Source organism: Myotis daubentonii, chromosome 15 (assembly GCF_963259705.1).
Source record: "Myotis daubentonii chromosome 15, mMyoDau2.1, whole genome shotgun sequence".
Lineage (NCBI taxonomy): Eukaryota > Metazoa > Chordata > Mammalia > Chiroptera > Vespertilionidae > Myotis > Myotis daubentonii.
Genome location: NC_081854.1, coordinates 33,311,614 through 33,595,319, shown reverse-complemented (window position 1 = coordinate 33,595,319; position 283,706 = coordinate 33,311,614). Strand labels below are relative to the sequence as shown.

The following is a 283,706-nucleotide window of genomic DNA, read 5'->3' as shown; positions in this document are numbered from 1 at the left end:
TGCAAGCAAGCAGAATTCCTAAGCTAAAAGATCTGAAATGGAGTGTTTGCAGATGTTTCTGCCTCTGCCCCTGGACAACCTTTGGCCTGCTCATGCATTCATGCAGCAAGTACTCTGAGCTCTGGCTGTGCCTGGCATTGTTCTGGGCCCCGGGCAATGGCTAACAGAGCCCCTGCCTTCATGGCCTTGGCATTGGGGCAGCGGGAGACAGACGACAAATAAGTGAGTCAGCATGTGGTAGTGATGGGGGAGAGGGACAGGCGGGAGGAGAGAGGGACAGTGCTGCTGGGAGCTGGGGTGGACCTTGTTTGTACTTTTACATTTGAGCTGAGACCTCAGTGGATGGGGAGCCAGCCACAGGCTATGTGGGGCAGGGGAAGTGATCTAGGCAGAGGGAACCCTCAGCGCAGAGACCCTGCGGCAAAAGGGAAGCTGGGATGCGCCAGGCGAGCGGGAGGGGGTGCAGGGCCAAGCAGAGTAGGGCTCAGCACATCGCTTGAAGGCCACGGTGCGGCCCCGGTGCCCTGGCACAGAGCCACGCACAGAGCGCCTGCCTGCTTTTCCCTGCACGTCTGTTGGGTTTGAATTTCAAATGCAAAGCGTCACTGTGTTCGTGGAAAACTCCCTCTAACCACTGTTTTCAAGTCTTTATGAAAAAGGGGCATCGAATCATGTTTAAAATTTTCTGCTTCAATTTTTAATGCTTTTAAATGTTTTTCTCTTATTTAGTGGTAAATTACATTGAGAACAAAGCCAGTTTGGTCTGGGTGGCTTTCTCTAATGAGTTGTTTTGTGCTGGTTGGTGAGATTTTATCAAGGACTCACGCATCTGTCACTGCATGTGCTATTGATCTGTAACAGTTTTCAGAAGTGGAATTTTTTCATGGCCCTGGAACATTCCATTTTAAGAGATTACGATTATCATTTACGTTTTTGGGATTGAATATTAGAGAAGGGTTGGGTTTAATGATCTCCCTTCCTCCCTCCTCCCCCTGCGTGCCCCCCCCCCCACACACACACACACACCTTTACTGTCTCTCACTAACAGAGCTTATCCAGAGGGACTTTTCCCCTGAAAGGGCATTTGGGGGAAGGCGGAGGACACACCTTAGAGTAGTGGTGGGCGTGGTAGGAGTCCCATGGTGCCTGCTCTGGAGCGGGTGTGTCCTCGGTGCCGTGAAGGAATATGCGAAGCTCAACCCAGCCACCCTCTCTCCTGCTTCCCTCCCAACCAAGTGCCTGCCAGTCCTGACTATGCCCACCCTTTCCCACCCCAGGCCTTTACCAGATGGGCCCTCCATCTGGAACCCCCCCCCATTCCTGGATCCCCAATTTATAGGACAACTAAACCAGGTCTCTCCCATGCACTTTCCCTGGCAGGCGCAGCTACCTGTCCTCCTTTGCCCCACAGCAATGGTGCACGTCCCTCCTGGGTCCTCCTCCGGCCGGGTCAGCAGTGGTGCCTACGGTCACAGCAGGGGCTCTGGAGGCAGGAGGCAGGCTCAGATCCAGCCCTTGTGGTTACACACTTGGTTCACTTTGAGAAGATACACACACCACCCACATAGCACACGTAAACACACCACACACACACACACACACACACACACACACACACACACACGCACGAAGGAGGCTGGTGAAGTTGGGTAGTACTCCGTCTCTCCTCCCTCCTGCCGGAGGGACGTCCTTACTTGAGAGCTAGAATCTGTCAGAAATATGCCACCTGCAGAGTCCCTGCCCGAATGGCAGGAGCCGGCTCCCTGAGGCCCTCTGTGCGGGTCAGCCTGCACTCCCAGCCCTGCTGCCTGGCTTTTCTCTGTGCATCTTCGACCTGTCCTCTCCAGCCGTCTCTCATCACTCGGCCTTAGGCGTTTCCACATCTGGGGAGGAACCCTAAGGCCAAGTAGTCAAGGCCAGCACCTGGCGAGAAGGCTGGAACACCGCCCACTCCGTCCTGCCCTTTCCTCTCTGGAGGTGGCAAGTCCCTGTCGAGCCTTAGGAGGGAGACCATTTCAGGGAGAACCGTGAAAAGAGGGAAGCTAAAGCCTAAATGTTGGCAAATGATTTTCTCTATGTGTGCTGGAGACCGGGCCCGTCTCTGTCAGCCCTCACTAGCTGGTGAACTCGTCCTCCCCACCCCCCCCACCCCCCCCACCCCCCCCACCCCCGTTTCACAGACACACAATCTGAGGCTCCTCCTGCTAAGTAGCTCCTCCTGGGTCACCTTGGAAATGCTCCCTGTGTCGTCCGGCCCACCTTCAAGTCCCGACAGCTCAGTAAATTGGAAGAAGAGACCAAAGGACGCACTGCTCCCCGCCCGCCTGCGGCCTGCGTTTCCTGCGGCCGCTGGGCATTGGGGCCATCCGAGTCCGTCAGGCTGTGAGCTGCATGTCAGTTTCACTTAGGGGGAGTTTTTACCCTGCAGTCAAAAGCCATTTAAGACGCGCCGGGAAGTTGATAATGGGGGTGCCGGTAACCTTTAATGACAGTGGCGCTTGCAAAATGTGCAGTCCAGGAAGGCCTGACGCTTGATCCAAAAAGCTCTTGTTAAAATCCAGTCATCTTCAGCCGCGAGCATTAGCAGGAAATGCCTGTGATGAACAAAAACACAGGGAAGGTTAATGGCCTTCTTTGCTAAAACGGCTCGGGGGTTTATCTCACGTTCCGGCTCATCCTCAGAGCGTGCACACGCTGAAGATTTCCTTTTTGGTAATCAGGAGAAAAATTGATTACCAAAATTATAATTAAGAGCTGGGAAAATATGCAACAATTTGGCTGCTTCATTTAGCACATATTTCAGGTTAATTGCATGATTTTACTAATGAAGATATTTGCATGAATATTTTCAGTGTCTACATTCAGCTTATTGTGTAATAAACACTCTGCTAAGCAGATGACTTCCCTTCTTGTGGGATTTAGGACAAGACAAAGGCCGAACCCTTGGACGTGCAGAGAGGCCGACTTGCATCACGTGTCAGGGCCTTAATTAGAAATTCGTTAACCAACCTGGCAGGATTCAGGCTGTGCACTTACACAACTTGGTCCTTTTCTCATTTTGAAAAAGACTAAAAGGTTCCAAAGAAAGTAGGAAAACCGCTTTTTTAAAAGAATCCTCACCCAAGGATATTTTTTCCACCGATCCTTAGAGCATATAAGGGAGGGAGGGGAAAAGGGAGAGAGAGAGAGAGAGAGAGAGAGGGAGAGAGATCAACTGGTTGCCTCCCGCACACACCCCAGCTAGGGTCGGGGTTTGAACCTGCAACCCTTGACCAGGTTGGTGCCCTTGATTGGGAATTCAACCCAAGACCCTTCAGTCCGTTGGCCGATGCTACAACCACTGAGCCAAACCAGCTATAGCTATTACCACTTTTTTAAAATATATATATTTTTAAATATATTTTATTGATTTCAGAGAGGAAGGGAGAGGGAGAGAGAGAAATAGATACATCAATGATGAGAGAGAATCATTGATCGGCTGTCTCCTGCACGCCCCACACGGATCAAGCCCACAACCCGGGCATGTGCCCTGACCAGGAATTGAATCGCAACCTCCTGGTTCATAGGTTGGCACTCAACCACTGAGCCAGGCTGGCCAGGCTATTGCTTTTTAAAAAGTATATTAAAAGCAAGTATTTCATCCATACCTTATCAACACTTTCATTTTTAGAAAAGAAATGTGATTCCCATAAAATTATAGAGAAATTAGAAAATATAACAAAGCAAAGGAAAATAAAAATTATCTACACTTCTACTACTCAAAGATAACCACCGTTAAAGTTTAGGGATGTACTATTCTAACATTTCTCCTTTGCCTAAATGCACTTTTCATTTTACCAAAATGGGTTATACTATATGTAAAGTTTTGTATTTAAACTATGTTTTCACCAACCATAAATGGTGAACACTTGTTATATCAGTGAGCATTTTATCTATCACTGTGTAAAGGTGTAAAGTTCGTCATAGTGTGTGCGTTGACTTACGTAAACGGTCCCCTATGGTTACCCATTAGGTTGGGTCCAATTGTTCACTATTATAAGCAACAGGCTGTGAACTCAAAACTCTTTCTGGATCTCGATCATTATTTCCTCAAGATAAATTCACAGGTAGTAAATGATCGAAAATTCTTGCCAGGTGTTGCCAATTTGACCCTCGACCGATGTAAATTTATAATCCCACCAGCAGTGTGGGAAAAGTTTTTAGCTGAAAATGGTAGCTAAAAACTTTCTTTCCTTGATGATTTAAGTTGCATTTCTCTAGTTACTAGTGGAATGTGAGATTATCGGCCATTTATGGCTCTTTTTTGTGGGTTGCCAGCATAAGGGTGTTGCCCATTTTTGAAAGCTGGGTTGTTCACTTTTCTTTTTCTGTGCTGTAGGATCTTTCTATGTTTAAGGATATGACCATTCATCTGTGCATACGGTACAAATATGTCTCCATTGACTAATATTTCTTTGTTGGTGCAGGAGCTGGCGTGATTACAGCTGTGTGCCATGTGCATTCTGCGTGAGAGACCCGGGCCCAGACGCAGGAGCGTTCCCGGGAGGACCGGCAGGTCAGTGTGGGGACGCTTGTTGCTAACATGGTACGCGGTACGCGCTTGCCCGGCCGCAGTCACTGTCAAGGTGTTTTATGACATCAGTTCACATCATTCTCACAGCGTTACTGGCATTTGCACAGATGAGAAGCGGAGGTTCACGGGGCTTCGGTCCTTGTCCCAGGTCCCTCGGGGATGAAGCCGGGATTGGCACCCAAGCAGTGTGTCTCCAGGGCCGGAGCCTGACGGCAGGGTGAGGCGAGTAGCACAGATGCTAGAACAAGCGTCCACTGCTGGGCAAGTCAGGTCCCGGCCACCGTACCTGGAGGAGTTTGTGTCAGGAGTGCGTGGCACATGGAACAAAATCCAAGGACAGTTGCTTGAACAAATAGGGATTTTCATACGGGATGTTTAATTACTGTTAGCGTGACGTGAACGGTGACTTGTGTGTGAAGCGTCTCTGATGGTGTCTGTGACTGTGTTGATTTTACTCTGCGTGGCCTCTGGTGAAGGCGGCGAGGGAAGGCGGCGGCTGGCGGCAGGCAGTTGGTAGAATGCCGGGGCCTCTGCTCTGTTTTCAGTGGGTGGCCGGGCCTGGGAACAATGGGAGCTGCTGCACAGACTCAGAAGCATCACCGTGCAGCTCTGGTCAGCCTCAGGGGCGTGTTCCTCCAGCCCAGCACCCCCACACTCCCGCCAGGTGCAGGGGCCCTCGGAGGCTTCCCTCTCCTGCCTGCTGTGAAGACAGACAGCAAAGCTCTGAGAGCCACAGGCCTCGTGAAACCTTCCCAGTGGTCACCGTGAGTGCCCCAGAGGAGGGACAGACAGAGGAGAGGGAGACGGAGAGAGGCTGGGGCTCGCCCCTCCCACACTGGGCAGCTGAGGTTTCTCTTTCCAAGCTAGGCTCCCGTGAGTTGAAGCTGGAAACTGTCAGGAAACTTCAGAAAAGCACACAATTGTGTCCCTTTTAAGAAGCTATTAGCATGACTCTGAAATACGGTGAATGATCCCAGATTGGACCCTGGGTGGGGACAATTGCTGGCCGGCATAGTGTGGGATAATGGGCTATCGATTATTATTTAGATAATAGCATTGGCCGGGTAGCCAGCTTCCCGAGCGTGGTCTCTGTGCTCTGAGTTTCTGGTCTCTGTGCTCTGAGTTTCTGGCCGCGTGCTGATGGTGGAAGGACAGAGGCAGGATGGCTCCCACTTCCAACTCGGGGGCGGGGCTGACTCCACCTACAGTGATGTCTTGGCAAGGACAGGAAGGAAAGAAGAATCATGTGCAAATAATGCCGTTTCCACAGGCACGACCACCTTCTACTTCCTGTGCTCCTGACACACACACGCATGCACACGCACACATGCGCACACACACACACAGTTTCAGTCACTGTCTCTTCCTCCCCAGCTACCTCCTGCCCACGTCCCCCCATTCCTGCCGGTTGTTTCCAGGGCTGAATGGGGTTGGGGAGTGCAGAGCCAGACACATGCCTGGCAGACTGGTAAGTAAGAGAACAGAGGCAAGTCAGTCAGGGTTCTCTAGGGAAACGCATCCAGGGGCAGATCCAGATATGTAAGTATTTATCACGAGGACGTGGCGCAAGCAGCTCTGCAGGCTGAGAAGCCCCGTAAGCTGCCATCTACGAGCTGGAGGCTCGAGAGAGCCTGTGTCATGGTTCAGTCCAAGTCCAATAAGAACCAGGAGGGCTGATGCTGTAAGGCCTAGAATGAGGGCAGGAGATGAGATGCGATTCCCAGCTACCCAGTGAGGGAGGGAAGGGGTGAATTCTTTCTTCCTCCCTTTGTTCTCTTTCGGACCTCAAGGGATGACGCCCCCCACATGGAGAGCATCTGCTTTACTGAGTCCACTGGTTCAAATGCTGAGCTCCCTGGAAACCCCAGCACAGACACACCCGGAAGGAATGTTGAACCTGGGCACCTGTGGCCAGTCAGACTGACACAAAATTAGCCATCGCATGTTCCTCTTGATATGGAACCAGGGTTATTTGCCATGGATTGCATGGAGTCTGTCTTCTTCAGGAAGTAGAACATGAGCTATGAATTGTCAAGGACCCCGGCTCCCACTCGCACAGAGCTGTGACAGATGTGTGATAGCTCATACGCCTTCCCATTTAGCTTGTTGCTGTTTTTTTATGAGGAGTTTTTTTAAAAGATTTTTTATTGATTTCAGAGAGGAAAGGAGAGGGGGAGAGGGATAGAAACATCAGTGATGAGAGAAAATCATTGATCAGCTGCCTCCTGCACACCCCACACTGAGGATCGAGTTTGCAACCCAGGTATGTGCCCTGAATGGGACTTGAACCCTGACCTCCTGGGTCATAGGTCGACACTCAACCACGGAGCCACGCCACCCAGTCCCTGTTTAGCTTGTTAGTGCGTATACCAGCATGCACTCGGGGACTGTGGTTTATTTAATTAAGCAATAAGAGAGCGGTATAGAGGTCAATAATCAATTCCATTCCCAAAAGTCAGAGACGCCCAAATTCCATATAGGTCACTCGTTTGGATTAACATGCTCCCGAATCCTAAGCCAGTGGCCATCTTTTTCAACACCCTCTCGCCTCCTCCTTTCGTCCTGGTGGGGAAACGGGAGCCATGCGTTGCGTTCAGAATTAGGAAATCGATGCCGGGCCAGTCATGGACAGACACAGACTGCCCAGCAGACGGGAAGAATTACGTGAGGTCTTTAGGAGAACGTGGCTGTGTTCTCTAAAGTCAAGGCCCGGCTTTCAGTTTCAGTTTCCTACAACATGTTCACCGAGATTTATGGGGCTTTTGTAATACCTAATTGGGATTGGTAACAAGACCCTCGCTTTCACTCTGTGGAACGTTTTAAGCATTCATCGGACGTAGATGAAAAAGCAAGAAGAAATATAATTGCATCCAATCATAGACATTATAGGGGAGGGACCTCAGGGTAATTGAAGGCTGGCCTCATGCTCTCTATAAATTGTTTCCTTCAGTCCTCACATGTCGTTATCGCCACCTCACAGGTGGTGGAACTGAGGTTCAAAGAGATGAACTAACTTGACCATGTCACTCAGCTAAACAGTGGTGGAGCTGAGACTCAAAAAGACAGCTAGTTAGGAAGGCCACCCCTTCCGCTGGGCTTTCTCCGGGTTCTCCCAAAGTCCCAGTACTTTAGTGATCTCAATAGGATGTTCATAGAGTGAGAGGAGCAACAGTAAATGGGAAAAACCAGGGGCTCAGTAACAGTAATAATATGATTTTCATCAAGAATAATTGCCTCTCTAGTGGGACAATCCCCTCCCTGCATCTGGACCCAATTCCTTTTTCAATATAGCCAATGGGTTGCCTTTACTTTACGTCCCCCACACCCCCTGCTGGTCTGGAGGTACCTAAACCTCCTGGGGAGTCTTCGTATGAACTTCTCTTGAGCTGGGTCTCCTTTGTCCTATATCTGTGGGAGTTGGGACAGGGGCTAACAAGACTAATTCTTAGCATTCACCTCATTTGATTTTTTCTAGTTATTCTTCAACCATCTTTCCATCGGCTAAGATTGATCAAACCTTAATCCTGTCATCCAGTGTTGAAACAGGGGATCCCTCGGGGGTGAGGATGACGGAGCCCCAACGCGCTAGGGTGTCTGCATGCACGACTCCGGGGACCAGGTTCATTGACGCAGATCCGTTTTATTGAGGAACTACAGGGGTATATATAGCATGAGGGGACCAATCAGAGGGAGACACGTTGCTATAGGCGACCAATCAGAGGGAGACACATTGCTATCGGCAACCAATGGCTGAAAGGCTGGGGTACTATGCATGTGGTTCTAGGAGTTAGTTCAGGCAGGCATTGCTACTTCCTGGTGTGCTGAGGAAGCATGTCATGGTGGAGTGTGCTCACACCATTGCAACAGCCACAGCGCTGAGACATACTTCCTGAGCTCTACTACACAGTGTAAGAGCCCTTTCTTTTTGTTCTCATCTTTAACTCTGATAAATATGTCTTCGATTTCATCTGAGATGGGCTGACAGATGAGTGTACACGTGAAAATGAGCTGTCAGCATCGTCTCCTGTGCAGTGCACCAAGAGGGTCCAAGTCCTGCCAAAGGTCTGTAACTCCTTCCAGCACTTTCTAACCTGTAGTGGTGCAAAGCTCCCATCCATCTACACATCAGAGCCCCTCCCATTGCCTGTGTTATAATCCTGGAGGGAGGCCCACGAAGGCAGGGACCATGTCAGGTTTTGCTCACCCGTGAGTCCTCAACCCCCAGCCTATGCGACTGTACACAAGCGTTAAATGAATGAAGGGGCAAAGGCGTGCCGCTGCATTGGCACTCCTCAGTCTCCATCAATGCCGTGCATGCCAACAGGTTAGTCTCATTGGATGTAACCAATTCTGCTGGGTTTCTAGAGGGGTGGCTTTTGAATGTGGGAGTTGCCACCCCCAGGAGGGGGCTCTGGAAGTTTGTGGGGGTTCTCTGGTGGTCACAGTGTCTGGCATGAGCAGTGGCCTTCAAAGAGATGCTAGATATCCTACAATGGGTGGGACAGTCAGTCAAGAAAAGGTTGTCCCTGTCCTTTGAGACCTTCTGTTATCTTGATGGGCACTTACAAAGCATCTTTTTCAGTTTTAATGGGCACAGAATATACTCGTTTCCATTCTCGGGTGCATGCGTACCAAGGTGAGCAATAAAGATGCAGTGGAGGCCTTCGGGGAACTTTCACTCTGTTAAGGAACTGAGTGTGTAATGAGAGTGCACGAGAGGCGCTCTGACCCCTCCCTCCCAGTGGAAAGGAAGTGATGATGGGACAAGGAAGGATGGGTGCACATTAACCAGGTGAGAGGGGAAAGAGAGGGAATCAGGCAGAAGAAACAGCATGTGTAAGGGCGGGTGGCACGTAGGACAAGGCATTTAAGTAACATTATTTTTTCCCGTTCTCTCTCATACTGTTGCTAATTTCTTTTCCCATGTGACTCTCATGTTGGATTGAAAGTTCCTTGAAGACTAAGACCATGTCTTCCCATCACTCTGTCCTCCGCGCACCTTGTAGAGTAACCCAAGCCCAGGACACACCCTCAGAAATGTTAGTTTCATTGATTTGAAGCCAGTCACTACTATAAAGACCAGTGCATACTTTGGGGGAGGTTCCCAGTCCCCTTCCATAACCTGTTGCTTCTCTAGTCTGATGAGTCCTTTCTTTGGGCCTCAGTTTCCTCTCCCATCAAATACCAGCATGAGATCAGCTGATAAGGAAGGCCTTTCCTGCAACAGCAAACAGACCTCATTGCCTAGAGGTACCTGACACATGCAAATCTGTGCCCTGATTAGGAGTAAACAGGACTTTTAACCACAGATTTTCATACAAATTAGAATCCTCAATAGCAGACACAGGCCACTCTGCAGTGGTCCACTCAGAAGAGAAGGAAACAGTCTTCATCCTCTGCTTTGTGTCCCTCTATGGAAACCTGAGAGCTTTCTCAGACTCAGAAAGAACTGGAGGGGGGGGCGGTCATTCTTTGTTCCACCCCACAGGCTTTCAAATGCTCGTCACGACTTAATCATAAAGAGAAGGCTTTTCCGGAGATCTCTGCATTAATTATCCTCGTTGAAGAGACATTATCTATATTTACATAATGGCTTCCCAGGTTTGGCTGATTCTGAGTCAAGCTAACAAATCTGTAGCTATTCAGGAACGTAAATTGCTCTGGTATGTTTTAAATTCTGCAAATGAAAAACTCAGTCTATTCAGAGAGGCGGCTAGAACCCAGAGCAATTAGTGTCTAATAATTTGTTAATGTTGGAGACGCACAGAGATACTGTTTGAAACGTTTACCTTAATGTCTTATGTGAAAAAAAGAAAAGTATTTGAAGAAACTATAATCAGGTTAGGCTTATCAACATAATGGCATATTTTTTACAAAATGTAAAAGGCTCCCTTTATGTCATTAAGAGGGACAACTAACAGTGCATCCTTATTTTTACCACTTACTTGCTGCCTTGGATACTCATGATCTACTGATTATGGCTTAGTTATGGAGGGACGGGGGTGGGAAGGCCTGGATTGGGAGGGGAGGGGTCAAGGGTTGAAAGACACTGGCTTGGGAATGCCCCGGGGAAGGCTGACATCAGGCCCCTCCACACCACCCGCGCGCCTGTCATGGTGACGTCTTCAAGCCCCCAACTTTATCAAAACACTGTGAGATGCCCGGCCGGTGTGCCTCTGTGGTTGGGGGTCAACCCATGAACCAGGAGGTCACGGTTCCATTCCCTGTCAGTCAGGGCACATGCCCCGGTTTCCGGCTCACTTCCCAGTGGGGAGTGGTCAGGAGGCAACCAATCAGTGATTCTCACACTGCTTCTCCCTTTCTCTCTGAAATCCATAAAAATGTATCTTTAAAAAAATTTAAAAAAACATCATGAGAACTCTGCTAATTGGGTTCAGAGAGGCTTGTGTGGTGATGGGTAATAATTTACAGCGTTCTGCCCAGAACACTTCTCTTCCTCTAGAACAGCGGTTCTCAACCTCTGGGTCGCAACCCCTTTGGGGGTCAAATGACCCTTCACAGGGGTCGCCTAAGACCATCGGAAAACACATATATAATTACATATTGTTTTTGTGATTAATCACTATGCTTTAATTATGTTCCATTTGTAACCATGAAATTGGGGGTCATCACAACATGAGAAACTGTATTAAAGGGTCGCAGCATTAGGAAGGTTGAGAACCACTGCTCTAGAAAGAGATGCTCCCCTTCAGCCCTTCATCTGGGGCAGCGATTTTCACCGGGTGTGGCCGCAAGAATTGTTCAAACATGCAGTACCTGACTATTTAGGCAGGGGCACTGACCTCTTTTCCCTTCCACTGTCAAACAAAAAAAGGACAGCAGCCAACACAACAATAGCCGTCGGTGTGAATGAGTCAAAAGTATACCTGTGTGTTTTGTCAGATCAGCAGAAAATATATTTTTGGTGTGCCTCAGAATTGTAGGAATGAGTTTGCGTGTGCCATGAGATGAAAAAGGCTGAAAATCTCGGGTCTAGCGCAGCGGTTCTCACATCTGAGCGTGTGTCAGAATCACGTGGAGGCTGGTTAAACCAGACTCTAACTCAGCGCCCCCGAGGCAGCCCTCCAGGTCCCACGGACGCTGCCGCTGCCGAGCACACTTTGGAGGGCCAGCGATGTGGAAGTTGCTTCCCTGTGACCTAAAATGGGCTTTCCTGTGACTGCTCTCCAATCTAAGTAAATGAAGACGCCCCTGCGTGGCTCGTGGAAAATGTGGCCTGGGAGCTGGGAGCAATGTGTCTCTTCCTGTACGAGGCGCAGGGGGTGGGGGGCGGGGGGCAGTGACGTGGAGAGAGTATGAGCTTAGGATGGGGCTGCCGGGCCACCTTCAGGCTGCACAGCTGAAGTGCCATTTCAGGGCAGCTCTGCCTGATGTTTCAGGGTAAGTACGCCCCGACATTGCGTGAGACACGCTTATCCTAAAAAGCCACTTGCTGTTTATCTGAAATTCAAGTTCAGTCACATGGCCTGTACTTTTATTGGCTAAATCTGCAGCCTGAACTTAGGAGCAAAGTAGACTTGGGTTTTCCTCTCTGCTCTGTCACTGACCGTGTAAGTGTGGCAGTGTCCGTACGTGCAAGCTGGTTTGGGCAGTGGAGACCATGGCAATGACTGGAGGGCAGGAGGAGGGGAGAAGTCAGAGTATTTCTGGACCCTTCTCTGGAAGTGGCTGCCTTCCTTCCTGGGTCCCAGCTTTCAATGGACAGTCTACCATGGGTCCACAGCTGCCAAAGCAGAATTTTATGCCCTAGATCAGTTTGTCCTGGAATCCCTATAATCAAAATCATGTACTCATGTACTATGCATTTGGTGGGCCTGGCTTCTTTTTTAAAAAAAACTTTTTTTATTTTTTATTTTTATTTCAGAGAGGAAGGGAGAGGGAGCTAGAGATAGAAAAACCAATGATGAGAATCACTGATCAGCTGCCTCCTGCATGCCCTCTACTGGGGATCGAGCCTGAAACCCAGGCATTTGTCCTGACCAGGAATCTAACCATGATCTTCTGGTTCATAGGTTGATGCTCAACAATTGATCCACACCGGCCCAGCAGGCCTGGCTTCTTTCACTTAGCATAATAGCTTTGAGATTCGTCGGTGTTGTGTTTGTCAGTTCATTCTCCGCACCTCCCCCCCCCACCCCCCACCCCCACCTCAGCGTTATTGAGCTGTAATCTACACTAATAAAAGAGAAAAATGGTAATTGGCGTACGACGATACCCTTTTCATTGGCTAATCAGGGCTATATGCAAATTAACTGCCAACTAAGATTGGCAGTTAACTGCTGACTAAGATTGGCAGTTAACTGCCAACTAAGATGGCGGTTAATTTGCATATGTAGACACAATGCAGGGAGGCAAAAGGGAAAGCAGGAAGAAGCCCCCTGCCACTGACAGTGATCGGAAACCCAGGGGGGAGCTAAGAGCTGGGGGGCAGGGCAAAGGCGGCCCTGGGGCCACCTTTGCCCTGCCCCCCAGCCATGATCGGAGAATCAGGTGCCTTTTCCGCCCTGGCCAGTGATAGCAGGAAGTAGGGGTGGGGCCAGCGATGGGAGCTGGGCACGGTCGAAGCTGGCAGTCCCGGGAGCTAGGGGCCCCTTGCCTGGGCCTAAAGCGAAGCCCAGGATCGCGGGGCCGCTGCAGCTGTGGGTCCCCACTGCCCGGGCCGAACGCCTCAGCCAGAGGCATCCTGCAGGGGCAGGGGCGGAGCCCGCGCGATGGCAGCGCCCCCCGCTGCCACTGCGGGTCCCCACTGCCCGGGCCGGACGCCTAGGCCAGAGGCGTCAGGCCTGGGCAAGGGGCCGATCCTGCGATTGGAGTGTGATGGGGGTCAACACCTGAGGGCTCCCAGTATGTGAGAGGGAGGGGGCAGGCTGGGCTGAGGGATACTCCCCCCCACCCCGCCCCACACCCAGTGCACGAAATTCGTGCACCAGTCCCCTAGTTGACATATAACGTTGTGTAAGCTTAAGGTACATGAGGTGATTTGATACATGTATATATTGCAAAATGATTCCCGCCATAGTGTTAGCTAACACTGGCATCACCTCACATAGTTATTATTTCTCTTTTACAGTGGGAACATTTCAGGTTGAGTCTCTTAGAAACTTTCAAGTATAAAATAGAGTGTTATTAACTACAATCACCATGCTGCACATCAGAGCCCCAGAACTTACTCATCGTACAAATAGGCATGTGTAATCTTTGAACAAATGTCTCCTTCCCCCAGCCCCGGGTAACCACCTTTCTAGTCTCTGTTCTGTGAGTTTGACTTTCTTAAATTCCACCCCTTAGGTCACACAGTCCTCGTCTTCCTCTGTCAGACATTTCATCTGGCATAATGTCCTCAAGGTCTATCCGTGTTGCTGCAAGTGGCAGGGTTTCCTTCCTTCTTGTGGCTGAGGAATATTCCGTTGTGTGTAATATGCACCACATTCTTTATCCATCCATGATGCACACTTAGGTTGTTTCCATAACGTGGCTATTGCAGTGAACATGGGAATGAAGGTATCACTTTGAGATCCTGAACTTATTCCTTTGGACATATACCCAGCAATGAGATTGCTGGATTGTGTGGTCATTCTGTTTTTAACTTTTTGAGGAATCTCCATACTGTTTTCCATAGTGGCTGTACCAATTTACATTCTCACCAGCAGTGCGCTAAGGTTCCCTTTTCTCCACATCCTTGCTATTGCTTGTTATCTTTTTTTATATATAATAGCCATTCCAACAGGTGTAAGGTGATATTTCACTGTGGTTTTGATTTACATTTTCCTGATGATTAGTGAGGTTGAGCATCTTCTGATGTGCCTCTTAGCCATTTGTATGTCTTCTTTGGAAAAACGTCTTTGCAGTTCCCCTGCCTCTTATTTATAACTAGGGGCCCAGTGCACGAATTCGTGCACCTTGAAAGGAACTGTGGGCTGCTAAGCTGTGGTGGGCACAGGGGTGGGTCTTGGCCCATCCTCCACGCCCCTGCCTGGCCCCTCCTGCCGCAATCCCCGGTCCCCTGCCTACCAGCAGCCCCGCTCCCACTGCCACCGCTCCCACACTGATGGCACCGGCCCCGCTCGCATCTGCTGACAGCGTGGAGCCGTTGGAGCCAGCACCTGCAGCGGGTGTGAGCGGGGCTGGCACCATCAGTGGGTGCAATGGGTGGCTGCTGCCCCGATCGCCCCTCAGGAGCAGGGGGAGGTGGAGAAGCCCTCAGGGGCAATCAGGGCCGACAGCTACTGCTCGCACCCGTTGACAGCACCTAGCAATCAGGACCAGCTCCAGGTGCCGGCAGCAGGTGCAAGCAGAGCCAGCACCGGCAGTGGGTGTGAGATGCAGCTTCCAGCCCCAATCATCCATCAGGAGCAGGGGGAGGTGGAGAAGCCCTGAGGGCCGATAAGGGCTGGCAGCTGCCACTCTCACCCACTGACTGTGCCCAGCAATCAGGGCCAGCCCTGGCCCCCAGCAGCAGGTTCCGGCAGTGGCTCCGGCACCAGCAGTGGGTGCGAGTGGGGCTGGCGCTGAAAGCAGGTGCGAGCACCAGATGGGACTGCAGCACCTGGAAGCAGACTTTTCAGTAACCACCAGAGGCTCACCTGATGACAGTGACCAGCGCCCCACCTTGATCTGGTGCTCCTGCTCACCTGCTCCACTATCCCACCACGGCTGATGCCCACCATGTTCCGTGCACCCCCCCCCCCGGTGGTCAGCACACATCATAGCGACCAGTTCTCTTGTCCCGCTGTCTAGTCTATTTGCATATTAGGGTTTTATAGAGAGAGACTAGAGGCCCAATGCATGAAAATTCGTGCAAGAGTAGGCCTTCCTTCCCCCCACTGCCAGCACATCCTCCAGCCGCCGGGAGGCACCCGGGACCCGGCTGCTTCCTTCCTCTGGCCGCCAGCAGGCACCCGGGACCCAGGCTGGCTTCCCTCCAGCCCTGGTTTCATCAGGAAGGACCTTGGGAAGACCTCTGGTCTAATTAGCATATTACCCTTTTATTATTATAGATGATTTCAGAGAGAAAGGGAAAGGGAGAGAGAGAGAGAGAAACATCAATTGGTGCCTCCTGCAGGCCCTCTAAGCAGGGTTCTAGCCTGCAACTCGGGCATGTGCCCTGACCGGGAATGGAATCGAGTCCTGCTGGTTAATAGGTTGACGTTCAACCACTGAGCCACACTGGCTGGGCCCCCTGCCCATTTCTTAATTGATTACTTGTTCATAGTTCATTCTTTTTAATTGCTGAGTGGTCTGAATAGATCACTTTTTTAAAAATGTGTTCTGTTGGTGGACGTTCGGGTTGTTTCCAGCGTGGGACTGTTCTGAATAAAACTAAGGAGGACATTTGTGCACATGTCTTCGTTTCTCTGCAGTAACATTTTCATTTCTCTGCAGTAACATTCTAGAAGTGGACTTGTTAGGTTGTAGGGTAGGAGAATGTTTAGTTTAAAAGAAACTTCCAGATCTTTTTCTAAAGAGTTTTGCCATGAAACTGTATTATGAGCATTGGATTTCTGTTAGGATGACGCAAGTCCTCTGATTGTGAGGCTACAAGGCAGAGTCTCTGAGACCCTTCCAAGTCTGGGCTCTGCTTCCCTTTCGATGCCTCGTCACTGTCTATTAACAGGGCTCCCCGGGGAGTTCGGTGCCCAGAAGGTTGCTGAGTTGGAAAGTCCTCTCTCCCCAAAACATCTGCAAAGATCAGAAATAAAAGGCAAGAACTCTCACCAGGGTTGCTTCTTTTTAGTTTTACTGAGGAAGCATAACTGACAAGTGGGAATTGTCTTACCTTTACTGAAGTATCATTGACAAATAGAAATTGTATATATTTAAAGTACATAACCTGATGTTTTGATTTACATATACGTTGTGAAATGATCACCATAATCAAGCTAGTTAACATATCCATCACCTCACAGTTGCCATTTTCTTTTCGTGTGTTAAGAACACAAGATCTACCCTCATAGCAAATTTCAGGTATACAATACAGTATGTTTTTTGTTACTCCTCATCTGAGGATATTTTTTCCATTACTTTTCAAAGAGAATGGAAGGAGAGAGGAGAGAGGAGGGGAAGAGAGAGAGAGAAACATCGATGTGGGAGAGACACATTGATTGGTTGCCTCCCACATGCACCCCTACTGGGGTGGGGATCAAACCCAGGTAGGTGCTCTTGAAAGGGAATCGAACCCATGACCCTCCGGTGCACGGGCCGATGCTCTAACCACTTAGCAGCACCACCCAGGGCTACCATACAGTACTTTTAACTCTCAGTACACTTAGTTAACATAGTTTGGAAGGTGGGCCTGAAGCTGGTGAACTCTGGGTTGATGCCCTCTGCTGGAGCTTAGAGAGAGCAGCTGTGAGAAGGGCTTCCCCGTCATGCCGCCTGGAAGCTGCAAGTAATAGACAACCCACCAGGAAGCCTCTATGGCATAGCCATGGAGACCTTGTAACAGAACCGCCTCGAAGACAAAGAACAGCTGAAGTGGTTCCTCAGATTTTTAGTTCGAAAATGACCATAAATAACCCAAGTAGCCAAAAAACAAAGCAAAACCGGGGAGCATTTTTTGGCTCACATCATGGAGGGTAGGCAGGCCGAAGAAGGAACTCAAACTAGGGTATCAGGCCGACTGCCCTCCCTGCTGGTCCAGGCTCACGTCTTCGAGTTTAGCAGCCCCAGTGGAAAGGGAGCATCTCTTTCCCAGTATTCCAATAAAACCCTAGAATTCAATGTCATTGGCCTGGCCTGGGTCATGTGCTCATCCATGAGGCAATGGGGTGGGGGGGCAGAGAGGGTGGAATAGGTTGATTGGCTGGGCCTGGGTCATGTGCTCACCCATGAGCCAATGGGGTGGGGGGAAGGAGAGGATGGAATAGGTTGATTGGCTGGGCCTGGGTCATGTACTCACCCATGAGCCAATGGGGTGGGGGGCAGGAGAGGATGGAATAGGTTGATTGGCTGGGCCTAGGTCATGTGCTCACCTCTGGATCACATGGACTGCTGTCAGTTGTACAGAAACTCCGCCTGCTGAGAGTAAAAGGAGGTGGTTACTCCAAATCAAGTCCAGGTGATTTGAGATGGTGAGAAGGAGGAGTGGACACTGTCAGGAAAGCACACCCCTTTCTCAGCCTGCTCTCTCATACACCAGTAGCCGTTCGCTAGTGAGAGTCAGAGCCATCATGATGAACAAGATCTAAAAAATAAAATAAAATCCAGGACATGAAGGCAAATCTCCAGTTTTTTTTCAGTAATATTTAAAATAAGACACTACAGTGGAACCTTAGTTCTCAAACTTAATTCATTCTGAAAGGCTATTTGAGAAGCGATTTATTTGAAAATCTAATCATTTTTCCCCATTAGAAATAATATAAATTGAAATAATCCATTCCGGACTCCTAAATGATTCCGTTCTACCTTTCTCAGTTGCCTGTGATGGTTGTTTCCTGAGCACTTTCACACCCTCAGCAACATCAGCACTCTGGATGTCCTCCCTCATAGCTGTGCTAATCGCGGATTCCTGCATGCCGTATGCGGGAGTGTGAGAAACGGACCTCTGTGATCCATCCCCAGCATGGCCGGCTTCTGATGGAATTTGCTGAATTTTACCGGGGCAAGCAGAATGTGGGGAGGAGGGAAGAGGATGTAGGGAAAAAAGAACTGCACACATGGGCCAACATGGTAGCAACCCTCAAGGTGTCTGCCTCAGCTAGACGGGAGATGGAGACAGCTAGAAAGGTCTCAGCCCAGTATTTTAAATGGCCCAATGGGATATAGCAAGACCTAGGGGACATATTAGGAAACAGGTGACCAAATAGTACTCAACCAATGAGGAACTGGAGGAGGGACTATGTTCCCTGCCTGATGTGTGTGCTGTACAATGGACGCTCACTCTCAAGAGTGTTATTAAAAGTCTCATTTTCGCCATGCTTCTGTTTCCCAATCATTTGAAATTTGGAGAGGTGAGCCATTTCTCAAGTAGCCAGATCAGACACACAAACACCTCTGTCATACTTTGCAGTTATTTCTTTTTTTAAGCTCTATCATTGTTCTCACAACCTTCCCTTTTACTTTGCTGCTATCACTAACCTTCCTAGGGCCCATGATGACTTATTGTAAGCATCCTCTATAATAAAAGGCTAATATGCAAGTCAACTGAACAGCGGAACAACCGGTCGCTATGATGCACACTGACCACCAGAGGGCAGACACTCAACACAGGAGCTGTCCCCTGGTGGTCAGTGCACTCCGGGGGGGGGGGGGGCGGGGGGATCCTCTCCCACCTCTGCGCAGCGCTAAGGATGTCCAACTACAAGAGGGCGCAGGCCGAGCTGAGGGACACCCCCCCCCTCAGTGAACCAATTTTGTGCACCGGACCTCTAGTTTAATAATAATAAACAGCCACAAAAGCAGAAAAACATGGAAATGTTCACAGCACAATTTCCTGATGTGTTCACAATGGAAGGTTTAACGGTAAACTGACTCATACTCCTGAATCCTCTTTGTCGCCTGAGGGACTCCTGACTGATCAAACAGGTATCAGCATGGAAGGGCTGTCAAGTCTAAAACCGAAGTTTTGTTTGACAACTGGAACATTCCCACATTCCCATCCCCCTTCGTGAACAACTTGGTCGAGAACCAAATTGTCCAAGATGGGAGACGTTGGAAAACAGAGGCTTGACTGTACTGAGCCTCGTACTTTATATTATTTTACTGAATGTCATTATAAATATCAAAAGTCTCTTTTGAGATTTCTTAATAAAAGGCAAAAGAGACACATGCCATTGGGGAATTGCTTGTTCTCCTGCTGCAGTAGAAATGGGTGAAACAGCACAAAGAAAAGTGCAGAAAGTAAAACCCATCCCTTTGCAAAAGGCATAGAAAACACTGAAGATCTGAACAAACTAGAATTAGAAGTATGTTGTGTGGGAGGTTTTTTATACAAGTGGATGAGAGCATGGATTTTTTTTTAACTTGTAGCTAATGGTATTTGCAAGATTTTGTTTCAATAAAGAAATACACAAAAGGCCACTTACTTTTGTGAGCCATTAAATGAAAAATGTACCAGGGAATATATATATTCTCAATAGTAAATGACTTCTTTTAAAAAAGAATGTTTTTACTATACAATAAAGGTAGCACCACAATTAGTAGGGGGAAAAGGTAGATGGCTTAATAGATAACAAGGAAAACCCATTTAGTTTTAACATAAAAGTGGCCTCCAGTGAATTAAAGAGTTATAAGTGGAAGATGAAACTACAAAACTAATAGAAGAAATTTAGGAAAATACCTCTTTGTGAGTCAGGACAGAGGAAGAAATTCTCTAAACACATTTCAGAGCGCCAATCATGAGGCAACAAGAGCAGCGACTGAGTCTACATCAAGATCAAGGCTTTGTCAGAAGTGAGGGACACCATGAATAAAGTTGGTGAAAAGAAGGCAGGAAGGGAGGACACACTGGCAATGTCTCAAGTGGACAAAGGCGAGCTATCTGGCCCAGCACTTTTCACTAGAAACACAATGCGAGCCACTTGCAGGACTTTAAATTTTCTAGTCGCCACATTTTAACACTTAAAAATAAACAAATGAAGGTAATTTTGATAATATATTTTATTTAACCTGGTCTATCTAGAATATTACCATTTCAACATGCAATTAGTAAAAAGAAAATTATTAATGAGAATTTTGCTTTCCTTTTCTCACACCGAGCCTCCTAACCTCCAAGTGTATTTTACACCCTTCACATCTCAGTTCGGACCAGCCCCTTTCAGCACTCAGCAGCCGCATGTGGTTAGAAGCTGCCGCATTGGACAGCACAGCCACAGACAATTCACAGAAGTCCTGGGAATCAGTAGGAACAGGGAGTCATCCCAATAGGAAAATGGGCAAAAGACATCAACAGGCAACTTGTGAAAGAGGAAACCCACAAAGCTCACAAGCATCCGTAAAGCTGTTCAAATTCATTCATAATCATGGACATTAGAACAGTGAGGTAGCATTTTCTGTGTGAGACTGAAGTAGAGCGCTGAGTCACGCCACGAGTGGCTGAGGATGTGGGCCCCTGGGCTCCTCATGTCCCTCGGGCAGGAGAGAGCGGGATAGCTCTCCTGGGAGGAGGAAACCAGCACTTAGAAGCAGAACACACAGCTTTTTAAAGGGCCAGGGACACGGGTGTCCAATGCATTATTTTTATGGTGGCAAGGAGTCAGAAGCCAGCTGGATGTCCATCCTGGAAGAGAAAGATACAATATAGGTGGCATACTGTGGCCTGGAGTTAGAAGGAACGGTTGAGGTGCACCCACAGCAGTATGAATGAATTTAAAGAGAAATGCTCAGTGAAAAAGTAATGATGGGGTAGAATACCATTTACATACATTAAAAATGTACATCATACAAATCAACATGTATTTTTCCAGGGCACATACCTTATACCTCACATTAAGTACAGGAGAATAATTTCTTAGTGGACTAGAGAAGTGTGAGTGACCTGTGAGGATACAAGGGAGTAATTTTTTTTTTTAATGGGAGATCTTGGGTGGACTAGTGATGATGGAGTGTTATGAACTGAGGGTTGTGTTTAACCCAATCCTCTTTGCCCAAGGTCAAAAAAGGAAAAAAGGGGGGAAAAGGGAAAGAAATTGAAGTCAGTGCACCTCGCATCAATGCCACTAGATGGCGCTGGTGCAGTTACCCTGAAATCCAGAGCTCACAGTGAGGTGGGGAGTAACCTCACAGACATTGAGTACCTCCAGGCAGAGGCCATAGAAGAGTTGTTGAACTTTAAGTGTTACACTTTTTAAAAAACAAAATGACAAATGTCTAAATTTGCTGAGATTTTCTGTCATTATAGGTAGCTCTGAAGAATATAGAATGCAGCAAATAATTTCAAAAAAATAGATGTATCAATCTGGCACCTAAAGACTCCATTCTTTTTTTAAAGTTTTTTTTTTTTAAAGTTAAACTCGGAACCGGTTTGGCTCAGTGGATAGAGCGTCGGCCTGCGGACTGAAAGGTCCCAGGTTCGATTCCGGTCAAGGGCATGTACCTGGGTTGCGGGCACATCCCAAGTAGGAGATGTGCAGGAGACAGCTGATCGATGTTTCTCTCTCATCGATGTTTCTAACTCTCTATCTCTCTCCCTTCCTCTCTGTAAAGTTAAACTCATTGCGCGACTCTGGATAATAAAATTCTATAGGTTTCAAGTGTTCAATTCTGTAATACATCATCTGTATATTGCTCTCTGTGTTTACCACCCAAAGTTAAATCTCCTGTCACCATATATTTGACTCCCTTTACCCTTTACTCCCCCCTTTTCCTGCGGGTAACCACCATACAGTTACGGTGTCTATAAGTTTTCCTTTCTTTGTCTTGTTTGTCCATCCATGTTAAACTTAACAAAGTATTTGAAGGACCTATACACCAAAAACGATAAGACATTATTAAAAGAAATTGAAGAAGACACAAATAAATGTAAAGATATTTTGTGTTCATTGATTAGAAGAATCAGCATAATTCAAATGACCATATTATCCAAAGCAATGTACAGATTTAACGCATTCCCCATCAAAATCCCAATAGCATTTCTTAAAGAAATAGAACAAAAAATTATCAGAATTGTATGGAACCACAAAAGACCCTGAATAGTCAAAGCAATCCTGAGAAAAAATAACGAAGCTAAAGGTGTCATACTTCTTTACGTCAAATTATACTACAGAGCTACAATAATTAAAATAATATAAAAAATAATATGATATTGGCAGAAAAGCAGACACACAGACCAGAACAATAGAGTAGAATTAAGATTCCAATATTAATACAGATGAGAAAGGGGTTGCTTTTCTAAAGAAACTGCTATGGGGAAGTTTTTCATGTCGCTTTTTTTTTTGCAACAACAAACAAACAAAACACTTAAATATATCATCTATAAATGCTATGTGACAAAAGAGCTTGGAAATAAATCTAACTATTTACAAAATTTCTCAAAAAGTTTTATTGGGTTTTGAATTCACTTATTAAAAATATTGAAACAAGTAAGTACCTTTCAATTAGTTTGCAAGAACAACGTCAAGACCATGAATCATGGAAATTTACTAGTCAGATGCCAGCAAAAAATTTTGCATAATTGGCGGTTGGGGTTCAAAAATAAACATTATCTTCTTACACATAGATCCATGAATCTTTATGTAGAATATTTTTCAGCTATGATAGTCTTTCAAATTACCTACTAAAATCTACTGAACCTTAGAATCAGGTCCTTCAATTATGATATCAAAAAGTGTTAAAGAGTTTAAAATGTAATGAAGCATGTTCAATCTTTCACTCTAATATCATAATAGAAATAATTTTAATGATAACCAAAAGAAATCTGTACTGTTGATGCATTTAAACTTAAAAATGCATTTTGAAATATTTTTATTACTCTTTATTGTATCCCTTTTAACATTTATGTTTTTGTTTGCTTTATAATCTTCTATATATACTAGAGGCTCAGTGCACGAAATTCATGCACTCAGGGTGGAGGTCCCTCAGCCCAGCCTGTGTCCTCTTGCAGTCTGGGAGCCCTCAGGGAGTGGGCCTAAGCTGTCAGCCAGACATTCCTAGTGCTGCTGTGGAGGCGGGAGAGGCGCCTGTCACCGCAGCTGCACTTGCCAGTCATGAGCCCGTCTCAGGGCTCCTTGCTGACTGGCGCTCCCCCTATAGGAGCGCACTGACCACCAGGGGGAGCTCCTGCATTGAGCCTCTGCTCCCTGGTGGTCAGTGCATGTCATAGCGACCAGTTGTTCCACAGTTCAGTCAATTTGCATATTCGCCTTTTATTATATAGGATAAAAGGCTAATATGCTGTGTCCAGCCAGTCACTATGATGCACACTGACCACCAGAGGGCAGACACTCAATGCAGGAGCTGCCAAGCTGCAGTGACTTGGCAGTGGCAGTTCTCAGGTGAAGCACCCTGAAACCAGAGAGGAGGGAGCCTGATTCCTCGCTGGGCCGCGAGATTCCACCTTTGGCTGTGGGTTATGCTGTTGCTGGGGCACTGTTGGCCCTGAATCTGGTTTACTGCACACTTGCATTTGCCTTCCACACCCTGTACAACAGCAGCTTTGCAGAGTGCCTTCCCACACTCCAGGACCCTCGGGGGATGTCGGAGAGCCAGTTTCAGCCTGATCCCTGCGGGCTAGAACGAGGGATGGACCCCACCTGCCGGAGGGACCCCACTCACTCCACAGACGCTGGGGAGGTTGGCTCCAGGCTGTGTCCAGCCTATCTCGCCCAGTCCCACCCCTCCAGCCACCTTCTATTTAATTTCCTTTCAGTGTGCACAAATCTGTGCACGGGGTCACTAGTATACATATATGTAAATCTGTGCAGTACAGATTTTCTTCTGATGGGTATGTACGATCAGAAATGTTTAGCTTTTATTTTTTTACTGGGTTGGTGTGGCTCAGTGATTGAACATCAGCCCATGAACCAGGAGGTCTCGGTTTGATTCCGGTCAGGCGACAGGCTTGGGTTGCGGGCTTCATCCCCAATTGGGGGTGGAGGGGGCATATAGGAGGCAGTGATCAATGATTCTCATCATTGATGCTTCTATCCCCCTCTCTCTCTCTCTCCCTTCCTCTCTGTGAAATCAATAAAAACATATTTTTTAAAAAATGTTTGGAAACTGTGTCAGTTTCCTGTTGCTGCTGAAACAAATGGCCATAACCTCAGTGGCTTGAAACAACATAGGTATTGTTCTACAGTTCTGGAGGCCCGCTGCCCAAAATGGTCTCACTGGGCTAAAATCACGGCGTCGCAGGGCGGGGTTCCTCCTGGATGCTTTGGGGGAGAATCATGTCCTTCCCTTTTGCAGCTTCTAGAGGCGGCTCCATCCCGGCTCCTGGCCCCGCTTCCATCATCACATCTTCTCTGACTTTGGCCCTCTCCCCTCCCCCTATGAGAACCCTGTGATGGCATTGGGTTCCCCTGGATAACAGGATCATCTCCTCATCTCCAGGTCCTTCATTCAGCCACATCTGCAAGCCCCCTTTTCCCTGTAAGGAAACACATTCACAGGCGCTAGGGATGAACATGAGGACATCTTTGGAGGCCGTCACACTGCCTGCCACCAAGCGCTGAGGCAGGAACCATGACTGGCCCAAGGAAGAGAGAAATGGTGACAGGGGCTGATTGGATGTGAAAACTCGCAGCAGGGCGGACCCCACAAGCTTACGTTCTGGGCTACGCTTTCAGGGGCACTGAACCTCATCTTCAGCTAATGCACGTGGTATTTCTTCAGTCACATTTCTGCCCTTTTGGCTGAAAGTAATAAACCTCCTCTTGTGTTTTGTTTTGTTTGTTTTTTCCTTTCTTTTCTTTTTTTTAAATCCTCACCCGAGGACATATTTCCACTGATTTTTAGAGAGAGTGGGAGAGAGAGGGAAAGACAGAAATATCAATGTGAGAGAAAAACATCGATTGGTTGCCTCCTGCAAGAGCCCTGACCAGGGCCAGGGCCAGGGCCAGGGAGGAGCCTGCAACCGAGGTACGGGCCCTTGACCAGAATCTAAGCTTCCATCTGCAGGCCGATGCTCTATCCACTGAGCCAAACCAAATAGGGCAAACCTCCTCTAGTTTAGGTAATGTCGGCATGATTCTTTTGCTTTCTACTGGTTCAAATCATGATTTAAGCACTTCCTCGCGCCCTGAATGATCTGGGCAATTTTCTTACCTCTCTGATCCTGGGCTCTCCCCTCTTTAAAACTGAGAAACTAAGCCAGACTTTGCAGAGGGGCTGGGGGGACTAAAGGCTACAATGTATAAATTGCTTGCACAGGGCTGCTGCTTCTCTCTCTCTTCCAGTCAGAATGTCCATCCATGCAATTCTTCATGCCGGGAACAAGCCTCATCTATAAAGATGCAGAAAAGTGAGAGCAAATTGAGTCCAAGAGTGAACGCCACTTTGCTATGATTTCTGGATTTCTCGGTTCATCTAGGGATTAAGAAACAGCTTCTTTCATTCACCGCTTCCTCACAACAGTGGCAGGCATGACAATGAGAGTCAATCAACTTACAATGAAACACACTTGACACGGCAATGGGTGTCAAAATAATTTCCTTAAAAACAAAGATCTTCCTAATTTAACAGCATTGTGTTTTGACAATTTCCCAAATTCTCGGAACATGCACAAAATTGGCCAGTGTTTGTCCTACCGAGTGCCCGCTCTCTTCTGAGATCTCCAAAACGGAGGGCAGTGGGGAGGCCTTTCACAGGTGGACATCCTTTCAAAGGAAACATTTTCATCTTCTTGTTCTGGAAGGCGGGCTTGTCAGATCTCATTTCCAGCCGAAGACCTCCTCTTCCATGCAGTAACATCCTCCCCTGCTGGAACTTCCAGGTTTTGCCACAATATTAACAAAATGTGAATAGGAGATGCATTTTACATCCAAATGGTGGTCCTTAGTCTTCGCTGTGTGTTAGGAATCTTCTGAAGTGTTGGGGGTGTTTTTTGGTTTTCATTGCATTTATTGGGGCGATATTGGCTGATGAAATGCTATTGGTTTGGGGTGTACACTTCTATAACAGATCCCCTGTATATCTTACTGTGCGTTCACCACCCCAAGTCGGTCTCCTTCCATCTCTGTTTACCCCCTTTACCCTCTGCTCCTCCCCCGCGTCCCTCTTTGGAGCTGCTGTTTTTTCTTAGTGGAGATTTCTATATCCTCTCCCCATCTCCTAAGATGTAGAATGAGTGAGTCTACAGTAAGGCACACATACATATTTAAAGCCCCCTCAATCCTTACCTCTGCCTGTCCCAGTGATCCAGATCCAGGTGGACTTCCCAGGAGGATTTTGCTGAATTCTAAAAGGAGGCAGGGTGGGTGCTGGAGAAATGGAGGTACAGGCATCAGAGTTCTCCATCTAAGAAGATTCAGCAGGAAAAGGGGGGAGATTTTCAAGCTCAAGAAATCTGTACTTTCTTTTTTTCAGTTCATTGAAGTATCAACTGTGCACGTTTAAAGCATACAGTTGGATGCGATTGGACAAGTGTGCACCGGTGAAACCATCACCACGGTCGAGGTAATAAGCATATTCATCGCCTCAAGCATCTCCTTGTCCCTTTGGTTTTTGATTGTTTGCTTGCTTGTTTTTGTTTTGTTTTCTTTTCACTGTTTGCCTTTTGTGGTAAGAACACTTAACCTGAGATCTACACGCTTAACGAACGCTGAAGCGCACAGTACACTGTTGCTAACCAGGGCACTGTGCTGTCAGCAAGCAGATCTCTAGAATTTACTCATCTTGCATAATTGAAACTTGACGTCGACTCCCCATTTCCTCCTCTCAGTTCCTGGCAGCCAACAGCCTACTATCCGCTTCTATCAGTCTGATTGCTTTAGGTCAGTGGTTCTCAACCTTCCTAATGCCGCGACCCTTTAATATAGTTCCTCATGTTGTGGTGACCCCCAATTTCATGGTTACAAATTGAACATAATTAAAGCATAGTGATTAATCACAAAAACAATATGTAATGATGTATGTGTTTTCCGATGGTCTGAGGCGACTCCTGTGAAAGGGTCGTTTGACCTCTAAAGGGGTCGCGACCCACAGGTTGAGAACCATTGCTTTAGATGGTCTGAATAACGGAATCCCAAAGTATTTGTCCTTCTGTTTAACACAGTGTCCTCCAGGTCCATCCATGCTGGCAGGATACCTTCTTTTTAAGGCGGAACAATATTTAATTGTGTATATATGCCACAACGGGCATTTGGGTTGTTTCCATACCTTGGCCATTGTGAATGATGCTGCAGTGAACATAGGAGTGCAGGTATCTCTTTGAGATCCCAATTTCAGTTTTTGGAAACATACCCAGAGGTGAATTGGTAGATGATATGGTAGTTCTATTTTTAATTTTTTGATGAAGTTTCCTGTTTTCCATAGCAGCTGCATTCCCACCAACAGTGCAAAGGGGTTCCCATTTCTCCACATCCTCACCAATGCTTGCTATCGCTTGTCATTTTTATAATAGCCATCCTAACTGGGGTGAGGCGGTATCTCATGGTGGTTTTGATTTGTATTTCTCTGATAACTAGTGATGTTCAGCACTTTTTTGTATATCTTTTTTGGTCATTCATATGTCTTCTTTGGAGAAATGTCTATTCAAGTACTTGGACTATTTTTTAATCGGGTTATTGGGAGGGGGGGTTGCCATCGAGTTGTAGGAGTTTCTTATGTATTTTGGATATTAATCTCTCATCAGATGTATGGTTTGCAAATATTTTCTCCCGTTCCGTAGGTTGACTTTTCACTCCTCACTCTGGATTGCTTCTTTGCTGTGCAGAAGCTTTTTAGTTTGATGTGGTCCCACTTGTTTATTTTTGCTTTTTGGCCTGTGCTTTTGGTATCATATCCGTGAAATCGTTGCTAAGACCGTTGTCAAGAAGCTGTTCCCTGTGTTTCCTTCTAGAAGATTACAGTTTCAGGCCTCAGGCTCAAGTCTGTAATCCATTTTCATTTGACTTTTGTGTATGGATACCTTCTTTCTTGAAGGCAGGCAGAAAAAAAGGAAGGAAGAGATAGGGAAAATAATAACAGGAATAATCATAATAATTGTATTTGTTCCTGGTGGCTCCTGTAACAAATCACCACAAACTTAGTGGTTTAAAACAACAGGAATTGATTCTCTTACGGTTCTGGAGGTCAGACAGCACAGAGGGTGTTTAGGAGCTGAGAGTGATAGACCTGCGGGGGTAAGAAGGGGCAATCACACGGGGCTTTGTGAAGAGCCACCGTTTTCTCCAGGTCAAGGGTTCCACCTGCTGAACAGAGGGATAGGCAGTCTTCCCACAGTCAGTACAGCCTCGTGGACACTCCACCTTTGTGCGATTCCAAACACTAATTCTAGCTTCACCCCTTCTTAGCCCCTATACATTCATTGTTCAGAATACAAGTGAGCGTATTGGGGTGATTACCTGTAGATAACTTTAAACTCACCGTTTTTATGAGGCTACAGTGCACAGATCTTAAGGGTACAATCCTATGGTTTTTACACAGATACATGTCTGTGAAAGCCACTCAGATGAAAATACAGAACTTTCCCGGCACCCAGAAGGCTCCCTTCCCAGGGAACACACACGCCCCCATAGAGGTAACCACTGTTCGGTTACTGCCATATTTTATTTTCCTCTCATCTTTCAGTTCGTATAAATGGAACAGACAATGCACAGTTGTTGTGTCTGGTTTCTTTTGCTCATTATGTTTATTTGATCCATCAGTGCTGTTGTGTGTATCAGTTACTTGTTCTTTTTTAGTGCTGAGTAGTACATTCCATTGTATGAATACACCACCGTTCATTCATCATTCTCCTGTTGGTGTGGATAGTTGGGCTGGTTACAGTTTGTGCTAATATAAACATGTGTATTTCTAATTTTCAAAATTTTAATTAAAAATCAGAAATTTATAACTTAAAAAGGTTTGCCCTCGCCAGCGTGGCTCAGTTGGCTGGGCATTGTCCCATGCACTGAAGGTTGCCGGTTCCATTCCCAGTCAGGGCACATGCCCTGGTTACGGGCTTGGTCCCTAGCAGGGGGCGTGCAGGAGGCAGCTGATAGATGTTTTGCTCTCACATCAATGTTTCTCTCTCTCTCTCTAAAATCAATTTTAAAATCTTTTTAACAAAGTTTTAAGTCATCTGCAAACAGCCGGATTTTAGCTCTTAAGAGTAATAAGTTATTTGGAACACAACGCTCAAGCACTCCAAACCCAAAATGCTACAGCTTCAAACCACCGCTGAAAAATCTTCTTTGGGTGGCTGAGGGGACTGACAAGCTTCAAGCAGGAGAGGGATGTCATGGTTCAGAATTTCAGAACGATGCCTTTGGTGGCTGAACACCACCAGTTCCGGGACTGAACTGATGGCCTTGTTTAAGGCAGCCCTGTGTTTGGCAGTTAAAAATGCGGAGGATGTAATCAAGAAAAGAGAATGCCCACTATTGTCTGTTTGCTTGTTTTGCTTTTACTCCTGCCATGTCTCATTCCATGTTGGAGAAGCCTACAGCCTTCACCTCAAGGAGCAGATCTGTTTCTCTTTGCCCTTTGTCAGTCGGAAATGACATTGATTCAGTTGCCTGATGTCCTGTCCTGTGACGACAGTACTTTCCCTCCATCTCCACAGCCAGGCTCGGGGGAGAGCATGGAGCAGCCTGTGCGAATGACTTGGAGATCGGCCGCCTGTGGCTGCCTCCTGGGAAGAGATGTAATGAGCAATGTTGGTTTTACCACAGAAACCCACGCTGAAAGGGGAGGCAGTGCGTTGGCTGAGGCTCAGAGGATGAAGAAGTGTGTAATGGGAAGCTTTGGGGATGTCACTGCAGCCACTCTCACTGCTTCAGAAGGATCCCTTTGCCATCGCTGGTTGGCCCCGGGCTACACATCTTCAGAATCTGGAAACTGTTCAGAGAGGCTTCGTAGTCTCTGCTGGTCCCTCCCTCACAGGACATGGGAACTGGGAGACGTGAGAGGGCCGGGTGTTGCTGTTCAACCCACCAATACCATGCAATGCTGTAGACCCTGGGGGAGAGTCTGGGTAAGGGTTGACCTCTCTGAGAGGCAACAACAGATGCTGCTGGCCACCTGGAGAATGAGGAGGATACGTGTTCCAGGCAGAGAGAACAGCATGTGCAAATGCCCAGAGGCGAGAAGGAGCCTGGCATTCTAGAGGGACTGAGAGATGCCAAGTATGACTGGCACCTCAAAGCAACAGGAGAGTAGCAGGTGATGAGATTGGTGGCAGGTGGAACCAGTGGAGGTCAGAACACAGAGGGTCATGTGGGTCATGGCCTGGAATGCAAACTTTATTTTGAACACAGTGCGAAACAGCTAAAATTAAGCTGGAGAAGAATTATGTGTGTCATGAAGATTTGTGCCTTGTTGGGGGAGGTTTAGGAAATGGTCAGGCTCTATCACTTCAGTGTCTTATATGGTTATCTAGGTTTTCTACTTCTTCGGTCAATTTTTAAATTTTTTAAAATGTTAAACATATACAGGGAGGTGAACCTATCATGATGAGTTTTCAATAAATGAACACACCTATAATGTGTTCCAGGTCAACAAACACAACATTACTAACCACTCCCCCCCCAAAAAAAATCTTCATATTTCATCCCCCACCCTTGAGAAACCACCATCCTAACTTCTGAGAGCAGAGAGAGGTTTTGACAGTTCTTGAACTTTACATAATGGAACCACACAGCATGTACTCTTTTGTGTCTGGCTTTTTTTCATTTCAAACTGGAGATTCATCCATTTTGTTGCATGAGGTTGGGATTGCTCATTCTCACTGCCGTAGAATAGTCCACGCTGTACTTATCTTTCTCTGGTGCATGGGTGCGGTGGGCAGTCTCTAAGGTGGTCCCCCTCTGGTGTTCATGACTCTGTGGTCCCACCTGTGAGAGTGGGCAGGGTGTGTGACTTGATTCCAGCCAAGGGAACACTGTAAGGGTGTTGGAATTCATGTCCATGATTACATTAGGTAGGATGGAACCCTCCCTCTTGCAAGGAGATTCCCTCCTTTACTGGCTTTGAAAGGGCCCCTATGGCAAGGATCTGAGGGCAGCCTCAAGCTGCCAGCAAGAAATAGACGTCCTGAGTGTAACAGCCACAAGGATTTAAATTCTGCCAACAATCACATGAGCTTGGAAATGGACCCTTCCCTGGGCGAGCCTTGAAATGAGACCGCTGCCTGGCTGGCAGACACCTGTATTGCACCTTTTTGAAAGTCTGTGCCCAAACTCCTGATTCAAAGAAACTGTGAGTTAAATAATTTAAGCCCCTAATTTTGTGGCAGTTTGTTATACAGGAATAGAAAACGAATGCAATGGACATTGGTAGTAGCTGAGTCTGGGTTTTCAAAACCCCCGGCTTCTTTGAACATTCTAGTTCATCTCTTTTGGTGAGCACTCCTGTTCGGTGTATTCTTAGAAGGGAACTCTGGGTGATGTGGAATGCATGTGTTCAGCTTTAAGATTCTGCCAACAGTTTTACAAACAAAATTACATGTGCCTTTGGTGAAGGTGGGACTCAAACCCAGGTATGCCCAGCTCAAAAATCTTCATTTTCAATGATCATATTTATTTCCGCGACTATTTAATGTCACCCTTACAACAAGAAAACAAATATGCTGCTTCTTAGTAATTTTAAATGAGCAAAGCTTCCATGTGTACTTAGGTCAATAAAACTCTCTCCTACATATCCCATTGAATTCCTATAGCAATCCACTAAGGAGGGCACTATTATGATTATTCCCCATTTACAGATGAGAAAACTTAGCTCAAAAAAAAAAAAGAGTTCCCTGAAACCAGACAACGCACAAGTGTCTGAAGCTGCATATTCGGTCTCCTCATTCCTGGGTTCAGAACTTTCTACTGCACCAGGCGTCAGGCCCTTCTCCCCCACCCTCCCCCTTCCTGTCTTTTTTCTTTCTTTTTGTCTCTTCCTTCTTAAGGATATCATAGCCTGTATCAGATTTTGGGGTGGGCCAAAGAGATGCAAGAACAACTTTTCTTTCCTTAGTATCAATTGCATACATCTTTATAGCTATGTAGACATTGGTCAAGAGCCAATACCTTGTGATAATCATTTCTTCTTATTTGACTTCGGGGATTTCATAAATTTGAGGTTCATAGATTTTAATCCAAGTCTTAGAAGCACCTTCTGTTTCTCTAATCAACAAATATTTGTAGGGAGTCTTAGAATGGATCCTCATCAGAATCTGATTAGAAAGAGTTTCCAATTGTTACACATTTACTTCTAAGCAGTTCATTCACATTTATAACCTTACAGAGCATACTAATAAGTAGTAACCAAATGTGTAGTGAACACCTACTACGTGCCAGGCTCTTAGCAGCACAGAAGCTTTAGTATTGTGAAGAATGGCAGGCCTCCGGCTCACATTCCTCTGTCCACAGGGTAGCTGTACTAGTACCACTTACCTGTTGGCTGAGTAACAAATCAGCCCAGAACGTCGTCACTTAAAACAACCAACAATATTGCATCTCACACTCTCAGTGGATCAGGAATTTGGGCAGCTGCCACTCGGGGTCTCTCATGTGGTTTCAGTCCAGCGATGGCTAGAACTGAAACAGCAGGGGATTGGAGTAAATGGTGGCTGAGCTGGTGGTTGACCTTATGTATCCCTCTGTGTAGGCCAAGGGCCTCTCCACATGGGCTCCTCACAACATGGTGGCCTCAGGCTTTTTACCTGCTTACGTGGCAGCCGAAGGCTTCAAGAGCATGTATGCTGGTGAAAGGTGTGGATGCTGCTTCACCTTTTATGCCCCAGCCACAGAAGGCATGCAGTGACGCTGCCACATCCTGTTGGGTATCATACAGCAATAGCTGTGTCAGGCGAATCCCTGGGAAGCAGATGCCGAGATGGAGTTAGGAGTACAAGAGGTTCATCGGGGGTAATGCCTGAGAAAGGAGGGTGGAGGAAGCAGGATGGGGCAGGAAAAGCCTTGAGACCATAGTGTGGATCTGGCCCCTGTGAAGGAAGGGCAGGGGCAGGCAGGAGGAGCCTCAGATGGCAAAGCAGATTGGACCCTTGGGGCTCATCCTCATGTTTTGGAGCAAAGATTGTCCATTCAAGGACGCCCATGTTGGACAGAAGTGGCCAAGGCTTAGCCCCTGCCCTGCTGAGTCATTGGCGGGGCTGCCGGGGAAGGGCATGGCCTTGGCGTGAGCGCTGAGGTGCATGCTGAAGGTGCCAACAGCTGCAGACTGCGGCTAACCACATTCCTTGGAGCTGACGCTAAGTTCTTTTTTTAAGTTCAGATCGAATTTATTATTTTTAAATTAAATTTATTGGGAGGTGACATTGGCAAAAACATACAGGTTTCAAGTGTACAACTCAATAAACATCATTAAAGGACTGCCTCGTGTGCCCATCACCCACGCACAGTCGTTCTTGAAAGGGATCTGAGAAGTGAACGCCTGGCTGCCACACACGCCCACTAAGATTCAAGGGGAGGAGAGTCAGGCTTTACCCCTTGGTGGGGAGTCAGTAAGACGCTAGAAGAACGTGGGGAACAGGAAGTATTATTGCAGCGGTGCACATAAGAAAGTGGTTTGGTGTCAGGATGAGCATCTTATGCCTAGAATGGATTCAAATCTTGGCCCTTCATTGACTAGCTGTGTGACCTTGGGCAAATTACATAACCTCTCTGAGCCTCAGTTTTCTCATCTGTGAAGTGGGGAAACAATAAAGTCCCTCCTTCCTGGGGTTATCTAAGAATTAAATGCGATCAAACACTTTTCCAAACGTGTAATCAGTGTTCAGAAGACGGGGCACCACCATTGTTATTACAGAGCCGCAAGGACATCTTACAGCCTGAGGCCTCTTAGTCTAGGGAGGAAGTGACCCCGTGCGGTGCAGAAGCCCCCGGGAACGTGTTGGAAATGCTATAAAAATTGAATTTATCCTCAACAAAGCGTTTCACAATAACTTGGGTCTTGGTGAGAACACTGAGTTGTCAAGAGATTGAACTGCATTTACTGTAGTTATTAGGGCAGAAGACGTGAGATGTTTACCAACCCAGGAGCGATGGCTCGGGCACTGCGCTCTCCGGAGGCAGGAGTCGTGCTTTATTGGTCTTTGTCACAGGAGGGCCCAGAGCCGCCCGGAGTAGATGCTCTCCAATGCTCGTGGCATCGGATCACATCTAATAACGGAGGAAGCATAGCTTTCTGGAAGAGGCACAAATAACGAAGCTAGATAAATATAGGTTCTTTTTTTCCACCTAAAACGGAAATGGGGAAAATATGTTTTTTCTTATTATTAAAAGTCACGTGTGCTCATTATAATAAATAAAAAAAAATTCAGGCAACTCAAAAATATATTTAAAAGGCAGTTTAAAAAAAAAGAAAGAAATACCACCATCCGGAAATAGCCACTATTAACATGTTGGTGAACTTTTTTCCAGAATGCTTTTTTAAAAAAAATAAAAGTAGAATCATGGTATTTTGTATGAAGATATTTTTCACGTGGCAATATATGCGCACCAGATGAGCGAGGCTGCCACATGCACCCGCAGGGGATTAAAGCCAGGGGTCAGGAACAGAGAGGGGCTCTGAGTACCACTCTTCTCTCGCCCTTTGCATGACCGCCCTGTGTAAGCAGGCAAGGTCCTTGCAGGCTTGGTCGAAGCTCCAGCTGCCTTCCCTCTGTCCTAAGAAATGCCTGGCTTTCTGGTCCCAGGCCCACCCCTGTCCTGCTCAGCCCTTCCCTCTGGGTCCCTGTCAGCCATTGCTTCTCACATGGTCTCTTCTTGCCCCTCCAAACCCACCAGCATCACTGGGCTCCTCCCTCCTGTCTGGGACAAGCAGAAGGACTAACACCCGCTCGCCCCGAGTCCCCTGAGTTCCTTGAGTCCGCAGCACTGTGCCAAGTACTTTGCACACAAGGTCCCAACCAGTTTCCACAACTGCTCTTTGAAGGGGTACTGTCTCCACTGCACCCATTTTACAGATGAGGAAGTTAAGGCTAGAGAGGTTGTAACTTGCCTTACTGTTACAGTAAGCAAGTTGGTGGCTCTAGGATTTGAACCCAAGAACTAAGAACTCAGTGTCTCTCTCTAAACCACTTATCTACCATTTTACAATGTATATTGTAAGGGCAAGAAATAAGAAAATATGTTATTGAGTGGTTTCTCATATTTTTCCTCATGTCACCAAAATGCCAACCCTTTAAGGTAGTATCATGTTGTTTTTTTGTTTTGTTGCTGGTAAGGAGACTAAAGCTCAGAGAGATTAAGTAACTTGCCTGGAATCTCACAGAACCATCATCCCAACCCTCATCTGTCCAATACAGAAGTGTGTTTGCTCTACAGTAACACAGCTTTCTCCCCTCAGGCAAGCGTGGCAGCGTGTGACGTGGACTGTGGACTTAGACTGCTTGGGCAACCTTGGACAGATTACTTAATCTCTCTGTGCCTCAGTTTACCTTAATAGTAAAAAATACAGATAAAAATAGAACCTATCTCTCAGAGTTGCTGTGAGGGTTAAAGGACTGAGTTCATGTGAAGCGCACGGGATAATGTCGGGTACCTAGCACGCCCAGTATCAACCATTTGCTTTTCTTATTCATAAAGACCAGAGTTTGATACAAAACATACTTTCCCCATCGCATTTCCTTTTGGAGCAAACAAAGCAAACCTTGGGAGGTATGTAAGTGTCCTGTGGCTGCCGTAACAAATGACCACAAACTTAGTGGCTTAAAACAACACAGACTGGAGGTCAGAGTCCACCCCGAGCCTCCTGGGACTAAAATCACACGTGGTCAGTTCCTTCGGGAGGCTCCAGAGTAGATGTTGTCTCTCTGCCTTTTTCAGCTTCTAGATGCCACCTGCATTCCTTAGCCCGTGGCTCCTTCCTCCATCTTCAAATCTCTCTCTGATTCTAACTCTTCAGCCTCCCTCTTCCGTTGGTAACACAGGATGACCTCCCCATCTCAAGGTCAGCAGCAACTGTCATTCCATCTGCAGCCTTAACTCCTTTTTGCCATGTGACCCAGTATTCCCAAATTCTAGGGATCATGACATGGACATGTTGGGAGGACAGCATTCATGGAATGGTACCTAGGAGACCTTCACCCCAGTCTCCATTCAGCTCCCCATCACAGTCCTGAGTCCTTTCTACCGGCACCCAAAGCCCCTCGTTCCTGGCACCCCCTCACTTCTCTGCTTCCAACAGCAGGAAGTCCTCAGAGGCGTCTGAATGAAGCATCTACAAGTTCTCACACTTGCTGACATTGACCACCTTTCTTAGCCTGACACTGAGGAATGTGGTAGAGATCCATGGGGTGCTGGCTCCATGTCCAGTCGCCTCAATTCTGCTTCTCTCCCTACTGGCTCCAAAAACAAGGTGCTTTAAAATTGCAGCAAAAATATAACCCATTTAACAGCAAATATACATTAAGCAGCTACTCTGTACCAGCTACTGGGTTAGGCAACAGTTATCTAAAGATAAATGAGGTAGACACTGCCTTCATGGAGCTCAGCGCTGAGGGCAGCGATGGGGGAGGAGGGCAGACATAAGTCAAAGACACCATTGGAAACCGTGGTTGGAAACCGTTTTCTGATACTCAGTAAAGTGCAGCCCTGCGGCTCAGCAATCTCATAGGCACTGTGACTGCACGTTAGACTCACCTGAGGCTTCACTTTTATTTATTTTTTATTTTTTAAAAATATATTTTATTGATTTTTTACAGAGAGAAAGGGAGAGAGATAGAGAGTTAGAAACATCGATGAGAGAGAAACATCGATCAGCTGCCTCCTGCACATCTCCTACTGGGGATGTGCCCGCAACCCAGGTACATGCCCTTGACCGGAATCGAACCTGGGACCCTTCAGTCCGCAGGCCGACACTCTATCCACTGAGCCAAACCGGTTTCAGCGAGCCTTCACTTTTTAAAACCCTAATGCCCGGGTCCTACTCCAGACCAGTTACATCAGAACCTCTGGGTTGTGGCCCTGGCATCAGTGTGTTTTAAAGCTCCCAGGTGATTTCGGGGTGCAGGCAATGTGAGGATCAGTGCCAGCAGTGTGCCCCAGGGCTTCCGGTTTAATTGGACCGAGTGCAGTCTGGGCATGGAATATTTAAAAGCTCCCCCCTGTGACTCTAAAGTGCAACGAAGTTTGAGAACCACTGGTCTAGTGCAGTGGTTCTTAACAGTGGGGGGCTGCTTTGTCCCCCAGGGGATATCTGACAATGTCTGCAGACATGCTGGGTTGTCGCAAATGGGATATGCTGCTGGCATCTAGGCAGAGGCTAGGGATGCTGCTAAACATCCCACAGTGCACAGGACAGCCCCCATCACACGGAATAATCTATCCCTAAATGTCTAGTGTGTCAAGGTTGAGAAACTGGTCTAGAGGGACCCCTGCACGTGTACCCCAGGACTGAAAGACATAACTAAGTATGTTCAGAGTAGCACTGTAACAGCAAAAACAACCCAATCTGATACAACCCAACTGAAGAGATAAATCTGCATTAGTATTGTATATTCATAGCAGAGATGACTTTATTGAATTATTGGTGGGGAGAGAGGCATAAACACACCAGTGAGAACAGAGACTTCTGGGGGGGGGGGGGGAGTCCCAGGAATTGCAGCTGCATTCCCAGCTAGTTCAGTGAGTTCATGAGTCTCTTTTCATTCTAGGTTTCTTGTTAGTTTGACAATTCATGGGGAAATTTATCCTAGTTGGTCTTTTTAAGCAATTTGGGCAACTCCAGTAAAGAAAAAGTCAGCGTGAGAGTCAGCATGCATGGAAGTATTCCCTACAGAATGACTATTTAAATGCTTTTCCAACCAAAGAAAGTAGAAGCTGTGTAAATATCCAGACATGGCAAAGGGATTAAGAGAGAGAGATTATGGTACAGCAACTCAATTGAATGTCAGCCAGCCATTAAAACTGATGATTATGAAGATGATTTGGAAGCATGAGAATGATATGTGATAGGATGAGAAGTGAAAACTACAGGAAGTAAACAGCACAGACAGTGATTACAACTAGAAAAAGTATGTTGGTCTGTGAGCAAATACTGGAAGGATTTGCAGAAATAAAAACTGCCATAATTAAGATGCGAGAATTATGGGTGATTTTTTTCCTCCAGGATTTTCTTTAACACTATTTTTTCATACTTAAAGTAGACATTTCTTGCCCTAGCCAGTTTAGCTCAGTGGATGGAGCGTTGGCTTGCAGACTGAGGAGTCCCGGGTTGATTCCAGTCTAGGGCATGTGCCTGTGTTGCAGCTTGGTCCCCAGTAGGGCGTGTGCACGAGGCAGCCAATCAATGGTTCTCTCTCATCACTGATGTTTCTATCTCTCTCTCCCTCTCCCTTCCTCTCTGAAATCAATAAAAAATATATTTAAAAATAATAATAAAGTAGACATTTCTTGGGACAGTGGCCCAGCCCATACCCCTCTCCTCTGAACATTAAGTCCCCACCCAAAAGGATGACTCCCTCCCAGCCTCCTGCTTGGTCCATCTAACCCTGTATCCCAGCCTGGATACCTGATCCACACTGGACCAATCAGATTCTCTCTACAGATTCTCTCTAGATGCTAATCTCCCTGGGGCAGTCTTTTTTTTTTTTTAAGATAAAATTTACGTAACAAAAATCACAACTTTAGCCATTTAAAAGTGAGTTGAATGGTCTTTAGTACATGCACAATATTCATCTAATTCCAGAATATTTTCATCATTGAAAAGAAACTCCATAGATATTATCAGTCACTCCCTTTTCTCCCCTTCCCAGGTGCTAGGCAACCGTTAATCTATTTTCTGACTCAATAGATTTGCCTATTCTGGATATTTCATATAAATGGAACAATATAATATGTGGTCTTTTGTTATCTGGCTTCTTTTACTTGGCATAATGTTTTCGTGGTTCATCCATGTTGTAATGTGCATTAGTACTTCATTCCTTTTAATGACTGATAATATTCCATTGTCTAGATATGCAGCTTTTGGTTCATCCCATTCATCAGTTCATTGACATTTGGGTTTCTATTTCTTGGCTATTATCAATAATGTTGCTATGAAAATTCATGAACAGGTTTTCTGTGAATTTATGTTTACAGTTCCTTGCGTATCTGGGAGTGGAATTGCTGGGCCATAAGGTAACTCTGTGTTTAACTTTTTGAGACCGAAACGATTTCCAGAATGACCACACCACTTTACATTCCCACCAACGGTGCACGAGAATTCCATTTTCTCAACATCCTCACCAACACTTACTCCCCTTTCTAAACACTGTTACAATTATTGCCAGTTCCTACATTTAAATGTCACATGTTCAGGTACACCAAGGAAGCATAACAAAATGCGGAGACAAAGAAACAGGACAAAATTGTCAATGGAAGATATAGAGTTCAGAACCACACTTTTAAGGTCCCTCAAGAACTGTTTAGAAGCTGTCGATAAACTTAATGAGATCTACACGAAAACTAATAAGACCCTCGATCTTATATTGGGGAACCAACGAGAAATTAAGCATACACGGACTGAAATAACGAATATTATACAGACGCCCGACAGCAGACCAGAGGAGCGCAAGAATCAAGTCAATGATTTGAAATGCGAGGAAGCAAAAAACATCCAACCGGAAAAGCAAAATGAAAAAAGAATCCAAAAATGCGAGGATAGTGTAAGGAGCCTCTGGGACAGCTTCAAGCATACCAACATCAGAATTATAGGGGTGCCAGAAGATGAGAGAGAGCAAGATATTGAAAACCTATTTGAAGAAATAATGACAGAAAACTTCCCCCACCTGGTGAAAGAAATGGACTTACAGGTCCAAGAAGCGCGGAGAACCCCAAACAAAAGGAATCCAAAGAGGACCACACCAAGACACATCATAATTAAAATGCCAAGAGCAAAAGATAAAGAGAGAACCTTAAAAACAGCAAGAGAAAGAAACTCAGTTACCTACAAGGGAATACCCATACGACTGTCAGCTGATTTCTCAACAGAAACTTTGCAGGCCAGAAGGGAGTGGCAAGAAATATTCAAAGTGATGAATACCAAGAACCTACAACCAAGATTACTTTATCCAGCAAAGCTATCATTCAGAATTGAAGGTCAGATAAAGAGCTTCACAGATAAGGAAAAGCTAAAGGAGTTCATCACCACCAAACCAGGATTATATGAAATGCTGAAAGGTATCCTTTAAGAAGAGGAAGAGGAAGAAAAAGGTAAAGATACACATTATGAACAACAAATATGCATCTATCAACAAGTGAATCTAAGAACCAAGTGAATTAATAATCTGATGAACAGAATGAACTGTTGATTATAATAGAATCAGGGACATAGAAAGGGAATGGACTGACTATTCTTGGGGGGGAAAGGGGTGTGGGAGATGTGGGAAGAGACTGGACAAAAATCGTGCACCTATGGATGAGGACAGTGGGTGGGGAGTGAGGGCGGAGGGTGGGGCGGGAACTGGGAGGAGGGGAGTTATGGGGGGGAAAAAAAAGAGGAACAAATGTAATAATCTGAACAATAAAGATTTAATTAAAAAAAAAATAAATGTCACATGTTCAGAGAGGCCTTCCCGGTGACCCTGTTCACAGTGGGAAGTCCACGCTGGCCCACGCTGCTTCCGACGTTTATTTCCGTTATAGAACTTATCACAATGTTTAGTTTTATGTTATCATCTGTCTCCTTCATTAGACTGTAAACTCCATGGGGCATGATCAGGTCTGTCTGGTTCATTATTTTATCACCGTACCTAATGTAGGACCTAGCACATACCAAGTGGGTAATAAACACTCTGTTGAATGAATGAACGAACGAACGAACGAACGAACGAACGAACGAGCGAGCGAATACTAAGGAGGGAGGAACAGGTTGGGAACCGGGCGCTCAGGAGAGCCCCATTGGCCGCACCCATGAACAGCTCGCCAGGGGCAGCCAGGGCCTGGGTTCCGAGCTCAGAGAGAAGGGCTGCAGCTCTGGGAGTCACTGGTATAATCAGACCCTGACAGCGAAATGAGGGCGCCCAGGCTACCCTGTCAGAGGACCCCCACCGCGAAACATGGGAGACATGCAGATTCCCCGCTCCTCCCCCGCCACACTGAACCAGCATTTCTGGGACGCGCGAACAGGAAGCCGCAGGCTAACACGTTCCGCGGGTGATTCCGATGCACCTGCGGTGGGCGAGTCCGGCTCTAGAGAAAGGAAGGTGCTGGCGCGGTAGGGGCGGGGGGGGGGGGCGGACGCGGACGCCGGGCCACTAGCCGCAGGTCCGGGGAGTAGAGGCCCGCAGCCGCCGCCAGCCCCGCCTCGGGGCCGGGACCTTTCGTCGCACTTGGCCTCGGGCCGCGCCCCGCCCCGCCCTCACGCCCCGACGCCGCGCCCTCCGATAGGCCGCCGCCCCGCCCGTCCCTGGGCCCCGGCCAATAGGGCCGGCGCGCGCCGGAAGTCGGAAGCCGGAACACGGCATCAGTGGCGGCGGCGTCACCTAGGCAGCTGCCCCCGGCGCCATGCGAGGCCTCGGGCCAGGTCTGGCGGTGCGGCGACTCCTCCCGCTGCGGTTACCCCCGCGGCCGCAGCGGCCGCCCGGTCCCCGGCTGTCGAGCCGGCCGACGGTGTCGGGCGCCCTGGACCGGGCCATGGACGAGCTGCTGCGCCGCGCCGTGCCCGCGACGCCGGTCTACGAGCTGCGGGAGAAGTCGCCGGCGCCCGCCGAGGGCCAGTGCGCGGACTTCGTGAGCTTCTACGGCGGCCTGACCGAGGTGGCCGAGCGCGCCGAGCTGCTGGGCCGCCTGGCGCAGGGCTTCGGCGTGGACCACGGCCAGGTGGCCGAGCAGAGCGCCGGCGTGCTCCAGCTGCGCGAGCAGCCGCGGGAGGCGGCCGTGCTGCTGCAGGCCGAGGACCGGCTGCGCTACGCCCTGGTGCCGCGCTACCGCGGCCTCTTCCACCACATCAGCAAGCTGGACGGCGGCGTGCGCTTCCTGGTGCAGCTGCGGGCCGACCTGATCGAGGCGCAGGCCCTCAAGCTGGTGGAGGGGCCGCACGTCCGGGTAAGGCCCCGCCAGGGCCGCCCCGACCCCCTGGCGCCGGGGACAGCCCGGGTCGCGCCCTCCATTGCATCCAGGTCCGTGGGCCGTGGCAGCCCCTCTGTAGTCCTCACTGCTCCTCCAGCCCCAGACACTGCGCTTCCCCTGCCTGGAGTCTTGCACATCCCATGATGAGTCCCCGAACCCCGTCCCCTTCCTTCCCAGGCTTTCTGAATCGTAGCTCCCTCTAGTCATGTCTGGCTCCAGTCCTTACTGTGCACAGCTTGTTAGATAAGGCCGTCGCCTAGTTTTAGGAGACTGGCATGCCTCCTTCATGATTAGTATGCTTCACAAAGACTAACTGTTGTAGCTGAGAGGTTTCATCTGTGTGGTATACTTGGAACGGGCACCCAGCTGAGCACCAAAAAGCCTTTCTAAAAACCTGGATTGTGTCAGCACAGTTGATTGTGCAACCCATTATGTGTAAGCCGTCGTCCTGAGAAGTCCTGTGAAATACACAGAGATGACTAGAACCTGAGGTCCCCGCGGTCTAGAGTCCGGGTGCCTACTGGAACTTGATTCTTACTGCACAGGAGTCTGGAGACTTAGGTAGAATGTCACCTGTCTCAGAATGAAATCGTCCATCCACCCTTGGACATGTGGCTGTCTAGTATTTATCTTGTGTGAGGCTTGCTCCAGACTCCCAGGTCACCTGGTCCGGGAGTTTCTGTCCTAGAATGGGAAGGGTGCTTTTCACACATTTGCTCATTTCCTCCTCAGCAAGCCGTGGGGAACTGTGTCATAGATGAGGCCAGGTGCAGTGCCCAGAGTAGAGAGCTGGTGAGAGAGCCAGTCTCAGTGGCTCCACAGTTGTGTACTTCATCACTACGCAGTGACTCTTGGAGTTGACCATTTTTAACTGGATCTAAAATGGGTTTGTTCTCTTAGAATTTGCCCTTTTCTCTAAAGTGGAGGGCGGGTAAAACAATCAGTTCATTGGTAGCTTTGTTTAATTTCACTGATCAGGGCTTCAGGGTTCTCTAGTTGTGACTGTATTTACTCCTTCTAATACTTGGTGCAAGCGTCTGTCTTATCAGCAATCCCAGTGCCCATCTTTCTCTAAAACCAGAGGTCAGCCTTTATTCCATTGTTGAAAAGTCATCGAGCTTCACATCCCAGAAGGATCGCATTTAGTGTCTTTCCTTTGGCATTTATGATGCACAACAAACCATCCTGGACAACGTTTCCATCTTGACGCTCCATTACTCTCTCCTCTCCAGCCATGCTGATTCTTGGATGGAAAGTTCCTGAACCCACATCCCTGTGTGATGCCGGCTTGGGAGGCCTGGTAGCATATGAACTGCCTCCACCCATAGCTCATTCACTCAGCTTTTCTAGCCACTCCAGCTCAAAATGGTCTCACCCAGTTTTAAGCTTCCTGAGATTATTGCACCCCTCACTTGGATGGTATACATCAACCACAGAATTTAGTGTTGGAAATGTATTACTTCCTCTGCTCCCAACTAGATGATCAGCTCCTTGAAAACTGGAAACCTTGTCTTAAACTTCTTGCATAGCAAAATGATGAATGAAGCATTGAGATAGACTCCTGGGTGCCCCCGCCGTAAGACAAAGTCAGCACACTAATCATTGCCATTTGTCTTGATGTCAGATTGCTCCACTCACAGGGTTCTGCTCCTGGAAGGAAGCCCAGAGGGCTTGGGAGGGTTTCTGCACAGCGGAGAGAGACATCAGACATTCAGGCTGCCCTTGGCAGATTTCAGCGTGTGTTGGCCCTGGGAGGTTTTTAATGCCTCATCCCGTTCTAATCCTCTGATTCTCTGACACATTACTCAATGCGTCCCCTCGCTCTTGCCCACATGGGAAAATGCTTAGTTACCCTGCAGTGGAGAAGGAACATAGTGGCAGCTGAAAGCTGTGACGTTGAGACTTGATTTGGAAGAGAGGAGATGGCTCAGGAAAATCCAGGGCTTTGAGCACCAGGTCCTCAGATGTTCAGGCTTCCTTTATTTAACCAAGCTGTCCACCCAGGTGAGGGGGAAATGTGTACCTACAGCAAAAATATATTTTTAAAAAATATATGCATATTTCTACTGATTTCAGAGAGGGAGATAGAAACATCAATGATGAGAGAATCATTGATGGGCTGCCTCCTGCACGCTCCACACGGGATCAAGCCCACAACCCGGGCATGTGCCCTGACCACTGAACCACACCAGCTGGGCACAAAGATATTTCTTGAACAAAGGATAAATAATGATAGCCTGACCTTTGCCTCTGCCCGTGGTGGACACATTGGGTGCAGAAACCTTTTCTAGTTTCTATCATGCCTCCGCCGTTTCTCTACCTGAATATCCTGTCCTTATATCTAGTATGTCTGTTAGTGGCTAAACCTGGTGATTCCCTTCTTTGCTCTACATAGTTACATAAAAAAAATTTTAAATTCCTATCATTGAAATCATTCAGATTTTTTTAATCTATAAAAATTGTCATCTGGGATCTGAAATTGTAATCTATCACCAGAGTCACTTAGTGTCCATCTTGATTCCCTTCGCTCTCATTCTGGATTTTGTGTTCAAGTTAAAGAAGGGATAGAGCTAGACCTTCTTGCTTTTAGGGACTCAGTGTTAGAAACCACCAGATGATTGGCATGTGGTGCCGTAGGGCAGGAGTCCCAGACCCCCAGGGGCCTGTGACACTGGGGAGTGCGGAACTCCTCCAGTTGCTCCCCATGTCAGCCCCCCTTCCTGTGTGCACACAGCAGACACCCTGTCACACAGGCATGCTACCTGCCTGGCCTTAGGGCTTGCTAGGTAAAGTCAAGTGAACACACACTGGTTTACGTGTGGGCTTTTACCCTGGAATGGATTTACCCTGAGCATTTACCCTGGAATGCATTGGTCCACTGTGTGGCTGGCATGGGTCCTCGTTTACTGGAGTCTTTAGAATAACTAGCTATGTGAGGCCAGACAGGATGCTGATTCTCTGTCTTTGGCCAGACAGTATAGTATAGTGGAGGAAGCACTGGGTGGGGAGACAAGAGGCAGGTTCCCAATCCTGTCTTTGCCATCCACTGGTTAGAGGCACGATTTTATGTGCCTTTAGCCAAGCCACTTAACTCCCTGGGCCCGCTGGTTCTGCACTGAGGTGAGAAATTCAGCTGGTGGTTGGTATGCTTAAGGTCAGCCTGCTTCTCTCCTAAGCAGTGCCCTGAGGGATATGGTGGAGCTTTGCTAAAAATACGGTTTACAAATGAGGGCAGGTTTGTTAAGACCTCTGCTCTGACCAAGGGTTGTGATTATTGGAAATGTGGGAAGAATCCAGAAGACTGACACTTGGATTTCAAGTGTCACCCAGGATGAAGATTAAAGACATGAGGCCACGTGGGTCTGTCTCTCGGACAGTTTAAGTCAGACAGGTTTCTTTTCTCTCCCATGAGGATCTTAATCCTTTTTGATAAGTTCAGAGTAAGTGTCAAGTCTTTGCTGAGAAGATACAAGTGCTACGTTGAAGAAGGTTTTTACAACCTGGCAAAGTCAAAGATCTCTGTTGTTTTCTGACATGGCAGATCCGATACACGGATGCCTCCTGAACAAAATGCCCTGTGAATTTGTACGTGTGTGCCCAGTCCTGCTTGGAGGGGTGTGTGTGTGTGTGTGTGTGGAACATGGTGGGGAAGGGTTATATGGAGGGGAGGGTGCTATGTGGTTTCTGTGTTGGTTTCTAGGCTTTTTGTTTTTCCCCAGGAACATTCCCAAAGGCCCATTTGGGTTGAAGAGTTAGATTTCTGAGATTAAATCCCCAATGAAACTGAACCGAACCCCATTATAGCAGACGGTCTGAGTGCTGTTCAGCAATCTGTGGGCACTAGAGGGAAGTTGGCATTTAGCAAATGAAAGGGTTTATTGATGGGTGATTTAAACATAGAAACTATGGTGAAATGAGAGGTGTGCCTAGGTGGAACATAAGAGAAGGACTAAACGTGTGTCAGACACGCTTAGCATCCTCACCATTGCAATGCCCAGCCCTGGCAGGCACTGCCGTGCAACATTTTTTGGTGGCTTGTCCTGCTTTAAGTTAGTATAGTGGTCCTTGTTGGTTCTACTAAATTCTGTGCTTAGCTAGGCTTTAAAAAAGCCTTATTTATAGGTAGGAAAGTGGGCCCCAGCCACCTGGAGTGTAGCAGCTGCGTGAGTTGGAATTGTACCTAAAATGTTGTAACTTCAGCACTATGACCCTTCCCCATAGCTTTCAGCTCCCTTCCCTCAGGGCTTCTGAGCAGTGAAAAGTAACTCTTCTTCACATCAAAAATGAGGAGCCCTTTATAGCCAAAGACTTCAGAGGGCAGTGGGGAGACAGCTTTTTCTCTGCTGAAAGTTGGCTGGCCTTCTGAACAGTCACCCGGGATAAGTAGAATTGGCAGTCCAGAAAAGACAGACCTAACGCTGACTGGCATCGCCACAGTGGTCCCGGGAGCTGTATTTCTCAGTCTTGGATTGTGGATACAGGATTGCAGGATGAATGAGCAGATTTCTGCAGCAGTGATTTCTTTCCCTCCTGCTTTCTGTGATCGGTAGCCTTGCTGCAGGGGTAGCTCATTCCAGCCTGAACAGCTTCTTGTACTGTCAGAACTAAGTGGAGACATGTAACCTTTAACCCAGATTCCCGGTTCTTGTGACCAGTGTCACATTTTATAGCTGTCAATAGCCCAAAATAGAATGAAGAGACTTTTAGACGAGGAGCTTTCATCAGCCAAATCATTTCTTTAATAATTATTTCTGAATTAATACTGAAACTAGATCCAGCTTTTTCTCTTATGAACGTAATAGAGATGCCAGTACATTTTACATGGAACTGGACTAATCTATTTCTATCCATTTAGTGCAGAGTTCCTAACCTGGGGTCCATGAACCCCTGGGGATGATCCATAGTTGTGTTTCAAAAGGTCTATGAACTCCAGGAAATAGTATGCAAAATTTAATTAATGTGTGTGCATTTTTCTGGGGAAGTGTCTCTGGTTTTTATCACATGCGTAAGGGGATGGGAGGACCCCAGGAAGATTAAGAACCATTGAAGCCAAATGCAGTAAATACAGTTTCATAAGGAGCCATTCTGTATTGCCTAGCAAATGACATCTCATATCCTCCCTTCCTTCTACTTCTTAATCCCCAATTCTCAGTTTTTCTTCTCTTTTTCATTTGATATCAATCTGTTAGCCATCTTCCACATGGGCGGCCCCACTGAATGCTTTGGGAACTAGAGGAATGAATTGGAAATGATCTGTGCCTTTTCAGAGCTTGGAGCCAAGTAATGGAGACTAGATTGTGGAATTAATCAGTAGTTAAAAGGAATTGCAAAGATAATCTGGTCCAACTGCCTATCAGATGCTTAAATCCTTTTTTATTTTTTTAAATATATATATTTTTATTAATTTCAGAGAGGAAGGGGAAGAGAGAAATAGAAACATCAATGATGAGAGAAAATCATTGATTGGCTGCCTCCTGCACACCCCACACCGGGGATCAAGCCCAAAACCCAGGCATATGCCCCAACCAGGAGTTGAACCATGACCTCCTGGTTCATAGGTCGATGCTCAACCACTGAGCCATGCCGGCTGGGCTAAATGCTTTTTTTTTTTTTTTTAATTCTCACCTGAGGATATGTTTCTTGATTTTTGAGAGAGAGGAAATGAGAGAGAGGAGAGAGAGAGAGATTTAAACATTAATTGGTTGCATCCTATATGCGCCCTGACCTGGGATTGAACCTGCAACCTTTGGTGTATGGCAGGGGTCCTCAAAGTTTTTAAACGGAGGGCCAGTTCACTGTCCCTCAGACCATTGGAGGGCCAGACTATAGTTAAAAAAAAAACTACAGATTCCTTTGCACACTGCACATATCTTATTTTGAAGTAAAAAAACAAAACGGGAACAAATACAATATTTGTATTTGCATGTGGCCCGTGGGCCGTAGTTTGAGGACCCCTGGTGTATGGGATGACACTCTAACCAATTGAACCACCCAACCAGGGCACTTAAATCCTTTTTAAAACATTTCCATCACATTGTCGACCCTGTGCTTGGTCACTTCCGTGGGGAGATTCACACTCCTAGGAGGACATCTGTGGACAGCCCTAGCTATTCAAAAGCTCTTTAAGTTCCGTTTGAATCTGACTCTGTCTCCCCCAGTTGGTCCTAGATTTACCCCCTCCCCCACCACTCTGGCTATAGAAAGCCGCCTGCTGTTACAGGTTCAGTGTGGTCACAGCAGGCTAATCTGAGACGGGTCTGCTCCTGTCCTTTCCTTACGCACCTCTTGTTCCAATCTTGCTTGGGAGGTTTCAGTGAAAATTACCTTCAGTAGTAAAGTTGACTCAGTTTTCAGAAATAGATCGGATATAAGTAAGTGAAGTAAAATTAGAATAATTTCATCAAATCTGAATGCATTGATTGTCAGATACAATATTATTTTATGTCCCATTAAGGGGGGGAAATGCTGTCAGTTAAATTGTGCCCTGCCCTCTTTTGAAAGATGCATCCTGACCTGAGAGATGTTAAAGTATGAAAATGCGCATCTTAGAGTTGATGAAATACGGTACCTGGACTCAGTGCCTGCTTCTCCTAGGAAATGAGGAATGATGCTTTGGCTTATCAGAAACTTCCTGAGGGCATGGGGCTGGAGCTCATTGCTGCCTGCGTTAGTGCCTCCCTTACGGTACACCACTCTGTTCCGCTAACTGCCTGTAGTTGTGTTCACTATGGAATCAATGGGAGCATATTACTTGATTTGGAAAGTTAATTCAAGTTGACTGCTCCCATTCAGGTATCTTACGGATTGAAGTGAAGCGCTGCATTCGGTGTAACTTGGTTGAGGTCAGAGGGCAGTAGCGCTGTCTCAGGAAAGGCCGTTTAGAGAAGCATCTTGCAGTCTCCTTTGAGCTTGTGTTTCGTGTTTTAGTTCACTGTGCTGGTGACAGTGCAGAGATGGGCTTGGGAAAGCTGACACTTTCTCTTCTCCTTTTCAGGAAATGAATGGTGTGCTGAAAGGCATGCTCACGGAGTGGTTTTCTTCGGGATTCCTAAACCTCGAACGGGTGACCTGGCATTCGCCATGTGAAGTGCTTCAGAAAATTAGTGAGTAAGTACTCAGCTTGTCAACGTTTCTTATATCTTAGCTGAAAGCCAGTCTCCATTCACATGTATATTTTGTTCCAACCCTATAAAACTCAAACACAAAGGTGGCTGTCCCTGCAGGTGACATGCAGGGTCTCATTTATGTCCTCGTATTTAAAGCACATTCACCCCCTTTTCTCCAGATCCCATTATCAGAGCTGTATGAATTCACTGGACCGAGTATTTGCATTAATCTAAACAGCATCTATCTCATCGTTAAAATTTCTCCCTGGGATAAAAACCTCTAAATTAACAATATTGAACATAATTGCAACATGTCAAAGACACAGTAAAATGCAGCCTAATATGTCATGGTTGTTCTCACAAATGGGCAGCTCTTCCCGCCTCAGGATCTTCACACTTCGTGCTGCCTTACATGATCTAAGGTTTGGAAAATGTTGTACTATTGAGGTGTAACCGACTCGAGACAGTGTTGCCATTGCACATGTTTAAGACAGAACAGTGGGTGGCTGAGATTGCTAGTCAGAGAGAACCAGAGACCTGTATTTGCAACATTGACTTCAAACTGCAGATTCAAAGGAAATAAAAGACATAGAATGTTCACCGCCTAAGCATCTGGTTAGTTTCTGCGTTACAATCTGCTGCATAACTGCTTCCCAAGGGCCTCGCAAACTAGTCTTCACACCGGGTATTAAAAATTAGAGCACAGTTTTGCGTGTAAAGTAGTCATTAATTGTAGTTCCTTTTAGTCTGCTGTTTCACATTAAAATAATTTTCTTTAAATTTTCCTGAAGAGGCTATTGAAGCTGTATTTAAAGGATTTATTTGACTTTAGTGAGTAATATGAATCAGAATCAGCAGTGGTTATTTAACTTGTAATTGAACATTTGTCTTACCTCATTACAATCTTATCAGGTCTGAGGCTGTGCACCCTGTAAAGAATTGGATGGATATAAAACAACGTGTCGGACCATACAGAAGATGTTACTTCTTTTCTCACTGTTCCACCCCCGAGGAGCCCCTGGTGATCTTGCATGTGGCGCTGACCAGTGACATCTCCAGCAACATTCAGGTACCTGCGGATGGTAAATTCAGGGCAAGGCAGGCATCCTACGGAGCCCTTAAGGTTTTTAAACTTGGTTGTATGCCCTTTTTCAGAAGCTTTAGGCTTTTGTGGACTTTTGAATTGCTGGATAAAACCTCTAATTTAGTAGCTACAGAATGTAGATGGGTAGTATGTAGACAGTTTTGAAATGAGGAGAGCATTCATCTGGGTCTACTGACTTGGAGTTGAGACAGGGTTGAAGCCTATTACAGAACATCTTTGTGGGGCAGAAAAGAGTTGTGAGGGCAGAAGAGAAGGAAGGGGGCATGGTTCATCTTTACAGCATTTGTTAAGTGCCTGTGGGTAGTTTTAAACAACATGTGATTGAAAAAGAGACTCAGTGCTGTGTGCCTGATACAGGCCCAGAGCTCTGCCAGGTCTGTTCATCAAATGGAGGTGACGGGGGCCATGTTTGACAGGCCCTGCCTGCGGCAAGCTTGGCTGCTCCTTAAGGAGTGGGCGAGAATGTCTGAGATATTCCTGCAGACGCATGGGGGCAGAAGAACCAGTGCGGGGACTGGGAATCGAGCAGATCTCGACGAAGTAAAGACAGGTGAGGGAAGGTAGGGACACCTGGATCACAGCGGGTTTGCTTAGACTAGGAGCTGTGGTAGGCAAAGGCTTTGGCATGGAAATGGCCTGTTCGGAAGCTGGAGAGATGATACCAGGTCACAGGATGGACCCTCTGGGTGGCATTTCTAGTATCAGAAGGTAGAGAAATTGAGCAGGCAAATGAGCAGGTGTTCTTGATCACCAGGGAGAAGTTCCTTAGGATTTTGTGTTTGAAAGAGTTGGCATACTCTCACACCAGAATTATTACTAGCTCTCTGAGGACAGTTTGGTGATATCCATTAAAATATAAAATGTGCAATGGGTGGATAAGGACACATATGTAATACCTTAATCAATGAAAAAAAATTTTTTTTAATTTTAAAAACAATAAAACTCCCCAGAAAAAAAAAAAAGAATAAAACTCCAGTCTTTCCTTTGGTGAGGGGCAGTTGCCTCACATCAGGAAATTGGGGAAGAGATCTGGGGATTCTTTTCAAATAAACTTTCAACCAGTCTTCCTTAAAAAAAAAAAAATGTCACTCTCAGGAATTTATCCTGGGGAGATACTCGGATCTAAGAGTGCAGGTGGTTTCGGCATTGTACAGTGTTGAAAGGCTGGAAATGATGACCGGTCCACCTGGAGAGGGTGCGTTAGAGACATGATGGCATATCCATCTGGTACATCCTCGTGCATGGGACATTCCTGCAGGCGCATGGGGCAGAAGAGTGTATTTAGGTACTGATTTCGTTTTCTGTTTTTGACATGGAAAGCCAACATTGACAAACCAGTGCATAGGAAAACCAGGTTACAGAATAGCGTGTGCAGTATGATCTTATTTATAATATTGATTGAGCATTTGCTCAGTGTCTGTCGGCCCTCGAAGCACATTCCATGCATTACTGCTCACAGCAGTCTGTGAGTTAGGTATTTCTAGTATTATCAATGATTGTCCTTATTTTAGACCTAAGAAAACTGAGGCTTAGGCGAACTTTAGTCATTTGCCTGTGATGATAGAATAATTAAGGGTGGGATTGGGATTCTAGCCAAAGCCCTTAGGGCAGCCACCGTGTGTGTGTGTGCGTGTGCGTGTGCGTGTGTGTGTGTGTGTGTGTGTGTGTGTGTGTGTGTGTGTAATTGAGCATCTGGGCCTGTGAGAGAATTACGTTTATTACTACCTATAGCCAAGGAGACAGACCTGGAAAGTTCTGTTCATCAAATGGCTAACAGCAGGACTTGGTGTTAGGTTTTGGAGTAATTTGTGATTCCTTTTTTGTGTATTTATTTTTGCCTCTTGCACATTATGTGTATCTCATTTGTATAACCAAAGAAAGATTCGCTTTTATTTTGAAAACTTTAAAAAAGGAGTTGCCGGAAATTTTTGAATAAGGAACCACAAGGTAACCTACAAAGTTCTTGAAAAGCAAACCAAGATGAAGATGAATAATGATGGAAAGTGAGGTCTGTCCTTTGTAGCACGGGTGCAGGAGAGAGGCCTGGCCTCAGCCTCAGGAGGTGTCACTGCCTGTTTCACTGTCTACCCCACTTTCCTACGGCCGCAGTTCTTACCTTTTCAGGAGTCACAGAAAAGACTCTGAGCATCTGAAGGGGATGAAAGCTAAGGACATTTCCCCAGGGACATAGTGCAAAAACCTGCACATTCCATCCACAATTTCAGAAAGTTTGTGGACTCCCAGGCCTCATCATGGGCTCTAGGTCAACCACCCCCAACTTTAGGAATCAAATGTAGCTAATGGAAGTTAGAGTAGTGTAACTGTGTTCAGAAGCAAGCTGGTGCCTTCATCAAAGCATACTGAAAGGTAACCACCCGCTATTCCACTATTGTCAAGTGACCTGCAGAGTATTAGGGTTCAAAAAACAACACAGTCAAAACTCAAAGCTAATAAATCAGACTTGGCAAGTCATATCTCATATTGCTTCAAGGAAAAACAAGAATGGGGCACAGAATAAAAAAGGTGCATAGCCCTAGCAGGTTCAGCTCAGTGGGTAGAGCGTCGACCTTTGGACTGAAAGGTCCTGGTTCTATTCCAGTCAAGGGCACATACTCGGGTTGCTGGCTCAGTCCCTAGTAGGGAGTGTGCAGGAGGCGGCCAATCAATGATTCTCTCATCATTGATGTTTCTATCTCCTCTCGGAAATCAATAAAATATATATATTTTTAAAAAGGTACATAGAAAAGCCAGGAAAAGGTAAATTTCCTGAAAGACAAAGTATATAGGGCTCACTGGTCTCTTGAGAGATGGAAAACACTATAGTTCCAAGAAAGGAGTGCAAATAACTAAAGGGGGGAGCAAGCAGGCCTTACAGAAAGGGGCAGGTGGGCTAGACAAGGGGTCGGTGTTCTCTCTGGGTGTTGAAAGGGAGCAGATTAATCACATTTCAGTTTTCACAGCGACCTGAAAAGGACAAAAAGGACATAAATTGCTATTCAACAAGGTTTGCACGAGACTTTCAAAGAGAGCAAAATGACGTGACATTGAGCGCACAACCCAGGGAAGTTGTGCCGTTGCCACCTTCAGGGAGATACCAGACCAGATTTCAGGCAGTGTTTAGTCTTCAGAGGGGGACACCCTGAGAGAATGTCTCATGGCCGGAAGTGAACGGGTGAGGTGCAGGATGTGAGAGCATCCAAGCCCGCTCACCGCCATCATTCATGTTTTGCAGTCAATCGTGAAGGAGTGTCCTCCGGCAGAAACAGAGGAGAAGAACAAAATCGCCGCCGCCATATTTTATTCCATCAGTCTGACCCAGCAAGGCCTGCAGGGGGTGGAGCTGGGGACCTTCCTCATAAAGCGCGTGGTGAAGGAGCTGCAGGTGAGTGAGGTGCCCCTGCTGCAGTGCTGTCAGTAACCAGGTCCTAGGATTGGTGATGGGCAAGGGATGCGATATGAGCTGGGGGTAAGGAAGAGGGTTTAGCAGAATGCCAGGGCACTTCCCGGGAGCCCTGAGACCACTCAGGAGGAGAAAATGGTGTCAGGAAACGAGCTTCTCCCTTGGCCACAAATGCAGATCTGTTCTGAGGACATCAGCTTCTCAGGGACTTGGATTCTGATTTGCACGTGTTGTCGCAGCATAATCAATAGGAATGCCGCCTTCCATCCTCAACTGTCCCAGTTTGGATGATACATTGTATGGTCATTCTAGCCACACCTGACTGTACCCACCCGCCCTCACCCACTCTCCAGGCTTCTGACCCCTGAGGTTTCATCAGCTTGGGCTTTCTCATCGTTAGAGGGAGTGTTAAGGTTAGACCAGACAGCTTACAAAAGACTGACTTTTAAAAATACTTTAACCATCCTACAACAGCACTGTTCAGGTTCACTCTGGGTCTAGGCTTTTTAAAAGTGTCTCATAAGGGGCTAGGGTAAACTATAATGAGTAGAATCTAATTATTAGGTAAAATAATTCGACTGTTAATAATTGGCTCTGAGAGTGATGTTCTCTGCTTTGGGTAGTTTCAACACAGCTGTAACCCAAGTTCATCCTTAGAGATAGAGTGGAATTAAAATGTGTATGTGCTTCGTATTAAATTCATAATCAATTTTAAATCTGAGGACTCAGATGCATATCAGCTTCATTAGAATCACTCTGTCTCTTTTCCCCAGGGGTGGTAAGAAGCCACGTCTAATTAATATCAACTTCTCATTTCTTTCTTCTTTGCTGAAGGTGTAAATGAATGGGGCAGGAAGAGGGTGACTTTGTAAGACAGGCGATCAAAGGGGGCAGAATCCGGGGTCCTGGGGACTCACCCATAGGCTCTGTTTCTCAGAGTTAGCCCCTCAGCCCAGGAGCCATTCTGACGGTTGGCTGCTCAGCCACCACTCGGCTCTGCGCCGGAGAGTCATCAGAGAGGATCTCAAGGAAGCGTATCCCCTCCTGCACAGGAGTGCTCGTCAGGGCTATACCAGCAAACACTAAGAGCCACTTAAATGCCCGGTGACAGCGTGGTTAGGAAAGTAATGCGATAGTCTCATCTTTGGATATTCTGTTGTTTAAATTGTTTTTGAGTTGTAATGATAATGAGAAAATGGTCATGATATAGGTTCATAAAGCAGGATATAAAGTAACAGTCTCACCCATATAAAAATTGCCTAGAGAAAGACCAGGAGTTATACTTTATCAAACTATTGAGAGTGGTTATCTCAGAGTAGAGGAGTGTTATGGTTTTCTTTGCCTCTGTCAGAAATCTTTAAAAAATTTTCTGTAGTGAGCATATAACATTTATAAACCAAAAATACTGGATTTTTAAAAATGATCATTGAGATCTCTGTAATTTGAATAATAATGATTGACCTGTATTGGCTGATGTGGAAAAAGACCCATTGCCTCCCCTTCTATCCCATCCTGCATCCACTGTGGTATAGCTGGGAAATCAGTTATTTATTCAACGAACAGTCATTGGGTACTGTGTGCCAAGCACCAAACCAGATTGTGTGGCTGCACAGATGTCTTTGGGTGGAGAATGTATGCCAGAGAGACACACTCTACAGTCAGAAGACTGCACACCAGGTCCCACTTCGCAGCATGGCTCTGATTTCCCGCGGTTCCCCGACTTGCCACCCTCTCAATGGTGCAGATGGAGACACCACCTAAAGGCTTGCCTGGGGGCTCAGGATGCCTCCAGGGCCTGGCTCACGTCAGATGCATAATGTTCTTTGAAAGAAGAAAGTCAGTGCATATCAAACGTCACTTTGTAAGCCACACAGCATACCCAGGCTAATGGTACATAAATGATAAATGGACAGGTACTTCTGGGCCAGTGACACCCCTGCTGAATTCTCTCTGTGTGTGTGTTCTCTCCACCTCCTTTCCCCACCCTACGTGCCTTACAGAAAGAGTTTCCTCACCTTGGGACATTTTCAAGTCTGTCTCCTATCCCTGGCTTCACCAAATGGCTCCTGGGGCTTCTGAACTCACAAGCAAAGGATCATGGGAGGAGTGAGTTATTTACAGATTCTGAGTATAAAGAAATTTCTGCGGTCATAGGGTGTCCCCTTAATGAGACCTTCAAGGCCCTTCTCAGCAGTAACGAGTGGGTGAAGTCCGAGAAGCTGGCCAAGGCGCTCCAGGCCCCCTTGATGAGGCTCTGTGCCTGGTACCTGTATGGAGAGAAACACCGGGGCTATGCCCTGAACCCCGTGGCAAACTTCCACCTGCAGAACGGGGCTGTGATGTGGCGCATCAACTGGATGGCAGACCTCAGCTTCAAGGGCATCACTGGCTCGTGTGGCATGATGGTCAACTACCGGTACTTCCTGGAGGAGACGGCCACCAACAGCACCTCCTACCTCGGCTCAAAGAACATCAAGGCTTCTGAGCAGGTCCTCAACCTGGTGGCCCAGTTCCAGAAGAACAGCAAACTTTAAACCTTGCCTGAAGCAGATGTAACGTCCCGGCTCGGAAAAGGATAATTTTCTGGGGGGGTCGGGTGGTGGTGGTGGTGGTGATGTATCAAAAGGGAGCTCTTTTAGTAAAGCAAAGTGACACTGTGTTCTCTTGCCCACAGCAGGGTTACACTGGCAGGCCGGGCCCTAACTTCCATGATGCAAGGAAAGGTACGGGCCCTGACTGAGACGGTGGCGGGTACAGGTGGACACAGACTGGGCGGGGATGCAGTGCTTTCTCCCAAAGATTCTCTTGTTGCCTTGGGCCTGGCTCCCTGCCCAGGGCCAGTGCTGTGGCACCTGTGGCTTCAGAAAGCTTTGGAGCCTCTGCCGGCTGTCATCCCAGGTGGATCGGTCAGCCTCCCGAGGATGCAGGCACATGGCCCCGGTGAGAGCAGATTTTCCTTCAAGCTTAGGACATAATTCAGCCATGGTGACTTGAGCCATTGCTCTCCACTCTTGGCAAAGGGATAGAGGGCTATGCTGCAACTTACTAGTTATATTTTGGAGATTGCAAATGTATGGAAAGGTTCATGACTTTGCACAGAGTTTACTAAGTTAAATCACTGAACACCAAAGGTGGTGTTGCTTAGGGCTTCAAATCAGTTATGGACTTTACAATTTTTAGTGATTCAAGTTCATAATGAACTTAATAGTAAAGAACATGTTTGTTCTGCAAAGCATTAAACTCATTTAAGATCACGTGGTGGTTGTCTTTGAGATCTGAGACCTTACAAGCTAGAATCAGCTCTGAAATGTCAGCTGCGCCTTTGGTCCCCAGCCAGCCCCTTGGCATGTTTGGGGGCTGCATGAAGAGGCCCTAGTGTGTGGCCTTCATCCGCGATGTAGAGAGAAATGATACCATGGTTACAGGATGGAGGGCAGGTGTGTGTCTCTGCATGTCTGTTCGCAGTGTTTGCTGTCCTCCGGCAGAGAGGTCACCTTGCCTTCCTTGCTTTTCATCTTCCACAGCTGTCCCCTGTTTTTCCCTGTCATGTTCTGCATGTGATAGTCAGCATAGCAGTGGTCTCTGCGAGAACTTTTGCTTTTTCTGAATCCTGGTCAAAACTGTCTCATGCTTCTTTGCATTGCTTTGAGCTAATCTTGAAAGCCCTTGGGCTCTAGTGTTACGTGCAGAATCCTGGTCAGCAGTCCTGGCATCCCGTTGGGCCCCCTTTTAAAGATGGAATTCCTCCTGGTGGTGATGGGGTCTGCCAGTGCCCCGTGCCCTTCGAGTGTCTGTAGCCACTACACCAGAGTTTCCACCCCTATTAGTTACCCCCAGGCTCCAAGATCAACAGCTGCTCTGCAGCAGGCATGCCATAGAGAAGGTGAGTGGATATGGATGGTGCTATGGTCTATATGTTTGTGCCCACACCCCCCAAAAAAATTTACATGTGGAAATTCTAACCCCCGGAGGTGATGGTGTTAATGGGTAGGACCTTTGGGAGGTGATTAGGTCATAAGGATGGACTCCTCATGAATGGGATCAGTGCCCTTATAAAAGAGACCCCAACAGCTCCCTCACCCATTCCGCCATCCAGGAGAGAACCTCACCCGACCATGCTGCAGCCTTCAGAGCTGTAAGCAAGAAATTTCTGCTACTTATAAGCCACGCAGTGGTATTTCATAGCAGCTTGAACGGACTGAGGGGGATGGGTCCTCCTTCCCCGTGCCTCAGTCCAAATCACTGAAGGAAAGAGCTTACAATGCACTGAGCCAGAATTCCCCACCTCATGAATGTCGCAGGAAACCCCTCATTGCTTGCTTCTCACACTTACCCTACAGCCCCTAGGAGCAGAAGGCCTGGCTTCCACTTCCTCTGAGGGATGATTAGACTGCCCAGTTGTACATACAATGATCACAGCAGAGCAGGAGACAGTATCAGTGGCCAGGTTTGGTTACTCAGCTGATACTAGCATTGCAAATTCACATCCTCCAGGAGAGCCCTGCCCCTTGCCCAGGTGACATCATCACAAGGCGACCCAGTAGCTCTGGGTGTAGGCGCTGTCTCCAAGGCCTGGTGTCCATCCCATTGCTCTTAGTGGACCCTAGCAATCCCTCTGACCACAATCCTCTGAAAAATGCCCCACAGTGTGACAGGCTCGTAGTAGGTGCTCAATAAATTGTCATTGTGGTTTCCATAGCTCCCCAGGTTCAAGGCTGAAGCCATATTCCACTACCATCCCATAGAACCTGTTCCTCCTCCATGTCTCCCCCACCACCACCGGGATCCTCATCTCTCACTGCCTTGGTGTCTGTAATTCAGACAGACCCCAGTTGTGGGCTCTGCCAGAATTCGGAATAATTCTGGTTCAAGCGGCGATAATGGACTCGGGGCCAACCTGCTCTGACTTGTTCATGGGTCCCCTTTTGTTCTGGAAGACAATGCATGGCATAATGGTTGAGTCTACCAGCTTTGGCTCCAGCCAGTGCCCAGGTCAAATCCCAGCCCCACCACTCCCCGTCTGGGTAGCCTGGGGCAAGCCACCTGCTCTTGTTTGCCTCAGTTTTCTGTCTATAAATGTGTGTAACCACAGCACCTACCTCAGGGTCTACTGAGAGGGTCAAGGAAAACGACATATATAAAGCATTGTAATAAGGACAGTAACTGTGCACTTGAAAGCTTTATATAAGTGCAGTTACTGTCCTTATTACAAATGTTCAGACATCTGGACTTTTTTAAAAAATATATATTTTATTGATTTTTACAGAGAGGAAGGGAGAGGGATAGAGAGTTAGAAACATCGATGAGAGAGAAACATCGATCAGCTGCCTCCTGCACACCCCCTACTGGGGATGTGCCCGCAACCAAGGTACACACCCTTGACCGGAATCGAACCTGGGACCCTTCAGTCCGCAGGCTGACGCTCCATCCACTGAGCCAAACCGGTTAGGGCTGGACTTTTTTAAAAAAAATATATATATATATATTTTTTAATTGACTTCAGAGAGAGGAGGGCCAGGGGGAGAGAGAGACATCAATGATGAGAGAGAATCATTGATTGGCTGCCTCCTGCTCGCCCCCTCCTGGGAATCAAGCCTGCAACCTGGGCGTGAGCCCTGACTGGGAATCAAACCCTGACCTTGTTCATAGGTCGACACTCAACCACTGAGCCACACAAGCCAGACCTCTGGACTTTGACTGTTGCACTTGCTTTATGTAGGTTCTGGGATCTGTCATTCCCGTATTTGTCAGTGTTTGGCTGTTTTCTGGCTTCTGTTCACAGTTTCTACAAGGTGACTAAGTGGAGTAATTTGTTCCCAGGAATTTCTACTCTGTTCACTGCATGAGGCATTCTCAACACCCCTGGTAACTAAGCAGCACCCCAATTCCAGTTGGGGACCCAACTAAGCAGCATGGCCCAAGCTCTCCCAGCTGCTACCTTGTCCAGCAGCCCCCAACCAGCTCTGCCTGGTGGGCTGGAGTCACTCTGATGCCTGCCTCCCCCTTTCCTCCATCTCTCCCTTCCTCTCCCAGAGCTGGATCCTCCCTGGATCCAGATGTATAGCAACTAAGGGTGGTGTTGCTCTGCCCTCCCTTGGTCCTCTGAGGACATAACACTCCTGTGAAAAGGGGCCACTTCTTGTTCAGTATGTGGCTTAAAAGGAGTTGGTATCTCTTTAACATTTTGTATCAGCTTATTCTGGGCTTCGTTTGAAATTAGGCATAAGGTGCACTTAAGACTTAAATGGAGCAAACATCTCTTTCTGATTTCTAATTGGATTCTAAGACACTCATTGGAATATCAAATCCATTTTTATTTATTCTTAGAAACAAAAGCAGCCCAGTGGTTTCTCCTCACTGCAGCAAGTTCTGCATTATTTTCAATTTAGTAAAATCTGTAGAGGTGAACCCCAGGTCTCTTGCACTTTTGGCTTTTTCTCTTTTTTTCTGAATTACATTTGCATTTACCAAATAGTTATTACTTAGTCATCCAGCAAAGGAGAACGAAACAGTATCTGCTCTGGGCCAGATATTCTCCACACTGAAGCCTGAGGGAGTGTTTCTCACTAGCAGATGAGGAAACTGAGGCTCAGAGAGGACCGAGCAGCTGGGGAGGGCGGACTACCGCCAGAGCGTGCGTTTCCACCACACTGACCTGCCTCCCAACCAGGCAACCCAGGCAAAGCTGCAGGGGAGGAGCCCTGCTCTTACAGAACTGCTGTGTGACCAAGGCTATCAGGGAAGTTCCCTTCAAACACACACAAAGGGAAATTAGAAAGCCACACTTCTCTGCAGTCCCACTTACACCTCTCAAACTAGACAGTGTCCCCTTCCCCCCAGGTGAAGTGGGCCGCCCGCCTGGCTGTGAACACAGGTCTGCACCCACGTCAGCTCCCTATGCAGAATGCTGATGTCACTGGCTCCCTCCTGGGACTGAGGGGACTTGAGGAGATAGGCAGGTGGAGTGTAGCGTGGTGCCTGCACGCGGCAGCTGGCTCCTTGGGTGGTGACGGTGCCCTGGCTGGAGAGGGAGGAGCCTGCAAACCCCCTGCTGCCTCGGGCCACTGTCACATGGGGTCAGAGACTCATTCCGATACTAAAAATGGTTCTGACCTGAACAACTGGATCCGAGTCAGCTGTCATTGTGTGCGCTGTCCACCCCATTTGCCACTAGATGGCAGTGTTGTCTCTTCCTTTCCTGAACTTGGAGCTTAACCTAAGTTAACAGGTATAAACCGACCCTGGTATTAAACCTGTACCCAGATCCTACACATCAGGCTCCCCATTCTCTCACAAGGGCACGGATCTGGGGCTGCCCGCCCGAGCCTGCTGCTCTCCTGCCTCTAGGATAACTTCCCCACAGACGCAAAAGGTCCTCAAGAGACTTTTAAAAGAACAAAATTGGAAAAGGATGAAACGAGATGATCCCTTTGTCCAGGAGCCACCAGAGTAGCACCCATCTCACAAGGGAAGCACTTTGAAGGATCCTGTCTCTGGACACAGAGTGAACTACTCTCTTGGGCTCGAAGGCTGGTGCTACAGGTATGTTCCCAAGAGCCCAGCAACAAGTACGAGGAGCTGAGGAAAGCCACCTGCAGGCAGAACTCAGAACCCGGCTCCTGGCCAGAGGAACTGCCCTCGGTGGCCAGAGGCAGTGGCTTCCCAGTGGGACCAGGCACCGTGGTAGTGGGCGACTGGCCAGGCTCTGTGGGCCTTCCGGAGCTCCATGAATATTTTATTAAGCTTTCACTTAAAAATCATATTTGTAACTTTTAACTGAAGTGAAAATCTGTTCATCAATGTGATCTATCAAATATTGGTGCCACCAACCTGCCAGCTTGTGGTACAAGCTAATCTCAGCTTCATCAAACCCTCAGAATATCCCGGCTTCTCCCAAAATCTGTTGAATTGAGCACCCTGAGAGAACTCTCTAAACCTATAATAATTTGCAGCTTTTTATCAGCATGGCTCAGAGCTCTCTGTACAGTGCAGCCACACAGATCGGCTTGTCAGAACAAGCACCAGACGTCCCAGACCCCTCCTTTCCAATGTTTGCTATTTCCAAATAGCCTTGTTGCTAAAAGTTAAGATTTCTACCCAAGATCTCAGGATCATGCAGCCACCACCCTCCAGTGAAGCAGCTGAGAGCTGAACTTCTGAAGAGTGTGATGTATTAAAAACAACAGTGACAATAGTCCTGGCCTTAGACCCAGGCAAACACACACACAGGAGAAATTAACAGACACCTGACAGCATTGTCCCTCCAAACTAACCTCCACCCATGCACCAACATCGGCCGAGCCCAGGGAAACACGCTTCACATCTCTTGATTTATGTCCTTGAGTCAAAGGCCAGTGTGCCCCAACGCGGGGGAGGCCGTAGGTGGTGCTGTACCCCCCACCCCCGCTTCCTGCAGGCAGTGACACTGCTTCAGAGCAGAGGGAGGATTCGAGTGGCAGGAGAGATGAGGTGAGAGGAAGACACATCCATTCAGTTGTCAGGTCCTTCCTTTCCCTGAGAGGAAAGCCAACGATTCCTGCAGGACCAAACCTGGCTTCCCACAAGATGGTGTGAATTATGAATTATGAAAGTTTATGAATTATGTCTTCCTGTGCTTTATTACTCATCCAAACTCACCAGCCCACCTCCGAACCCCAGGCATGACTCTGTTTGGCCATCTTTGTTATATTGATGGCCTTCAGACTTAGCGAAATCATAGCTCCTAAAGTTGTTTTCAATTTTGTGATTACAAAGGACTGTTGGCTATGACACAGGCTGGGCACATTTTATTTAAACCCAGATATGGTTGTAATCCTGGCATCATTACTTGTGAGCTGGGTGGCCATTACTGAATTTACAATAAGTAAGTGTATTCATTTTACTTTATAAAACATATAAACAGAAAACAGATATGAACCAGTAAAATAATTTTTTTACTTTAGAATATGTGATACTGGTACTCCAAGTGAAATTTTGTTGATTAAAAGCCTTTGCAGCTGCTGGGGGGAACGTTTGGGGATGCTGAACGAGATAATTTGCAGCCCTGCTGAATGGCAGTGGCCACTCTGGCATCTGGGACCCCCTCCTCCCGCCCCAGTCTATTCTCACGTCTGCCATAGGGCAGCTACTGGCTCCGCCTCCTTTTGGAAGGCTCTGTGATCTAGCTTCTCCTTGTGGCTCCGGCTCCGTCCAGAAAGCTCCAGTAAGTAGAGAAAGGCAGCTGCTGGCCGCAGGTGGGGAGGGCCGCTGACATGCCCGGGGCACACGGCCTGGGTCCTGGGTGCAGTCCCACACACACACAGCTTGCAGAGGTTCAGACCTGGGCCCCAGCCCAGGCCGCAAGCAGGTGATGGCACTGGCTGGCCCTAGTAACACCTGTCCCCGCCCAGAGTTCTGAAGCCCCAATTGCAGGGCCCCTCACCTGGCAACCTCTTGCCTTGGACTTACCTTGGCGAGATGTACCCATTTTCAAGGTGCCCCCACGGAGACTGGGTGACTGAGTGCACTATGGGAGGGAGCTGGGCCTGGGCAGCCACTAGCGCCCCTCTGAGCCTTCCCCCTACTAAGCACCCAGGCAGACTAGGCAGGACTTTGTGATGCGACAAACAGGCCAGGCTGGCCCCTTGTCCCCCAACTTTCCTGTTGCCACAACCAGGTGGGGCCCCCGGAGGGAGGGCAAGTCCCCCGTGCCTGCACCTCTCCATCTAGTGCCGGTCACCTGTCAGCCCCACAGCACCCCGCCTTTATCATCAGGTAAGGAGGGGTAGGGCCTTCTTTAGGGGAGCCGTGGGGTCCGGTATAGGGGCCAGAGAGGAGGAGGGTCTCCAGAGGGTGGCTCTGCCCTGGAGTGAGGATGGGTAATCGTGCTGTAGAGTCAGGGAGCCTGGGTGAGAACCCCAGCACCGTGTTTGTCATCCGGCAACCCCTGAGCCTCAGTATCCCCAATAGTAAAGGGGCCAAGTCTGGTTCCTCCCTCGAAGGGCTGCCTGAAGGGTGAAGGGCGCTCCTCCGTGGGACGCCCCAGCACACACCCCATGTGCAGAAGGTGGTTAAAACACGCCACTGGCCATTGTCATCAGGCCACACAGATGGCGCACTCACTCCCATTGCAGCTAGGAGCGGGTGGCTTCCAGAGCACCGGCCCCAGTGCCACCCCTACTTGAGCAGTCCTCGCCAGTGCCCACCCACCCGTCACCGGGGCTGGGAGACAGGGCAGTGCTCGCCTGGGCTCTGTCAGGCTGACTCTGCTAGGCCTTAGGCTTTCTGACTGGAGTCTAGGCTGGGGCGGAGCCTGACATGTGGTGAACGAGCCCCCTCTCACATACCTCCCCCCCCCAGCCCCCCGACACACGCACACTGAACCTCTGTGCTTCAGTGGGGCCTCGACTCCTGCAGAACTGCAGACCTGGCAGATGCCCAAGGCCCCCACCCCACCTCCCCACCCTCGCTGCAGCCTCACACCGGCCTTTGCTCACACCGTTTCCCAGCCGGGCTTTCTCTGTCCAGCTGACCCCACCAGGGCTCTCCCTGCACCCACAGTGCGCTCCCTGCCCTTTGAGCGAAGGCAGAGCGATAGACGGTGTGAGCCCTGGTTTCTCTGCGCCCACACACCAGGGACTGCCCATGGGCAGCACCTGGAACTCAGTCCCACCCCCAGACCCAAATCAGTTCCACCAGCCCCACCCCCAGAACAACCGCTAGCATGGCGGTACCCACATCTGGGTTAGCCTGGCCTTGTCGGGTCACTCCAGCCCACTCCTGCTCCTCCCAACCCTGGCCTCTGCTCCCCCTGAACCCGTGACCTCTGCCACCCCTCCTGCACCCCGGGCCCTCGGCTTGGTCAGGAGCCCCTTTTATTCCTTCTCAGCTGCTCTGCCAAGATTGAGCTCCTCGGGTTCCGAGCCCAGCCCCGCCACTGGCTGGGGGGTGACCTTGGGAAGGAAGCTGGCGCCCTGTGAAGTATTGCACGTGACATGCTAAGCTCTGTGGGCGGGGTGAATGCTCTGTATGTAAACGGTCCCCCCCCCCCCCATCTCCTTTCCAGGGAGCAGCACACCCCTTGCACACTCAGATTCACCTGGAGCGGGGGGCAGGGGCCCTCGCCATGATTGGGAGAGCGTCACTCCCCTACGCTCTGTTTTCCTGCTTCCAATGGCCTCCAAGGTTGACAGCAAAGCTCCTGGGCTGCCAGGCCGCAGCCACGCAGACAAGGTCAGGCAGGCCCGCTGCGCCACGTGCCCTGCGTCCCTGTCCTTGGGCAACCTCAGAGCGGGGCTCTGGGAGGGGAGAGGCACCAGGCCCTCGCTGCAGGGAACCTCATTCTCTGCCTGTGGAGGCACCACGCCTCCCCAACTCCCAGAAAGGGCAGCGAGGTACGCAGCTGGGCAGGAACCACACTTAAGCCCAAACCTGAAACTTGGAAGGAAAGCTAATCCTAAACAAAATCACCTTTCAGCCAGGTTTTAATCCCCTGCAATCCTTCCTGGAGGAGTGGCCTGGGCTGCCACAACAAATGGCCAGAAACTGGGGACGGAGGGGCTGACACCCAGACATTAATTCTCTCTGTTCCAGAGGTCAGAGTCCTAGATCAAGGCGCGGGCAGGCCTGGACGCCTCCGGAGGCTGTATGGGAGGGTCCTCCCAGCCTCCTCCAGCGCCTGGGGGCTCCAGGCCCTCTTGGCTTGTAGACTGCATTGCTCCGGGCTCTGCCTCCTCCCTCAAGTAGCCTTCCCTGTGTCTCAGATCTCCCTGCCTCTGATAAGGACCCTTAGCTTGATTATGTCGGCAAAGACCCCTTTTCCCAATAAGGTCACATTCACAGGTTCCTGGGTTAGGACCTCAATATATCTTTTGGGGGCCACCATTTAGCCCACTACTCCCCGTCTCCTCTCTCCAAAATATGATGGTGTCTGAACTCAGAGATGTACAGGGTGTGCGTTATAACAGGTGGCTAAGCTTCCACGCTTGACCAATAATCCCTATCACATACTCCCACCACTTCCCAAGCCATTGATATTAGAAAGGGGGAGAGGGGGGTAGGGCTGACTTCTGGGACAGCTGAGATGGAATGTCCCGTGGAGAGCAGCCGCTGGCTCTGCCAACACTGCCCCTCCCAGAGGCAGTCTCCCTCCCCCCAGCTTCCTCTTCCTTCTGCAGAAAATGGCCCGACTCTGCTAGCTGGGGCCACAGGCTTCTCATCCATTTTTCATTTGCCTTTTGCTCGCCGCAGTCCCCTCCCCTGATCCCTGAGCTCCCCAGGCATAGCACCATGTTCTAGCTCTGAGCTGAGCACTAGCCCTGCTGGCTGGATGAATGAAATGAGACCTGCCCAATCAATGGCCAGGAAGAGGCCCAGCTCCGCCCTCCCGGCTCCCACTCTAGTGTCTGGACCTCTGCTGGAGGGGAAGCCCGGGCTTGAAGGCATCCCCCCACCCCCCACACACACACACTTTGTCACCAGGGACAGAAAGGGCAGTCCCAGAGGCAGGAGCCCAGGAGACTGGCCCCCGTGGTGCCTTGCTTAAGGAATGCTCACGGCTCAATGTATGCAGTGGTGTTTGTTAAGCGCCTATTATGTGCTAGACCCTATACTAGGCTTGAGATGGATTAGGGCCATGGTCAGCAAACTGCGGCTCTCGAGCCACATGCGGCTCTTTGGCCCCTTGAGTGTGGCTTTTCCACAAAATACCACGTGCGGGCACGCGTACAGTGCAATCGAAACTTCGTGGCCCATGCGCAGAAGTCGGTTTTCAGCCTGGGCGAGTCTATTTTGAAGAAGTACTGTTGATATTTGGCTCTGTTGACTAATAAGTTTGCTGACCACTGGACTAGGGAACAGAACAGAAAACAGCCTGCCCTCTGGGAACTTGCATCCATCCCAGTGTGGGGGGGATTCAGGCAAAATGAACAAGTAAGCATGCAGTATGTAATGTGATGATGGTATGGGCCATGTCGAAACACAGCTGGCTAAGGAGGGTAGGAATTACTGCTTTAAATGGGGTACTCTGGCCACAGAATTCACCTGAGCCAAAACCTGAATGAACTGAGGAACGAGTCACGTGGCAGTCAAGGAAGAGCTGTCCAGGCCAGTGGTTCTCAACCTGTGGGTCGCGACCCCTTTGGGGGTCAAACGACCCTTTCACAGGAGTCACCTAAGACCATCGGAAAACACATATATAATTACATATTGATTACAGTAGCAAACTGACAGTTATGAAGTAGCAACGAAAAATTTTATGGCTGGGGGTCACAACATGAGGAACTGTATTAAAGGGTCACAGCATTAGGAAGGTTGAGAACCACTGGTCTAGGCCCAGGGAACAGTGTGCATGGCCCTGTAGTGGGAGTGTTTGGGGGCAGCAAGGGGCCCAGGAGGGCCAGGATGGGAGGGGCAGACCAGACTGGTTTATACTCTGGGTGAGAAGTCACTGCAGGAGCAGGGATGCTACCTGGCTTCCTGTGATCGTGCCAGCTGCTGTTGGAGGATGGGCTGTGGTTAGGAGGCTTGGCAGCCGTCTGGGTGTGGTGCAGAGTGGTCACATTGCAAGTGCATCTGCAGGTCGAGTTGGTGGGGCCTGCTGATGGGTTGGGGTGTGAATGAAGAGGAGTCAAGGTTGACTCTGAGCAGCTAGAGCAGGGGTGGGCAAACTTTTTGACTCGAGGGCCACAATGGGTTCTTAAACTGGACTGGAGGGCCGGAACAAAAGCATGGATGGAGTGTTTGTGTGAATTAATATAAATTCAAAGTAAACGTCATTACATAAAAGGGTACGGTCTTTTTTTTCAATAGTTTTATTCATTTCAAACGGGCCGGATCCGGCCCGCGGGCCGTAGTTTGCCCACGGCTGAGCTAGAAGGAAGGAAAAGCGATTCTGGGGCCCAGCTTGGGAGGCATCCTCAGGTCCTGCTCCAAGTCTTCCCTCTCCTCCTGGCTGCAATTTCCCTCGCCAGTTGCTGCCTGCCCTGAGCCAGCAGGTCAGGCCAGGGACTCAAGCAGCCACCCAGGGCTCAGCACAACCCATGCCTGCCAGAGCTTGGAGGATCATGCAGAGGGTCACCGTGTCCCTGAGCACCTGGGACGCCTCCCCACTGCCCTCAGAGCCCCAGCAAGGCCCCTGAGGTCCCTTAGCCACCACCCCATCAGCACACAGCCTGGGGCCACTCTCCAGCTCCTTCCCCCCCCAGAGCAGGAGGCAGCCTCAGGCCTGCCCGGACACCTGCGGGGACACTGGAAGCCTGCAGGGGTGGGCAGGCACGCCGAGCCCTCTTTCCAGAGATGCGGTCATAGTGCTAGAGACACGGAAGCTCCCAATTAGAGGCCTGGACAAGATCCAGACCCGGGGCCTCTGCCAGCTGCAGTTTTCCAAATCAGGGTGTGTGCAGGGAGAGGTAGAATGGAAAAGACCCCGAGCCCCAAGCCAGTGGACTTGGTTTCCAGGCCTGGCTCTGTCTCCTGGGATCCTCTATGAACAATAATAATAATAATAATAATAATAATAATAATAATGGCAGCTAGCATTTCTGCAGAGCTTACCATGCACCAGGCGTAGTTCTCAATGTGATACATCATGCCCAACCCTGAGTAGTGGTTCCTCCCCATTTTCCCCATGAGCAAACCGAGGCCCAGATCAGTTAAGTCACTTGCCTCAGGTCACACAGCTGGGAAGTGGCTCCAAGGCAAGTTTCTCCACACGCTGCCTATCAAAGCCCTGCATGGCTGGTCCTCTGCCCGCCTTTTCAACGTCCCCCAGTCCTCAACCCCAGAGTTTGGAACCCTTGGCCCTGCTGCCGTTTCACACACACCAGCCCTTCCAGCCCAGGACCTGTGCCCCTGCCTCCCTCTCTGTCTGGAGTGCTCTTCCCATGTGGCTGGCTTCTCACACGTTCTTCCGGTCTCAGTGGAAATGTCACTTCTTCAGGGAGGCCTTCCCTGACCACCCCAGACCCAAGTCCACACCTCTTCCTGCTTCTCCCACACCCCGTGCTTTCAGCAAAGCCCTTGTGGGGCTAGGAATGCAGCAGGGGGTGGGAGAGCAGGCCCCTCCTTATGGCCTGTGGGGAAGCAGACTCCTCCCCCCCCCCCCCCCCCGCCCCCAGGTCTGCTTTCACGGTGATCATGGAGCACCTTTCATGTCATTATTGTGAAGAATGGCTGCAACTGTTCCGTTTAAGAATGTGCCCGGACCTATTTAATGAACCTCTTAAAGATGACACTTGGGTTGTGTTCGTTTTCAGCTCTTCTAAAGAGTGTTGTAATGAATAACTTCACACAGACATCATTTCACATGGTGCGAGTCTGTCTCTAAGACAAATACCTCACAGGGCATTGCCAGGTCCAAGGCCTTGTGCATTGTTATGACAGGTGAGGCCACGCCTACCTGCCGCGCCCGGTGCAGCCACTCTTTCTGAGGATCTTTCTGCTCTCGAGAGCCCGCCATGCCCTCTGGGTTTCTGGTTCTGGCCTCAGAATCGTTTCTTCCAATGACATCTTATGCAGAAGGTCGAAAAGTTAAAAAAAGATGGAGGTGGGCATCTGCTCTGTTGTCCCCCACCCCCAGGATACCACTATTGGGCTACCCAACAAAGGAATAAGGAGAGTCATTGAGACATACTGGGGATGGCACTGCAGGAAGCCAGTCCTGCCCAGGCTGAAGGGACAAGGAAAGCTGGGAGAGAGCAGAGCAAGGGGAGGAGCCACAGTGCTGAAGCAGGGGGAGGAGTCACAGTGCTGGAGCAGGGGGAGGAGCCACAGTGCTGAAGCAGGGGGAGGAGTCACACAGTGCTGGAGCAGGGGGAGGAGCCACAGTGCTGGAGCAGGGGGAGGAGCCACAGTGCTGAAGCAGGGGGAGGAGTCACAGTGCTGGAGCAGGGGGAGGAGTCACAGTGCTGGAGCAGGGGGAGGAGCCACAGTGCTGAAGCAGGGGGAGGAGTCACACAGTGCTGGAGCAGGGGGAGGAGTCACAGTGCTGGAGCAGGGGGAGGAGTCACAGCGCTGGAGCGGGGGGGGGAGTCACAGTGCTGGAGCAGGGGGAGGAGTCACAGTGCTGGAGCAGGGGGAGGAGTCACAGTGCTGGAGCAGGGGGAGGAGTCACAGCCCTAGAGCAGGCCCTACAGACCCTCCTGACAGGCCTGGCCATGGGGCTGCCCTGCCAGCAGAGTGCCCCAGCAGGCTCGTGCCCACTTGTGAAGGCCAACTGTAAAAGTTTCAGGAATTTGTGAGCCAGTTGTTAAACACATCAACTTATAACTAATAAGTTATATTCAGAACAAAGATAATGCTCAAAACTCATCACTCCATAGTGATTTTGCTACATTTCACTACTAACTGTGGTCATGAAGTTACCCACATCTACGCATCTGTGTGATGGAAATACTTCCGTATATGTAGTTACACCACAGAATTGGGCAAACACTGCAAATTAGGGCTTCCACAGCACTCCCCTAGCCTGCCTGGCAGATGCTTGCCAACGCACCCCTTCACGGACCACACTGTCCTCCTGCCCTCTGCCCTCCTGCCACCGTCTCCCACTGATCAAACCCAACCACAGGCCGCTGGTCCCGGACACCAGCCTCCCTGGGCTCAGCGTGGGGCAGAGAAGGTAGGAACGGACCTGGGAGAAGCCAGTGGAAAGTAATCAGTGTGCCGGGCCTTGACTCTCAGGGAGGTGAGAGACACCTGTGACCGCCTCTCCCATGTGTGGGGCTGGCATCTGTGCCGGGTCTGACCCAGGTGGGCAGCCAGGATCTAGCTGGTCCGCCGAGGAGGCTGGCTGGAGCTCTGATTACATATCAGCCACATCAGCCCTGAGTACCAGAACTCCTTTGTACTTTTAGAACAATGATAACGTACTTCTACTCAAAGAAAGTGATGTTCCATTTTGACTGATTCATCACCATCCTGTTCTCATACTGTGAGTCAGTGGTTCTCACCTTTGAACTGCATCAGAACCCCTGGAGGGTTTGTGGGAACACAGATTGCTGGGCCCCACCCCCTAACTTTCTGATTTAGTGGGTGTGATATTGTCATATAATAAGAAATATAGCCCTAGCCAGTTTGGCTCAGTGGATAGAGCGTCAGTCTGCGGACTGAAGGATCCTGGGTTTGATTCCAGTCAAGGGCACATACCTTGGTTGCAGGCTCCATCCCTGGCCCTGGTCCAAGTGCGTGCGAGAGGAAACCAATCAGTGTGTGTCTCTCTCTCATAATTTCTCTTTCTGTCTCTCCCCCTCCTTTCCACTCTCTCTAAAAATCAATGGAAAAATATCCTCGGGTGAGGATACACCAAAAAAAAGTGAGAAATATGTATTTTGGTCACCATCCCCAGCTCCTGGCCAGAGTTCCTAAAATCTTTGTCATTTCCTAAATGATCAAAGTGCTCAGAACATCTTTTATTCTAACAGTTGATCTCAGACCCCCGTTCCTGACCCAGAGCTCCTAAACCCCTTAGAACAGTGGTTCTCAACCTTCCTAATGCCGCGACCCTTTAATACAGTTCCTCATGTTCTGGTGACCCCAAACCATAAAATTATTTTTGTTGCTACTTCATAACTGTAATTTTGCTACTGTTATGAATTGTAATGTAAATATCTGATATGCAGGATATATTTTCATTGTTACAAATTGAGCATAATTAAAGCATAGTGATTAATCACAAAAACAATATGTAATTATATATGTGTTTTCTGATGGTCTTAGGTGACCCCTGTGAAAGGGTCGTTCAACCCCCAAAGGGGTCGCGACCCACAGGTTGAGAACCGCTGACCTAGAACTTCCTGGATGATGATGTCTTTTGTTCTAATGAGGTGACTCTGCGTGGGCTCCTGGCCAGCTTCGGGGTGGGGGCTGGTCACCTGAAAGACCATGTTTAGAAACTTGGAACTTTCAGCCCCATTCCCCATCCTCCAGGGAGGAGAGAGCCTGGAGGCTGAGTAGCAATCCTCGTGCCTGCCTGCGTGATGAAGCCCCATAAAGCCCCCGAGGCGCGGGCTCAGAGAGCTCCCAGGCTGGCGAGCACAGGGAGGGACGGGTGGGGTGCCACCGGCTCCCTGGGGACAGAGTCCTGTGAGCGGGACACACCTCCGCATGTCTTCACCTGGCTGTCCATTTGTATCCGTAAAGCCTCCCCTGTGATGAATCCACGATAGCGAGCAACTGCTTCCCGGGGCTCTGGGAGCTGCTCTAGCAAATTAGTGGCCCTGGGGAAGGGGTCGTGGAACCTTCAATTTGATGCCAAGTTGGACAGAAGCGTGGGTAACCCGGGGACCCATTCCTTGCGACTGGCATTTGAAGTGGAGGCAGTGTTACGGGGCTGAGCCCTTAACCTGCAAGGTCTGTGCCAACTCCAGTTAGCGTCAGAATCGAATTGTAGGACACCGGCTAGTGTCTGAGACCCGGTGGGCGTGGGAAAACACCTGCACATCTGGTGGCAAAGTACGGCGAGTGTGGAAGTACATTAGTGCCTGAGACCCGGTGGGCACAGTACGGCGAGTGTGGAAGTACATTAGTGTCTGAGACCCGGTGGGCACAGTACGGCGAGTGTGGAAGTAAATGACAGAAACGCTGAGTTTTTTCTAGTCATGAGTCGGGTGGGGTTTGAGAACTGGCATTTGTAAGTCGCAGGTGGCACTGATGCCGCTGGTCTGGAGACCCCACTTTGGGAAGCCACTGGCCCCAACTCGTATAACGTGCCTGTGTGTCCTCACACCCACAAGCCTGGAGGTGGCCAGGTGGGCCAGGTGGCTGTGGGACAGGTGGCTGTGGGCCGGACTTTGCAGGGGTTGAAAGGCCAGGGGTGGCCAAGGGGCAGCGAGACCAGGAAACAGGAGGCCTGGACAAGGGGGAGGGGGATGTCTGTGAGAAGGACCATGGCAGTGCCCACCTCAGGTCCTCTTCATTTTAAGAATAAGTTGCTGACAGCAGGAAGAGAAAGGTTAAGGCTGCACCAGCCTGAGGACCGGAACAGGAAGTGGGAAGAGGGAGAGAGAGGGAAATGCTCCCTCAGGGGCAGCGGGGTTCGGGCCCAGGGCCCACCTCTCTGAGCAGGATCTGGAACAGCAGAGCGCATCTGTGTGGGGCCTTTTATAGCAAGTTCAAGAACAGGCAGCACTCATCTGCAGGGACACAGATCAGGCCAAGAGCTGGGCATTTCCATGCCTAGACATGGTCACACAAGCGTGCGCATCTGCTAAACTCACCAGGCTGCCCATGTAAGATGCATGTGCTCTACCACACGGGGTCACACCTCACATGTGTCCGGGCTCGGCTTTGCTGATTCATTTACTGCACATCTACCAAGGCCTCCTGTGTGCGGGGCCTCCTGCTCGGCTGTGCGGACACGGCTGGGAGGAGAAGCCCATGCTGCCCTGCCTGGGAGGCCTCCACCACAGTGCCAACCTGCCATGCTCAGAAGAGCCCCAGCAAAGATGGCTCAGAGGAGGCGGGGGAGGTGGGCCCCAGGACACAGGTCAGGGCCTGGGGGACGTCAGCAGGTCGCCAAGCTGCTCCAGCGAGATCTTAGAAACAAGGAGGTTGTCCCGGGAAGGCGATAGAGGGGCACATGCTCCAGGCAGAAAGGACAGTTCGTGCAGAAGGACGAAGTGACGTGTTCCGTCGAGGGCCTCCACTGCGGCTGGAGTGTGAGGCTGGGGTGGAAGGGAGCCAGAGATGTGCTGGCAGATAAGCAGGACTGCAGGGCCCCGCCGTGCTGCTGGGTCTGAACGTTCCCCTGAAGGCAGGGCCGCCAGGAGGAGGCGGCTGCAGAACCCAGCGGAGGGGCGCACCCCCAGGAAGCCGTGCGCAGTTTCTCATAAACTCACGCCTGCCTTCCCTGCGACCTGGCAGCCCTACTTCTAGGCATTTACTCCACGTAAACGAAAGCAGATGTCCGCACGAAGCACAAGAGGGAGGCAGCCAAACGTCCAGGAAATGGATAAACAAGCCGTGCTGCTGGCAGGCGGGGAGCTCCGTTCATGAGAAAGGGAGGGAGCACCGACCCCCTGGCGACGCGGGTGATCCCGGCCTCGGCGTCCAGAAAGATCCCACAGGAGAGAGCATTCTGAGTGACTCATTGACGTCATGGCCAAGAGCAGGCAGCACGTGTGGGAGTCAGCAAAGAGGTCTGCTCTCTGCTTTGCGTCAGTTACAAGGGCACCTCGCTTATTAAATGATGATGACGCAGGCGAGAGACAAGGGGCCTCGGGGAGGGGACAGGCAGAGAGATGTGAAGGGTGAGCAATAGGACTTCATGCTCCATTGTGTGGGGGCCCCTCCTGGGGGTCAATGCGTTCAGCCACCGAGTCCCAGGCACCCACCCTGGACCATGCGAGGGAAGGTGCCCGGCAGAGCGCCCTGGGCTGGGTGGGTGTTGAGAGGCCGGGAGCGGTCATGGAAACTGGGGCGTGGGGTGCTCCTCCAAGGCCAGCACAGACTCGGGACCAATGTGTGTCTAATCTCGGCGCCTCAGGGGAACTTGGTGCCCCGCAGGAGCTCAGAGACTGAATGAACCAGTGAATAAGCAGATGAATGAATGAATGAGAGGAGGTCAGGGCCAGACTCCTAGTAAGTTCTTTTTTTTTTATTATTGCTTAAAGTAATACAAAGGGTATTACATATGTGTCCATTCCCCCCCCCCCGCCCTAGACAGTCCCCTAGCCTCCCCTATCCCCCAGTGTCTTATGTCCATTGGTTATGCTTATATGCATGCATACAAGTCCTTTAGTTGATCTCTTACCCCCCTACCTCCTGCCCCCCAATCCTCCCCGGCCTTCCCACTGCAGTTTGACAATCTGTTTGAGGCAGCTCTGCCTCTGTATCTATTATTGTTCAAAAGTTTATAATGGTCTCTATTATCCATGAATGAGTGAGATCATGTGGTATTTTTCCTTCATTGACTGGCTTATTTCACTTAGCATAATGCTCTCCAGTTCCATCCATGATGTTGCAAATGGTAAGAGTTCCTTCCTTTTTAGAGCAGCATAGTATTCCATCGTGTAGATGTACCACAGTTTTCTAATCCATTCATCTACTGATGGGCACTTAGGCTGTTTCCAGATCTTAGCTATGGTGAATTGTGCTGCTATGAACATAGGGGTGCATATATCCTTTCTGATTGGTGTTTCTGGTTTCTTGGGATATATTCCTAGAAGTGGGATCACAGGGTCAAATGGGAGTTCCATTTTCAGTTTTTTAAGGAAACTCCATACTGTCTTCCATAGTGGCTGCACCAGTCTGCATTCCCACCAGCAGTGCACAAGTGTTCCTTTTTCTCCGCATCCTCTCCAGCACTTGTCGTTTGTTGATTTGTTGATGATAGCCAGTCTGACAGGTGTGAGATGGTACCTCATTGTTGTTTTGATTTGCATCTCTCAGATGATTAGTGACTTTGAGCATGTTTTCATATGTCTCTTGGCTTTCTGAATGTCCTCTTTTGAAAGGTGTCTATTTAGGTCCTTTGCCCATTTTTTGATTGGATTGTTTCTCTTCCTTTTGTTAAGTTGTATGAGTTCCCTATAAATTTTGGAGATTAGGCCCTTATCAGATATGACATTGGCAAATATGTTTTCCCACACAGTGGGTTTTCTCGTTGTTTTGTTGATGGTTTCTTTTGCTGTACAGAAGCTTTTTATTTTGATGTAGTCCCATTTGTTCATTTTCTCTTTAGTTTCAAGTGCCCTAGGAGCTGTATCAGTGAAGAAATTGCTTTGGCATATGTCTGAGATTTTGTTGCCTTTGGATTCTTCTAGAATTTTTATGGTTTCCTGTCGTACATTTAAGTCCTTTATCCATTTTGAGTTTATTTTTGTGTATGGTGGTCTAGTTTCATTTTCTTGCATATATCTGTCCAATTTTCCCAACACCATTTATTGAAGAGACTATCTTGGCTCCATTGTATGTTCTTGCCTCCTTTGTCAAATATTAATTGAGCATATTGGTTCGGGCCGATTTCTGGGCTCTCTATTCTATTCCATTGATCTATATGCCTATCCTAGTAAGTTCTTGGGCTGCGAGGCATTTCTTGTCCTAAAAATGACCGGCTGCCGGACCCACCCCTGCGCCTCTGAATGGGTGTGCGTGCAGCTCTCAGAAGGGCCCAGGCTGGGTTTACGCTCTGCTGTTACTATCTTGACGTCCTTGATCATTGTTGGCCAAGGGGCCCCGCGTTTTCATTTTGCCCTGGGCCTGCATGTTCCGTATCCTGTTCCGGTTCTGGTCCAGGGAGAGGGGCCTCGGGCAGTTTGGGGTAGGGTGAACCAGAACAGGGTGGAGATGGGGATTGGGGGATCCTAGATACACACGGGCAGTCCCGCCATTGCTGGGGACAGTGGGGAAGTCAGGGTACAGTTATGGTGGATTCAAGGGAGGAGAACCACAAGGACCATTCCTGCCAGGACCCAGGCTCCTCTCCTCCCCGTGAGGTCCCCCAGGAGGTGCCAGCACAGGGGACGAAGGGACAGTTGCGGCCACAGCTTCCTGCAGGCTGGTAGGCCTGGGCTGGGCTTCCGGAGCTTGGCCCGTGTCACCCCAGCCAGAGTCTCAGGCCTTTCTGCTCCCAAAGCCACACACACAGTGCCAGAGGAGGAAGAGGGAGCCGGGGGTGGCTGCCCCGCCCAGGACGGACCACCGGACTCAGGGCGGAGAGCCCTGGGCATCTCTCTGGGAAGGAGGAGTGACCACACCCACGCACCCTGGGCCTTTATCCCCACAGCAAGCTCCACGCCCTGTCTGCCCCCCGCACACCCCAATGCACACACGCGCGCAGGCACACACAGTACCCTGGAGCCTGGCCTGTCCCAAATGGAGCGTCTTCCTAGGGACAGGAAGTGGCCGTGGCCTTGACACTCTCCTGGGACAGCTGCCACAGCCCCTGACCCACGCTTGCCCTAACCCAACCCACCATCCTTTCAAGACGCAGGTCTGATCCCGTCACCCTCCTCTAGAGTCATCCCTTCGCTCTTGGGAGAAAGACCAAACTCCTTCCTCAGCCCCCAAGTCCTCGGTGAATGGCTGTGGTCAGCCTTGCCAGCCTCAGCTGATGCCCGTGCTCAGGCCATTGCCCTTTCCATTTCCAGAGTCTCCCACCAACGCCAGGGCCTTGGCCCCTGCTATTGGCCTCGCCGGGAAGGCCTTTTCTAGTGGCGTCAACCCTTACCCACCTCCATGCCCCGCCCACTGTCTCTCTCAGGACGGCTTTTCCCAGTGTGCCCAGACTGGTCAGTTAGTGACAGTGTGTCATCCACATGCTTGTTCATCTCCCCCGCATCATCCCCTTGAGGGAAAGACCTGTGTCTTTTTCTCCACCGTCGTCTGTCCCCCTGCTAGCACAGCACCCGATGCATGAATTCTGCTCAGTGAGACACTGAAGCAGGGACCTTTGAGCCCCTCCCCCAGGACACAGCCATTTGAGGGGCAGCAGCAGGGGCTGAACTCCAAGTCAGGTTCCCATGTGTGACCCTGGAGATGAACCACTTCCCTCGCTGGACCTCAGCTTCTCCACCTGGGAAATGGGGCCTCGGGCTCCCAGCGCAGACGACCTTGTGCCCAGGATTCTGTGCCTGACCATTCTGCAAATGTCTAGGCTCCGAGCAGGCCACAGAGGTCCCCAGTGAGGAGGGCACAGGAGCAGGGGAGGTCTGATCCTGCCCGCTGGCTGGGAAGACAGGGACTGCCCACCCTGACTGAGCACGTGGAGGGTTGAGGGTGGAGCTGCCGAAGCCAGAAGAGAGCCATGTTGCCTGGAGTCAGGTCTGGAACCCTTGATGGCTAGAGGTGGACAAGCCTATCCTTGCACGGACTTGTGAGGGGGCGGAGCCAGGTCGGATGGTGAGGCCTCAGATTCCACCATTCAGGCCAGTAGTGCAGGAATTGTCTTGAGATGGGGATGGCTGGGGACCCCTGCCCGTGCAGCAGACATGTCTGCAACTCTTCTCTGCACACCCAGACAGGCAGGCTGCTCCTCCACCTCCACCTCCACCCATGCTCCAAACATGCAGAGCCTCCCAGCCCTGCCCAGACCTGACTGTGCCCGCTGGCAGCACCCCAGCACTGCAGAGGGCAGGCAGTGGGGGTCAGCTGGCAGGCTGCCCAGCATGTCGGAGAGAAGTCAGCCCAAGGCCCCAGGGCCTGTCAGGTCCTGCTGGGTGCAGCCCAGTGAGCAAGGCGGGCTCTTGTCTATTCAGCCACCTCCTTGCCCAGCACTCACCACAGCAGCGCAGTGCCGGCACCGGACCGCCCTTCTCTAAAAACCTATGACAGGACATGTGTAAATACAGAAAACGTGTAAATACAGAAAACTTGGAGATCAGGAATAGTCCGTTACCGTCCTATCCAGTGATGCCGCTGATGGAGATAATGGTGGTGAAGATGATGATGACGACCAACCAGAATGCATGTTTGTTTGGTCTCAGCTCAGTAGTGTCGAGGAAGACCAACTAGGCCCCCTTTCCTCAGAAACCAAAGCCACTCGCAAAAAGGCTCTGTCTTGCCCTAGCCAGTGTGGCTCAGTGGATAGAGTGCTGGCCCACAGACTGAAGGGTCCCGGGTTCAATTTTGGTCAAGGGCACGTACCTCGGTTGCAGGCTCCATCCCTGGCTGTGATGGGGGCGCCTTGCAGGGATGTTTCTCTTCCTCTCCCGCTTCCTTCCACTCTCTAAAAATCAGTGGAAAATATCCTTGGGTGAGGATAAGAAAAAAAAAAAGCTCTCCTCCAGGAAGGGAATTGGGCAAAATCAGGAAAATAAGCTGCAGAAGGTGCTGCCAACGCACTGCCTAGCTCGGCCCCTTGCTGTCCCTTCACTTGCTCATCTGTGAACGTGCCAATAACACTACCTGCCGCCCGGCAGGCATGGCTCAGTGGTTAAGCATCGACCTATGAACCAGGAGGTCACGGTTCAATTCCAGGTCAAGGCGCATGCCTGGGTTGCAGGCTCGATCCCCAGTGTGGGGCGTGCAGGAGGCAGCCCATCAGTGATTCTCTCTCACTGATGTTTCTATCTCCCTCTCCCCCTCTCCCCCTCTCCCTTCCTCTCTGAAATGAATAAAAAAATATACTTAAAAAAATACTCCCTGCCTGAGAGTGATGTGAAGATTGATTTACACAAAGCGCTGAGCACAGGCCTGGCATTTGCTTAGGATGCCGTAAGCCATAGCTTTCCTGATTCTCCTTTTTATTCCAGACTCTCCTTTCTTTGGCTCGCCGCTCTCTGCTGCTGCCCAGGCCGCCCTCCCTCCCGGGCTGCCCGCCCTGTCCCCTTGGCCCCGAGCCAGTGGGGCCTCTAAGCTGCTTTGCCAGGCCCTCACGGGGTCTGCCTGTGGTCCAGGCGACTCCAGAGTCAAAACCAAAAGGGGGAAGTCACGCCTGTGAAAGCGCAGCCCTTAGCACTGCTGGGCTCCAGCGGAACAGGACGCTTCCTCGAAGGTGGGGTGTGAGCGCTGAACAGGCTGTGGGGAGGGCACCGTCCTCTCGGCGTCATCCCGGCCTCTCCTCTCTTCCCTTCCAGCCTGGGCTTCTGCACGTGAGCAACTGCCCTGCCTCCCTCGTCTCCCCGCCCCACTCCCCAGGGCCCTCGCCCGCTTCGCCGAAGTGCCACCCCTCCAGCAGGGCTTCCGCGGCCCCAGCACCCCCACTTCCTCCACGTCTTCACTCTAACTCAGGACACTTGGGTGTCAAGCACTTCTTGGCTTGTCCACAGGGACAGGGGCCCTATTGGTTAACCACAAACATGCTTGTAAAGTGCTTAGTAGGAGCCCAGCACACAGTAGGTCTCAGGAAATGCAAGCTCCAGGTACCCTCACGTTGAACAGCAGAGAATCCAAGATGGACCTAGAAAGGTCTGCCCAGAACCAGAGGGAAGCAAGGCGGGGTGTCCTGGGCAGAGCGGGGAGGCTGTGAGGGTGGCATCGTGTGCTGGGGGCCTGGAGGAGGCCCAGGAAGGGCTGATGGGAGAGGCCTCCAGGTCAGACTAAGGGCAGCGGGCACCCCAGCAGGTGGCTCGGCAGGGAGTGCAGGGCCTATTTTGCCATTCACGAGTTGGTAAGAGACTCTGGAGGCAGTAGGGCCTCAGGAGAAAGGGCAGGGCTTGGAACCTTGTGCCCACGTGGACTCCCTGCTGGCACAGCTGCTCTTCCGCACGGGGCTGGTCTGTGCTGTCGCCGGGAAAAGGTCTAATTCACCTGCCACTAAATTAGCTCGCCGGGGCCCTGACCCCACCTGCCCGAAAAGTCAAGGCCTGAAGGTGGTGAAACTGGATAACAGCGGCAAACAGGGCTTTTTTTTTTTTTTAGCAGAATATATGGCAAATAAAAAAGTGATGCCCCACCTCCTAGGGCCAAAGGGCAACAGTCACGATGCCAGAGAGAAACTAGGTCAGCAGTCCCAGGGCTGCTCCTGGCCTCTCTGTTGATGGCAATGAACGTGGATTGAATGGACCACATACCCCTTCGAAGGCCTGAGAGCAGGGGCTGCGCAGTCACGCCCTGGCAGTCTGGAGTCTGCGGCCTCCTCATGCTGCCAAGCCCCCGCTCCGAGTGCTGAGGGGCCTGGGCCCGGCCCTTGCAGGACTCCCAGGGCCAGGAAAGGGCTCTGTCTTCAACCTTGACCAATTCAAAATTGTCGTCAAAGATTTAAGTATATGGAAGGCCTGCCAACCCATATGCATACGATATAGAGCCAGGAGGGGCCATTCTGGTCCAAAATGTTCTAAGGGAAGTCTGAAAGCAACAAGAGTGATTCATTCATTCAAATTACTGAGCCACTGCTGTGTCCCAGGCACCAAGCTAGGCATTGCGATACATCAGTGAACCAAATAGAACACAGGAAATCCTTGTCCCAAACTGTTCTTACTTATGATCATTATGGTTTATACAAAGATAATGGAAATTAGACTTTTTTAAATCCATGTAAGATTCCTGGGCCCCGGCCATCACTGTAGCTTCCTTTTCTTCTTTCCCTGATTCCTTTCCAGTGCCTGCCCACGGGCCCACACACCAAGCACGGCAGCCCCATAATTTCGTAGCCTGCCGCCCTCGCCTCTGTCATAAAGAGTTGCCACCTTGCCACCCGGCTCTGCAACTGCCGCTTCCAAAGGCCGCAGAACAGTCCTGGCCGAGCCTTCACCGCGGTGACTGAACGGTTCTCGGGAGTCGGACACGGGAGTTACAGAGGTTATCGAGCTGAGTCAGGGAAACCGAGTCGCAGTAAATGAGCAAGATGAGGTCGAGGTTCCCCCCGTTGGTGGCGCTGATGGTTCTTTGGGCTTTTCATAAGGCCCCCATCAGGGTCACCAGCTGACCCCTGCCGGCCCCATAGCCTCTTCCCAAGACAAGACTTCACATGGTTTCCACACTGTATTTCAGCTCCTCCTCCAACAGCCACAGGGTCAGAGGCACTGCCCCGCTGCACGTGGGAATCGCCAGTGAAACTCCCCATGTCCACCCGCACCCCAGCCCAGTGATGTCAGAATCCCTGGGATTGGGGCCTGGGCATTAATGTATCTTCAAATTCCCTCAACCCCCCTCCCCGCACCACCACCACCACCAAGTGATTCTGATGTGCAGCCGTATCTCATTATCCATATCTCATATACAAGAAAATGGAAGCTCAGAGAGGTTAAGTCACTTGCCCAGAGTCACACAGCTGAAGGTGATGGAGCCAGAATCCCAGTTTGTCTGACTCCTGGGCTGGACTTCTGTCCACCCTGACTGTGGGACAAGCACATTCACTCTCAGCCAAAGCTTTCCCCCTGGTTTTTAAGGGAAAAATGAGGGAATCCAGAAACAGAATGTGGCTGGAGCCCCCCCCCCCCAAAATTCACCCCTGTGCAGATGCTCCTCCCGGGGCCTGCCCCACTCCCTCTCTAGCTCCCACCTCCCTGGTCTCCATGAGGGGTGGAGGCAGGGCACAGCCTTCCCCAGCATTGACACTGTCTCCCAGGGATCTACGTTGACCCCCCCGAGTCAAACATCCATGCTGAACCCTGGCAGCTCACACCTGCCCCACTTCGTGTATTTATTTATTTTTTTAAATCCTCAACTGAGGATATTTTTCCATTGACTTTTAGAGAGACAGAGAGAGATAAACATTGATGTGACAGAGACACATGGATTGGTTGCTTCCTGCATGCATCCTGACCTGGGCCAGTGATCGAGCCTGCAACTGAGGTCCGTACCCTTGACTGGAATCAAACCGGGGCCTCTTCAGTCTGCGGGCCGATGCTCTATCCACTGAGCCACACCCACTAGGGCTGCTGCTCCACTTCATTGCCTAGCCTTGGGCCAGTCTCTGGTTTCTTCATCTGCAAACTAAAGTTGTTGTTGAAAATATTTGCCTACCTTTCCGGTGGGCGGGAGGATCAATGAGTGAAGGTGAATAACAAGGCTCTGTAAACGGCGAGGCACCGGCAAATATTAGTTCTCCTGGCGTGCCCCGGAGGGGCCTGGTCTCGCGTGCCAGGGCGCTGTGCACAACCTGGTCACGTCCCAGGTCAGCGCCATAACGTGACTTGAGGCCACATGTGGCACGCTCAGGCCTCCGTTTCCTCGCTTGTAGATGGGAGAATAATAACACCCTGCCTTCCTCCTGGACTGGGGTACAGACCAGGCGTATGGGTCCCTGAAACGCCTTGGGGTGCGGGCACGTGGTAAAGGGGTGGCCGTGGGGATGGGCGGGCCTTTCAGGAGGGTCCCTGAGCCGTGCCTTTGCCCCTGAGACAGGAAGGAGCTTTGTTCTTGTTAGTCTGTCGCCTGCCTTTCTTCTGGGCGGTCCCGGACTCTCAGGAGTGGCCCTGGGTTTGAGCCCCAGCTCTGCTGCCCTTGCTGTGTGGCCTCAGGGTCAAGGCTGGCTGCTGAGCCTCAGCTGTGTGGAAGGAAACATCTGGCCACAGGGCCAGCGCCTGGAGGTGCCCAGCAAGCGCTGTGGGAGCCACCACAAGGGAGAAGAGACGAGGAGGACAGGAGGGAGGAGGGGCCTGGAGTGGTTCCTTTGGATGCTTCTGGAAGGTCTGAGGGAGAGGGGAATGGTGGTTTTGATATGGGGCAGAGGACCCCAGAGAAGCACCCTGAGCCTACCCTACCTTCTTCCGCTGGGTCCCCAGCTTCAGAGCACCTGCAGGAGGCCTGGAGGGGGCGGTCTGCCATACCAGTGGGACAGACTGCTGAGTCTGAGTCCCCCCCACCACGTGCCAGGTCCCTTCCCTCAGCTGCACTGACCAGCTGTGACCACCTTGCAAGCCCCACACTGGCAATACCAGTGCACAGATGGGGAAACTGAGGCTCAGAAGGGAAGCATCGCTCCCAAGTCACGCTGCCAGCCCCTTGCAATGCTCCCCTGTGACCAACCGTCCTGGTTGTTCAGGACTGAGGGGGTTCCTGGAACATGGGGGGAGGGGCGGGGGGATGTCAGTCTAACCCTGGGAATGTCCCAATTTGCATAAGCAGCCAGCATTTTTACCTTCCTTTTTTTTTTTTTAAATTGTCGTAACTCTTTGAAATCTAGTGTGTGTTTAATGCAGCTAGATTTGCCAAAGAAAATACAGGCTGCACAGGTAACTTGGAATTTCAGATAACTAATGAAAAAAAATTTTAATATGCACATATCCCAAATATTGCATGGGACATATTTATACCAAAAGTTTATTTCTTTTTTTAAAATATATTTTTATTGATTTCAGAGAGGAAGGGAGAGGAAGAGATAGATAGAAGCATCAATAATGAGAGAGAACCGTTGATTGGCTGCCTCCTGAACCAGCAACCTGGGCATGTGCCCTGACCTTGGAATCAAACCGTGACCTCCTGGTCAGAGGTGGACGCTCAAACACTGAGCCATGCTGGCCGGGCTCCAAAAGTTTATTTCTTGTTTATCTGAAATTCCAAATCACCTGGGCCCCTATATTTTATTCCGTGCATCTGCTGCCCTACTTTCATCACATCTGAATTCAGAGGCTCACGCGTTAGGTGCTTAATAGCCACTTGAACTCGTGGTGGAGAATGGGGACAAGACTGGTCTAGAGGAACTGGGGTGCCCACTGGAGTCCAAGAGCACAAGTTCCCTGAAAGTCAGCCTGCATCTTGCTCCTTCCCTCGCTGTGCCCCACTCTTTAACCATCACCTCTTTGTCTGCCTGTGACATGATCTGTCTTTGTCTTAGTTGCGATTTCCTGGAAGCAGTTCAACACATTCTATTTCTGATAATCTCCTGGCCAGTGAACCTGTGACAGGGAATAAAGTCCACATTTCGCCTACGATTCTCCATATCAGCAAATTTTCAAAATCCAGAAGATGGGTCAAGGCCGGTGGGGGTAGCGGGCAGGTCAGGGAGGAAATACCCGCCAGACCCAGGATATGAGGGTCCCAGGAGCCCCCTCTTTCCTGGGTTCCCCTCTGGACCTCCATCCCCAGGCTTCCCCAAGCCCAGCCTCGCCCTCCGATGGGAGTCTCTGACTCTGGGATATCTCTCTTTGCCTCAGTTTACACATCCAAAGCACTGGGAAGTTGCAAACCAGAGTCCTGGGATGGGGAAGTGAAGCCAGCGACATGGCTGCTGGGGAAAGATGCAGACTGTGCAAGAGGTAGGTCCCCACACTGCACTCCTGGCCCTCACGGGCTCCCCGTGTGGTCAGACCCGGAACTGCACTCCTGGCCCTCACGGCTCCCCGTGTGGTCAGACCCGGAACTGCACTCCTGGCCCTCACGGGCTCCCCGTGTGGTCAGACCCGGAACTGCACTCCTGGCCCTCACGGGCTCCCCGTGTGGTCAGACCAGGAACTGCACTCCTGGCCCTCACGAGCTCCCCATGTGGTCAGACCCAGAACTGCACTCCTGGCCCTCACAAGCTCCCCGTGTGGTCAGACCAGGAACAGCACTCCTGACCCTCACGAGCTCCCCGTGTGGTCAGACCCGGAACTGCACTCCTGGCCCTCACAAGCTCCCCGTGTGGTCAGACCCGGAACTGCACTCCTGGCCCTCACGGGCTCCCCGTGTGGTCAGACCCGGAACTGCACTCCTGGCCCTCACGGGCTCCCCGTGTGGTCAGACCAGGAACTGCACTCCTGACCCTCACGAGCTCCCCATGTGGTCAGACCCAGAACTGCACTCCTGGCCCTCACGGCTCCCCGTGTGGTCAGACCCGGAACTGCACTCCTGGCCCTCACGGCTCCCCGTGTGGTCAGACCCGGAACTGCACTCCTGGCCCTCACGGGTTCCCCGTGTGGTCAGACCCAGAACTGCGCTCCTAACTCTCACAGGCTCTCTGTGTGGTCAGACCCCCACTAACCCTGGTCTGTGTGTTGGGTACGGGTTCAGAGTGTCAAAGAGTGTTGGTAACAAGGCCATGGTTGGACCAGAGACCCCGAGAGGTAGACCACCAGCCCAAGGTCACACAGCACACCTGCAGCAGTGCTGAGGCCTGGAGCAGTGGCTTCCTCTACCCCACTCTACATGCTACATGACCCCAGGGGTCACTGATGCCCAGCCTGGACCAGTCATGCAATTTGTGGGGCACAGAGCAAAATGAAAATGTGGGATTGCTTGTTCAAAAATTCTTAAGGATTTTAAGGTGATGACAACAGAGCATTAAACCAAGTGCTGGGCCCTTCTGAGGGTGAGTCCTGACACACGGCAATTCCCAGGAGCACCCAGGGGACCGGCAGGCAGAAGAGTGGGGCCTAGGGCAGGGCTGGCCCTGTGCTGCCCACCTCCCTACTCATCTCCCCAGCCCCTGGGGCCCTTGGCCATGAACCCAATTGTGCCTGACCTCCTCCCTAAACCCAGGACCCTCCTCACCCCAGCAGCTCATGCTGCCCCCAAGCCCTCTGGGTGCTCCCCAGCCCCGCCCTGTGCCAGCACTCCGCTTCTCTCTCTCTCTCTCCCTCACTCCCTCTCTTTGCAGGTCCCAGCAGGTCTCTCATTCTCTGAGGTGCCCCACCCTTTGTCCCTGAAAGGAGCCCTGCAGTCAGACCTGGTGCCAGGACTGGGAGAGAGATCACCTCTAGCACAAACTGCAAGGGGCACACAGCACTCCAAAAATCGAGGCACACAGTGCGTTCATGCAATATTTTTAAAAGAAAAAATAATGCCAAATGCAGGGTAAAATGGCAAAGTTCTAAAGCAGTGGTTCTCAACCTTCCTAATGCTGCGACCCTTTAATACAGCTCTTCATGTTGTGGTGACCCCCAACCATAAAATTATTTTCGTTGCTACTTCATAACTGTAATGTTGCTACTGTTATGAATCGTAATGTAAATATCTGATATGCAGGATGTATTTGGGCGACCCCTGTGAAAGGGTCGTTCGACCCCCAGAGGGGTCGCGACCCCCAGGTTGAGAACCGCTCAGAATCTAAACAAAGACAGCAGCAGTGTTCTGATTCTTTGCATCGGGCCTCCCTGTGGCTCAGCCCTGGCACAGCCCGTCTTCATTCGAAATTTTAGTATTTTGTTTACCCTAGATTTTTTGCATTAATTTTGATTTTTTTAAAAAAATTGCATTAGCACATTTTCTTGATCTCTCAGTGCTTTGGGCACCCCTTAAGTTTCACATGCAAGTTGGTGCCCCACTTGTCACCACGCCCATCCCTGGCAGGGCTGGCAGGGAAGTCCCCCGATGAGAGAGAGTCACACGGGGGACAATCACATGGACAAAAAAATAACAGCTAATCCGCACACTGAGGTTCATGGGCCAAATCCCGTCCCAACTCCATCCCTTCCTTCTTCTGGAGCGCCTACTGTGTGCTGAGCACTATTGGAGACATGGGATAAAACAGACAGTTACACTTCCCTACCCACACAGAACCACATCCTGGTTTGGGGAGCGAGACAATAAAATAAGTAAGAATCAGCAAAATGGGAGGTGTGCACTGCTACGCGCTCAGGAAAAAATATAAGAACCAGGGAGCAGGCTTCACGTTTTAGGGGGGGTAACCCAGGATGAGGTCATTTAAATGCCACCCCCACCCCAAGTGGAACACTCTGTTACTTGATCCCATTTTTCAGATGAGGAAACTGAGGCAGCTTGACCAGGAAGTGGCAGAGCCAGGTTCTCAGCTGGGCAGCTTGGTGCCAGAGGGGGTTGGTGGGGGGGGCAGAGTGGAGACACCATGGAGCCAGGGGGAGTGCAGGAAGGGAAGTCTTTCTCCACTTAAAGGTGCAGATCCTCTCCTGCTCCCTAAGGGAACTGCAGGTTGGCTCATTCAGCGTCCCTGGTTCCTCCATTCACTCACTGAGCCCCCAGGGTGGAGTGGGGTAGGGGGCAGCCTGGTCACCCCAAGTCCCTCTGCCACACAGACAGCCCTGTGGGGGGACCCCTTTAAGGCTGGCCCTGGGGCAGGCAGGATGACTGCCAAGTTCATTCATCCAGGGGCCCCTGCTGACTCACGCTTATGAAAGTGATTTTCCTGGCCCCGCCCACCACCCGCCTCTTGAAATACCCTGGCTGGCCCTGGCCTTTCACAGCCTCTCGGATCCCTAAAGGGTAATGAGCGTCTTCCCTCGCGGGCTCTCCTAGTGTCCGACCAGACCAGGACCAGACCAGGCTCAGCGTCTCCCTGGTCCCCTGTAGGTCAGGTGAGTGGGCTGGGCAAGGCATGGGGGTGGGACATGGTAGTTGTCCTGGGCAGGGGGTGCCAGCAGGGCCCTGGAGCCAGGCAAGGGAGCTCCCAGGTGGTCCTGAGAGGAGGCCCACCCTGGCTTCCCAGCCCGCATGCTTCTCCCCCCACCACCAGTTTCCTCCTCCTGGCCATGCCCACCTCCAGGTGCCTGGCAACCTCAGCAGGACAACTGCCCTGCTGCCCACAGTCGGAGCTCACCCTGCCCATGTGATGCTGCTCTTGGCAGGAGAGAGAGGGGGGTGTGGCTAACTCCAGGCATGCTGCCCAGTGTCTCGAGGCCACTGGGTCTTGAAGCCAGACTGGGTGCTTCCCCTGGGGTCCCGCCTCTCCTGTTCAAGTGGGGCAGCACCCCCCCCCCAACCTCACCCCTGGTGCCCAAGCACGACCCGGGCCCCAGGGCCTTGGCTTCTCAGGAAGGGGGAGGGAGGGGCTGAGATCAGGAAGCCTGGGGACCTCGGAGCTCTCGGGCCTCCAGGGGGGAGAGGCTAGGCCACAGAGCGCCTCTTCATCCTCCCCGCCCACAGCTCATGTCACCTGCTTGGTGGCACTGACAGGTATCCAGGGGCTGGATTTGTGCGCGTGGGCCTGTCTCAGACATCCCTGGACGGCCTAGGCAAGCCACCTCCTTCCTCCTGACCTCTGCGCCTCCCTCTGGTTAAAAAACCCACCTGGAGAGGTTGCTGTGGGTCCAGGTGTCGGGGCTCCAGGCCACCAGAGGCGCTCAAACCACGCAGCCACGCATGCGTCCCAGGGACTCGGAGCTGCTTGAAGTCAGTGACTGGGAAGGACAGTGCTGCAAGCCTACGGGAAACACTCTCTGGAAGGGCATTGATTTCCACTTTGTTTATGCTTCTCTGCTTTGGTGATTTTGAATCCGTTTTTAATGTTAACTTTTTACATGTTCATTTATTTATTTATTTATTTTGTTACTCCTCACCCGAGGATATTTTCCCATTGATTTTAAGGGAAAGTGGAAGAGAGAGAGGGAAAGACAGGGAGAAACATCGATGTGAGAGAAACACATCAATTGGTTGCCTCCTGCATGAGCCCCAACCAGGGCCCAGGCCGGGGAGGAGCCTGCAACCTGGGCACGTGCCCTTTGGTCCGCAGGCCGACACTCTATCCACTGAGCCAAACCGGCCAGGGCAATGTGAACTTTTTTTAGATGACACCTGCCCTCTTCAACCAGAGGGGCTGAAACAAGAAGTTAACATTAAACGCTGCCTGCCTGGCTCCACACGCTAAGAAGCGTGAAAAGAATGGAAACAGGAAAACTGGCAGCTGTGCTGCTGTGCGTTGGCGGTGTGCCTTCCTCCGAGGTTATGGGAACTGGACGCTGCTCAGGTCTCCGGGACGGCCGTGTCGCTGCACAGGAAATGACCCTTCCGGTCGGCCCTGGGCGGTGACCTCAAGTGCATGACATCCAGAAGCTTCTGGGAGTGAGCACTGGGGTTGGAGTCCAAAGCCCTGGGGGTAACGGGGCCCCTGCGCCTCCCGGGCGGGTGATAGGGGTCGTCAGCTCCTCACTGGTGCTGGGAGGATTCAGAGACAGAGGTGGTGAGCGGTGGCCTGCGTGGGCGTGCCAGGGGGCTCGGAGCAGGTTCGCATACTCATTTGGGGGGACATGGGGTGACTAGGTGGTCTCAGCCCTTAGGGATCAAACTCGAGCTCCGTCACCCACAGCTCCATCACCCACAGGCTCTGGGACCTCAGGGGCATAGCCTCACCTCCCCAAGCCTCAGTTTTCCCATCTGCAAAGCAGTTACTGTGAGGCTTGAAGGAGCTAAAGCACAGGGAGCATTTAGCAAGGACACAGGTGTCCGCTTTGCTGTTACTCCCGCGGACGGTGACGACCAGGGGCGGTGCCCAGGGCTGTTTGAAGGCACCAGGAGAGTGAGAGGAGAGCTCTGGGAGCTACCGCCCTGTTCTCCAGGGCCGCGGTGGTTACTGAGAAACCTGCCCACCCACCTGGGAACGCGGCCCCCTGGCTCCCTCCCCAGCACCAGCGCAGGGACAGAGCAGTAGGGCGAGCAGGGACGGGCGCGTGTGCTACACTTTCAGGCGGGGAAGGGCCTCTGGCAGGAGCTGCCACACCCTGTCACACTGCACTCTGCAAAGAGGTGGCCTGGGCTCCAGCCAGCTGGGCCCGTGCAAGCCAGGGCAGAACTCCTGGCACACCGTACAGGCTGTAAGAAGCTTGCTGGGCCTCAGTTTCCCCATCTGTAATATGGGAGTGATTGTAAGAGTACTTATAATAGCCCAGTTAAATAAGGATTCAATTAGTTAATGGACACAGTGTTTAGAACATACTTGGCACCAAGCCACTCCATAGACATACAGGAATGGTAGCCTGTTGTTGTTATGAGTGGCAGTGATGCGCCTCAAATCCTCTCCTCCAGCACACAGGGAACCAGGCATGGAGACCATGCACCCCAGTGTCAGCTGGGTGCTACCTTTTGTCTCTCCAGGGAGATGCTGGGGGACAGGAGGCTCACCCCGACAGGAGAGGGTGGTTGTCCCCGGCCCAAGGCCCAAGATGAGGCGAGGAGCCCTGGGTCATACCTGGGGACAGGCACGGTCACAGGCAAAGCCTGGGCACAGTTAGCCCTGGTTGAAAACGCTGCTGCAAGACACTGAGAAACTTGTGCGACCTCTCTCCGCCCTTGTTTACACACCTGTTACATGGGATGGTAGCCTTGACAGTACTTTCTGCATCCAGTTAGTGTGAGGAGGACTTGAGAAAAAGTCTGCTAGATACCCAGTAGATAGCAAGTGCCAAACGGCCACCCATTCCTCACACACTCACCTGGATGTTGCCTGTGGCCTCAGGACGGCAGGGCTGCTGGACAGTGGGTAAGGCGGGGCCCTGTTAGAGGGGTTGGGGGATGTGAAGTGGATCTGGACTCTCCGGCACCTACAACCCTAAGAACTGGGTTTGGGTCCTGTTGAGTGATTTTAGTCTGTGGCCTGCAGGGGGCACTGATGCTCCAGAAATGTTCAGGTTTATAGGCATTTTCCCCAAACCAAATTACTCTAGGCTTCCAAAGTTCCCCCACCTCCAGGCCCAGCCCCTAGGGTAGGCAATGAGCTCAGGTCTTTCCCTAGTGGCAGATTTTTTCACATGCATGACCTCACTATGTCCCCAGCAGCCCATATCATTGATGAGGAAACAGACCCAGGGAAGTCCAGATATGGGCCATGGCCACCAGCTGGGAAGTGCCTTGCTAGGGCCAGGTGATGGCTCCAAAGTCCGCCAGCCTACACCAAGACCTCTAGCTGGATTGCCGGCTGGCGCTATGGCCGGCACGGAAGTGCTGTGCGCGGCTGGCCCTCAGGCTGGGCAGAGGGGGCCTCATGGAAGGTGAATAATAGGCTTCGGGTATTGTTACGGCCCCATTGGTGAGACGGGCAGAGTGGACTGAGGCTCAGAGAAGCAGAGGTGACCCTGAAGAATTGGGGGAGGGGAAGGGGCCTGGCTGGAATAGAGCAGGTGTGAGGGAGCAAAACGGGAGAGAGACTGGCAATTTTATATCCTCTGGGAGGACTTGGACCTGACCCTGAGGGCCACAGGAGGACACCTATACTACAGGTGGGAAGGGACCACATGACACCCAACGCTCACCCAGTGGCCCCTCCTTCCCTGTGCCTCCAGGTCAGCTGCCAGCGCCAAGCCCCCCATCAGCTGCAGCCATGAGCAACTGGAGGAAGGACCGCCTGGGTGCCAGCAGCTCAGAGCCCCTCAAGGTCATCATTATCGGTGAGTGTTGCCCTGGACAGGGGAGGGGCTGCCCTGAGCTTTCCAGGGGCCTCCAGTATCAGTGGTCAGGAGGCAGGCAGGGCCAGCCCAGGCCTTTATTTACTTATATTTATTCATTCATTTTTTGTTGTCTTTAAAATTCACCACTCAGCATTCACTCTGTGCCCAGTGCTATGCTTACAATTTAAATATATATATACATATATATATATATATATATATATATATATATCTTTATTGATTTCGGAGAGAAAGGGAAAGGGAAAGGGAGAGATATATATCAACAATGAGAGAATCATTGATAAGCTGCCTCCTGCATGCCCCACACGGGGGACTGAGCCCACAACCTAAGCATATGCCCTGACGGGGAATTGAACTATGATCTCCTGGTTCACAGGTCGACGCTCAAACCACTGAGCCACGCCAGCTGGGCTATGCTTACAACTTATGCGGTAGCATTCCATGTAATCCTTCAAAGACCCTGCAAGGCAAGGGCAGCGAGGGGTGGGGGCTTGGTCCTCAGTCTGTGTTGTCCTGTGCTCTCCCATACCTGGCACCAGGCTGGGTGCTGAGTGAGGGGGGGCACAGCCGAAGCGTGTAGTCCTGTCCTCAGGTCTGCAAACACGGAGGACAGGTGGCCCCTCCGCCATGCAAACGTCAGGTTGAACTCCATGAAATGTGTTCCTTTTTGTAAGTCAAAGCAGTTGAGCATCAGCCATTCCATGCGGTTTGTCCTTTCATCGTGTTCTACATCTGGGCACTATTCTGCATAGCGCAAGATAAAGAAAGAGGGAAGATAAGAATAGAAGGATGTCTTGAGGTAATTGCCCAAGAAATTCCACAGATAAGCTGTGAGATTCATTCAGACTTGGGGGTGGCTTAGCTCCCCTCCTAAGCATCCAAGGCCCCTGAGGCTCACCCCCCAGCCCTGAGCATGCAGCAGTCAGCACTATAATGACTCACTTGTCTTCTGACCCACCAGACAGAACTAGTTCTTAGTTATCTCAGACTCTGGGTGGTGTTGCTGTGTGGCCACAGGCAAGTTCATTAGCATCTCTGGGCCCCAGCTTCCTTCAGTATAAAAGGAGGAAAAGAGTAGCATGTACCTCGCTGAGTCATTGGGAGAGCTCAGTGGAAGAATGCAGGCACTTCGGGGACTTGGTACAGCAGCAGCAGCATCTGTCAGTATATCATTATTTTATTATTAAAATCCCTTAACACAAAGCCTGGCACACAGTAAGCGGCCATGACCACTTTATTGTTACTTAAGTAGCACTGCTCCTAACAGCACTACTATCGGCACCTAGTAGGCTCTCAACAATTGCTATTACTTGTTACTGTCAGTGTGCACGGTGCCTGGCACATGACAAGGGCTTAATAAATGTGTCATTTTTATGAATGAAGAGTGATTCAGTGAACAAGGCAGATCGAGACGAAAGCCGGAGGCAGCAGTGACCTTCCATCCCTCTCTCCCCAGGCAATGGTCCCTCCGGCATCTGCTTGTCCTACCTGCTCTCCGGCTACACCCCCTACGTGAAGCCGGATGCCGTCCACCCACATCCCCTGCTGCAGAGGAAGCTCTCCGAGGCCCCGGGGGTCTCCCTCCTGGACCAGGTGGGCTAGAGCGGGGTGGGGGTGAAGGGTGGGGGAGTGGGGGGGGACACACCCCTCTGGGGAAGCTCTCCCAGCTTTCCCAGGGCAAACACCAAAGTAAGCATTTGTTAGACACAAGCCCAAACCCTGAACGTGAGAGGCCACAAAATCAGCCGTGGAAACTGAAAGAGAAACCAGGGCTATCCTTCGAGACCCACAAATGCCACATCAGCTGTCTCCGCCCCTAGGCCACTGGGCCTAAACTGGGGGCGTTTTTGCGCCCCAGCGGACGCTGGGCAATACCTGTAGACAATGCCAGTTGTCACAGCTGGAGGGATGCTACCCCTGGCTTAGAGGCTGGAGGCCAGGGATGCTGTTAAACATCCCACAACGCACAGGGCAGCGCCCACTCTAACGCGTGATCCAGCCCCAGTGCCAGGAGTGCAGGCTGAGAAACCTGCCCCAGGCTTCCCACTTCTCCTGCCTGCTGCCCAGCGGGGCTTACAGAGCCCCCTCCTGGCTCCTTGCCTTTCCTGGAGGCCACACATTACCACCCCCTTCCCCCCCCCCCCTTCAGGCAGCATCCATCCTCCAGGTCACCTGCCACTCGAGCTGGTGGATAGGGAAGTAAGCTGATGGTTGGTGTAGATCAGCCTTTTTCAAAGCTCTTTCTCACAACAGGACGCTGGCTCCTCAGTATGATGTGCAGAGAAAGTGTTCCTACTCATGCACATCTGAGAGACATAGGCAAAGGGCAGCTGCAGGACTGACTCGTCAGACCCCTTAACGTGCCCTGGAGAGGCAGCATGCCCCAGCTTCCCCGGCCACCCTGAGGCGAGGGTGGGAATGCAGAGCCGGCCCTTCCCCGGGTGGCCCTGACCCGTGCCTCTCCCTTCCAGGACCTGGATTACCTGTCTGAGGGCCTCGAAGGCCGGTGCCAGAGCCCTGTGGCCCTGCTCTTTGACGCCCTCCTGCGCCCAGACACAGACTTTGGGGGGAACGCGGAGTCCGTCCTCACCTGGAAGCTCCAGAGGGAGCGAGCCGTCCCCCACGTGGTCCTGGGCCGGAACCTGCCTGGGGGAGCCTGGCATGTAAGTGGGACCGGGAAGGTGCAAGGTGATTTGGGGCGAATCTACCGAGGTCTTGGGGGGACTCCCTCCCTAAGTCAGGGTCAGGGCTCTTCCATTTCCCAGCTTTCCTATTAGCTTCCCCCTCCCCCGCTTCCCCCTCCTCCCCCTCCCCTCTCCCCCTCCTCCCTTTCCCCCCTCCCCCTCTTCCCCCTCTTCCCCCTCCTCCCCCTCCTCCCCCTCCCCCTCCTCCCCTCCCCCTCCCCCTCCTCCCCTCCCCCTCCCCCTCCTCCCCTTCCCCCTCCTCCTTCCCCTCCTCCCCCCTCCTCCTCCTCCCCTTCCTCCCCCCCTCCCCCTCCTCCCTCTCTCCCTCCTCCCTCTCCCCCCTCCTCCTCCTCCCCCTCCTCCCCCCTCCTCCTCCTCCTCCTCCCCCTCCCCCTCCTCCCCCTCCCCCTCCTCCCCCTCCCCCTCCTCCCTCTCTCCCTCCTCCCTCTCCCCCTCCCCCTCCTCTCCCTCCTTCCCCTCCTCCCCCTCCCCTCCCCCTCCTCCTCCCCCTCCTCCCTCCTCCTCTCCCACTTCCCTTTCCCAGTGAGCTCAGGCCTCATGTCCTCCAGCCCAAGTGGGCTGGGGGCTAGCAGAGGTCTGGACCAAAGGACCCTTTTCCCACACAGTCCATTGAAGGCTCCATGGTGACCCTGAGCCAAGGCCAGTGGATGGGGCTCCCGGACCTGGAAGTCAAGGACTGGATGCGCAGGAAGCGCAGGTGAGGCAGCCCCGGAAGGCCATGTGGGCAGGGAGACCCAGGCCCGCCCCCCACACCAGCCCAGGAGCCTGAGCTAAAGGGGCTCCAAGGATCCTCTCGTCTGCCCTCCTCTTCCTCCAGGCGCTTGGGGGGAGACCGAGGCGCCGATGGGAAGGGACTTGTGTAGGATCCACAGGCCGCGGTCTGCAGCGCTGGGTTCACCCCGGGCCTCCTTGTCCAGTGCTCCCTCCCCCTCTCCCATGACCCCCTGACTTGGCCTTCCTATAGCATCCCAGTCTCCAAGGAGACAGCCTCCCTTGCTCCCACGCCCTGCCCCCACCCTCCCCAATCCTCAGGCCTCTCTGCTGCCCCTCCCACAATTCTGAGCCTGGCCTGGAACAATCTCCTTGCTTCTAGGTCAGCTAAAAGGCTGCACTCCTTTGTTTATTACTAGAGGCCGGTGCATGTATTCATGCACTGGTGGGGCCCCTCGGCCTGGCCAGCAATCGAGGCTGTTTGGGGTGGGCCGACGAGGGGCTGGGGGTGGGGGTGGGGCCACGGGAGGTTGGCTGTGGGAGCGCACTGACCATGAGAGGGGCAGCTCCTGCATTGAGTGTCTGCCCCCTGGTGGTCAGTGCACATGAGAGCAAGCAGTCTGCCAGTTGTTTGGTCATTTGGTCATTCTGTCCCTTAGGCTTTTACATATATATAATTATTTTTTTAATGCTCTTGTATTAGAAGCACAGCCACCCTACAGAAAACTGAAAACAGAAAGGAACAACAAGTCGCCCAACCCCATACTTCTGTCCGTTGCTGCCACATCTCGGCGTATTTTCCTCCCATCTTGTTTCCTCTCCTAAAGCCCAGACTCACACCTCTGACCGCCCTGGGGAAAGTTAAATCACTGAGTAAATGCATTCCTAGGGCGGGAGGCATAGGGCTGCCCAGCGGTCCAGGCAGAGGATCCCCGCTGTGAGGTGTCTGCCTGCTCTCCTCCACCCTCAGGGCTGTGACAGGGCACACGTCACTCCCACCCAGCAGGCACCCAGCCTTCCAGGATTCATCTGCTAGGAAAACATCTAGCACACAGTGATGTTTTAACAGACAGGAACTTAAATTTCACTTGTAGGCATTGCCTTTCATAGCCCACTTTCAAAATTTAACATTGTGTGATAGCATCTCACGTGGCGATCACAGCCCTTGCAGCCATCCTTTTACATGGCCACGTAATATTCCCCAGGGAGTGGAAGCATCTACGTGCAGGCCCTTGTGCTTAGATGGCTGAGCCAAAAAAAGCAGGCAGATGCCCTCCCTGCCCTCAGGGCTGCCCCATTCCTAAGCCACTGACCAGTCATGGAGCTTTCATTCCTTCGAATGTGCCATCTCTATAAGGAACACCGAGGTAACATCATCTGAGGACAGTGCTTTGAACCGGAGAAAGGGAGTAAATCCCAGAGTTCCAGTTTTAGTAGCGACTGGGAGGTGGGTGGCTGGAGTGGCCTTGGGGGATGTGCTGGCTGTCACTCGGGACTCCTGCTGAGTGAGTTCCTCTCTCACAGAGTCCACAGGTGGGGAAGGTGACCCCCTGAGGGCTCGCAGGTAGAAACAGGGAGGCGCTGAGAGGAGCCACAGCTCCACACCAGCCACACTGGCCTGCGGCCTTGCCCCAGAGGAGGTGGTGACAGTGATGATGGTGGCGATAATAATTAGTCCCCGCTGGGGACTAGGCCAAGTGCTTTATATGGTTATCTTTTAAGTCAACTTGTTTACTGAAGTATATATGCGTATAGAAACGTGCACAACCCACATGTGTACACATGTGTACAGGCGGACGGAATTTCCCAGTGGACACACCTGCGTCCAGCCACTCATTCTCAGGAAATAGATCCCTTCTCCCCAGAACCCCCTCAGACCCCTCCCAATACCCCCTAGCTCCCCGCCTCGAGGCAACCACTGTGTTGACCTGTAACTCCACAGATTAGTTGCGGCTGTTTCTGACCTTTATAAAAATGGACTCCTACCACACGTGTGTTTGGTATTACTTCGTCCTTAGCGGTAATAACAGCGGCCGACCCTCATGTGGCCCTTACTGCCTGTCAGGTTCTCTTCTAAGCTCTTCGTTTGTATCATCATGTGATCCTCTCAACAATGGCACGAAATAGGTGCTGTCGCCATGGTCACCCTCATTTTGCAATGAGGAAACTGAGGCAGAGAGTTTGAGGAAGTAGCTCAACAGTGGCAGGTCAGGGTACGGACCCAGGCCATCTGCCTTGAGAGGCCACACTCAGCCCCACCCTAATAAGATGCTCTATCGGCTCCATTTTACAGAGGAGGCGACTGAGGCTCCAGAGAGACTAAGCCCCTTGGCCAAGCCTTAAGGCTGGAGGGTGGCACAGCCGTAGTCGGCTCCAGGGCCTGATGCCAGCCCTGTCCCACCTGATCGAGCCCCGACCCCAGGGCCCTCTCTGTCACTCACCCTTCCGTGTCCTTCCCCCCAGAGGTCTCCGTAACAGCCGCGCCACAGCCGGGGACATCGCTCACTACTACAGGGACTACGTGAACAAGAAGGGTCTGGGCCAGAGCTTTGTGTCCGGCGCCGTGGTCACGGCTGTGGAGTGGGGGATCCCCGAGCCCAGTGGTTCTGGGGCCCGAGACCCCAGCGCCCTCTTCCAGGTGAGCGGCTTCCTGACCACAGAGGACCAGAGCCAGCAGCCCTTCTCCCTGTGGGCCCACAACGTGGTCCTGGCCACAGGCACGTCGGACAGTCCGGCCCGGCTGGGCATCCCCGGGGAGACCCTGCCCTTCGTCCACCATGAGCTGTCGGCCCTGGAGGTGGCCATCAGGGCGGGCACAGTGACCCCAGATTCGGACCCGGTCCTCATCATCGGCGCGGGGCTGTCGGCGGCCGACGCGGTGCTCTACGCGCGCCACTACAACATCCCCGTGATCCACGCCTTCCGCCGGACCGTGGACGACCCGGGCCTGGTCTTCAACCAGCTGCCCAAGATGCTGTACCCGGAGTACCACAAGGTGCACCAGATGATGCGCGAGCAGTCCATCCTGTCGCCCAGCCCCTACGAGGGCTACCGCAGCCTCCCCGAGCACCAGCTGCTGCTCTTCAAGGAGGACCGCCAGGCGCTGTTCCAGGACCCCCAGGGCCTCCGCAAGGTCTTCGGCCTCTCCCTGGTGCTGGTCCTCATCGGCTCCCACCCCGACCTCTCCTTCCTCCCGGGGGCAGGCGCCCCCCTCGCCGTGGACCCTGACCAGCCTCTGAGCGCCAAGAGGAACCCCATCGACGTGGAGCCCTTCACCTACCAGAGCACACAGCAGGAGGGCCTGTACGCCGTGGGGCCGCTGGCCGGGGACAACTTCGTGCGGTTTGTGCAGGGCGGGGCCCTGGCCGTGGCCAGCTCCCTGCTGAGAAAGGAGGCCAGGAAACCGCCTTAGCCCTCGGCCGGGCATCCTCACACCCAGGCCCTAAAGAGGAGGGGAGATCACCACAGCCCTGCCGGACACAGACGCCCCGTGAGAGAAGGGGCCTCTCCCGGCAGGAGACAGGAGTAGCCATGAGCTCACGCAACAGGCTCCTCAGTTGAAGAGTGGGGAACCCAGGCTACAGACTCAGACCAGAGCTCAGGGCCGGAACTACGGCCCAGACCTGCAACTTGGGGTGAAAGGTGTCAGTGTGAGCGGGGACCATCGGGGTCTGACTCCAGACTCGCTCCTTCCAAAATCAGGTCCCAAATAAAACCAGCACCTGCCTCCACTCATGGGTCTGAGACGTCTGTGCTTGGGGAAGAGTGTGGTGCCCAGGAGCCTGCTCTAAGCTGGGGCAAGCACAGGGCCCTGTGGGAGGAGGCCCTTGCACTGGGGGTTGGGGGACAAGGGACGGTGCCCCGAGTGTGGCAGATGTGACGGCAGTGTGTTAGAGAGGGGAGGGGAGGTGTGTGTGAGGAATGGGGCGCAGCCCATGGTTGCCCTTCAGTCAGTCCCTCGTGCTCACCGTGCCTCCTTCACCTGCCACAGGGCCTTTGCACAGGCAGGCCTCCAGCCCACTTTCTCCTCCTTTCTTGAACCCTCCCTCCTCTTTCCACTCCCTCAGCATGAGAATCACCTCCTCTTGGAAGCACTTTCTGACACAAACCCCTCCATGGGCACCAGGGAAATTACCAGCTCACGGTCCAAGGTCCCACCACTTCCTAGCAGTTCCGTTTTAATGGTTCATTGATTGGTGGACTCTGTCCCGCGTCTGTCTGCCCAGCCCGCTGTAAGCTCCAGGAGGCCAAGACTCCCGTCCCTTTTGCCCATTGTTGGGACCCAGGGCCTAGCACGTAGCTTTGGAATGAGGGGAAGAGGGTGTTCCGGGAAAAGACTGGTTCTGGGAGGAGAGGTCTGCGGGAGCCTCATGCCCCCAGGAGGGAAGGGGGTGCCCCTGAAGTGGCAGTGGCGGTGGAAGCCCAGGGAGTGGGCGCCGAGTCCGGCAGCTGGAGCCAGCAGAGGGCGCTCGGGTCTCGTCGGACACCACGCTCCGGCCCCTGCGGCGGCGCCCAGAGGAGCGAGTAGGGGGACATGGGGGGGGGGGCGGGGTGCAGCGGGAGACTTTGGGGGGGAGAAACCCCCGCACCCAGACCCGCACCAAACCCGCGACTGCTGGGCAGCCCCCTCCCTGGCCGGGCCGGGGTTCAGCACCCCCGCGGGCAGCCCTCTGCCGCCGCGCCCGGCCGCTGGGAGTGGGGGGTGGACACAGGGCACGTGGCTCGGGGTCCGGGCGGAGCGCACGCCCGTCCCCGCCCGGTCCCCCGGCGCCGGCCCGTCCCCGCGCTGGCCGCGGCCGCGGGGGCAGAGGGAGGGAGGGCGGGCGGGCGGTGCGGGCGGCGGCGGAGCCGGGGAGGGGGTCGCGCGGGGGCGGGCCGCGGCGGGAAGGTGGGGGTCGGCGGGCTTCCGGGCGGCGGCGGCGGCGGGCGCGGCGCGATGTGCGAGCGGGCGGCGCGCCTGTGCAGGGCCGGCGCGCACAGGCTGCTCCGGGAGCCGCCGCCGCAGGGCCGGGCGCTGGGCGGGCTGCTGCGCTGGGTGGGCGCCAGGATGGGGGAACCCCGGGTGCCGCTGGTCCCCGACGCCCCCGACGCCCTTGTCGTGGACCCCGCCGTGGACCCCGGCCCCTGCCCGGGCCCCGCCTCGCCGCGCGGGGGCACCGCTGTCATCCTGGACGTGAGTACGCGCGGGCCGGGACCCCGAGCCCTATCCTTCCACGGGGAGACCCCCAACGCCGCCCTTCGTCGCCGCCGGGACCCGCGGGCCCCCCTCTTCCTTAAACAGGGAACCCCCTGCCCATCCCCCTCGGCAGCGCAGAGCAGGTACCGGCCCTTCTGCGTCCCAGAGCGCGCGCCCCCAGCCCCTCCACATTCCCATCGTCTCCATCCAGGTCCAGGCTCATCCCTCCACCTGGACGCACCCCCTCCCTCAGCTTCTAGGGATTCCCACCTTCTCAGAGCCGGATCCTGGAGCCCCCTCGACCTGACCACCATCCCCCTACTTTGTCTTGGCCCAATCCCCATCTTTTCCCAGCCCGAACATCATCCTTCACCCCCCTTCCTTCCCAGGACGGGAGCCCCTGACCGCCCCAACCCCCTCCTGCTCTCCAGCCTGGTCCCTGCGTGGGTGGCTACTTTCCTGAGACCACCGGTCTCTTCCTCGCCAGACCCTGAGCCCCTATCAGCCTGCCACCCGCTCTTTGCAAGCAAAGCCCACTCCCCATCGCTGTCTTCGCTTCTCCTTTCCAGAGAGTTGGAACCACCCCCAGGAGCCCTGTCCGGACCTTTCTGAGCTCCATCACCACCCCCATGCCGCTCTGAGTCCCCTCTGTCCATTCCTCCCCCTCCCCCGAAACCCCTCCCCCATCCTCTCTGGAACCCAAACTGCCTTCCTAGGGGAAGCCTGCTCCCGCCTCCCACTCCCCAAATGGGAGGGAGATTCTGTAGGGTGGGTGGCAGGGGATGGGGAGGTGGGGTGCCAGGTGGAGGTGGAGGGGCTTCCTCCCCACTCCCCACCCTGTACCCCAGAGACAGACAGCACCGCAATGGGGAGTGCATGTCCCAGCCAGGGCCCCTGGAAGCGCGGGCGGGTGTTCTGGGAGGGGTGTGTGTGTGTGTATGTGTGTGTGTGTGTGTGTGTGTGTGTGTGCTTGTGCACGTGAGCACGAGTGGATTTTCTCTCTCCTTTCCTGGAACCCACAGCTGGCTCTGGGCAGAGAAGGCCGGGCAGGGCGGGGAGGGTGGAGCTTTGCTGGGAGTGCTTGGGGTCCTGGTGCTGGTGCCCCCAAACACACTCACACATGCACAGCCCGACACACCCCGGACCCTCTCTCAAGACCCCAGCAGAGTTGGCAGCTGAAAGCCCTGGGCCCGCCCTGCAGGGAAGGGGGGGGCGCAGACCCTGGGTGCAGACCCCTCCCATTCTCTCCTCTAACAGTCCAGGGGGTGGGCTCCAGGGTCCTGGAGTACTGCCTGCGGGCTCTGGGCCTCCGTGTCCTCATCTGTGAAATGGGGTGATGAGCAGATGGGGGGGCTCCGTGCTCGTGCAGACTCTGGAGCCACAGCAGGTGGTCATGTGGTTCAGTAACACCCAGGCCCTCGGCCGGCACCTGAGGGTGGAACCCAGCCTCGGAGCAGGAGTGTGGGCCCTGGGCTGAGGCTTTGAGGGGCGCCAGAGAGTGCTCCCCTTCCTGCCCAGGACCCTGGCATCGGGGTTCAGTTAAGGAAGGGGCTGATCTCCTGAGCTGCTGTGTCAGTGTGTCACAGCCTCGGGTGGATAATGGATGCCGCCCCATGGCCTGCAGGGGCCTCTGTCCTTTATCTCCGGGACGCACCAGGTGGGTGGTTGAGGTGCTGATCTACCTCTCCCTCCTTCCATCAGCAGGGCTACTGCCCCGAAATGCCAGGAGGAGGAGTTATCTGGTCTCCAAGCTCAGGCTGGGGGTGGGGGTGGGGGTGTGGGCTGGCCCCTCCTCTTTCCTACCTGAGGCGGCAGCTGGTTTCCTGAGCTCCTGTCAACCTGCTTCTACTCGCTCCCTTGCCCAAAGGCCCCTCCTGCCTGTGGCTGGTCCAGTGGCCAAGCCTGGAGGTTCCTTTAGCAGAGGCCTCTGTTCAGACTTAACCCAACCTCCCTGGAGCGCCCTGAGGCTGCAAGGCCTGTGGCTGTGTCCTCGGGACACAAATTCGGGGTGTGCAACTCAGGGTGCGACAGTGGGTGAAGCCCCATGGACCGGTGGCGCTGGGAGTGCACCCCCAAGCATGTGGAGAGTGTGAGCCAGAGTGTCCACACGCGTGTGCATGTGTCTGTCAGCGTGGCTGTGGGCAGGCTGGCGGCACAGAGGGAGCGTGGGCGGCTGCTTCCGCTAGGGTGGCTGGGAGGGCCTCTGCCTGTAACATCCCTCCCTCTCCCACCCTGGATCCCAGCCGGCGGGTCTCCTCCCTGGGGAGGGAGAAAGTGGGGGCTCAGTTTCCCAGGGCACCTGCGGGGGGAGGGGACATCTGTTCCAGCTCTGGAGCCGCTGGAGGGCACCTGCTCTCTGCCTAGGGCTGACTCAACCCGTCTCTCTTCCCTGCAGATTTTCCGCCGCGCGGACAAAAATGGTGAGTTTCCCTCCCGTGCTGCCCCTGAATGAGGACCTGGCTCTTTCCGTCCTGACGCCTCAAGGGAAAGGACCAGGGGTGGGGAGTGGGCCACCTTGAACCTAAAGGTCTCTGAAATCTGAAGGCCAAGTCCTGGTCCTGCTCTGTGCCTCAGTTTCCCCTCTGTACAACGGGACTCCCTAGTTCCTACACAGCGGGGATGCCATGAGGATTCTGTGAAGGGATGTCTTAGGCCAGGGTGTCCTGCCCATGGTAAATGCTTGGTGTGCTTTAACCCTTACACAGCTGGGCTGGGCCACGCTGTAAGGAAGCCCCCAGCCTCTCTCTCTCTAAACCAGTGGTTCTCAACCTGTGGGTCGCGACCCCTTTGGCAGTCGAACGACCCTTTCACAGGGGTCGCCTAAGACCATCCTGCATATCAGATATTCACATTACAATTCATAACAGTAGCAACGTTACAGTTCTGGAGTAGCAACGAAAATAATTTTATGGTTGGGTCACAACATGAGGAACTGTATTTAAAGGGCCAGAAGGTTGAGAACCACTGCTCTAGGCCCTTCACAGGCCGGGGCACACTTCCTCCTCACGGCTGCCTGGTGCGGTGGGTGCTGCATCCCGTGTTCTATCAGTGCTGTCGTGGCTCAGAGAGGTTAAGTGACTTGCCCAGGGTAGCCCAGCCTCTCCGACAGTGTGAGCAGCACATTGCTTTGCCATAGAACGCCTGGCGCTCCCCTCCTGATCGCTGGGTAGGCTCCCACCTGTGTGAGGATAACCACATCCCCCAAGGCCCGAACCTCGCAGGTGTGGCAAAGAGCCGGACAACTTCCTATAAATACTGCCGTCATTATTCTCCGGCCCACAGCGACTCTACATGGCTGTACCAAGGCACAGTCCCTCTCCAGGCCTCAGTTTTCCCGTCTGTAATGTGGGGTGATAACACTTACCTGTCTACTTGCCTAGGCTATTGGGAAAATACAGGGTGGTGTGGGGATAGGTGTTTTAGGGAAAATTAAGCAGTGCTCAGTGTTTGCTCATTTATTGAAACAAGCTGATTGAGGGCCAAGGTCTCTGCTGGGGGAAGTGGGAACAGATGTGCCTGCCCCTCAGGGCCCCGAGCATCAGTCCCAGCCCCTCTCCGTCATAGGCTGGAGTTCAAGGCCGCAGCTCTAGCCTGGGTCCCAGCACCCCCTTTCTCCCTGCCCCTGTGAGTTGACCTGTCCCCCCCCCCCCCCCGTGGTGTTGGGGATGGAACCTGAGGCCTTAGGGAGCGGGTGGGAGGAGGTGGTGCGCAGGCCTGGCTGGAAGTCAGTGCCTGGGGTCTCCACCCCTTGACCCCATCCCTGGGAGTGATGGCCCCTCCCGGGCCTCTTGGACCAAAGGACCATCAGAGCAATTGCATCTGGAGCAAGGAGCAAGGAAACAGATGGGGGGCTTCGGTGGGGCTCAGGAAATGACGGTGGCATCGTGGCCTGAACAGTGTTAGAGATTAGAGGAGGGGGTTAGAGGCTTGTCCCTGTCGTGGGCCTGGCGCCCAGCACACAGTAGGTGCTTGGTAAGTGCCTGTGGATTTAGGTGATGGGCCTGGGGTGTAGCAGTGTGTCTGGCTGTGGTCTCCCAGTGGATGTGGGATTGTCCGTGCGTCCGTGCGTGGTGGGTGGCACCCTGGTCTCCAGGCACAGTTGGGCTTTCCTCGCCATTACTTGTTCCCAGTCAGAGGCCGTGGTTCCGCCCCTGAGCACAGCTGTGGGCTCTCAACTTCTCTCCTGCGGGCCCGTACAGGCCCCGCCTGCTGCTCCCCTTGGGGCGTGGGGGTGTCACCAGGGTCAGGGTGTGTGGGATGCGGAGCCTGGGGGAGTGGGGCGGGGCCCCTCCTCTCTCACAGAGACTGCCCGGGTGCAAGCCCTGGCTCAGCCACTTCCCAGCTTTGTAACTTCAGGCCAGCCCCCAAACTCTCTGGCCTCAGGCTCCCCATCTGTAGTGGGGGTGATGAAACTAGCCCGCAGCGCAGAGGGCTGCCCCGGAGGAAGCAGCGAGCCCTGAACAGCTGGGGAGCGTCGCGCGCCGTGGAAATGGCCTTGGTTTGTCCACAGGTGTTGGGTTCCTGCCTGTGCTGCACAGGTGCCCGCTGCGGGGCAGGCCCTCCGGGCACCGAGCTTTCATGGACCTCCTCCTTTGGTCTTCACTCTGCTCCTAGTGGCACAGGAAGCACCGTACCCCTTGCCGCAGCTGACAGTAGCACGGCTTGGCGAGGGCAAGTGACAGACTGCAGGTCCTCACTTGAGGCGGGTGGGGGGCGGCAGATGGGTTCGGGCTCAGTTTGAAAACGTGTGGGCAGGGGACGGGCGCGGTGTGCACGTAGGGTGAGTGTGGGTGTAGACCAGAGACACACAAAGGCTCGTGCGCACACTTGTTGATCACAGGCGCACGCGGCCCTCCCCTGGCACCCAGCCGAATAAGATGCCGGGGGCGGAAGATGGAGTGTAGGCTCAGGCTGAGGCTGGGAGGGATGGGCCCTCGGATCACAGGAGCACGGGCCAGCCGTCCTGGCCCTGAGGACAGAGATCTTCACAGAGATCTTCACAGAGATGGAGACGGCAGGGCTCCAAGGGGCGGCCTGGGGGTGGAGCCCAGAGGGCAGGCGCAGGTGCCAGCGCGTCTCTGCAGGGATGCAGACTCCTGGCATTTGAAAGGTCACTGACTAGAGGCTGAGCTCCTGCTAATTGGGAGAGACACCTGCCAATGCCCGCTGGGCGGGGGTGCCAGGCCGCTGGTCTAATGGGCGGGGGCCTGGTGGGAGGGTGCTTCCCTCATTGGCTGATCTGGTTCCTGAGGGCGGTGGTGGGGCCTTCAAGATAAATGTCAGCTGGGAGCCTTTGTGCTCAGGAGGCCTGGGCCCCCCTGCCGCTCTCCGAAGTGCAGACAACAGGGCACCTGACAGGCAGGAGCGGGTGAGGCAGGGAGACCCCCGGCTGTGCCCACGCAGACACCACGAAGCAATCCCAGCTCCCTTCCACTGAGTCCGGACTTGGCCTCAGCGTGTCCAGGCCGCCCTGTGGCTGGAGCTCTTGCCACAAGACCCTGCCCCACGTTGGGTGAGAGCGTGGCCTCAGGAGCCAGATGGCCTGGGTTCGAGCCCCAGCTGTGGGGTCTGGACAAGCCCCTTAACGGCTCTGTGCCTCGGTTTACAGGTCTGTGAAATGGGGGTGACGGTGCTACCGTGCCATGGGGTGTGGTGAGGACTGAATGAGTGACTACGCAGTAAGAGCCCATGTGTCTGCCCTGATTCTGTGCTGTGGTTCCTGGCGTGATCACCAGTCTTGCCAAATGGGTCGGGGAACGTCTCCTCTTGCCCAGATGACAAAGACCCGCAGCTTAGAGTTTATTTCACAGCTGGTATCGTGCGTGGCTGGGTTCTGGGCCTTCTGAGCGGGAGTGTTGGGGGGACTCTTAGGTTTTGAAAGTTACAAACTCATCCTCCCTCTTGGACACTGAGCCCTGAGCCTGGATGGCGGAGGCATTGGGACCCCGCCCTCACCCCCAGGCTCCGAGCGCTCACAGCTCACAGTTAGTCCTTACTCTCTCCTGAGCTTGATGACGGGGAGGGAAGTGAGGACAAGTGTGAGGGTCTCCCTCTCCCCAGCTCGTCCTTTAGCCCTATGTTGAGCCCACACAGAGCTGCTGGGAGCAGAGACGGGCACTCCGGCGCCTTTAAGATGTAAGAACAACTTCGCTCGGGGCTCACGTAGGCCAGCTGTGCCCTGCACGAGGGCCACTGCCTAAGGAATCAGGAGCCTCAGACCCAGCCTGCATCCATCACAACCCTGTGCCCTGACGCTGGGCAAGGCCCTCACCCCAACCAGGAAAGGGCATCTCTTCCTAGTCCACCCAGAGGTGCCAGGTGGGCTCGCTGGGCTTTGAGGCAGCCTGGCTGGACGCCATGGGGGGGGGGTCTGCATGGGGGCTGGAGGCTGGGACGTGCCGTGGGCCTGCCGTCCTGCCTGACCGCCACTGCCGCCCACAGGCATGGCTCCTTTAAGAAGAGCAGGCTCATTGAGGGGCTGCTGGCTGCAGGGGTGGAGAGCAGCTTTCCGTTCTCTCAGCAGGTGTGCGGGGTGGGAGGAGCCGAGGGGGAAACTGAGGGCTGTTTCTCCTGGAGTCACAGGTCTGCTGTGAGCCCCTCCTCAGCAGCCCCTCTGCCCTCAGCTCAGAGAGCTTCCCTGCCAGATGCTGTGCCAGGGGGCCGTGGGTGAGAGCAGAGGTGAGAGGGACGGAAGGGCGTGGGCGGCAGGTGGCATGCCTCAGCGGTGGTGCCCCTTATAGAGCCCCACGCCCTCCACATCCCAGCTCCCGGCCCCAGGGCGGGCGGGCGGGCCAGCGCTGGGCCCAGGCCAGGCACCTCCTTTCCTCGTGGTTTGGCATCTTTAAGGCGGCATCTGTGGCACCGAGAGAACTCCGTGCCAACTGTTGGCAACCGTCACACATCAGCCTTTTCAAAGGTTTGGGCTGAAGCTTGCCGAGTGGATGGGGCACAGGACGAGGGGTCTTTCCTCTCCCCAATCAGGATGTGGGTGCTGGCGCTGGAGGTAATTTAAATGGGGGGATATCATCTGGGTGCCTGGACGGGAGAGAGAGAGGCCAGCAGACTGCCCGCCCTCGGCCCCTCTTGCAGGTGTGGTAGGTGTGGAGCGGCTGTGAACAGTGCCGGCCCAGGTGGTCAGGCGGGTCGATGCGAGGCGATTGCCTGGCGGGCAGGTGCTGGCTGTTGGTTGCATTCCTGCAGCGTGAGTCCCGCAGACGAGCTGCCGCTTGTGTGTGTTGGTTTGAGGATTATCTCCAATAGGTGTGGGTCTCTGGTTCGGGAATTGGCTGCGTGAGTCAGTCAGTCGTTCCCCGCGAACTGGCGTGCGCTGGCCGCTTGGGATTCGCCGACGGGACTGCTCTGTTGGTTTGGGAATTGTCTGGATTTGGGGACGTCCTGTCGCTCAGACGCCAGCTGCTCTCCTCCCCCCTTTGCAGACGATGGGAAGCTGTCCTTGGAGGAGTTCCAGCTCTTCTTTGCAGATGGCGTCCTCAACGAGACGGAACTGGAGGGTCTCTTCCACACCATCGACTCCGACAACACCAAGTGAGCGGGGCCCGGGGTCCCCGCGCTGGAGCCGGCGCCGTGGGCTGGGAGGAGGCCCTTCCTTCTGCCCGGCGCCCGCCTCCACTGCCCACCCTGCAGTCCCCGAACTCCGTCGTCCTCCGAAGTCAGCGGCCCCCTTGGCAGGCTGGTCTTTTCTGGCACCTGTGGCTAAGCGGAGAGAGACCCTAGATTTTGCAGAAATCACACTGGAGGGTGAAGGGAAGTTGGCGGCTCTGTCACCTTCTGCTAATTCAGCCCAGTTCTGCCCGGACCCTGGTGCTTCTTTCCTGACCCAACACCAACGCTGCCATCTTGTTCTCACCGGCTCCCGTCCGAAACCAAACTCTAACCAGATGCTCATCCTAACTCTGTTTCTTTATTTCATTATTAATTTTTAATATATTTTTATTGATTTCAGAGAGGAAGGGAGAGGGGGAGAGAGAGATAGAAATATGAGAGAAACATCATCGATCAGCTGCCTCCTGCACGGCCCCTACTGGGGATCAAGCCCACAACCCGGGCATGTGCCCTTGGCCAGAATTGAACCTGGGACCCTTCAGTCTGCAGGCCGATGCTCTATCCACTGAGCCAAACCGGCTGGGGCCTCACTTTATTTCTTTTAGTTATAGTTTACTTTCAGTATTAGTTTGCATAGGTTTCAGGTGTACAGCGTAGTGGTTAGGAAAGCATATACTTTACAAAGTGTTCACCCCAACATTTCCAGTACCCAGCTGGCACCGTGCATCGTTATCGCAGTATTATTGATTACATTCCCTGAGCTTCATCGCCCCATAACTCTACTTCTTAACCTGAATCCCACTTCTGACTCATCTAATTAAACCTTTCATCAACTCAGTCATAACCCTAACCCACATCTCAGAATCCATCTGAACCTCCTGGCCCACCCATCCCTGAATCAGGAGCAAATGCTGCTTACCCTGCCCCTGCCGCAGCCTTAATCCCACCTCCTCCTTTTCCTTGGGTTCCCGTTCAGCCCACACCTGGTCACCTTCCTCAGGCCTACTTCCGGGGATGAGGACCAGAGTTCCGGGGGGTGGTACTTGGGGCAGGTTCGATAAGTTGGGGTCCCCTGAGACAGGCCAGAGATGTTGAAACAAGGAGCTGCCCCCAGGCTCATCTGCAGGGGACCCAGCGCCGTGGCGGCCTGGACCAGGGGTTGGGGCTGAGCGTCCTGAAGGCAGAGGCCGGCACCGGGGCAGGAGGAGCCGGTGTCATGTCCAGGGAAGGCGCCTGGAGGAAACGGCTCCTAGCACAGACTCCAGAGAAGGGCGTGTGTCTGGATCAGGCAGGGGTGCCTGAGGGGTCCCTCCCGGCCCGGGAGCTTGGCAGGGCTGAGACCCATTGATGATGCAGTCTCATCGGGTGCCTGTGTTGGGCCAGCCGGGTGGGGAGGAAGAGGTGCAGGTTTTGTGCATTTAACCATGAGAGCACGTGAGTGGGGAGCCAGCGGGGAGGTCTCACCTTCGGCGTTTTCTCCAGGGCTCCCCAGAGGCAGCGTGGGCATTCCCTCCAGGGGATGCTGGCTAGGCTTCTGTCCAGAACAGTTCCCCGGGTCAGAAGCTCGGGGAAATGCTAGTTTAAGCACAAGTAAACTGGCTTCCTTTCTGCGAGACCTGTCAGCACTTTCACTAGGACAGCGAATCAGGGGACCTCCCGGGCAGCGCGCACAGCCTCTGACTCCGGATCTAGTGGTTTGGGCCTGGGCCTTGGCTGAGCCCCATCCCGGTCCCCTCAGCAGGCAGGAGTGCTCAGGCGCCTTTCCCGGAGGCATGTGGTTGAGCCTGGGTTGGGAGGATTCAGGTTCTAGGCCAGCCCCTCCTCTCAGTGAGGAACTGGGGCCCAGACAGTGAAGGTTTCGAACCTGCACAGACACTCGCGTCCCTGGGGGCCCACCGGGCACACTCCTGCGTCTCATCTGTGTTCCCAGGCTGCTTCGCTGCCGCACCTGCACCCGTGGGGCTGGCCCTCGTGCTCAGCCTCCTCCAGGAAGGGCAGGACCCTTCCCCACCCAGGCTGTAGGAATGGGGTGCAGACCCTGGGGCTTGGGATTTGGGTGAGGACCGGACGCTCGCCCAGGCCCAGGACCCGGCAGACAGGAGTGCCCAGGGCAGCGTGTCGCAGGAGAGCTGGTCTCAGCCTGTAATGTCATCTCCTCCCTTTCGCCTCCCTTTTCCTGAGCTCCATCCTGGTCCCGTCTGCTCATGATGTGATCAGCAGACTTTGGGGGAGGAAGCAGGGTGGGTGGTGTGGTGAGGGGTTCAGATAGACTGAGGTGCCGACGGAGCCCTGCTTGGGCCTTCGGAAGGGTTGGTGCCATTTACCTGCTGCACCCTCACCTGTAAAGGGACTCACAATGCCAGGGCATGGAATGAAGCACCAGGCATTTTACCAACTGCGTGGCCAGGCACGCTGTGGAGGGAGGGCAGGAGGATGGGACCTGACAGGCCGGCTTCTGAGTCCCCCTTCCCCTGTTCTCTCTCTGCAGCCACGTGGACACCAAGGAGCTGTGTGGTAGGTACCCGGTTAGGCAATGCAGGGACCAAGAGGTGTGGAGGGAGGGGAAGTGGGGAGCGGGAGTAGGGAGCACCGGGGGGATTGGTGAAAGGGGCAGAATCCTCCTGTGACCCCTGACCTTTGCTCTCTCCTACCCCAGATTACTTTGTGGACCACATGGGGGACTATGAGGACGTCTTGGCCTCCCTGGAGACCTTGAACCATTCTGTCCTGAAGGCCATGGGCTACACCAAGAAGGTCAGCAGGTGTGGGTGGCCTTGGGGTTCCAAGCTGTGGTTTCAGATGTTCTCTGGGGCATCTACACCCACGGGTGCCTGGGTTTGTGAGGACAGGTGTTGGGTGGGCCTGGCCCTGGGCGGGCTTTGCTTGGCTCTCCTAGCGGGAGCGGAGGTGAACTGTGAAGTGAGTAGAGCGGCTCCGTGAATGGCCCTGTCCACCCGGTGTCTCATAGGTGGTTTGGAGGGTGAGACCCTTTCCCAGCATCGGCCGTGGCCCTCGGATGGGGTCCTGGGAAGGGAGCAGCAGGCAGCCCAGCCCTCGCCCGTGGACGAGCACCATGGCTGCCGGGCCTGTGCCTTCTGCAGCAGGGTCACGAGAGGGCAAGGGGAAGGGCGGGCTCACGTGTGACTGGGGAATCGGATGGTGTCTGGTGGGAGAACACGTGCCCAGGCCTGAAGCCGTGAGCTGGGCAGAGGGGCCATTTGGAGTGCAGACCCTGCTGTGTCTCCGATTGGCTCCAAAGTCTCTGCCTTTCGTCCTGCCTCCTCGTCTGCGTGTATGACCTGGAGGAGGATGGGGGCAGGGAGATCAGGCCAGGTATGGGCTGGGGCTCACTGCGCCTTCTCCACATAACTCAGAGCCCGCCCCCCCAACTTCATTTCCTGCCTGAGTCTGTACCTCCGCTGGCTGGCGGCTTGCAGAGGGGACGGGTAGGTGTGTTCTTTCTGCCTCCACGGAGAAGAGGCGCAGAAACTTCCTAAGGACCCACGATGCCCAGGATTAAACCCTCAGTTTAACCCTCACAGCAACCCCATGGGTGGCTGCTCTCACTCCCCCCATTTTAGAGCTACAGAAACAGGGGCTCAGAGAGGTGAACCCTGCAGAGTGGTAGCCAGACAGCCAGACCTGCTGGCTGAAATGAGAGGGGAAACTGAGTCAGGGACCTGTCAGGAGGTATAGAGCACAGCATGGGACTTCAGGCTGCCGGGGTGACTGGAGTGTTAGTCAGCCAGGAGCAGGGGCGGCCGCTTGGGTACACTGACCAGGGCACGCAGGGAGGGAGCGTGGAGCAGGCCAGGCCCTGAGGGACACCTAGACACCAAGGGCTTGCAGCGACCCGTGGGACCTCAGAAAAGGCCAGCCCTGTCTGCTGGGTGGGGACAGGGAGCTAGGCTGATAAAGTCAGCCAGGCCTGCCTGAAGGACCCAGAGCCAGTCACTTTCCTTCCTGGGCCTCAGTTTCTCCATCTGTGGAATGGGAACATTCGCTTTGTAGGATCTTTATGAGGACTGCATGAAGTAAGGTCTCCAATTGCTTAGCATAGGGCCTGACACCGAGCAAAGGTGACTAGTTTTTATTACTAGGCTCCTGTTGTATGGCCCAGGCACAGGTAGGACCATTCTGTACACTTTTCAAATGCTGCTCAGTGACGGCTCTGCAGAGGATAAGAGAATCCCTTTCTTCCCGGAGCCCGAAATAGCCAAGCCTCACCCTGAGCCTCCACCACCCACATCCCAGAGTCATGCTGTTTTGAGTCTTGGTGTTTTAAAGTGTCTTTTAATAACATGTAAAGCCGACTCCTTTTCATTGTTTGTCTTTAGACTGTGTGATATTTGCAAGTATCAAGGCGGGCGGTGGGTTGCAGGGAGCATGGAAAGAGGCCAGACCCCAGAATCCGAGTCACCCAGACAAGGGCATCGGCCCAGCCCCGCTCCCAACAGGCTGTGTGAGGTGCACCCACCCCCTCGAGCCCCGGCTTTCTCACGTGTGAGGGGCCAGTTCTCAGCACCGTTGCCGAGCGCCGTTTATAACATTCACAGCTGCTCCTTGGTCTTCGGTCACAACTTCAGAGCTGTGACCTCGGCCTCCGCCCAGGAGGGGTTTCGGCGTCCAGGGGACCGGTGTGGGGATTGCACTCTCAGAAACCACGCACTCTCGTTCAGTGCAGCCCTGGGACGTCTCGGGTGGCGGTGACAGCGGGTTGTTGCCGTGGTGACTGGCATTGTTTTTTCTTGCGTATTTTCTAACCGATGTGTGTGTGTAGAAATGCAGCTCATTATTTCAAACGCACCCATGGATGTTAGCTGCCTCGGTGGCTTTTGTCGCTGTGCAGGGGGAGCATCCGCTGTGAGCCGCGGGCCCTTCGTTTCTGAGGTGTTCCTCTGTGTCTCTGTGAGTCCTCTGGCATTGGTCCCAAATCTTAAAACGTCCTAATGGCGCTACGTCAGTGATCCTCGTTTTGCTTCTGATTTCCAAGTGCATCTCTCTAGTGTTTTGCCACTAATTATTATATTAATGCCAGCTCTTATTCTAGGATCCCCTCAGCCTGCTCAAAAATTATTTCTCCGTTCCCTTCGTTAAATTCCGTCTTCGGAGGTGGTAGTGAATTTTCTGAAATGTCTTTTTTGTCTTTTAAAAATGATGGTGTGCGTTTTCTCAAGCTGTTGATGGGGTGGATTCTATTATTAGCTGCTCTCCTATTGAACAGCCCTTAGCTTCCTCTGATAAGCCCTCCATGAGGCATTATTCTATCACATTGCTGGATCCTGTCACCAGCTGAGTGTTTATTTCTCTCTATGGGGACTTGAGAATCGAGGATAGTTTGGAAATGAGCTGTAGGTGGCTTTGAATCAGTTTCTCGAACAGAATTACTTTTCTATTCGAAAATAGAATTTATCTATGAGGCTTGGATCCAGGTACTGAACAGGGGAGGGGATTATTTTAATAGTTATGTTAAGGTCAATTCTAGTTTTAGTTAAATTTTCTTTCCATTGATGTTTTTAGAGAGAGTGGAAGGGAGGGAGGGGGGAAGAGAGAGAAACATGGATGTTAGAAAGACATGTTGATTAATTGCCTCCCACACGCACCCCAACCAGGCTGGGAATCGAGCCTGCGACTGAGGTACACGCCCTTGACTGGAAACCGAACCCGTGACCCTTTGTTGCCTGGGCCAGCACTCTAACCACTGAACCACAGCAGAGTAATTTTTTTTTTTTTACTTTTTATGTCCATTTTAGTATAGTTTTGAATAAAACGGTCACAGACATGATCCGTTTTATGGGAAACTAGAGGCCTGGTGCACGAATTCATGCATGGGTGGAGTCTAGCTGGCTGGCCCCAATCGAGGCAATCAGGCTGGGCCAGCTGGGGGAAAGGGCCATGGGCAGTTGGCCAGCCGGCCCTGCCTCCTGGTCGAACTCCCGGTTGAGGGGACAATTAGCATGTTAGCCTTTTATTATATAGGGTTATGCATTGTATGTTCTTAGGATTTTTTAAAAAATCTAAAACATTGACACAAACCAGGCACTTAATGCAGATTAAGTTGAATAAAACATCTGATATAGCTCAGTTCTTGTTTCCATTTTTGTCCTATTTTGCTACATTTTAAAAACTTACATTTGACAAGTTTTGCTCATTTTCATTAGTCATTTTAATAACCAGCCCGACACATTTATTTAAATTTCACAATGTTTTCTGCTGTATTTTCCGCTTTTATCATCATTTTTTTCTTTCTCCCCTTTCCTTAGATTTGTTGTTGCTATTCTTTTTACATGTGAACTACAATGCTTAAACTTCTTATACTAAAGTTTGAATTTAAACATTTACCCTTGAATGATATTTTCAGTGCAACCATAGATTTTAATGTTATTCTCTAACAGGCTGCACCCTCACTTATCACTAGGTGTACCGGTTAATAATGGCGGATTTTGTAATCAAAGAAGACACAATAATTTCAAGAGAAACATCAAAAGTGCTTTATTCAAAGTAATGTCCATCGCTAGCTACACATTTCCCCATCTTTCAGGTAATTTGTGGATACCATCCCAATAGAACTTTTCTTGCTTTGAGGCAAACCATTCAGAGACCCAGTGTTCCACTTTGTACGTTTTGAAGTGCTGCTCAACATGCATGTGCCATCGATCGGAACAAGTGGTCATCTGAAGGAGCAAGGTCTGGTGAATACGGCGGGTGGGTTAATCCTTCCCAGGCAAGATCTTTTAACGAGTCTTGAACTGTTTTGAAGTATGTGATGGTGCGTTATCATGAAGCAAAATTACTTTGCCGTTTCTTCTGGAACATTCTGGTTGTTTCACGATCAAAGCATGGTTCAATTATTTCACTTTTTTTGAAAAGGTGTCTTTTAACAGCATAAATTTCATAGCAAGGAAAGGACAGCTATTTTCGAAATGCATATTCTGAAAGTATGATCCACATCTTCTCAAGCATCCATAAGCTACTTATAAAAATAAATTAAATAATACGCCATGAAGACATCACCTGGCTGGGTGGCTCGGTAGGTTGGAGTGTCGTCGTGCACCAAGGGTTCAATTCTCGGTCAGGACACACTCCTAGGCTGCAGGTTCGACCCCTGGTAGGGGCATCTAAACACCATACACTAGGTGTACCGGTTAATAATGCGGATTTTTTTCACTAGATGGAGTTACACATATCAACAAATAATTGATTATTTGTTGTCGGTAGCGATCAGTATTAACGGTTTCACCTGGTTTTAGAAGCTCATAATACATCACACCTTCCTGATCCCACCAAACACAGAGCGTTGTCTTCTTTCCGAAGCGATTTAGCCTTGCAGTCGATGTTGATGGTTGACCTGGATCAACCCTAGATTTTCTGTGTTTGGGATTCTCAAAATAAATCCACTTTTCATCGCCAGTCACAATTCGATGCAAAAAAGACTTCCTTTCGTGCCATTGAAGCAACATTTTACTGATGACTTTTCGGTTTTCCGTTTGTCTTTCAGTTGATGTGGCACCCATTTTCCTTCCTTTAAAATCTTTCCCATTGCTTGTAAACGATCGGAAATTGTTTGCTGAGCAACGTTTAATCTTTCTGCAAGTTGTTTTTGAGTTTGACATGCATCTTCATCCAATAATGCTTGTAATTGTTGGTCTTCAAACTTTTTCTGTTGACCTGGACGTTCTTTGTCTTTCACAATGAAATCATCACTTTTAAAGCATTTAAACCAGCGTTCACAAGTATCTTGAGATGGAGCATGTTCACCATATGCTTCCCGAAGTATACGATAATTTTCAGCAGCACTTTTCTTCAAATTAAAGTAATGAATTAAACTTCCCACAAATGCTCTTTTTTTGGCATGGAATTCGACATTTTTAAGTGTAAAAATATCTATGATGTTAACACTTCAGAAAATTTGACATATGAAGTTTTGAAGCGTGTTGTCAATACAACAAAATAGCATACATATCAAATCGTATATATATCAACATATGTGTAACTCCATCTAGTGAAAAAAATCCGCATTGTTAACCGGTATACCTAGGGCATGGTGTTTAGATGCCCCTACCAGGGGTCGAACCCGCAGCCTAGGAGTGTGTCCTGACCGGGAATGGAACCCTCTGGTGTACGACGACACTCCAACCTACTGAGCCACCCAGCCAGGTGATGTCTTCATGGCGTATTATTTAATTTATTTTTATAAGTAGCTTATGGGTGCTTGAGAAGATGTGGATCATGCTTTCAGAATGTGCAGTTTGAAAATAGCTATCCTTGTTATGAAATTTATGCTGTTAAAAGACAACTTTGCAAAAAAAGTGAAATCGTGTTTCTGGGACAAATACAAAATACACACGTGTCCAGGATCGTATTTAACTCATTCATTAATGTGAGAACCAGTGAGATGTCACAGCTCGCTTAAAGAGAAATCCAGACAACACACACCATGTATGTGGGCGCCCAGGAGTTCTGCAGGAGTCTGTGAGCAAGTGTAAGAGCGGCCAGTGTCCTTGGGGCGTGGCCATTATGTTCTGCAGCCAGAATCATGCATTTCTGTGGAGAACTTAGGCATCATCATCATCACTTTTTTTTTTTTTTGTCTTCAAGTTTTAAAAGTAGCTCCAACACAAGGGAAGATATCGATAAGCCTGAGGGTGGATAGACAAGGAGCCCAGTAATCTTTTCAGCCCATTTTAAAGACTTGTACACTTTTCCCTGTCTTTTGCATCCTATTTATTTTTGTCTAATTTATCTGTCCTATTGGATAAAGATGCGCTAATTTTTCACACTATATTGTGTTTTGTCATTTATCTTTATATGTTTAATATTTTTGCCCATGTTACTTGATACCTATAGAACTTTGGTACAACATTTTAATTATAAAAATGGTACTTATTCAACAGGCACATTTTAGGAAGTAGAGGAAAGTATAAAGAAAAATTTCAAGTCACTTCTAATTCCCATTGTCCCTAATTATTATTAACATTTTAGTTTATTACCTTTGAGCCTTTTTTCCATGTGTATTTCTTTAATATATTTAATATTATTCTGGGTATAAAAATTTATTTTCTGCTTTTTTTTAACCTTTTCCCCTTAAAACTGTTCAGAAGCATCAATTTAAATATTCTTATTTAAATTTACTTACTATTCCTCTTCTGTTGGGCATCTTAGATTTCCAGGTTTTTGATATTATGAATAACATTGGGGCATAAGTATTTGCATTATTTCTTAAGGATAGATGATCAAAAGTGGAGACTTACTGGGTCAAAGTTATGAGCAGTGTGAGGCTCCTGATACAAGGCTTTCTGAAGTGATGGTACTGTCTGAATCCCCATGGCCACGCTTAGAGACGTCCTCTCCCACTGCTCAGAGGTTTGGTGCTCTGTCCTTGTTATGCGTCGTGCTTCTGTCATTCTGTCCCTACCCTTCCCGTGAAGTACTTCTCGCTGACATCCTGCCGGCACAGTGATGTTGCAACTTCCCCTGTTCCTCTCAAATTTGCTTGCAGAGTCTTAGCACAGACTTCTCTCCTAGATCCTGTGGCTTGCAGGCGCCCCAGCTGTGTCTCCTTTCATCAGATCTGGGGCTGAGTCTCCACGGGGGGATTCGCTGCTTCTCTGTTACTATGATCTCTCTGGTCTGACTGCTGTCAGCATCCTCTGTGGTTCCCACGTTTTTATGCCTCCTTCTCTGACATTTTACCCTCTGATGGTCCACTTTGTTTCTAGCATTGATTGATTTCAAAGGTGGACATTCTAGTTTTCATTTCACTAGTGACTTCTAAAACACACATTTTTAACATTTGTAATTCTTTAAAAAAATTTTAATCCTCACCTGAGGATATGTTTTTATTAACTTTAGAGAGAGAGTGAGAGAGAGAGATGCATGTGAGAGAAACATTGATCAGTAGCCTCCTGTACAGGCCCCGACCAGGAATGGAACCCCCCAGCTAGGTGTGTGCCTCACCGGGAATGGAACCTGCAGCCTTTTGGCGCACAGGACAGTGCTCCAACCGAGCCACCCAGCTAGAACTCTGCTTCTGTTTTTAAACCTGGCTGACAGCAATAGTTCCTGTTCTCTTTTAGGGAACTAGGGAGATCTTTGAGATTTTCCATTGTTTTTCCAAACGTTCACACCCTTTGTTGACTTAATCAGTGTAGTTAAAATTTAATGAGGAGTGATGACTGTTTTCACCTCCTGACATCTGTGACTTATTGCCTCACTTGGGTGATCACCATCGCCTCACAATGTTCCTATTGCTGAATTCTCTCTCTGATCCAGCCTGGATGCTTTGGGAGAAACTCCTGGGCATTCTTTGCAGGAAAGGTGCTTATCCGGTCAATTCCCTCGACCTGCAGGCTTCTGCGTGATCTCCCTGTGACTGTGCGCATGAGGAATCTGTGCGTGTGGTGCAGAGTTCCTGCACCTGATCCTTTTCCTCTGGAACATGGCGCGGCCTCTCAGCTGAGACATCAGTTGTGGAGGCGAAATCTGTAGAAGCTGCATTTCTCCTCCTTTGAAAACAACTTGTCTTTGGGATTGAACTGACCAGTTACACTTGCTGATCCCTGACCAGACACGCCCTCCGTCCCTGGCCGGGTGCTTCTAACCCACTTGCTTTAGCTCATTTCTCTGTTTGATGACTTCCGGCAGCCTTCCCCTGTGTTCACACTTTCTACCACGGATCTTGTTCGCGTGTCCAGAGCCCATTGATCACTGGGTTGTGAGTTCACTTGCCTGCCAGGAAGGATAATCGATCACTGCAATGCATTGGGCTACCAGAAGCTCACCTGCTTTCTGCCACAAATGCATTCTCTGCCGGGGCCTCTCGCCAGCGTGCCGGGTCTGGTGGCGGGTCCAGGATATCCACCCCCACACCTCCCCACCTGTGCGCCCCTCCTTTCGGCCTCCCTGCACCCCTCTCCCCCCCTGCTCCCTGCCTCCATTTCTCCGTCTGTCTCTAGCCATGTTTCCCGTTGTGCAATTATTGCTAATTAATTCCAAGTCAGAGTGATGGATGGTTTCATTTGCTTCCTGGTCTCCCTTGCCTTGCGGAGGCCGGGCAGAGTTCCAGGGTTCCCCGGGGCAGGTGGCTGTGGAAGGTCAGGCCTGCGGAGGCGGCGGGAGCGAGCACCGGGCTGGGGACCAGCGTCTCCCAGCACAGCGCCACTCTGATCGTTATCGTCCTTGAGCGGCCCGGCTGAACCTTCCGCTGTAAAGCCTTTGCGGCAAAAGAAACTCAGCTGGCTCCAGAAAGCTTGAGAAAGGTCTTTGCTGCAGCCTCTCAGCCGGAGGGGAAATCTGTCTCTCATTTCAGAGCAAAACTCGTAGAAAACCGTCCTCACCCACCTTTTCCCGATGTCTCCTGTGGCCTGTCTCCCTCCCCCAGCTCCTCCCTTCCTCAGCCTCCCCGCTCGCCCTCCCTCTGAGACTGGGCTCGGGCACCCTCTCTGGGGAGCCAGTTTAAGCTCTCTGGGTGCTTCTGATTCTCATCTATCATTCCTCTGCTTAGCAGTGTGCAGGCCCCGGAGCCCGCAGAGTCCTTCTTGGAGAAGGAAGGGGGAGAGGAGGATGTGAGTTCTTCTCCCCTAATGCTTTGTCTCTGTCAACGGCAACATCAGGAACAATCTGCTAATCACCACCACCACCACCCTCACCCTCACCATCATCATCACCACAACCACCACTGTCACCATCGTCACCACCACCCTCACCCTCACCATCATCATGACCACAACCACCACCATCACCACCATTATCATCACAACCACCACCCTCACCACTAATCACCATCACCACCACCACCATCATCACCACAACCACCACTGTCACCATCGTCACCACCACCATTATCACAACCATCACCATCACCACTGTCACCATCACCACCACCATCATAGCACCACAACCACCACTGTCACCATCGTCACCACCACCATTATCACAATCATCACCATCACCACTGTCACCATCACCACCACCATCATAGCACCACAACCACCACTGTCACCACCACTGTTATCATAACCATCACCATCACCATCACCATTACCGTCACCATCACCACCATTATCATCACAACCATCACCCTCACCACTGTCACCATCACCCTCACCATCATCACCATAACCACCGCCATCACCACCATTATCATCACAACCATCACCACGACCATCATAGCACCACAGCCACCACTGTCACCATTGTCATCACAACCATCACCACCACCATCATAGCACCACAGCCACCACTGTCACCATTGTCATCACAACCATCACCCTCACCACTGTCACCATCACCACCACCATCATATCACACCACTGTCACCACCATTATCATCACAACCATCACCACTGTCACTATGGTCACCACCACCATCATATCACCATCTTCTTTTCACAGCAGCTGCTGTTTATTGAGTACTTGCTACGTGCTGAGGCACTGTGCTGAGCATTTTAAGTCCATGTTGTCATTTAATCCTCACCATGACCTTGTAAGATAGCTACGACAGTGACTGCTGGTATGGCTCTAGAGGTCACAGAGCGAGTAAGCGGTGAAGCCAGGGCTCAGACCTTGGCCTCCGAGTCCATACCCCCGCCTTGATCCAGGAGCTCTATGGCCTCCAAGATGCAGAAGGCAGTAGTGGAGTGGGCTTCCCCTCCCCACTGTAAGGCAAACACACAGACCCCAGGTGCCCCTGCACCTCATGCCAGACCCCACGCCCCAGGTCCCTCCCCACCCTCAGCCCTCGCTGTCCCTGCTCTCCCCGCCACAGGTGTACGAGGGAGGAAGCAATGTGGACCAGTTTGTGACCCGCTTCCTCCTGAAGGAGACGGCCAGTCAGATCCAGTCGCTGCTGAGCTCCGTGGAGAGTGCGGTGGAGGCCATTGAAGAGCAGACCAGCCAGATCCGGTGCGTCCAGGGCCCTTGCGGGGTCACGTGGGGGTATGCCGTGCGCGTACCAACCTGTGACTTGGGGTAGGGCTGTCCGTGTACTGGAGAGCTGGGTGGCCTTGGCAAGCTGCTGCGCCTCTCTGGGCCTCCATTCCACGACTGTAAAATGGGACAGTTACGTACCCTCCTCCCCAGTGCTGTGAGGACCGAAAGGCATATATGCCGAAGAACGCCTGGTGTGCGTGCAGTACATACACACAGCACACACAGTTACGCCTGTTTCCCAGACGCTCATCCCTTCTACCACGTCCCCACACCACTCACGTTATTCTTTGCCCAAGACTATTCTATTGCTTGACTTACTGTTGAAAACTGGAGGTAAATTTTGGAAACTGTATGTGGTTCCCATAATTGGAAACAAGCATCACGTGCCATAGACGAGTCACTGGACAGCGGCACCTGCTGCCAGCTGGGACCCTGAGGCCGGCTCCCGCCTCATCAGAGGCTGGGACCCATCCACGCATGGGGTCAGGGTGGCACCAAGCCCCTTTCTCAGGAGGATCGAAAGGGAAGTGGCGCGATGGTCTCACGTGTTGCTGCGGTGTGATTTAAGGCCTTGATTGCATGTCCTTGAAGCCATGGACATGCTTCTGGGGTCCCCCTCTTTGCTGGGGACACGAGGTGGTTAGCCTAGGGAAGGGGTGTTCTCCTCGCTGGGCAGTGCCAGTTCTGGGCCATGAGTCCTTGCATTTACTGTCCCGAGTTGAGACTTCTGTTTGCCTGCTCTTAGCAGAACAGCTGATGTGCCCGGCAGAAAGGGGACATAAAGGCATTCAGATAGACAAGGGCAGGAGCCAGGTGCTGGTCCAAGCATCACTGACCCTTGAGTTTCCGTGCGGCCGCAGGTTTCCCGGTAGAGGCAGGGTGTGGGGTGCTGTGTGGGGTTGGAGTGTGTCTTGCAGTCGGTTGGTGGGGGCTGGTCCCAGTCCGATGTGCTCGCAAAGCCGCTCAGTGATACGGTTCCTGAAGTGTGTCTGCTCTGAACACCTGCAGCCAGATCCCCTGGGAAATGGGGAATGCAGGGCCCCGGGGTGGGGATCCCTGGGCGTGAGCCCAGAGCTCTGCGTTCGTGATCGCTCTTGTGATTCTGAGGGTCCCAAGTTGGCCACACACTGAGGCTTCCTTCGTTTTTTGTCACTTATCCTGGTTAAGAACTTGCCATTTCTCTCCTGATGTAGAACAGAGAAGATGGCTGCACGATTTCCGTAGCCAGTTTCCTGCACTTCGCTAGCTCCATCTCGTCTGCCCCACAGTGGGACCTCACTTTGGAATGTCGGTGGCGGGGGTGACACGTCTCATTGGGAGACACATCTGCTCCACACACACTCCCACCTCCGGCTGCCCCAAACCTCAGCTAGTTCAGCTCCCCGGGGCCGCAAGTCCCCTTGAGCCACCCTGTTTCTCAGCCCCGGGGGTGTCATGTTCCCAGCACAAGCTGTTGGTTCAAACCCCGCCACCCCAGGGACTCCGGCTGCCCCGTCAGGGTCCGAGGGCCACATTTAATTGGCTGCTGGTTGTAGAGCGCCAGGATTGGACCTCAGAGACTCGCTTCTGGGACTGCAGGGAGCGGGGGAGGGAAGGGGGTGGAGGGAATGGCGGGGGGGGGGGGGAGGTTGCCTTCTGCAGGGGGCTTGTGAGCTTGCAGGTTCACAAAGACCTGACCACACAAGGCAGCCCAAGGCCGAAGAGCCGGGATGGCGTGTGGCAGCCGTGCACAGGGAGTGTGCGTGTGCTGTGTGTGGACACGCGTGTCAGTGTGTATTTGTGTGCCTGTGGCGAGTTTCCCAGCATCTCTTTGCACACGGGTGTTCGACCTTTGCCAAGCATTGGTTGAGTCCCTGCTATTGTGCCAGGCACAGAGCTTGATGAGCTGAGTGTGCCTGTCAGGGCCTGCGGGGGCTGTGCACGTGTGGGCACGTGTGTGCGTGGTGGGGGTGGGGACAGGCGGGCAGGCCCCTCTCTAGGACCTGCCGAGGCCAGGATTGCAGATTTCCCTGTTCTGTCATATGCCTGCGCTCATCCAGGTCGTAAGGCTCCCCTTTTCAGAGAGAGTCCAAACCCAGCCCTTCCCCTCCTGCGCCCCCAACACACACACACACACACACACACACACACACACACGCACACGGCACCACATTGGCTCCTAGTGAAGCAGGCAGGGGTGGGAGCTGTGAGCCATTGGTGGGGGCAGGCGCCTGGAACTGAACCTCCTGGGAACAGGGCCTGGGCTGAGGCCTAGAATGGGGCTGAGTTCCTATCTCGACTCAGTCCCTTGGGCCGCGTGGTCTTGGCCAACTCGTTTCCTCCTACAACAAAGGCACGAGGCCCACTTCACGGGGACGGCTCCATGGAGCGAGCTGCACGTTTCAGCCCACGGTGGGTGCTTGTTGGTCAGGGCCCTTCGGCCTCCCTCACCGTGTGTTTCTCCCACTCGCACTGCAGCCAGAACCACGGCAAGCCCGGCCCCGGCGTGGTGCAGACCTGGTATGGAAGCCCCAGTGCCCCCTGCGGCCCCAGCCACAAGCTCATGGCCACAGAACGAGAGAGGAGCGTGCCTTCTGGTGAGAGCAGCGGTGGCCCGGCCGGGGCGTGGGGCGGGGTCCTGGGAGCCCCTCCCCAGCCTGCCCCTGCCCGACATTGGTGTCTTCCTCTTCCCCAGTCACCGCGGACCCCAAGGAGGAGGGCCTGGAAGCCCAGATCAGCCGTTTGGCAGAGCTAATAGGACGGCTGGAGAGCAAGGTAAGGTCGCTGGCCCACCTCCGTCCCTCCGTTCCCCAGACCCCAGGGAGGGCTGGGTTAGGCTGAGAATGTGGGACAGAAGTCAGGGAGCCTCGGAAAGGCATCACCAGACTGAGATATGGACAGACCCCGGAGCCGTGCCCAGTGCGCAGGCTCAGGGAGCGGGGCCTGGGGGGAGGAGAAGCGGTGAGAGTGGGCGGCCACAGGGGGGGCATCGCAGGAGCAGACAGTAGTCAGCAGCACCGTGGGTGGAGGGGACAGAGCTTGGAGGAGCTGTAAGGGCCTGAGGGACGGTGACGGCCCAGGAGAGATGAAGGTCTGGCCAGCAGCGTGCGGGCTTTCCAAGACGATATGGCACGTCCACAGATAATAGGAAGTGACTCGGCCCTCCAGAGCCGAGTGTCCAGAGACCAGTTCATGACTCAGTAGGTACTCACAACGCTGCACCTGTTTCCCGGGGCTGCCACCATCGGGTACCGTACACAGGCTGTGCCTAACAGTTATTCTCTCACAGCTCGAGGCTCGAGGCTGAGATCGGGGGTGGGCAGGGCTGCTTTCTGCTGGGGCCGCTCTCCTTGGCGTGCAGACAGCTGTCTCCCCTCGGAAGATGCATGGTGTCCCCTCTGTGTTCCTTCATGTCCTGGTCTCCTCCTCTCATAAGGACACCAGCCATCCTGGGTTAGGGTCCAGCCCTGTGACCCCACGTTCCCTTAAAGGCCTCTGTGGTGACCCTGCCTCCACATGTAGTCCCATTCTGAGGTGCTGGGGATCGGGCCTTCAATCTGGGGAAGGCGCAGTGCAGCCCGTAACACTGACCGTTTCTTGGAAGAAGGAAAACAGGTTGCCTTCAGGTTTCCCTGCGGACTCAGATGTCAGCCTGCCCTGTGTGAAGCCTGGCCACACAACTTAACCGCCGTGTGACCTGGGCCAGTGACCTCCCCTCCCTGAGACTCGGGTTTCTCCTCTAACAATAGAGAAGGACGTGAGAATAGCGCCCCTCACAGGGTTGTCCTGGGGAGTAAAGATCATGATGTCTTTAATGACTTAGCACAGAGCCCGCGTGAAGCTGGCACTTAACATTAGCGATGCTAGCAATTGTGATTAGCCGTCCTGGTGCTAAAAACTATACTATAGAGATGTGCACACCACACCCATCTCTCTACTAAACCAAAGATCTCAGAGCCCTGGGTTGCAGCAATTTTACATTTCTCTGACTTTTCTGAATTTCTTACATCTTTTGCAAAAGGGCAAAAAAAAAAAAAAAAGTACTTTGATGGGTTTGGGGGTTGGTTCTGAAGTATCCGTGGGGGCAGAGGGAGGTCTAGGTGGGAGGCGGGGAGTTGGAGGGAGGTGGCAGCAACCCTGCCTGCAGGGCTGAGGCCTGGGTGGGATCCCCCCTCCTAGAGCGGGGTGCTGGGTGGGAGCCAGCGGTTCGGTGGACCCGGTGGCCCGGTTGTCATAACAACCCCTCAGGCGCCCGAGAGGGAGGCTCTTTGAAGTGTATTTTTAGCGCCCTGGTCGCCTTAACAACAGGCAGGGCCAGGCTGGTAACGGCTGAGCACCTGGGCGTCCTGGAGACGGGGCGGGCCCTGCTCGCCGGCCTCTGATTGGCCTAGGCCCCGAGTAGGGGCCAATCCAGGGCCGCCTCCGGGCCCCGCCCTCTGGACCAACTGAGCCACCCGGTTCTGCCTGGGCCTGGAGGGTGGAGCGGGGCGCACAGTCTGGGAGAGGGTGGGGCAGCCGTGGGTGCCGCGGAACCCCCCACCCTGCCCTCCCCGCCTCCTGTGGCCCTGGCCGGCCGGCCGGGAGAAGCCACAACCCTGCCCTCCAGGAGCCCCGCACAGGGCTGTAAAGCCTGGAAGCGGATGAGCCCCCGCGGACGCACCTTGGCTGCCCACTGAGCAGGGTTACCCCGCGGGTCCCGGGAAGTCAGCACCCGCTCCGGGACCCTGTGATGTGCAGGGTCTTGTGCAAAATGAGCGTGCGGGGCCCCTTGTTCAATGATGAAGGGGTGCAAGGTGGTACCTGCAGTCACAGGCCAACACATCGGCCAGTCTGTTCCCTTAAAAACCAGCGAGGGGCGCGCGTGCTCTGAGAGGAAAGACCCGGCGTAGGATCGCACCAGAGACACAGGCCGTCCTCCGGGAAGGGGGCCAGGGATAGGCGCACAGGTGGGTTTATTGGGGCGCCCACGTTAAAGGGAGGAGAACCCAGATTCTGTGTCAGGAGGAGAGAGGCCCCAAGTTCAAATCCAGGCTCTGCACCTACCCCGCTTGTGTGGCCTCTGGAGCCCAGGCCTGTCTGCTCAGTAGTGACACTGAGCGGCCTGAGCGGCCTGGCCCTGCTTGGGGGCCTAGCTTGTGGCCGTAAGCAGCAGGCACGGGTTCCTGCTCTCCTGGAGCGTACAGCGGGGCAGGGAGTCGGGAGGTTAAATAAGGTGTGTTTGTAAAGCATTTAGCCCAGGGCCTGCGGGGGCCAGTGAAAACAGACCCCATTTAGACCATTCGATTCACGGGGCATCAGGGGTTGAGATTGGGGGCGATTTGTAAGTTGATGGGGAATCTCAGGGCTGTTGCCAGCAATTATGGCAAAATTCCAGCATCTTGGATTCGGGAATCTTAAGTTCCAATTGCTTTCTCCCCCCCACCAAGACCCCCCCAACCTCCCCCCCCCCCAAAAAAAAATGGAGTCTCCATGGCTTCTGCAGTAGATCTGCTTGGTCTCTGTGGCTCCCAGTGCCCCCAGATGCCAGGGCCAGAAGGGATCTCCACCACTTCCTGTGGTTGGCCTCCCAGCCTGGCTTCCTGGGTCCCCTCTGAGCCAGCACTGTGCATGGAGGGGCGAGTGAGCCCTGTCTGGTGAGGCCTGGCCCCTGGGAGCTCCCACTAGCCTGGGGACTCGAGCCCCTGGGACCTTGTGTGGAGGGGCTGGAGCTCTGCTTTGGCCCTGGGTACTCCGGTATGACTGTGGAGGTCCTGGAGGCCTCCCTGATGGAGGTGGCCTTTGTCTCCAGCATCACTCTATGCTTTGTTGTTTCAGACCCTCTGGTTTGACCTGCAGCAGCGCCTCTCAGATGAAGACGGCACTAACATGGTGAGGACCCCCTCCCCTGAGGCCTCCCTCCCCCTCCTGTGGCCCCATCCCTGCCTGAACCCAGGACTCAGGATACAGGTGGCTCAATAGCCCTGCCACCCCATCCTCAGGGAGCACATGTGGGGAGATGTGGCCCCAGCACTTGGTCACCCTCCCCTTCCACAGGTGTTCTTGGAGATACCAGGGCTTTGGTAAAAAAGATTGGCCTGGAACCAAGTGACCAACAGGACAGTGACACCAAAACACTGACGTGATTGGAAATGAATGTTGCTGGTCACTGATTTTTGTCTCAGCCCTGGAAGCCTTGCTGGCAGCCCTGCCCCTCCATAGAGCCTCTTCACACCCTGTTTTTCAGCATTTGTGGGACTGCTACCTGCATTTGGCTCTTTATTATTCTTGTTCTTTTTCAGCCAGTGTTCATGTGTAGGAATGGAAGGCGTGTGTGCATGGGGTTTTGTTTTATTTTGACCCAGTTGTCCTGTCCTCAGGAGGGAGGTGTGGGAGGCTGGGGTCGTGCGGGGAGAGGCCAGTCAGGGAGCCCGAGGAAGCTCACTCACCCTGCACCCCACAGCATCTGCAGCTGGTCCGGCAGGAGATGGCCGTGTGTCCTGAGCAGCTCAGCGAGTTCCTGGACTCGCTGCGACAGTACCTGCGGGGCACCGCTGGGGCCAGGAGCTGCTTCCAGTGAGTAAGCTGAGGGCAGGGTGGAGGGCAGGGCAGGACCTTCCCATACCCCCGGGAAGGCCCCGCAGGGCGGTTAGGAGAGCGGGTCAAGTCCTAGTTGGGGCTCTTTCCCGCTGTGCAAACGTGGCGAGTGACTGCATCTCCCGGCCTCAGCTTCCTCATCTGTAGCGTGGGAGCACGGACTGGACGCACGCCCTTGGTTGTTGGTGTAAATGGAATGAGGAATGGGAAGGGCTTAGGTCAGTGCCTGGTGAGCAGTCGGAGCTGCGCAATGTCAGCTGCTACTCTTACCATGTGGCTGCCCCTCAGGGCCTCAGCCTCTGGTCCCTGCTGCCGAGGCCGGCATTGCTTCTCGGCAGAGCTGAACCGGTGGCCGTGGCCGTGGCCGTGGCCATGTCAGATTGGGCCACAGAAGACGACAGCCCTCTCCCTCACTGGGGGTGGTCCCAGAGGGCTGTTGGCACAAGTCGCTGGGTCCTCTCCTGTCCCAGGCCCACCCACCTGTGCCATTCTCTGCCCGACCCTCCCTGTCCAGTTTGCCTTCTGCACCCTGAGAGCACGCGCCTCACCCTCCCTGGGGGGCAGCTGGGGCGCAGCGTGAATCAGGTGCTGCTCTTACTGAACATGCAGTCCAGGTGGCGGGAGAGGGCAGAGGACGAGGGATGGTGCTGAAGGGTGATGGTGCTGTGGAGGCCAGGAAGGGGCTTTGGGGAGGGGAGAGGCTGCGCGTGCACGGAGGCCTGCGTCCGGAGCATTCGGCCAGCAGAGTCTGAGGAAGGGCAGTGTGGGCCGGAACCAGCGGGTGCCACTGCCTGGGAGGCAGCGAGGGTGCCGAGTTTGAGAACAAGCAGGTCTGTCTGGACAAGGTGACAGGCGAGGGCCGGGGGTGGCGGGCAGGACCCACTCCCGCGCTGCTCGTCTGGAGTACAGTGGACCGTATTGGAGATGTGCCAGCAGGAGTGAGACACAGGCTGGTCTCTGGTGTGCAGCAGGGGCAGGGAGAGGCCCTGCGGTCACCCAGGGAGGGGCATGGCCTTGGTGCGACATGGTCAGAGCGGGGAGCTGTTGTGGAGAACAGTGGAGAGGAGACAAGGCGGAACCTGAGATTGTCTGGCTTCAGAAACTCGATAGAGGTTGGTGTCGTGTGATGACCTAGAGGAGTCAGGGAGGTCAGGCGTGCTGGTGTCGGGGAGTCACGTTAAATTCGAGATGCCACATAGGAGTGTAGAGATCCTGGGAGAGGCGGGCTGGGAGCGGTGGGCATGCAGATGGCACCGAAAGCCACAGTAGCGGTGTGCTCACGGCAGGGGTCCAAGGGCCCAGGGCTGGGTGGGGTGGAGCAGAGAGGGGCCTGGCTGCCCCTCCTCTGTACACAGGCAGCACGCAGTAGGGCTTCACACTCTGTGTCCTTCCTGTACCCCATGCCAGCCTGCTGTGTCTTCCTGCCCATCCAGAGAGACCCCACCCCACCCCCAAAACCCAATCAGTGCCTCATTCTGCTGCAGCTACAGACTTAGACGCACCAAGCTGCTCGGATGACCTTCATCTGTCGCAAAGGCAGGCCCGTAAGCGGCGCTTTCTGGATCTGGCGAAAGGCCACGGCTACATCTGATCAGTGGGCGGCACGCATCCCCGGCCCCCCATGCTCTCATCAAATTACAAGCCCGCAGGCACCTGTAATTTTAGCTGGAGCCTAATGAACTAATGATACTATTAGCGGCCCTGTTTCCCTCCCTGCGTCTGTCCTGGTGGCGAACCTGGGATTGCCTGTAATTATACAGCAGCCGCCACCATGGCAGCTCTCCTCCTGGGCTGCGGGGTTCTGTTCTGCTGAGCGTGGGAAAAGAGAAGCAGCTGGGGGCAGGCGGGAGGCCAGAGGGGCGGTGCTAGCGCTGATGTAATCGTGGCGGTCAGCCCTCAGTGCCCCCAGCTCTGCCACATTCTGGGAAGTACCCCCAGTCCTATTTAAATCAAGGTGAGTGGGCTGCTGCCCTCAGAGGTAATGCGGGAGTGACCTGGGCCAGCGGGGCCCTGCCCCAGCCGCAGTGGCCAGTTCTGACTCACGGGGGTAAGGATTAAATGAAGGAGAGCATGACAGGAGAAAGTGAATATTCAGCCTTTAAAATGATATTTCGTTATAATTCATTCAACAACATGAATTGGCCGCTGTCTGGGGCCAGGCCTTGCCTTGGTGGAGGGACGGGCTGGCCCGCAGGCTCTGGGTTCTTCCCGTCGGAAAGGCAGCAGCACTGTGGCTCACGGCCTTGGCGGGTGACAGACTGGGTGCCCAGCTTCTGCCAGGCTCTCAGGGGACCCCGTAGCCTGGCTCTGGGGGTGTCTTGTCCAGGCTCTTTGAGGGCAGTGGTGGGGGACAGGGATGGGGGAACCGAGTTCCAGAGGAGGGCAGCCCAGGCTAATCCTGCCTCCAACCTCGCCCCTCCCCTTGCAGCATCGCCGCTGGGAGGCTGTCGGACGGCTTCACCTTCGTGGTCTACGAGTTCTGGGAGACAGAGGAGGAGTGGAAGAGGTAAGCACGCAGGTCCACTGATGCCAGCCCCAGCCCCTTCCCTTGTCCCAGACAGTGCAGAGGGGAGGGTAAGGTGAGCCCAGTTCCAGCAGCACCCACCACCCAGAACGCTGGCCTCGTGGGCTTCGTGCGCCCTGGAGCCAGTGGGAGGCAGCACTTCTCAGTGTGGGGTGTGACCCCCTCAGCTGGGTCCTGAATGCAGGTCCCTGCCCTGGGATCTGAGGCCGGCCACTCCTGTTTGAAAACTGCTGCCCCAAGGGATAAAACCCAGGAAGGCTACTCATTAACGATGCTCACTGAGGCGAGAAACAGGCTCTTCTGCCCCAAACCTGCCCCTCACTCTCTAGGGCCCCACAAGTCAGCCTTCCTGGGGCCTCACCTTCTTATCTTCACATGAGGCTAAACCCCACGGCTAAGCCCACATCAGGTGCCCCAGCCCCCAGGGCTCACCATTGCCCCGTGGGTTACAGGCACCTGCAGAGCTCTGTGTGCAAGGCGTTCCGGCACATCAAGGTGGACACGCTGAGCCAGCCGGAGGCCCTCTCCAGGATCTCGGTGCCAGGTAGAGGGGTGGGGGAGGCCTGGGATGGCACTGGGGGTACCCACAGGAGCAGCAACCTCCACCAGGCACCGAGGGCTGAGTTAAGGGCAAGGGCCAAATCTTCCAATGACCCTTTATTCTGCCCAGAATTGTAGTCCACAAATGGGTGCTCAACATCAGTGCCAGGTGTGCAGAGGGTCCGAGAGGTAAGGGCAGGGCAGAGACACAAGTTGGCCCTACAACCTTGGAACAACGGGAGAAGCCACAGGACAGGGCCTCAGCCAAGACCGGAGGCCGAGGTCACTAGGGAGGTGGGCCCAGAGCCCGTGTGTTAGGGTTTGTGCCAGAGCCCTGGCATGAGCCCCCCCAGGCCAGGGCAGGCCCCACTGACATCCCCTCCACAGGCCTGTGATTCACAGCCCAGCCCGCCCAAGCACCCAGAGTGGGCCCGGGGGAAGGAGGGACGTGTTGGCAGGTGCTGCTCTCCTGCCCTTCACTGCAGCCCCCATGGGACACGGGGAAGGGGCTACAGGTCCCCAACAACCTTCCCGGCTTAACGTGTCTCTCCTGCCCCTCACTAGCTGCCTGGTGCACGGTGGGCCGAGACTGACCTGCTCCCAGCGCCCTGCGGACGAGCCTGGCACCCTCCCTCTCTTCTTATAAAGGTCGCCCCCTCTTTTCTAGAAACTTTGGTATATGAGCGGTCTTTTCCATATACTTTCAAACAAGAATGTATTTTCCCACTGTTCGAAGTGAAGGCGAACCCCCTCCCCCCGCATTCTCACATCCCCCACTGCACCGGCCTCATTCCTCGCAGGCTACCCCTCACCCTCCATCTCTTCCACTCCTGGTCTACATTCCTCTACCTGGTAGGAGTCAACACCCTGTAGTGCCCAACCTAGGCCTGTACCAAGTCTGCACACGGCAGTAGAGCCCACATAGCCAGTGCCATACAAGGCCAACAGCCGCCGCTGGGATAAGCACAAAATAAACTCCCATTGGGAACCGTCACATGCTGTGTTTCTACTTCCTGTTTTCTAGTTGATAACAGCTGGAGGAGTGAAGCCACTGGGGTGCATGGGGCCCTCATTAGCCATGAAACCTGGACCAAGTCACCCTGAGCCTCCATTTTCTTATCTGCAAAATAGAGGCACTAACCCTATTTTGACAAGTCTGTGCCCGGCACCAAGTTCAGGGACCTCAGACCATCCCCAGTGTCAGCCGTTCATTAGAACTCATCGAAGCCATGAGACCACGGTCACAGATGATGGCAGCAAAGGGAAGCGTCAGAAACAGGTCCGGGAGACGCCAGGCGCAGAGCCCACACTTAGGTCCTCCCAGTGGCAGGTATAGAAAGCGACTTTCTCCCTCACTAACGGGCGACGTTTTACAGAGTATTGCCAACCAGGGACGCTCAGGGAGCCTCGGTGATGGGAGTTCATTGGGTCCAGCCCCCCTGAAGGTCGGGCTGATGGCACAAGGTCCCAGAGGTCACCTCCCAGGAGCTGGTCACAAAGGCCAGACCTCAGGGCACAGTTAATCGGGCACACCTCTCCATCAGCTCTTCCAACAAGACAGGAGACCAAGGCCCTGGACGTGAGATAACAGTTAAGTCCTATTCTGGAACCTTTGTGACATCCCTGCTTCTAGTTCCCTGTCCTGGTTATCAGGAAAGACGTCATACACAATCTCAGGGCGCAGAGGAGGCAGAATGGAGAGCGGGTACGTGGGGAACAGACACGGGGAGGAGGAAGGAGACAGGCCTTAACCTGGTAGCGGAGAGTTGGGCCCAGTGGGAGCCCTGGGGAGGCGGGACCACGGATGTGCGTCTTCCCGCCTCCTGCTCCAGCCTGGAGCAGCCAGCCTGTGAAACGTGCTGTGATTAAAGCCATCACACTGGGCGAGGTCCCTGCCCACGCTGCCTCCTCTGGCTGCCTGAACCTTGACGCCCCTGCCACCTCCTCATAAGGTGTGATGCCGACGGCTCACTCAATAGCAGTAACACAAAGCACAACACGGGCTTGTGGGAAGAGTGAAATGCAAATTCGGGTCCCAGCGGTGCATCTCTGAGCCAACTTTCCTGGCAACCAGCCCCTCAGAGCCTGTCGTCCTCATCTGTGAAGTGGGGAGAAGACCCCTATGACGATAAGGAACTGCCTGGCTCGTGAGAAGGCCACTGCACTGGGCCCTGCTGGCGGCATCGGCAGGCCTAACAGCTGCCCCAGCCCACCTCACCCAGAAGCTGGGACTGTTCCAATCAGCTCAGCTATTTAAAAAGTACTATTCACAGGGGGCTGAGGCTCTTCGGGGTGCAGCTGAGGAACACTGCCAGCTGGGCATGCTCCACTTCCACACATCACACGCCCGCCCGAGCTCTCCCCACATTGTAGCATCTCTGCTGATTGCAGCCCACAAGCAACTTAGAGGCTCCTCGATTCCGAGTGGGTGGAAACGGGCTCTGAAGAGAACAAATTTCAACCCTAAAAGGTATGAGAGCTCCCACTGAATTTACACTACGGAGTGAGGCACTTGGGAGGCAGTGACTCCCTCAGCGCTGCCTACGCCATCCTATGATCTGCAGGTGAGGAAATGGAGACAGAGAGGGCAAGTCACTCACAGAGGTCACACAGCAGGTGGGTCACTTATATCCAAACCCAGAGCTGTCTGTCCCCAACCATATACCCTCACCCCTGCACCACACAACACAGATATGTGGGGAGAAGCAGCTCCAGATGAGAACATTAAAATCCCAATCAGCTCCTCAAACGAAGACAATTACCATATGACCCAGCAGGTCCATTCCTGCATATGTCTGTTTGGACAGTACCCAAGGGAATTGAAAAGACGCATTAAAGCAAATGTGCACAAATGTTCCTGGCAGCACTGCTCCCAACAACCAAAAGGTGGAAGCAACCCGCATGCCTACAACTGCAGAAGAAGAAACAATGTGCTCGATCCGCACAATGGAATGTTACTCAGCCACGAAGAGGAAGGAAGCTCTGACACGCCGCAACACAGATGAGCTTTGGAAACATTATTCTAAGTGAAAGGAACCGGAGACAATGACCACAGATGTATGACCCCGTTCATACAAAATGTCTAGAAGACTTAAACCGATAGAAGCAGACTCTCGGTTGCAGGGGCTGGGGGAAGAGGAAGCAGGCGTGACTGCTAATGGGCACGTGGCTTTGGGACGGTGCAAATGTTTTGGAACTGGACACAGGTGGTGGTTACACAACATTGTGAATGTACTAAATGCCACTGCATGGTACACTAAAGCGGTTAATTCCATGTTACACGAATCTCATCGCAACAGAAAAAATCCCAATCAACTCACCTGCCCAAACAGAGAAGTTTACCACCTGCATCCAGTGGCCACTCCGCACCCTTCCCACGTCCAGGTCAAACCCCTGACCTTCCTCGGGGGGCACGGGGCAATCCTGAGTGGGAGGTGGGCAGTCCGGGCGCTCGGGGTCAGCAGCACCCCGGGCTGCCTCCCTGTGCAGTTACCTGGGGCACCTGGGCCAGGGGGGAGGGTGCTTCCCAGGAGCCTCAGAGCCCCTGCAGCCCATGCCGTTCCGAGACAACTAGTCACCTAGACTACAAAACGCCCCTCGGCCACGTTCACATTCGTTTTGCGACATGGAGGTCTCTCCACTCAAGCACAGCTGTGACCACTGACCAGGAACTTGTGACAGGCCAGGCTCTGTGCCATGGGCTTTGCAGGCAAATCCCAGCTCCCCTCATGGCCATCCCGGGCAGGTGTCAGAGGAGAATGAAGAGGACCTCAACCGAGGTTCCGGAAGGAAGAAGGGAAGGGGGGCTGCTCACCGGGGACTGCGGGAGGATGCCCAGCTAAGAAGGGGGACAGGCCTGGAAAGGGGCGGGCAGGCAGGCAGCTCAGCCCTTAGGCTCGGAGCCCATGCGTGAAGCCCAAGGATGCCCCTTCAGCCCTCCCTTCACCTGGCAGCTGTTGGAAACTTGAGGGCACCACTTCGTATTGGAGCAGGACAGTCCATGGGAGAGCATGTACCTTCCTTTCCTGGGTCCGACATCAGAGGTGACATCCCAGCGTGCGTTTCTTTGCCTTATGATGGCTGATTTGAGGCTCAATCCTCTGAGGGTCACATCTGCACCTGTCACAGGAGGAGAAACGATTGTCCCCAGTGGTGATGTTTGTCGCCCCTTAAACAGCATCACCTCATCTCTTTGTAGCATTTAATGTCAGGCCACTTCCTTCCTGATGTGCTTTCCTGCTTCTGGGTGAACTTAGTGTCATGTTTCCCCTTTTCCCTTGGCTGCCAGGAGGCTCAGTGTTTACTTGCCAATGTCAACGTAGGTTTTCTGGAAATAAAACTATTGTTTGGCTTCCCCACTAGCTGCTATAGATACGGTATCACCTTAATCCTCCCCATAAGCCCACGGTGCATCATATACAATAAGCCTGTTCCATTTTGCTGGTGGAGAAACTGATTCTTAGGTTTGTAAACTCCCAAATCTTGAGATAACAAATGTTTAAAATGTAGTAGTCTAACTCCACAGCCGGTTCATACACTGGCACAGCCCTTACCCCATCCTGCTTTGTTCTCTGTGACTCTGTGAGTGACCCCAGCACAGCCCTAGCCATGTGGCCAGCACCGAGGCACTTTTAGGAAGCACGCAGGGTACAACCAGTAAGCGACTATCTATTCTCACTGCCAGCACTGGGAGGAGAAATGCTCCTTTAAGCAATCCGGCCCTGACACATGTCCTTGTCCAGGAGGACACTGTGGCCAATGAACACAGGCTGTGGCGGGGCGAGGGGGGATGGGCACAGGGTCCTGTGTCCCCCTCCCTGCGTCAGAGTCTCCACCAGCAGCCAGAGTGGAGGAGGACAGAGGGTCCACCCCTGCCGATGGGGTCAGGCACAGCAGTCCCTACCCCCTTGGCCCCTCGAGGAGGAGTGTGAAGTGGAAAGGAAACGGATGAGGGAATTTAACCCCAAACTGGTCCCGACTCTAACTCTGTACCTTCAGGACAGGCAGCCTTGACTGTTCCAAGCCTCAGTTGCCTCACCTGTGAAATGGACAGGTTCGAAAATGTTACGCTAAGTCAAAGAAGCCAAACACAAAGGCCACAAAGTGCACAAGTCCATTGCATGAGGTGGCCAGACCGAAATCCGTGGGGACAGAGAGCAGATTTGTGGTTACCGGGGACTTGGGGGGAGGGGGGCGGGGGTGGCTGCAGATGGTGCAGGGTTTCTTAGGGGTGATGGGTTGGAATTAGACATCAGTGATGGCTACATGACTCTGTGCATCAATTAACACCCACTGAATTCTACACTTCAAAAGGGTGAATATTTTGGTATGTGAATTATATCTCAAAAAAATTAATGCAGGCGGACAAGCTGGAAAAACACACAAAAACGGTTCTGTCACCACCACCCTCTCATGGTCACATGCACATTGTACAACACAGAGAACCTACCCTGCAGTGGTGTCCTGGGCCGTCAGCCCCGCACTGCCGGCTTCTGTCAGACGTCCGAGGAGGAGGAGTGGCCTGAGCCCAGCAACATGCTGGGCCTGTGCAGGGTCAGCGCCTGGGGGAGCCGCTGGATCCCCCCCCCCATCTCCTCTCCCCGCCCTGGCCCAGGGAAGGCCCTGGGACCCCATCTTCAGCCCCAGGTGTGACTCCTCCCTGCAGAGCTGGCCTGGGGTCGGAAGGGAACTATGGAGCAAACAGTCCGCTTGGCCTGTAGGCCCTTCAGGTCCAGCCAGTGGAGGAAAGGGGGCTCTCCTCAGGATACCCCACGGGAGCGTGGGCCAGGTGCAGGGTTGTGCGGCCAGTGCTGGGCATTCACCACCTTGGGCATCTCCCACATTCCCTGTGCCCTGGCCGGGGACCAGCCTGAGTCCACCTCCACGTCCAGTGGATGCCACTGGACATCCCTTTTGGGGCTCTCTGTGTGCTACCCTCACCCCATGTCTTTGATCCTGGTGCCCCAAAGCAGGGCTGTCTGGGCCTCAGCCCCCTGAATTGAATTGTGTACCCCATAAATATTAAGTCCTATCCCTGGAACCTGTGAATGTGACCTTATTTGGGAACAGAATCTTTGCAGACCATAATTAAGTAACTTCAGATGAATTAGGGTGGCCCCAATCCCATGACAGCATCCTTATAAGAGGAGGGAAATTAGACACAGACACAGGAAAGAAGGCCGTGCAGAGAGAAAAGCAGAGAGAGATGCGTCTACACGCCAAGGACTGCCGGCAACCCCCGGAGCTGGAAGAGGCAGGAAGGATCCCCCTGGAGCCTTCGGAGGGAGCTTGGCCCTGCCCACACCTTGACCCCTGGACTAGGGGAATAAATGCCTGCTGATTCAAGCCACCAGCCTGTGCTCACTTGTTAGGGCAGCCCCCGGAGACAAGCACCCCCCTCACCATCGCACCAGAGACCCTCGGACAAGCAGAAGCCCCAATGAGCACCTGAGAAGGCAGAGGTACCAGTTTCTCCAGCATCTTTATGATGGGGTTACATCGGTCTCATGCGGGGCCCAGGGTGGCCCAGGGAAGCCCCCCGCCTGCCAGGGTGGCCACCCCTCATAGGAGCTCCGAGAGGGCTGCCACCGTGCTCTGCCCAAAGATGAAGGTGCCAATGAGCACGGACACTACTCCCCAGACCTCCAAGCAGCACCTGCCAAGTCAACAAAGCCACATCAGCACGCACGTCGGGAGTTTGGCGCAGACAAGCCACGCACATAGAGAAACATTATTTGAAGCCCAGTAGAGTCATCGATTTGGGAAAAAATTCAGGGTAATAACCCTCCCCTACCTGTAGGGATGGGTTTCTGAAACAAGAGGAAGGAAAAAACCCGAGGCAATTAAAAACCGCCACCTGCCATCTCATAACCTCAATCCTGTTCAACTTGTTATCAAAGCCCAAGGAATGGGAGGAGGGAGACACTGGTCTCAAACTCCCTGTCCACCCCTGTTCCTTTTGGGGTGGGAGGGGCGAAGCCCCCCAAAATAAGGGAGACGAAGAAAGCCCTGTCACACAGGATCGGAACAGGAGAGGGGATGAGCATGCAGGAGGCAGAGGTGGCTAGAACCGGCCGCCACCAAGGCCACATCTCGAGCTTCATAATGTAACCAAAAGAGACGGCACAACAGTGAGATGAGAACAGTGATGATAAGATCTCCACACAATGGCAGGGCCGCCAGAGATATTTCCGGCCCCATTAACAAAGGCCATGAGGACCCGTTGTCATGGAAAGACCATCTCTAGTCAAGCAGCATCTCAGAAAGGCCATTTGGTGCCATAAACATCCACCCATCGGAGCGGGAGAGCGAGGTGATGGTGACGGGGGCAGGGGGGCCGCGCTCTCAGAGCAGCTCTGATGGGTCGGAAGGCCCTAAAGCAGTTCCAGAATTAAAAACATGGTGAAAGCCCATCACTAAACTATTGTGAGCTGGGACCGAGGCACAAAACAAAAGCAGCAGGACTTCAAAGGGCGCTACAGGGAAGGGCTGTGCAGGGGCCACAGACCATCGGCCAGCCCTAAGCCCAGGCAGGTGTAGGCACATCCAGAAAAACCCTTCTCCACCCAGAAGGAGATAAGCCGAGCCGAGGCTTTGGGAGCCAAGCTTGGGGAGTGGGAGACAGAGCCCGGCCTGCAGGTGAGGCCCAAGGCCATGGCTGCTCTGACTTGTGAGCGTCTGCACTGGGCTGCATGGTGGTCCCCAAATTCACATCTACCTGGAACCTGTGAATGTGACCTAGGGTCTTTGTCAGGAAGACCCCGAGTCCACATGAAGCTCCAGCCACACACCACAACCCTCAGAGCCGAAGGGAAAGATAACAGGCCATGTGCTGCTGGCCTGGGTTCGAGTCCTGGCTCAGACTCCCTCTGCCTGTGTGCACACGGCCCGACACCCCCATGGCTAACAGTTTTCTCATCTGCAAGATGATGGGTCTCCCTGCAGCACTCACATGCTCCTCACTCAGGCCCTTCCAATACCCACATTGCACCTCACGGGGAGACACTTACTTGGCTCGTGGTCCTATGGGCTCGGTGCCGATGGCACAGATGAGGCACAGACCTGCAAAGGAGATGGGGTCCCCGGCTCTTCATTATGGAACCTAAAGCAGCCCTGAGCTCTCAGAGCTCAGCCAACACCCAGCAGGGACCTGAGAGGCCAGCTAAACCATTGCTCGAGGCCCCCGGCTCACCCTGCTGGGGCGAGGGGCACAGTGCAGTGGCTGAGGCCTGCTGTGCGTCCCAGCTCAACATCTCCCCGAACCCTGGGCCCCTGAGCCTCTGTCTCCCAGATGACACTGCCGCACAGCTGCGTGCCCGGGTCTCTGTGAGATGCTCAGGGCCACACGCGGGTCGACACCTGGGCTGAGTTCAGCAACTGGCAGTTTTCCTTCCTTTCTCTCCTTTTTCTTTTTCTTTCTTTCTTTTTTTTTTTTTTTTTTAATAATTCTGCTGGGATTTGAAGCCAGGCAGCTCTGCCTAAAGCTCCATGACATGTCCCCATCCCAAACCTGTCCCCGCCAGTCCTTCCCAGCACGAGAAATAGCTGGAGCTAATGGCACCACCAGGTCATGGGCACTGAGGCCAACGCGTGTATCTTTCAGACCCCAAATGAGCATGACTGCGGCAGCAGCTGGACCAGGAGGCCAAGGGGGCGCTGGCCACAGCACTGTCATCTGAAAGCGCTTCCCAGAGCCGGGGCAGCGGGGCTGGGTTTCCGCCCTGAGGCCGCAGCACCTCCAGGGCTCCTCCTTGTGGGCAGAAGGGCTTTAAGGTGATGCAAGCGTGGCCGGAGGCCTTGGCCTCCACGTTCACCCTCAGGACATTTCACTAACATTGGGAAGGTTTCCTAAGCAATTGTCAGAAACGGTGCCTTCCAGGTCGGGGGATAAGGTGGGACAAAGATTGCAAGGGTGCCTTTGAGCCTTATGAATGTCATGTAATTGGAAACATTTTTAAGAAATAAAAGTCCTGCGGCGAGCGGCAGCCGTGGGAGGTGGACTTGGGCCTGCTACACGCTCGCCATGCCACCGGGAGGCCCCAGGCCTCGGTCCCGATCTGCAGTGGGAGCAACGGAGCCCCCGCCAGGAGGTCGGGAGTGTCAAGGGCGCAGAGCTGTTTAATGAGGGAGGGTCTATAAAGCCGCCGCCAGCCCACGCCTGGCCTGGAAACGGGGCTGGGAACCATCCTGTCTACACAGGGCTCCCGCCTCGACCCCTGACCCCCAACACAGGGACTCCCTGCTGAGAGGAGCAGGGGTATGGGGCGGGGGGGCGGGGGGAGCGGGGGGGGGGGGGAGCGGCACCTCACCTGGGAAGATGAAGATGAAGAAGGAACTGACGCCACCGATGATGCCGATGATCGCGCTGAGGTCCGGCAGGAGCAGCGCCATGGCGAGCGTCACGGTGACCCACAGGACGGTCAGCAGCCCCGAGGGGTTGGCCAGGGCCCTGGGCCCACACTCCTGGCAACAGCTCCTCCTCCAGAAATCCTGCATCACCGACCTGGAGGCCAGGCCAGCACAGGCACGCAGGGCTCCGGGCTCCAGCCCTCTCACCTGCCTGCCTCGGGCGCCCTAGAGGCCCTGCCCCCTGCCCAGCACACCTGGCCGGGCTCCGGTTCCACCAGGGGCTGCTATTCCCCAGGCACCACGGCAGCAGCGAGGGCCCACGCAGTGGGTGGTCAAGGGCCGGCCGGAGACCAGGCTCCAGTGCTGACGCCGCTCCCTGTTGATGCTGGGCCAGTGACCTCATTACCTGACCCGCTTACTCCTCTATGAAGCAGAGACGACGGCCGTCCCACCACACACCGGCTAGCAGTGCCTGGCACGGCTAAACCATGATCAGGATCAGTGCCCTGCACCGAGCACACCCCACCCCGAGCCAGCTCACCTCCCCAGGAAGAGCACAATGGGGTAGACGGTCACAATGGAGACGGCGAAGAGGACTCGGGCCACGATGATGACCTCGTCGTCACCCGGGTAGGACATCAGGATGTCGGCAGAGACTTCGGTCCCGAAGGTCAGGAAGCCATAAACGCCTGGGAGGGAGGGAGGAGGGGCAGGGAGCTGATGAGAAAATGCTGCACCCCTCCCAACTCTGTCTGACACCCACCGGCTTCTACCACCTGTAAGGCTCTTCCTAGGAGCCGACAGAAGGTTCTGGAAGAGTTCTCTATTCTGCCATTTCCCAAGGTGTTCCTGTCCTCAGCCTACGGGAGACTCTGTTCCTCTGACTCAAAACTCCCACTGGGCAAAGCTGTCGGAACCCTTCTTCCAAATAGCCCACCAGGGCCTGGTCATGGAGTTGGCACTGCAGGGGCACACAGCGCTCTGCAGACGATATCAGTGCCTTTCATGCCCGTCATCCCACTCTGACAGCACCCACAGAAAGCCATTGGCAGCGCACCCATTTTCCTGATGGGGAAGACCAAGACCCAAGGTGTCAACAATTGCCAGAATCACACAGACAGCACAGAACTGGGTACAGCACACCAGGCCCCTTGCCTGCAACCCAATGCTGCCTCTCACAGCCTAGTTACCTGCCCTGCCCTGAGACACCCATCTCTGGCCAAGAGCTATGGCTCACTTTAGTCTCATGATCCTACTGGCCCTCGACCTGAGCCACCTGGATGTGACTCTCAGTGACCAGGTCATGGCCCTCCTACGCAGGGGCCACAGCCTGGCAGGGACCCCTCCCCCTGCTTGGGGAGAGGTCGCCCAGAAAGTTTTTTGAAACCATGGTGCCCAAAGCACCAGGCACATTCTCTGTAGCCCCAGGGCTTCCCCAGCCAGAGGCCCCCACAGGCAGACGAAAGAGCCAGCCTCGAGGCTGGAGGAAGGCGCCCCAAAGTCAGCCTGAGCCTGGACCTGGGCTGTGCCGTGCGCATGCAGTGACCTGGGCAGATCACAGCCCCTCTCTGAGCCACTGCCATCACCTTTGAAGACCCACAGCATACAGCACAGGTTTGTGAGCGCCCGCATCCATCGAATCCATGAGAGCATTTTGCAAACGGCTACCCAGATGTAATGCGATGATGACCATTGTTATCACTGTCCCATCTGGCAGCAGCAAGCGGGAGCACAGAGCAGGGAGGGGCTGTGGAGACAGCTGGGCCAGGGTTAGGGTCACAGCTTTGCCAGGTGAGTTTGGAGACCTTGGCCAACCCATGACCCTGCAGGCCCTGGACCTTCTGAGCCTCAGTTTGCTCATCTATGAAATGGGGCCTTTCCTAGGGGGTGTTAAGGACTAAATGAGAGAAGGCACCCGAACTGCATAGCGCTGTGCTTTGCACACTGTAAGCTCTCTATACATACTCATCATGATTGCCATTTCTCCTGCCAATCCCTACCCAGGTGCCCCAGGCAGGGCCTTACCTGTCAGTGAGTAGACAAGGCAGCAGGCCAGCAAGGACAGCACGGAGACCAGGGCCCAGTGGGACAGGCTCTGGTTGCGCATGCTGCAGTAGATGGAGACAGCAGCTTCGTGACACTAGAAGACAGGCGGGCACAGTCGGTGGCTGGGCATTAGACTCACCCAGAACAATCTCAAAAGTGTCCCAAAATACAGGAAACCACCGAATGTCCACCAGCAGTAAAAGGCTTAAGTAAACCACTAGATAGTCATTTGGTGGAATATTACATGGCAATGAAAAAGGATGTACACGCTATGCACCTCAACAAGAAAGAACCTCACAGCTTTAATGTTTTTGCAAAGGAAGCCAGACACGAAAGAACATTTTCCTGTACATGAAGTTCAAAATACAAGCCAAACCAGCCCAAACAGGGGCCATCCAGGGCACCATAGGATATTGAGCAACATCCCTGACCTCGACCCACTAGATGCCAGGAACACCTGCCCCCAGTGTTACAACCAAAAATGTCTCCAGACAATGCCAAATTTCCACTGGGGGAGGGGGGCACAGTCACCCCCATTGAGAACCACCACTTACGGTGACACAAGGCAGAACAGAGTGTGGGTGGGGTGGATGTCACTTGGTGGAAAATGTCAGGAGGGAGCCTTCCTTAGGAGCTGACAGCATTCTCTGTCCTGACTGGGTGGTGGCTGCATGGGAGCACACATACTTATGATTCATATATTTTGTATGATGAAACTCGTGCACGCGGGGGGGGGGGGGGGCCCTCAGCCTGGCCTGCTCCCTCTCACAGTCCAGGAGCCCTCAGGGGATGTCTAACTGATGTAGGGAGTGGGCCTAAGTCATCAGTCGGATATCCTTAGCACTGCCGCGGAGGCAGGAGGGGCTCTCACCACCACCAGCTGTGAGCCCAGCTTCTGGTTGAGCAGTGCTCTCACACTGACTACCAGGGGCCAGCTCCTGCATTTGAGTGTCTGCCCCCTGGTGGCCAGTGTGCATCATAGCGACCGGTGGTTCAGCTGTTCGGTCAATTTGCATATTAGCCTTTTATTATATAGGATTGTCATAAATTTAAAGTACATCTAGCCCATGCAAGAGCCCACCTGTGCCGGGGACACTGTTTCCCTGGGGCAGTCCTGGGCAGTGGTGTCTTACAGGCAGCCAGTTGGCCCTGACGCGCAGGCAGGGCTGAGAGGCGCCGCTGTATCTGGATGTGCCCTGTGGGTTTGGGGCCTTCCCAGGCTCCTGGGTCAGGGTTCCCACTGTCACGTCACATGCTTGCTCACTTCTGGTCAAAACCAAACATGCTGATCTACTCCTGCCCTCTCTCCAGGCCCGGGCCCACTCCTCTCCCTCACTGAGCAAGGCCCACCTGTCCTTCTGCACAGCCACAGGGCCTTTTCTCAAGCCGTTTCCTCTCCCTGGAATTCTCTCCTGGCCTGGCAGCTCCTTCTCATGCCTTAGGAAAGCCTCCCAGCCAGGCCAAGTTCCTCACTCCTGTGTCCCCCCCCCGCCACCAAGTTCCTCACTCATGTGTTCCCAAACCCACCCCCCACCCAAGTTCCTCACTCATGTGTTCCCAACCCCCCCCCAAGCCAAGTTCCTCTCTCATGTGTTCACATGACCCTCCCCCCCACCCTGCCCAAGTTCCTTTCTCATGTGTTCCCCCGCGACCCCCCACCCCACGCGAGCAAGTTTGGGTTTGCTTGTTCAGCATCTACCATCAGCTCCCCGACATCAAGGACCACGTCTGTCTTGCTCCAGCCAAGCAGGGAGCCTGGCCCCCCGCTGGGGAATGCTCCAGGGGTTAGTCATTTACCGATCCCTTTAAGTAACCCACCCGCAGCAGGGAGGCTGCCCCTACCCAGCCCACGCTCTCCGGGACTCAGGTCTTATCAGTCCGACTCAGTGCAAGTCGGGATACCACGGAAACTAGCCCAACACGGTCCCCAGGGAGCTCACATGTACCTTCGAGGGCAGACTAGCCTCGGGCACCAGTGCCTCTTTGGCTTTCTTTCCCGGGACTTCTCTGACCTCACAGGAGCCCTCAATCCCTGGGGACCCTCAACCGAGGGGCAGGGAACTCCGTGGATCAATGCTCCCCCCTCCTGTCTCCCAAACTCAGAAATGGGGGAAATGCTTGGAGGTGTCTGGAGGAGCCCTGCCCTTCTTTCTCTGTTTGTCCTAAGATTGCTGGGTCATGTTTGGTTTCATAGGGAAGGTGCAACAGGTCCCCCGGGATGCGGGGGCGGGGGGGCTGCCCTGCTGGAACAACTGTGGGAGGGGCTGGCTGTGCGCAGGCTCGCTACTCGCTGAGCCGGGATGCAGGCAGAGGCGCCCACGCTGGCTAAGAACTGGGAACTGCCTGGTGTGCATGGCTGAGGAATGGATAAGCAGACGGTGGAATATGACTCAGCCATAAAAAGGAACAGAGCACTGACACACCCACCAGGTGGATGAGCTGGAGGACACGGTGCTGTGAGAGCTGTCACAAAGGACCAGCGTCGTGGGATTCCTTTATGTGAACCGTCCAGAGCAGGCAGACACAGCAAGGAGACTCCTGGTTGCAGGGGCTGAGGGAGGGCTGAGGGGGTGGGGTGACTGGTAACAGGTTCAGGGTTCTGGGGGAGATGAAATGGTCGAAAATCGACTGTGGTGATGGTCGCACAGCTCTGTGAACATACCACACCCCTGGATCTTACACTTCAGGTGGGTGAAATGCATGCTATGTGAGTTCTATCTCAATAAAGCTGTTGTTTAAAAAACAACAACAGAGAAGTCCCAGGTGCGGCCGGGATGGCAGCAGCAGAGCCCACACCCACTCTGCTCCGCAGGCCCCTCCTACCAGCTCCTTGCAGCTGGTGGTGGGGCTGCTACATGCGGGGGTGGTGTTTGAACCAGGTCAGAGCTCCTGAGGACAAGGAGACCTCCCCACCTCACACGGCCCTCCAGCCTTGCCCCCTCCCTCCCTGTTTCCTGCCCTCCTCCACACAGACTCTCCCAGCCAGACCCCGACAGCCCTGCCTCTGGCCTCCGGCCTCAGCCCCACCCCCACCCGGCAATTCACATCTTTTCCCAAATCTCCATCCTGCATCCGTGTCCCTGGAAACCTCAGCCAGGCCTCGGTTGCTAGGAGAATGGAATGAGGGAGCTGAGGCAAAGGTGAGGGGGCCACCCCGGGAAGCATCTGAAAAGCAGCCCCCAGTGGAGCCTGCCGCGCCATATGGTGCTCAGACACTGGAGAGAGGGGCGCTAAACCACATCCAGACGAACAGCTGACAGCAAAATCGCTGCTCTAGATCTTTCAAAATATTGGGTGTGCAAGGGAAAATGTGAGAATTTCTTATAAATGGCTTGCTAAGCCCCAGAAGTGATACCATCAACTCATTTATAAGCAAGAGAAATGGAAATGCTTCAAGATTTTTTTCCAAAACTGTTTCTCAAAGAAAATACAAGATGCAGAACAGAAACAGGCGCCAGTTGGCGGCTAAGGGAAGGAAAAACTCATGGCAGGAAGCTGAGATACTGTCGCTCCTGAACCACACCCCCCCACCCCCACCCCACCAACTGACTTTGCTCTGGGGTGGTTCTGCTATTGGTGTGCTGGGTAGGTTTTTAGGAGAGAGGCACAGCTTTCCTAAAATAAACAATGGAAGAATGGAGTCAGCTGCCACCTGCTAGGAGCCTGGAAAACCCGGAAGGCGGGGAGCAGAGCCCATGCTCTCTGCCATACCCTCCGGCACCCCGGGGACCCCACCTAGCAGAGCCCTTTACAGCCCTGCAGCCCCACCAGGCATACTCCCCCCTTCCTCTTCCCCCTCCCCTTCCCCCCCTCACCTGTGCCGTCCCTTCTAGCTGGTCCGCCCTCCCCTTCACCTGGCGGCCCCCACACATTCTTCAAGATCCTTTCAGACATCAGTGCCTGAAAGAGGGTGTCTGACTCTGCCCCGCCCAGGGCTGTCAGAAGCCCCTCAGTTGGACTGCACAGAGCCCACCCTCAGTCCATGACTGTCAGACACTCTGCCCCGTACCCCCACCACGCAGCCCCTGCACACCTTCCAGCCCCCGCCTCCAGAGGCAGGATGCTTCCTCTCCGAGGCCCCTGGGACAGAGATCTGCTGAGGACATGGACAACTCTGGGTGTCCTGGCACGGCAACTGTCCAGCGAGGGTTTTATAGACAGCGGGACAGGTGCTGAATTCCCACTCTGCTGCTGCTGCTGCTGGCTGCCAGTGCGGGCCGGGTTCCCCAGTTCTACAGCAAGTCACACCTCACTGAACCCAGATTCCAACACACGCGCCGTCTCCGGAAGACAGCCCATCACATCCTGGAACAAGCCTTCACCCCTCTCTCCTGCCAGGGAGGCCACAGTCTCCCATGGGAGCAGGGAGTCGCTACAGCCCGCCAACGCCACGCTCGCCAACACGGAGCTGAGCTTACCTGAAATCCGAAGCAGATGGTGGGGAAGACACTAAACACAGAGGTCCAGGAGGAAGGGCTGCAAACAGACAAGAACAGGTATTCATTACAAAAGGCTAACTTCACAGCCACGCTCAACTTGAAGATGAGTTTTAAAGACCAGAAAGGTGTCACTGAGCACGGCTGTAAAATGTATTTTTAATTGTTGCGTCCACTCCCAGGTTTGGGAGATGGGAAGGGAGGCATGTTCTGTGTTGCACTCTAATTACATTTGAGCTGACATTTTGGAAAATTGACATTCTCTGGGCTGGCAGAGCTTGGAAAGGGCACGACAAGCAGGAACTCCCAGCCTCCCTCTGAGGCTGCCTGTTCCTGTGAGGTTAGGGCTGGGGAGCTCAGGCAGCCTCCATCAAACAGACGCCAGCAGTGCAGGGATGGTTTGACCTCCATCAAACAGACGCCAGCAGTGCAGGGATGGTTTGACCTCCATCAAACAGACCCCAGCAGTGCAGGGATGGTTTGACCTCTGCCCAAGCTCCAAAAAGGACAGAGGTGTGTATGGGGAGAATTTTCAGGACAGTGGCCCTCAAGCTTCCTTTGGCAAGCAGCTCTAGGTGCCAGCATCCAGAACCTTTAGGGACATATAGTGAAATGGGGTGTAAATAACACCTGCTACAGAATCAGGGTTTCCTGGTTGTGCCAGAATAATGGCCCCCAAAGAGGCCCATGTCCGAATCCCAGCAACCTGGGAATAAGTGAGCAGACAGGTGTGCGTCGGGGTAAGGACTCAGGTGGGAGGTGACCCTGGTTATCTAGGCCCAATGTGTCGCATGAATCCCTGAGATGAGAACCTTTCCTGGGGGTGGGCGGAGGGGGCTGTGACTACGGAGATTGGGTCGGAGAAGGAATGCTGCTGGCTTTACAGACGGAGGCAGGGCCATGAGCCACGGAGAGCAAGTGTCCCCTAGAAGCTGGGAAAGGCCAGGAAACAGATTCTCGCCCAGAGCCTCCAAGAGGAACGCAGCCCTGCCAACACCTTGACTTTAGCCCCGCGAGGCCCATTTTGGACTTCTGGCCTCTAGAGATGAGAGAGTAAATCTGTGCTGTGTAAGCCCCTGGTTGGTGGTAGTTTGTCACAGCAGCACGGGACACGTGCACAGTGCTGACTCCTGCTCGTGCTGCACACGCTGACTTAACTCTAAAAGCCGCTCATGGCGCCTCCCCACCGGGCTGGGCTTCCCACACTTTCCTCAACTGCCCTGTCCCTGGTGCCAGGCTTCCTGTAACCACCAGAGTGCCCATGTAGGCACGGCCCCATCTGCCCGCCTGCATCCCCTGGGCCCACATGTGCAGGCGTGGCCCTGGGAAGGAGACCCCAGAGCACAGGACCTCCCCTCCCCCTGACTCGAGGCTGCAGATTAGCAGTGAGCCTGGCCTCATTGGTTCTTCCTTCTCTAAGAGATGTCCGTCAGCATAAACAGGCGCTGGGGCCTCTGTCCCTCATAGCTCCCGCCCATTCCTCTCCTCCCCTCCTCGGAAGAACTCTTTCCTGCCTCCTCCCATCTCTCCTGAACCCAATCCACCTGGGCCTTCACTGCCTCTCCTGCCCTGACCAAGTAACACCACCAGCAGCCTCCAAATCCATGCCCAGGGCTCAGTCCATTGTAACCAGGAGCAACATTTGGCAATGATCACGCCAACTTCCTGAAATTTTGTTCACCGACATCTGCGACCCACCTACTATTATCCTCTATCCTGGTTGAATAGTGTCCCCCCAAATTTACATCCACTGGGAACCTCAGAGTGATGCCTCATTTGGAAATAGGTCTCTGTAGATGTAATTAGTTAAATTAAGATGGGGTCACACAGGAGTAGGTTGGGAGCTGGTGCAATGACAGGTGTCCTTCTAGGAAGGGAACAGACACCCAGGGAGAGGCCGCGTGACGACGGAGGCAGAGACTGGAGCGAGGCATCCACCTTCCAGCCAGGGACCACTGGCAGCCCCGGGAGCCTGCCCCACCTTGATTTTGGACTCCTGGCTTCCAGAACTGAGAGAGGATAAGCTGTTTTTGTGTGAAGCCACCAGGTTTGTGGTTATTTGTCACAGCAGCTCCAGAACGCTAACACATCCGACTCCCACCCCTCCACAGCTCCTCCTCCTCCCCCGACCTCTCAGTGCCGGACAGAGCACTGTGGGTTCTGAGTGTACCACCCTGCCCAATCCAGGGCCTTAAATGCCATCTCTGGGCTGACACCAGCCACAATCCTCCCTCCCTCCAGCCCAGCTTCTCTCTCCCTGAATCCAGACGCAGGTCTGACAAGCTACCTGTACCTTCATTTAGGCATTCAAAGCCAACTCCAACCTCACACCCTCTCCCTCTCCCCCAGCCATCTGCTCCTCTCGCCTCCTCAGTCCTAGGAAACAGCACCGCCACCTTCCCGGTGCTCAGGCCAGAGCTCAGAGCCACCCTGGACTCCGCTCTCTCATGCTCCACTTCCAATCTGTCGGCCAGGAGGGACCACATAATTTGCGGGGCCCAGTGCAAAATGAACATGGCGGACCCTTGTTCGACAACGATTAAGAACGTTGGGATGGTGGCAGCAGGGCATTAAACCGAGTGCAAGGCCCTTCTGCGCGCAGCCCTGGGTAAGTTCATAGTCACATGCCTACGGAGCTGGCTGTCACCCGAAGATCCGATTTCAAGCCCCTGCTGTGCTCACACCCTGAAGCAGCTGCCCAGCAAAACCCTTCCTCAGTGAGGCTCCCCGTCCCCACAGGACACCCGCCCCCCTCCTGGCCTTGCTCAGGCCTCAGGCCGGTGGGGTCACACTGGCCTCTGTCACTCCTGCTCCCTCTGCCCAGGCATTGGCATCTCGCCGGCCGGTTCCACCGGCTCCAGGCTGTGGGGACACTGCTGCGAAAGCCCAGGAGCCAGGGTGGAGGGGCTTAGAGCTGTGTTCCTTGGCCTGTCCCTGGTTCCTACTACCCACAGCTGTGTCCATTCTGGAGGGGACAGGGACCTTCGTGGGACCTCAGGCATCAGAGACACCAGGCGTTTCGCTGAGAGGAGCGGGGCTCTGTGCAAACAGTGGGGAGAAGTGTCCTTCCTACAGGATCCCCTGCAGCACCCCAGGAAGCCAGGGAAGGCCATCCCCTCAGACTCACCTCAGCGCAGGACGGGGCTCACGAGCAAGGTCCTGGGGCCTCAGGTAGTACTGCGCCACGATGACCAGGGCCAGGTAGCAGGCGGCCAGGGTGCCTAGGAAGCTAACACACAGACGATGCATGACCACAAACACAGAGGGGGTCTGAATGCCGGCTCTGCCCACACGGGCAAGGTGCCAGGCAGTTCTCACGGCTCCGCGCCTTGGGTCCCTCATCTGCAAGCAGGGATGTGGGAGATCTTTCAGGCAGGACTGTGCTCAGGCCCAGGGTCGGATTGGGCCAGTTCCTAACTGGCCGCACCTGCGAGGCTGTGATGACCACTGGCACCATCTCTCCAACGGCCATTCAGCCCCGGATGTGGCAGCTAAGCCAGGACACTGGCTATGGGGAGGAGGACCCCTGACTCAGTGGGGTGGGATGAGAGACTGGAGGGCTGGGGGCACCTAGGGGCTCTAGTCCCCTACAACCCTGTTTCTCTGTTTCCAAGGTAAGATGTCCATTGCTGCTCTGAACACAACAGGGAAACACAAGTTGCAAATTTGCATGAATACTTTTGCCAGACTTTTTTTTTTCTTCAAAAATATATGTAAAGCCACAGACCACAGTATGAAAAACAGTACATGTATGTCTGCCTTTGTGCCTGTGAGTGCGCACGCGTGGGCATATGAAGTCTGTAATAGTTAAAGAAAACAGCAGCAGCAGGTTATGCCATTATGGTAGTTTTCTCTTTTGCTTCTCTATATTTCCTATCACACACACGTTACTTGTGTGATTTTTAATGTTTTCCCCCTTCTCCAAATGGGAAGGCCAACGCTAACAGCTCCCCTAGCAGAGGCGGACGGAGCCCCCCTCCCCGTCCCCCCAAATACCAACCCAGGGCAGTGGGGACCCAGTCAAAGCCGCTGTCCTGCCAGGAAGCCTGCAGCCCCGTACCTCGTGACTTTCTGGAACCTGATCTCCCTCGGGGCGGACAGGGGCAGGATGACCAGCATGGAGAGCAGGGTCAAGGTGAAGCGCTGGTCAGCGTACCAGGGCTGCAGGGCGGGCAGGAGGAAGTCACACACTGGTGGGAAGGCGGAGGAAGGGGGGTCGCAGTGAGCCTGTGGCTCTCACCCAGCAGTCAGAGTCCTGCCCCGGGCTCCCGCTCTCCATCCCTGGCCGGGGTTGCCATGGACACTGTCAGCCCTGTGAGTCTAAAGGGATGGGACAAGCGTGATGGGGACCCCATCATGTGCCACCACGAAGGAAGGATCTGGCTGCAGAAACTCATTCAACAGACGCTCACTGGGCTCCTACCAGCCAGGCACTGCTCCCCGTGCTGGAATCCAGCCACAAGTGAGACAAAGGACCTACCCTGAGGCACCTGCGCCCTTATGTGCTTGTAACACAGCGGTTCTCAACCTCTGGGTCGCGACCCCTTTGGTGGTCAAACGACCCTTTCACAGGGGTCGCCTAAGACCATCCTGCATATCAGATATTTACATGACGATTCATAACAGTAGCAACATTACAGTGATGAAGTAGCAACGAAAATAATTTTATGGTTGGGTCCCAACATGAGGAACTGTATTTAAAGGGCCAGAAGGTTGAGAACCACTGTTGTACCAGATCCTTCTGTTTCTGCTTGGGAGCTCAGGGGGGGTGTGGGTCTAGCAGGGGCCAGGGTGGCTTTTTGGTGCTGGGCAAAGCCATGTTCTCTGTCACCACTGCACAACAAACTACTCCAACATGGCCTGGCGCGTCCACTTGATTATCTGCCATGAGCAGGATGTGAAGAGTGAGATAGGGCTGAGCTGGCTACTTCTGCTCCATGTGGAACCCATGGGGGTCACTTGAGGGTATTTGGCTGGTGGGAGGGCTGGTCTGGAGGGTTCTCGATGGCTCTCCCCACATCAGGTGCCTGGTGGGGGCACCGTGGCTCAGCTGGGCCTTCCCTGCAGTTTTGGGGCCTCTCCACATGGACCCCCTAGGCCAGTGATGGCGAACCTTTTGAGCTCGGCGTGGCAGCATTTTGAAAAACCCTAACTTAACTCTGGTGCCGTGTCACATAGAGAAATTTTTTGATATTTGCAACCATAGTAAAACAAAGATTTATATTTTTGATATTTATTTTATACTAGGGGCCCGGTGCATGAAATTCGTGCACTGGGTGGTGGTGGGTGGGGGGAGTGTCCCTCAGCCCAGCCTGCCCCCTCTCACATACTGGGAGCCCTCAGGCGTTGACCCCCATCACCCTCCAATTGCAGGATCGGCCCCTTACCCAGGCCTGACGCCTCTGCCAGAGGTGTCAGGCCTGGGCAGAGGACCCTCATTTCCCCCCATCACTGGCTCTGCCCCGGCCCAGGCCTGATGCCTCTGGCCCAGGATTCAGGCCTGGGCAGGGGACCCCCCTCTTCCCCCCATCACCGGCTCCACCCTTGCCCAGGCCTGATGCCTCGGCCAGAGGCATCGACCCCCATCACCCTCCCATCGCCTGATCGGCCCCTTGCCCAGGTCTGAGGCCTCTGGCCGAGGCATCAGGCCTGGGCAGGGGACCCCCAGCTCCCCGCGGTTGCAGGCTCCGCCCCTGCTCCCCGCAGTTGCAGGCTCTGCCCCTGACGAGGCGTCCAGCCCGGGCAGCGGGGACCCGCAGCTGCAGCGGCCCCGCGATCACGGGCTCCGCTTTAGGCCCAGGCAAGGGACCTCTAGCTCCTGGGACTGCCAGCTTCGACCGTGCCCAGCTCCCATCGCTGGCTCCACCCCTGCTTCCTGCTATCACTGGCCAGGGTGGCAAAGGCGCCCGATTCTCCGATCATGTCCGGGGGGCAGGGCAAAGGCGGCCCTGGGGGCTCTTAGCTCCCCCCCTGGGTTTCCGATCACTGTCAGTGGCAGGGGGCTTCTTCCTGCTTTCCCTTTCGCCTCCCTGCATTGTGCCTACATATGCAAATTAACTGCCATCTTTGTTGGCAGTTAACCACCATCTTAGTTGGCAGTTAATTTGCATATCGCCCTGATTAGCCAATGAAAAGGGTAGCGGTCATACGCCAATTACCATGTTTCTCTTTTATTAGTGTAGATATTTAAATGCCATTTAACAAAGAAAAATCAACCAAAAAAATGAGTTCGCGTGTCACCTCTGACACATGTGTCGCCATCACTGCTCTAGGTAGTCCTCCTGCGGAGAAGCCTGGATTTTCCCCAGAAAGACACCCCCCCCCACCCCCCCAAGTACCTAACCAGAAACACATACACAATGCTCTCTCCTCACCAGTCAACGCCCCCAGAACCAGGTGGCCTGTATCTAATCGACTCTAACCACTCTGGGCTCTACAGCTGAGCCTGCACACAGCTTCAGAATCCTCCTCACACGGCAGTACACCTGGTGACCCGAGGTGAAACTGACGTGGCCTCGACTTGCCACTTGCAAGCAGGGCGTTTTGTACTCATTTACCCACTGTAGGCTCAGATCTACCAACCTCAATGCTGCCCCAAACATAGAAGCCTCTCATCGCAGCACCCCAGAGCCAGGGGCCTTTTTATTCATGGTTAAAGTGACGGAGAGAGCAAACCAAAGAAACATCAAAACGTCGGAGCGAAATCTAACCATATCAATAATTACATTCCAGTTAGAAGTCTGTCTGAGATCGTCAAGATGATTTTAAAAAAAACCACAACCCGACCATATGCTACCTACGAGAAATGCACTGGGAAGCCCATGTCAGTTTGGTTCACAGAGAATGAACGGGAAGAGAAACACTGCATAACCACTAATCTGAAGGCAGCTGCAGCACCCACATTTACAGTAGAGGAGGGTGATTTAGCGACCAAGTATCAACAGAGACAAAAGCGGGTATTTCATAATAAAAGGGTAGTTGGTGGGTGGGTGCCTATGACGGAGCTTCCAGGACTATGAGGCGAAACTGGACAGTTAAAAGTGAGACACATAAAATCTTCAACTGTGATTGCAGGCTTAACACCCTCACTCAGGCGAATAGAATAACTAGACCCAAAACGTCAGCAAGGGTATGGGGACCTGCTCAAAGCTGTGGAGAACCTTGACCGGATGGAGAGTTCCAGAACACTGCACCCCACGCAAAATGCCCACCAACACAGAACATGTGGGGGCCCACAGGGCAGTCTCAAAGACCAAAAAAACGGAAATCACCAAGTGTGTTGTCTGACCACAATGCAATTAAGATAGAACCCAAAAAGGGATCTAAAAAAAGTCCCAAATAATTAGAAATCAAACCACACAACGTTAAACACCCTGTGAGTCAAAGAAATCACAGCAAAACTTAACAAATGTTTTGAATGGGACAAAAATGAAAATAGATATCAAAATTGATGGGGATGCTACTAAAGCCGTGCTCAGAGGGAAATCGTCAGTGGGGAACTAGAGGCCCAGGTGCATGGGGTTTAGTCTCCAACGTCCCAAAACTCAAGGTGTGATTGGTTCTCTCCCACAGAGCTTCTTTGCAGTGGACCCCACTCGACAGCCAGCCACAGCCTGTCCCTGACACCCCCCCCCCCCCGCCCCCCCAGGACTCTCCTTGTGCTGGTAATTACTAATTCCCAGTCTCCCGTCTCCAGGACAGTAGGAGCTCAGGGGTGGTCTTGGTTTCTGCTGTCCCCCAGGGTCCCGCTCAGTGTCCACGTCCTGTTCCAAACCAGGAGCCCCAGGGGGCATAAGGAGCACCGAACCCTGAGGCCACCCCACCTCCAGTGCAAGTACTTACGCTTCCCCAGCTGGTCCCCGATCACCCTAAGGAAGGCCACGGAGATCATGAGCAGGTTGACGATGAAGCAGGCCTCACACAGCTTCCCGATGGCAGGTCCGCACAGCCCTCGAACCACGCCCTGGTAGGTGGTCTGGCCACTGACGGAGGCGGCATAGCCCAGGATGACCAGCCCGCTGATCAGGAAGACCAAGGAGACCTGCAGAGCAGGACTGTGGGTCAGGGTGCTCCCAAAGGCCACCACCCAGCCAGCTGCCCCTGGGGACTTGGATATGGCTCCCACCATTGGGCCTCTCGCCTGCCCTGAAACTAGAGCTGCAGGGTAGGTGGACTGTTGAGGCCTTGCTGGTGGTCAGTCTGGGATTCATACAGTGGGGCCTTGGCTTACGAGTTTAATTCGTTCAGAGACCGAGCTCATTAAGGAGCTTGTTAACTCAAATTACTCTATCAACTCAATGCAAAAAATCGGCCGAGAGACAGCTGGTATCTCAAAAAACTCATTAGTCGGGACACTCGTAAGTCAAGGCCCCACTGTACTACTCTGCCCAGATGGACAAATGAGGTACCAGAAACCCAGATGGTGCTAAAACTGCACGGGCTACATGTATACAAGGGTTATCACCTGAAAAGGCACAACAAATGCACCTCTGTCAAGACACAGGACATTCTACCACCTGACGTGCCCCCCTGACCCATCCCAGTCACTTTATGCCCCAATCCTGTCCCCAGAAACCACTGGTCTAATATTTTTCTACTTTTACATATCTTGGTATCTGGCTTCTTCCTCAGCGCCGTGCTTGTGAGATCCAGCCACACTGGTGATCACGTGTTACTCCTATTTTTGCCGAGTGCCACCCCTGTATGGATGCAGTCACAGTTGCTTCTTCCAGCCTGCTGCTGACAGGCAACTGGTGGTTCTTAGTTTCTGGCTACTGTGAATAAAGCGCTGAGCACCTCCTTGTGAGGACCTGTGTTTTGTCTTCCTGGACATGCCCTCAGGAGAATTGCTGGGTCATAGATTAGACCCGTTTTTTACTAAGAAAATGCCAAACTGCTTTCCCAAGTGCCTGTGCCACTGGACACCCCCATCGGTGCATGGGAGCCCCACTTGCTGCATGGAGCTAAATGGTTTTGAGCCTCTGCAGGACCGGTGGCTACCTGCCCCAAACTGAACTTGGTCTCCGGGCCTCCACACCCCTGCCCCGGGTTCTGGGGAAGAATGCTGAGCTGGGACACGCTCAGACAGGGCACGGCCCTGACCAGCAGATTCGTTCTGTGACTCCAGACGCCACAACACAGCTGCAGAGGAGGAACATCTAATTGGACTGTGGAAGAGGAACTTGGAACTTCCGAGTTGGGAGGAACACATGGCTCCCTTCGGTCCCTGAACCTTTGCCCACGCCAGTTCCACCACTTCCCCTCACCTGGCGAACGCCTAATCTTCCCCCTCCTCTCCAAGGCCATTTCCTCCAGAAAGCCCTCCTGACACTTCACCCTCAGGTGCACTCAGCCCCTCATTTCCGGCTCTGATAGAACTCTGCCTTCTTGGGTACACTGCCTGCCGTGGGCAGAATGGTGGTCCCCAAAAGACAAGCCCACAGCCTCACCTCCACCACCGGTGCAGGTGACTTACTGGGCAGTCTCTGCAGATGTAATTAAATAAAAAGGGATCTTTGCAGGAGTAATTAAGGACCTTGAGATGGGTCATCCTGGACCATCTGGGTGACCCTGAAATCCAATGACAAGTGCCTTAGACGAGACAGAACAGAAGACATAAAAAGGAGGCTCTGTGATGATGGAACAGAGGCTGGGGTGATGTGGCCTCAAGCCAAGGGATGCCTGGGGCCACCAGGAGCTGGAAGAGGCAGGAAGGAGGGAGCAGGGCCCTGCTGCCAGACTGCTTCCACTCTTCTGCATCCAGGACTGTGAGAGGATACATTTCTGATGTTTTAAGCCACTCAGTTTTCGGTCCTTGGGCTACTAGACATATGCTTACAACATATACTACAGGGTCTCCAACATCTCTCACCCAGAGCCTCTCAGCTCTGTGAACACTGGGGTTGTGGCATTTTCTGCTCACCATTTAGTCCCCAGAGAGGTGCCTGACACATAGTAGGCACTCAGTAGATAGGTACTTGAGCATGAAGGGAAGGGGGTGGGACTAAGGGATCCTCTGCCAGTGAGGCATTTGCGAGAGGGACCCTGACAGACAGCAAAGAGCCCTTATTGCTCATGCCCAGGCTCTGCCTCTGCAACTTCTAACTGAGGGTCAGGTTCATTCAGTCTTAGTAATCCTCCAATGCTAACGGGTCATGAGAGACCTACCACCTCGCACCACTGACCTCCTGGTGGTGGGAATGTTTAAATGCGCCCCAAGTCCAAGTTGGCCCCTTGCAAAGGGGACAGAGCAGAAGTCTCCCAAGAGGAGGGGAGAGGCGGGGAGGGGCAGTGGGCCCATTACCAGTCTGATTCCTTCGCTTGTCCAGGGTTTCAATTCATTCATGTCTTTAGACCACACTGTACAATGTGCAAGTCACACTAGCAGCCTCCACGGCACCAGGAGCTCGTCAGGATGCACAGCCTCAGCCCTGCCCAGCCCTGCTGAGTCAGCTTCTGCATTTCAGCAAGGTGCCCAGGAGTGCTGCAGGGGTGTGAGGAGTGGGGGCCACAGCTCTGCTTCCCAGCCCTGCCGGCCACCCTGAGACTGGACACCTCTGTGCCCAACCACGCCCCCTGCATTAACTCCTCATTGTCTGAAAGGGCAGCCTTTTGTTTTGTTTTGTTAATCCTCACCCTAGGATATTTTTTTCCATTGTTGTTTTTTTAGGGAGAGTGGAAGGGGAGGGAGGGAGGGAGGGAAGGATAGGGGTTGAGGAGAGTGAGAGTGTGAGAGAGAGAGAGAGAGAGAGAGAGAGAGAGAGAGAGAGAGAGAGAAACATTGGTTACTTCATGCACCAGCCCCAACCAGGCTGGGGATAGAACGTGCAATCCAGGTACCTGCCCTTGACTGAGAATCGGTCAAGAGCTGAAAGGGCAGCCTTCCTGTTGTAACCATCCAAACACAGCTATGTTGCACCTCTCATGCACCTGGACAAGTCCTTCCATTTCCACTGGGGCACAGTGCAACGTCACCCCTCAGCGTCCTCCGACCACCTGTTATGTTGCCCCACCCTCTGTCATGTGACCCTCCTAACACTACCCAGCATCTGAAACATCTTATTTGATATTTCAAGTATCTTGTATCCAACCCTGTGGCCTACACACAGAACGGGACTGCCGGAGACCAAGTCCAGCATATCATAATTTCAAGAGTTTCATCAAAAGGTTGATGAGACTTGGGGACTCAACAGGGTTGAGTCACACATGTAGTCACCTGTTGGGAATGGCTGAAGGCGTTTCCCCAAACCTGAATAGGAAACTGATTGTGGCTGCCAGAGAGTTAAAGGGCATCTTAATCTACATGTTATTGCCTCCTACTGGCCAAACACCTGAACAGCCGTGGGCTAATTCCCTCATTCTGACAATGTTTCTGTATACCCTTTGCAGTGTCTATCTCTGCCTCGCCTCAGGACAAGTTGTGTTAATAAAAAGCATGGGGTCCTGGGGACGAGGAGAACCTAAGGCCTTAGACTTAAGATCTTGGAACTTAGCTCCTTTAGCTAAGCTCCTCTGACCCCCAAATGCCTTTCTAAATTATATCTCGTCTCCGGACTCTTTATTAGTCTCTGGATTCCTATTTAACATCTACGCACAGCCTTCTCCAGATTCCTGAACCCTTCTTGATGCTGGGACAAGAACCCCGGCACCAGACCATTAAGAACAGGACCGTTATCAGCTGGCTGCCATGGAAAAGCATGTGGGCTGCCTGTCAAAGGGCTTACCGCGGAACACGGCTCCTGGCAGCCAGAGAATCACTGCAAACAAAAGAAAGCTGCGCTAATCAGTGCTTCTCTGCTACAGCCGCTCAGCCCTGACCGCCTGGAAAGGGAGCTCAGCTGGAAGGCAGGCGCTGGAAGTGGCTGCCGGCCTCTGACACGGCAGAGGGCCTGGCCCAGCTCGCGTGGGGGTGTCCCAGCCAGTCCTGGTCCTGACCTGATCTGAACATGGACCTGAGACCAGCGGGCAAGTGAGGTCAACTGCCCAGGCGATTGCTCAGAGACCGAGTGTTCTCCGCGCTTTCCCAGCGGAGATGTCAGGTTCATTGGATCCAGGTGTTGTGCCTGGCAGCAGCCTGGGCGGGAAGAGGCTGTTGTGTGCCCAGGTACAGTTATCTTCTCCCCTCATGAGCTCAGCGGGCAGAAAACCAAACCCCACAGATGTACACAGTCTCTAAGACAGGCAGCTCTGCAGTCCTGCTACTGAGGATGCCGCCTGGATCCTGCCCGGAAGATCCCCCCAATCACTTCCCAGGGGCTTACCAGCTCTACCAGGAAGGCGGGGGCCACCCCACCGGCCTTGTAGAAGGCCCAGGGGAAGTTGAGCAGGCCGGCCCCCAGCGCAGATTTCAGGAGGATGAAGGCAGCGCTCAGTGAGGACAGACCAGGGCTGGCGGTCCCAGGCTTTTCCAAAAGGCCTCTGCTTCCAGCCGTCTGTCCCTCCATGGCTAGAAGCAGCAGAAGGGTGGAGAGGAGACAGTCTTCGCACTTCCTTCCCCGTTCATAGCCGGTATCACTCTCTGGCTGCCCAGGTCTCTCCCCAGTTGTCCCAGCTACCACATCCTCTCCCTGCACCTCTGCTGCCCCTTTTCCTTGCGCACTCCCTGGCCCATCACTTCTCTTCCTCGCTGCTTTCCGCCCCTCGCCCTCTAGCTTTCTACCAGCTTATCCTCACTCCTGCTCTCAAACTAAACCGAAGGACCCCTCCTCCCTCCCCCTTCCTCTTCTAAACCTCTAACTCCTTCCAGCCCATCACAGCCCTCGGCTCCCTCCCCCATATCCCCACCTCTCTGACAGCCTAGTCCTTACCACCAAGTGAAAACTTCAAGGTGAGAGACAGTCTTTGGCCACCTTGGACTCCGACGGACACGGACGGACAGGAACTCAGGCTCACTCCAGGTGGTTCCGCTGCATTTCTTGGGCCCAGACGGGTGGAAGAAGGAAGAGTCCAGCTCTGCAAGGGTGGGTCATGAGTGAGTCGTGAACTAAGGGAGCCCTAAAGAGCATGTGTTTGGGTCATGTCCCAGAACCTAGGGGAGCAGAGACTTGAAGTCAGGGCCATCTGTCCCAAGAACTAGCAGCTTCTGAGACTTCTGGCCTGAGGAAGTCTGAAGACTCCCTCCCCGCCTCCCTGTAGGCGTGGCTTTACCCATCTGCAGAGTGGGAGAGGGAGCTCAGCTGGGAGAGATCAAGGAAGGGGCACACGTGACCTCACGCAGTGATCTGGGTCAGTTTCTCCAGTGCCTCCTCCCTCCATGCCTGAGACCCCCAGTATGAGGGGGGAGGAAAGAGCTTGGAGCGCAGTATGTGTCACCTGTTAGCAATGATCTCCCCACGCCCATCCACACAGGGGGTCTGTGTGCCTGCCTCACAGGGGGTGCAGGAAGCTGTAGACGGAGGCAGGCAGAGGCCCAGGTGGGCAGCAGGTACACCGTGGAGAAGATCTCCATTGACCGTGCACAGAATCACCTGGGGTTCCTGTCAAAACGAAGATTCCTATTCATCCCATCTTGAGAGGAGTTGAGAATCACATTTCTCACAAGCTCCGGGAGGCAGGTGCTGCTGGTCCCCGGGCCACCCTTTGAGTAGAGACCACCAATCTGACCCCACACATTGCCAACTAAGCTGGCAGAGTATAAAAAATGGTCCTGTTCCAGAAAATGCAGGCCTAGGAGAGTCAGATCTTGAATTCAGATGTGACTGTTTATCCCCGGTACCCAAGGCTCAAAACCCTGGGTGAGGGTGTGTTAAACACAGACTGTGGGGGCCCATCCCTAGCGTTTCTGATTCAGTGGGTCTGAGAATCGCCTTTGCTAACCAGCTCCCAGATGGTGTTGATGCTGCTGGGCTGGGGAACCCACTTTGAGAACCGCTGCCTCATGTTAAAAACATCTTCAATGCCCAGAGCCTCAGCCAGTCAGCCCTTATCTGCGGGACACCAGATCCGCCCCACACTTTTTCTCCATGAAGTTTCTAACTGTGTCACTTCCTTGGGGCCCACTCTCTTCATACCTTTACAGGCTCCGCACAACAGGTGGTCAATAAACGCTTGACCTGCAGTGCGGCCGGCCTCCCAGCATGCATCAGTGAGAAGGGAACAGGATTATGGCCGAGGGGCTCAGAGCGGGGCTCTGTCTCCAGCAGTGTTTACACTGCCTCCAGGGGAGCAGTGCTCACTGTGACCCAGCGCTCACCCAATCCCAAGGGGGCGCTGCCATCGCTCACAGAGCAGGAACCGGGCTCAGGCAGGGAAAGCCAGTGGCTCAAAAGGTCACCACTGGCGCCCTGGCTGGGTGGCTTGGTTGGTTGGAGCATTGTCTGTACTACAAAAGATTGTGGGTTCAATCCCTGGTCAGAGTGCATATGGGAGGCAACTGATTGATGTTTCTCTCTCTCTTCCTTCCTCTCTAAAATCAAAGTAAAAAATTAATGAAAGAAAAGGTCTTCACTGGCAAGTGACAGGGCAGGGTTTTAGGGTTTTAGCCCTGAGTGGGTGTCATCCCAGCCTGCAATGCCATGTCTCCCACACCATGCCCTGACCCTGACAGCGCCCTGGACAGGAAGGGCTGAAAGAGTGAGTGAGTGAGTGAATGAAGAGATGGCGGGATGAGTACACAGCCTCCAGAAAAGACAAAAAGGAACATCACATACTTTCCCGGACATGTTACTCTCCTGAGTCGGTGTCACACATTATTCTCACTGGTCTGGGGGCGAGAAGTCTGAAGTCCAGGTGTCAGAGGGACACGCTCCCTCCGAAGGCTCTAGGGGAGGGACCTTCCTGTCTCTGCCAGCTTCTGGGGGCTCCACAGGTCTCTTAGCTCGTGGCCACATCACTCAAACCTCTGCCTCTGTCTTTGAGTGGTCTTCTTCCCGTGTCTGTACACTTTCCTTTTCTTGTAAGGACTGTGGTGACTGGATTTAGGCTCCCTCAGATAGTCCAGGATGATCTCATCTCCACATCCTTAACTACACCTGCAAAGACCCTTTTTCTAAATAAGATCACATTCAGCCCTAGCAGGTTTGTCTCAGTGGATAGAGCCTTCGAACTGAAGGGTCCTGGGTTAGATTCTGTTTAAGGGCACATGCCTGGGTTGCGGGCTCGATCCCCAGGAGGGGGCGTGCAGGAGGCAGCCGATCAATGATTTTCTCTCATCATTGATATTTCCATCTCTCTCTCCCCCTCTCCCTTCCTCTCTGAAATCAATACAAATATATTAAAAATAAATAAATAAATAAGATCACATTCACAGGCTCTGGGGCACGAACATGTCTTTTAGGGGCACCATTCAGCACACCATACCCCACAGTCCTGGGGTCTGACTGTGCTCTCAACCATTCAGTCAGACAGTAATTTGACAAACACGATTGATTGATTGATTGATTGAGCACCTACTGCATGCCAGGCCCCGGGGATTCAGAGGAGCCAGAGTGGGGTGTGGACCATGAGACTCCAGGAGGGAGGGAAATTGGGAGGAGCTTCTTAGAGGAGGTGCCAGGAGGGAAGACACTGAGGGGGGAAGTGGCGAGTGCCTGTTCGAAGGCTCAGCCCAGGGAATGAACCAATGCTCCCAGGAAGGCCGAGGTGTTCTGGGGTCGGGTTCCTTGGGTGGAGACCCAGGTTAAAGCACCTGGGAAAGGGCTTTCTTACTGCACCAGGGCCTGAGGTGGGCGTGGGCATGGTGGGGAGGGAGAGGCTGTGGCAGCAGGTGGAGGTCTGCAGCAGCAAGGCTGGTACAGGCTCTCCCAGGCCTTCCCAGGCAGCCCCACCTTCTACCTTCTCTCCCAAAGCTGCCCCCGAAGCAGGGAGAGAGCAGCGGCTGTGGCTTCGTACTCCTTAATCTCAGCTGCCTCCCCTCCCTGTCCCTGCCTGGGTCCCTCATTAGCTGCCCATTAACGTGCATGACTTAGAAATTGGCCACTGGGCTGTGAAATTCCACTCAATGGGAAAACCTCTTAATTCTGAGGGGCTTTGATATGCTCTCTGCCAGCATCCCAGGGCTGGGTGACCTTTTCATAGCAGCAGAGAAGCGCCCTGTGGGGCCCATCTGTGTGGGCGGCAGGCGTTCCCGTGCACAGGAAGGCAGTGAGATGGCACACGGGTGCCCTGGAGGATGAGGCAGGTGGTGGCCTAGCCCAGCACCTGCCCACACTCAGGAGCCATCTTCCTTCTGCTGTGTCACCCCACCAGGGGAGCAACTGTCATCAAGGGTTGTTCCCTCTGTACCTCCTTTCCTACTCCTCAGAGTACGATGGGTCGGAGACAGGTAGAAAGTTCCAGGAGAAAGTGACCGCAGCTTGTTTCCCAAGCGTGGAGACAGGTCTCAGGAGCCAGAGTGCCTGAGGCTGAAGAGTGACCTCGTCACTCCCTGACTGTGACCGGGGCCTCGCTGGTCACCTGTGAAATGGGGTGATAACACTGCTACCCTGCAAAGCTGTGGGAGGGTTCAGTGAGAACGCTCATGACCCGGAAGTAGGCATGCCTATTAGCTATTGTTGAAGCAAGGACACATCACATTCCATTTCTGACACTTATGTGTTTTCCCTCTGCCTGATTCTGAGCTTCGAGAACAGCGTTCTGACCCCTGGCCACACCAGAATGCCCAAGGAGCTCTTCAACTGCCAATGCCGGACCCACCATCAGGGCTGCAGGTGAAGTTGGTTGGGCAGGTGGGTTTCGAGTTCCTGTGAAGCTCCCGGGACGTGCTAGCGTGCTGTGGAGCACGCAGTTCTGAGCAGGCAGGGGCCCTGTCTGACCCCGCCCTGAGCTCGCAGTCCCCTCTTCCCTGCAGCTTTCTGTTGGGCCTGGCCCACTGAAGGCAGCTTAATAAAACGCTGTGGGAGTAAGCCAGACGCTGAAGGAGTAAAGCCGCAAGGTTTCCAGATGACAGGAACCGTGGGCTTTGAAAAAGGCAGCTCGATCTGTGGCCGTTAACCAGGAGGGACCCAAGTCCTCCTGCGAGAGACATGCGACAGCGAAGGGACAGGGAAACCCAGCGTGGTCAGCTGAACACGGCCCCTGAAGATGTCCTCGGCTGAATGGCACAGCAAATGGGACTTGGTAAATGAGAGCAAGTTAAGGGTTCTGAGATGGGGCGAGTGTCCTGGATGATCCAAGTGGTCCTTAAAACAGGAATGGAGGAGAGAGGTCAGAGGTCAGAGGGGAGAGGGTGAAGTGAAGACAAAAGCAGAGGTTGGAGTGATAATAAAGAAAGGGCTCACAAGCCAAGGCATTTGGGAAGCCTCCAGAAGCTGGAAAGGGCAGGAGAGCGGATCTCCGTTGGAGCCTGCGGAGGGAGCATCCTGCTGGCACCTGATTTTAGCCCAGGGAGAATTTTTGGACTTCCCACCTCTAGAACTGTAGGGGAATCCGTGTGTCATTTTATGCCACGAATCTGTGGTCATCTGTCTCAGGAGCAACTGGAAACTGACACACCAGCACCCTGAGCTCCCCACCCGGGACTCCACAGCAGGGGTCTCTTCTGCAGAGCCCAGGTGAGACACGGCCCAGGGCACGGGCCTTGCAAGTCCTGCTGCCCCCTCCCTGTAAAGAGGGGCTGGTGCCAGAGCTATGACCCGAGTCCTGCTCTGGGTGAAGGAGGGACTTGCACCTGGAAGGATAAGGCAGTGTCTTCAACGTTGCGATGCTGGCCTTCCTCCTGCTCACCGCATCCTGAGGACACTCCACGGAGGTTTCAGGGCCGGAGAGAGGCGGAGTCACAGGCCTGGAGGAGGGCCAGCTCTTGGTGCAGCGCCCCTGCAGCGGCATCACCTGGGTCCTGACCCCCAGAGGGCCTCTCCAGGTCTCCAAGCCCGGGGCTTCCATCTTGCTGGTTCACAGAATCCTCTGGGAAAACTTGGTGGCAAAATCCGTGGAACATAAAATTCACCATTTTAAAATGGACATTCAGTAGCATTCAGTACATTTGCAATGTTGTGCAACCACCACCACTATCCAGTTCCAAAACAGCTTCATCTCTCCCAGAGGAAACCCCATACCCGTAGCTATTCTCCTCATCACCCCCTCCCCCAGCCCTAAGCAACCACAGGTATGTCTGTCCTCATAGATGGGCTCACACACCGTGTGGTCTTTTGTGTCCGGCTCCTTGGACTTAGCATAATGTTTTTAAACTGGTCCATCTGACAGGTGAGCAGACGCAGTGCAAATGGCTGCTGAGCAGGTTCACCCATGGCAGGGACCATTCCCCCCCCTCAGGTTCCTCGTGCACAGGGCTTGTTCCTGCAAGAGCACAAGATGGAAAAGTGCACATACAGGGAAGGTCTCAGACCTGCGTTTCCCCGGCACTGGGTGGGGCTGAGGGGGTGCAGCATCTTCAAGCTCCTGCAGTCAGAGCCCCTCCTAACTTTCCAGGGAGAGAGTGGTTAGTGGTGAGTCCTGGGGCCCAACCTCACACCTGGCCCCTCTTGGTGCCCAGGGTCCCCACGGCCTATCTATGATTGCTACGGGTTGGTCGTTTTGTTTTGTGTGTTTAAGATACAATTGTTCACTAGGACAATGAGAGTACACGCCAGAAGAAAAGGTTCCCTGAAGCAGAGAGGTGGCTTGGCCCAGGCCCACAGCCTTCAAGTACATCTGTCACCAAGATCTACCATTGACAGGGGCTGACATAACTGAGCGCTGGTGTGCCAGCACGTGGCTGTAGGGTGGCACAGGGCCTGATCAGTGAAGGCCCACGAGCAGGAAGTGGCCAGGCTGGAACTGGACCCAGGGCCAGAGCCGCAGTCAACACCTGTGCCCCGCACGGTAACATCCTCTCTAGGACACTCCTCCCAGGTGGGCCAGGTATCCCATGGCAACCTCCTGACAAGGCCTGTCTCCTTGGGCAGTGCTCCCATGACTCTACTCTGTCCCAAGACCCCCTGTCCAGCCATCCTCCCAATGTCACTGTCCCTAAAATGAGGCAGACACGGACGTCATGCAGATGCCAGCCGGAGGGACAGAGGTGGGCACTCAGGCTCTGTGCCAATCCTGCCTGCACTGCTCACTGTGGATTCTGGAAGGTACTGATCCCAGCTGCCACTTCCTCTGTGAAAGGGACCAGTGATGCCTCCTCGCCCGTGTTGGCATACGTGTACTGCACGCAGCGCAGTGAGTCTGGCTCCCAGCTCCTAGCAGTGCCGGACAGGGAAGGAGCCGCCTTCGTTTTCTGTTACACATCACACTGCTGCCCGTCCCACGCACCCCTTCCTTTGCTCCCGGGCTTCAGGACTGCACAGAGCTGGTCTGTTCTCAAAGACCAACCAGCCTTTACGTGTTGCTACTGAACTTCACCCTGTGAGATTATCCCTCGTGCAGGTTCCCTTCTTGGAGCTGCAGTAACCACAGGTCCCTAAAAATCTTGGTATCTTAACAACTCTCTTCTGTTCTTGACTTAGCCTTACTGCCTGGGAGTCTGTGCTTGTCCTGACCTGTCCTCTCCTGTCCCAACTACATGGCCCTACAAATATGCACCGAGACAAATACGCCATGAGTGTGCTCACTCCTGGGGTTGACAGGGCCACCTCATTAAAGAGCAGGACCGGGCAAGTAGGGCAGTGAGCAGCCTCGGCTCGGGGAAGGGGGGAGGCAGGAGCGCCAGTCCCGAAGGCAAGTGACGCATGTGGACATACACCTCGGGCAGGAACAGGGGCACCCCGGGTCCAAGCACCATCATTTGGAGGTGAGGAATCCAAGTTCGAGAGAGACTGGTGAGCCGGAGGCTGCAGCCAGCAGGGACTACCAACTCAGTGCTGCATGGGGACTGGAACTTCAGTCCACAGTCACCCCGCTATGGTGTCTGGATAACTGTACAACAGAGATGGAGAAGCTTGGCCTAGTTTACACAAAACTTTCTCTAATTTATCATTTGCCAACATTAAAACGGGAGGTTTCACAGATTTCAGGCTTCTCCAGGAAACTCAAGACGTGCTGTCCCTGAGACAGGGCCTGGCGCTCCAGCCTGTACCAGCCCTGCGACCTGCTGCTTTACACTGGGGCCATGTCCTCACTCCCCTGTGGGACAAGGAAGGGCTGTGACCCTGGCTGTGGAGGGCAGGCAGGGGGACCAGAGGCTCCGTAGCAAATAGTGTGCAAGCCCTTGTTTTGATACGTGAGAGTGACACTCAGATCCGCAGCCCATCTCTAAGGGCAGCACGCTGTAGTCTTCAGGGTGCTTGGGATGGAAAAGCTTTGTGGGGCCCTCAGCAATTTCTTCAAAGCCTCAAACCAACAGCAGCCACAGAGTGCACTTAAAAGTGCAAGGTCACCAACATGACCTGCTAAGGAGAACCCATCACAGGAGCTGAGCCTGAATGGTTGCTCCCTCATCCCTGGGCCTTTTCCCCCCAGAATTTCATCAGCACCCTGATCCCACATGGCCTCTACCACCTCCTTTCCAGTCTGTCTGTCCCCACCTGTGATGGGAAGGCTGATGTTCAGCCAGTCGACATACAGACTGGTCAGGCAGGGATTAAAAACAGGTTGCCTTAGACTGGTTTCTTAGAAATGACACCTAGTTAATAAAATGGACTTTATCAAAATGAAAAAAATTTTATGCCTCAAATGATACCATCAAGAAAGTGAACAAAACAGACAGAATGAGAGAAAAGATCTGCAGTCATGTGTCTTTGGTAAGAGACTTGTATCTAGAAAATATGCAGAACTCTTACAAGTCACTAATAAAAGAGCAGCCCAATAAAAGAATGGGCAAAGGCTCTGAACAGACATTTCTCCAAAGAAGATATGCAAATGGCCAGGAAGCACATGAAAAGATGCTCAATATCATTAGTCTTTAGAAAAATGCCAATCAAAACCACCATGAGATACCACCTCACACACCAGGATGGCTAGAATAAAAAAGTTGGGCAGTGACAAGTGTTGGTGAGGATGTGGAGAAACTGGAACCTTCACCCACGCTGGTGAAAATGTAAAAAGAGGCAGCCACTTTGGAAACAGAGAGTTCGGCAATTCCTCAGAAACACAGACATAGGAGCTACATGATTTTACTCCATCTAACTAACAAAAATGAAAACTTACGTCCACACAAAACTTGTACACAAATGCTCAGAGAAAGTGTTACTCACAATAGCCAAAAAGTGGAAACAACTCAAATGTCCATCAGCTGAGAAATGGATAAACAAAACAAGGTCTATCCATTCAATGGAATATTATTCTGCCATAAAAAGGAACAATGTATTGACTTGCTCTCATGAGTCTTGAAAACATGCTAAGTGAAAGAAGCCAGTCACAAAAGCTATATGTTGTATGGTTCCATTTATATGCAATGTTCAGAACAGGCAAGTCCATAGACAGCAAATTAGTGGTTGCCATGGGCTTTGGGGGAGGGAATAGAGGTTGACTGCTAATAGGGTTTCTTTTGGGAGTGATGAAAATGTTCTAGAATAGTGGGGGTGATGGTTGCATGACCTTGTGGATATACTAAAAACTACTGAACTGTAAAAACTCCTTTAAAAAGGAGACTTTTATAGTACGTGAGTTACATTCAACAAAAATTAACAGGCTAATACAGAACCCATTCCAGGCTATCATCCAAGAGAAATGGGACAGGAGAAAACAGAGCCCGTGACACAATCCCTTTTAGCTTCATACAGGTAATGCATATTTATTGAAAATTTTCTTCACCGACAATGGTGAAATCAAGACCCCAAATTACAAAACATGATGGCAGTTGAGACTTATAAAAATAAAGCGAAGGTCTATGTTTCACAGATCTGTGCAATTGCCTTCAAATCTCAGTCTGTCCTTTCATCAAAAAGGAGCTCACGGAATCTGTTATTCCTCATGATGGAATAGTAAAAAACTGCATTCCATTGGCAAAAAAAATAGCTTTGCTTCCAAATAGCACAAGTCTTTAAAGTGACTTTTTCCCAACAATAAATATAGAAAATAGCCATAATGCGCATATCTTAGCTTGGTCAGAGTTGTGTCGTTGTCTAACAGTATAGCCTCCCTCTCGGGCTGGAGACCCCAGCCCGCCTTTGACGTCTTCCAAGTCTTTGGTGCAGCGGCTGGATGAAGTCCCCCTCCTGAGGGACCCTGGCCTGGGACACACGGAGATGTACACGAGCCTCCGGCATCACAAGGGGAAGCCTGTGTAGAACAGCCTCTCGGACCCTTGCAGCCAAGACTAAGGCCCTGTAAGCAGGCAGCCCCTCGAGAAACGTCCCAGCTCCGCCTGCCCACCAAGACTGCCAGGAAAGGCTCTCTCTGGCTCTCACAGTCAGTAGTCTGACGTCGTCACACAGACGGGGTCTTTGGTGGGTGAACCTGCTGCATGAGCTGTGGGCGCTTCACCCTGGGTTTCCTCCGCTTCGGCCTGCTTTTGGCTTTGTTGATTTGTACCACAAAGAAAGCCAGGACCACCATGGCTCCCAGGAAGGCAAAGACGGGAATGGTCTGGCCCACCTCCTGGTTGTAGCGGCCAGGCATGATCCCTGCAAGGGGACAGCAGTGAATGATCAGTAACACCACAGCCTCTTCTCCCACGAGAGGCAGGCTCATCAGGAACAAATGCTAACTCATTTCATTAGCTGGGCTTGCAGGGCAAACATCATTTTTAAACCTTAGCTAAAGTAACCCAGGGCATTAACAGAGAATGAATCAAAGCAACCTGCAGGTGCGTTCTCAGATTGGCAGCTTCTAAGTGTGGGTGTGGGTGTGCGTGTGCATGCCTATGTCTGGGGGGGTGGGTACAGTGAGGTCTGTGCTCACCTCAGACAGAGACCAGGACTGGCCTTTCTCCTGTCACAGGCACCCTACAGTAGGGCTGCCCAGAGCTGCTTTTTGTTCAAAAACAACAGAAGATGGGTAAGTATGGATGCTGGGGAGGAGAGAGGGTGCTTCTAACTGAGTGGAAGGAAGAGAGAGGAGGCCAGGCAGGAAGTTAAGAATGGCTGGCTGTGCCCCAGCCTCCTGGGAAAGCCTTGCACAGATGGGACACGTGGTCAGAAACTAAGAGTGGCCACTGGAGAACCCTTGCTTTACAGTCAGAATGACTCTAACTCAGGAATGCTGGGGTTCAAAATGACTGTCTTCTGTGCATCCCAGGACCTGCAGGCAAGGCCCTCGGAGGCTTGGCATCACCACACAAAGCTCCCAGGGTTGAACTGAATGGGCTGTGGTGCCCCTTTCAGATCCCCAGAATTTCTGGCCAATTATGGAAGCAGAAGACACCCTGCTTGGGAGATGTAAACCCTTTCCAGAGTGAGAGTGCCGCCTGCTCACTGCTGAGTGACTTGGTACCACCTGTCCCAGGTAAGGGAGAACCTGTCCCAGACAGACCAGTCAGGCCAAAGCCACTCTCTGTAGTGGGTACACTAGATGTCACTTAGGGTGAGGGGACAAAATCAGATCAGACCCAGTGAGGTCTGACCCAGGTGGGGTAGGGCAGAGAATTGGTGGAGACCTCTGGGCTGAGGGCTCAGGGGCCAGGGTGGCTATAGCTGCTGGCTTAGACAAAAAACCAGCTGATGACAGGCATCTCCTGTGGTATATTTTGTTTGTAGAACTTAAATAAGAATCTGCAAGTTACTCTGTTGGAAAAATTTAAAGTGTAATACTGAAGTGTATTAAAAGAAGTGTAATAAAAAAAAATTCAAATCCGAAAATCCATGGTCGAGTTTTCCGAGAGAGAGGACAGTGTGCTGCTCTTAGGCCTGCTTATGGCCTTCCTGATTCATACCACCAGAGCTTTCAAGAAGGCAAAGATGGGAGCCATCCAGCCCACCGCGGGGAGGAAGAGCCTTTGAACCACTGCAGTGTGACTTAGCACAGTAAGGAAGCACCTGAGAACTGACCTCCAGGAATGTCCCAGGCACCACTTTCTCCGGGAGACAAGGGCCTCACTTGAGGGCGATTCGATCGAAAGTTGGGTAATACCACTTTGTCCAGGTCAATGGAGAGTAGCTTCTGATGTTTCCAAAGATTACTTCAGGAAAATGGATTAAAACAAAATAAAAATAAGCAACTGTACTACCCCAGGAAGCTTACCCAATACTTAAGAAACAGAAAATTATTTAAAGAGAAATTTGAAATGATGTCCATCTACATCAACCTCAATGCAACTGCGTAACAGCTGTAGTGACAACTTCCAGGTTGAGACAGAAATGTCAAGATCAAGTCCACACCCATGAGGTTTTCATATCTGAGCAGGGAGCGTTTCTGCTGGGTTTATAACACTGCAGCCTGGGGAATTCAGAGCACTGGGAGGGGCAGCACCATGTTAACCTCTGAAAGGTGCTCGCAGGCGGCAGGAGCTCAACCAGGGCTTTGTGGCCACAGGCAGGACTACAGGCACCTGGGGGTCTCTGCCAGAGACACTGGAGGCGGGAGCTATTTCAGGTGAATGCAAAACAACAGCAAAGGTGGCTACACTGGTGCTGGAGCCAGACTCTGTCTCTCCTTTCAAGGGCGCCATCATCAGGAGGGAGAGTAAGGCAGACACAGGAACCCAGGAGTTGAGAGAGGTAAATGGGGAGAGCACCTGCCTGGCCCCTGGAGGACTGTGAGGGAAGGAAACACGGGCTGTGAAATGTGTTGGATTCGTTACAGCAGCGCTACTATTAATTCTGAGATCAGAAGGACGTGTTCAGGCCAATACAACTTAGGCCTGAAGAACAGAGAGGCTGACATGCTGCCAAGAGCAGTGGAGAGCTGGGGAGGACACCCAGATGTAAGAGCAAAGAGTGCAAACAGAAAAATGTGAAGACTGTTCTGGCCAAAGAGAGGGACAGAATTAAATATGTTCGCGAATTATGAATTCCTGCTTTTCTGCTTCTTATTCATTCCCTTACTTCGGCCAAGGAAAAGCAAAGATGTTCAGTTCTATCAGCAATCAAGGTGAGGTCAGCAGGAAGCTGCAGACACTAGGTCCGTGGAGAGGGTTTCTGTATAGGAAAGAGATAAACTACTATCGTGTACTTCCACCTGGGCGGCTGCCTGGAAAATGCCAATGAGTATTACAACCTTTCTACGTTGTGTGATTTAACTTTTCACTTCAGGCTCTATCAGTCTGAAAATTAAACCGACAGTGTTAAATTATAGAATCAATGACATTTAAGCTTTCTGACTCTGTAGCTGAATATATATGGGGCTGTATTTTAATTCTCATAGGTGACATCCTGTTCTGGAATTTAATTATCTGGTGATGGCACTTTATAGTTATGCAACTGTGGTAACAGTACATGACGGTACCATTGAGAATTTTACAGTGTTCTGATGGAGGGAGCTCCCAGTGGGTGTGACACTCATGTCACTGCTCTAAGAACCCTATGCTCAGCAAAGACACTGAGAAAAAGAGCATATGTTTCAGAGATGGACCTGAAACGGGCACTCGGCACTGACGATGGACCCTGGGCCTTCCCAGGGCTCTGGGCAGCTGTCTGACATTATCCAACTCTCTTCAGAGACTCAATGCAGGTCTAGGTCTCTGAGGACTGAGACTAATATTCAACAAGACGTGAAATGTGAGCTAAAGGTGAAGCCTTGTGAGTGTGTGTGGAAGGAATTCCTGAGCGCGACGGTGAAAACCACATTCTAGGAGCTGCACATTATCGGCACCCTTGATGGGCCAGGTTGGCGTTGATGGACGGGCAGAGACCAAGGGTGTTGTTAACCGTTTCTCAGAGCCCTGACCGGCATCGTGAAGAATAACTGGGTGTTGGGAACTTTAGCCGACAACGACTGTCCAATGAGGATGAATTGCTGATCACAGCTGGATTTAAAGTCTGGTCAGAATGCTAGATAATGGTGCGTTATAAATAGATGACATGTAAAAATGGAATCTTTTCAGAATATTTTAAATGATGGGGTGCTAACTAAAATGGAAAAGTACTCAGTAATTACAGCTTCAGAAGGAAAACTGCTGATGGGAACACAAGGTGATGATGCTATCATGCCACTGTTTTCTATGGAGCATGTTTAACAAGGACAGATGGTCAGTGAGTGCTGAACCCAGTGCTGCTGCTCCTGACAGCAGGAGAGCAGAGGCGGCTCCGAGGCCTTGTGCAGGCCTCCTCCTTTTGGTAGCTTGGAGCACAGATGGTGGTCCTCTGTCCCCTGCCACATGCCCCCTAGCCACACTGACATCTGTATACACTGAGACCCAAGCAAAGTGGGCAGCCTGGTGGGTGAGAGAAGGCAGAAGACTCCCTAGAGGGAGAAGCTGCCTGAAGGCTGTAGGGGAGCTCCAGCCGCCAATGTGCGTGCGGTGTGCTGCCTGTCAGGGGAAGGCGGTTTCTCACAGCACCACTCAAAGGAGAGGGAGGGGGAGACTACCCCATGTCCTGTGCCCAGGACATGGGCCCCCTTTTCACTGTGCCAGGATCCTCAGTCAGGAAAATCCCCGTTCTCCTTGACAGAGCAGGATACTGTCCACGGATAACTCAAACTGGCTTCCGAAAAGAAATGACGCAAATTAGAAGGTCAAGTTTGATAGTAAGATAGAGAAGCAGGAAGATCAATGTCTGTGCATCACACACAGAAGTGTACCCACATGACCCTGTTGTGGTAGGAGGTCACCTGTACCAGGCACAGGAGAATGGCACAGACGCACATTCAGCCAAGCTACAACCAAGGACCGGATCTACCCCAAGCAGTCCCAGCCCCTTGGGCATGACAAAAGAAAGGACCCGTCTGTATTTCAGAATCAACATCGCAAACAGGGAGGACTCAACCGCTGGACCCCAAACCCAGAGCTTCTGTTCAAGTTAAATCACTATTGGATCACAGCTTTTAGAGCAAGAATCGACCAAACCTAAGGAAATGCTAATTACCCAAAGTACTTCTTTATGCAGAATACCACCAGAGAGCACAATTCTAAAGGTCACTAATTTAAATAACCACCACAAAGCAACAAGCTAGAAGATTTGACAAAAATGCCAGTAAAATTCCATTCTCTTATTTTAATAAAGGTAATGAATCACAAACGCTGCAGAAGGGGTGGAAAAGCACAGGAAGACACTAACCTGGGAGCCGTCTCATTTAAAGGCTGTGGCTTGGCCCACGACAGGTGTGGGCAGGCGGGCAGAGCCCGAGGCTCCGGGCCCCCCAAACGGGCCTCCAGGACCTTGGAATACCGGTGCAGGTGGTTCCCTGGGCAGCGTCAACCGACAGCAGGAACCGATCGATGTTATGAAAGTGCCAGGGGAAAAATGAAGCTTCATTACTTATCTGTCTGCTTTCCTGCCAACGTGCCCACTGTGTGCTCTGTTAACCTGTCTTCCAGGTGCTTCACAAGTAAGACCTGACTGGGCCACCTGGTGATGTGTGCTCATTGCTGAAGGGGAGTAAACAGAACAGCCGTTCCCTTTAAAGTGGCCACGCGGTAGGCTTGCAGTGGCTGAGCAACCTTATTGACTGTAATTACATGTACCAGGCAAACTTGAGGAATCTAACTTACAGATACTCTTCATAGGAAATTCTTTCCCTTTTGAAGTATTTAGTTTTCAGGCCAAAAAAATCTGCATCTTCAAAGTTCAAAACTACTTTTATCTGTGCTGTCCAATACTGTAGCCACTGGCTATATATGGCTATTGAGCAACTGAAATGGGGTGTTACATATTTACATAATACTGTGGTGTACTAGGCTAAAGTATTTTATTAAAGTGAATTTCACCTGTTTCCTTTTACCTTTTTAATGTGGCCACTGGGAAATTCAGAATTATGCCTGTGGCTCACTGCACTTCTGTGGACAGCGCTGCGAGGATCACAACATTCAGGCCATGAGAGCATGCAGATCAGCCCTGCCTGCTGTACACCACGCGGGCGAGGCCGCAGGTCCCACAGAACCTTCTCTTCAGGCTCCACTGCATAACCACTGGTGGCCTCGAGCAGTTACTTGAATTCCCTCAGCGCCTGTTTCTTCATTGGTGAACTGGAAAGAATACTATCTATTTTCACAGGGTTCTGAGAGGACCCAGTGAGGGAATCTGTACAGCACCCCAGGCCCGGTGCCTGCTAGCTGGTGAGAGCTCAAAAACACTGGCTGTAGCCCGACTGGCGTGGCTCCGTGGTTGACCGTCAACCTATGAACCAGGAGGTCACAGTTTGATTCCTGGTTAGGACACAGGCCTGGGTTGCGGGCTCGATCCCCAGTGTGGGGCATGTAGGAGGCAGCCGATCAATGATTCTCTCTCATCATTGGATTCTCTCTCTCTCCTCCCTTCCTCTCTGAAATCAATAAAAAACAAAACAAAACAAAACAACAACAACAACAAAAAACGTTGGCTGTTCCTCCCTGGGGAGGAGCCAGGATCTTCGTCTGCAAGAATGGGATGATAAACATCCACTTGGAGCACTGTGAGGACCTAGGAGTGAGCATGGGAAAGCACATGGCACCTGAGGCCCTCAGTCCATGTCCATTCTGTTCACAGGAAAATGACCCTGTCCCCAGGTTAGAGCTACTGGCCCCTATTCTGTCCACAGTTAAGAAAAACAACCAGAGGCACCCCTAACTGGCTCCATTTTCTGGCAGGCATGACTATTTCCTGAAACAGCCTGAGCCAAGCTTCACCCAATCCCCCCACACTAAGCATCTGTCAGCCCACTCACCTTCCATCCTCTCTGGAGGGGTCGAGCCCGCCCCGCTGGGAGGGCGCTGCCGGTTCCCAGAATGACTGAGGCTGGGAGGTGTCACCCCATACGACGTGTACTGAAGGAGCGCATCCAGGAGCCAAAAGCAGTCTGTGGGTTCAACAAGCATGCTGCTTAGGAATCAGATTTTTTAAAAAGGAATTTCTACAGGAAAATAAAAGCCCTCAAAATGTGGGGGTAGGGAACGAGAGGGGAGAAGGTTAGATCAGAATAAACCCTATACTTGAGAAACGTGCATTCTCCATGGTCAGCGCCAGCCACAGGGAACAGCAAGAAACACGACCTGGCCGTGGGCTTCACGCCTGCCCCAGGGCTCAGGCAGGGCAGAAACAATGGGCACTGGCTGGACAAACTGTTAGAGCACCACTGGGCTCCGGGCCCCTCACGACCAGGCAGAACACAGCTCATTCAGGGATGGTGAGACCACCTGACACCCACTGAGAGAAGAACCACCCAGAGTTTGGGCTCCAGGCAAGAAGAGAGGGGAGTAAGGTGCTGAAACTTCTGTCAATGCCTGAAGGCTGTCCTGGGGGAAGGACCCTGACTGTGAGGGCAGAGCCGGGACCACCTGTGCACGCCACAGGGACGTGGGTTTAAAGACTGCACTCTGAGTCAGTGGGTCCAAACCACCAAGTTTAAAAGCAGAAAATGTTCAGTGATCCTGGGAGATACCACAGGGAGTCTAGGTGCTGGGCTGTGACCCATTCTCCCATCCCAGAGCCATGTGGATGGCCTCTTTCTATCCAGAGACTGAGATACCGCTGTCGCTATTCCTGGGATCACCACTTCCACACTGAACTCCCCACAGCGACCACTCTAAATCCCATCAACACCAGCCTGACCAGACGAGACTCCCGAGGTGACCCACCCAGGAAGCCCTTCTCCCACTGCCAGCGCTTCTGGTGGAGTGCTCAAAGCCCCGAGGGTCCTCTACGCTCCCTTCTGAAGTTTAAAGACCAGGACAGTTCTCCCAGGCATTGAACATTTTAATAGAGTCATACCAGGAGATTTCAGGTCTTAGAAAAGATCTCTGTGAAAATAAAACATTAATCTTCTTTTAACTGTGACTCTAATCTTCACTTTTGATTTTAACAAGACCAATCTGATTCTAAGGATTTACATAAAATGCTAAGAATTTAGTCAACTTCAATTTTAAGTCAGAGTAGAAGTGCACTGTACAACTTCAACTTCATACCCTCGTGGCCTCATTCCTCCTGGCTAAGCCTGCTCACTGCTCACCAGTGTGACAGTGTAACTCCTCGCCCTCCTCTCCGCCCAGTTCTTCAGTTAGAAGATTAGGCTTTAACCCTGGTTTTGTAACCATCCCACCAGGCAAAAAGATATAACATTTTCACCATTTCACTTCCTCCTTTACAAAGAGAAAAATAAACTGTGTTCAAGCTCGAAACCCCCAAATTTGGAGGATGCATAGAGAGATGCTGAAAAAGAGGAGGGTCACTAAGGATTATTCCCTGCCTCTCTGCCCTCAAACCACATCCCCACTAATGAACCCAATGCTCCTCACTGGTGAAGACGCATAACAGCCAAAATGACCTGGTCTCGAGGAGAACCAAGTGCTGGCCCTCCAGGAAAAGTGGGTCCGATTGGAGAGGGGCACCTGCATGGCAGTGCCATTAACGTACAGACCCCAGAGGGGGAGCCGGCAGGGCAGACCAGGTAAGTCAACAAAGGGTCTCTCCACTGAAACTCAGTGGTCTTGGCACCTGCTGGACCCAAGACAATGGACATGGAGGGGAAGGCAGTGGAGGCAGTAAATGAATGTCATTTTGCTTATTAAATGCACCCAGACTTATATACTTATTAAAATAGTCCAAGCAATCAAAGCAGCAGGAACTTCCCCAACCGCACCCGGCTCTCATGAGTAGGTTTCTGTTAATTTAGCAGCATCTCATCCGTGCTTTTCCAGGGACAAAGGAGAGAAAGGATTTGAATGTCAAAGTCATGAAGCACAATCTACTTTTCAGCTACACCACCAATTCTCACCCTTCTGTCGGTGACTGTCATCTAAGCAATTGGAGTCTCCGTACAAGACAATCCGGCCTCCGCCCTCAACTGGAATCTGATAAAGCCCCAAAATGGGGACGTTTTCAACAACTGCTGTTTCCTGCTTTAAAACCTCCAATCCTGAAACAATACAACAAAAACAGCAATGAAAAAATGTATTGAGGAATAGAAAATAATTTATTCCAGTTGCCATTTAACTTGACATGTGACAAAGAAATCACTGCAAAACCCACTCTTCAATCACAGCAGTGCAAACTTACAGCATAGAAAAACAAGGCCTCAAGTGCCACTAATTTGGGTTTTAGCAAAATTCACTTATATGTGTATATATGCAGGATGTCCCCAAAAATGTATACACATTTTGAATAATTATTAATTCCAATGAGCTAAATCTGAAAAGAAAGAAACATTGGCATTAATAATTATTCAAAGTGTGTATACATTTTTGGGGACACCCTATATATCCATATCCATCCTCTTTCATTTTCACTTGAAATGGTGGTAATAATATTTACAATTTGAAAGGTTTCACTTTTCCCTTTTTATATTAAAAGCACAAACTTTCGTCCTGTCTTATCATGCCGAAAGGCTTATGTCCTTGGACCACATCCACTCGGGGCAGCTGGCCAGGCGGTTATAGATACATCTACAGACATTGTCAGATACTGATATCCAGTTTCATGTCTTACTATTGAAAGCTAGGACAAACATAACTAATTAAAAAATATATGCCCACAATATTTTAAATTTAGATTTAAGATACTTGTTATATTAATCCATAAATACAAATGTTCCAGAGCACAGCCTTCTTATCTCTGTTTGTGCCAAACAGATGGCACAATTTACAATGTTTAATGAATCAAAAAGTCAAAAATGCATAAAATGCCACAGGCAGCAACTGCCAGTGACATCATCGCATAATCTAGGAGTCTCTAGCCCTGAAGCAAACACGTTCCCTAGCACTAGATGACGCACATCTTCATCAAAAGCCAGTATCTACCATGTTGGTAACATCGAAAATGTCTGTGGCTATAAAAGCGCAGCATTTCCTGCTCTATGTGTAATTCCACTAGGAACTGGGTGGGAGACAGCAAGGTGTTCTTGGTGGAGAGGGAGACAGCACAGTACAACAGATGAGACGGGGGTGCATACTGTGTGGCCTCTGGTTTTCACACAGTTTGTTTCTCACAATAAGATCCTTTGTGATCCAGCATAACCCAGATATTCAAATTTCTTTGTGTCCAAAAGATCATTCAACTTAAAGCCTGTGTGAAGATAAAAACCCCCTTAAAAAGAATTTCAAGGTAATTTTTATTTTCAGGCCACCAGAACCCCAAAATGAAGTACATACCCTTAAATCTACTTTTGATTCCTCTCCCAACAAAACAAGGCACTAGCAGCCAGCCACAAGACCACTGCTGTCACCCCTGTTTGACCCCTACCAGAAATGACATGGCTCTGTGAGAAGCTGATTTCAGAAAGAATCACTAACCCATGGTAAATTGTGCCAAGTGACTGGGAGACATGATTATTTATGTGCTTAAAGTTAAAATATAACCCTATGAACACAGACCTATTGACTGATCTTGCCTGGATGAAGGGAAAAAGCCCTTCCAGGTAATACAAAAATGAACTTTACCTTGCAGTTGCAAATAAGATGAGAAATACTTCCTGCCTTCTCATCATTTTCAACTAATGAAACTATTCCTAAGCTCCAATTACAGAAAATGGCAAGCTTTATAATGAAGGGGTTTTCCATTCTGTAATTTAAAAAAATATCAATTTGCATGAGAAAATGAATCCTTCCTGTAAATTTCCAGAAGCCTGTCCTGTTGGGCACAGAAGAGTCGCAAACTCTTGGCCGAGGTGCGAGAGACGGGAGTGTGGGGCTGCAGGAAGACTGCCCCACACCAGGTGGATGGCTTCCCACCTTTGGGAAGATCAAGGCAGTCCAGGCTGCTCTGGCTCCTCTCTGCTCCCCAGGTATGCTCAGGGCACTAACACAGTGTCTCAGACACTGCAGTGAGGGGAGCTGCAGCATTTGCCTTCTTCAGTGATGCCTGGCTACAATTAAAGAAACGAAATTGAACCCCCCCAGCAATGGGCAAGGAGACACCTGATTGATGGTGTTGCTCTTATATCAATCAGGGGCAAAGCAGACGTACAGTCCTTAGTTCATCCTTGCTTGATGTTTGTGTCGGTGGCCAGAGCTGTTTTATGCCTGAGGCACATAAAATTATAATTCCAAGGTCTTGGAGGGGAAAAGATCAGAAACACTGGTATCATAATAAGTAACTTATTTATATTAACTGAGACTTAAGAGGGGGATATAGTTTTAAAGTTTGTGGAGATGTTGTGATTATTCTAGTAACTTCTAGATAATAGTATATCGGTAATTCTAACACAACTCCATTAAGAGTGAAGATATCACCTAATAGCTTTTGTGGACATGAACATATGTCATTCTGCACATAAAACTGGATGCTGTGAGAATAATAAATGGGTCACAATTGGTGTTCAGAAAATTGGGTGGGGGTCTAGTATGGTAATATTGGAATTATTTCAGAGGGCAGTTACTGTGAATCATGTATTCTCAGGAGCCAGAATGTGTTCACATCCTGAGTCTCTGCCATTTAACTCTCACTGTGGCCTTAGATGCATTTACCCTGCCTCTTCTCGCCTGAAAAGTGAGTTTTAATGATAGTGCATATGAGTTGTTGGAAAAAAATAAAACATGAGAAGCACATAAAATGGGGCCTGGCACAGTGTAGCTAATATACATGAGCATTTATCTTTTTCTGGGTTCAGGAAAACAAACAAACAAACAAACAAACAAACAAATAAAACTGAAAAGGAAGACTTTTTCCTCCTTCAAATTCTTAAGGGAATTGTAAGAGAAGACCCTGTAATTAATATTCTTTACCTTCACACAGTTAAAAACATCAAAACATGGTCAACATTTTTCTAAATTTCAGTAATCTGGCAATCATGGGAACAGAACATTTTATAAATTGTAACACAAATTTTAAGCAACTTTAAAGGTAGTTTTAAAGAATATCTACAAATATTCAACAGCCCCTCTCCTATGGGAAATTCAATTTATTTTGTAGTGGCCAGTATACACATATATCCAAATAATCAGTAAGAGGCTATCTTATCATATCTTTGCATCTCCCAGAGCCACTACCCAGAAGTCTTGCTTAAAGTAGTTACCACACAAAATAATAAATTATAAAAACAAAACAAAACTGCTAATGGGTATGTGGATTTCTTTTCGGGGTGATGAAAATATTCTGGAAGTAGATAGTGGTGATGAATGCACAACTGTGTGACTACACTAAAAATCACTGAATTGCACACTTTAAAAGGATTAAGTTATATGCAATAAAACTGTTAATTAAAATAAAAAGAGAAAGAAGGAAACCAAAGAGCATGTGAACAGCATTCCTTACCTTGGTCTTTAAAAGTGTGTGTTATCACTATGCCATCTTCTGGAAATTTAGCAATGCTGCACCCTGATGCATAATACACTAGAAAACAGTTGTTCAAAGTTATGAGAACATAGAAACATGGAACATTTTATCAACAGCTATTCATTTACCTAAAATGCATTCTTTAGATATTATATGTTTTCTAAAATTGTTTTTAATCTTAGGAGAAGAGCTGCTATTATTGCCTGGTCATACTTAAACTAAAAGGAATGACCTTAAAATTGAACTGAAAAACAAAATACTATTAATATAAAGTTTCTGAATAGATTTCAGAAGTCAGAGTTGTCATAGACTTGAAACAACTAAGTCAGGATGAGCAGAACAGTAACCATAGTGCTCAACGTATTGTTCTAGCCCAGCTGGTGTACTTAGTGGTTGAGCATTGACCCATGAATCAGGAGGTCAAGGTTTGATTCCTGGTCAGGGCATGTGCCTAGGTTGCGGGCTTGATCCCCAGTGGGGTGCATGCAGGAGGCATCCAATCAATGATTCTCTCTCAACATTGATGTTTCTATCTCTCCTTCTCCCTTCTTCTCTCTGAAATAAATAAAAAACGTAAAAAAAAAAATAAAAAAAAAAGATAATGTTCTAGAAACTAGCTCCCAAAACTAATCTATTGGGAAATGTCTTACATGAGATTTGCAAAGTTATGTCATAAACAGAATCGTATAAATAATCAGGAACCTATGAGGTATTCCCTATTTGGGAAAATACAGGATATAGAGCACCTTACAGGTGGCACTAAAACTAGAGATGCTTGCATAAAATATTTTCATGTTGAACATTTGGGCAGAACTAGAGTAGCTAACACCCTGCTTTCCAGATGTCCTCTGGGAAGACACTGAAGCATTCTCTCCACAGAGCCTCCCTGCTTCAGGAATCACACCACCTCTCCGAAACGTAGGCTCTCCTAGAATAATATGCCCTATGAAAACACAAACACAGAACCTTACTGTCATGGCTCGCCAGGGTAAAATCCCCTTCGTACAGGCCATCGCTGAACCCCATATTCCAGACAGACAGAAGTTCATTCAGAGCTGGGATGTTGGCTCCCCCAGTGTCCGGCATCCACCACTGCCTGTGAAAGGACAAGGAGGCGCCAAGAAGGAAGGAACTGAAACACTGTACACACTTACTCTCCTCACAACAAAACTGAACTTGCCAGATCCAGCCCAGCCCCATGAGGCTGCAGCTGAAACTATGCTGGGTGTGAGCAACACTATTACATAAATGGTCCAGCCAGTGTGCAGAGGACATTTACTTCATGAAATGCAGTCCGCATGACATAAAGGCACTGCACATAAAGCCCAGACCTCGAGGGGTTTGTGAAGGAAAAGAGATGAGAAGCTTATTAAGTTCATCACAGACTGAAGAAAAAAATTCAAACTTTATTACAGGAATGACATATTCATAATACTTTGGGAATCTTTGATTAATAACTAACTTACAAGGTGTTTTAAAATAATAGGTGCTTTGGTGCATTTAAATTCGTACAGATTCAGTACCAGAGCAATAGAAGAATGGAAAAGAACTAAACAGAAATTTAAAGCTCAAGTATCTATGATCAACAAGGAACAACGAAGCCTTTAAATTAGTACCTGGAATCAATGAGCATTTTACTGACTTTACAAGCAGCTTTCAGGAACATTGCTACTATGTGAAGCGAAAGCTTTCTCTAACCAACTGTCTGAACCTGCCTCTGACATCTGAAAAGACCACGAATGGGCCAAAAGGCACTTTAAGTATTTGCTAAGTAGAACTTAATTCCCCAAAAGTAAAATTTCTTATCCAAACACAACTCATATCAGTACCTCGTGTTTTCATCATAAAACTTGACTTTTCTCATAACAGAGGTGTTGTACCAGTCACTGAAGACAATGATCGAAAGGCCATTGTCCACGTCCCGCCGCAGTTTGGCAACCTCCTCGGGGAAGTACTCCTCTTCACTGTCCACCATGAGCAAAGTTCCTGAGGGACAAAATGCCAAGCTCTGAGAAATTTCACCTCTGGGAGACAGGATGTCACTGTTTCAGAAACACAGTTTACTGGCATCCATGCCGCAAGTGACCGGCTTCTAACATTTTGGTTTGCAGCCCCGAACCACTTTAGGAGAGGGCGAAAAAGAAAGGATCGCGGCCCTGCGGTACACAGACACCAGCTGGCAGTGGCCTCTGTTTCATCTGTGACGTCCAACACAAAGGTATTTCCCTTACTGCAGAGGAAGCCAAATACAGTGCTAGAGCTTCTTTTAATTAAAAAATAAATAAAATAATAAAAGTACATTCTGACAGCATCGCATTTTAGCTGAACGTGACCACCATCACCACTAAGTAGGAATGTGCACCGCTCTGCTTGGTGCCTCCACTGGGACCAGGAGACCCCACACATGCTCCCTTTGCTGGCCTCTCATTTAAACCATAATTTGCCTTTCAAACGTTTCACAAACACCCCACAGAGAGGAAAGAACACCTGGCTAAGCACCCCGTTGTTGCTCACCATATTGGTTAGCGTCAAAGCACGTGAAGGGGGAGCCGAGGACTTCAACAAAGTAGCCCATGCTTCTCAAGTGTTGGTACATGTCCCTGAAATTGGTGTGGATGTGGTCGCCATTCCTGAAAAACAGCAAGCCCCAGCACTAAAATGATCATTCTCTCCTTGTCATAAAGATAGCCACAGGTTAATTCCTGAACCCCGTCGCCTCTGCAGGAGCACAGCTCCATCCCCAGCAGAAGTAATAGGAAATCGTGCTCAAGGCACAGGCCTAAAGGGATAAAACAACAAGAAGAAATGCACTGCCCAGCCGGCGTAGCGCAGAGGTTGAGCATCAACCCAGGAACGAAGAGGCCACTGGTTCGATTCCCAGTCAGGGCACGTGCCCAGGTTGGGGGCTTGATCCCCTCTGGGGGATGTGTAGGAGGCAGCTGATCGATGACGTTTCTCTCTCACCATTGATGTTCCCAACTCTCTCTCCCTCTCCCTTCCTCTCTGAAATCAATAAAAATATATTTAAAAAGAAATGCACTGAGGTATCACTTTAGCTGTGGCATACATGTGAATGCTCAGCAACCACCAGCTTTTGACAAATTCGGCATGGGAACGCAGACATGCTGGGCCACGCCACACAGGGCAAATGAACTAAGACGGTGACAAACAGTTAATCTTACATCACCACTACTACTGCTTACCTTTCCATCCTTCATCCTCCTCAATGTGCTCATTTTCCTACTGTGTACTCCGTCAGCTGCCTACCCAAATGCCCCAAGAAACACCCAGGGTCATTCTACCTCCCACCTTCCCACCTCACAGCCTGAGTCTGCCTCCTCAGCAGGGCGGAACCCATGCATTCCTCTCCAGGCCCATGGCCATTGCCCTGGTCTATCAACTTCTCCTCATTTCTTTCTACTTGCCTCTGGTCTGAGCCCCTCCAATCTACCTTCCAGAGACATCTTTATAAAGAGCAGCCCTGACCTTATGTGGGAACTATGCCAGATCCCCGGATTGTCAGGCCAATGGGCGCACAGAGGCCTTGTTATCAATACACCAGAATGGCCAAAGGCTGCTCTGGGCGTGTGCCTAAATGGGATGTTGAAGGGCTCTGAGCCTGAGAATCCTAATCAGGCCAAGATACCTTGAGCAGGTGCAAGGACACATGGTACACTGCGCCCTTCAGTAGCCATATGATTAATGTAACTATTTGCATGAAGCCTTCTTTGTCTAAATAGTGTAAAAGTCGGTTACTGACCACCTAGTTGGCTGGAGTATGTGAAGAAGTCTGCTACAGAGAGCAGCTGGGCAGGGGAGACGGAAGCTGCTGAGCCAGAGAGCTTAGGTACCGCTACGATGCAAGGCAGTGGAGTCTAGGGCATCATGCGGAGGCTCAGATGCTAGCTGTGGGTACAGAGAGTGATGCTACTTTATAGAAAAGATATGTATCAATCAGCCGGTGTCCGGCTGCCTTTTGCATAGACTTTGCTATGAGGACTGTCTTGTCTGATGGCTATGTGGCCATTGGCTCCTGCAATAAAGACTCTTTCTTATACACTCACAACTTCTCATGGCTTCTCTGTCTGCCCCGCACTGAGACTTGACCTGTCTCTCTGACACTTGGCAAGCAGAGGTAAAGAAGGAACTTGAATGAAGTTCCCAACAGTTAGCACAGTGGGCAGGGTTCAAGGAAGAATCAGCCTGGCATAGTTGGGAAGAATTTAGAAGAATACATGGAACTCAAAGTCACTCGGAGCTCGTGCAGGGCTCTGATACCTTGTAAGTGTCTTCCTCAAATCTTTCAATCATTGTTGCTCACCATTTTCAGGGTCAGCCCAGCTATCCCGGAGGGGCTGTGAGGGAGCAGGGCCTGGAGGAAGTCTGGCACCTGAAGAAGTATGAATAGGCAGCTATGGGAGTTTTAAGCAAACCGTGATAGAATTTATGTTTTTAGGTGACCAGGGCTGCTGAGTGGGATTTAAGGGAGCAAGAATGGTAGCAGTCACTCCTCAGGAGGTGATGGATGCTGTCCAGGCGAGACGATGGCCTGAACAAGAGTGGGAGCAGAGGTGGTGGCCAGACAGGGCAGGAGTCAGGGCATGTCTGGAAAGAGGACTAACAGGATTTGCTGAATGATTCAACAGAAGGGGAAGAGAGCAATTAAGGATGAGTTCAAGGTTTTTTACTGCACAGCTGTGCAGGTCTGAAGGGAGATTCACAGGATGCCCTAAAGTCTGAGGGTCAAGGAAGTCAGGCTCAGAGTGACGTCTGCTTCCCGCAGGGACAGCACCCTCTAGTCCTGCTGGGGAAGGGCTGGGGGGTGATGAGGGTCGCGTCTGGTGGCTGCTTACCAGTCCAAAGGGTCATTCTTCATTCTCAGATTATCTCTGGGGAAGTAGCCGGGCGGATAGCGGAGGTTGTGGTACTGGTCCCAGAGAACTCTCTTGCTTCGAGGAGGAGCAGGAATTATCTTCACCTTAATTGGGAGCTTCACTGTTGAAGTCTGTTCTGCACCATTTTTTGACTGAAAAAAATAAATTTAAAGTGCCCCTTTTGCTCAGAAGAAACTTTCAGGTTTGGGGGTTTATTTAACAAGTAGATTCTATTTATCATTTTAACCCTAACAATTTGAATACAAGAATTTCCAATAACAAATGTAGAAAGGAACCTTCATGTATCACAATTAATTCAAGACCTTGAGTTTGAGACTTAAAATTTAAATCACCTTGTTTCTGAAGCTACACAGGATTAACCCTACATTCCCTTTCAGAGAACACACATTTTCTATAATCATTCTGAGCTTGAAATTTGGCATGAAATAGTCCTATCCGCTGTTGCCCAGCAACAGAACTGAAGGCACCATCACTCATTATTGAGCGCTGTGGTACAGGCCCTGGAATCACTGATCATGGCCTTCAAGCCTAATCACACCAACTGTGCTTCCAATCTGAGCCCATCGGCACTGAGCCTGCGCCCCCTTCCTGGCAGGCGAAGGTGAAAGGTTAAGAAACACAAGCCCCTCTCTGCACGCACTTACTTCCACCTCTGCTGGGGAAGCTACGGTGATCATGACGTGCCCCTGCGCAATGCCTTCCCAGGACGCCGCTTTCTTGGTGACAGAAATGGAAATGGCCAGGTAGCCTGACCAAGGCCATAACACCGAAGAGTAAGAGAAAGCCACTTCGATGTTGTCTCCATTCTGCGGTAAATAGGGCTGCCAGTCAGGCTGCAGGAGAAAAACAAGCCAAGGCTAAGGTGAAGTGCTCAATTCCTAAGTTATCTACAGCAGTTTTTGAGAAATGCTTCATATTTTAAATAAGGCAAATGACATTTGTGTACAGACACTAAGCAACCTGTACCGAAGTCGCCCATGGGCTGCCTAGAACATCGTCCACGAGACATGCATAGAATCCATTATTTCTGACAGCCTCCAATTTTAAAGAGAATTTTCCCCCAACCTTAAAAAAAATAAGGGACACATATTTCTATTAGATAAAAGTTGACGTACAGATGTAGTGAATTTAAATAAATTAAAACTCTCAGGTTGGAGGTTAGACCCTGATTAGTTGTATGCTTAAAGAATCACATCAGCCCTAGCTGGTTTAGTTCAGTGGATAGAGCGTCAGCCTCCGGACTGAAGGGTCCCGGGTTCAATTCCGGTCAAGGGCACATGCCCGGGTAGCAGACTTGATCCCCAGTAGGGGATGGGCAGGAGGCAGCCAATCAATGATTCTCTCTCATCGTTGATGTTTCTTTCTCTCCCTCTCCCTTCCTCTCTGAAATCAATAAAAAAAACAACGTATTTTTAAAGAAGAATCACATTAAAGGAACCAAATAATAAAATGACATAGATGCAAACTGTCCCCAAATTCTGAAGCCAATGATTGGGGAGGTGGAAGTTTATGGGACGCCCAGAGGAAGAGCTGGCTTGCTGTCAGAATGTCTGCCCCTTTAGTCTCTTCCAGGTATGAGGAAAGTGAAAAGGGAAGCATGATAGAGACCATCTGGAAGAAACATAAATGAGCTCTAACATTCTAATATTTCAAACTAACCTAAATTACTCATTTCCCTCACAAGCCAGATAGTAACAATACTCCCCAAATGAGTCAGCATATTAAAAAAAAGATCTGAAAAAGGAGAAAAATATTTATAGGGTACAGCATGCACATAGTGAGGAAGGAAAGGAATTTTTAATAAATGCTTTTGAGATGACTGGTTAGCAATTGAGAAAATATTTAATTTTCATCTACCTCTTATATCACATATCAAATTAACACAGATTTAAAAGCTACACATTTGCCCTAACCGGTTTGGCTCAGTGGATAGAGCATCAGCCTGCGGACTCAAGGGTCCCAGGTTCGATTCCGGACAAGGGCATGTACCTTGGTTGCGGGCACATCCCCAGTGGGGAGTGTGCAGGAGGCAGCTGATCGATGTTTTTCTCTCTCAGATGTTTCTAACTATCCCTCTCCCTTCCTCTCTGTAAAAAATCAATAAAATATATTAAAATAATAATAATAAAAAAATAAAAGCTACACATTTAACAAGCATTAAAGTCAGTAGAAAACAAAATTAAAAATTTTTTTTTTTTTTTTTTTTTTTTTTAGCCGAAACCGGTTTGGCTCAGTGGATAGAGCGTCGGCCTGCGGACTGAGAGGTCCCGGGTTCGATTCCGGTCAAGGGCATGTACCTGGGTTGCGGGCACATCCCCAGTGGGAGATGTGCAGGAGGCAGCTGATCGATGTTTCTCTCTCATCGATGTTTCTAACTCTCTGTCCCTCTCCCTTCCTCTCTGTAAAAAATCAATAAAATATATTTAAAAAAAAAAAAATTTTTTTTTTAAATATATTTTTTATTGATTTTTTACGGAGAGGAAGGGAGAGAGATAGAGAGTTAGAAACTCGATGAGAGAGAAACATCTCCTACTGGGGATATGCCCGCAACCCAGGTACATGCCCTCGACCGGAATCGAACCTGGGACCTTTCAGTCTGCAGGCCGACACACTATCCACTGAGCCAAACCGGTTTCGGCCAAAATTAAAATTTTTAATTATATCTGTGGAGACATGTTTCTAATGTTTGAAACAAAATTAACAAAACATCAAAATTCAACTGCATGGAAATGTGAAACATTTACAAAACTTCCATCCCAAAATAAAAACCACCACTCACATTAAAAAGAAAATTTAAACAATAATTTGTGTAACTTTTTGCATAAAATACAACAGTGGTTAATTTCTCTATGATATGAAGGTCTTCTTGCTCAAATGGATAGGGAAAACCTAAATTCCAGTACAAAAATGGGCCAAAGCAATAAAAAAGCTAATTCGCACAAGAAAAAATAGAATTAGCATTTTCCAGGTTTATTACCTGGAGATATTCACCTCACAAATTTAAAGTTAAAAGATGAACCACCTAGAAACAAACCAAATGTCCATTAAACAAAATGAGATCCATCCATACAATGGACTATTATTCAGCCATAAAAAGGAGTGATGCATTGATACATGCTGCCACACCAATGAACCTTAAAGGCATCAAGCCAGGTGAAAGGCCAGTCACAAAAGACCACATACTGTCGGATGCCATTTAAATAAACTAGAATAGGTAAACCCAAAGAAACAGAAAGGGTATTAGTGGTTGCCAGGGGCCAGAGGGAAGGAGAATGGGGAGTTACTGCAAATAGATGTTTCTTTTTGGGGTGATGAAAATGTTTTAGAATTATATAGTAGTGATAACTGCATTACTACTTGTGAATACACTAAAAACTGAATTGCGCAATTTAAAAGGGTAGATTTTATACTATGCAAATTTTATCTCATTTAAAAAGAATCTCATGGAATTTTTAAAAAGTACCATCCGCTCTGACTGGTTTGGCTCAGTGGATAGAGCGTCGGCCTGCGAACTGAAAGGTCCCAGGTTCAATTCCGGTCAAGGGCATGTACCTTGGTTGCGGGCACATCCCCAGTAGGGGGTGTGCAGGAGGCAGCTGATTGATATTTCTCTCTCATCGATGTTTCTGACTCTCTATCCCTCTCCCTTCCTCTCTGTAAGAAATCAATAAACTATACTTAAAAAAAAAAAAAAAAAAGTACCACCCAGTGTGGACATGGTGGAGATAGCACCCTCTACAGTCTGAGATGATGTAACTCCTCTTGGAAAGAATTTGGTAGTATGTACCAAGAGCCATCATAACGTCCATGCCCTCTGGATTCCAACCCAGGGAGTTTACATTAAGGAAATAATTCAGAAGAAAGGGAAATCACATATACAAAGACATTCAATGAAATGCTTATATTGGAAAACCACCTATTTTTTTGTTCATGCAAGGGGAAATAGTAAGCAAATTATGACTTCACAGTTCTATGTAATATTAAACAGCCACTATAAAGTACATGGGTACCTATATACATTTTTTATTGTTTTCAACATAATGAAAACTGAAAAAAAAGGACTAAATTTTTGCCAAGTGCACAATGATAACAAAAAATATGTATTTCAGATAAGAGCTGGAAAAGAGTATTAAAAAAAAAAAAATAGTGGCTATGACCACTATGCTGTGCACCTGAAACTAATACAAAATAATACTGAACGTAAATGGTAACTGAAAAACAAATAAACCAGCTGGTATGCAAAATTTTTAAAAATGCCTATGTTACTGTGCTGGGGCTGAAAGTTATTTATCTGTTCTCTTTCCCTATCCTTTACTGTTGTGATAATGTTTACGCAGTAAGTATAAAAAAATGATAAAAACAAAATTCAAAAAAGACCATACTTTCTAGACCTTAAGGCCCATTCGTGCTCATTCTCACAAGTGAGCCTTTAATTATAGGTGGGAAATAAAAAAGATAAAGGATCATATGTAATTAGTCGATTCAGAAGCTAAACTTAAGATGCGAAAGTAAAAAAATAGCGAATGGGTTTTACTAATTTATCCCTGACTTATGTATAGAAGACTCAGGGGAAATAAATTACTGCTTCCAATGCCCTGGCCCTCGACAGGAGGAGAGAACCTTTCCTGTTTGATTTTCAGGAGAAAACGCTAAGGCACAAAGGTCTGGGCCAGGTCCAAGTTCACTACAAGCCAGAGAGCAATTTCACCTTGTCTACAATTCTTCCTGTGACACCCATGCCATTGAGGATCGTGACATTGACGATGGTCGGCATTCCTCCATAGTAGATGGGCTGGGAGCAGTAGGGCCACATGTAGGGACACTCAGTCAGATCAATGTAGCTGGGGCTCAAGCTGAAACAAAGAATATGGTATTAGAGTAGGGCATGTTAGAAAACAACACTGAAGCGACACACTGTAGGAAGAGGCGACAAGGCCCTTAGAAAGGCCTCAGCAGGCATCTGGGAACTTGGCTTTGAAATGCTCCCTGCACTGAGCAGGCCTCTGGGCCAGCTTGCCCAGACTGTCTGCACAAACAACGGATGGAGCAGAACACTTTCTTCCTTCTGCAAGTCTGGAACTTCAGTGGCAGTGGCTGTGGCTGGCAGCCCCGGTGAATGCGTTGGACTCAGAGTCTCACATCACTGGGGCAAAGATGAACTTTTAAATAAATGCAGCTGTGACAAATGGGTGGTCACTTGGCAAAAGATAAAATTAGATTCATACCTCACATCACACACACAAGAATAAACACCAATGGATCACACCACACCACACACAATAGATCAGGGAGTCTCAAGTAAATAAAAGCAAGCAAACAAGTATTAAAAGAAAACCTGGGTGAATTCTCTTTCATCCCAGTGCAGAAAAAGGCTTCCTGTGACTCAAAATCCAAGGACAACAACAACAGACTAATAAAGTTGGCTATTTAAAAAAATAAAACTGCCTGGCAAAACACTTCACACAAAATCAAAAGACAATTGACAAACTGTAAAACATCTGCAAATATATATCACCAACAAATGGTTACTAACCTTAATGTATAAAAACCCCATAACAACTGAGGGATAAAACCTCCCAAGAAGAAAGGGGAAAGTGAACACATACTTAACAAGAAAAATATAAATATGGCTGTTCACTATAGACAAAAGAGTTCAAATTCACTCATAATTAGAGAAGACATGGAAATTACAACAATATTGAGAGACCATTTCTCACTGATCAGGTTGGCAGAAAGTAACCAGCGTGACACAACATGTGCTGCTGAGGCGCTGGGGAAACAGGCGCTCATGCCTCGCTCTGGAATTCACACAGTCACAACCCTCTGGAGGGGAATGAGTGACACCTCACAAAGCTCCTTGACCCAGCAATCCCACTTGCAGGCACTTTCTCTGAAAACACAACCTTCAACAAAGCTAAAATACTAGACACAAGGTTATTCAAAGCAATAATTTGTAACTGCAAAATACTGGGAACAATTTAAATGCCCAAATATAAATAAGTGGGTGAATAAACAATGGTATATCCACACTATGCAGCTGTAAAAAGACAATCTCTATAAATTAATACAGAGCGATTTCCAGGCGCTGTTAAGTGACAAAAACAAAGTGCAAAAGAATATTTGTAGTAATGCTCTCCTTCCTGTAAGAAAGGGTGAGCAAAAGTAGGTTTATAGTTGCGAGTGTGCAAAACAGTCTATTCCTGCATTATTTATTAACTAGAGGCCCAGTGCATGAAATTCGTGCATGGGGGTGGGGCGGGGGTCGTCCCCTCAGCCCAACCTGCACCCTCTCTAATCCAGGACCCCTCAGGGGACATCCCTCTCACAATCCTGGACCGCTGGCTCCTAATTGCTCACCTGCTTGTCGGCTTGGTTGCCCCTAACTGCCCCCACTTTTGGCCTGATCGCCCCTCACTGCCTCTGCATGCCGGCCTGATCACCCTTAACCCCTCTGCCTGCCTGCTTAATTGCCCCTAACCCCTCTGTCTGCCGGATCACCCCTAACCCCTCTACCTGCCTGCCTGAATGCCCCTAACACCTTTGCCTGCCTGCCTGGTCACCCCTAACCCCTCTGCCTGCCTGCCTGAATGCCCCCAACATCTTTGCCTGCCTGCCTGGTCACCCCTAACCCCTCTGCCTGCCTGCCTGCCCGCCCGCCCCTAACCTCTCTGCCTGCCTGCCTGATTGCCCCTAACCCCTCTGCCTACCTGCCTAATGCCCCTAAACACCTCTGCCTGCCTGCCTGATTGCCCCTAACTGCTCTCCCCTGCCGGCCTGATCACCCCAAACTGCTCTCTCCTGCCAGCCTGATCGCTCCTAACTGCTCTCCCCTCCTGGCCTGATCGCTCCTAACCACCTCTGCCTCGGACCCCGCCACTGTGGCTTTGTCCGGAAGATGTCTGGTCTATCTGGTCTAATTAGCATAATACCCTTTTATTAGCATAGATGTTAACATTAGGGAGAGTTGGGTGAAGGATTTATGGATCCTCGTATACTATTTTTGGAACTTTGTTGTAAATCTAAAATCATCTTAAAATAAAAAGTAACATTTCTTTACCAATAACACATAACCTCAAGCTAATCATGAAAAAGTATCAGATAAACTCACATTAAGAGACTGTCTATAAAATAAGTAACTGCACTCCCAAAGGAGTCAGAGTCATGAATGACCAAACTGTTAAGAGGCCAGAGGAAACCAAGGAGATATGACCACTAAATGTAATGTGGGGTACAAAGAACACAAGAGAAAACCAGTGAACTGTGAACAAAGCCTGCAGGTTAATGACAGGACAGGATCAGTGCTCATTTGTTAGTTTTACTAGTTAAATTATGGTCATCTAAGACGCTGGCATTAGAGGAAGCTCAGCAAATAGTATATGAGAACTCTGTATATTATTTTTGCAAATTTCTATAAACCTATGATTATTTCAAAAGAAAGTTTTAATAGAAAACCATTATTTCAAACCATTCATATTAAAAATAACAGAACAGCCCTGGCTGGTGTTACAGTGGTTAGAGTGTTGGCCCACGCACCAAGAAGGGTTGCAGGTTTGCTCCCCAACCCTTGTCAGGGTGCATGCAGGAGGCAACCAATCAATGTGTCTCTCTCACATCAATGTTTCTTCAATGTCTCTCTCTCCCTGTTCCTCTCTCCCTGCCACATTCTCTGAAAAAAATCCTCATACAACAAATACATATATATGTATATGTATACATATACACACAATAAATACATACATACATACATACATACATACATACATAAAACAGAACATCAGGAAGTGGACAGCAGTTCAAGTTCTGCCAGCTGACACCGAGTAGAAGGGGCCGAGTGAAGCTCTCCATGGGCTCTAAGTGCTGTATGTGGTTCCAGTTTGGAGGCTAATATTTAGTGTAGAGGGAAAAACACCCTCAGGACCCAGTGAGGAGAAAGGCCTATTAGAAAATTAAACATACTGACCTTGCCTGTGGTTTGTAACTGTTGAGGATTTGATAGGCTCTGAGGAGATCCAGCTTGCCATGGCCTTGCTCAAACATATTGACCCCAGGAAGTCTCCGGGCTGATGCAATCAGGGCCTGCTTCATACTGGCTGGATTCACCAGTTCACGTTTCTGGACTGTGCTGAGGGGGAAAATCATGTATTTTCTCATAAAAGAGTGAAAATCTGATTACTTCTAATTTGCGAATGTGCAAATGTGACCTCCAATCTTGTTCTGTCTATAATGAAAGTTTCTTTGGTAGGGCCCATGCTAAGCTGAGGAAACTGTGTGATCATTTCTGCAGCAGACTTGGGAGTGACCAGTTATTAGCCTTCCACATGGCCTGTGAGAGAAGTGACTCATGGGGCTAGTACCTGTTTATACTAAATGGATCAGAAAAACATATTTTTCCTACTAAGTCAACCTTACAAATTATAGAAGGCAAGACTAGGTAAGAGGTAGTGGCTCCTCAGGGGAAGCCAGGAGGAAGAGGAAAGCTGGGAAAATGAAAGGAAAACATACAGGTCCTAGAAAGGGAAGTTAGTGCCGGATGGGCAAGAAGCACAGCATCTGAGGGAAGCCCACTGCCTCCACAGCGAAACCCTGCCTTTTTGTTTTGGAAGCCACTATGTGATGCATCACTCTGGAGGATAAAACCTGATAGGAACATGCAGACCGGAGACCACCTTGAGAGTTTCACCATCAGGATGCATCCGGACATACTGAAACTCAGCTCTATAGGCTAGAAACTTAGTGACACCTAAGAAGCATCAACCTCTTAAGAATGCTGGCACTGAGACATTCATGGTTGTACACCTATGTATTATATCACAAGTGAATTTTAACTCCTAAGTGTAGGTAAGCAAAAAAGAAAAACTTACTCTAGTTCCTAAATCTTTTTATATGGTGGTTGGTTTGGGAGTGTAAGCAGGTTTTTCTAACAGGTTTAGAGAGGAAATCTGACATAATGAGAAGAGGACATAAAGCAGGACCGATTCTCAACAACAATAAAAGAACTGCTAAAAGCTAAGCTATAGGTCAACAACCTTCCCCTCTTCCTGCTGATAGAGCAAGACCAAAGGTTAGGCTCTCGTTCTTCACGGAGCACCGGAGGCCGGAGCACCAGGAGGCCGGAAGCTGAGGAAGCGCTTCCTTGTTGCTCAGTATCTGTTCTGAGCTATTAGTCAGGCCATAAAAAATATTCCTGAACTGTCACAGTGGCATTTTCATCTGCTGCAGGGAGATGAGGGAAGTGAAAGCTTTCCTTGACGCTGAAAATATCTGCACTCAGAGATGCCACTGGAAATGGAAAACACATCCTCCTCATCTCCCCACTCATTTGACAGGAGGGGGATTTGACAGACTGAACAGTGGAGCTCAGAACCACGTTCCTGTTAACCATCATGGCAAGTGGGAGCCATACACTAGTACTTTTTGTTTCATAATCAACAAGAGTGGAAACAAGAGCCCTAGCTAGCGAGTCCAGAAGCCCAAGGGAGCCAGGTAACTCCACAGTTAGCATGCCCTTCCCTCTTCTTTCACTGTATGTAACACGAGGGTGAGAAAAACAACTAGAAGAGAAAAGAGAATATTTCCAACAGGCATGTGGTTACTTTCCAAGACTACTCTCACCAATGTCAACAATCTCAAGAATTTGGCTCTGAACTCTAAGGGAAGGATGGGAAAAGGAAGAAAGAGATAAAGACCTACTTTTATGAAGGTTATTAATAAAACACATCTCTAGCATTAGAAGCTAAAATCAACATAAATTTACTTGCTTTTAAAGAGAATTTTAAATATAAAAACATTTACTATCATTTGCCTGTTTTAATTTAATTTTAAAATTAACAGAGTATAACTTTGAAAACTGTAGAGTGTTGTGTTATTGCAACACAAAAGCTCAACTAGAGCCTCACCTAGATAAAGTTGTTTCTTTGGAGGGGGCGGGGGTGAAGGTGGGGAGGTAAAATACAAAATAAGTACTAGCTCCTAAGACATCTTATAATTTTGAGAGTAAGTGTATCCGACTAAGTCAGAGCACGTGAGCATCAATTCTAGTCAATTATCTTTGAGAACTTCCAGTGTCATTAACTACAAAATGAAGGGTCGATCATTAAGCTCCATTCCAACCACAGATGGGATTCAACAAGACAAAGAGAATAAGTCAATTACACAGAGAATCTTGTCTCTCCCAAAGGAGTGGTGACTGCCAGTCCCACTGCCTGGTTTGACAGCTCCTTAGCTAACAGAGAACATTAAGAAGTGAATCCCCCAGGAAATGGAGGATATGGCATGAAAATGGCACCTTACTTTTTGATCCTTGCCTGATATACACATTTGTTTGGATATAACAAGTACAGATGTAGCACAAAAATGGTATAAAAGCAAACAAAATGGGGACACTGTACTTTCCTCTCAATTTTGCCATGAACCTAGAACTGCTCTTAAAAAAAAGTCTTCAAAAAACAAAAACAAAACCAGACCTCAAACATAAAAAAAGTAACAGGTATTATGTCCTTATGTATTGCTTTACGGTTTAGCATTTACATAGTGTTCCTACATATATGTCCACTAACTCACAAGAATCCTCCCTCAAAGAATAAATCCTAACCTCTTTTGTGGAGATGAAGAAACAGATGGAGAAAGGTCACATGATATGCTCTAAAATTCTAAGTTGGTGGCAAGCAAGACTCAGCTGGTCTGCTGGCACCACCTTCTCTTTGCTAGGCAACACTCACCTTACTAGCAAGGTGACGGCGCCGGCAACCACCGGAGAAGCCACGCTGGTCCCGGAAAGGGCTCGACAGCCCCCTTTCATACCGGAGCCCCTCACTCCAGCACCATAGGTGACAATATCAGGTTTCACACGGCCATAGCCTCCTGGTAGCTCCTAGAAATAAAAGGAGGTTGATTTCTACCACAGCACACACACTGGCACACAGAACAGAAACAGGGTTACTTAAATGGAGTGTAACCTCAGTAAGATACTGGTTTTAGTCTGAAATTCACTGCAATACAGAAAACAAGCTTAAATGATAATATAGAAAATACAATTATTTTTGGAGTATTTTATAATAACCAGGGTAATAGGAATGTCATAGAGCAATTACAAAGTGAATTTTTAAAATTTTGTTAGCATGCAAAACTGGAAACTGAAAACTGATTTATCGCTAAATAACTTAAAAATTAGAAATATCTTAGAAAAATCAGACAATTAATACTAAAAATGAAGAAAAGAAAAATTTTCTTTGTAAGAAAAATGTACATATTATAACTGAAGATTTTAATCTTCCACCAGAGGGGAAAGAAACAACCATTCAGAATGATAAATGTAACTGTACGAGTAACAGATAAGTTTTTAATGGAATACCATGAAATTTCATGGAAATTGAGGCAAAATGAGAATTACAATAGGATCTTATATTCTGTAGAAAGAAGCAATCCAACTGAAGTGAAAATACCTTTCAGGGCGGTCAAACATAAATGGACTTGCATCCAGCTATGGGACCCTGTGTAAGGACACCTTCAACTACAGCCCTGTAAGTAAGTGTCTCAGGAACATTTCTAAGGGCATGGCAATGCATTATAATTCCATGAAAGCACTTCCGAGGGAGCCAGAGAGACATCAATTGGTGGAGGTGTTGTTTCCAAGTATTTAGCCATACAAAGAAAGTGCTGAGGGAGTAGAGGTGAATGAATATGAAACATATCCCTGGGACTGACTTTCTCAGGGTGGGGTCTACCCGACTGGCGACAACTGATCAAGAAGGCATCCAAGTGCACATGGCATGGACCCACTGTGGGGCCAACTGAAAATGGTGCCAGGAGAGGCGATGTTATAGAGGGAGAAGGCTATCCCGTAGAGTGGTGCCAGTGCGGACAAGGCCACCATGTTCTCAGGCGGCTGCGAGTCTTTTCTGGGACTTCCCAAGACCTTAAAGCACCCAGAGTGATGTGACCCTGAAGACCCTGCAGGGCAGGCAAGAGTGCCTATTGCTGCCTGAAGGAGCATCTAACATTGACTCCACCGCTGTTCTGATGGGTAAAGGAGGTCAAATTAGATGCATGATTAAACCCAGAGTAAATGAATTAATTAACTTGTTGGAGTTATTTCCATTTTGTCCAGCTAAATACAATTACTTCTGCGTTAGCAGAGTTGATATTAAATTCTTCTCACTGGCTTCTCTTGCTTCTTAAGGCCAAAAAAATCATCTCACCTGGCACCAAGGAAGACTGCTCGCCTTCCTACTACTTAGGACAAGTGGGCATGAGTCCAGTTGACCTACAAAGTGAGTCACTCGGAAATAAGTAAAACTGAAGGGGAACCAGGAAACACCACTCAGAACCTGTCCCTGCCTGCTCACCATAGTCAAGTGGCAGGCCAGATCAACAGGGCCAGATATCTTGCCCTCACAGCCGGCAAGTACCCACAGACCTGGCTATGCCATCCATGCACGTGAGGGTTGGGCTGACAAGCTTTTCTATCTGTGCACTTACAAATGCACCCAAAGGCTCTGAGACAAACGGTTCCTTTAGGCACATGAAAAAAAGCCTACCCAGGTAGTCATTCCCCTTGAAGAGAAGCGGGCGATGTTATCCTCAAAGTCAATGCCACCTACTCCAATCACATCCATTTGATCAGCAGGGTTATTCAGAGTGCTAAATGGAGGCACAAAAACACAAGGAAAGAAAAATAATTTTAAGTGAATAATTCAAATAAAGGCAAACCCTCCCAGAAAAATCTAAGACGGTATTAGGCTCTTCTGTGTCAAGACACGCTGCTGGGATGGACTGCAGCTACTTACAGCTGTCCTGTAGAAGGCCAGGCTCACTGCCACCCTCACACTGACCACCCTTTCTTCCTTTTCCTCCCTGTCAACATATCATACTTCGGTCCAACACTTTCTTCTTCCTTCACTACCTCTGGCTTGAAGGAATCCCCTTCTCTAACTTCACAAGATTTAACACTATGATAATTCATCACCTACTTATACATTCTCACATCCCTTTCAAATTGTTCCAAGAGCATTCATCCTGCCTCCCCAGTTAGATCCCACACTCCTCTGGGAAGGAGCTGTAATCACACATTTGCATCTGCCACCATCAGGAAGTTAGTTTTCAACTGATCGTTTGCAGGGTGTTCCCCTTTCCTCACTGGGAATTGTGGAAATAACCATTACCCCATAATCTTGAGCTCCTCAAAGGAAAGAGGCACAGAAAAACCCATGTAATTCTCTTCCATACCTCAAGTGTACTAGATCTGCAAAGAAATTATAGTGAAATTGATAATGACAAAAATGTTTAAACTATAAAATCAAGATATAAATCAGGATGCAGCTAAACTATTTGAAAATATAAAACAACCATTTATGAAAATGCATTTCCGAGCTTTATCTATTTGGTAGTTCTGCTACCAAAAAAACAAACTCTGACAATTCAATAACCAAAACTGATTCCAGTGGCTTCACTGAAACTAGTAGCAAGATTTTAGAGCGTGTGCTTTTGACCAGTTATTTAAACCACACTGAATCAACCCTGGCACTGCCTTTTAGCCCACTGGCCAATGACATGCTATCAAGTGGTTGTTCAGAGGCACCAACAGTGATATTTTACTGTCTGATGCTAAAAATTTATAAATTTCTATGAAATCAAGGAGCAGAGCTTAGAAGTCACTGACAAAACTTCCCACTGTAGTTGATGCAAAAAAAGCCACCCTCTGACCCTCCCTCTACCTGTCAATCCCTATAATACTTAGTGTGCTTTAAAGAAGGGGAAGCTGCAGCTGCAGACCCCTGCACCGTGAAGTTTAAGTGTCAAGGGTGCAGGACCCCGAGAGAGCTCACAGCAAGGGGACCTGGAGATGCGAGCATCATTTGCAGTGACTGGCAGCTCAATGCCTGCGATAAGTGACCCAGCAATTTGCGTACAATACCGTCATCGAACTACCCGATGCCCAAGCAGTAAGCCAGAGCCGCACAAGCGGTGCCATCCTGCTTACACGCCATTCCCATCACTGCAAAGCAGCTGGCAGGCCCGATCTGTGCAGCTCTACGGGCAGACACAAAGAACGACACAGGGCCCTCCTCTCCAGGGTTCTTCTCTAATACCTTGGAAACGATCAACTCTTTGATTACAAGCTACTGAGTGTGTGACTGCCCAGAGAAGTCACAGGATTTCAGAAGAGCGATTCGTGTATGGCGAAGCAGTCAGACTGGCATGTGGAGGAGCTGGGAGCCCACAGGTGTGAACAGAAGGAAGGCAAGCTAGGAAGGGCGGCAGCAGGAACAGGTGATAGAGACTGGAAAAAACATGGTCTCTAGGGAGACCCAGGAGGAGACTGGAGCTGAGGAAGGTGTACACACAGTAATGGAAAATAAAGCTGAGCCCACAACTTCAGGTGACAATGGCGAACTATGGCAGAGAGCCACAACAGGCCCACCACCTGTTCTTGTAAGTAAAGTTTTACTGGAACACAACCACAACCTTTCATTTACACATTCCAAGGCTGCCTTCACACTACAAGGGCCACACCACATGCCCACAAAGCCTAAGTATTGATTATCTGATCCTTTACAGAAAAAGTTTGGCGACTGCAGCCTAGAATACTGAGGACCTTGAAAATCAAGAAGAAAAATTCTGATTTGGTTAGGCAACAATCCACTGAAAAATCTGGAAAAAGAAAACTGCCAGGACATGAATTTTAACAGTAGAAACACACAAAAAAGAAAGAAAAAGAAGAGCCACTACTTACAGAGGCCCAGCATTTGTGGTACTTTCCCCATCTAATTTTATCCTCCATACCACCTACATGGGTGGGTGTCATGCCCTCCTGTGACAGGTGAGGAGTCTGAGGCTCAAAGACTGAAGGTCCCAAAGCCTACGAGGGGCAGGTGGGACTAGTCTGGCTCACACCTGCACTCTTCCCACAACCCACGTCACCCATGCAGCAAGAGCTGGGGTGGGAAGAGACGAAAGGCAGGAAGACTGGCTACGACCCCACTTCATAACCGGATGGATGACTCTGAACTGGTAAGGGCTGGCCTTGGGGGGAGACATCAGAAATGGGAGAAGGAGCAAAGTTGAGAAACATTTGAAAGGAAAAAAGAAAACTTGATGAGATTACTTAGAAATCAGTGTTTTCCATGGTAGAACTATAGTTATGCCACCTATGACTTAAATATTGCTGATGACACAGAAAAATCCAATACCCTGGACCCTTCACAAGAAGATCACTGACTAAAGAACTATTGGGTCAGAAACATGACTGTCAATATGCATGGGTTTGGGCCTATAAAAACATTAATTTCACATATTCAGCCTAACCCTATGCCCTGAACCCCTTGCATAAGCTCAGCCAGTCCTCAAGGCCACCTGCTCTCCCAGCAGCTCTCCCAGGGATGTGGCTGCGAGGCAGTGAGTGAGTGTTTCTGAGGTCCAGGCACACATCCTCACTGTGTGTACCATAGACACACACGCATTCGGGAGGGAACACATTCATTCGTCTCTACTTCTACCGGGTTATGACACACTAAGGGCAGGCTCTGTATTTTCTTTGCCCTTTGTGGTGACCTCACACTCTTTGTCACTGCACGGAACCACACACATCTTAGTACCCAATAAAAGAGGGTGACAAATCCTACTGCAAAAGAATTTCAGCACAAGAAATTATTTATATACATTACTGAGAGAATAAATATTGGAGCAGCAGATAAAAATAAGACTGGGATCTCTAAACCAAAGTTTTCTGCTTGTGATTCAGTGACTAATGTTCTGTGTCTCATGCTGCTTCGGTTCACCACGCCAGCACAGCACAAAGGGACGTTTCTGTGATACTGTTCTCTCTGCTTTCCCCATCTGATCCCTCTTGTCAACCTCAAGAGCACCACCATCTGTGTTTATTATGCTGTTTTCTCCCATGTTAGTTTTGTTTATTCCTTATCTTTCCTAGAGAGGCAGGCCTCTCATCTATCTACCTCCTCACCCCTGTGCCTCATCAGAGTGGGTCTCCATAAATACTGCAAAATCCTTTCATTTTCTAACAGATTGACTTTCCTGATTTTGAAGAAAAAAATAAAATAAAAACATTAGGCCTCCAAGTTTCTACTTATAACAAAATAAAAGAGAAATTAAACAGAAACAAGACTGGCCTTGAGTTGATAACTACTGAAGTGGTAGGAACCTGAGGGTCATTATGCAGCCTGCTTTTTTGGTATGCTGAAATTTTCCATATGCAGTTTTAGATAGTTATAAACAGGTATAAATACAAAAACAGACAGACAACAGTTTTTCAGTTATTTTGGGGGGAGGGGGGACCACCTCTAAATTCATCCCTATTGGAGATACTTACCCATAAAGAGGCCCATCATTGCCGATAGCAGAAACCATGATTACGTTGTTAGCTGTTAATTCCCACACCTACAAAATTAGCAAGCACTTATTTATGAAAGAACACCACTTTTAAACAATCAATGGATAACTATCAAAAAATAACCACAACTTTGAAAATTAGTCCTAAGAAATGTACCACTGAAAATGTACCACTACATGGTACTAGTGACTAGACCCTTATCGGCATGAATGTGTTTGATAACTGGTATGTTAGCAAGAATAAAGCCAGGACATAGGGCTATGCAGCACATGGAGCAGACACTGGCTTTCCAGGCATGTTCAGAAAACATGAGTTATGTGTTTACAAGTACATGAGAAGGAGTCAACAAGACACCATGTCCTACTATTTAATGCAAGTCACTAACCCTCACGTCATCACCCATCTGTCCTTACTAGGCAGTCACCTTGTGGGTGGCAAACCAGCAGCACAGGAGGGATGAAGCATTCAGAGTTGGGCTTGTGAAGGGAGCCATCACCAAGTGCAGTGATATGACCAACCTTGTCGACAAAGGGATGGTCCATGAAGTCAGGGCCGCCGATGCTGAGGTTGAGCACGTCGATCTTCTTTAAGATGGCGTAGTTGAAGGCATCCAGGAACCAGGATGTGTAGGACACCTGGATAATGTTAAGACAGTCTTTCAGGTGTTTCAGTGAAAGTGTCAAAGTGTACAACAGAGTTTTTAATTTTAAGGGTAAAGTATAAACTCTTAGCAGTATGAAGTATTAACTTAAATTGCAGAAATAAACCCCAAGAATAAATAATGTTCCACAATGCAGACTTCTACATCCAGAAACTCTAAGACTTCATCAAGAGAGCATGTTCTGAGGGCACCTACCTCTCTAGGTTTAAGGTACAGCTTCTTACCTTCAAGTATACCTCCCGAGGCAAAATCCCAAACTTCTAACTGCCCCTCTTACAAAACGATTGATCCTAAGACACTTGTATTAAGTCAAGTTTATTAAACTGAATAATTTAATGTATTTGTCTAATAATCTTTATTGCTAAATAGGTTGAAGGATAAATGGCATCAATAGAAGTTATTTCATAGAACTATTTATCTGATGTTCAATTCCTCCTAGTTCTCTGACAGGAGTTAAATTACTTTGTGTATCACCATTTAGGTGTTTCTATAAAATACAAAATTAAACTTACAATAAAATGAGTGTAATAATTAAGTATCATGTTTTCTAAAGGCTTTTAAAAATAAGACTACATATTTGTATTTGCTTGTACGTGCAAAAGAAATTCTAGGAGGAGGGGTATAAGAAATTAAGAAATCCTCACATGAGAGATGGGGAAGTAAGGGGCACCTGCTGGATAGGGACAGGGTTGGGAGAATTACCCTGCATTGCCTTTTACACAAATATATAAAACTATGTATCACCTAACAGAAATTAAATGTTAAAAATAAATACTAGAACTCTCTCCCTTTCCTAGAAATCGTTTCCAAATGAAGAGTAAGGGAAAAGACTCGTAAATCCACACTGCTCAACATGATGCCAAATGCTGGGCTACACAGGTGACCCTCAGGGTCACAACCAGTAGAAGTGAAAACATACAAATGTGATTATTCTCTCATGTAGAAAGTACTAGAAATGTGCCCAAGATGCGGTGGCACAGGAGCCGTAGGCAGGCCCAAAGGAGAGGAAGAAATGGGCAGTCAAGGAATCCCTATGCACAGGTACCCCGAAGCAGGGTCTTCAGGGTTCCAGTGAGGCCATGAAGGGGTGGTGCAGAAGGGCAAAGCCATACCAAAGGGACAGTAGAAAGACAGCATGGTTCGTGTGGAACATCTGCAGCAGCTCAGCTCGCTGATGTGTGTACATTTAAACCAGCATGGATTTTCTAGAGTTTTAATTTTTTACCTTTTAATATCAATTCTTTACATTTCAGGGGTCCTCAACACCTACCTGGTTGTTGGTAAAGACCCTGAAAATATGAAGTTCGGCATCTGGAGCAAATCCCTGGCATTCCCTCATGCTGGCTATCACACCTGCCACAAAAGTGCCGTGGCCCAGCCCTGTTGCCCATAAAAAAAGAAAAGTCAGATAAAAAAGAAAAAGGGGAAAAAAGTCATAAAATTGCTGGTAACGTGTGCCAACATGCAACATTTCAAACCAATTCAAACATTTTCCAAGTCCTTGTGTAGAACCTCTGTCTCTCGGTACTGTCTTCCACTCAGAGGCCGCAGCATACGTGTCTCACTTCTGAATCTAGACAGTCCCACTCTCTCCCCAACAGAAAGCTTCTCCGCCACCAGGCACCCCTCTCTCTCCTCAAATACCAACTTCCAACATCCTAAGACATTTAGATAAGTTCCCACTAAAAGACAGTGACAACTTGAGTTTGTCTGAGTAACTACTGCACACAAACTGTTTAATCATTGACACTCAGACAAAATACTTAACTGCTAAAATGGGGGGTGGGAGTCCTGCATGAAGCCCACATGTGACCAGAAAAAGCCTCACGCATGCTCTCACCACTGTGTGGCCACCTACCATCGTCCAGCGTTCGCTCGTTGGTCCAGTTGGTTCTCTCCTTCACATTTTTGAAGTGGGGATGCTTCTCACTTAGGCCAGTGTCAAAAACAGCAACCCTTACGTTAGCACCTTATCCCCAAAAGAAAGCAAGCACAATCAGGTTTGAGAAATCACCGTTTTGAATTTCCGTCTATAACACACATCCCTCCTTGTGACCCATGAAGAGCATGGCATGAAGGGCCAAAGTTGGCCTACAGTGTACAAGGTAGGGTAGATGCACCAGGGGTCCTGGCTGGGGAACACCACCATCTGCTGCTAAACAAGATTTGAGGATAAACAAAAAAATCTCGCTGGACACGCAACTGTCACCAGTGCTCAGGAATGAACCACCTCTCCCACTCCTCCTCCGATGATGGATTTCCCCTTGCGGTAATTCCCTCCAAGTCTGCATCCCCTCGTCTCTCTAGAGAGGCACTCACAAAGCACACACCTCTAGGAGCAGGGGAACTAGCCTGACTCTTGACAAGGACAGTGACTTATTCACTGCTGCTCATTCATGAGAACAAACTCTGCAGAGAGGAGCTGTGAACACGCAGGGGTAATCCTATTTCAAGAAAAAAACACGTTTTTATAATAATGAGTCTATTTCAGATACTAGCCAAAAGCCATCTGCACCAATGTGAAATAATAGATGCTATCAAATCAAGAAATTCTAGAAGACATGTAGGGAAAAAAAAGGTAATTCTATTGTTTAACTGCTAACAGCTGTAATGAAAGCAATGTCCTTCTGGAATGAAAGTTGTGTTTATGTATCAATACTACCTTAAATAATCAGTTATAGTGAGATAACCATCAAATGCATTACTTTTTAAAAAGGCACACATAAAATTGGAAACCATTTGGTTTGGGGAATAAAAAATGTGTTTCTGAAGATTAGAGAATTTGTCTTGTGAAGGAGTTTTCACCTTCAAAAGATAAAATCAAGCAAATATAATCATTTTAATAAAATGTCAGTCCACCAGGTATTAAAAGTTTAAGTGTCTCAGGCATTCTGAAAGGCAGGAGGCTGAGGAAATCAGAGGAGAGGTAAGGGTCTCCAAGTCTAGGAGATATGGGGAAAGACACCTAGGCAAACTGTGATGTGCTGGGGGCTAGGGAAATGGGCTTACATTTAAAAGTTAGGGTCCAAACCTTCACATTAGTTGAAATAGAAATTTTCTGCCATGATGAATCAGTAAGAAAAAAAAAATCTTGTTGGACATAAAGGATGTGAGTTTCTTTCATAGGATATGGTCATTATTATTGTTTCCTGTTCTGAAATAAATGATCAAGTGCAACCGCCAATTACTTAGCCATTCTGCACACAGGGCACCACACTGGAGTGATAAACTCATTTTCATGAAATTGTACAAATCATGAAAGGTAACTATCTTAAATCTCATCTCTTTCCCTGAGAGATTATAGAACTTAGCTGAACAGTGGGCAGTGTTGTGTTTGTTCACGGATCTATCATGAGAAAAGAAATGCTTCGCAATCTACTCCAGCTAACCTCAGAAATGGTACAGAAAAATAAGACACACAAAGTGAATAGAATCAAACAATTATAAAAGTAACAGCAACAGATGCCCAGCACAACAGGAGTCAAAGATGAGGGGCAGCTCAACAAATAATGAGATGCATAGGTGCATGAGGCCACCTGGATTCTGCGCTATGCACTCGAGACGGGGGCCTCCTGGACACCAGACCCTACCCTGCTTCCAGGTTCATGGCACACACCTGTATATCCCATCTGCCATAGCACGTCTGCCTGCAGTGTCTGGGCAACCTGGCGTGGGATGGCTCTCAGCAACCGTCGACTCGAATGTCTTCCAGTAGCATGCCAGAACCCAGAGCCCAGGGAGAGACTGGCTCTTCGCAGGGGACGGGACGACTGCCACTTCTGGCTCCATCGGGTTTCATTACAGGGCACTGTGGGGTCAGCTAGAGCCAAGAAAGGAAATGACATACTTGTCAGAGAGAACAATCGTTCTAAACAGCAATGATTACCTTCTGAAATCCTCTTTGAAGGAAAATGGGATTCTCTCCCTGTGCTAGAAGGATTTTCTCAATGCAGTTATATTTATAGCCTCTTATTGGCCATCATTTGGTTCCCAAATAATTTTTTTACCTAAAATTTTCTAACCAGTGTAAGGCAGAAAGATTGATAAAATAATCAATTTTTAAGCAATAAAGTTAATTGTGATACTAAAACTGAAGATTTTTCAACAGCAACTTGTTCTCGCGGAACCAGAAAAAGGGGGAAAGTTGAAGAGAACGGCCACTACTCAACTGTGAAGTTTTACAGCACTTGATTTCTGGGACAGGAAGCGCCATGTTACCTCATTACACCCATCTCTGGCCAAAAATCAATAGGAACTTCTTCCATCTGTGTACTTCTCGATGTTGTCAGAATGCTCACCTACTAGAATGCCACCTTTCGAAAAGCAAAGAGCTATGAAGGAGTCCGGCGCATTTCTGAGGGTGATGGAACTAAATCCTATCTTGATTTTGTTGCTGGTACCTGACTGTACACAATCATCAAAACTTGCCAAATTGTTAACTAAAAAGCAGGGACTTCATTATCTGTAAATACTTAATTTTTTAATGCTATAATGAAGAAAAAAATGTACTTCAACTCAGTCTTAAGAAGAGCAAATCTATAATACTCCTGAAGTTCTGTTTCTAAAGCAAATTACTATAATTTTTATCCTGGTCTTACCAGGCTACACCCAAGAAAGTATAGGGGAACTGGAAAAATATATAGTTATGTCAATCTCACTAAGTAATTATTTGCACAGTCCAACTGCAATTATTCTGTACTAAACTTCCTATGTTGATTCTGTTCTTTAAGTCAACAGCACAGGACAAAACTGGAGGTACTCACTGAAGAATAATATTTAGAACAAGGGAGGGGCCTGTTCTGTTTTATGTTAAGTACTGAATTCAGCCTGGCTTTACTCTTTGAGAACAATTTAGAAAAACTGAAAAATATTCAAAGGAAAGCAATTCAAATGATGAGGGACTTGAAATCATGTCATATGAGTAAGTGTTGAAGGAACTGGAGATATTATCCTGGAGAGAGGCAATTCGCAAGAGGAGATACCATGAATCTCTTTAAAATGCATCTTTTAAGTTCTATCTGGTGGAAAACAGGTTAGCTCTGTCTTAGGGCTCACGGGATAGAGCAGGGATGAGATCCAGAGTAAGACAGGTGCCAGCCTAAAATAAAGCAAAGCCTTCTAACAACAGAGCCACTGGAATAATTAACATTTAATGTATCCTTACAATACCCTAAAACCTGCTGAGGTCTGTTCACATCCACTATTGCATTTCATCTTCATAAGAACCCTATGAGGTAGGTAGTATTATGTCCTACTTTTAGGATGAGAAAAGTTGAAACTTAAAGAAAAACTGGTCACTGCACAAAGTCACACATAACACTAAGAGAGTGGGCCCATAGGGAAGTAAATTTTCTCCTAAGTCAAGGATAGTCAAGAACAGTAATAGACAGCCACGGTGGAGAGGCTACAAAGAAGCCTAACCAACACATTCTATGATTACTGTGCTAAAAGTAGGCATTTCCATGTTTCCTAAAATATTCCGAAGCATGTTAAGATAAAAAAGAAACAACATACAATATTTAGCTAATTGTACAAGGTTTGATTTGTTTTTATCTTCCTGGATTGTTTTGAGGCTATTGCTTTTTAAAGAGAAAAAGCACCACAAACATCTGGACTAATAGAAAGAGCCCTGAGGAAGTCAGACACCTGAGACTGGGCTGTGGCTGGTCAGACTATGCAAATGGGTTAGCCTGCTCTCCCCTGTGCGTTTTTTTTTAAAACTCAGAGGCTCTCAGGCCTATTATATGACAAAGGAACAAAAGCAAAGTTTCATTTATTTTTCCTCCCAATGAAAGAAACAATACAGAACTAGACATTTGTTACTTCAGTTTATAACAGTTAGGAAAAACACACACCTTTCCTTTGCTAATACACACACTTTCAAAAATATTATGTAATAAACAGGCAATTAATTTTTGAGGATAAACTCTATCTTGACAAGCCCAAGTTGTAAAGGTGTAGGAAAGAATAAGCCCTCAAACTGAAAAGGAAATAACTGAATTATTTCCATCTTCACACCTGCACAACCTAGGACTGAAATAACCCAGCTGAGGCAGGATCGTGCATGGTCAGGAGGCTCTGAGAAAAACAAATGAAACCAAGGAAAATTTTGCGAGATACCATGAAAGAAATGAAAACATACTGACAGAAGCAACATGCAAGCAAGGAGGAGACTCAAAGGCAGGGGTCCTCAAACTACAGCCCGCGGGCCACATGCAAATACAAATATTGTATTTGTTCCCGTTTTGTTTTTGTACTTCAAAATAAGATATGTGCAGTGTGCATAGGAATCTGTTCATAGTTTTTTTTTAAACTATAGTCCGGCCCTCCAACGGTCTGAGGGACAGTGAACTAGCCCCCTGTTTAAAAAGTTTAAGGACCCCTGCTCAAAAGCACCAACTTTCATTTCAGAGTGTGAAGGGACATCTCGGCCTCAACGTGTGAAGGCTGAGACAAAACCTAGGTGAAAATCACTCCCAACAGAAACAAAAATCACTATCATCCTCTATTGTAAACTGATCTTTTTCCCTACCAGAACAACATGAAAGCCTCTTTTTGGTTTTTTAAATTCCTGCCAAGAAAATGTTCACAATTGAGGAAACTAGATAAGATGACATGGGTGTGCACTGTACTATTTTTCAACTATTCTAGCAGTTCAGTTTTCAAAATAAATTCAAGGGTGGGGTATGAGGGAGGTGGAGCACAACATGGGCGAATATGTACATTCTCTCTCTAAATCCAAGTGAAACAGAAATCGATACACATTAGCCTGGATCTCAGTACTCACGCTCTGCGTACTTGAGGGAACGAAAGACTTTCCGTTGGGGTGTTACCCGTTTGATGTTTGGATGATCTTCAAGTGTTAACAGCCCCGCTCTCTGTTTTTCTTTTATCTGAATCACCTCAAAATCACTAGGGTAGTCACTGGATGGATTATTTCGAGGAATAATTCTCCAATTGTTTATTTCACTGCTCTTCAGGGCACTTGAAATAAATGAATTTCTAGCTTTGGCTGTGAAGTATCCATTGAAAGCCACAATATATTCTGAAATCAATAACCACAAATAAAAATAAGAATTTATGTACATATATAACATAAGATTATATCTAATCTAAAATGTCCCTGGTAAAAGAAAACTTATATATTTTAAAACCCACAGTGAAAAGAGCAGTAAACAAAAAGACTGGTTTAAATGTTCTGGACAGCAGTTTCCAGAACTTTATATTAAAATAATGTGTATGAATCCCCTGATCACAGACTACATTACTCAAAATCAGATACCTGTGCTATCTTTTTAAAAAGCAAATACTGCCGAAACCGGTTTGGCTCAGTGGATAGAGCGTCGGCCTGCGGACTGAAAGGTCCCAGGTTCGATTCCGGTCAAGGGCATGTACCTGGGTTGCGGGCACATCCCTAGTAGGAGATGTGCAGGAGGCAGCTGATCGATGTTTCTCTCTCATCGATGTTTCTAACTCTCTATCTCTCTCCCTTCCTCTCTGTAAAAAATCAATAAAATATATTTTAAAAAAAATAAAATAAAATAAAAAGCAAATACTAACAGAAGTTTGAATATACAGCAAAGAAATACATGTAAGTTTTTCAAACAAGCAAAAGGAACCCAGAGAAGTGAAGGTTCAACTTTATTTTACTGAAAACAGTAACAAAATTTGGAGATTATACAAGACTATTTGCTAGTTATCACATCTGCTCACTTGTACTTCAGTACATTAAACATTTGGCACCTCCAAATTCCCAACCCTCACCAGCTACAATGGCATCTGTTCCATGGAATCAAGGTTTAGGAAAAGAATTCAGAACGTCAATTTCGTTGCTTCATATAAGCTAACTACATTGGGGAAAGAAACTTCAGCACAGTGAATATAATACCCAAGCGCTATGCACTCACCCCACCTGAACTTTATTGTGCAAAGAGTGGGATTTTTTTTTTCATAAAAGCTACTGTTTAAAGTAAGTTTGAAACAAAAAGCATAGAAGGAGTCCCTAACATTTAAAAGAATAGCATGCCAGCTGGTGTGGCTCAGTGGTTTAGCAACAACCTACGAACCAGGAGCTCATGGTGTGATTCCTAGTCAGGGCACATGCCCAGGCTGCGGGCTCGATGCCCAGTGTGGGGCGTGGAGGAGGCAGCTGATCAATGATTCTCTCTCATTATTGATGTTTTTCTCTCTCTCTCCCTCTCCTTTTCTCTCTGAAATCAATAAAAAAATATTAAAAAGAATATCATTACCAGATTCCACAACTGTTGAGGAGAATTCCACCTTCAACGTCAGGTGGGAACAGCCAGGACATGGGGCCTTTTCAAAAGATCTCTTTTCCAGTCTGTCACCCAGATGTTTCTTCCCACAGACCAAAACCACTAGCAGAAGCAGCCAGATGTTGACAAGCTTCATGGTCATAAGTGAATATGGTCATAAAATCGCATAAATTCAAATCACACTTTTTTCTTCCTTGATTATAAGTTAATTTTTGTTTCAGCTAAAAGCTGAAACATTACTGATCAGCCATTTTACAGTCTTGTCCAATGTAAATAAAAGTTAAATTTCATGGCCTTTTGTGATTTGGCCTGAAAAGAGGCTTTCATTTCTTTCTTCGTTTCTTCTCCATCTTGGACATTAGGCTTCTGTCATTCTAGCCCAGACAACTGAGTCCTACACTCCATTGGCACCACAGAAGCAAAGTCCAAGGGGATGAGCAATCACTCTGTGCGCCAATCTACAAAACAAAACAAGCATAGAGACATTAGTAGCACACTGACAGACTAGTTAGGATTTAGTTACAGGTGCAATTTAGATAAGAGGGTCAGAAAGATATCCCCATTATAAGGCAAGATAAATGTATGACACAATCACAAAACACATTATTTCACTTTTACTCACTTCTCATCTCTTTCAATTTCAAAATAAGAAAGGATAAAATACGTGAGGAAAATGAAGAAAATTAAGGATAAGAAATAACAACAGGAATATTAAGCATATTGGCCCTGATCATCCTGGCAACCAAAGAGAAGCGGAATCACAATACTTTGCTTATCATGTTTTATTTTGCTTCTTTTTAAGATTCTGTATTTTCCTACCATTTGCAACTCTTCAGGCATTTTCCCAATCAACACATTAAATTCGCCATAAATTTCAGTAATTTCTCAGGCAAAAACTTGGTATACACCCTTACTTTCTAGTGTAAAATTAATACCTAAGAACAAACTAATTTTCATTCAAGTCATGAACTTAATACGTTCTTTGAGACACTGTGCTTTAAAAGTACTCAAGTTACACTTCTTCAAATTTTGAAATATTTTTCTGCTAATTCTATGAAAGGAGGATCGAAGGGTTTTTACTATCATTTAATTTATTTTACCTAATGCCTCAAATTAAAGAAATTTAACCTGCTAAGTATGTTATAAAACCAGATTATCTCTTCATGAGAAGTAATATGAGAGGACAGTTTGTGAAGTAGGCTGTTGCCAAAGAAAATGTTATGTGAGTGATAAATTACATATACCTTTCAAAATATCTGAATGGTTAAAAAAAAAAAAAAAAAAAAAAAAAAGATCATTCTTCACAATGAAAAAAAGAGCAGCAGTAAAAAACAATGCTGGCTGTGGCATGCCCAGAAAAATCAGTTGCATCGATCACACCAGAAACATAAATAACCCAGCAAGGGGAAGACAGATGAATGAGACAAGACAGGCCTTCTGTTGTCACTTGAAGACTTAGGACAAGGAGTTAGCCCCCTTTCAAGAGAGGTCTGTCAAGCTGTTAAACCCATCTTCTATCAGACACTGGTGCTATTGAGTAACAAGGAGTTTGTAGTTTCTGGGACTATCCATAAACAGGAAAACACTGAGCAAGGGGCAAGAGTCTAAAGAATTTTGATAAGGTCAATAATTAGTACTTTCATTGCTGTAATAACAAATGATCCTGAAAAGTTCTATCTCTGAAACTAAAGACTAAGCTTGGTGACAAGGAGCTCATCAGACAGAAATGAAACTTTAAAAGTTATTTCCATATCAACAGTTAGAACAACGAGTATACCAACCACGAGAACAAAGAAATTAAAAACAGACAAGAATAGAAAGACCAAAGAAAGAAACAGGGGATACCAAAAGCCACTCTAAAAAGTTTCATAGTAATATGCTTGGGAGTGAGCCCCAACTGTTTTTGTTTATATTAGACTAGTGGCGTGGTACACAGATTCATGCACATTGAAAGGAAATTAATTAGAAGAAATATTTTAATATCGCTACTCGCCCTTTCTCTATAATAGAAGTGTCAGAGATGAAAATTAGTAAAATGTATATGAAAATAATATATAAATTGATTAATAAGCAACAACATGATATAACAAGGACATGATATAAACACAAAAACATGATATAAAAACATTGATAAAAACAATGACTGATAAATTGATTAAACTTATTCTAATATCTCCCTGTATACCACATTAAGAGTAAAAACACTTTCAGAGTGCTTGACTAATTTCCCTTCTGATGTAGTACTTACAACTTTAACATGCTCTTTGAACTCGAAAGAAAGCAACATATAACTGACCATGTCCGAAAACAGGTTCAGGTAGGAATATTCCTACTCTGTCTAGAGTTTGTCCTTGTGATTTATTAATAGTCATCGCAAATGCTAGCATCACGGAAAACTGTCTTTGAATTAATTTAAATGGGAGGCCAGTGTCAGATGGGGACACCGGTTTCTTTTGGCTTCCGATGTACGTTGTGCCTAGTTGGTCTTCAGACATATTCTGTCCACGCCGCCACTTTCTTTCAGCTTCAGAATGTCAACAAAAACAACCAAATTCACAATCAACGACAGATCGAAACACACGCGTGCGATTGGCGTCAGTGAGAGCTTTATATGTATTGTGCATGCGCAAGTCAATGTTTATTTTTAAATTGCTAGTGCGCGACATATGTACTGGCCAGTTGGACAGACGGACGGATGGTCGGTCACTTAGCCTTTTATATATATAGCGATGGAGTATCACAGAATATTAACTACATGGAGCATATGGTTCACCTAATTATAGTATTACTGGTCAAAGAAACTGAAGCTAATAATCATTGGTGATGAGTGTTCATGTCATATTAAATTACCTTATAGTTAAAGATTTAAATGGATCTCTCGCTTAAATAAACAAATCTGTTAAAACTCTTCTGCCTCAAGCTAAAGAATGTATGACATATTCGGGCTATATATAACACAAATATTAATTAGTGATACTAAAAGCAAGTCTTAGACCTAACTGTGTCAGATGCACTGTAATTAAATCTGTTTCCCCCAAATTCAATGCAGCCTTATGCAGAAGAGATGGCTGATGTTCTCTTACAACTGAGGCAGGAGCCTGACTTTAAAAAATGTCTAAGGCAGCGTTTTTCAACCTGTGGGTTGCGACCCCTTTGGCGGTCGAACGACCCTTTCACAGGGGTCGCCTAAGACCATCCTGCATATCAGATATTTACATTACCATTCATAACAGTAGCAACATGACAGTTATGAAGTAGCAACGAAAATAATTTTATGGTTGGGTCACAACATGAGGAACTGTATTTAAAGGGCCAGAAGGTTGAGAACCACTGGCTAAGGCAATCAGTTCTCTCCCAAATAGAAAACAAAACTTTTTAGGCTTTTGGAAAATAGGACATTGTAATAGCATAAGACATTCTACCTTAATTTACTAGTATTCAGTCAATCATACAAGTTTATAGAGTGTTAAGCAAGTTTAAGACACCACCAGGTATTGCAGAATAAACAAGTATTGTTAGCAAGTGAAGGACACAGTCCTCCAGGTGTGACCCAGCAAATAGGCCAACCATAACCGCAAGCTAAACATGGCATAGGAAAGTCAAGTGTCAAAGTTGAAGCACACGGGGAGTGCCAGGGACACTGGATTGAGGTTCTTCCTGGTGTAGAGGAGGCTTCTGCTGATGAAGTGGATGGCAGCTGGCTCCGATGGAAGCTGAGCTGGTGGGGCTGGAAGTAGGGAAATAAGGAGGGGCAAGGGGCATCCTGAGCAGAGCTGCATCACAGGAGAGGAAAACACAGGCCACACACAGAATCAACAGGCCATCTGTGTGAGGGGGGAGGCAATGAGATGCCAGTCTGGAGAAGCTGGAAGATGAGGGGCAAGGACCTCAAGCAGGTATGAAGTCTGAGCCAGAACATCCAGCAAACAACTGGAAATATAGACCCTCTCCATCCAACGGGGGTGAACTGGCAGAGATAAACAGAGCCAGGTGGGAATGCTGAGCAATTTTGTTCACTCATCCAGCTCATTTACTGAGCAACTCTGAGGAGCCGGGAACTGTTCCAGACAGTAGGAACAGAGCAGAAAACACAATAAACAGAAACATCTGACCTCATGGAGCTGAGCTTCCATTGTAGGGAGATGGGCAATATACAAGTTAATTAAAACATACAGTACTAAGTTAGTGATAAATACTGTACTATATTTTAAAGGAGAAAAAAGAAAGAAGGGGCTATGACAGTATGACATGTCAGGGGAGGGGCTGAACTTTTAGAGTGCTCCAGAAACCTCTGAGCCACTGATGGAAGCGGGAAGCCCATCAAGCCCTGGGAGAAAGAGAACTGCAGGCACCGGGGAAAGCAAGTGCAAAGCCCGGGGGCAAGGAACATGCCCAACTTGTGTAAAGAAAGGCAAAGAGGCCAGTGGTTGGAGCAGTGAAGGAAGGGCAATCAGAAGACGAGACGATTTGACAGGCAGGCAGACTACGGAGGGCCTCGTGGGTCAGAGAAAGGCCTCAGTTTTCACCATGAATGGGAAGGGAACACATGATCAGAGCAGGAAAGTGACACAGGCAGGAGCAGGGAACCAACTGGCAGATGCCTGTAAAGATGGTTGCCTGGGCCAGGGTGGGGCAGGAGAGGTGATGAAGGTGGTCACATTACAGATGTGACAGCAAAGTTGACAGAATCTGCTGACAACCAGATGTGGCAGGTGTGCAAGTGAGGAGCTAAGGACAAGACCAAGGCCTCTTGCCCCTAACTGAACCTGAGATGGAGAAGGCTGCAGGAAAGCTGGTTTGGGAAACACTAGTAGGAGGTGAGTTCTGAACATGTGAAATTTTAGGAGCATTAGAGTTGAGGCCATGGCTTAGGGCAGAAGGGAACAGGGAGGTAAAAAAATTCAGTGAAAAAAACTTTCTATATGAAGAGTGGTCAAATGAAAGAGGCCACTGGTTTAGTCACTGCCCCAAAGGGCCACACTAGTGAAGTCCAGCCTACTCTAGTCTCCAAACCCACCGGGCTGGAAGGAAGATAGCCTCAAGTAGAAAAACTTTATGGGATAAATGATATAATTGGGAATGACAGGGACAAAGATACACCTGTTTTGTTTGGATCTGGCTGACCTGCTTATGTATGTTAAAGGTGAACTAAAATCTGGGTTTTAAGAAGACACTCTCTTCAAAGAGCTATAGATCATAAGTTATGACAGATACCAAGGTTTCTATGGTCTCCCAATCCCAGAATAAGAGGGCTTCAAAATTTAAATATGCTTTGAGGAAAACAAAAAACACCAACAGGGAGCAAGAGGCATGTGCACTAGGGTTGCAACACGGGCCACTTACAACCAACATCTGTGCCTTTGCCTGTTTGTTTTAAAGATGGCCAGTCCCCGCTGACTCCTCTACTGGGCCTTTAAAAGCACAGACTGCACGTTCCCATATCTAAAGCATCCATTCACATGTGTCTATGATGGATCCTTCCTGGCTCTCATATATAATGCAAACCTGGTGAGCACTCTCTCCAAGGCAGGCTCCAAATAAGGAGCAACAAGTATTAAGATAAGCACAGAGTATATAAACAGAGACACATACATATACACACATGGAGGGGGGGGGGGGGACACTCTTTAAAAAAGACTTCTAACTTTTCCTTTTCTTCTCTTTCTGAATAATTCAGCTGAGGACAAGAAGGTTGGCACTGGTGGGAGTGCCACAGTGGCCCGGTGTGGGAAAATGGAGTCTAAGAGGATCAGAAAGGTGCGTGTGGCGGAGAGGCACCTGGTAAGGGTTGTCAGAGACTGAATGGGGTGATGGCAACAACAAAAGGAAATTGATTTGATCAAATAAATATTTTACAGGTAGTGGGAGGCAGCTTTCTGTCAAAGAATGAAGTCACAAATATGAAAAGGAGTGAAACTTGAATGAACCATGCAGGATCAGACTAAAACTGCAAGCACTGGTCTGAACTCAAGGTCTTCAATATATAGACAGATGTAGAAACAAACATATGCAAATGTGTGTACACACACATACATTTCCTAGCTTTGTCTCCTGAAAGGACACTGGGGCAGTGACATCCCAATAGGAGAGAGCCCACCTAGTGCCCAGCACTGGTCTTCTAAACACCATCCTCACGAAAAGAAACCAGGCTCTCTGGAGGAGGACCTAGTACCAGACTAGGCGGGTTAAGAACGGATGAGTCTGGAACATTTTATCCTTGCAGAAAGGAAGAAAGTGCTCAAAGAATTATGGGGATGTGTCAATAGGATACAGAAGCCAGCTTGGGATAATTTGAGCATCAAAATAAATAATGAATGTAACAGATCCTAACCCACTGAGTAAAACAGGAAAACCCAAGTCCACAATGACATGTATTAATAAAATAAATTGAAAATTTAAAGAATGAGATATTCACATAAGCTCGGAATGCCTCCCAACAAAACTGATTTACAAAGGAAAAAAGAGTAAGTTTATGTGGAGAAACTTCATCAAGTTAACCAGCAATGGGACACAAGAAACAGGGGCCACTGAGCAGATGTGCTCAAGAGCCCTGTGGCCAAATATGCACAACCTCAATCAGAACCCACACCAAGGGACAGTCTTCAAAGTAACTGGCCTAGAATATTCATAAGTACCAAGGTAATGAAAGCCAAGGAATGGCTTAGATATGGCTCCAGATTGAAGGAAACTCAAGAAACATGACCCCTAACTACAACTCAAGACTCAGAAATGGGCCCCTTTGCTGTATGGACATTATTAGAACAAATAGCAAAATCTGAATGGGGCCTGCCTATGATTGGATAGCAGTGCTGTATCAAGACTAATTTCCTGCCCTGTCGGCTTGGCTCAGTGGTTAAGCGTCAACCCATGAACCAGAAGGTCACAGTTAGATTACTGGTCAGGGCACATACTGGGTTGTAGACTCGATCCCCAGTAGGAGGCAGTGGATGGATGATTCTCTCTTATCACTGATGTTTCTATCTCTCTTTCCCTCTCTCTTAAATGAATGAAAACATTTTAAAAAGACTAATTTCCTGATTTTGAAGGCTGTGTTATGATCATGTAAGGAGGTCCAAGCAATCGAAGGAAATGCCCACTAAAATATGTGGGGATAATGGGCACCAGGCCTGCAACTTACTTTCAAATGGTTCAAAGAGAAAAGGTTTTTTTTTTATACTGTCCTTGGAACCTTTACATTGTTTACAAAATATGCAAAGAAGTAAGTTCTATATTTAGTCTCAGGTGCTAGAAATGCACTGAGAAGGGTGGAAGTACTGAATTTTAAAATGTGGGGAGTACACTTTCAAACTTCTTATAAGTGTACTCCCCACATTTCTGGTTAGACTCACTGTGTGCATAACCAGACCATACACCATGTCAAAGAGATTAACACACACACATCAACCGTTACACTGAATGATATCCTAACAGATGGGATTGAGCTAGTCAAAGTGAAATTAAAAGTATTTCTCAATCTAAGGAATTGAGAGAACTCCTGAAAAGATCCATTATAAATTTCTGTTAAAGTTAACCTCAATGGTTCTATAATCCTATATAATAAAAGCCTAATATGCTAAGTGTTCAAATGTTCATTTGACCGTTTGACCAGTCACTATGACATGCACTGACCACCAGGGGGCAGATGCTCCGACTGGTAGGTTAGCTGCTGCTGGGGTCCAGCGGGTCAGGACTGGGCGAGAGGAGCCCTGGGGCCCTTCTATGGTCCCTCCCCCACCCCAATTGTGCACCGGTGGGGTCCCTCAGCCTGGCCTGCGGAGGATCGTGCTGAAACTGGCTCTCCAACATCCCCTGAGGGGTCCAGGATTGTGAGAGCTCACAGGCCAGGCCGAGGGACCCCACAGGAGCAGAAATCCATGCACTGGGCTTCTAGTTTACATTATAAAACTCTAGTAACATTCTGACAGACATAAATTGAGACACTCAATATAAAATATAATCATGTTTAAGAATTCAACCCAATAAAATGAGTACTCTCATATGTTGCTACTGAATGTAAAAAAAGTTCTTACCAACTTTTAGAATATCTTGCCAATGTGTATTTAAAAGCCTTGAGGATGAATGTAAAAAATATTGGTCTAATAAATCCAGTAATAACAATAAAAAGGAATACTTACTGAGCTTTTCTAAGTAATTTGCATGTATTCACTCATTTAATTCTCACAACAACCTCACTCTCAGATGAGAAAACTGAGGCCCAAGGTAGCTCAAAACCTTGCCTAGAGTCTCATGGCCAGTGAGTGGGAAAGCAGGGCTGGGAACTAGGAATATCTGGCTTCAGAGCCCACACTCTCAAGAGGTAGGCTACACTGCTCTTCTAAAATCTCCCTTAGAAATTCATTCCCTGTATGTGTGAATCTGAAAGCATACAATGATTTATGTCCAAGGATTACAACTGGGGGAAACTAGAGACATCTAAAAGTATAATAGGGGACTAGCTAAATAATTATGGTTCATCCATATTATAGAACTAGAGGTCTGGTGCACGAAAATCATGCACAGGAAGGGGGGTGTGGGGGGGAAAGGTTCCCTCAGCCCGGCCTGTGCCCTCTCGCAGTCCGGGACCCCTCGGGGGATGTCCACCTGCCAACTTAGGTCTGATCCCCTTGGGTCATGGTTGGCAAACCACGGCTCGTGAGCCACATGCAGCTCTTCGGCCCCTTGAGTGTGGCTCTTCCACAAAATAACACGTGGGGGTGCGCACGTACAGTGCGACTGACTTTGTAGCCCATGCGCAGAAGCTGGTATTTTGTGGAAGAGCCACACTCAAGGGGCCAAAGAGCCACATGTGGCTCGTGAGCCACAGTTTGCCGACCACTGCCCTTGGGAATTGGGCCTAAGCCGGCAGTCAGACATCCCTCTTGCAGTCCAGGACCCCTCGCTCCTTACCACCCACCTACAGTGGAGGCCGGAGGGGCTCCCACCACACAGCTGCGCTGGCCAGCCATGAGCCCAGCTTCTGGCTGAGCGGCGCTCCCCCTGTGGGAGCGCACTGACTACCAGGGGGCAGCTCCTGCATTGAGCGTCTGCCCCATGGTGGTCAGTGTGCGTCACAGCGACCAGTCATTCTGCCCTTCGGTCGATTTGCATATTAGGGTTTTATTATATAGGATGTTATGCAGCAATTCCCAATTATGTTCCTTAATTATATTCCTTTGGAAAGCTGAATAATGATCCCCCAAAGATGTCCTTATCTTCATCCCCAGGACCTGTAAATGTTATTTTATATGACCAAAGGGAGTTTGCTGGTATAATGAAACAAAGAATCTTTAGATGGGGAGATGAACCTGGATTATCCAGGTGGGTCCAATGTAATTACAAGAGTCTTCATAAGAGGGAGGCAGGAGCTCTGAGCTGGCAGTGGATGTGATGATGAATGAGGCTGAAGTAATCAGAGGAAGAGGTTAGGAGCCAAGGAATGCAGGCGCCTCCAGAAACTGAAAAAGGGATGAAGCCCTGCTGACATCTTGACTTTATCCCAGTGAGACTGACTTCAAACTACTAACCTCCAGAACTGTAAGATACTAAATTTGCATTGTTTTAAGACACTAAGTCGGTAGAAATTTGTTATAGCAGCAAAAGGAAACTAATATATTTTCCAAAGAATATAGGGAAATACTCATGAAACATTAAATAAAACAGCTCATGTACAATGTGATCCACACTTTAATTTTTATATACGTATCTATGTGCACAGGAAAAAAGAATATGGAAAAGGGTCTACCAAAGTGGTAACACAGGTTCTACATTTCAATGGTATGATACAGGTAGTTATTTTCTCCTTAAATTCTATTCATTCATATTTTTACAAAGAAAGTATGTTACACATTTATAATTAAATAAAACATACTACTTACTGGCAAATACCTTATAAACCTCTTAAAGTAGAGGCTTATAAGGTAAATATTATCTAGAAAAGTATTTTCTGATAAGACAGTGGCACAAAGATTCAAAATATTTACATTTTAATTTTATATGTAATATGTAAAGCTTAAAAGGGATCTATTTCCTAGGAATTGTTTACTAAAAGCTGTGTCTCCCTCTTAAAGGAAAGCTAAGCTTTTAGCTAGTTCATTCTGAACGGGCTTACCATCTGTAGTATCACTTACTTGAAGGGTCTAATTAGGGCTGTTACTGGATCTACCAAGTGTATATTGGATTTAATATCTATCAGTTCTTTATATAGAAGACTTGGTTACCTTTCCATGCAAAGGTAAACTCTAAAAGATGGTATTTACATAATTATGGGCTTCCATAATTAAGTTATAATTATGCCTCTAATACAGGTATAATCAAAATATATTGGACATCGAACACTGAATGCAAACAAACCAGTTAAAATAATACATGCCAAGAATGAGACTTAATGATATATTTTAAAAGGGAGACAAAGTAGAGGAAATGCATTACTTGGCCAAGCAATTGATCTTGCTGACAGCTAGCATTGGATGAAACTCTGAGATTCTTCTACTCTGCATTAAAAAAGAATATGGCTAAGATTATAATTCTGGGTATAGGTAAAGTACAGCTGAAATTATTTATTTACAAATAATTAAAAAACAATTCAGATGAGAGGAAATTACTTGTATCACCCAATAGTCATCTAAGTATGCAGATATACCTTGCTTTTTAATAAATCTTTACTGAAATAACTCCAGAGAAAATGGAATTATGTTTAGGCCACGAAAGGGTACCATTCAGTTCAATTAAAATGTAGCTGTAAAAATACCACTTTTGTAACTAACTGTATAGTTGGCTGTATTAGCATTGTTTAATAAGCTAGCATTTAAGTGATGCCAGACCATACTGTCTTTAAAAAGATGTTTTTACACCTGGTTGAACTGGTTCCTCCTAGCACAGTCTGTCCATTGGTAAGGGGAAGGGGGGAAGAACACATAATTCAGCCCAGAGTCAATAGTGCCCAAGTTTAAAAATCCTGGTCTACCCCGTCTTTATTGCCTAGTCTTTCACACATGTTGATCCCATGTCCTATTCTCTTTACCCTTCATTCCTCTAGTACTGGCTAGCCTCATATGAGGCACCCCCAAACTCAGTACTTTCCTCATTTTACTTTAAACTCATTTCCTTAAACAAAAAGACATTGTCAAGATTAATAAATCTAGCTAACAGATTTCTGCAGCACATCAAAACTGACGAGGAAAACAGAGAAGAAAAAGTCAACTTAAGTGTCTCTTAACCACCTCCTCAGGCAAAACACTGTAAGAGACCAAGGTCCCCTACCCAAACACCAAATAAACGTCTAGCTCTAGCTTCACATTCTTAATATTTCAAGTCACCAAGAGTTGGAGTTGTCAAGCCTTTCCAACAAAATATAACCAATGTCTCAACTCTCTCCTAGTGCAAAGAGGTAGCTGCAAATCCCCCCGCCCCAAACCCTGCTTAAAGCACGAATGGGAGTCATGTGCAGTTCACCTAAGTCTTCAGCCCTCCTAGTTCTTGTTACTTGAATTATTTGTGCCACAAAAATAAAGAGGCAGCAGGCAAGAACGACCTACAACCAGAATGATAGAAAATGGAATAAAAAACATGTGAATTTGAAGGGAATGCTAAACACCTCTTGACTAGAAGAGAACCCATAGGTGCCTCAAAGCTCTTCAAGCACTTAATTAGAATTTTTTTCATAGATAACAAGCAACTCTTGATCAGATAACAGTCGCTTGGGGAATGCAATGGAGAGAACTAGTAGGCAGGAGTCACGCCCCCCCACCCCCATCCCCACACACCCCTTCCAATGAAGGCCTCTGGCCATGTGCATCATACATGGGAACATGAAATAAAATTTTATTTGCAAAAGGTGTTCTGTATGAATGAATAAACAAAATGTTTTATATCCATAAAAAAGAATATTACTGTGCCATAAAAAGGAATGGTGACACAAGCTACAATATGGATGAACCTTGAAAATATACTAAATTAAAGAACGCGGACACAAGGTATGATACCACCTGAATCAATTAAATATTTGGAAAAGAAAAATCTAGAGCAGTGGTTCTCAACCTTCCTAATGCCGCAACCCTTTAATACAGTTCCTCATGTTCTGGTGACCCCCAACCATAAAATTATTTTCATTGCTACTTCATAACTGTAATTTTGCTACTGTTATGAATCATAATGTAAATATCTGATATGCAGGATGTATTTTCATTGTTACAAATTGAACATAATTAAAGCATAGTGATTAATCACAAAAACAATATGTAATTATATATGTGTTTTCCGATGGTCTTAGGCGTTCAACCCCCAAAGGGGTCGCGACCCACAGGTTGAGAACCGCTGCTCTAGAGCAACAGAAAGATTAGTGGTGATCTGGGGCTCAAGTTAGAAATGAGTAGTGATCTTTTTGGGGTGATAGAAATGTCCTAAAAATGGATTGTGGTTATGATTACACAACTCAATATTTGATTTTTTTTTTAAATCAATGAAAAAAATATCAATGAATCAGTACCTTAAAACAGGTGAATTTTGCAGCATGTAAATTTTACCTTAACAAAACTCTTACATTAAAAGATAAAAAATGTTTGGAAGAATCACTGTTCCCCGGGCCCCTCGTTTTTACACATTTACAGAATGAGACCTTGAAGTCAGAGAGCTACTTACTAGCACAGTTCAGACTGAACGACCAGAGGAAACTAAATGCTCCGGAGTTCAGCTCGGATCTTACGTCACTCTATCTCACTTGGAAGTTTCTTAAGGTAAATGTAAGTACAGAACCTAATTTGCATACACAAACAGGCCAAGATTCTCAGTGGCTCTAACAAAAACAAGGGGTAAACACCTTAATAAAAATGATGTTGATAAACCCACGAACCTCGGGGCCCCCCTGCCCAGAGCTTCTTACACTGCCCGTCTGAAAATCAGCGGAGCAGGGTGCAGAGAGCGCGGCAAAGCTCTGCGGTCACTGAAAACCTGACAGCGGAACCCTCTGGAGTATACCTAGCGCTCCGGGGATGTCCGGAGGCTGAGGGTCAGAGCCCGGCATATTGTTTCCCTCCGTTAAAGCTTATTTCACATAAAGAAAATGAAATTGGGCCAGCTACCACACCGGGTAAACACGCAGAAAAGGCCGGGCAGGGACAACAGCCGTTTAAGTCCAGGCGGGGTCTGGCGAGCGGAGGGGGCTGCTCATTTCCTACCGCCAAGCACGCTGTGGAGCCGGTGCGTCTAAATGCCTGGCTGTACCGCACGCCCCAGGCCCGCGCCCCACAACCCGAGTCCGCTCCCCGCGGGTCCAGGGTCGCAGGGAGGCCCCAGCCTCCGCCAGCGCAGACCCCCATCCTCGGGGCCTCGGGCGCGAGGAGCACCTCAGCACGCGCGACAGCCGCGCAGATCGGGAGATGCGGTGACTCGGGGAGCGGGCCTCCCGACGTACCTGCTGCTGCCTCACACTCGGGTCCCGAGGGCTCGGGATGACGGCTCCTCCGCGGCGAACACACCTCGAGTCTCCATTCGGGGCTGTTTACTCTCAACTCTCGCGAGAATACGCCATGGGACGGGGAGACCGACGGCTGAGAACACCCGCCCCGCCGGCTGTGCGTACCCTGCGTGAGGCCTGCGTGCGCACTCCGGACGCCGAGGGCCGCAGGGTTTGGGCCGGAAGACGAACGACAGTCTCGCGACGTTTGCGGCCCTGGGGGAAGGGGCGGGGCTGCAGGGCCTTGGTCTTGCTCTGCCCTAGTAGCCGCACCTGTCCTGGGATGCGCTGGGCTTTGGGGCCAGGACCTTAGGGAACAGGCACAGGCACGAAAGCAGCCACGCTGGCCCTTGTTCTGCGGACAACAAACCTGACGGGTCGGGCCCCGAGGCCAGCATTTGCAATAAACGCCTGAAGCTGTATCCAGCGCTCTCTTCCCGGGGCCTGTAGGTGTCCGGGTCCAGAGCCAGGCCCGGGCGGCACCAAATCTGCAAACCCCCACCCGTTCACCAACATGGCAGCGGGCGGAGCGGTCACCCGTGAGTCAGTTACCTGTCTCCCTCCCACCCTGACAGGCGGAACCCCTGCCCCAAATCTTGTCTGCTCCACTCCGGGCTCCTTTCCGCCCTGCCTGGACCAATAATACCAAGTGTTACCCCCGTCAAAGAAACAAATATCAAAAGTTTGTCTCCCCCCACAAAATGCGTGGGTGATTTCAATACCGGGGATCACAGGCTGTTTTCTGTAGAAATGCTGAAGTGGCCCACACTTGGCTTGGGCACAATTGGGGAACAGAAAACGTACGTTAGGTGATGCTAATGAAAAATGATGTGCTATGTAGTCAGATAAAACTGCTGCCGAAACTGGTTTGGCTCAGTGGATAGAGCGTCGGCCTGTGGACTGGAAGGTCCCGGGTTCGATTCCGGTCAGGGGCATGTACCTGGGTTGCGGGCACATCCCCGGTGGGGGATGTGCAGGAGGCGGCTGATCGATGTTTCTCTCTCATCGATGTTTCTCTCTCATCGATGTTTCTGACTATCTCTCTCCCTTCCTCACTGTAAAAAATCAATAAAATATATTAAAAAAAAAAAAAACTGCTTATGTCTTGCTTGAACTTCCCACCGCAGCATGATAATGCTGCATAGGACCAAGATGACCAGAAATGTCACAGCACTTCATCTTCCCTTTAACAAACTCGTTTAATGTAGGGGATACAGAATCACCTGCTAGCTTTGTGATCTTGGGCAAGTTGTACTTGTTCTTTATACCTCACCTTCCTACTCCCCCCACCCCCCCCAAAAAGATATTAATACCTACCTCATAGAAGGGTTAAATAAAACAAACAAAGCTGGAGTCATAATATGTCCAGTAAACAGTGGTGGTTACAGACCAATCCACACCTGGTGAAACAGTCCCCACCCCCCATTCCCCCCATTTTGAAATCCTCAAAATTAAGCAGAACTCCCAGCTGCCATGATTAATGCACTTGATCTTAAACTTAACTGTTCTAATTTGGGGTAAATTGATTTTGGCCAGGGTTCTTTTAAGGGCCCTTTAAGTCACTGTACCATTGAATGCATAGCCCAAGTGTCAGGGGCTAAGGTAGGCTAGTGCATTGCAAACATCCTTGTCATGTGACGGTGAAGCCCAAAACAGGGAAGCGAGGAATGCTGCCAGCTCCTTGGAACCCTGCAAACTGAAGGGGACTCGGACATGGGACAGATGCCTCAGAAATCCACCAAGAAAGGCGGAGAACCACAGCATCCTGGTCTCCTGGTTTTCCACCACTCCAGGTTCTAACGTCCTAAACCCATGCTTCATGTGTGTAATAAAGCACTCGAAATTCCGTGGAAGGTAAATCTTTATTTAAACTAAATGTTATTTTAAAGAATAACAGCCAATACTGAGACAGACACACGGTGAGACTGGTCTTTGTTTCGGAGGGCACGCAATGTCAAAGACAGAGGACACCACCTAAACCCTCTGGTTCCCAAATGTGACAAGATTTTAAGTAACTTGAGGTTAAAACAAAACAAAAACACTCCTCAATAGAGCTGTCTCTCCTTGCTGTCTTCCTGTCCTCCCACTCTTTCTTGAACTCACTACAATCTCCCTTTCATCCCCACCAATCGATCTCCATGTTGCCAAAGTCAGTGATTAAAACCAACCTTCATCTCACCTTATCAGAAGAATGAGATGAAGAAACCAACCTAATATTTTCAAAAGACATGCATATGTACAATTTCCTTGCCTAATTACCTGCTCTTATTGAATTGCATCCATAAATTAAGTTCATAAATTAAGTTTTTACAATTTTTAAGTAATTGTTTCTATGGGGAAAAAATGTATCCCTCATTCCAGACAATTCATTCACAAATATATGGAGTAAAACCTCTTCCAAAGGAAGAAGCAACCACTTTCATTGTTAAATTTTCAGCTCACAGATTGTTTCAAAGGTTATTTCCCCCATTCTTAGTAAGAAAATCCATCTAGGTCCGGCCAGTATGGCTCAGTGGTAGAGTGCTGACCTAGGAACCAGGAGGTCATGATTCAATTCCTGGTCGGGACACATGCCTGGGTGGTGAGCTCAACCCCCAGTGTGGGGTGCAGGAGGCAGCTGATCAATGATTCTCTCTCATCATTGATGTTTTTATCTCTCCCTCTCCCTTCCTCTCTGAAATAAATAAAAATATTTTTTTTAAAAAAGAAGAAAAAAAAAGAAACCCCATCTACAGTGGTCCAATTATTACTCTAAAATGAGCTATGGGAAAAAATGTTTTATGAAACATAAAACCTAAGGAAGATTCTTGGTTTTGATCTTTCACTAACTTTGCACCAATAAGCTTATTTACATACGTCCTGCCAAGCAAAGAATTTTTAAAACATCACTGACATGGTTTATTTATTCTCATCATGTAACAATGATTCAATACCTAATCTACAAATATAAGACGTTGCTGTACCACATAACACAGGTATAAATATGGTACTTTTTACATTACATTGCTGCTGCTTATTACATGTCAAAGTTCAGGTCAATGCGGCAGGACATCAAATTTTTTCTAGTCTTAATGACCATAATTGTTGGGTGAGGGAAAATGTCAAATGTAACCAAATAAAGGCTCTAAACTAACTCCATCAATACCTTTAGTTATGTAGTGCCATTAGTGTGTATGTTTTCACATCTGAATGTCTTCCTCTTATGTGATGAAGGCATGATCTATAAGTGGAAGAGCTTTTGAACTAAGTCCAAGTCACATCTGAAGATACTGAAGCAATGTCACTGGCAAAACTGTGAGTATAACATGAAAGCATGCTTAGACCTACTCATAATGGAACATCATCTCAAGAAACAATTCCATAAAAGTCCTGATTTCAAAAATTTACTAGCTTCTGCATCAGTGTCCCAATATTAAACTCCAAAATTTTACTTTGCACACACTGTCATATCCATACAGTGATTTACAACTGTCAAGCACTACGTATGTGGTCCTCAAAATGTTTGGCTTTATAGGACCTGAACCAAAAACATTTCACAGTAGCTTTCAATGCTAACCCATACTGTGGGGGGCTATGCATAATTATCTTCACACCAATAAAACTATTCACTATAATGCATAAAGTAATTACAGGAACCAAGAATGAGCTAACTTATTTCAACAGATACAATACATATCACACACATTTGTCCATATTTTAACTACTAATTTCATAAATACTTGATGTTTACACCAATAATGCTACTGAAATTAAATAATATTACATAGAAAAGTGTATGAAAACCAGATATAACAAGCTCTATAGGGCTAAATTTTAGTTATAAAATGGGTCATAGGCTAAGAAATCACTACTTATCCACAATAATTATAAATCAACAGATTACTGATAGTCAGTCATTACACATCCAAATCTAGGAATGAATTAATTCCATGGTAGGTTAAAAAAACAGATGGTGTAAGTAATATTATACTTGGCAAGCCAACAGCACAAAATTGGGTAAGATTGTTTAGTATAAAGAGAAATAATCTAGAACTTTAATACCCTGTAAGGTTCCACATTAAACCAGCTCAACAAAAAAAAAAAAATTTTTAGTAACTTACCCATAAAGTTACCCAGATACACACATCCATAAACATGGTTCTCTAATGAAATATCAGTTGAAAAGCAGCATTTTCATATACAGATAGACAACTAGAGCTACACAATATTAACACACACAGATTTCTACTGCTGATCATACCAGCCATCTTATAAAATAACACTTTTAAATAGTCTTTCCTGATGAACATTTGAAAACCGATACTATAATTCACATACTGACATAATTTTCCTTAAAAAAACCCTCTGAAATTTTAAGAGGTCACAACTCATGTTATATTTCAGTACCAGATTGCTGTAACTCCTAGAACAACATAAACCACACAACTTTTGAACAATTTAGGGGAAAAAAGCATTGAAATTTAAGTTTCCTCAATCAGTTCTTATACCTCAGTCATTATTTACTCTGTGCCATTCATTTGGCCCTTGAGTGTTTCCACAACATTCTCTACAAGTATTATGTTTGCTTTGCAAATGATGAGCCAACAATATGCTAAGTCATCAGTAACAAAAGAAAATACAGAAGATAAATTAAATGTGTTCTTCCAAATGTCAGAATACTGCAGGTTCCCATGACTTGGCAAAGCGTCCCAAGCCATCATCCAGTTTCAGGGTTTGCAGGATAAGGCCTCCTTACGTAAAGAACGATTGAGAATATTTGCTCCCCACACCCAGAGCCATTCAGGCATGTACTGTGCAAAAAGAAACTAAAAATGGAAGAGAAAAAGGTTAAAAGATTAGAACCCAAAGCCACTGACACTGAAATGTGCAGATCAGCATCTTATTTAATCCAAATATCACTGATCACTTTAAATACTAAAAAGGAAAAAGACTACTGTCCAGGTGCTACTGTACTTAGCACCTTCTTAGCATAAGACCATATGTTAGACCTATGGGAATAGAAACATGATCACCACCCATCCATCCCCTTTCTCTAATGAGGAGGGACACACCTACATGCAATAATAGGATTCCATCATTACTTGATAAGAATAGTGTGTTAATTTGCTTAAGAATTATAAACTCCAGAAGGAAAGGCAGCTGTAATAGATAAACGTTAGTGCTATGTGAGCAAACAGGTTTGAGAGGCAGAATGGAGCCAAGTTAAATAAGAAAACTGAATAAAAAACACTAGGACCCTAGTACACTGTCTTGCGATGTGATGAGGATGGCTTGGGGATCCAGGGAGTCCAGCTGATGTTCTGCTACCAGGCTCTCAACCAGGCCCATTTTGCTCCCCCTCCCCCAAGGTTATAAGATTACTGGTTGTCACAACTGGAGTGGTGGTGCTACTGGCATCCAGTGGGCAGACGTCAAGGATGGGCTGAACTTTCTATAACGCATAGGACAGCTCCACAACAATTATCCAAACCCAAATGCCAATAGTGCTGAGGTGGAGAAACCCTGCACTATAGTGGCACATTTGTCAGTATAGACGTTATACTGCGTGAAAGTTCTAACACTTTGCATATTAAGAAAGGGAAATGGGCAGACCCCCAGCAAGTGTTGAAATTCTAGTCTAGGTTACTCTGCAGCTCCAGGGAACCACACCAAATAAGGAGGGGGTCCCAGTGTGGTGAACTGCAGGAAGACAGTCGGGAACCACAGCTGCTCACAGCAGATTCCACAGAAGCTCCAAACCACCACCTCAGAGACAGGAGCCCAGTATTTGGCCTGGAGCCATGGGTAACTTTCTGGGGGAAGGACTAAGGTCTCTTTGGACTTCTTTAAACAGCTAGGATTTCACAGAGGGAAATGCTTGGATATTCCTCCTTGGAGCTGCTGTCCTAAAGTAAAAGATTCTGAATCCATGGAGATGAAAGAAGTCAGCTTTGGGTCCCGGAGGAGGACCCAGAAAGTAGTGTCGCAAACACACAGACACCTGAGACAGACTAGATAACTGGATCCCCCTTCAAAGTACATTTTTCTTCAATCTTTATTCAATGGAGAAAGAATCAGCATCTAAAAATCTGCTTGTTTTCAATGTCCATCCATGACCACTGTCTATTGCAGGGGACCAGCATCAAGGTGTTTTTCACAGTTTCCTAAGGTGCTGCACTTGGAGATGTCACTGGCTCATCTTGTCTAGCTCATCCCAATGAGGTTTTTAGCTTCCTGGGAAGCAGGTGGGAAGAGCTTGGTGGAGAGAGCTAATGGAAGAGAAGGGGAGAATTGCATCCCCTGGGTACTGACAGACAAACTAAAGGGGCTGACTCGTCGCCTATTTTGAGAACAACGGTCACAGGAAAGAATGCCAAGTCTCTGGCACTCCAAACTGCAGAGGAGGGCCACAGTGACGAGGAGGGTGCGAGTGTGAGTGTGTCTACAAGAGAGAGGAGGGGTGGATTTCGGGTTCTGTAAGGCTTTGTGCATGCTCAGGACTCCTGACCAGTCTGCCCAGGCCTCAGAGTGGAGCTGGTCCTCCTCTGACACAGTTGTCAGCCTGGCTCCTGGACCCTCACCCACATCTCAACATGCAGCCCAAGGGGCTTCTCATTTCCACGGAGCTCCACCCCTCCCCTCCATGCCACGTGTTCTCTTCCCAACAGCAACACACAGCGTGTGTGTGAACAAATGCATCCAAAGTAGGTAGAAATTCAGAAAGGACCATGAGCCAGTCGGAGAGCTCAGATTCTCCCACTCTACTCCCCTTTCCCCGGCGCTTTCCTGTCACCTGGAACACAGTCTCCATGTTCATAGGCAAGAAGCTCATTGCTCACGTTGTCAAATGAATTGTTTTTTCAGCCACACACATACCAGCATGTTTCTGGCCTTTATGTCAAGGATCACAAACAGAAAGCTATAAAGGAAAGGCCCTCCTTTTTCTATCCGGCTTACTATGTGTTCCAAAGTTGACAATCGAATATTGCCTAATGCCACTTCCGGAAATAAGAAATGCTCCCAAATCAACATTAATAACTAGTGAACAATGAAAACAAATACATTTGACTCCTTTCTAGCTGTTTTTAAAGTCCAAATCATTTTTTTAAGTTTTTGCTTGCAAATCTTTATTAAGACAACTAACATAATACACATAAGATGCAATTGCTACATTATATGAGAGAAAGCAAAGATGTCATGGTTGTGAGTCAGTTCTGACTGCTCCTGTTCAGAAATGCTGTTTCACAGGCATGTAAGGAAATGAAGACATGTGTAAGGAAGGCTGAGGCAGGGGTCAGGGGTGAGAAAACCTGCTCCCTAACCTCTGTGCAAGCCTGTCAAACATAACCTCTGTTCACACAAACTCAGAAATGTTCTCTGTGAAATTACTTTTGATGCCCTCTTTGAAGTGGCTCCAAGGCGGGTAACAGATGCATATGAATGTGCTGAGTGCTGCTTGAGAAAAGCCGCATAGCTGAAGGCACCATCGATTCTAAGGCCCACCATCACTCAGGCCTCCTCTCTGCTCAGCCATCCACTGATGGGTCCCCAGGCACCTCACTCCCTTTCTTCACAATTATTATTTCAAACCTCACTCTCTCAGCCTCGCACTCCCTCCATCTCACCCTCACCTCACAGGAGCCATCAGACCGGGTTTCTCAACTTCTAAGTGGACTCCCAGCCTCTCCTCTCTCCTCCTTCACTTTCTAGTTGTTTCCAAAGTTCACATCACTTCCCCTCTACTTGTGCTTTCAGCCTTACTCCCCCACTTCCAGGAATCAACTCCTTTCTCCCGTCTCTAAGCTCTTTCTTCTCCACTTACCCCATTCCTCCAGCATTAAATTACAGTCAAGTCACTGTTGATTTGCATAGATTAAATAGCAAACAGAATTCCTTCCTTTGGACCCAATCCACTGTCTGTAGAGCCTCATATCCCCTCCCCCCCAAAAATATATGTTTATTGATTTTAGAGAGAGAAAAAGAGAGAGGGATAGAGAAATAGAAATATCAATAATGAGAATCATTGATTCGCCCCCTACTGGGGATCAAGCCCACAACCTGGGCATGTGCTCTGACTGGGAATTGATCCAGTGACCTCTTGGTTCATAGGCTGACAATCAACCATTGAGCCACACCAGCCAGACTACAGCCTTATAATCTTGAGCACACTGTCTCCATATCCCCATCTTCTCTATAGTCACCTACCCACTGTAATGCAGCTGCTCCCTAAAATGCCTCCAAAACTGCTTTCATCGAGGATTTCCAAGATTCTAAACCCAACAGACATATGTTGGTCCTTATGCTATGGGCCAGATGGAACCATGTGACACTGATGACTATGCCTTCCACCTGAAAACTATCTCTAACCCTCATATCCATATTCCACTCTCCTCCTCTCCTACTGACCTCGCTGGCCGCCCTTCTCAGTCCACCTTCCCTGAAATGTTGGAGTTCCTTGAGTCTCTGACCAGGCCATCTTTTCTCCTCTACACACTCTCCTTGGATAATATCACCAATCCCATAGCGTATCATCCAGCTAAACGCTGATGACCAGTAAGCCTATACCTCCGTACAAACCTCTCACCTGAGCTCGCACCTATGCAGCTGCCGACTCCACTTCTCTTAACTATTTCCCAGACCCTCCAAATCCAGCATGTGTAAAACTCGTATTGTTTCTCCAAAGCCTGACCTCTTCCTCTCATGCTACCTGAGTAAGTGGCACCACTGAGGTTCTGGAACCAAGAACCTGAGAATGTGTTTCTTCCTTTCCTTCAACCCCTCATGTTCAATCTCTCGCCTATCTTGTCAAGAAATACGGTCAGCCCATCATTCTTTTTTTTTTTTTTTTTTTTTTTTTTTTTTTTAATAATATTTTGAAATATATTATAAAGACACAGAGAATATTGACCATTTATCTTAACGGATTATCATGCAGTATAAATTTGGTTACTATCGTTCAGCAAGAATAAGGACATCATTTTTATATTTTATGACAAATGTTTGTTTTACTTATTTAAAAATAATCTAAGCTTTTATTCAATTGCAAGCACAGTCCCCCTTGTTTCATACTCCTCAATAAACTTATTATGTTTTATCCTTGGCAGATGAATCAGGAATTCAATTAAAGCATTGACATATTCAACATATACTACTTAACTGAAAGAGTAAGAAGTTGCATAGAAATATCTTAAGTCTTATTAGTCTGATGTTTTAAGTTATTCTTCTAGAGGTAGTTTCAGAGTTTGGGAGGGTAGTTGTATTTTTATAAGGGTTTCAGAAATAAGAAAGAAAAAAATATGCTAACAAATCTATTTTCTATAGTTGCCTGGCGTAAGTCCCAAAATGAAAGAAGTTGTTTTGGATTTGATCCTGGTTCTCATTTTAAAAAAAGCACAGCATAATTTATCACCACGGATAACACATGTATAAGAAACAGGAACCCAGAACAACCACCGGGGCCTCTTTTGAAGGCAGAGGAGATCTCAGCAGAAGTTTAACTGCCTGGATGATGCATATCACTCCCAGGAACCTGAGCATGCAGCCCATCATTCTTATTTAATTAATTACATATAAGACTAACTGGAATAAACAGCACAAAACAAAACTTTTCACAGTATGTTTAGCATATCAAACTTCACATAGTAAATTTTTTATAAGCTAAAGACAGAAATTGAAACCTTGACAAAATTTAGATCTTTGCAATCTGAGAAAAATGGAGTCAGAGAAAATAATTATAAAAGCAAAGTCACGCTCTAGCTGGTTTGGCTCAGTGGGCAGAGCGTTGACCTGAGGACTGAAGGGTCCCAGTTTCGATTCTGGTCAAGGTCACATGCCCAGGTTGCTGACTCGATCCCCAGTAGGGGGCATGCAGGAGGCACCCGATCAATGATTCTCTCTCGTCACTGATGTTTCTCTCTCCTCTCACTTCCTCTCTGAAATCAATAAAAATATATTTTAAGAGGAAAAAAAAAGAAAAAGTCACGACAACAAAAGGTACCAGAGAAAACTGCTATGGACAAAACAGCTGCTAATGAATCAAATATTTGTTGTAAAACTGAAGAAAAAAAAATTAATAATGTTGAAAATAATTTGAGTAAAATAAAAATGAAAATAGAAAAAAGTGGAAAATTTTAACAGTTTTCTATAGAAAACTATTCTAGGAATTAAATGAGCTTAATAGGATTTCTTGACAGAGAAAAAAAATCTACATTCTCCAGAAAAGCCCATCAATGTGAATAAAGAATAATTGCAATTAAAATGTGAGTGTTTTATAAATGCAGTCAAAATATCTACTGCATCTAAACATCTTTATTGTATCTTCATTTCTCAGGAAACTTCATGGTCAATGGCTTGGAAAATTATTTTAGGTTTCTCTGTTTTTCTCCAGTAATTAAGGACCTGGAAATAACCACTTAAATAAAACTGTTTTTTATTAAAAAAAAAACTTATAGCCAAAACTTTTGAGAAAAGTACAAATTTAGTCTTGATTTACTTATCTATTTATTTTGTCTTGGTAAAGTTGATAATCTTTATTAAAGAGTTCCCCAAATAGCTGCTACTTTAAGAAAATTCTACATATTAAAGAAAAAAGAATTCTAAACTAGGGTACATCTACTTATTATGCCAGATAAAGAGACAGGTGTCTATTATAATAAATCATTATGAGTTCTCTAATACTTAGAATCAAATTTTCAAATATTTAACAAAGTTGTTCTTTAAAACACTAAAGACCCAGCACCTTTGTCATGCCTGAAGAATAAACTAAAAAAATAATAATTCTATGCTTCTTAAACAAATGAGTCCAAGCATATACTGAGATTACTGAGATGTGACAACTGTGTTACATGAAATAGACCTTTGTGACTTTGTCTTTTGATCATATTGTTGACTTAGCGGTACCCACTCAAGCATTACTAGAATGTTTGCATTTTTAAATTCTCATCTAAATTCTTAGTATTTTATATGGCTACCATCTACTTATATTAAAGGAGCACCTTTCATCTCTTAGGTGTCAAGTAGGTTAAACTTTTGAATGCTCTAAATAATCCCACAAAAGAAAATCTAGTGACTTAACCAGAACCATTAACAGTATCAGGTTTGGAGCCAGATCTTTGAGCATTAGGTCAACTGTCTTCAGGCGTGGGCCACTTCCTAAAAATAAACACTTACTTTTTTTGCTGAGGAAGAAAAAAAGTGTCAGGTTTAAGAATCAGAATTAGCAATTCTCATCTTTCAGCCGGAGGCTTCAGTCAGATTCCCATGTATCATTTAGGAAGGTTTAGGATTGCATTAACCTAATTACAAAAGTGAAGGCATACTGTTACCTGGATAGAATGGGACCAATATCCCGTGGTCCTTTTCGAAATGCCAAGGGTAGAAACGGCATGATGTGCGTATACTTTTGGTGAAGGCACCAACCACGGGCACTTGTGCAGAAAACTGCCAGGGGCAGTCATGTGGGTAGCCACGCAGAATGGGATTAGACTCTGCACAAAGATTCCTTTAGAAGCATATTCATACTGTAATGCTCTGCTGAAGTGGTCTAAATAAGCCTGTTAAAAAGGAGCAGAGGGAAAGACTTAATTTTTTGGAACTTGGAAGAAAATTCAGGAGAAAATGAGGCTTGCTTATAATCATTTCAGGAAAAAAAAAATACAGCATTAGCAAACATGAGTTGCTGACAAAGAGCTCAACAGATTGGGCCAAACCATTGTAATAAATGTCCTATTGCATTGAGATCTCATTTCCAATCAGGAATACATTACCTTTGAAGCAGAAAAGGCAGCCAGCTGGGGAGTTGGTTTGCAGCAGGAGCCAGAAGAGATAGTGACAACAGCGCCTTTCTTTCTCTCCACCATCCCTGGTAACACTATGTGGACCATCAAACTAGCCGCAGCAATGTTTACATTTATGATGTCCCAGAGTTTGTCCTCGGAGACCTGAGTAAAATACTGAGGGTAGGGATAAAACACGCCCACATTATTTACCAAGATGCCAATGTCTTTGTCTTTCAAGGCTTCTCGAATCGGGTCGTAGATCTCACGGCCGTTGCTGAAATCTGCCACTATAATATCGGTCTCCACTTTGTAGGTATCAGCGATGTCTTTAGCAACCATCTGCAACTTCTCTTGGTTCCGACTAATCAGGATAATATTGAGGCCACGGCTTGCTAACTCTTCTGCGTAGGCTCTTCCAATCCCATCTGTTGCACCTACAATACAACCAGGAACAGTGAGCATACTCATTTCATGGTGAGATCTTTAAAATATCCGATTTAGCATTTCTGCTTAATCAGAGAAAGAATCACACTAGAAGTAAAGCAGTTCTAATACTGATCAGTCAAGAACAATGTCATAATATGAAAATACATATTATGTATCAAACACTCTCCCAGACACCCTGACAGGTAGATGAAAAGTTATTTTCCATTCACCAAGTTGATGAGACACAGTAAGAAACTGTTTTCAAACATATATCTGGCTTGAATAAGTGCCAGGAAATGATAAATTACAATGATAGTTAAAACAAGAGAAATGATAAATTACAATGATATTTAAAACAAGGAAAGCTTTTCTGAACGTGGTGACAGTTTGTAAGGACAATTTCAAAACAGAGCAAAAAGGAAAGCAAGGAGTAGGAAGGTGGGGCTGGAGCAACACTGGGAATAAGAGAGAGCAGAATAAAGACAAAAATCAAAGGAAGATTCTTCCAAGGTGATGGCACTAAGAAAATGTGAACATAATAAAAAATAATAAGTTTTTTTTTTAATCAGCAAGTTCCCATAAAATTTAATAACTCCTTGAATAATATACCCAACTTAAAACACAAACAGGAGATTTTAGATTAGACAAGGATTGAAATCCCATTTCTTACCACTCACGACTGCCCATCTTCCATATTGCTTGATCAGATCTGCTCTGCTCACCAGGCGAGGGACAAAGTGCAGCCTGATCAGGCTGTAAAAGTCACAGATGACGGTGATGCTTTTTCTGGCTGTATACCAGGCTCCCACCAAGGCTAGAGCTTCCACATAGCAATTACACGACCTGGCGATTTCCCTATACAAGAGGTAGAAGCTGTCAACGGCAGCCATGGCAGCCTGCAGGGAAGGGAAACAGAGGAGTTCTGTGCTTAGTAAGTTAAGGGAACATGCACAGTCTGAGTGAAGAAAAAGAGCTGAGAACATCAGAACTGAATAATTTTGCACTCAAATAACAGTAATAGTTCAAATCCATGTTGCCCATGGATCCAGGCAAGTTATGATCTCATTAAGATTTGTAGTTTAGCCGAAACCGGTTTGGCTCAGTGGATAGAGCGTCGGCCTGCGGACTGAAGGGTTCCGGGTTCGATTCCGGTCAAGGGCATGTACCTGGGTTGCGGGCACATCCCCAGTGGGAGATGTGCAGGAGGCAGCTGATCGATGTTTCTCTCTCATCGATGTTTCTAACTCTCTATCTCTCTCCCTTCCTCTCTGTAAAAAATCAATAAAATATATTAAAAAAAAAAAAGATTTGTAGTTTATAAGCTTCTTCTCTTCCAAGGAGATTAGTCAACACAACTACTAAGAGTTACCAAATTCCTACTAAAATTCAGGCACTGTGCTACATGTTGTGGATACAGAGATAAACACAATATGCTCTGTACCCTAAAAGAGCTTCAAGCTCAGTATGATGACATGCCCAGACTATAATTCATATAACAGATGAGAAGGACATTTATTTCTTTGCTTATTCATAATCAGTAGGTGCAGAGAGCCTACTGCCCATGTAGACACGAAGAAGAAATAGAAGTAAAATTAAGACATGGCCTTGGCTGCAAAAAGTTTATAATCCAGGTGAGGCAAAACTAAGCTTAATAAACTTTTACATAAATAATATCCAAAAATGTATATTTGAAAAGAAATACTCCCCAAACTTAAAGAAGTGGTTTTCCCAAATGAGAATGGCTGTAATGGATGGAGGAGTGCTTACTCCATCTTACCAGGTGAACTTGTATACCAGGTGAATTTGTATACCATTATCTTTGACCCTTTATGTTTGAGGAAAGAGAAGTCCAATATAACTCTTATAAGTATCCACATAGCAAACATTTATAGCACACCTACTATATTCCATGTACTGTGACAGATGCTAAGGACTCAAAGATGAGTTAAATAATTGTAGCTAGGAGAAGAGACAGACATTTAACAAAACAGTTTTAAATGCCGTATGAACTGGTGTACATATGCCTGCAATTAGAGACAACCTGCAGAGGTAGACAAAGGCAGGCATGACCAAGGTTGAGGAACTTCATCCTATCCTCGACCTGGGGAGCCACTGATCCAACTGCACTATCAATGAGGGACAAAATATCAAACAGACTAGAATAGACTACAATGAAATTACAGAGAACTCAGATACACACAAATACAAGAATACAGCATATACTAATAGAAGATATATTAATATATCTATAATAATAAAAGCATAATATGCAAATTGACCAAACAGCCGTCTGGACATCCTTCCAGACAACCTTCCGGGCGAAGCCAGGGCTGCAGCCAAGGGATCCAGGCAGCTGCCCCAGCTGTCAGGGAGGGATCCAGGTAGCCACTGCGGCTGCGAAGGCCTACTCTTGCACAAATTTCCTCTATCGGGCCTCTAGTATTATATAAAAGAAAACTGATTTTAAGCCAGTTTAATCTGAGTTTAATCTCTGTTATAGAAATCCCATTGAAATAGGAAAAACAAATCCTGAAACTAAGAAAATACCCAAAAATAGCAGCACAACTTGCCATAAGTATAAGGAAGAATGAGCGAATTCCCTCCCTTTTTATTACAATGTGAGCTCAACCCAAGTTCTCAACTAAGCAGGAGAAAATAACCACAAATAGAATGTGTTTATATAAGAACTAGAGGCCTAGTGCACGAAATTCGTGCACTTGGTGGGGGTGGGGGGGTCCCTCAGCTGGAGTGCAAGAGGGCGCAGGCCAGGACAAGGGACCCCACCAGTGCATGATAGGGGTCGGGGATGGATGCAAGAGGTTGGCTAGCCAGGGAGGGACCAAGGAAGAGCTCTAGGGCATGTCTGGCCCATCTCACTCAGTCCCCGATTGGCCGGACCCCAGCAGCAAGCTAACCTACCAGTCGGAGCATCTGCCCCCTGGTGGTCAGTGCACATCACAGCAAGGGGTTGAGCATCCTTAGCATATCATTAGCATATTACGCTTTGATTGGTTGAATGGCTGACCAGACGACCAGACACTAAGCATATCAGGCTTTTATTATATAGGATGACACTGTATTGTGATTAAAAGGCACATAGTTTAAAATTATTGAATATACCTTAGAACACATGTTGAATATTAACATTTCTAGTCCAAATTACAAACCAATAGAATATACAAAGGAAATATGACAGAAAACTGAAGAAATAGATAAGCAGGGGGGTTCTTAAATGGCCCACAATAAGGATATAATCTCTTATCAAATAAAGAGATTTATTTGTCAAAACTAATCAAATACTAGGCCATGAATTGCAAAAATTAAATGCAAAAAAAATAATCACTTGTACGCAATAGTACTTTTCAAACAAAATGTAATAAAATTAGAAATAATAAAACTATGACAAAAAACTATATACTTGGGCCGAGACCGGTTTGGCTCAGCCTGCGGACTGAGAGGTCCCGGGTTCAATTCCGGTCGGGGGCATGTACCTGGGTTGCGGGCACATCCCCGGTGAGGGATGTGCAAGAGGCAGCTGATCGATGTTTCTCTCTCATCGATGTTTCTAACTCTATCTCTCTCCCTTCCTCTCTGTGAAAAATCAATAAAATATATTTTTAAAAAAAACTATATACTTGGAATATTAAATCTTTTCTTCTAAATAACAGGTGGGCATATATCTAAGATGTTAAAACAATGTTTCCAGTGAAAAATTAAATACCACATATCAAGATCTAATGGATTAAAACCAAAGCAATACGTGTGGGAAAGGTAATTGTATAAAGCGTATATAACAAGGTTCTAACTAAAAAGGAGCAGGTCTGATACGCCTCATGCAATGACCTCATACTAATGGGAAACTGAATTTCTTCCCCCAAAATACAATTTATTTTTTCAAGAATTTGAAAGATGCCCGACTACAAAGGAGTTTCCCAATTTTTATGCTCTACTCATTAACAACTCTGATTTTCCTCTTACCTCCTCCTCCAGTTCTGGGCCTTCTTAAGGCTCAGTCTCTTCTTAAGGCCAATCTGCGAACAAAAACTAACACAAAACAAATTCCTTTCTTTTGCCCCCATAGTTCAGCTGGGAAAACTTTATATAAAACTAATATCAACGATTTTTTAAATTAAGAAAATGCAAAAATTCTTATGCCATGAATCCATGTGTGTGTATACAGAAAAATATTTCCTCATCTAAGAATAAGGAAGGCCAAAAGCGTCTGTCTGATGAAAGGCTCGGTTGGAATGGCAACCAGCTCCCACACCGTGTTTCTTAAGGAACATTCGTCAAATGGGACAAACCTGCTCAATAGCTTGCAGCGGTTCTCAACCTGTGGGTCACGACCCCTTTGGGGGTCAAACGAATCTTTCACAGGGGTCCCTTAAGACCATCGGAAAACACATATATAATTACATATTGTTTTTGTGATTAATCACTATGCTTTAATTCTGTTCAATTTGTAATAATGAAATTGGGGGTCACCACAACATGAGGAACTGTATTAAAGGGTCACAGCATTAGGAAGGTTGAGAACCACTGGCTTAGAGAGAGAGGGCACTCTGCACAGACACCAGGAGCTCAGGACACAATATGCAGGAAGAGGCCGGCCGCCCAGGAAAGGAGGCAGACACGGCCATCCTCTCTCCCTCTCCCCCTGGTGTCCACCTGGGCTTTCCCCTGGGCCTCGTTTTTCTCTCTGTAAACCACCTTCCTGTGATCCACCTGCAGAGCACTTGAACTTCCACATGACTGCAGCCACCTGGCATCTCTATTTCAAATTCCTGGCAGAGTCTGGCTGGCCCACCTGAGCTCAGGTATCCAGCACTTGGCTAATCAGGTGGCAGGGAGGACGTGTCCTGCGGTATCTGGAAGAGCCCCTTCTAGCCTGTGAGTGGGGCAGGTGCTGTAAGAACGAGGAAATGAAAAGAAACTCTGGTACACCTTTCCCCTCTCCTTCCACCCCAGACACTGCGTTATAACCGTTCTGTTTTTGAACTACACCCAGGAGGCTGAGTTCCTCTAAGGCGGAGGCCAAATCTTACTCCTCTGTTTCTCCAGCACCTTCCACAGCCCCTGGCACAGAGCACGAGCTCAACACATGTTTATTGCATTAGACTTTACTACCCAGCCTCAGCTCAGCTCCCAGGCTGTTTTTCCATCTAGCTCTCCGTCTCCACACACCATCTTGTTCCCCAACTGTGGAGGGCACCACCAAACAAACGCCTCTGATCCTTTACAGAAAGAAAAACCTCATGTGCAAAATCCACCAGGGACCTCCTGCTGAGGTCCAGCAGGAGAGACGCACCCGCATCAGGGGTGAGTTGAGAACAGCACTGTCAAAGGGTTCAACCCCAGGTTGGCCCTGCTTCTCAACTCTACCTATTCGCATTATAGCTCCACCATAGACAAATACCTTAAACATCTATTATCATTGTTGTATTTTTCTAAAATCACAGAGAATCAGAGGGCTGACAGCATTCTAGGTCTGGTCTTCAGTCCTGAGGTACAGGAAGGCAACTTGATCATTCCCCAGAGAAAAGCTCAAGTTGGAAAGATCTGACTCACACCGACCAAATTCACAGAAGACCAATAAATTCAAACACCAATGTATTTATGAATAATAGACAATAGACGCCTAGACACACAGTCACTGATCTATAGGAAAGTCTATGTGGAATCAAACTACCAGAACAACAATGAAGAAAACTATGTGTGGGGTGCTGAGGACCCGCCCAAGTAAGCCAGGAGTCCCTGCCACCCTGTGTACACAGAATTCATTGAAAGATGCACAAAGTGATTCAATGACACGTGGCGAGGGTGCTGCTGAAGAAGGTGTGAGACTCTCCTGGGCAGAGAGGAGGCAAGGCCCGGCACTGTGAAAGGTCCAGCCGGCCAGGAAACAGTGACAAGTTCAACGTGCTTACAGCACAGGATGTGCACCTGGGACCAGCAAGAGGGGTGGGAGGGGGACCAGATGGTGAAATGCCTCTACGCCAAATGAAGTGTTTGGCCTTGCTCTTTGAGTAAGTCCCTTAGGCCAAAGGAAGGAGCTGCTTGGGTTTGCTGTGGAGTTTGCTGGCAGCAGTGGAGGGGCTGTAGTAGTGTGGGCAGGAAGTGAGGATGAAGCAAGGCTGGATTGAGAGCACATGCCTTTGTGACTGATTCCTTGCTGCTCCTCAGACACACCATTTCCTACATTTGTTCACACCTTGATAGACCATAAATGGAAAATAACAGGAAATTATAAATTCCTTATATTCATACCCTCACTCTTCTTCCCCACCCTTAAGTACATGATGGAAAATAATGTCTTTTTAGTAAAAGAAAAAATCAGGACTTCCCCCAAAGCCACTAAATTCCAGGAAAGCTCATGGAAACAGTTTTACAGGAGTGTATTACACATTTAAGTCTAGAAGCCAATCAAGAAATGTACAGCTGCATTTAACTTGCTTTGGGGGTTTGACTAGTTAATTTCTCTGTGGATAGGTATTTAGTCTAAAACTTTGAGAAATCTGTTACTTAGAAAGCAATACTAAATCACAGGAAAATTCTGGTCCCTTTACAACCTACCTTAAAAGTTATTATAAAGCTTTGTTTTCTTATCTCTACAGAAAACTAAAACATCAAGTGAGAAACTGTAAAATATTAAGGAAAATAGTGAGCAGGAAAACAGTAATTCAGAACGGCCCCAAAATAGGAAAAGAAGGGCAATTCTCTGTTAGCTGTCAGGCACTTTTTACTTGGATAAGGCGATATTCACCAGGGTTAGTTCATCACACACTTAAGGGCCTCCAGGTAAACTATGGACTTTGGGTGATAATGTTGATTGTAGATGTTTATCTTTGGTAAAAAGGTGGCATTCTCACCCTAGCCTGTTTGGCTCAATGGTTGGAGCATCGGCCCATGGACTGAAGGGTCTGGGGTTTGATTACAGTTGGGGGCATGTACCTCGGTTGTAGGCTGGATCCCGTCCAGGGGTGTGCCAAAGGCAACTGGTCGATGTGTCTCTCTCACATGGATGTTTCTCTGTCTTTCCGTTACACTTTTGCAACTATAAAAGTGTCATGGGAAAATTATGGCCAAAACTCCAAGGAGTGAAGTCACCTCCTCAAAGCACAACTGCCGTGGCCTGTAACATTAGCCTGACCTACAGTTTAGCTGACTCAACTCAGCAATGCAAGGGCAATCGAATCCACTACAGGCACCTTGGAGATATTGTAGGTTTGGGTCCAGCATATGCCTATATAAGAACCTTCAGGAATCAAGAATTCTGGGAAAAGTGGCCTGGCTAAGACATAGACATCACCAGGCTATCCAAAGGAATGACAGCTGGGGAGGATGGTAAAAGAACATAAGACAGATTGGCCAAAATGTTTCAAAGGAAATAAAGCAAGTATCATGGGAAGAAGACAACGCAGCACCCGCAGGTGTTGTGGTCCTCTGAATGATGGCCCTCAGGTGCCCAGTCTAATGCTCAAACCTCGTAAACAAGCCACCTTATGTGGCAAAGGGGACTCTGCAGGTGTGATTAAGTCAAGGATCTTGAGATGGGGAGATGATCCTGGATTATCCGTGTGGGTCTAATGTGATCACACTTATCCTTATTAAAAGGAGGAAGAATGGTTAGGGTCAGAGGAGATGTGACCAAAAGCAGAAGTCAGAGAGGCAGAGAGAAAAAGATTGATTTAAAGATGCTGGCTGCAGGATTTGAAGATGGAGAGAGGGGTCACAGGTCAAGGAAAGCAGGCACCTCTAGAACCTGGCAAAGGCAAGGAAATGATTCTCCCCTGGAGCCTCCAAAGTGACGCAGCCCTGCTGACACCTTGACTTTAGCCACATCAAAGTGACTTCAGACTTCTGACTCCAGTACTGTAAGAGAACAAATCTGTGTTGTTCTAAGCCACTAAGTGTGTGGTTATCTGTTACAGTGCCATACGATGGATGGATGGATGAAAAGACAGATGGACGGTCAGTCTAATTTTTAGGAGAGTAGAGACAAGCTGAAAATCCTGCAATACCCTTTAACTCAAAACCTTCAAGGGTATTCAGGAACCAGAAAGCAGCCTCAGAGATTCTTATGATCTTCAGTGACTGGGGTAGACCTGAGGTGGTCCTCACCATGCTCATCAGCAGCCGGTACTGTAAAACTTTCCAGTAAGGCTGCAGGGCTTGAACTTTATTTTCATTAACATTTTGTATAGGAATCTTACTTCCTTCACACAGAGTCTGAATCTGCCTTGCTCTCAGCACTCAAATCCTATCTGTCCTTCTAAGAACAGCTCAAGTCCCCTTCCTCCTCCCCAGTTGAATCCTAGCACTCACTGATGAGCACCGATGACCCCCCAGGCCCTGAGGGTAAACCGGAGGCCCACACGTGTCTTTCCTTTCCTTCCTAGCTCACCGAAGGAACCCTACCTCTGAGTGTCTGTCTCACCCACATGGCACTTATCGCACTGCTCTGCATTCTACTTAACTTGTCTCTATCTTGGTTCCCCAACTAGAGTACAGGACTTTGGAGAACAGGAAATGTTAACTAAAATTAACTTTTCTGTAATTTAGAAAATTTGAAAAATACACACAAAAGTTGTAAAACATATTATGCACAGTTCAAAGAACAATAAAACAAAACTCCAATATAGTCACCCTACTTCACAAATAAAGCCAGTCTTAGAAGCCCCATCTGCTTCTGCCCTGATCATATATCCCCTCCCACCATCCTGGGGGGATGGGGATGGGGGTGGGGGGACCGACCACTTGCCTAAATTCCGACATAATCATTGCCATGTTGTTGTTATTAATAGTTGTACTATTACCCCAGCATGGATTCAATTCTGAAATAATTGTATTCAGTTCTGCCTGGTTTTGAACTTTATATAAAGGAGTCACACTGCATGTATTCTTTGGAGACTTGTTTCTTTCACTCAATATTGTTTTCAAGATTCATCCTGGGGTTGTTGGTTACCCTTTTACGGCGGCACACTATCTCACGGTACAAACACATTCTATTCATCTATCCATTCTATTGCTGTTGGGCATTTGGGTTGTTTTGCTGGTTTTTACTTTACTATTGTAAGCAGAGGTGCCATGGACATGTTTATGCACATCTCCTGAGCACATGTGTAAGTTTCTCGAAGAGATAAGCCTAAGAGTCAAATTGCTAGGCCATAAGCCATCCAGTATTCAAGTACACTGGATGTACACTGCCCAAGTGACTGAACGTTCTGCACACCCACCAACAGCAAGTTCACACTGCCTTTTCCTCAAAGGCTGCAATGTCCAACAGTTCACCTTCTGTCCACAGGGTGTTGTGAAATGAGATCTCATATGGTTTTAATTTCCATTTCCTGATTACTAACAAGGTTGACTGGCGTTCTTCTAGTGCTTATGTGCTATTTTTCTCATCTATGAAATGCCTATTCCTTGCTTTTGCCTTATTTCTATTATGTTGTCTTTTTGTTTCAAAATTATAAGAACTCTTTCTATATTCTAGTTACCAGTTCTCTGTATGTTTTGTCTCTTTGTAGTGCATGCAATAAATGGAATGTCTTAATTTTAATGTAGTCAAATGTATCAGTCTTTTTTCTGTACTGTTTGTGCTTCTGTTTGACTTCAGAAATCCTGTCTTAGCCCCGGGTTATAAAGATATTTTCCTATATTATTTTCTAAATGCTTTCACAGTTTTGTTCTTCTGATTTAAGTCTGAAATTCTCCTTCAGCTTTATGAAGGTGTGAAGGTGGGGTCAGACCCATCTTTAATATTCCTCCTCAGGACCTGGCATGGTGCTATTATACAATAGTTAATAAATACTGCCTTACATTAAAAGCTCAAATTTCATTCTTGAGGAGAAAAAATCTTAAGAAGTTTCTCAAACTTTGTGTCAGCACTGTGACAAGTTATTGTTGGTGTATCATGACTTTTTGGAATTTCCTTACCTTCCTCTGCCAATTTTCAGTAGACCACTAAACTGAATTAATGGGAAACTAAGTAGAAGCTGAGGTAAGTGCTCATTCAAGATCCAATACTCCTCAGTTTCAGGTTTCACTTGTGAAGTAGGAATTAAAACGACAGCAGCTATTCCTAGGTGTGTACCGAAGATAACTAAAAACTTACGCTCACACAAAATTTGCAGAGCCATGGTCACAGCAGCACCATTCACTGTAACTAAAAAGTGAAAACAACCCAAATGTCCATCGACAGATGAATGGCTAAAGGAAATGTGGTCTTACACACAATGGATAAGAGAATGAAGGACTGACACATGCTACAACCTGGACAAACCTTTCAAATATTACGCTGAGTGGAAGAAGCCAGACAGAAAAGGCCAAATACCACGATTCCATTTATATGAAACGTTCAGAACAGGCAAATCCACAGAGACAGAAAGCTTACCGTTGCCGGGGGACAGTGAAATGGAAAATAGGGAGTGCCCACTAATGGGGTGCAATTTCTTTGAGGGATGGGAATGTTCTAGAATTAAATAGTGGTGATGGTTGCACAGTGAATATGCTTCTATGAAAAGTATACTTACTTTTAAATGGCTAAAATGGTAAACCTTAAGCTATTAACTTTTATCTCAATTAAAAAACAATACCATGACCCCCTAGACCATTATTGTAGAGATTAAAACCACAAACAACTGAAGACTCTCTGGATTTGAATCGGGGTTCCCAAGCTGGGTGTCTTGGGTGAAGGTGAAGTTACTTTACCTCTGAGCTTTCCTGACATCACCTATAAACATAGGATAATAGTTCCTGCCTAATATTATAACGAGAATTAAATAAGGTCATACACATAAACCACTTAGAACAGTGACGGAGACACAAGTGATCAATAAGCTTTAGCGATTAGCCACTGTAAGTGTTTAGTGTTAGCTATTGGCTACTTGTGGTGCTCAGGGTTAAAACTGAGAGTGGGGCCTGGCCAGTGTGGCTCAGTGGTTGACCATGAACCTATGAACCAGGAGGTCCTGGCTGGATTCCTGGTCAGGGCTCATGCCCAGGTTGCGGGCTCAATTCTCAGTAGGAGCGTGCAGGAGGCAGCCGATCAATGATTCTCATCACTGATGTTTCTCTTTCTCTCTTTCTCTCTCTCTCTCTTCCTCTCTGAAATCAATTAAAATAAATTATAAAAAAAACCTGAGAGCTGGCTTTATGCAAAAAGACTATTTAAGTGCTTTATTCCTGTTGGCTCACTTTTTCTCTCATCAACCATATAAGGCAGTGTTATAATCACCCCCCCGTTTACAGATGGGAAAACTGAAGCTTACAGAGGTAAAGAGACATACCAGGAGCTCTCAGCTAAGACTGGGGCGGTGGGGTTTCAGATCAAGGTCTATGGAAGTCCAGAACCCTGGCTGGCTGGCGGCCCCACTGAGAGAGCCCCAGGTGGGCATCCTGCTGGCATCACCAGGCTGCAGGGTTGGCTGGGCTGTGTCGGGGCTGCGCGTTCCTTTGGGCAGGGGCAGCCTCACTGGTCTCCAGAACCCCCCTCCCCAGCAGCAGTCAGGGTCCAGCAGGCCTGAGCAAAGGACCACCGCTTTGGAATTGGTGGTGGCCTTTCTTGGAGCGCTACCTTATTTTTAATTACTTCTCAGAACAAAGACCACAAATCCCACTCAAACCAAGTCCTTTGGTAATGAGAATAAAGAAGCACGTACAAAGGGGATGATTTTTCAGAGCTGCGTGGGGAGCAACCGTGTCACGGTCTGGGGGAGAGGGGGTGCCCAGCGCTTGAGGTGGGTGGGGCCCTAGATTTGCGTGGGGGGGTAGGGGTGGGAGTGGGGGTGGAGGTGGGAAAGGACGGGCCCAGCAGAGAGGGACCTCTGGGGTGCAACGCCGGCGTGGAGTTGGGGAAGGGCGCTGTGGGGCTGAGGACACGGGTCTGGAGGCAGAGGTGCTGGGGCGAAGGTTTAAGGTCCGCGAGGGACGAAGGGGCCCGAGGTGCGGGCGACGCGCAAGAGCACGGGTCCCGGGGGGCGTGGTGGGGCACGGAGGGAGAAGAGGGCCAAGGCCCCGCAGGCGTCCAGGGGCACGAGGCGGATCTGGGGTACGGACGCTAGCGCGGTGGAGGGGGGGGGGAGAGGGGGTTGCGGTACCTGCACAGGTGGCGCAATCTCCGAGCCGCTCCCACCAGACCCGCGTGAACTCCGCCCCCGTCACAGCCGCCGCAGCTGCCGCGGGCCGCGCTCCCACGTGACCCGCGCCTGCGCCGGAGGGGCGGGGCAGAGCCGTCAGGAGGTCCGCCCTAGGCGTCCGGATGCGCGGGTCCGTCCGAGTGCGCATGTGCAGCGGTTGCCGTGGAGACCAAGGAAGCGTTGGGCCGCCAACGACGCGGGCGCGAGTGCGGGCGGGGAAGAAAAGCCGGACCTCTCTGGTTCAGCTGGGGCCGTAGCGACCCGGCCAAACGGGGCTGCCCATTGCTACCGGGTGTTCGGTGTTTCCGGAATAGACATGCACCCCGAGGTCTTGGAGCCCACGGCGGACGAGGAAGAGAAACAGGACTGCACGCAGGAACCGGGTGTGGTGCCTGGCGTGGAGGAGTCTGCGGGTGACCACGGGAACGCAGGCCAAGGGAGCCGCAAGGAAGGTGCTGACCGCCGCCCCAGGGAGGCGAGGGGGGGCGACGGGCTGCGCCCAACACCTGATCTTCACAGCCAGCAATAACAATAATAATAATAGCGGCCCACACTTATTAAAGGATGCGCGCCAAGGGTTCGCTGCATTTGAGCCATACACCCGCCCTCTGCAATAGGCACTCCTCTCCCCATTTCATACAGATGAGGAATACTGGGACTTACAGAGGTTATAGAACTTGCTTCAAACAGATTACCCTCAGCCAGAATAACAGAATAGACTCAGGCAACAATCTGACGCCAGAGCCCAAGTCCTTACCCAACACACCATTCTCTCCCCACCTACCTTTTTTTGTTTTGAATGTATCCCTTCTTTGCTATCGCCATTTAAGATCAAAAGATGCCAGAGCAGGACATCTTAATTGAACTCACAGTGTCCATGCCAGTGCCTGACTCATGATAGAATGAGTGAACGAAGAGCTGACGGTTCTGGGGTTAGCAGGTGACTCCTTGTCAATTTCCCAGAATGGGCATAGAAAACAGGCTTCAGCCTCTGCTCTCTCTTGGCTTGGGGCACTAAGGGAAACCTATTAGTGACTAGATAAAGAGACTACTTGATTTATGTTTCTTTTTTCCAATTAGCAATAATCACGTCTCAGATAAACCTCATTGGCTACGATACTGCCACTGCACAAAGCTTGTTTCATTTTTTGAACCCAGTCAACAAATATATCTTGAGCATCAACTGTCCAGGCAAGCCCTATACAAGGAACTGTTGGAAAGCCATGTTGCTCTGTGGCAAGCTGCTCACACTCGGTTCAGATTGCAGCTCTGCAACTGGCCAGCTTTATGGCTCTTGGCCCAGATCTTAATCTCTCTGTGGAGCAGTCTCCTCATCTGCAAGCAGGGATATTATTATAGGGATAATTATAATTAGAGTTTCTGTTATACAGTGGGCCATTAATAAGTCATAGCTCTTGTTATTAATATAATCAAGCAATTATGTATTCTTTATTTCACAACCCTTTACCTGGTGTTTTATTGTGGCTGAGCATTGTATGCAGTGGGAAATGGGGAAGTGTGAGACCCAGTCCCAAGCATGGAGAGAAGATCCTCATTCAATAGACTTCACAAACACACAGCGACCCTCAAGATTAAGTGCATTTGAATGGGCCAATTTTGATTGGCCTTTAAAAATATTAAGTGCCCATTTGAATGTGCTCATTTCCACTATTTTTGTTACTTTTTATGTTTTTTCTTTTGAGAACTTTTTAAAAAGAACAGAGAGCATTATATCAAACACTCATGTATTACCACTAAGAACTGAAAATGATTAATATTTTTATCAATTCACTTGAAGTCTTTTTAATTAAAAAAATAAAACATCTCCGATAGTTTTCTTTTTTTAAAATATATTTTTATTGATTTCAGAGAGGAAGGGAGAGGAAGAGAGAGAGATAGAAACATCAATGATGAGAGAGAATCATTGATTGACTGCCTCCTGCACGCCTCATACTGGGGATTGAGCCCGCAACCCAGGTATATGCCCTGACTGGGAATCGAACCGGTGACCTGTTGGTTCCTGGGTCGATGCTCAAGTGCTGAGCCACACCCAGCTGGGCTCAGACAATTTTCATTAAATTCATTGAGGTGACATTGTTTAATAAGATCATATAGGCTTCAAGTGAACAATTCTATAATACATGATCTATATATTGCATTGTGTGCCCACCACCCAAAGTCAAATCATCTTCTGTCACCATGTATTTCAGATTGACATTCCCAGCCCCTAATCCTAGTCCCATTTCTTTCTCCCCTTCTCCAGAATTTTGTATGGATTCCTTAATTTAATCTCTCTCTCTCTCTCTCTCCCTCCCACCCTCCCTTCCTCCCTGTACTGTGTGTGTGTGTGTGTGTGTGTGTGTGTGTGTGTGTGTAATGTTCTCAATGCATAGCATTGGTTTGTGTTTTTAATTTATATAGGTGGTATTCTGTGCTTATTATTAAACTTGCTTTTTTTCATTCCACAGATGTTTCTGAGAATCAAGCCATACTAGTGATACAACTAACTCCAGTGCATTCTTTGCAAGGCAGAATAGTAATCCATTGTTTTATTTTAACTAGTTCCTATGGATGGACATTTGCACTGTTAACAGTTTGGGGCTGTTACCAATAATGCAGAAATGAATATCTTTGTACATGCCTCCCTGTGCATCTGTACAAGAGCTTTTACCGAGGACCTACCTAGAAGCGAAAATTCCACAGCCCTTGAAGATTGTTATACATGTAATGAGTACTAGTGTTCCATAACATAAGAGGACAGTTATTACTGACATTGAAATTGGGAGAACTTTTAAATATATTTCTTGATCTCCATAGACCCAATCTCTTAATTTTACAGAAATCAATGATCCTAAGGAAACATGTGCGGGTCCTTCTGACACATCCTACAAAAGTGAGCAGAAACAAAGCGGTGACAGCAGGTTGGACGGTTGCTTAGCACACCGAAGAAATGACAAGGAAGATCATGGCCCCAGGTATGTGGGCGTGGTGCTGTCCCCTACAGCACACAGTTACCAAGTAAGAGAGATGGTATAATCACCCCATTGTACAGGTAAGAAAATGAGGCTCAGCCCTGGTCCATGTTGCTCAGTGGTTAGAACATTGGCCCTTGCACTGAAGGGTCTCAGGTTTGATTCCCGGTCATGGGCACGTACCTGGGGTGCAGGTTTGATCCCTGGTCCTTGGGCGGGGTGCATGCGGGTGGTAACCAATTGATGTGTCTCTCTCACAGCCATTTCTCTCCCGCTGTCGCTCCTGCTCTCACTGTCTCTTCCTCCCTCACTCCCTACCTTCCTCCCTTCCTTCCACTCTCTCTCTAAAAAAAACAAAAAAACAAAAAAACAATGGGAAAAAATATCCTTGGGTGAGGATTAGAAAAAGAAGAAAGAAAATGAGACTTGTGGCGATTAAATAGCACAATATCTCTAGTGCTGGAGACAGGATGGCCTGTCTCTGTGGTACAGCTAACCACGATCTATCAAACTTTAATGCCAGACCTGGAGAGAGAAACATCAGTAGTTACGGATGACACGATATTAAAAGTATTTTTATTAGAGCACATGTTTCAACTTTTAAGACTGCTGAAAGTAATATTAGATGAGGCCTTGAAAGCTATACAAAAGAAAACCCCAAAGAACATAAAATAGCTATCAGACATTCAGGATGTTGTGGATTTGGGGGAAGGAATAGATGTGATAAACAATTTTTGGAATATATTTCAGAGCTGATAAACTCAAATAAATTGCTTGTTCGTGTTTCCCATTTAACAGAATGACTAAACACTTCCTGCAGAAACTCTGCAAGCAACACAAGCTGTATATCACCCCAGCGTTGAATGATACGCTGTATTTACACTTTAAAGGTGAGGCTCTGGGAGAGGCAGAGAGATGCTGGTGGCATAACAATTACTTGCAGGGATCATCTGGGGTTCTCATATTACATTTCAGTAGAAATTTCAGAGAGTTCAGTGGAGATTTTTGGAAAAGCAATAATATTTCTTTGAAGAAAAAATCCTACCTTAGCGTTTATAAAGGGGCCACTGGTTCTATGGATACAAAGGAAACACATGGATATCTTCTAAGTTTTCCAAAGACTTAATAATGTTTCAAGCCGGAAGCTAGCTGTAAATGGTTTGGGTTTGGGAGAGATATGTTGTGCAGGATGGAAGACTGGCACAGAAAACAAAGGGTGAGGGGCGGGGGGGGGGGGGTGCCTCTCAGAATGGAGACGTATAACTAGAGGCATCCCCAAGGGCTCAGGGCTGGTTCCAGTATCTTAATATAAACTTAACTTTGTTTTCAGAGACAGGGATATTCCTTGCATTGATCAAGAGTGATAACTCCCAGGCAGGGCTGAATGGGGGATGGCCCACCTGCCTCATCAGACCTCCGAGTTATTAAGTAAATGCGCTGAGGGCTTCCTGTGGGCCTGGCGTTGCTCAGTTCTAGAGACACACAGAGATGATAGGCAGAGGTGTCTTTGGTGTCCCGGGGGATGGTGCAGCCACTGTGAGGAGTGCTGGGCCAGGGAGGTTGACGGAGGCCCGTGCAGCACAAATGCCTTCACAGTTTGGAACAGCTCCCAGCTAGTTTCCTCACCTCCACATTGTCCTCCTGCCCCAAAACTCTCTGCTTAGGGGGGCAGATCCCAGGGGACCAATATTTAAGAGGAAGGGCCAGCACCGGTTTGGCTCAGAGGATAGAGCGTCGGCCTGCGGACTGAAGGGTCCCAGGTTCGATTCCGGTCAAGGGCATGTACCTGGGTTGCGGGCACATCCCCAGTAGGAGGTGTGCAGGAGGCAGCTGGTCGATGTTTCTCTCTCATAGATGTTTCTAACTCTCTATCCCTCTCCCTTCCTCTCTGTAAAAAATCAATAAAATATATTTAAAAATAAAAAAAAAGAGGAAGGAAGAAGAAGGGGACCCAGTAGGTTAGACCAAGTAGAAGGAGTCAGAGAGGTAGAAAGTTGGGGAGAGATGTGCCCATGTTAACAACTCATCCCCAAACTTAGCAACTTCAATTCCTCATCTCACATGTTTCCGGGGGCCAGGAATCTGGGAATGACTTAGCTGGGTGGTTCTGGCTCACTCTCTAGGAGGTTACACTCCAGCTGTCTACAGTTCGTTTTGCTAATCTTCAGTTTGGCTCATCAACCTGAAAAATGAATTAAAACAAGACCCACAGTTTGCACTAGCTCCAGGCTTAGCACATCCCAGTGCTCACGGTGTATCTTCACGAGGTTCTCTCTCTCCTTTGCTTGGCCCTGCTTCCCTCTGACTCATTTCGGGCAAGTCATCCCTCACCTGCACCCACTCCCAGCCATGAAGGTGGCTGCTGCACTGCTCGGCTCCCCTTGCCAAGCCGGCCCCTCCAACATAAAGACTGCCTTTTCCCAACGGAGCCAGCCACACTCCCCAGGATTCATCTGTGTTGGCCCCGCGTGTCTTAAGCATGACCGGCCCAGAATGAGTCATCACGACTCTGAGAGCCAGGGGGTGGTGACAAAGAGGGACGTTCCCCAAAGCAAAGGAGCAGTACTGTCCCTAAAGGAAGGAGGTGTGGGTGCTAGGCAGGGAGGCACAAACAAGGGCGACTCCTGCGTCCCTTGTGTGCATGGAGGAGCTTAATGGCGAAACCCCCTTCTCGCTAGGTTTCGATCGCATCGAGAACTTGGAAGAGTACACGGGGCTGCGCTGTCTCTGGCTGGAGTCCAACGGAATACAGAAAATCGAGAACCTGGAGGCCCAGACCGAACTGCGTTGCCTCTTCTTGCAAGTGAACTTGCTTCATAAAATCGAGAACCTCGAACCCCTGCAGAAACTGGATGCCCTGAACCTCAGCAACAATTACATCAAGACCATTGAAAACCTCTGTGAGCACGCCCCACGCCGGGCCTTTCTCAATGCCACTATGTCCACCGCGTTCCCTGGGGGCGGTTCTAAAATGGTCTGCTCTGGGCAGGAGAGCTTTTCCTGCCGCTGTTGTTTACTTCTGCTGACCTCGCCTTCCAGCCTGTCTGCCAGCCCTGAACACGCTGCAGATAGCCCACAATCACCTGGAGACGGTGGAAGACGTCCGGCACCTGAAGGAGTGCCTGAAGCTCTGCGTCCTTGATCTCTCCCACAATCGGCTGAGTGACCCACAGATCCTGAGCATCCTGGAGAGCATGCCTGATTTGGTAAAACACACAAACCTGGCACACGTTCATGTTCTTTAGATGTTAAATCTCTTCTCCTCGCCCTCCTTCCCTCCCTCCCTCCCCTTCTTCTCTCTCTCCTTTCACCCTCTATTCCCTTTTTTTTGCTTTTTTTTTTTTTTTTTTTTACTATTTTTATTGATTGATTTCAGAGAGGAAGGGAGAGGGAGAAAGAGATAGAAACATCAATGATGAGAGAAAATCATCGATCCACTGCCTCCTGCACGCCCCACACTGGGGATCGAGCCCACAACCAAGACATGTGCCCAGGATGGAGCCAAGACCTCCTGGTTCATAGGTTGATTCTCAAACACTGAACCACGCTGGTCGGGCCACATTCTTTCCCTCTCTGTGTTTTTAGCCGGAGTATCTTAAATGCCAGAAGCTATGTCATTTCACCCACAAATATTTTAGTGTGTATCTCTAACAGATAAGGACTTTTTTTTTTTTTTAGCACAAAGTACTGTTATTATATCTAAAATAATGTAGTAACTACATTTAAAATGCAGACCATGTTCAGTTTTTCCCATTTGTCTCAAGAATGCATTTTGACCATTGGGTTGTTCAAATCCAAACCAGAACTATGCATCACGTTTGGATTATTTGTATCTCAAATCTCCCGATTTCTCACTGTTTCCCTTCCTGTTTCCCCCACCCCCACCCCCATTACTCTGTCAAAGAAACCAGGTCCTTCCCCTGGCATGGGCCACATTCTGGACTTGGTTGATTGCATCCTCGTGGTGTTGTTTAACATGTACTGCTGTGCCCAGTATTTCTTGGAGAATGATAATGGAGCCAGAGGTGTCATCATATCCAGATTCAATATTTAACTTTGGGTGTGCTGTTGCATCGCATCATGGGGCATGTAATTTCTGATGGCTTCTCTTTTTGTAATTTTAATATTGAGTGATGGGTTCATGTATTGTCAGCCTGACCGAGCCATTATATAGTCCCCATTGTTCTTTCTCCTGATTATCTTAGCTGCCACTGATGGGCATTGCCTGGATGCTCTATTTCATCAGGAGTCACGTGATGGCCATTTTCTGCTTGTTCCTTCTGCCTTTATCATTAGCTGGAATGCTTCTACAAAGAAGAACCTCCCCTCATCAACTAGTGGTTCCCTAACGCTGTACAGTTCATACAGAAAAGCAGGGAAAGTGTCTGCTTCTTTTTTATTTATTGATTGATTGTCAGAGAAGTGAGTCAGGAACCTGGCAACCATTAATGGTGACAATGAAGGGTTTTTCTTTTTCAGTATCCTTATGAACTCAGGGACTTATACATACAGCATTTGATATGATTTAACCCTGGCTATCATTTTCATTTTGGATGCTCAAATGGTCCCATCTTCCAGCCCGTGACCACCTGACCAGGTAGCACCTGTGTCCTTTTGACTCAACCTCAGTGGCCTTTGATGGCTCCCTTGCTTTTTGGGGTGTATGGGTTGCCATGTGTACGAGGAGAAATATTTAAAATAGCACAGGAAGGCCTCAAGCTCACTGCTTACTGCTGAGGGCATTGATAAGTCTGGAAAAAGGGAGTCAATTAAAAGAAAAATAGCTCAGGAATCATTACAGAGGAGACTGTTAAAAAGAACTAGTTTAGAATCACTAGCACATGGTGTTAATATGAAGCGGTATTACATTATAATATCTTTTTCTCACTTAGCTGCCATGACAGATTATCGTGGACTTGGGGGCTTAAACAACTGAAATTTATTTTCTCATAATTTTAGAGGTTGGAAGTCCAAGATCAGGGTGTCAGCAGGGTTAGTTTCATTCTGAGGCCTCTCTCTTTGGTGTCTCCTCTCCTTCTCTCCTCTGTGTGTGTCTGTGTTCCAATCTCGTCTTTTTATAAGGACACCAGCCATATTGGATTAGGACCATCACTGTGGCCGCGTTTCATCTTAATTGACCTCTTGAAAGGCCCTATCTCCAAATACAGTCACGTTCTAAGGTCCTGGGGGTTAGGACTTCAATATATGATGCCCATAAGAAAAGCAGTCTGCCTTATAGTGTGTGTTACGATTGGTTTAGAATATCTGCACCCCATGCAGCTGGAGCATACGGCTCCCACCACCCCAGCCCCATAGGAGAGGTCACTTGGAATATGACAAGAACGTGAAGGCAGTATGAGAATGAAGTTGGGGAAAGGCTAAACTAACTAGTCAGCAATGTATTTACTTTCTCCAACAAAACCCACTTTAGCTGTGAAAAATATTTCATCAGTTTAAGCCATTTTAAATGTTCACTCACACGTCTCCTTACCTATTTGCCTTCTTTGAGTTTCATGGCGGAAGAGGAGGTGCCAGCCTTTAAGGATGGGGACGGCATGCTGTCACCGCACATTTCTTTCTCTTTCGTGGCCCCAACATGACCTCCAGAGACCTGTAGGCCTGGCGAGCAAGGCCCTCGCGATCAATCAGTGGGCACTTCCCATCCGGTCCCCTTATTCACTGCTCCTTACCTGTCTAGCTGCTGTGTACTTTTCTTAAAATGGACCCTGGCTGGGAAGGAGAAAAACAATCAATTAGACTGAGATCAATTTCAATCAAAGAGATTGTGTAAGCAAAGCTAATGTAATCACCGCTCTTGGAAAGGGGCTCAGGAAACGTTTTATAGGATTGTTCTGGAAGGACACCGAGACTGAGGATCTGAAGTTCGAGAAAAGAAAGGGCCGCCAGTTCTGATGGCACAACAACAATGACACCCTCTGGCTTCGCTAATACAGTCAGCAGGACATGATGTTGGCACTTCCTTTTTGTTCATTCTTAGAGCATGGCCCATATACAATATTAAAACCACATCCATTTTTTAGCAATTAATTTGGTTCTGCGTGTTTGCTTACAGCGTGTCCTGAATTTGATGGGAAACCCAGTTATTAGGAACATCCCTAACTATCGAAGGACAGTCACTATTCGACTAAAACACTTAACGTTCCTGGATGACAGACCAGTTTTTCCAAAGGACAGGTAAGGAAGAGAAAAGCCTTGTGATCACATGTGAATATGTAATAGTTACGCATACTTATTAAACTTTTTAAAAATTCTGATTTTTGAGCATTTTCACCCATCATTAAATTCCTTGGAAATAGGTTTAATGGTTACATAATTACTTATAATAGAAAATTCTCTATTCTTGAGCGTTTATTCATAGGTGCTTTTTAAAATAATCCTTTGATAAATATAGTTGCATATAAGTCTCTGGCCTCATTGCTGATTATTTCCTCAGGGTGGAATTCAAGGAGTTGTATTATTGGATCAAAGAATGTGGTCTGAGCCTTTTTAAAGGTGCTTATATTTTTAACTAGAGGCCCGGTGCACGAAATTTGTGCATGGGTAGGGTCCCTATCCCTGGCAGGCGATCAGGGCCTATTAGGTTCCCTGCCTCCTCACTTCCTCCTTCCATTGCCACCCACGTGCCACCACCGTGCAGCTCCCTGCCTCTTCCCCCCGCCTCCCCACTTCCTCCTTCCCTCACCCCCTTAGTGCCCCACCACCACTGCTGGTCACCCGCTATGTTCTGTGCTGCCCTGTCGAACTCCTGAGGGAACACTTTGCACATTAGCCTTTTATATATATAGATGGTTTTCTAGAAAGTTTGTAACAATTTATAGTATCACCAACTATTGCCATGTAAAGGAAATCTTTGCCAGGTGAATTGATGAATGAAGATGGTGTCTCCTTTTAAATTTGTATTTTTAGATAACTGATGAGGTTGGTTACATTTACCATCTTTGTCAGACACTGATGTTGCCTCCTCTAGGAGTATTGCATTCATGGCTTCCTCCCAGTTTCCTTTATTCTGGGAGGGATTTTTCTTATTGATTCATAAGAGCTCTTTTAATATGAAGAATAATAAATTCAGGACTGCCATGTAGATCATCACCACTGTTATCTGTGCTTTTAACTGAGATCACTATTCATTCTAACTTAGAATAAAACCTCAGTCATATAGACAGCTCGAAGGGAAGTGCCATCTGAATTTTGAATGATTCAACATTTTAAAAGAAATGTAGCTGGTGAAATGTTTTTAAACTCACAAATTTAAGTCAAACCAACAAATATGTCAAGTAGAAGTGAGAGCCTCCACTCCAATTAGATGAGAAAGCAAGAGGACCTGCTTCTGGGGAGTTGGGCAGAGATGTAGCCAGTGCCCTGGCCCCCAGCCTTGGGGGTGATGGGGGCGCAGCAAGTGGAGCCCGCGTGCAGACTTGAAAGCCCAGCTCTGCAGCCAGGAGTCATGTCCCCTAGGTGCGCTCACTAACCTCCTGAGCCTCATGTTCCTCCTCTGGAACACGGGGACGATACCGACCACAGGGTCCACGTGAGTACCTGTGAGTGACACATGGGACTTGAGCAGGTACCGGGCATGTAGGAGTGAACCAATGGGCTCAGCTGTGGCTGAGGATCCTGAGCCCCACCCTGAAGCAGCACTGACCAGCGGAAAGTGAAAACAGGATACAAGACGAACCTTCACAGTGAGACCCATCCCCCTGTACAGTGCAGCACGACTCCAGTGCCGGAGTCAGACTCACCTGCGTTTGAGTCCTAAGGCCACCCACTCACCAGCTGGTCCTGTTGGGCACTCGCTCGTCTCTCTGCCTGGGACACGCACCACAGGTGCTGGCAGGTGCCTGCTGGCCTGTGATCTTATTAAAATCTCCCATGACCCACCACCCTATCTAATAGCACATTTGCTCTGGGTGTCTCTTCAGCCTGGTTTCTTTCCTTAGGATGCAACGGCCTTTAACGTGCTGGTTCCCTTGTTAAGGGTCTGTCTTTCCCCATACAAGGGCAGCTCTAGTAAATTCACACAATCACCACCACCACCACCACCACCACCACCACCACAGTTGATTCTAGAATATTTTCATGCCCCTAAAAAGGACCCGTATTTATTAGCAGTCACTCCCCATTCCCCGTCTCCAGCTCTAGGCAATCACAAATCTACTTTCCACCTCTGTAGACTTGCCTATTCTGGACATTTCCTGTAAATGGAATCGTACACTGCGTGGCCTTTTTTGATTGGCTTTTCTCACATAGCCTAATGTTTTCAAGGTTCACCCACATGTAGCAGGTGTCATTCATTCATTCCAAAATAGTATTGCAAGATAACATTCTATGTGGATGTGCCACCGTCTACATACCCATCAGTCAATGGACATGTGGGTCGTTTCAATTTTTGGCTCTTGTGACTAGTGCTGCTATGAATTTTTGTGTACAGGATTGTGCGGACATTTGTTTTCAACTCATTTGAGTAAACACGTGCTGGGTTATATGTAAACTATGGGTAGCACCATGATTTCCAAACTGGCTTCCCAAGGGGCTGCCCCACCTTGCATTCCCACCAGCCGTGAACGAGAGCAGCTGTTGCTCACATCCTCGCCAGCATTTGGTGCTGACAGTGTTTTGGGTTTTAGCCATTGTAATAGGTGTGTGGTGGTATCTCCTTTCAATTTGTATTTCTCTAATCTCACATGATATGGAACAGCTTTTCATATGCTTATTTGTCATCTATATATCTTTTTTTGGTGAGGTGTCCAGATCTTTAGGCCCGCCCCCCCTTTTTTTAAGTTTCACAGTTTAATAGTTCTTTGTATGTTTTGGACACAAGTCATTATTCCGTTATATTTCTTGCAAATATTTTCTCCCAGTCAGTGTTTTATCTTCTCATTCTTTTAACCTTTGCCAGTTGTTATTTATTTAGTGATTGATTTAAATCCTCACCCAAGGTTATGTTTTTTTATTGATTTTACAGAGACAGGAAGGGAGGGGGGAGGGAGGGAGAGAGAGAGAGAGAGAGAGAGAGAGACATCAATGTGAGAGAGAAACATCAATTGGTTGCCTCCCATATGTGCCCTGATTGGGAATCGAACCCACAGCCTTTTGGTGCATGGGGCAATGCTCCCACCAACTGAGCCACACCAACCAAGGCCCATTTGCCCATTTTAAAATTGTGTCATCCTTGTATTAATGAGTTGTAAGTTTCTTTATATATTCTAGCTACAAGTCCCTATCCGGTATATGATTTGCAAATACCTTCTCATGTTCCGTGGGTGGTGGTTTCACTTTCTTTGTGGTATTCTTTACATACAAACATTTCAATGTTGATGGAGACCAACCTCTCTATTTTTTCTTTTGTCCATTGTGCTTTGGTGTCACATCTAGAAGGCTGGCCAACCATTCGACTTTGAAGATTAAAGTGTACATATGTCAACTTCTGTCACATGTCCTATGTGGCTTTGGTTTGACTTTGGGGAAAATAAACAAGTTTGGTGCAACAGTGTTTTGATTTGCCTTGAATCTATGAAAATTCACACCTCACTGATTTCCGCTTCCTTTTCAAATCCTCTAACAGAGCTTGCGCAGAGGCCTGGGCTAGGGGAGGGTACGCGGCCGAGAAAGAGGAGAGGCAGCAGTGGGAGAACCGGGAACGGAAGAAGATCACGGACAGCATTGAAGCCTTGGCGAGGATCAAGCGGCGGGCTGAGGAGAGGAAGCGGCAGGGGGAGAGCCAGGAGAAAGGTATGCGTCCACACGGAGCTCTGCTTACATTGGGATCCATGCTGCACAACTCGCAGTCTTTCACAGCTGGGATTTGGGGGGGGGGGGGCGGTTTAGACCATTTACCCACAGACCTGCTGATCCATCTGCACTTGCTCTCCCCCTCCTGCCTGGGGCGGTGAAAACCCCTTTTAGTGACTAAAACTCAATTTGTTAAACGAGCCCGTTTTCCAAGTTAAATGATGTATTGGTTTTCTGTGACTGCCATAACGGATGACCACAAATTTAGGGGCCTACCCAACACAGATTTATCATCTTACAAGAGTTCCGAAAGTCTCAAGTCCGACATGGGTCTCACGGGGCAAAAACCAAGGTGTCAGCAGGGCAGAGCCCCTGCTGGAGGCTGCAGGGCAGCTCTGTTTCCTTGTCTTTTCCAGCTCCTAGAGCCGCTGGCATGGGTTGGTTCACGGTCCCTTGCTCCATCTTCACAGCCTCCTGTCTCTCTAGCTCTGACATTCCCGCCTCCCTCTTTTAAGGCTCCTCGTGATGACATTGGACCCGCCTGGGTAACTCTAGGATGGTCTCCCATCCCTTAATCACATCTGCAAAGTCCCTTTTGCCCTGTGAGGTTACATAGTCTCAGATTCTAGGATTAGGAGGTGGATCTCCTTGTGGGGCCATTATTACTCTGTCATAAATGCATAATATGACATATCAAAACAATATGGTATTGTGCTTAATTTCTCCACCTCGTGTCATTAACAGCAGTAAAGTCAGCCAGCATATATACGGAGGCACAGTCCGTGCCCTTTATGCCTTGAGTCAGAGGGTTATGGTCATCTTGATTTTTTAATTATTAGGTTTTTCATTGTTATTGCCCCTTTGAGTCCAAGACTTTTCTGCACACAGAAAGGGCTCTCTGCCCACTGGGCGGGGGAGCATTTATAAATAAATAGGTTTCTGCACACCAACCTCAGGTGCAGCACACTCACTCATGCACGCGTGGAAGGAGCACGCAGACAGGGTGCAGAGCCCAGTGGAGGGAGAGGATGTGATTCTGCCCCCGCCAGGGAGCCTCCAGTTTCCCTGGGGGGCACGGAGGAGTGCCAGCACCCAGGTCTGGAACGAAATTGTAAATTGGGAAATCACATGAGGTTAGCTGGGCTGGGGAAGGTCCTATCATGAAGGACCTGAAAACCAGCCTTAACATGGCAGGTGACAGGAAGTCACGGGCTATGAAGACGACTGTCATGGAAGCCTTGTTAGGGCGTGAGCTTGGTGGCAGGGGTTGTAGGATAAGTGCAGAGAGCTGCAGCCCCAGAGTTGGTCAGAGACCTTATGTGCAAATCATCTTTTTAAAAACTGAGTTGAAATTCACATAACATCAAATTAACCATTAAGCCCTGACTGGTTTGGATCAGTGGATAGAGCGTCAGCCTGTGGACTGAAAGGTCCCAGGTTCGATTCCAGTCAAGGGCATGTACCTTGGTTGCGGGCACATCCCCAGTAGGAGGTGTGCAGGAGGCAGCTGATCGGTGTTTCTCTCTCATCGATGTTTCTAACTTTCTATCCCTCTCCCTTCCTCTCTGTAAAATATAAATAAAAATATATTTAAAAAAAATTAACCATTTAAAAAATTTTTATTGATTGATGAGAGAGAGAGAAAGAGAGATCAATTTATTGTTCCACTTATTTATGCATTCATTGGTTGATTCTTGTATGTGCCCTGACCGGAGATTGAACCTGCAACCTTGGCGTGTCAGGACAACACTCTAACCAACTGAGTAATCCAGTCAGGGCCAAAATTAACCATTTAAAAAAGGGCATTTAGTGCATTCACAATGTTGCACAAACAGCTCCTTTATCTAGTTCGAGAGCATTTTCTCCACCGCAGAATGAAACCCTGAACCCATTAGAAGTGATTCCTTCTCCCCGCTCCCCGAGCCCCTGACAACCACCAATCTTTCCAGACATTTCATATGCAGTGGGGCCTTGACTTACGAGTGTCCCGACTAACGAGTTTTCTGAGATACCAGCTTGGCTGATTTTTTGCATTGAGTTGATAGAGTAATTTGAGTTAACGAGCTCCTTAACCAGCTCGGTCTCGGAACGAATTAAACTCATAAGTCAAGGCCCCACTGTACATGAAACCATACAGTAAGTAGCCTTTTGCACCGGCTCCTTTCACTGAGCAGGATGTTTCTGAGGTTCCTGCACATTGTGGCGTGATCAGTGCTACATTCCTTTTTATGGCTTCACCTTGACCATTCAATTCTGTCCGTTTTGAAGGGTGGCTCACTGCCTCCCTGTGGCACAGATCGTTTCCCTCTGTGCTGGATGACTGTATGAGCTGCTAGACCCGCGAAAGATTTAGGACACCCTATTCCTGGCGTGGCTGGGCCAGGGCAGGCCTGGGAAATGTTCTTGGCCCCCAGACTCTCTTCTAAGATGTTGGCTCCTCTCTCTGCCTTGCCTTCACGCTCGCCCCCATTTCAAGACTCTATCCACTCCCAGGTTTGGTGTAAATGAACCCCCCTCCCTGTATCACCCAACCTACTGCCCCTAGTCCAGGACTCAGAGCCCCCTGCCCACACCAAATGCCCCCGGCCAGCATTTGGTGCAGGCTTTTAATGAGTGAGTGAGTCCTGGCTGTGTCCTGGCCCAGCCCCTGGCAAGCCTGCGGGATCCTGGGGATGGTGCCCAGAGCCCCTTAATGAGTAAGAGCCCCTTCCTTGTCCTATGCCCAGTAGAAAAGCGCGAGTCTCCATGTGTGTTTCTAAATGGCATGTATTGTTTTTCACGTAATTACAAAGTGTGAGTACGCTACATGAAGAAAAGCACAGGAACAACAGAATCTCAGCAAGAATCACTCAGTACTTAGTGTGGGTAGTTCCTGGCTTTCCCCCAGGCATGTAACATATGTGTTTTATAGAAAATGGCATAATTATATTGCTTTCTGCCTACTCTTTTGAATTAGCATAATACATTTTCCATAAAATATATTTTCTCCTACAGTATGTTTTTTTTTCTTTTCTCAACTTTTTATTTAGATTTATTTTTATTTTCAGAAAAGCTTAAATAATAGTAAAATGAACAGCTATGTTGTACCTTTCGGTCAGATGGTTTTTAACATTTACACACACACACACACACACACACACACACACTTTTCTGTTCTGATGAACCAGTTGAAAGTAAAGGCAGCAAAGTGGCCCTTAAATCCACGTACTTCTGCGTGCATCTCCTAAGAACCTCCTGCCCTATCTCCTTAATGGCCGTGTCCTGTTCCATTAGGTGGCTGAGCTAAGTGATGTCTCTCACAGACACCCAGCCTGTCTATTCAGCAATCATACAAAGGAATGAACACCCTTGCAGGCAGCTCTCTACTGGTCCCTGATGGTTCCCTGAGCTCACTCTCAGCAGTTCACTGCATGTCCCCAGGAGACGTGCAGACACCCTGTCCTCCCAGCACATTTCCCAGTTCACCTTTGGACTTCTTTTGTCCAGGGGAGGTGCCAGAGCCAGACAAGAATGAGAACGTAGATGTCGATGCGAAGGGGAAAGAAGAGCCTCATGAGGATGGAGAAAGGCAGCAGAAAATGGAGCTGTTTGTCAAGGAAAGCTTTGAGGCCAAGGACGAGCTCTTCCCAGAAAAGGTGAATGTGTTAGAGGAGCTGCCTGCAGATGTCAACACAGAGATTGAAGACCAGGACCCAGAAGGGGTGCTCCCAGCCGAGGCCCCCGAGCCAGCAACCCTTGGAGCTACCTGGGAAGGTAATGTTGTTATAGGCACCAGAAACACCAGAAAAGATGTCCTCAGACGGCCCTGAGTCGAAGGGAGAGGGCTGTCCCCTCCTCTGTTCTTGTCATGCTCATGAGAAAGAATTCAAGAGAGTGACAGACAGCAGCGTGGTAGTAAAGCAAGCCAATGTATTAATGAAGCAAAGTAAGCAAATGTATTAAAGAAGCAAGGCAAGAAAATTCATCAAAATATACCTGGCATAAAGCACAGGTGGGCACTCAGCTAATCTGAGTGTAAACTTGGTGGGGGTTCAGGGGTTTTATACCCTTGTGTCTAAAGGTTTCAGGGTTCCTCTGCTGGATATCTTGGGCACAGACTAGATTTCAAGGTCCCCCTTTTACTTTGTTGTGACTTTTCCCAGAATTTATGAGAACACCTGGCAAGTCCTGAGACTGCTCACTTCTTCGTTCAGTGAGTGAGATAAGTGTCCCCGCCCCCCCCTCCCGCCCCCGCCCTTAGCAGTTCCAGAGTGATTTAAGCTATGTCTTCTCTGGTTAGGGAGGACAGGTATTAACCATTTATTCTCATGTCCTTAGTTGAGGACGATAAGGTCTTGCTGCAAGCTGGCTGCAAGCTGCCCAAACTGTTTGGCCTTGTTTAATTTTCTTGCCTCAGTTTCCCTGTTCCACTTGTCCAGGAATTTCCCTGTTCCATTAGATGGCTGAGCTAAGTGATGTCTCTCACAGACACCCAGCCTGTCTATTCAGCAATCATACAAAGGAATGAACACCCTTGCAGGCAGCTCTCTACTGGTCCCTGACGGTTCCCTGGGCTCACTCTCAGCAGTTCACTGCATGTCCCCAGGAGAATTTTCCTAGCTTCTTGCTATCCCATTACAATGTGACCAGAACAACCCAAATGCCAGCTCAGGGCAGCACTCCCAGAATCGCAGCCTCTGAGTCACGCATCTGTGGGATCAGGGCAGGTTTCCACTTCTGGCTGCTGTTTCTATAAGATAAAGTACACACATTGTCTCGTTATCTACAGCAGTGCTGTTCATAGACACATAACAGGAGCCATGACTACAGTTTCTAGTAGTCACATTAGACAAAGTAAAAAGAAATGGACGAAACACTAACAATATAGCTTACTGAACCCATTATATCTAAGATACAGTAATGTAAACCAATATAAGATCATTTATGAGATACCTTACGTTTGGGGAGCACTAGGTCTTCAAATCCAATATGTTTTTGACACACAGCACATCATAATTCAAATGCGAACTTTTCAACAGTTAAAGTGAAAGGAAGTCCTACTAAAAGAAGGGAGTTGTTTTATACTGCTCCAGCTTTTAAATTTAATTAAAAGTAAAAACAAATAAAATGTAAAATACAGTTTCTCAGGAGTACTGGCCACATTTCAAGCACGCAGTAGCCATATGCACTGGTTCCATAGTGTGTGATGCAGGTCTAGGGAAAGGAACCCCTGGCAGGTTCTAGCCAAGATCCCCGGGTCCTTCCGACCAACAAATAAACCCAACACTCGTCTGGGATGCCACCCTATCGCTGTGGTGTCAGTAAGGGTGAGCCAGACCTGGAACTTGTCCAGGCCACAGGGCCTCAGGGGACGGGTCATTCTGTCCCCAGCCTGTGCAGTATTTGAGGTCTGTTTGGGGACTTTAGCTGGTCTGGCCCAGAATAGAAGTTCCCCCAAAGCAAAGCCCCCCACTGTCTGGGAGAGGCGTAGAAGAACTGCAGATTTAGGTGTTGTCATACACATGCTCCTGTCTCAACACGGCCTGGCCTGTGGTTTTTCACAGTGAAACTGTGCCTAGCCTAGCAGCAGAGCGAAGCCAGCCTTGGCCTCGATGAACAAAGGATACATTTCAAAAGCAGTGGGTTAACTGCCGCATCTGTAATTAACAGCTGCTGTTAAGACAAACGCCAGTTCTATATTTATCCAGCATGCATGGGCACTCAGTCCAGGCCACAGCTTCACAGGCCGGCTTGGTTAGCCTTCTCAACAACCTGAGGAGCCAGGTGCTGTTATCATACCTGCATTTGTTGGAGCTGGAAACTGAGGCTCAGAGAGGTGAAGTAATTTGCTCCAAGTTGCAAAGCAAGGAAATGGTGGAGCCATGTTGTGGGCCTGGGTCATCCACGGCAGCCACCATGGAGCCCTCTGCCTGCTTCCTGGTTTCATCCTAACCTGGCATCCCAAAGTGGCTCTTCGAATCAAGCTGGACATAGCTAGTGCTCAGGTGGACACCTTGGACCTGTGTGTAATGAGAAAGTTGGCCATTAGTCTTTAATGTAATAACTGAAGCCATGAGATTGATGAGAAAGCAGAGAGCAGGGCCCAGGAATATAGCCTTAGGGAGCTTGAAAATTGGCCCCTGGAGGAGGAAGAGGAGCCCCACCTGGATTCCATGTTTATTCCCGGGCAATCTTGAGACCATGAAACAGGTCTTCCTAACCCTTGTGCAGTGGGCGGGGTGTGTGCCCTGAGGGACAGGCAGTCCAAGAGGGTGGTGGGTTCAGCCCTTTCAGACAGGGCTATGGAACTTGCCTCTTCTCTAGCTCCCCAGGTGGCCTCTGATGCTATTGCCTTTCTCATTGCCCATCAATCATGCCGTTTCCAAGGTTCCTGTGTGTGTATTCTGCATTGATTCCTGGCTGGCACTTCCATGTCATCGCGTCATCTCCAGGCTCCAGCAGGGGGCAGCTCTCTTCCTTTCCCTTCTCTTTCCTAGACATAACACTCTCCTAATCTGGGGATTCTCACAGCTTCGGTCACAGGGGCTGGCCTTTCAGACCAAGGTTTTGTCTTTCCTCTGCTCTTGGAATCCACCTTGACCTTAGCCTTGTCGCTCTGACTGCTGCGTATTGTTGTTCCTTAGAATCAGCTCCCCAGATTGTGGCCACGGAGAAGGCTTTGGGTACAGAGCCTGTTGGGCATGAAGATTTGGGAACCATCACGCTGAAGACGGAGGAGAAGCTCTTCATCGCTGTATGTAAATAGTTGCCTGTGGAGATAAGTATCTGTTTTACAGCCAGTGAAACAGGTGATCAGATACAAACCCCTCAAAATTCCCACTCCCCTAAGTGTGGTCCTTGGACCGGCAGGCTTAGCACCCCCTGGGAGCTGGTTAGAATGCAGACTCCCAGGCCCCACCCAGATCTACTGATTTGAATCTGCATTTTAAAAAGATCTCCCCCAGGGGGTTCACACATTGCACATTCAAGACTGAGAAGCGCTGGCCCAAATGATTTCCCTGGAACTACATCTACAAAACTCTTGATTTTTTCCCCCCCCCAAAGAAGTTACACTGCTAGGCCGTTCAGTCCAGCTAGCCTTATACATAGTGGCTGAGAAAGTTACATTTATCATCAGAGCCTCGAAGCTCCTTGGACAGCTGCCCAGCAAGTGGCTGATGCCATCTTCCCTTCCAGCTTCCTGATGTGGCTGGTTGTCCAGTGTCCGATCCCCTGATGCCTGTTCAGTGAGGGGCAGCCTGACCTTCTGAATATCTCAGCCTCATGAACCCTCTCCTTCCTGAAGCTCTGCTTTGATAAGTCTCAAATGCTTTGGCCCAAGGAATGAGCACCATGAAAATGTACACATTTTGTCACACCCCCCAGGAATGGGAGTGTGGTGGGGCACGCAGTGGGGAGGCATTTCTCGAGCCTTTAGCCTCACACTTAGTGGGCAGCTGGTGCTCACTGTGCTCACCCGGAAGGACAGCCTGCTTCTCTGCCCATGAGTGAGCTTTAAGCCCCTGGCCACAACTTTGCCCCCTGCCCATTCTCTTGATACATTTCTAAACTGTGTTTCATTTCTAACTGCACAGTTGTATGTGGCTCAATAAGACAAACTGAGTGGGTTTCTAGTTTTCTGGGCCTATGTATACTAAGAAACAAAACTGGGTGATTAACCTTTAGCATTTGAGAACCAACTGTATACAAGGCAACTAATAGCTAACACTTACTATTCTTACCATTTATCTGGCACTGTTCTAAATACATCTTGTATTGATTGTTTTACCCTTCCCAAAACCCTGAGAGATAGGTACTATTCTCATCCCTATTTTTCAGATGAGGAAATTGAGGAACAGAGAGGTTAAGCAACCTGCCCATGGCTACACAGCTAGGCAACAGTAGAGGAGGATACCAACCCAGGCAGTCTGGCTCCAGAGTTCAGGAATGTAACACACAGTGCTGCCTGCCTCACATGCTGGAGCGGTTGCTAGAGATAAAGACACCGCAAACACAAAAGCCCTTCTAGTTTGGGGGAGGGCCAAAATATACTCATTTTACAGCACAGAGCCCTGAGGCCAATTTGTACATAGAAGGTGCACTTGGTTTGGGCTCCATCATGTCCTCCCAGATGACCTGGCTGTATCTCTACGGACAAAGCCAAGTGAAGAAAGATGTGGAAATTCTTCAAACATGCCACACCTTGCAAATCGCATTCATTGATCAGGTCCAAATACTTAAGTAGCCACACGTGTGTGTTTTGTGAGTGTGCACGGGGCTGCCTGAGGGGTTGGCCACTCCCCACTGCCCCTCCATGCTTTGCTTGCACCTGCCCAGGCTCGCTGCGCTGTGTGGCTGCACCTGCCTCACCTACCAGCTTTCAGAGTGTGTGCCCTCCTGGTGACACGGGCTCATTCGCTCTTTCAGGACCTACCCGACTTGGAAGATGTTGATACAGGCGAAACTCTGGAAGACAAGGACAAGGTTATAACACAGGTTTTCCCCAAATCAGCATAAGCCCACTTTCCCTTCCAGTCTTGCCATGTACAAAGCATATCACTTTAATTTGAAAGTAAGATGCTTTTTGTGCTTGAATCATTGCACACCTGCTATATTTTCACCTTTCAAAAGGAAATGCAGCTCTTGGCTGTTGCCCCCCTCACTCCCCTTCTTTAAGGTTTTATGATTAACCACTGGGGTTTTCTTAAACATATTTTATTACTGATCTTTAATAACTATGTGCTCCCTGACATTTTTCTGCTCTTCTGATGTACTTATATGTCCGTCTTATATAGCACGACTACAGCAATACAGAGAGAGAGTAGGAAAGGAGAAGCAGGGGGGGGGGGTGGAGGAGTGTGTGAGGCACAATGGGGCGATCTCCGAATCTGACCTGACCCTCCTCCCTCCAGCATTGCTGAGAGCCTGTGTGTGCCAGGCCCCGGGCCCACAAGAGAGGAAAGGAAGGATAAGACAGAATTTGTGTAGGACCTTGTCACTGAGGAAGGGACCAGACATGAGACCACAGTTCCCATGGGGCCTGACCTCCAGGGGGCTAAGTCCGGGTGGCGGGGTTAGGTGTGTCAGAGGCCAAGACTCAGAGATGAGCCCATTCAGGGCCCCGGCAGGGTGTGGGTGTAGCCAGAACAGAGTGGGCAGCGTGGAGACCCACCAGAGGGTGAGAAAGAAATGTGGACATGGTTGTAGAGCTCACCATGACTTGGGGGCTCAAAATAGCTGGCTAAGGGTGTCCATCCCGAGGCCCAACTTTCCAAGGGGCAGGGCTTTGCTCCCGTGGCCCTTTCCTGTATGTGGCAACCGGATATTTTGTGCTGGATAAAAGTGGAATTAACACTGTGCATTTCAGAGTGATTCTAGTGACAGCAGAAATGTTCAAAGGCATCTTTTTAAAAAAAACAGATATGCTTTCCAAAGATCACAACCATTTCGGGCTTGAGTGACGACAGCGATCCTGAGCTGGACGACACCTCCCTCGCGGTGCTGGAGAGCACGTCCACACACACCCTTTCCAACATATTCGCAATCTCCAAGGACACCGCCAGGAAGGCTGAGGCGCCCTATTCGCACATATTTAAAGCAGGAGCCGAGAGGGACTTGGAGACCCAAAGCGGGGACACCACGTGCCCACGCCCGCTGATTCAGGAGCTCGATGACGACGAGCCTTCGGACCAACCACTGACACCCCCAACCTGCAAAGGGGACGCCCCACCACCCCCTTCCAGTGACGGGTACGATGACCTACCTTCGGCCTCTCCTCCAGGTAATGCTGCCCTATCTCAAGGCATTCCCAGGCGGGTGGCATCTCTGGGCTACTTAGGGGCATGCAGGTCTTGGCAGTCAGGTTCAGCAGGTGAAGACGGGGCTGGGGAGCCTGTTTTCACCCCTTTCCTCGCCATCCCAATCCTCAGCCTTTCCAGACCAAGGCTTCTAAGGGAAGGGGGAGACCGGTGACACCACAGCTGCGAGTGTGGGGATGCAGGCCTGTGGCCCCTCTATGGTGAAGGTCCAGAATCGGGCAGGACGGGTGAGACAGTGGTGGGCGGGGAGGTTGTCCAGGCAGGGACAGTGGTGAGCAGCTGGCTGGGTGGGACAGATGAAGCCACAATCTGACATATTAGCCTGGCCTGGTGATGGGGCCCGAGCCTATGACCAGGGAGCTGCAGCTGTGGGGGTGCTGGCCAGTGCTTACTGATCACAAGCAAACTGGTGGGTATGTATTCAGCAACTGCAGTGGGAACACAAACCTAGACAATTTCTGCTCTTCCTCGACCCTCTCAGGGTCCAGGTTTCTCTCGGGATGCCTGTTTGCGTGGCTGACTCTAGGCCTGCCTGCGGGAAAAATGAGGGGGTGGCCATATTCCTTTCCCAGGAACACTGAGCCACCTTTCCTCTTAGGAAACGGCACTGAAAAGGAGGAGGTGCAGTCTGAGACGCAGCCTGAGGAGCCCACAGTGCCTGAGGACCCCGCAGTGCGCGAGGCGGGAGCAGACCTGGAAGACATTGAATTTGGCTTGGACTGAACCCCCAGGCGGCCCCTCTGCCCTTGCACTAACAGGGAGCCAGCAGCGAGGTGCAGGTCACCCCCTGGGCCGGGCTCCCTCCCTTCTCCAATTCCTGAAAGTGCTCTGGGGCCTGGGCCGCGGCGTGTCCTGTCGCACGACTCATCGACTCATCCCTCCCATGCTCTCCCTCTGCAGTGTCGGGCAGCACTGTTCCTTGTTCTCAAAGCACAACCCATTTCCCCCGTTACTTGTGGTATAAATTGTACAACCGTCAATGTCTCATTTGAACGTTATAAACATTTGAGTATTCCCGTGAGGTAATGTGTTTTCAAATTATTTAATATCTGCGCGAGTCACGTGAGCCATTTCATCAGACACCCTGAGATAAGGCCATTCCTCTCGCCACGTGTGATTGATCTGGAGCAGATCCGGCGTCCTGTGCAGTTTCAGGTGGGTGTTTTCCTCACCGGACAGCACCATCTCCCACCAGCTACAGAGCTTTGGGGAAATGAACTTTATGCATTAGACATCAAAAGCAACGTAAGTGCCCTAACCAGTTTGGCTCAGTGGAGAGAGCATCGGCCTGCGGATTGAAAGGTCCCAGGGTCGAGGCATGGTCAAGGGCATGTACCTTGGTTGCAGGCCCATACCCAATAGGAGGTGTGCAGGAGGCAGCTGATCGATGTTTCTAACTCTATCCCTCTCCCTTCCTCTCTGTAAAAAAATCAATAAAATATATATTTTTCTAAAAAGCAACGAAAGTGAATACCTCCAAGTCCTAGAAACTATCATTCAAAACCGTGCTCAGGCGACAAATTTATTCAATCCCTAAAGATGGGTCCAAAGTGTCTCCTCTAAAACATCAGCTCCTGGGAGAAACCGTACCACACACAACCGAGCCCACAGCAGCTGTCCACACCCACCGACCACCAGGCACCAGCAGCTCCTCAGTGTCTCGTTTCACTGTCCCGACCACGGCGAGGAGCTGACTAGGGGACACGGGACACAGCCTGCATGAGGCGGAGCCAAGGGCCTGACTAGAGCCCCCGCATCAAGCACAGTGCTGCCTCCTGACGACAGACCCTCAGGACAGGACTGCTGGGGCTGCCAACCCACCTCCGGAAGTATCTTCAGGAAAAGGAGAAACTAGTTTTGTTGCTCCTATTCCTCCTACTTGGCTCCAAATCACGTTTGGACGCCTCCCATCACAGTGGCCCCCAGGAAGCAGGTCTGTATCCTGACACTGTTCCCTCTCCACTCCCTAAGTTCCAGCCACAGAAGGCACAGCTGGTCCGGGACCAGGGGCTCCCCAGAGGTGGGGGAGCAGCTTCCCGGGCCCTCAGAAGCCCATGCGCGGCTTCTTCCGGTGTGGCTGAGAGCCAGAGAGGACGCGCACCTGCTGCCTGGAGGGGGTGGCCCAGATGCTGGAGGTCTGGGAGGAGGGCGCAGTGGCACCTTCTGGGGTGTCCCTGTGGGGTGGCAGCTCAGCTGTGCAGTCCCGGAGGGTCCGCTGTCTGGAGGGGGTGGCCCGGGTACTGGAGGTCTGGGAGAGGGACGCGGAGGCACTTTCTGGAGTATTCCCTTGAAGAGGTAGCTTGGCCATATAGTCCCGAAGGGTCTGCTGCCGCTCTGAGGGGATACCCTGGGCCCACAGATCCTGGGTCAGCTCCTGGGAGGGCAAGGTCACTGGGGACCGAGGCCTTGACACAGGGGACGTCCAGTCTGGGCTGTGAGGGGGGCTGGTGGCACCTGAGAGGTCCAGGTGGCCGCTGAGCGAGGAGAAGGTATTGGACAGCTGCATCCGCCGCTTGTGCCGCTTTGGCTGCCTCCCGGGCCCCGAGGTCCTGTCCTGCTGCTGCTCCCACCAGGCAGCCATCGGGCCTTCCCAGGCTGCCTCCAATCGCTCACTGAGTTCATCCTTGGGGCCGGGCTCGGGGCCCGGCGGTGGCTCTGCTGTGGGAAGTGAGCCCAGGTCCCTCTGCTGCAGGAGCCGCCCTTGGGCCATGGCCGCCCGGAGACTCTCTGGCACTTTCCCTTCAACCTTCTGCTGCTCCTTGAAGCTCAGCAGACGGCGGTGGGAAAAGGTGGGTGCGGTCCACACAGGGGGAGCCGGTGGCACCTCCAGAAGGGCCTTCAGCCACCTGCGGCAGCAAGCAGTGGCCTGGGGGCTCCAGGAAGCCGTGGAGGCATGGCAGTTGGGCCCGGGGTCACTGGGAGGCCTGGGGTCTTCTCGGAGGTGGAGGCGCTGGTGGAAAACATCTCCAGCCGCTGAGAGTTGGAAGAGCGACAGGACTGGTGTGGGGGAAGAAGATAGGATGGTGGCGGCCAGACCTGAAGACAGAAATGACACTGAGTCCAAGGCTGGGAGGGGTGCAGCCCCCCAAACTCACTCCCTCAGCCCAGCACACCTATGGTTGGCGCTTGTAGACGTTCCTGCAGCTGCCACTGACTCCTGGGCTCCAGCAGAGGGAATGCAGAAAGGGAGTCGCTCCTGGAGGGGAGAGACTGGGGGTGCCCTGCCAGCCGTGGTGTGGAGGCCCCCTCCCCTGGAAGAAGGACAGGCAGCTGAGGTCCTGTCCAGGCTCCAGCCCTGCCCGTCTTCCACGCGCCTCCTGCCCCCACTGGACCTCACCTGTGATGTGCAGCAGCTGCAGCTGCCCGCCCTGGCCTCCGAGGAGCAGCGGCCTCGCACAGCCAGGGCGGGGTGGAGGCAGCAGCTGGGCCAGCAGGGGAGCCGAAGGGAGGCTGTGGTCCCACTTCAGCACGGGCACCAACGGGAGGCGTTCATCCATCAGGTAGAGTGAGAACTGGAGGCAAGAGCAGAAACGAGACAGAAGGGACATAACTGAGATGGAGAAGAGGGTCTGATGTGGCCCCATGTGGCTCTCAGGATGAGTGCAAACCCCCAAGTGGTCATGCACTGTGCCAGGCCCTGACCACCTCTCCACCTTCATGTGCCCAGACCCACACAGGAGTATTTCCCAAGTGGGCAGCACCATCTTTCATCCTGATGGCACAGCTGGGAGAAGGGAGCTCAGGAGAGGTGTGGACAGAAACCCACCCAGCTTTCACTCAGCCTTCTCCTGACTCACCAGACCCTGGAACCTATGCTTGACACACCTACTAACGCCCTGTGTGTGTGTGTGTGTGTGTGTGTATGGAGGAGGGCGGGGGCGGCATGTAGTGTGGTGGGGGCCAGACCCTCGGGAACCCTCAGACCACCTTCTCTTTCCTGAACACACGGGGAAGTGTCCAGCATTGCAAAGACTGCTCTCCACTCCATGCCTTTCCTCCTCACCTGGCCCATCTCCACCAGCACCTCAAAGCCCTGCTCAGTTGTCACTCCGGGAGGCTGTACCCACCCGCTAGTTAGCATGTTTCAGCCAGAGACTCATTAGGGTTTTGTGATTCTTATTTCACCTGAAGTTAGCTGTCCCAGGACCCTCTCTAGGGGCTGGCTGAGACAGTGCACAAGGGACAGGAGGGGGAAGGTGGCACTCACCTGGGTACAAATGAGATGGAGTGTGGGCTGCAGAGAATCGGGGCCGCACTCCCCCAGGTACTGGGTTAGCAGGACACGTTCCCCTTTCTGGCATGATGCTTCTGCACCCACACGGAAAAGCAGCAAACCACAGCCTGGCGGGCCCTGGGAGAAAGCCAGGTCAGCCCTCCCACAGTCCGAGGTTTAGGGCACCTCCAGTCTATTGGATTCCCTGGCCCTGGGAGGCCCCATGCTAGCCCCCACCCCATGGATCTGCCCTATCCCACTGCTGAGCCTGGGACAATCCCCCAGCCCTCACCTGAGTGTCGATAATTTTCACTCCAGTGCGGTCACCCACAGTCAGAACCCGAGGGTGGGCGGTGAAGTCTGCCCAGCGCCAAGGAGACGGGTCCCGAAACACAAGGGTCTCAGGATCCTTATAGATTTGCTGAAGCCTTGGGGAGACATGGGTGGGGAGATGAGCAGATGGGGTTGGGAGCAGATGTGGGGCACCCTGGCCCTGAGTCCAGGACATATTGTGTGAGAAGTATGGGTTGCAGTTCAGGGGGAGCTGTGTGTGGGGTGGAAGGTTTTTGGGGAATGGGACATTACCCGTCATGGGGTGTCCACAGACAGACGGCTCCTGAACGGCTGCAGACAACCAGCTCCCCGGGCAGGTGAGGGCTACAGGGCATAAGTGTGATTAGTGCTATGCCACCCCCTTCTCCCATGCCTATCTCTTTGCCAACCAGCCCAATTCAGCCCCTACCTGAGGTTGATCCCCGTGGCCCCCTTCTCAACCTTTAGCACCTGGAGCGGGGCTGGCCGCCCCTGCCTGCTGACCTTCCACAGGGCACAGTGGTAGTCAGAACGGACAGCCAGCAGAGCTGAGGGGGGATGGAGAGGGTCAGGGTCAGGCAGCAGGTCAGCGGGCAGGGAAGTAGCTAAGGGTCTTACATTCTCCCTGCACGGCGCAGGTCACCACCTGCCGGACAGGTCCTCGGAGCTGAATGTGGCCGGGGTTCCCAAGGGTCCGAGGGTCACTGCCTGGGGTCAGACGCACCTCTTGGAAATCTGGGCCTCACGCTAAGGATAAGTGCTATGAGCTTGGGTCACTGAGGGCCCCCCAACTCCTTGCCCTTCCCCTGGACCATGCCAAGAGCGCCTCCTCCACTAGAGGGAGCTGGCTGGGATCCTGCCCAGCAAGAAAGGATACACAGCTTGTCCAAGGCACCTCCTGCAGGGTAGACCAGCTGCCTGATCCGGGGCGTCCTTCCGGGCAGCCAGGCCAATGCGCCTCCGGTGAAAGCATCGTCTAGGAGCAGCTGCTCCCACCGCATCGCCAGCTCCTCATATAGCAGCTCTCCCAGGAGGTTTGACACTGACTTGCCCAGGATCGGGTCCCCGAGGATGGAGAACCGGCGCTGTCGGTGGCTGAAGTAAGCCCAGGGACACCTGAGGACAAGAGGATGGCAGGAGGATCGGGCTGTAGCAGTGATGAGGAGGACGGGGTACCATCCCCAGAGAAGTCAGGTGCAGTAGACACATTTTTAATCTAACCTAGAATTTCTTCCTGTACGAACCAACCCACCCTGTTCCTGTGCCCCGACCACTCGAGTACTCCATCACCCCGGCCATAGTGATTGGCTCACAGATGGGCACGACAGCCAAGCCAACCAGCAACACCCTTCCTGGGACATCTAATGGTGCCTCAGGAAAAGTCACTGGCTCTTTCCTTGGAATCATAAGCCATCTTGCTGCACTTGGAAACTGCCTAGGAATTAAGCCAGGCAGAGGCAAGTGGATGAGAAAATAAAGAGACAAAGCCCTGTTTCAAACATTATTTAAAACTTTGGATGCAGCCATGCCTGCAGCCCATGAATTTAAATTCCCATATCCCCTTAGGCTAGTGGAATTGGGAGTTTTGTATGAGTATCATGGCTCATGACTGCATAGGTTGGGGAGCAATTGTGATGGAGACTTGGATCCATCCATGTCTAGTACCTTCCACATCCCCACCACCAGCTAGGTCTACCCACCCCATCCTTTCTCACTAGCCACTTGCCCCCAGGGCTGGTGTCCACCGAGGTCCTCAAGTATCCTCTTCACACTGACCACTGTCTTCTTCTTAGAGTAGCTCTGCATGGAAAGGCCTTGTCAAGCTTGCACCCTAGGGCTCCCCCTGATGTGAGATGTGAAATGGAAGCCCCTCTCCTGGCCGACCAGGGTTACTCACCCGTGCTCCCTCCAGTTTGAAATTCTCCAGCATCAGCTTCCCCAGGGAGGCAAAGGCTATGTCACCATGGTCCCACAGGAACCGGCTGAACTGAGGGAGGAGAGGACACCAGGTCATTAAGCACAGCTCCAGCCACACAGCACTGTCCACTGTGGGGCCACTCACCTGTTCAGTAACGTCCAGCACAGCCTGGGGCTGTCTCCGGAACTTGGGAGCTCCCCGGAAAAGCAGGTCCTGGGCAGTCAGGCCAGGGTCCCAGGGATCTGAGAGAAGAGTAAGGTTGGGGAAGGGGTCAGTCCTGGGGACTGGGAAGAGCCCAGAAGTGGGGCCACGTGTCCCAGGTGACTGGAGGTACCCAAGGACCCTGGAGGTGGAGGGCATTAGCAGGGAGAGGGAAGGCCTTAGGGAGGAGGGAGGAATGGAGGACAGAAGCAACAGGGGAGCAGCTTGGGAGAGGGCCCCCAAGGACCAAAATCCTTACCTGGACCAGGAGGCAGCAAGGGAAGGGGCCCAGGGGTGTCCGGCTCCCAGAGCAGGCCCTTGGCCAAGTGTGGTGCTCCACTCTGCAGAAACGCGACCATGACAACAACATAGCAGTGAGTGCACTCCCAGGACAGGCACTGTCGCCAGCACTTGTCTTTTATTAACACATCCAATCCTCATAAAGAGCCTGCTGAGCTGGTACGATGGTCATCATCGCTTTACTGATAAAGAAATGGAGGCACAGGGAGGCGGTCGCTTGTCCCAGGCCTTGTTGAGAGTGTGGCATCTGGCACAGCCTGACAGCCAGTAAAGAGAAGGGCTGGGTTTGAACCCAAAAAGCCTGACTACAGTCTGCCTTTGACTTCCAGGCTGCACTGGCTCTCAAAGGAGCTCCCTGCACCATTACTGGCTGACCTGAATCCTATCTGGTTCTCATTTCCACTCAGGACATCTCATGGACTTAGTTCGGACACCCGCAGGCCACCCCATTTCCCACTGCAGAGCTGGGGATGGCTCAGCTCAAACACACAGGGGATGGAAGAGTTGACAAGCCTTGACCAGGAATCAAACCGGCAACCTTTAGGTGCACGAGACGATGCCCAACCAACTGAGCCACACTGGTCAGGGTGCCTAGTGGTTTTAATATAATACTTATTATCTGGCAACAGGATACCAGGTAATAAGTGCTATTATTTGACTTAAGCCCTTCCTCATCGAGAGTCTCACTGGACCCTCCCTAGGCCCCCACAATCCCTTAATTTTCATACCCACTTGCTTCTGCCTGGAGTGAGCCTTGGCCAGCCTGTCTCCAAGTAGCAGCCAGGTGGTTTCGGCTTCCAGGGAAAGAGCTGCTGCCCTTCCTGTCCCAGAAGGTCTCCCCTCCCCCCCGCCTCATCCCCACTGTGCTGTCTCAGTGTATTTTTGGTTTCGCTCAAAGCTATTATCACACTTTGTAATGACTTTGTCCTGTGGACTGCTCACTTTTCTTTTCACACTCAATCCAACCCTAAGTTCCACTGGGGCAGGGAGAACATCCGACTTATTCATGTTGGATTCCCAGGGCCTAATGAGGTACCTGGCACATTGTAGGAGCTGTTCAATGAGTATTTGTCGAGCAAATAGGGGGAGAGTTGGGGAGAGAGGTAGGAAAGAGCAAGCCGACAGCTCCTGCTCAGTAAACCCTCTGCAGATGGCAGGTCATCCCATGGACCCCAGAGGAGGGGATTCTGGCTCAGCCTGAGTCTTGCTGACCACTCTATACTCCTGCCAACTGGTGTAAGTGGCAGAAGACAGGCCAAGTGAAGGCACCCACCCAGAGCCGCCAGGCCTCTCCCACCTCCTCACCTTGGAGCTCTGGGGCACGGACTCGGGCAGGGTCAGGGCATCTCTCCAGCTGCACATGAAGGACGTATCAGGGACATCGCTCAGACCAAGGGGGCCGGTCATAAACAACGTGGGGCGGAGGGAGCTGGGGAAGTCCATCCTGGAAGACTCTGGTCTTCTCAAAGGCCTGAATCTGACCGACGGCCTCCAGGGTTCCTGGGAGAGTGAGTGAAAAGGTTGCCAGTTTGATTCCTGGTCAAGGGCACATACCTGGGTTGCGGGCTTCATCCCTGGTCGGGGGCATGCAAGAGGCAGCTCTCACATTATCGATGTTTCTCTCCCTCCCCCTTCCTCTCGTTAAAAATCAACAAACTATTCTTTAAAAAATAAAACCAACTAACCAACCATGAGGGAGGGGATGGCAATGGACCAAGGGTGTGATTTTAGCCATGGTAGCTAGGAAAAGCCTTGTTGAGAGGGTGGCATTTGGCACAGCCTGCACAAAATGAGGGAGAGAACCTCAACTAGGAAGACGGTTCCTGGCAGAATAAATAGCAAGTGCAAAAGTCCTGGGGCAGGAAGTGTTTGAGAAATAACTAGGAGGCCATAGAATGAACAAGAAGAGTGGTAGGGGATGAAGTCAGACAGGTGGCGAGGAGTCAACTTCTATCATTGCTGTTAGGTTTTATAATTACATATTTGTAGACTACCCACGCCCTATACGTACTCAATCTATACTCTTACTACTAACTCAAGTTCCCCAAAGCCAGGGGCTGAGACTTATTTCTCTGTCAAACACAGTTCCTTCCAGAAAATGCACTACGTGTTGAATAAAAATAAGCTTAGTGAAAGAGCTATGCTTAAATACAAAATGCTCTAGAAGTATAAGTAGCCACGTCATCCCTCTTTTTTTAATTAACATCTATATTAATAAAAGGGAAATATGCTTTGACCAGACGTCTTCTTCTGGACGTCCTTCTGGACAAAGCCATGGTGGCGGGGGCCGAGGCAGAGGTGGTTAGGGGCGACCAGGCCGGCAGTTAGGGGCCAGCGGTCCTGGATTGTGAAAGGGATGTCCCTCGAGGGGTCCCAGATTGGAGAGGGTGCAGGCCGGGCTGAGGGACCTCCCCTCCCCCATGCACGAATTTCGTGCACTGGGCCTCTAGGAAAAAATAATAGCAGTGTTCCCTTACTGACTACAAATATCTGCCAGACATGGCACTACATATTTTATTCTTCTATTTGCCCTATTTTGGAGTTCAGGAAACTGAGGCTCAGGAAAGAGCCACTTGCCTGAGGCCAACAGCTTGATCCCCCAACAAATTCAAAGTTCAGGTTCTGCACTGCTACTCTCAGGTGCATCCAAAAGCAAACCCTAGCCATGGAGTCTTAGTAAGCACAGAACTTTCCCCTTGCAACTGCCACTGCACATTATCAGTTTATCCTGTAAGCTCCGTGCATCCGTGTATCCTTATGACCATGCAAAATACCCGTCACAGTAAATACTTGTCAAATGAATGAACATGTCTCTCTGGCATGTCAGCCTCACTCTAATGTGGCTTATATGTACCCTCTTATCGCTTCCACTCGACTGCAAGCTCTCTGAGGGCCAGAACCGTATCAGATTCATTCCTGAGTTGCTGGTGCCTGGCTGCTGTTGTCATTCTCTTTTCCAAACCCAGAGCTCGCAGTGGCAGGAACCAAAGATGTGCTCAGTGAGTCCTTGTAAAAAAAAACAAAAAAAACACTGGCTTCCATAGGACTGACTGTACCAACCGCAAGTTAAGGAGCAACCAAGCCTCCGGGGGATGGCTGCACCCCTGACAATCCAGCACACACACCAAGCCTCTAGCTCGTCTCTAGTTCCGGGCTCCAGTCACACCGCCCTCCTCTCGGTTCTCCCTCACCAGGCTTTTCACCTCGGGGCCTGTGCACACTCTCTCTCTGCTCCGAATGAGTGCCAGGCCCTTCCCACCCACCTACAAATCCCTACTCACCCTTAGGTCTCAAGTCAGGAATCCTCTCCCGGTTCCCCCAACCCTACCCTCCCGCAACCCTGCATGCTTCCCCCGGAACACGCTGGCTATGGGCAACTGCACATTTAAAGATGAGGCTGCTTGATTAAAAGCTGCTCCAACAGTCCCCATGGGAAAGGGACCTACTTAGCCCCAGCGCCTTGGCATCTGCTACCTGGCAGCAATCAGTACAAGTGAGCTGCGGGAACCAATCCAGGAATAAACGAACGAGAGGAGCAAGGGGCCTAACCGCTTCAAACAAGCCCAGGCGGTCGGAGGGCGTCGGGGAGCCCACGACTCAGAAAAGCCCCCGGACGAGGCAGCCTCGCTTCCCCACCTCACCGCGGCTCGCAGGTCCCTTCAGACTCCAAGGCCGCATCGCTGCCCCGCGGGAGGCGGCAAAAAGGGAGCCCGTCGCAGGGGATGGGTGAGGGGATCCGGACGGCCCCTCCTCTCACAGCCCTACTCGGCCGGTCCTCCCCACCCGCCCCTCCCCCTCCCCCTCCCCCTCCTCCAGGCCAGCGCTGTCTACCGGCTGCTGCCACGCCTTCCACCTGTAGGGCGCAGAGCCGGAGGCTCATAACCCACCCTGCAGAAGCCGGCTGACTCGTCCCGAAGCCGCACCGCTCCCGGCGGCGGGCCCGCGCGGAGGGGACCGAGCTCTCCGGACCCCCTCTCCCTGCCGTCCCGGCGGCGTGCGGACTCACGTGGCCCAGACCATGCCGTGCTCGTCGGGGAAATGGGCTTCCACGTGACGCTCGCCCGAGCCTCGTGACACAAAGGAGCCCAAAAGCGGCACCGTTGCTCGGGCAACCTTCTCAGGATGAGACTCACAGCAGCTCTGAATGGTCTTCCGGGCCGGGCCGGAAGCGCTCCCTTCGAGGCAGAAAGTCCCGCCTCCCAGCCTGGCCCCACGAGCGCCCTAGAGCGCCACCTCCCGGGTGGAGGGGGAATGGCGTGCCGGCAGTGCCCTGGGCAGTAGAAATACCTAATCTTAAATCCCAACAGTGAAGGCCATTCCACCTCTGCTTAACTGACCTCCTATTCCTCAGGATTCTTGTGAGTATTAAGTTGGTTCACTCAAAAAACACTTACTAAGCACCTACTATGAGCCAGGCACTGGATTACTCCGTAGGAATCTTAATGATTGTCCTTATACCCTATGAAGCAGGCTTTAGGGAAGTCATTTGGAGTCAATGGAATAAGCTCAGTCTGCATCTCCATGGTTTTGGTGAAAATGTAGTGGAAGGATATTTAAACTTGTGACTAAAAATTTTTTTGACATATAGTTTTTCAAAAATTTGCAGGTATGTATACAGAAATATTGAAGGCTATTTTTATTAGTTTCCTTTTGCTTCTGTAACAAATTACCACAAGTTTAGTGGCTTAAAACAATACAATACTGTACAGTTCTGGAGGTCAGAAGCCTGAAATGGGTCTCACTGGGCTAAAATCAAGGTGTCAGCATGGCTGTGTTCCTTGCTGGAGGCTCCAGGGTAGAATCTGTTCTTTTGCCTTTTCCAGCTTCTGCACGCTGCCTGCATTCCTTGGTTCATAGCCCCCATCCACATCTTCAAAGCCAGCAATGGCCAGTTGAGGCTTTTTCATGATGCCATCTCTGATTTGGACTCATGTCTCCTTCTCCCCATTTAAGGACCCTGGTGATTACATTGGACCTACCTAGATAATTGAATAATTTCTTTATCTTAAACTCAGTCTATTAGAAACCTTAATTCCATCTGCAAGCTTAATCCCCCCTTGCTATATAATATAATGTTTATAGGCTGTGGGGATTAGGCCCTGGACATCTTTGAGGAACCAGTATTTTATTTACCATTCTTATAAGATACCCATCCAGCTTCTGCACTGGGAGGCCCAATCCATTTCTTCCCTTCCTCCTTTTCTTTCTCTAAACAAGCTGTTATGTCTCCTTCTGTTACTTATATATACTTAACATGCAAAAGTGCACAAGTCTTAAGTGTACAGCTCATTGAGTTTTTACATACATAATAAACCCATGTAACCACCACCCAGCTCAAGATAGAGAGCATTTCCACTACTACAGAAAATTCCCTGGGGCCACGTCCCAGTCAATAGCCCCTTCAAGAAGTGACCTCGATTCTGACTTTTATCACCATAGATTAATTTTGTTTCAAGAAATTAATATAAATACAATCATGCAGAAGTTATTCTTTTTTACTCTCGCTTTTTTAAAAAATATATTTTATTGATTTTTTACAGAGAGGAAGGGAGAGAGAGAGAGAGTTAGAAACATCGATGAGAGAGAAACATCGATCAGCCGCCTCCTGCACATCCCCCATTGGGGATGTGCCCGCAACACAGGTACATGCCCTTGACCGGAATCGAACCTGGGACCTTTCAGTCCGCAGGCCGACGCTCTATCCACTGAGCCAAACCGGTTTTGGCCTGGCTTTTTTTTTTTTTTTTCATTCAACATGCCAATGAGATTTACCCAAGTCTGGCATACAATGATATTTTGTTTCTTTTTTTTTTTTTAATTACTGCCATTGTATGAATATATTGCCATTCATGCAATTTCCCATTGGTGATGTTTCTGGGTTTGGAAACTGTTCAAATCTTTTTGGGTAGCCATTATTCCATTTCTGAATACCTGCTGTGCTGGTGTCCTATCTCCTAGGCCTAATTCTTCACTCTGAAACCCATCCCAAAACCAGAATTGTTCTTCCTGGTACCAATCCCTGAACTAGGAGGTTGAATCTACCCAGCCCCCGACCCCTGCTCTCCCCAAGTCATACATTCCTGGTTCCACCAGGAACTGTTTCTCATATGCCCCAGTGTCCACACGGCCACAATCCACAATCCTGTTAGCACTGTCAGTCCCAAAGGTAGCAATCCACAGTAACAATGCGACAAGTCTTACAGACTGCGAACCGAATTATCGGTACTGTTTTCCCATTCACTGGGGCCTGTAAGACTCAGTTAAATTTTTGGCTCCTTTCAAGCAATGGTGTTGCAACACAGCAGGCCGTATGTAAATTGTCTTCATCCCTAATTCCACCTTATTTTTGTTATTTCTCCTTCACCCCTAATCCCTCATCTTAAAGGATGACTGCCTATGGCATTTTTATGAGCCAACTCAAAATCCCTTTTGCAGGAAAAAAGGGTAAGGTACCAAATGTTTAATTTTGGCCAGAGAATACTTAGGTACGGTTGGCTTTAGGAAGGCG

At 49.7% G+C, this 283,706-nt stretch overlaps 7 protein-coding genes and 2 pseudogenes across 58 annotated transcripts; 4 read left to right on the top strand and 5 right to left on the bottom strand.

Annotated features, from left to right (window-relative positions):
* Positions 1-41,542: 41,542 nt before the first annotated feature.
* Positions 41,543-98,297, top strand: LOC132217152 (malonyl-CoA decarboxylase, mitochondrial). 12 transcript variants are annotated; one of them, XM_059667246.1, is made up of 11 exons: positions 41,545-42,147; positions 49,166-49,278; positions 50,190-50,346; positions 53,615-53,764; positions 56,457-56,505; positions 84,238-84,339; positions 91,027-91,131; positions 92,609-92,745; positions 93,624-93,815; positions 94,463-94,554; positions 97,032-98,297. In XM_059667246.1, exons 1-11 carry the CDS (start codon positions 41,608-41,610, stop codon positions 97,978-97,980), a joined length of 2,586 nt encoding a protein of 861 aa, XP_059523229.1. In that variant the 5' UTR covers positions 41,545-41,607; the 3' UTR covers positions 97,981-98,297. The 12 variants fall into 12 exon arrangements, with proteins under 12 accessions (XP_059523235.1, XP_059523231.1, XP_059523229.1 ...); XM_059667248.1 differs by lacking the exon at positions 53,615-53,764 and having other exon boundaries at positions 41,544-42,147; XM_059667247.1 differs by lacking the exon at positions 84,238-84,339 and having other exon boundaries at positions 41,546-42,147.
* A 1,124-nt stretch (positions 98,298-99,421) lies between these two features.
* NECAB2 (N-terminal EF-hand calcium binding protein 2) lies at positions 99,422-130,847 on the top strand. Of its 29 annotated transcripts, none has more exons than XR_009448861.1 (15): positions 99,422-99,741; positions 102,140-102,164; positions 107,181-107,289; positions 109,796-109,821; positions 109,964-110,061; positions 120,074-120,210; positions 122,695-122,813; positions 122,912-122,991; positions 126,005-126,084; positions 126,656-126,772; positions 128,197-128,333; positions 129,218-129,295; positions 129,766-129,865; positions 129,984-130,042; positions 130,418-130,480. XR_009448861.1 is itself a non-coding variant. In XM_059667220.1 (15 exons), the coding sequence occupies exons 1-15, from the start codon at positions 99,505-99,507 to the stop codon at positions 130,724-130,726; spliced, it is 1,653 nt and encodes a 550-aa protein (XP_059523203.1). In that variant the 5' UTR covers positions 99,422-99,504; the 3' UTR covers positions 130,727-130,847. The 29 variants fall into 29 exon arrangements, 25 of the variants coding, with proteins under 25 accessions (XP_059523203.1, XP_059523202.1, XP_059523207.1 ...); XR_009448862.1 differs by having other exon boundaries at positions 129,984-130,022; positions 130,418-130,478; XM_059667220.1 differs by having other exon boundaries at positions 126,031-126,084; positions 126,656-126,768; positions 128,197-128,325; positions 129,984-130,022; positions 130,418-130,847.
* Positions 130,848-136,315: 5,468 nt separating this feature from the next.
* Positions 136,316-158,765, bottom strand: SLC38A8 (solute carrier family 38 member 8). Its single transcript, XM_059667245.1, has 11 exons — positions 158,490-158,765; positions 157,944-158,128; positions 153,526-153,724; positions 149,744-149,873; positions 148,811-148,912; positions 145,666-145,723; positions 141,227-141,341; positions 139,743-139,890; positions 139,162-139,355; positions 137,863-137,914; positions 136,316-136,508 (listed from the first exon to the last, which is right to left on the bottom strand). Exons 2-11 carry the CDS (start codon positions 158,124-158,126, stop codon positions 136,415-136,417), a joined length of 1,275 nt encoding a protein of 424 aa, XP_059523228.1. The 5' UTR covers positions 158,127-158,128; positions 158,490-158,765; the 3' UTR covers positions 136,316-136,414.
* Positions 158,766-167,272: 8,507 nt separating this feature from the next.
* Positions 167,273-223,570, bottom strand: MBTPS1 (membrane bound transcription factor peptidase, site 1). 4 transcript variants are annotated; one of them, XM_059667214.1, is made up of 23 exons: positions 223,375-223,569; positions 209,940-210,424; positions 208,478-208,735; positions 205,307-205,510; positions 203,549-203,659; positions 202,961-203,070; positions 201,548-201,664; positions 201,009-201,076; positions 197,218-197,320; positions 195,400-195,551; positions 192,642-192,803; positions 189,390-189,534; positions 185,326-185,514; positions 184,640-184,812; positions 182,301-182,416; positions 181,616-181,772; positions 180,758-180,882; positions 179,766-179,843; positions 176,293-176,433; positions 174,247-174,378; positions 172,662-172,788; positions 169,494-169,624; positions 167,273-168,131 (listed from the first exon to the last, which is right to left on the bottom strand). In XM_059667214.1, exons 2-23 carry the CDS (start codon positions 210,106-210,108, stop codon positions 167,935-167,937), a joined length of 3,165 nt encoding a protein of 1,054 aa, XP_059523197.1. In that variant the 5' UTR covers positions 210,109-210,424; positions 223,375-223,569; the 3' UTR covers positions 167,273-167,934. The 4 variants fall into 4 exon arrangements, with proteins under 4 accessions (XP_059523197.1, XP_059523199.1, XP_059523198.1 ...); XM_059667216.1 differs by lacking the exons at positions 167,273-168,131; positions 169,494-169,624 and adding an exon at positions 173,326-173,392 and having other exon boundaries at positions 223,375-223,570; XM_059667215.1 differs by lacking the exons at positions 167,273-168,131; positions 169,494-169,624; positions 172,662-172,788 and adding an exon at positions 172,816-172,972 and having other exon boundaries at positions 223,375-223,570.
* LOC132217697 (small nucleolar RNA SNORA48) lies at positions 178,404-178,547 on the top strand (annotated as a pseudogene).
* Positions 223,571-225,259: 1,689 nt separating the features above from the next.
* HSDL1 (hydroxysteroid dehydrogenase like 1) lies at positions 225,260-247,805 on the bottom strand. 2 transcript variants are annotated; one of them, XM_059667212.1, is made up of 5 exons: positions 247,697-247,805; positions 236,269-236,494; positions 235,161-235,606; positions 234,720-234,947; positions 225,260-228,221 (listed from the first exon to the last, which is right to left on the bottom strand). In XM_059667212.1, exons 2-5 carry the CDS (start codon positions 236,486-236,488, stop codon positions 228,123-228,125), a joined length of 993 nt encoding a protein of 330 aa, XP_059523195.1. In that variant the 5' UTR covers positions 236,489-236,494; positions 247,697-247,805; the 3' UTR covers positions 225,260-228,122. The 2 variants fall into 2 exon arrangements, with proteins under 2 accessions (XP_059523195.1, XP_059523196.1); XM_059667213.1 differs by lacking the exon at positions 247,697-247,805 and adding an exon at positions 238,518-238,541 and having other exon boundaries at positions 235,383-235,606.
* A 100-nt stretch (positions 247,806-247,905) lies between these two features.
* On the top strand, positions 247,906-271,275 carry DNAAF1 (dynein axonemal assembly factor 1). Its single transcript, XM_059667210.1, has 12 exons — positions 247,906-248,187; positions 250,575-250,710; positions 251,506-251,597; positions 253,386-253,607; positions 253,747-253,913; positions 256,781-256,902; positions 260,291-260,457; positions 263,944-264,210; positions 267,081-267,190; positions 268,864-268,920; positions 269,857-270,217; positions 270,853-271,275. The coding sequence occupies exons 1-12, from the start codon at positions 248,052-248,054 to the stop codon at positions 270,975-270,977; spliced, it is 1,962 nt and encodes a 653-aa protein (XP_059523193.1). The 5' UTR covers positions 247,906-248,051; the 3' UTR covers positions 270,978-271,275.
* On the bottom strand, positions 248,790-248,872 carry LOC132217720 (U4 spliceosomal RNA; annotated as a pseudogene).
* Positions 271,276-271,762: 487 nt separating the features above from the next.
* TAF1C (TATA-box binding protein associated factor, RNA polymerase I subunit C) lies at positions 271,763-281,359 on the bottom strand. 9 transcript variants are annotated; one of them, XM_059667205.1, is made up of 15 exons: positions 281,086-281,359; positions 278,504-278,698; positions 277,158-277,239; positions 276,842-276,939; positions 276,677-276,766; positions 276,506-276,579; positions 275,657-275,895; positions 275,398-275,514; positions 275,210-275,327; positions 275,053-275,124; positions 274,760-274,895; positions 274,462-274,605; positions 273,592-273,766; positions 273,368-273,505; positions 271,763-273,290 (listed from the first exon to the last, which is right to left on the bottom strand). In XM_059667205.1, exons 2-15 carry the CDS (start codon positions 278,639-278,641, stop codon positions 272,299-272,301), a joined length of 2,613 nt encoding a protein of 870 aa, XP_059523188.1. In that variant the 5' UTR covers positions 278,642-278,698; positions 281,086-281,359; the 3' UTR covers positions 271,763-272,298. The 9 variants fall into 9 exon arrangements, with proteins under 9 accessions (XP_059523188.1, XP_059523186.1, XP_059523187.1 ...); XM_059667203.1 differs by having other exon boundaries at positions 281,205-281,359; XM_059667204.1 differs by having other exon boundaries at positions 276,677-276,939.
* Positions 281,360-283,706: the final 2,347 nt, after the last annotated feature.

What these genes read in the sequence shown, in the direction of transcription:
- LOC132217152 (XM_059667246.1), top strand. Translation starts at nt 41,608, where the DNA reads ATGCGAGGCCTCGGGCCAGGTCTGGCGGTGCGGCGACTCCTCCCGCTG. An exon ending in AGATGCAGACTGTGCAAGAG is followed by an intron (nt 84,340 to 91,026) that starts GTAGGTCCCCAC and finishes CTGTGCCTCCAG; the next exon opens with GTCAGCTGCCAGCGCCAAGC. An exon ending in CCTCAAGGTCATCATTATCG is followed by an intron (nt 91,132 to 92,608) that starts GTGAGTGTTGCC and finishes CTCTCTCCCCAG; the next exon opens with GCAATGGTCCCTCCGGCATC.
- NECAB2 (XM_059667219.1), top strand. Translation starts at nt 99,505, where the DNA reads ATGTGCGAGCGGGCGGCGCGCCTGTGCAGGGCCGGCGCGCACAGGCTG. An exon ending in CCGCCGCGCGGACAAAAATG is followed by an intron (nt 102,165 to 107,180) that starts GTGAGTTTCCCT and finishes CCCCCTTTGCAG; the next exon opens with ACGATGGGAAGCTGTCCTTG. An exon ending in GAGCAGACCAGCCAGATCCG is followed by an intron (nt 120,211 to 122,694) that starts GTGCGTCCAGGG and finishes CTCGCACTGCAG; the next exon opens with CCAGAACCACGGCAAGCCCG.
- SLC38A8 (XM_059667245.1), bottom strand. Translation starts at nt 158,126, where the DNA reads ATGGAGGGACAGACGGCTGGAAGCAGAGGCCTTTTGGAAAAGCCTGGG. An exon ending in CCGCCTTCCTGGTAGAGCTG is followed by an intron (nt 153,725 to 157,943) that starts GTAAGCCCCTGG and finishes CCTGCTCTGCAG; the next exon opens with GTCTCCTTGGTCTTCCTGAT. An exon ending in ATTGTGCTCTTCCTGGGGAG is followed by an intron (nt 139,356 to 139,742) that starts GTGAGCTGGCTC and finishes CCTGGCCTCCAG; the next exon opens with GTCGGTGATGCAGGATTTCT.
- MBTPS1 (XM_059667214.1), bottom strand. Translation starts at nt 210,108, where the DNA reads ATGACCATGAAGCTTGTCAACATCTGGCTGCTTCTGCTAGTGGTTTTG. An exon ending in AGTTACAAACCACAGGCAAG is followed by an intron (nt 189,535 to 192,641) that starts GTCAGTATGTTT and finishes TCTTTGTTTCAG; the next exon opens with CTTGAGCCCCAGCTACATTG. An exon ending in TGACAGTCACCGACAGAAGG is followed by an intron (nt 174,379 to 176,292) that starts GTGAGAATTGGT and finishes TTGAACCCACAG; the next exon opens with ACTGCTTTTGGCTCCTGGAT.
- HSDL1 (XM_059667212.1), bottom strand. Translation starts at nt 236,488, where the DNA reads ATGGCTGCCGTTGACAGCTTCTACCTCTTGTATAGGGAAATCGCCAGG. An exon ending in AAGATGGGCAGTCGTGAGTG is followed by an intron (nt 235,607 to 236,268) that starts GTAAGAAATGGG and finishes GTTGTATTGTAG; the next exon opens with GTGCAACAGATGGGATTGGA. An exon ending in ATTGGTCCCATTCTATCCAG is followed by an intron (nt 228,222 to 234,719) that starts GTAACAGTATGC and finishes TTCCATTTTTAG; the next exon opens with TTTCTTTTTGCACAGTACAT.
- DNAAF1 (XM_059667210.1), top strand. Translation starts at nt 248,052, where the DNA reads ATGCACCCCGAGGTCTTGGAGCCCACGGCGGACGAGGAAGAGAAACAG. An exon ending in CCAAGGGAGCCGCAAGGAAG is followed by an intron (nt 248,188 to 250,574) that starts GTGCTGACCGCC and finishes TTAATTTTACAG; the next exon opens with AAATCAATGATCCTAAGGAA. An exon ending in GCTGTATTTACACTTTAAAG is followed by an intron (nt 251,598 to 253,385) that starts GTGAGGCTCTGG and finishes CCTTCTCGCTAG; the next exon opens with GTTTCGATCGCATCGAGAAC.
- TAF1C (XM_059667204.1), bottom strand. Translation starts at nt 278,641, where the DNA reads ATGGACTTCCCCAGCTCCCTCCGCCCCACGTTGTTTATGACCGGCCCC. An exon ending in CTGTGGACACCCCATGACGG is followed by an intron (nt 274,896 to 275,052) that starts GTAATGTCCCAT and finishes TGTCTCCCCAAG; the next exon opens with GCTTCAGCAAATCTATAAGG. An exon ending in GCAGCTGCTGCACATCACAG is followed by an intron (nt 273,506 to 273,591) that starts GTGAGGTCCAGT and finishes TCCTTCTTCCAG; the next exon opens with GGGAGGGGGCCTCCACACCA.